The sequence below is a fragment of the Pelophylax lessonae genome (genome assembly GCF_965119305.1).
Source record: "Pelophylax lessonae genome assembly, chromosome: 9".
Taxonomy (NCBI): domain Eukaryota; kingdom Metazoa; phylum Chordata; class Amphibia; order Anura; family Ranidae; genus Pelophylax; species Pelophylax lessonae.
Window position 1 is genome coordinate 116127832 of NC_138776.1, and position 288358 is coordinate 116416189.

The 288358-nt window shown below is 41.9% G+C and overlaps 3 protein-coding genes across 7 annotated transcripts in view; 2 read left to right on the forward strand and 1 right to left on the reverse strand.

The window, feature by feature from the left end:
* Positions 1-52054, forward strand: part of SGMS1 (sphingomyelin synthase 1) — a 364196-nt gene extending 312142 nt beyond the window's left edge. For all 4 annotated transcript variants that reach the window (XM_082268258.1, XM_082268259.1, XM_082268260.1 and 1 more), the window contains 4 exons: positions 7006-7123; positions 40944-41097; positions 42691-42857; positions 50781-52054. In XM_082268258.1, the coding sequence (XP_082124384.1) occupies positions 7006-7123; positions 40944-41097; positions 42691-42857; positions 50781-50957 (616 nt within the window). In that variant the 3' untranslated portion in view covers positions 50958-52054. The remainder of the gene's footprint in view (positions 1-7005; positions 7124-40943; positions 41098-42690; positions 42858-50780) is intronic.
* Positions 52055-57743: 5689 nt separating this feature from the next.
* ASAH2 (N-acylsphingosine amidohydrolase 2) lies at positions 57744-204960 on the forward strand (the record flags this gene model as incomplete). The annotated part of the gene is made up of 21 exons (XM_082268888.1): positions 57744-57900; positions 131178-131228; positions 138571-138761; positions 140284-140433; positions 141646-141822; positions 145560-145687; positions 154272-154349; positions 163426-163546; positions 167834-167959; positions 171368-171454; positions 175052-175156; positions 175456-175537; positions 180272-180387; positions 185515-185609; positions 185705-185744; positions 189131-189226; positions 193162-193257; positions 195606-195758; positions 197249-197308; positions 201374-201462; positions 204526-204960. The coding sequence occupies 21 exons, from the start codon at positions 57744-57746 to the stop codon at positions 204710-204712; spliced, it is 2385 nt and encodes a 794-aa protein (XP_082125014.1). The 3' UTR covers positions 204713-204960.
* A 34284-nt stretch (positions 204961-239244) lies between these two features.
* The window catches only part of A1CF (APOBEC1 complementation factor), an 88299-nt gene continuing 39185 nt past the window's right edge, over positions 239245-288358 (reverse strand). The window contains exons 3-12 of one of the 2 annotated variants that reach the window (XM_082269227.1): positions 282950-283084; positions 277678-277808; positions 274285-274523; positions 270714-270878; positions 268211-268308; positions 260668-260944; positions 254806-254999; positions 247313-247449; positions 245615-245739; positions 239245-240210 (exon numbers count right to left, since the gene is read on the reverse strand). In XM_082269227.1, coding sequence (XP_082125353.1) covers positions 240056-240210; positions 245615-245739; positions 247313-247449; positions 254806-254999; positions 260668-260944; positions 268211-268308; positions 270714-270878; positions 274285-274523; positions 277678-277808; positions 282950-283084 — 1656 coding nt within the window. In that variant the 3' untranslated portion in view covers positions 239245-240055. Of the gene's footprint in view, positions 240211-245614; positions 245740-247312; positions 247450-254805; positions 255024-260667; positions 260945-268210; positions 268309-270713; positions 270879-274284; positions 274524-277677; positions 277809-282949; positions 283085-288358 lie in introns of both variants that reach the window. The other variant, XM_082269226.1, reaches the window with a different exon arrangement.

Sequence of the window (288358 nt, forward strand, 5' to 3'; positions counted from 1 at the left end):
AGTGTGAAATGCATAGGCAAAACATACAACATAAAACACAATTATATACAGGTTTTACAATTTCATTAACCCCGATGTCGGCAATAGTTTTGCACTGAGCAGCCCCGATCCTCCACTTCTTGGGTCCCTCGCCAACAATTTTGGCCCCTCCCTCCTCCCCAGTACCACCAGAAAAAAGCTGCTTGCAATGGGGGCACCAAAGCAGGCTGTCTTGAACCACAGCTCTGCATGTCCATTTACACACACAGCCCTGGCTCGGCCCCGCTCCCTCTTTCTCCTCATAAGCTCACTGGCTGTGGTTGACAGCAGCGGGAGCCAATAGCCCCCCACTGGAAGGCCAGCCAGTGAGGAGCGAGAGTCCCCAGAGAGCCGAGGTGCTCCTGCTCATTGCTGGATCGCAGCCATGTGCTTTAGACGTAAGCCTCTGAACTCCAGCATTTTGGTGGGAAAGGGGCACATGTAAAACAATTCATTTATTTGGGTCCTTGTTGAGTCGTACATTAAAAATTGCATGTCGCTGCACATGGTGTGAACAAGCTCAAAATATTTTAATCAAGTCAAATCTACGTTTTTTTTCCCCCTATTATTTTTATTGCACATATGGTGTGAACGAGACCTAAAAGCGAGTACGACTTTGTACAGTGCCCAGCCACAGCATATTTCAGCTTCCATAGGCTACAGGCAATAGGGCTGGGCGCTGTACCTGTGCTTCCAAGGCATGTCAGGATTGGCTAAAGTGTGTGCCCAATGTGGCCTAAAGTATTAACGCTATATATTGTTAAACTAAAGTGTTTAAAATGATCAGAACCAGTGTTTTTCTTTTAAAAGAAAAGCATGGGTTTAAACAAAATAAACCTACGTACCCACCCAGGTGGATCCAGCATTTATCCAATGTTGCAGCTGTCCCCTGCCACCTAAGACAGAGAACTGAGTGATCAAAGACCATTGGTGGCTCAGTTCTTGGTCTTCAGTGAGCAGGGATATCTCCGTGTTCTGCCGGCAGCGCCGGGCTGTCAAGGAGGTGGGGGAGCTCCGGCTTGGTGGGTAGCTGAGCCCAGCTATCAGTCAGCCATCTGGGTGGATGCTGATATTGAAGTTGGGATCTTGCCAGAGTGTTAAACAGCCTGCTGTCAGCTGAATACAGGTCACAGGAGTGCAGAATGAAGTACCCTCCTGTACCCACAGGGGAAGTATAGTCAAAAAAAGCTTTGGCCTTACTTCTCCTTTCACTGTTAAAGGAGTTGTAAAGGCAGAAGTTTTTTTTATCTTAATGCATCCTATGCATTAAGATAAAAAGCCTTCTTTGTGTAACTGCCTCCCCAGCACCCCCTAACACACATTTGACGTCCCCCTCTGTCCAGCGATGTCCACGAGTCCCTCGGCCGTCCTGGACTCTCCCTCCTGATTGGCTAAGACACAGCCACGGCACCATTTTGCTCCCGTGGCTGTCAATCAAAGTCAGTTAGCCAATCATGAGAGAGAGGGGGCGGGGCCGAACAGCAGCTCTGTATCTGAATGGACACACAGCAGCTCGGCTCCAGTGCCCCCCATAGCAAGCTGTTTGCTGAGTGGGCACTCGATAGGAGGGAGGAGCCAGGAGCAGCAACAAAGGACCCGAGAAGAGGAGGATCTGGACTGCCTTGTGCAAAATCAACTGCACAGAGGAGGTAAGTATATCATATCAGGTTTGTTTTAAAAAAAAATAAAAAAATACAAGACTTTACAATCACTTTACCTATATATCTCTATATAGTCATATACAGGCTGCATAGCGCTGGCTCTCCTAGTTCTGAGTGAAATTTGCCCAGGCCTGTCCTAAATAATGTGCTCCATACGATATGAGGAGCTCTGACGTGAAACAAACGTGTGATTAGACTGACGACATATTTTCCCGGACTTGTGGTGGAGTTTCGCTTTTGATAAAGAGTACTTGAAACAAAATTGTGCAGCTTTTAACATTATAGAAGAAGAGATTTGTACTCTGTGCAACTAACAGAGGAAGTGAAAGGAAGTGTTTAACCACACACACGAGTGGCATGTGTCAGTCATTTTCAGATCGGGCAGATATCACATTGCTTGTGTAGTTTACCTGCCTTTGGCTATACTTCGGGGAAAATTCAGCCTGTTTTCAGCTATTTTTTATTTATTTTTCAGAACCTTATCTTAAAGTATGCATAAAATTCTTTCACTTGTCCCCCTTCCCATGCACATTTATTAAAAATGTTTCAGTTTCAAAAGATCTCATTTTGTAAAGCAAGCCATAGATGAATCAATTTTCTTTCCTTCCACCTAGGAAAATCATAGATTTCCCCATCAAGATGGTCAGTATTGAAGGGGGAATGACTCCCACAGCACTATTGTGTTTTGCTGGGGGGGGGGGGGGGGGCACAGGGAGCCTTCCTGGCTGGCGGAATAAAATGATTACTGTTAGCGGCTATAGCTGCTGGCAGTAACTTTATGTAGAAAAATCCAACAGGCTGTTTGTACCCAAGTTGATCGATGGATCAACTTGGGTACAATCAGCCTGCCCATACATGAATTGAAATTCAGCCGCTTCCTGCTGAACTGGCTGAATTTTGATCTATGTATGGCCAGCTTAACCACTTCCCCTGGTTGGACGTCATATGACGTTCTGGGGTTTAAGTGGGGATATCTCAATGATGCCTGCAGCTGCAGGCATCATTCAGATATTTTTTTCTTCAGGCCATTCCCTACAACATAAAAACAATCCTAGCGGCTGAACAACGGCTTGATCGTTCTTACAGGCGGCGGGAGGGGACATCCCCCCCCCCCCTCCTGTTCTTCTACCGGCTCCCCGAGAAGGAATCGGCGGCCGGGTGGAAGTGTACCATAGAGCAGGGATTCCCAAACTACGGCCCTGCAGCTGTTGCAGAACTACACATCCCATGAGGCACTGTAAAATTCTGACATTCACATACATGACTAGGCATGATAGGAATTGTAGTTCCTGAACAACTGGAGGGCCGTGGTTTCGGAATCCCTGCCATAGAGACTGTGAGGACCAGATGGTCCCCGGCAGTCTCTATGACTCTCGGAGGCCCGGGCCCGACGTGATGATGCCACGTCCGGCCTGGCAGTTTCAATACTGCCAAGATCTCGGCATTCAGCTGAGATCTTTTTTTTTTTTTTTTTTCCAGGCTTTCTAGCCTGTAGGCGAGATCTGAGGTCTTATTGACCCCAGATCTCCTTATAAAGAGGACCTGTCATTCACTAATCCTATTACAAGGGATGTTTCCTTGTAATAGGAATAAAAGTGATGAAAAAAAAAAAAAAATTAAGGAGAAAGTGTAAAAATAAACGATAAAAAAAAAAAAAATTTAAAGTGCCCCCCGTCCTCGTTAGCTCACACGCAGAAGCGAACGCATGCGTACGTCGCGGCCACATATGTAAACAACGTTCAATCCATACATGTGAGGTATCGCCGCAAACGTTACAGCAAGAGCAATAATTCTAGTCCAAGACCCCCACTGTAACTCTAAACTGGTAACCTGTAAAAAATTTTAAAGCGTTGCCTATAGAGATTTTTAAGTACCAAAGTTTGGCGTCATTCCACGAGTGTGTGCAATTTTAAAGATTGACATGTTCGGTATTTATTTACTCAGCGTAACATCATCTTTCACATTATCCAAAAAAATTGGGCTAACTTTAGTGTTTTGTTTTTTTTTTTTTTTTAATTCACAAAAGTTTTTTTAAAAGAAAAAAAAACGCGTTTGAAAAATATCTGCGCAAATAACGTGTGACATAAAAAGTTGCAATGACTGCCATTTTATTCCCTAGGGTCTCTGCTAAAAAAAATATATATAATGTTTGGGGGTTCCCAGTCATTTTATAGCAAAACGATGATGATTTTTACATGTAGGAGCGGAGTGCCAGAAATCGCCCGGTATTAAAGTGGTGAGGTTTGTTTGTTGATCCAGTGACCTCGTCTATACGGAAGCCGTTCACACTGGTGCTTTGAGATGGGAAAAAAGCAAGCACTACTTTTTTCAGTTCGACAAAATTGTTAAAGTGGAGTTCCAGCCTTAAAAGGAAAATTTGACATCCGCTTGCTCTAAGTAACCTGAAAAAGATTTGGATAATCATGATTTTTTTTTCTTTACTTACCTTGTTTTTGAAGAAAATATACTTACCTTTCTTCCACTTCCTCCCTCTTCGGCCACGGCCCGCGCCGTTACTTCCTGCTTGCATTGACTCCTGGGAGCCGAATGTCATCGCTCCCAGGAATCAATGCGCCTGCATCGGCCCTGCTCGTCACTTCCGGTGCAGGGGCGTCATTCCCTGCTAAACAGCTTATGGGCATGCCCAGAAGCTGTGCAGGGATGACGTGCCTGCACTGGAAGTGACGAGCAGGGGCAAGGCATCCTGGGACTCTGACGTCACCGAAAAAGACGCTCTGGCTTTAGCTGCCCACACCTGAGATGGCACCACTGGAGAAGACATTTTCAAGGTAAGTATTTCTTCCAAAGGTAAGTGAACCTGGGGACAGTTCAGAGGCTATCGTTGCTGAAATGCACTAGCCCTGACTGTCCCAGGGGTATTTTGGGTTTAGATGCACTTTGATTTTTTTTGGCCTTTATTTAGGAAATATTGCAATGTATGTTTTCAAGAGCAAGCTATCTGGTATAATATCCCCTTGCTGGGGACTGTACTTATATATGCAGCCTCACTGAATTGGGTCTTCCTTCTTGGGGCTGCATAATATCCGTACCTGTCCTTTTTTTTTTTTTAGCCTTGGGTCTTGTAGTAACAATTGGGAACCAGGAGGCCCAGTGCCCAATCACCTGATTGCTATGATAGCCTCTGATTGGCTCACATTGACTAGTTACTGTATAGCCAGCCCTGTGTGTGTTTCTCCTCTAAATGGAGAGAAACATTGTATCCTGTTCTTGCTGGAGGAGAAAAGTGTGTATTTTAACAAATAATAAAAAACAAAAAAGCTAGATCAGAGTTTGGGCTAGGTCTGTGTCAGGGTTAGCGTTGGCATCAGTCAGTCAGGGTCAGTATATTTAAGGTTGGATTAAAAAAAAAAAAAAAAACATTGTTAAATTATCAGTGTCAGTGTGTTTTAGGTAGGATTAGGAAAAAGCAAAATGGCTCACCATTGTTTCTTAGCCCTATCACAGATAAAAATAACATTCACCTATTTCGTATTAATGTGATTATCAGGAGCAGGAGAATTTATTTTGGGCTGTTCTGTGGTGGTAGATAATAGTAATGGCCCTACATATACAGCTAAATTGAAAAAAAAAAAAAAAAAACGTATATTTTTGTGTTATTTTGGGGCAGTTCTCCTTTGTTAATAAAAAATATAAAAAATCAGAATATATCTATTAGGGCTCATGCACACTGCAGCCCAAAAAAAAAGCTGCTTTTACAGGCATTTGAGCTTTAATTTCTCTGCCTGAAGCCCCGTACACACGTACCGATCGTCGGCATACAAACGTCGGTGGACGAAGGATCTGCCGATTGTACGCGTGTTAGTATGGTGCCTCCGACAGATGTCTGCGCACAATCCGCGGACAAAAGTCTTTCGTGCAAACATGAAAATATTTGTATGCCGACACCAGAACGGACGATTGTTCGCCTGTCAGTACACAATTCGGCCGACAGACCGCAGATTTGCAAGACTGGGCATGCTCAGAAAATAGAAAACACAGGGAAAGTTAACCATTACATGACATCACTTCTGCAGTCGGCGGACAAAATTCTTGTGCTGTCCTTGTGCTGTCTTTGCACTTTTCAGCAGACACCGACATCCCAGGGAGAAAAGAGGAACATTTGTAAGCCGACCATCGGTACGTGTGTACGGGGCTTTAGTCCCTGTTCAGCTCGTAAAACGCTCATCTCTGAAGTCTCAAACGCCCAACAAGCAAAATCCCTTTAATTTCAATGGCCCCTGTTCACATATGAGCGTTTTGTTTTCTGAAGCAAAATGCCTGAAGCTCAAAAAAGTACATGAGCTTCTTTTTTGGCAGATTACAAGCGTTTTTGTTAGATGTTAATGCCTGCCTCCAAACACCTGCAAAAAACGCCTGAAAAAAGCCCCAAAAAAATGCCTGAAAAAAGCCCCAAAAAAATGCCTGAAAAATGCCTGAAAACGATACGCTCAGGTGTAAATGGAGCCTAAGGCCCTATTCACACCCCAGCATATTTCAGCTCGTAAAACGCTCATCTCTGAAGTCTCAAATGCTCAACAAGCAAAATCACATTTATTTCAATGGCCCCAGTTCACATCTGAGTGTTTTGTTGCCTGAAGGAAAACTCCTAAAGCTCAGAAAAGTACATGAGATTATTTTTTGGCTGATTACAAGCGTTTTTGTTAGATGTCAAAACCTGCCTCCAAACACCTGCAAAAAATGCCTGAAAAAAGCCCCAAAAAAATGCCTTAAAACAATACTCTCAGGTGTGAATGGAGCCTAAAATCTTGAAGTGTGTGCTTTATCGCTAGTTAAAAGCCCAATTCCTGAAGAAGGCTCCATTCACACCTATGAGTGTATCATTTTCAGGCATTTTTTGGGGGCTTTTTTTTTTTTTACAGGAGTTTTTTGGGGGCTTTTTTTTTAGGCGTTTTTGCAGGTGTTTGGAGGCAGGCAGTGACATCTAACAAAAATGCTTGTAATCTGCCACAAAGTTAGTGTACTTTTTTGAGCTTCAGGCGTTTTGCTTCAGGAGACAAAACGCTCATATGTGAACAGGGGCCATTGAAATGAATGGGATTTTGCTTGTTGGGCGTTTTGAAACTTCAGAGATGAGCTGAAATACGCTCAGGTGTGAACAGGGCCAAAAAGTCCTGATAAGGTATAATTCACCTGGATAAACTAAGTAGTTGCAATATGTACCATTTTACAAAAACATGGTAAAGTTTTAAAGTTTTGTTCATGCATAAAGATTTGTTTTACCGTCCATCATGAAGGGGTTTAATAACTGTTGTTTTTTTTTTTGTTTGTTTTTTTTAAAATATACTCTTGTCTTTTCCTTCCACAGATCCATAGTTAGCCGAAGATATTTTTGTATAGTTGGTACTCTGTACTTGTATCGATGTATAACTATGTATGTTACTACACTGCCAGTTCCTGGAATGCATTTCAACTGTTCTCCAAAGGTACGTGCTCTCTTTTTCTGTAAGTGTTGTTTATTTTGGGGAGCACAGGGGAGCAGATTGGCAGACACTGTAATTGAACCTGAGGATTTGTTCAGGTTTGGAGTGTGTCCTGGTCGCTTTTACTTGAAAGGAAGGAAAAACCATTGTCAGGCATTTGACAAGTGTTTTTTTGGAGTGACCACAGTTTAAAGTGATTCTAAATATTGTAATTAAAAAAAAAAAAACATGTTATACTTACCTGCTCTGTGTAATGGTTTTGCACAAAGCAACACCCAAACCAAACCTCATCTTTTTGGGTCCCCTGCCGGCACTCCTAGCTTCCTTCCCCCTGCCGAGTTCCCCCAATAGTAAGCCTCTTGCTTACGGGAGCACTCGGGCAGGCTGAACCTTGATCCTGTGAATGTACATTGTCCATTCACACACAGAGCAGGGCTCGGTCCCAACCCCTGCTCTCTCCTTATTGGCTCACTAGCTGTGATTGACAGCACCAGGAGCCAATGGATCCCACTGCTGTGTGAGCCAATTTGGATAGAGACCAGGGAGAGGCGCTGCTCTCATGCACCAAGGTAAGTATGGGGGTTGGGAACTGGGGTTGGTCTGCACACAGAAAAAAAAAATATATATATATATATATACACACATACACACGCTCATATGTGTACACAGTGCCTTGCAAAAGTACTAACCCCCTTGGCATTTTTCATGTTTTGTTGCCTCACAACCTGGAATTAACATGGATTGTTTGAGGATTTGCATAATTTAATTTACAGAACATGCCCACAACTTTGAAGATTTTTTTTTATTTTTATTTTTTTATTGTGAAGCAAGCAACAAATTGGACAAAATAACAGAAAAAGTCTATGTGCATAACTATTCACCCCCCCCCCCCTAAAGTCAATACTTGGCAGAGCCACCTTTTGCGGCAATCACAGCTCCAAGTCGCTTTGGATAAGTCCCTATGAGCTTGTGAGCTTGCCACATCTTACCACTGGGATTTTTGCCCATTCCTCCTTGCAAAACTGCTCCAGCTCCTTCAGGTTGGATGGTTTGCGCTTGTGAACAGCAATCTTTAAGTCTGACCACAGATTTTCTATTGTATTGAGTTCTGGACTTTGACTAGGCCATTTTAGCACATTTACATGTTTCCCCGTAAACCACTCAGCAGTGCTTTAGCAGTGTGTTTGGGGTCATTGTCCTGCTGGAAGGTGGACCTCCGTCCTAGCCTCAAATCACGTAGAGAGTAGTACAGGTTTTGCTGAAAAATATCCCTATATTTGGCACCATCCATCTTTCCGTCAACTCTGACCAGTTTCCCAGTCCTGGCTGCTGAAAAACTTCCCCACAGCATGATGCTGCCACCACCATGTTTCACTGTGGGGATGGTGTTCTTTAGGTGATGTGATGTGTTGGGTTTGCGCCAGACATAGCGTTTTCTTTGATGGTTGAAAAGTTAAATTTTAGTCTCATCTGACTAGAACACCTTCCTCCACACATTTTGGGAGTCTCCCACATGCCTTTTCACAAACTCAAACATGCCATTTTGTTTTTTGCTGAAAGTTTTTTGCTGAAAGTAATTGCTTTCTTCTGGCCACTCTGCCATGAAGCCAAACTCTATATAGCGTACGGCTTATTGTCATCCTATGTACAGATACTCCAGTCTCTGCTGTGGAACTCTGCAGCTTCTCCAGGGTTACCTTAGGTCTCTGTGCTGCCTCTCTGATTAATGCCCTCCTTGCCTGGTCCGTAAGTTTTGGTGGGCGGCCGTCTCTTGGCAGGTTTGCTGTTGTGCTATGCTCTTTACATTCGGTTATGATAGATGTAATTGTGCTCCTGGGGATCATCAAAGATTTGGATATTTTTTATAACCTAACCCTGACTTGTACTTCTCAACAACATTGTCCCTTTGGAAAGTTCCTTGATCTTCATGGCAGTGTTTGGTTAGTGGTGCCTTTTGCTTAGGTGTTGTAGCCTCTGGGGCCTTTAAAAAAAGGTGTGTATATGTAATGACAGATCATGTGACACTTAGATTGCACACAGGTGGCCATCATTTCACTAATTATGTGACTTCTGAAGGTAATTGGTTGCACCAGAGCTTTATAAGAAATGTTGATATACGTGTAAACTTTGTACTTTGGTCTGCAACCTGTTGATCGCGGTAGGTAGATCACAATCAGGGCTGCACTGACGCTCAAACCCCTCCCCCCAGACTCTTCGTTTAATAGCAGAGTGAAAGGCAAAACAGTGCTTGATGGAGGGCAGGAGCTGCTTAGACAGTCCTAGCATCCAATCATCAGCTGGTTGACATGAAAAGTTAACTCCATCCAGCACTGTTTTGCCTCTCACTCTGCTCTAATGTACAGCTGCTGCTAGATAGGTGAGAGCTACCTACACACAATTACAATTGTAGAAACGGCTAATGTGGGGGGTGCAGAGGACAGTGCTATGCAGGGGGTAGAGGACACTACTGTGGGGGGAAGGGGGGGTGGCAAAGGGCACCATTGTGGGGGCAGAGGACACTACTGTGGACATACCATTTCCATCACTATGCTTCATGGTTATGAGGTTCTCCTAAAAATACTGTCTCTGGTCTGCGGCAAACATGACTGCTGTTACTGTGACCAGACAACCGTCTTACCATTACAATTGGGTAATTACAATTAGTTTGCCACTGAATATATGCGCTGAAGACTAATCAAGCAAACTGTAATTGTGCTATAATGTTCTTGTTTGACAGCAAAGGTTTTTTTTTTTTTTTAACAACCCTCTTATGCGGGTTGAATTGTTGCAATTGCTTTCTGATTGTAGATGCATGCAGTTGACCTCTGCTTTTGCAAGTTACCTGAACACCCAGTGATGGGATTCTTAGCCACATCTTTTATTATCAAATGGTCATCTTGTAGATTATTTTCCTTACAGTGGAATGATTTCAACTAATTTAGCAAACATTTTCCATCCCTTGCAAGACTAGTAGCTTCCACAACTTAGTTTCTGAGGGCCTTAGAAAGCTCTTTTAATCTTGGCACGATGACACTGCTATATCTATAGCAAAGAGAACCCCCATACCCTAGATCAGTGGTCACCAACCAGAAAATGTTGGTGGTCCCCAGGGGTTCTGCCGCAAATCAACATTGTGGTGAATATATACCAACCAATGTTTCCAGTGTTGTTCTCAATGTGCGTTGACAGTTAATACTGTCATTCCGCATTGATACCCGATGCCTCCTCTGTTGTACCAGCTCTTGTGAACTCAGAGGGATGTGCTGGGTTTAGTGCAGAGAGCCAGAGTTAAAGGTGGTGGGGGACTTCAATGGCAGTGCTGATCAGACTGGGGGGGCATAGAGCCAGAGCATTGTGTGTGTAAGGCAGTGTGATCCAGGGGCAGGGGGGCAGAGAGTCAGAGAATTGTTTGTGTGTGTGTGTGTATAAGGCATGTTAAATATGTTGGTGGTCTGCAGGACAAAAAAATTGTCAGTTTAGTGGTTCGTGGGTCCGAAAGGCTGGCGACCTCTGTCCTAGAGATTTAAATAAACCGGCTCCAGCTACATGCTCCATGGAGGTTGTAATCATTGGCACCCAATCTGGAACATCTACCATATTTATCAGCGTATGACACACACTTTTTCCTCCTACAAATGGATGGCAAAACACCAGTGCGTGTTATACGCTGATGTATTAAAAAAAAAAAAAATGATAGACAGTGGCCCAATGGCGGGACGCGGGCCGTGTGACGTCTATCATAGGCGCCGGGACTTCTGATGACAACGGTCGCTCGTTCTTGCTTCTCCTCGGTCCAGCCCGCCCGCCTCTGCCTCTCAGCGCTGCCTGGCCTTTTTTTTTTTTTAAATACTGGTATATCGCCGCTCTGTGCAATGGCACTGGCGAGGCTGCTGTTGCCTGTTGCTTTGCCCTGCATTGGTGGACACTGCGCTGGCGAGGCTGCATTGGTGGACACTGCACTGGCGAGGCTGCATTGGTGGACACTGCGCTGGCGAGGCTGCATTGGTGGACACTGCGCTGGCGAGGCTGCATTCACAGGCACTGGTAAGACTGCATTTGATTAAAAAAGTTCAATGCTATTTCAAATTTAAGCTTTTTTCCTAAAATTTCCCTCCTAAATTTGAGGTGCGTGTTATACGCCAGTGCATGCTATACGCCGATAAATACGGTAATTCTAATTTCACGGATTGACGTTTTAGTAAATGTAGGAGGTGATTAGCATTTTCCATATAAGTCAGCAATTTTTAAATGATAAATACACCTTGTAATTTTTATGTGTCATTTAATGGATGTCACTTTTTCTGTAGGCACTTTTTGAATCCAAGTCTGTTTGCCTCCAAGTATGTTGAAAAAGCCAACAATTTATGAGGTGTACTTACTTTTTCACATGACTGTATATGGAAAGGACATTTATTCAACTGTTTTTCTACAAGCTAATATGTGTAAACTCTAAAGGATAATTTCATCTTTCCTAACACGTTAAACCAGTTTTCAGGGTGTAACATGTTACTGATGCACCTGTCACAATTTAAAAAAAAACATGTGGCTGTGCGGGGCTTCGCCCACCTAGCCGCTTCAATTGTTCACAGAGTTTTGACAGCCTGTAGTTCCTAATTAACCACCAGGGCACTGATAAGTGCTCTAGGTAGTTCATTGGTGCTGCCCCTACAAAGTACAGGCAGACAGCTACACTGACAGTCTGCAGTAGCCTGAGATTGCACCCGCGATCTGCTGATCACGGGTGCAATGCATTGCAAAAAAATATTAAATACACATTTTTTACCTACAAAAAGATGTGCATTTATTTCTTTCATTCATTGACGGACACAGCTCCTGATCTTCATAACCATTGGGTTATACTGCCCCCTAGAGGAGTAGGACGCTAGGCAGAAAAGTCTGGTTACACCAATGGGCAGTCCCAGGGGGGGTATACTCCCTCTCCCTGCTATAGGTACTCAGGTTTTTTTTTTTCTGCATAGTCAGGAGTAAGGACCTAATTCCTTTCTGGGCTCTCTGGTCCTGGCAATTTTTTCTTTTCAGATATACATTTTTTCCTGTGAGATCTACAATCAACTGCCGGACTGGGTGACGGCCTCTAAATCCAGTGGTAACCCCAGTCTCGCCAGCGCACGCAGACCTCAGCTCCGCGCTAGGTTGGCTGCGACATAGCCCCACTGGACGGGGGCTGGCCCGTGAGTTAAATGCCTCACAAGGTCGCATACGACTGGGTCTCGGCCCGAGTCGCAGCGTTTCTCCTGGCCGACCGACCCCATTTCGATGGCGAGGGGTTCTGTCTGGAGCAGTACCCGCCTGGTTCCTGGTATGGTTAGTAGCTGTCCCCCCACCACCCATGGAGGGTTTTGGGGTGGACGTGGGCCCCTCCTTGAGATGATCAGACCCCCAGGTTCCCCTCCTTCCCGTCAGGCACCTCCCCTTCATCTGTCCCCCCATTCCCCCCCCCTACACTTATGCTGGGGCTGTGTGGGTGGTCTGGTCCACCTCCTGGGGTGGGGGCAGAGCGCTATACTGGCGATGGGGGTGGGGGGGCTGCGCCGCCAGCGACTGGACAATCGTCTATGCGGGAGGGGGGTTGTACCTGGTGGGGGCTCCTGCCAAAGCCCCCTGTCCTGCCTGGGCCTGTCCTTGAGGCCTAGGGATCTGTACTGGGTCCCTGGGAGCCTCGTGGTGCCACCATTTTGTTATAGCCTGTATTCTCTATGCGCAGCGGTGGTTTGTTATTGAAAATAGCGGCGGCCATAACAGTGGAGCCTTGTGGGTGGCGATTTTGCCGACTCCTGGATCTTTTCACTTCCTGATCACTGCTAGTGGACTGAAGATTATCCTGGTGGCTGCAGGTGCCTGTTTTTGCTGGGTGATGAGTCTGATAGGGTTCTCTCCCTCTCTGCTGAGGATCGATTGGTGCTTTGTGCCTGGCGACTAGGTGGTGCTGCCAGCACGGTGGGGGTTGTCCCTTTGCAGTGTTTTACACTTTTTGTGGGGTTCCCCTGGTGACTGATGGAGTCTTTGGAGCACATCTCCCCACCTGATCCCCTCTGAGGGTCCTAACCATCCATCCATCCACAGACTGCATTCCTGGAGTCTTTTGTGTCCCGCATGGAGGGGGCTTTCGGGTGATGGGAGATAGCTAAAAGCGCCCCCTGCCTTTTCTGTCTCATCAGATCCTGAATCTAATTCGACTTCTGCAGACGTGGGTCTCCCTGCTCGGTCTGCGACCACGCGCCCTGAAACATCAGTGAGGATGATTCCTCCGCATCTGCAACCGCGCAGGAAAAGCCGCTGGTAGAAGCACTGATTGTATCTGTGTGAGACCTTGAAGGTGGAGGACGCAGCTGCAACGGAGGCGCAGGATCCCTTAGGCACTCACAAGCCATCCAGTGTGGCAAAGGTGTTTCCCCGCCTATTTTGACCGAATCATCGCTAAGAGTGAGGACGATCAAAGCATCCCCTTGGGCTCCCTAAGTGATTTACTAGGCGGTAGAAGAGGAGTCCCTTAAGAAGTGGACTGTTCCACTGGTGGTGCACCCTCCAGTTTCCAGATTGTACAAGGCAACCATGATTCCGGTTGAAGAGTTCCTGGCCTTTAAGGATCCAGCCGACAGGAAGGCTGAGCCTGTGGCTTGCATTATGTACACTGTGGCTGGTTCGGCACCATTGCCCTGGTGTCGCAACTCTGAGTGGGCTAAGCTTTTATGCCGTGACCTGGAGGAAGATCGGCTCCACCCTGCCTTTGCTGAGCTGACGGACCAGCTAGTCCAGGGGCTGCTTTTTATTTGTGCTGCCTCTTTGGATGCAATTCCCCTAGTCGCTAGGACCTCTATTTTGGCAGGGGTCCTTCAGAGTGTCTTTTGGCTCAAATGCTGGTCTGCGGACCAAACTTCTAAAAAGGCCTTGACTGATCTCCCTTTTCAAGGAGATCGTCTGTTTGGAGCTACCCTGGATGACGACATTAAAGGTCTCACAGGGGGAAAGAGCACCTTTCTTACGCAGGCAACTAAGGTCAAGGAACCTCGTCGTAGACGTGGGCCCTCCTTCTCGGCTCATAAGAAGTTTTTTCTTCCCTCAGGGTTGACTGAAAGGGGCTCGAAGCCTTTCTAGGGCCTCCTCTGGAGGATCCAAACGAACCTAGTCTGGCAAGCCGAGAGCGGGCTTCTCCAGACCCGCAAACAAGGCTCCTTCAGCATGAAGGTGCGTCCTCACCCGTATCAGGGGAGGGGGGATGTCTTCGCTGGTTTCCAGACCCGTGGACTTCCTTGGTAACAGGACAAGTGGGTCCACAAAGTCATTCGGTCCCCACGGCAAGGTTCTTTCCCTCCAACTTGCGCCTGTCCCCGGACCGCTTACAGGGTCTGTTTGGGGTGGTACAAGACCAGTTACTTCAAGGGGTGATTGTCTTGGTTCCGACATCGGAACATTTTCAGGGTTTTTACTCAAACATGTTTACAGTTCCCAGGAAGGAAGGCAAGGTGTGTCCAATCCTGGACCTCAAGATGCTGAACTGCTTTGTGAGAGTGCAGCAGTTGAGGATGAAGTCCATTTGCACGGTGGTGGCATCCCTGCCTCAGAGGGATTTTTCTTGCCTCTATCGACATCAAGGGTGCTTACCTTCACATTCCAATATTTGCCAGTCATCAGCGCTTCCTCTGCTTTGACGTGGGAGAGTAGCATTATCAATTTGTGGCATTACCCTTTGGTCTCTCCTTTGCTCCTTGGGTCTTCACAAAAGTGTTATCCCCGGTGCTAGCATTGTTACGCCAACGGGGGATTGCGGTACTGGGCTACTGGGATGACCTACTTCTGCGAGCGGAGTCGCCTACTTTTCTGGTGGTAAACTTGCAAATCACCATACGAACTTTGGGGGAGTTCGGCTGGATTCTGAATTTTCAGAAGTCTGCTCTGGTTCTGTCCACAAAGCTGGACTGTCTGGGTCTGACTCTGGACTCGGCCTTAGCTATAGTGTTCCTTCCCCTGGACAGACTCCAGAAATTGCAGGCTGCAATTCGTCTCCTGCTGTCCAGCAGATGGTCATCCCTCCAGACTTGCATGCGGTGCTGGGCCTGATGGTGACTACCTTTTGCGGCGGTTCCATTTGCACAGTTCCATATGTGCTTCCTGATATGGTGGCTTCGTTCTCCGGTGCTTTGGCTGGTCAAATCCTTCCTCCCCTTGTATTGGACAGTGGTCACCACGGATGCCAGCCTGTCCGGCTGGGGAGGCCTCCTTGGCAAAAATTCTGCTATGGGGCTCTGGACACTGGAAGAGTCCAGACTATCAATTAATGTCTTGGAACGCTGAGCAATCGGACTGTGCCTTGACCATTGGACGGATCGTCTTCAGGGACATCCAGTGCGCATGCAATAGGAAAATGCCACGGCCGTGGCTTATGTCAATCACCAAGGGGGCACAAGAAGTGTCCTGGCTGCTCTGGAGATAGTCAGCATTCTAAGGTCGGCAGAACGTTTTGTTCTAGTCTTCTCCGCAGTACACATTCCCAGGGTGGAAAACTGGCAGGCAGATTACCTCAGTCGGCAGGCATTGGACCAAGGGGAGTGGTCCCTTCATCTGGAGGTGTTTTATCAGTTGTGTCTCCAGTGGGGCATTCCCAAGGGGGATCTGTTGGTGTCTCGGCTCAACAGAAAGGTGCAGAGGTTTGTGGCTTGGTCACGGGATCCTCTGGTGGCCCCGTGGGGGTCAGTATCGTCTGAATTACGCCTTTCCTCCTCTCAAGCTTCTGCCAACACTTCTTCGCAGGATCGTGGCAGAAGGGATTCTGGTCATCTTAGTGGCCCTAGACTGGCCTCGTCAGGCTTGGTACGCCGATCTGGTGCGGCTGGTCACCAACGTTCCTTGGAAGCTTCCTCTCAGGAGGATCTGCTGTCCCCAGGATCAATCTTCCATCCTGCTTTACAGTTGCTGGCTTTGACGGCTTGGCTGTTGAATGCCAGATGCTGATGGATAGAGGTTTATCTGAGTCAGTAATTCCAACGCTGTTAAAAGCTAGGAAATTTACCTCTAGGAAGAATTACCATCGTACGTGGAAGATGTACATTGCGTGATGTGGGTCTCTTGAGGTTCATGCTTGCTCCTTGATGGCTCAGATTTTGACCTTACTTTAACGGAGGAGTGGGTTAAACAGAAATTTGCCTTGAGTACCATCAAGGTCCAGGTGTCGGCTTTGGCAGTCTTCTTCCAAGGACCCTTGGCCACACACTCCCTGGTGCGTACCTTTCAGGGTGTTCGACATTTGGTTCCTCCAGTGCAGTCTCCGTTACTGCCTTGGGTCCTCATTTTGGTTCCTTTTAGGTCCTCCAGAAGCCTCCCTTTGAGAATCTTTGGGAAATTCCCTTGCATACGCTGTCTTAGAAGGTGACTTTTTTTTAGTGGCTATCACCTCTGCGTGCAGCGTGTCGGAACTGGCGCCGTTACGCTGTTATCCTGTTGTTCACCTTACTGGTGATTCACAGAGCTAAGGTGGTTCTTCGCCCCTGTTTTTCGTTCCTCCCAAAGGTTGTCTCTGATTTTCATTTGAATTAAGATATTGTGTTGCCTTCCCTGTGTCCCAGGCCAAAACATCCTGAAGGAAATTGCCTTGCATGCCTTGGATGTGGTCCTGGCAATTTGGGTGTATCTGGCAGCTACAGAGTTTTTTAGGAAGTCAGACGCACTACTTGTGCTCACGAATGGGCCTCGGAAAGAGTTGTCTGCTTCCTCTGTGACCATTTCAAGATGGATCAGACAGACCGTTATTTAGATCAGTGGTCCTCAACTCCGGTCCTCAGGGCCCACTAACAGGCCAGATTTTAAGTATTACCTTGGGGAGATGCAGACTAGAGTACTGCAATCACTGAGCAGCAAATTATATCACCTGGGATGTATTTCAGTTATCCTGAAAACCTGGCCTGTTAGTGGGCCCTGAGGACCAGGGTTGAGGACCCCTGATTTAGATTGTTTCCATCAGGGGTCAGGTTCCTCCTTTCCCTGTCAAGGTGCACTCTACTCAGGCACTTGGTGCCTCCTGGGCCTTCTGCCATCAGGGCGTCAGTGACGCAGGTTTGCAAGGTGGCTACCTGGTCGTCGGTGCACACTTTCACAAAGTGCTATAAAGTGGATGTGTTGGCATCTGTGGATGCTTCTTTTGGCCGCAAAGTTTTGCAGGCTTCTTTTTAGAGGACCTGATCTTCTTGAGGGTGTATTGTTTTTCTTCAGGTGAGCTCCAGTAGTTTTGGTTGAGTTCCTGTTGTCTGGTTGGCAACTGTTTAGCTTTGGGAATTTTTTGCTGTTCCCATCCCTCATGTTTAACACTGCTGTGGGATGTCCCAATGGTTATGAAGATCAGGAGCTGTGTCCGTCAATGAACAAAAGAGAAAATTTTATTTTTACTTACCGTAAATCCCATTTCTCTGATGTTCATTGACGGACACAGCACCCACCTCTCTGTGGAGTTGTAATTCTTCTGATACTGCTTGTGATTAAACGGAGTACCTATAGCAGGGAGAGAGAGTATACCCCCTGGGACTGCCCATAGGCGTAACCAGACTTTTTTCTGCCTAGTGTCCTACTCCTGCAGGGAGCAGTATAACCCAATGGTTGTGAAGATCAGGTGCTGTGTCCATCAATTAACATCAGAGAAATTGATTTTACGGTAAGTAAAAAATCCCTTTTTTTTTTTTACAAAGGTAAACTTATCCTTTAACTTCTGCCTGTAATTTAATCTGATAGTTCACTTGTCTGCACTAATATCAGCACATATCGATGAATGTTTTGGTATCCATGCGCTGAATAGATGAAATAGGTTTCCGTTCTGTAGATGGTTACTTCCTGTGCGTAGTAAGTGAATGAGATGGAGAAACTCATGTGCACTTGGCATCACTAAGTTTAGTATGAGTCACTTCCTTTTTTATTTTTTTCCCCCAACAAAGCTGGAGTCCTTAAGTTGGTGCAAAATATTTTTCCTGATTAGCAACAAAATAGTTAGCATGTTTAACCACTAGTGAATCATTGTTTGTAGCCGTGAGCCACCAGTTAGATTGTGTTTACTGCTTCTAATTCTGTGTTCTTTTATGGGGAACAGAAAGGGCTAATGATGTATAATATAAAGTGTGGAAATCAATAGAACAACACTTATTTACTGACCATCAGAAAAATGAATGGGTGCCATGGAAAAGACTGAGAAACAAATTAGTTGCTATGTGTTTTCTGCAGTTTATTCATTCATATTTACTTTATTTAGGAACAGCTGTCATAAGAGAATAAATTGGACTATTACAGCTGATTTTACTCTTCTGCTGGCTTGCTTTGCTTTCTCTGGCTTCAATATTTTAAGCCTTTATTCCCAGAAAAGTTTATTGTCTTTACTTCTGCTCTCCGCGTCTGTTTGAGCCAGTGACATAAATTATTGGGAAGAATCGGAGCCAGAGACAACCACCATTTTCATATAGAGGCTGGTAATCACATTGCCCCTAATTTCTCTTTCTATTTAAAAGCATTATAAAAGAGTGAGTAATGAAGGCTCATTTACAGCATGCTTGTTCTGGGTCTGTACTGCTGGCCACAGATGGATAGGAATGTGGCCAGTTCAGCAAGCATTTCGATCAGCGCTTAGCTGTCCCTGTTCAAAAAAAGTCAGTATATCAACTTTTATCAGACAGGTTGCAAAACTTTTGTCGATTAGCAGCTGCAGCCACTAATCAGTGTATTCTGGCAATGCCGGGTGCAGCTGCCAGAATACAGTGTCCTGGCATTGTGATTCCTCCATCCACCATATTTTCTTTAGCTGCTGGCAGAACGAAAAACAACAACTAGTCTGTGGGCAACTTAAAGTGGATGTTCGCTGCATCTGAGCACCAAAAACATTATTTAATTTTTTTTTTTTTAATATTCAAAGCAAACTCCCCCCATCAATCCATTTCTCTATGTATTTATTTTGTTGAGAAAATACTTTGAAAAGCAACCCCCTAGCATTTCTGGCAGTGGCCATCTTGAAAAAGGGCAAATGTTTCATGTAGAATTTACTTCCTGGAATCAATCTGTCCTTAGCTCAAACATGCATGCAGGAGGATGTGCTTAGCTGAGAAAAACTGTCTCCTCTCATTCCCTCCTGAAGGCTCCTGAGATGCATGAAATCATTTGCCTAGGCAAGAAAGCAGGAAGTAACTGAAAAATGTTATAAAAAAAAAAAGAAAAAAAGTTTAAAACCAGTAAATATAAAATACTTTCCTATCTATTTACTATTGCTAGCAGCATGATGATTGAAAAAAAAAAAAAATCAATGTTGATTTTAACTCCAAAGTAGTGAAGTCACACAACCAGACTTTTGGTGATTTCAGAATTAGACCAGTAAATGCAGCGCCTGTAGTTTTGTGGGGACAAGTTCACTTTAGCCTGTGGTGTTTACATATGCTGCAATACAGGTTAGCATTTCATTATTTAAGAAGCAAACTCTGGTCATAAATACCCTTGTGACATGCGATGTCTACTTCCCTTCTGTGTACTTCTCTAATGTACAAATACATGAAAATGCATTGTCTTTTACATGTACTGTATATAAATGGCAACAAGCAAACTGGGACCTTCTGTCCGTTGAGCACTCTACAAACTTTAAAGGATTGCCTTTTGGGAAAAAATATTAAAGGCACATATTTTGTCATGAAAAAAGTGCATTTATTTTCTCTTTCGTTCATTGATGGACACAGCTCCTGATTTTCTGAACCATTGGGGTATACTGCCCCCTACAGGAGTAGGACACTAGGCAGAAAAAAAGTCTGGCTACGCCTATGGGCAGTCCCAGGGGGTATACTCCCTCTCTCTGCTAAAGGTACTCAATTTTTCTATTTTTAGATTTTTTTTTTCTCCTGTTTTTTTTTTTTTCTGTGAGATCTACAATCAACTGCCGGACTGGCGAACGGGCTGGATAATCTAACTTCAATAGTCACCCCAGTCTGGCCAGTGAGCACGCGCACAGACCTCAGCTCCACGCTAGGTTGGTCGCGAGATAGCCCCACTGGAGTAAAAACGCCTCACAAGGTCACATAAGACCGCGTCTTGGCCTGAGTCGCAGCGCTCCTGCTGGCTGACAGCCTCCCATTTAGATGGAGAGGAGGTTCTGTCTGGAGTAGTGCCTGCCTGGTTCCAGATATAGTAACTGTCTCCCCCTGGAGGGTTTTGGGGTGGGCGTGGGCTCCTCCACGGGACAGTCGGACCCCTGGGTTCCCCTCCTTGCTTCGGGCACCCTTCCTCACCCGTCTGTTGGCCCCTGTGGGCCATCTTGCCCCCCTTCACTATGCTGGGGCTGTGGGGTGGTTTGGTCCACTTCCTAGGGTGGTGTTAGGGTGCTGTGCTGGTGATGGGGGGGTGCACCACAGGCGATCGGCTGTGGGGGGGGGGGGGTCTGTACCTGGTGGGGGCTCCTGCCAGGGCCCCACCTTCCTGCCTGTGCCATTTTCTGAGGCCTAGGGATCCCTCCTGGGAGCCTCTTGTTACTGCAATTTTCTTGTAGTTTGTGTGCTCAGTGCACTGCGGCCATGTTTGTGTAGTCCAGGGGCCATATTGTAGTGGTTTACCAAATCTTTCCTCCTCTTGTACTGGACGGTGGTCACAACGGATGCCAGCCTGTCCGGGTGGGGAGGCGTCCCCGGCACAAATTCTGCTCGGGGGGTCTGGACACTGAAGGAGTCCAGACTACTGATCAATGTCCTGAAACTCCGAGCGATCAGACTGTGCCTGGAACATTGGACGGGATATCCAGTGCGCATTCAATCGGAAAATGCCACGGCCGTGGCTTATGTCAATCACCAGGGGGGCACAAGAAGTGCCCTGGCTGCTCTGGGGGTAGCCGGCATTCTAAGGTCAGCAGAACATTTTGTTCCAGTCTTCTCTGCCGTGCACATTCCCAGGGTGGAAAACTGACGAGTGGCAGGCATTGGACCAAGGGGAGGGGTCTCTTCATCCGGAGGTGTTTCATCAGTTGTGTCTCCAGTGGGGCATTCCCAAGGTGGATCTGTTGGCGTCTCAGCTCATAAGAAAGGTTTTTGGCACAGTCACGGGATCCTCTGGCACACGCCACAGGTGTGCTGGTGGCCCCGTGGGGTCAGTATCTGATTTTATGCCTTTCCTCCTCTCAAGCTTCTGCCAAGACTTCTACGCAGGATTGAGGCAGAAGGGATTCTGGTCATCTTAGGGCAAGGCCAGACTGGCCTTGCCCGGCTTGGTACGCCGATCTGGTGCGGCTGGGCGCTGACGTTCCTTGGAAGCATCCTCTCAGGGAGGATCTGCTGTCCCAAGAGCCAATCTTCCATCCTACTTTACAGTCGCTGGCTTTGATGACTTTTCCGAATAAAAACTGACCAAACTAAGGAGGCCGCCGTGGTCAGTTCTATAGCTATGATGGGAACTCAGTCTGCTCTCCTGCAATGATCAGACCTTTCCTGAAACCCCCCCCCCCCCCCACCTTTCACATAACAGCCATTCACTAGGAAGATGAAGTTCCCTCTAGCATGTTCATCTCCCAGCATAACACTAAAGCTGGCTACACACTATCCAACTTTTGTGGTTAGATTTCCTTCAGATTTACCTTTTCTATGTAGTGCAAGGGCCTGTCAGATTGCATACAAATTGAAAGTGTTTAGGTTTGACCTCATATTATATGGTTTTGGTAAGTCTAAAGGAAAAAGTCTTCAGAAAATCTTATAAGACTGGCTGTTTGTGCTAGGCCTATGAAGGCTGAAGAGTAGCATTACAGACAATTAGCCTATCAGTAAAAATCCCATAGGTATTATTGTCACTCTATGCAGCCAAAAACACCATGTAATATATGTGGACACCTTGAGTCGAGGACGGATCGATCCCCCGCTGAGAAAAACGGAGTCCGTCTGATGGACTCTGTGTGTGAAAGGGCCCTTAATGCTTGCACAGTGTTCACATAATCCTCCAGGGAAATGTTTCAGGTGAGAACAATTGATCACCTGTGGTAAATAGCTCAACATAAAGCCTGATACACACTACTAGTTTTTTTTTTTTTCTCTCCGTTCAACCCAGCGGGCTGAACGGAAAAAAAAAAACGAAGGAGCTCAGGAGGAGCCGCTGTTTTAGCAATCCAATGTTAGTACAGCGATCTCCCTGCTGAGCTATTGTGTTCTGCCCCCCTGCCCGAACACTCCGGTCATCGCTTTTAGCCATTGGCTGAGAGCACTGATTGGGAGCTGATCGGCAAACCTTTTTTGGTCATGCCAATTCCACCCGATTTGGCCAATTTGTACTAGGCTTTAGCTATGTATGCTGAGCAATTTGGCAAATCTGGGCTGGTATGCTAATCATCATCTTTTTTGTGACATCCTTGTTTTTGGCTGTAGTTGATTATATGGTAACAGTTCAGTCTTATCTGAATTACAAGTACTAAATAAGCCTTCAAAATCCACCAAACGCATACAAATACACTGGAAAACCTGGGATTTTTGAGCCTGCCCATCTGACTCCAACATGCTTTGGAATTAAAAAATTGAATTATCTGTCCACATTTTTAGCCATGCATCGATCTGGAGGTGTTCATGTAGACCAATGCATCGATCACCAGTGCCTCATTTGTGGGTAAACAGACCTCAGGTGTATACACCGGTTTATTAATCAGTGTTCGCCTGAATGAGACCTGAGAATTTGAGAGTCCCTATGTCCTTTTGCATCTGGTGGCTGGGCATGTCTGAGTCTCTGCTGCATGCTGCAATATGGACTTTAAATGGCACAATAGCAGTTTTTCTTTGTGCTTTAAAAGGGTGGAAATTCTGTTTTTATTGAAGTACACCACGGTATATACACAGTGACATGTCATATGAAAGGAGAAATTCCTAAGATGCCCAGGAGATTGTTCCTCTGAAACACCTTGTCACTTTGTATATACAATATCTTGTAAATATTTTATTATATCTTTTCATGTGACAACACTGAGAAAATTACACTTTGCTACAATGTAAAGTAGTGAGTGTAACAGTGTAAATTTGCTGTCCTCTTAAAATAACTCAACACACAACTATTAATGTCTAAACCACTGGCAACAAAAGTGAGTACACCCCTAAGTGAAAATGTCCAAATTGGGCCCAAAGTGTCAATATTTTGTGTGGCCACCATTATTTTCCAGCACTGCCTTAACCCTCATGGGCATGGCATTCACCAGAGCTTCACAGGTTGCCACTGGAGTCCTCTTCCACCCCTCCATGACGACATCACAGAGCTGGTGGATGTTAGAGACCTTCTCCGTCATCTTGAGGATGCCCCACAGATGCTCAGTAGGGTTTAGGTCTGGAAACATGCTTGGCCAGTCCATCACCTTTACCCTCAGCTTCTTTAGCAAGGCAGTGTTCATCTTGGAGGTGTGTTTGTGGTCATTGTTGGAATACTGCCCTGTGGTTTAGTCTCCAAAGGGAGGGGATCATGCTCTGCTTCGGTATGTCACAGTACATGTTTTCATTCATGGTTCCCTCAAAGAAATGTAGCTGTAGCTTCCCAGTCTCGGCAGCACTCATGCAGCCCCAGACCATGACACTCCCACCACCATGTTTGACTGTAGGCAAGACACACTTTTCTTTGTACTCCTCACCTGGTTACCGCCACAGACGCTTGACACCATCTGAACCAAATAAGTTTATCTTGGTCTCATCAGACCACAGGACATGGTTTCAGTAATCCATGTCCTTAGTCTGCTTGTCTTCAGCAAACTGTTTGTAGGCTTTCTTGTGCATCATCTTTAGAAGAGGCTTCCTTCTGGGATGACAGCCATGCAGACCAATTTGATGCAGTGTGCGGCATATGGTCTGAGCACTGACAGGCTGACCCCCCACCCCTTCAACCTCTGCAGCAATGCTGGCAGCACTCATACCTCGTTTCCCAAAGACAACCTCTGGATATGATGCTGAGCACGTGCACTTAACTTCTTTGGTCGACCATGGTGAGGCCTTTTCTGAGTGGAACCTGTCCTGTTAAACCGCTGTATGGTCTTAGCCATCGTGCTGCAGCTCAGTTTCAGAGTGTTGGCAATCTTCCTATAGCCTAGGCCATCTTTATGTAGAGCAACAATTCTTTTCTTTTTTCAGATCCTCAGAGTTCTTTGCCATGAGGTGCTATGTTGAACTTCCAGTGACCAGTATTAGAGAGTGAGAGCGATAACCCCAAATTTAGCACATCTGCTCCCCATTTACACCTGAGACCTTGTAACCCTAACAAGTCACATGACACCGGGGGTGGAAAATGGCTAATTGGGCCCAATTTGGACATTTTCATTTAGGGGTGTACTCACTTTAGTTGCCAGCAGTTTAGACATTAATGGTTGTGTGTTGAGTTATTTTGAGGGGACAGCAAATGTACACTGTTATACAAGCTGTACACTCACTACTTTACATTGTAGCAAAGTGTCATTTCCTCAGTGTTGTCACATAAAAAGATAAAATAAAATATTTACAAAAATGTGAGGGGGTGTACTCACTTTTGTAAAATACTGTACCTAGGTGTGGCTCAATAAAACCAGAATTTTCATCCTCGTAAAGCTGTTCAATTCTTCCATCCATGAATGGACGAATCTCCTGCTACGGCTATTGTATTTTGACAGCCGGGCCCGGGAGCTGTCAAAATACCTGACCAGTGCCTACATCTGAATGGATGCAGGCACTCACTGTTCAGCCAATTGTTTCCTGCCCAGCCATTTCGACTTTTTTCAGTTAAGGAATGTTCAATGTTGGGTGGAAAGGGGGGCCATAGGGCCACCCACTAAATAGTTTTTATCCTGATATTGATAAAAACAGTGCTTGCATGTATGAAATATAAACATATACTGAGAAAATGTATGTGCAAAACAAAAATAAAGTGCTAACAAGTGAAATGACCATGGGCAGCTGCTGTTCACTAAGTTGAACTCAGAAATAAAACAGCACTTGCCTGAATTTAAATATAAAAGTGCAATAATAAATAAATAATAGATAAATACAACAAATTAATAAAGTGCCAAATGTTCCGCAACTATGAGTGCATCAGTGGGCAACGGAGTGTGACATTTACAAGGAGGACTAATGGCGCCTACTACACTGCCCTTAGGCTGTTTTGACCCCAGACTGAAATAGCTGTGGGTTCAATACTTCCGGTGAGTGGGGACACAGAAGGGGAGTGGAGCACCCCACACCAGTTGATGGTTTTCAAGCACTCCGGCACCTTATATTTGTTAAACACATTTATGTACTTTTATGGACATTTGAAACACTGATGCACCCATAGTTGCGGAACATTTAGCACTTTATTCATTGTATTATTTATCTATTTATTGTTGTACTGATGCACTTTTATATTTAAATTCAGGCAAGGGCTGTTTTATTTATTTCGTTTTCATCCTGGTTTTCACATTTTTTCATCCAGGTGAAATTCGCTCTGCGAGTGACCAGCTAAAGTCCTGTTTTTCTGGTATTTTTGTTTTCTCAATTTCTGTGATAGGATTTCGAGGACTACTAGTTTTAGATCTGCTTTTGGCAATACAAACTTCCTGTAATCTGCTCTGTGAAAGGGGTTTCATCTGTTAGGACAATATAATAGAAGGGGAGAACAATATAGTTGGCAATTTTAGAATTTCCCCATTTTAAATCTCGCCTGTATTTTTATTTGACTAAAGTCCTTCTATTATTTACATCTAACCACATAACATATCTCCAGTGCAATTTCAAAAACACCACAAACCTTTCCGTGTAAAAGTGCTGCTTATGAGGTTACCATGGTTCTAATAGTTATACACGAGATAAAAATAAGCAGGGTGGCTTGCTATTACGAAAACATATTGTGTAGGAAAATACACAGTGATTTTAAATGTTCGAATACCATTAAAGCAGATCTAAAGTCCCAATTATTATTATTATTATTTTTTTTTTTTTTTATAGTTTTAAATAGAGTAGAAAATGATTAAAACCCTTATCAGTTTTTTTTCTTTTCTGTGTCCCTTTGAGGGGATTTCTCTTTTCCTTCTGTCCAAAGACATAACTGGAAGGAAGTATAAGTCTATCCAAAGTGATAATAAATTCCATTTAGACAGAGGTCCCCATCGGTAGTGTCCCCATTTATAATTTTCCTGTTACAACAGTAAATATTTGGATTTCCATTCACTTTCTGCATCATTGACGATAGTCACATCCGGGGACACAACTATAACCTGACAGAGGTTAGATACCCTTTATTCAGCAACTGGAATTTCCTAATTCCTACTAATGTCACTGTGTGAGTCATAATTGGGAAATGTTTCAGCTATTTATAATCCTCCCCAACACTGATTAGCAAACATGGAAATGGGCCAATCCAAGTAAAAACAATCCTTCCTTTGGAATTCCATTACTCATTTTTTCCCATAATAATTTGTGGGCAGGTAGGTTTCATTAAACCTTGCGTACTTACTGCTGATTCATGCCTTTGTGAACCAGGGTAGCCCAGGCCTGGTGTTTATCTAAGCCACTCATTATTAGTCACAGTCTTTGTGTTCCACTCTTTACTGTAAGCACTACTTTATGTAACAAATTCTACAACCATACAGCTTATTGTAGTTGCAGATTCAAATTTAGATTAGTGGTTTGAACTATAGAAAGTAACTTTTTGTTCATTTCTTTAATGTCTAGTGGCAAGGCTTGTGCATATGTTCAGCTAGTTCCCTTCTGGAGAAATGTTTTGTTTTTTTGCACACATTCAGATCTGCATTTTTGGCTATACATTTACCCACACCTCCCCACAGATCAACAAAGCCTCAGCGCAGTGCACAGACAGAAACATGGCTATTTCCCTCCCACCTCAGTTACCACCCTCTCCCCCGCCCACCTCGCTTGCTTGCATTGATCGGTGTTTAGCGTGACCAGATCTAGGGAATGATGCGCCCACCCACCCCTTTCCGTGGATGCTGTACCCGTTTGGTGAGTTCTTCCTCCCATCCCGCAGTGCACACAGGCTTGGCAAGGACATACAGAAGAAACCTTTGTCTCCACACGTTGTATAGCGGAGATCAGATTGTCTTACAGACAGGCTCCATCTGAAAAGTATTTAGCTACCTGCTACATTGCTGTTCTGACCTGTGAAAGCCCCAGATTAGAACAGCAGCACAGCTGTAGTAGCCAGCTACACACTGTGCAGGTGGAGCATGTGTCTGTAAGAAAATATGATCTCAGCTATCTGCTCTGTGGGGACATAGAGCTCTGCAGCAATCGGGGTTATCTGAAGTGTGAAGATGCAGGAATTGGCATTATCTGAAGTGTGAAGGTTCAGGAATTGGCATTATCTGAAGTGTGAAGGTTCAGGAATTGGCATTATCTGAAGTGTGAACGTGCAGGAATTGGCGTTATCTGAAGTGTGAAGGTGCAGGAATTGGCATTATCTGAAGTGTGAAGGTGCAGGAATTGACGTTATCTGAAGTGTGAAGGTGCAGGAATTGGCCTTATCTGAAGTGTAAAGGTGCAGGAATTGGCGTTATCTGAAGTGTGAAGGTGCAGGAATTGGCATTATCTGAAGTGTGAAGGTGCAGGAATTGGCGTTATCTGAAGTGTGACGGTGCAGGAATTGGCATTATCTGAAGTGTGAAGGTTCAGGAATTGGCATTATCTGAAGTGTGAAGGTGCAGGAATTGGCGTTATCTGAAGTGTGAAGGTTCAGGAATTGGCGTTATCTGAAGCGTGAAGGTGCAGGAATTGGCATTATCTGAAGTGTGAAGGTGCAGGAATTGGCGTTATCTGAAGTGTGAAGGTGCAGGAATTGGCGTTATCTGAAGTGTGAAGGTGCAGGAATTGGCATTATCTGAAGTGTGAAGGTGCAGGAATTGGCGTTATCTGAAGTGTGAAGGTGCAGGAATTGGCGTTATCTGAAGTGTGAAGGTGCAGGAATTGGCCTTATCTGAAGTGTAAAGGTGCAGGAATTGGCGTTATCTGAAGTGTGAAGGTGCAGGAATTGGCATTATCTGAAGTGTGAAGGTGCAGGAATTGGCGTTATCTGAAGTGTGACGGTGCAGGAATTGGCGTTATCTGAAGTGTGAAGGTTCAGGAATTGGCGTTATCTGAAGCGTGACGGTGCAGGATGTAAGCTGATCTGATATGTAAAGGTGCAGGAATTGGCGTTATCTGAAGTGTGAAGGTGCAGGAATTGGCATTATCTGAAGTGTGAAGGTTCAGGAATTGGCATTATCTGAAGTGTGAAGGTGCAGGAATTGGCGTTATCTGAAGTGTGAAGGTTCAGGAATTGGCGTTATCTGAAGCGTGACGGTGCAGGATGTAAGCTGATCTGATATGTAAAGGTGCAGGAATTGGCGTTATCTGAAGTGTGAAGGTTCAGGAATTGGCGTTATCTGAAGTGTGAAGGTTCAGGAATTGGCGTTATCTGAAGTGTGAAGGTTCAGGAATTGGCGTTATCTGAAGTGTGAAGGTGCAGGAATTGGCGTTATCTGAAGTGTGAAGGTGCAGGAATTGGCATTATCTGAAGTGTGAAGGTTCAGGAATTGGCGTTATTTGAAGTGTGAAGGTGCAGGAATTGGCGTTATCTGAAGTGTGAAGGTTCAGGAATTGGCATTATCTGAAGTGTGAAGGTGCAGGAATTGGCGTTATCTGAAGTGTGAAGGTTCAGGAATTGGCGTTATCTGAAGCGTGAAGGTGCAGGAATTGGCGTTATCTGAAGTGTGAAGGTTCAGGAATTGGCATTATCTGAAGTGTGAAGGTTCAGGAATTGGCGTTATCTGATATGTAAAGGTGCAGGAATTGGGGCTGATCTGAGGTGTGAAGCGCAAGGAATTGGAGTGGTCTGAGGCGTGAAGGGCAAGGAACTGGTTGATCTGAGATGTGGAGGTGCAGGAATTGGGACTGACCTACAGTTTGATGCAGAAATTGGAACTGATCTGAGTTGTGAAGGTACAAAAATTGGGCTTATTTGAGACCTGAAGGTGTAGAAATTGGGCCTCAATGTGATGGTGCAAGAATTGGGGCTGACATAAGGTTTGATGGTGCATGCATTGGGGTGATCTGAGGGGAGAAGGAGCTGGAAATCGAGATGATGTGAGGTGTGCTGGTTCAGGAATGGGGCTGATCTGAGATGTGAAGGTTCTGAAATTGTGGTGGATCTAAAGTATGAAGGTGCAGGGATTTGGGAAAATTTGAGGTGCGAAGGTGCTGGAATTGGGCCTGATCTGAGAGAACTTTATTAGGTTGACTACTATCACCTCACACTTTATTTCCAACTGAATCCCTGAACTGATTATTCCAGCCGGCTTATTCATTTCAGCCTTGCTGTACTTACCTTGCAGCACAAGTCTTCTGGAATAAGGGCAAGTTAACTAATGTTTGTTGTTTACAGCATTTACTTGAAAAAATGTGGCTTTCTTGATTTAAAGTGTGACGTTTACAATTTTTTTTATGTAGCTGGCACTCTCTATTTCTCTTAAAACATTTTTAGGCACACTGTCATCAAAAGGATTGCCTACCCCTTACCTAGTCAGTCTATGGAAAAATATGACCTTTTTCAGGTCCCAAAGGACTTGTTTGAGAAACGCCACACATGTAGTAAAATAGTCCACTGCAATGTTCTAAATGTAAACATCACACATGAGCCTAGCTTTTTAAAATTTGATACCTTAAAATATATTCAACATTAGTATGGAAAAAATGGAACAAACGGAGTTGCCAAATTCTGTGTCACAGCCTGGCTTTGGCTTAGTCATGTCCTCATCTGATCTCCTGACAGCAGGCCTTGTATATCAGTGTGTGCTGTGCTTCCTGCACTGATCAATCATATCTCCTTACTGGGCTTGACGAAATGAAGGGCTTTAGGAAAGAACAGTTCCTTCACACAATACGGTAAGGACAGTTTTGAGACTTTAGTCTACTAGAATGTGGGAGCAGATGATATTCTTGCCAGCTGAGAATAAATGAAGATGGTCAGGTTATAGATTGTCCATGTACAGAAACTGTGGCAACTGTGAAATCTAAGCACCGCGTATACTTTCATATTTTCTTTTCTGCCTTGTTAGGAGTTTTCATTGGTTTGTAGGGGTCTGTTAGACAGAATGTATAACCTTTGTACTGCACTGATGGTGAACAGAACGGAGGAGATTTATTGGAGACCGCGCACAAATTAAACAGTGACTCAGAGGTGAGGTCACTATTGCTTTGTTCCGTTACATGGTTTCTAAGGTTACACAGTATTGAGGATCTAAAAGAGAGATCCCCCTTTAGCCCTGCTATATTCTATGTAAAATATTATTGTGGCTGAGATTATTGTAGATTCCTCTGCCTGTAAGGGCTGATCTACATGGTGGCTTAAAATATTTTAATTTATCAGTTCAATACAATAGTAAATTTACATGTGGCTTTGCGTTTTCTGTTTTATGGTTGGCGCTCTCACAAATGGTAATCTTTAAATTTTAAATGATAAACTAGTTTTGTGCGTGTGTGTTTTTTTTTTTTTTTTATAATATGTGAACGTGATGATATTAAAGCTACTCTGTAGCTCAAACATACAATTTAAACAGAAAGCTCTTGTAAAGGAAGAATGGAATACTAAGTGGAAACTTCACTTTGCCGCACTGCAAAGACGCCTGAAGAATGTTTACATCCGACACACTTTTAGGTGTTTCTGTGACCTTGGTATTCAAATCTCACTTTTTGGTTCCTCCATCCCAAACAGCGTGGCTGTTTTCCATTTTGTGTGCATTCACCAAACACTATAGTGTGAATGCAGCCTTAAAGTGGTATTAAACTCGAAATCAAAAATGGAATATATATTGCAGCTTACCAATCAGATGTTACCTAGTGATCTGGCCTGTAAGGCCTCATGTACACTGCTGCTGATAAACAGACGTTTAGGAGCAGTTGGGCGTTTTTTTTTTTCAGCAGCCCCTGAACTCTCCTCTGTTATCTTATCACTGAGACGTTTAAAGCGGTAGTATACCTCTTTTTGTGATTTTTAACTACAAGTAAGCCTATAATAAGGCTTACCTGTAGGTACAATTAATATCTCCTAAACCTGCACGGTTTAGGAGATATTTGAGCTGCATGCAGCTGCTGACACGAGCGGCGCATGCGCTCTGAAGGTCCGGCGGACCTTCAGAGTTCCTTGCCGGGAAGTTGCCGGAAAATCACTCCCGCGCGCATGCGCGGGAGTGACGTCATCGTGGCTCCTGCCAATCACAGTGCCGGAGCCGCCGAACCCGGAAGAGACGCCGAGGGATCATGTCTGCTCCCACAGCGGTGTCCGGGGGTCCGTGTCGGGGCTTCGTTCTAAGGTAAGTGTTTCATAATGAGCTAGTATGCGATGCAGGTCTGGAAACATGCTTGGCCAGTCCATCAACGTTACCTCCAGCTTCTTTAGCAAGGCAGTGGTCATCTTGGAGGTGTGTTTTGGGTCATTATCATGTTGGAATACTGCCATGCGCCTTAGTCCCCGAAGAGAGGGGATCATGCTCTGCTTCAGTATGTCACAGTACATGTTGGCATTCATAGTTCCCTCAATGAACTGTAGCTCCCCAGTTCTGGCAGCACTCATGCAGCCCCAGATCATGACACTCCCACCAGCATGCTTGAATGTAGGCAAGACACACTTGTCTTTGTACTCCTCACCTGGTTACCGCCACACACGCTTGACACCATCTGAACCAAATAGTTTATCTTGCTCTCATCAGACCACAGGTCATGGTTCCAGTAATCCATGTCCTTAGTCTGCTTGTCTTCAGCAAACTGTTTGTGGGCTTTCTTGTGCATCATCTTTAGAAGAGGCTTCCTTCTGGGACGACAGCCATGCAGACCAATTTGATGCAGTGTGCAGCGTATGGTGTGAGCACTGACAGGCTGACTCCACCCCTTCAACCTCTGCAACAATGCTGGCAGCACTCCTCCGTCTATTTCCCACAGACAACGCTGAGCACATGCACTCAACTCCTTTGGTCGACCATGGCGAGGCCTGTTCTGAGTGGAACCTGTCCTGTTACACCGCTGTATGGTCTTGATCACTGTGCTGCAGCTCATTTTTAGGGTCTTGGCAATCTTCTTATAGGCCATCTTTATGTAGAGCAACCATTCTTTTTTTTCAGATCCTCAGAGAGTTCTTTGACATGAGGTGCCATGTTGAACTTCCAATGACTAGTATGAGAGAGTGAGAACGATAACACCAAATTTACCACACCTGCTCCCCATTCACACATGAGACCTTGTAACACTAACGAGTCACATGACACCTGGGAGGAAAAATGGCTAATTTGGCCCAATTTGGACATTTTCACTTAGGGGTGCACTCAATTTTGTTGCCAGAGGTTTAGACATTAATGGCTAAGTGATGTTATTTTGAGGGGACATCAAATTTACACTGTTATACAAGCTGTACACTCACTACTTTACATTGCAGCAAAGTGTAATTTCTTTAGTGTTGTCGCATGGAAAGTTCTAATAAAATTTCTTCAACAATGTGAGGGGTGTACTCACTTTTTGTGGGATACTGTAGGTGTTTTCAATGGGGATACATTTCTGACCATTTTACAATGTAAAAATGCAGCAAAACGGACGTTTTTAACCGTGGGTTACAAGCTGTCAAGTTCCAGCGTTCAGGAGAGGTTTTTAAATGTTCCGTGTACATGAAGCCTAAAACACACCTCCTGTTTAGAGTGCCCCCACTCTGGATGAAGGAATACAGGGGCACCTTTGGACAGTAGCATTGTCAGTCCGGAGGAAGGGAAGTGTTAGATCGACTAGCAGATTTAAATACACTAACAAGCTGAAGCCAAACTATAGCTCACACTTTTATTAGCAGTTACAGCAACCATCTTTTTCTTTCTGGAATAAAGATTAACATAACTAAATAAATTCTGACTGTTGTAAGCACCCCTGTCAGTGGTAAATGCTTTGTCTCAAACCTTTGCATCATCTGCAGGACAGCTTGTTCTGTTGGAAAACAACAGATTTGCTGGCAGGATCACCAGGTGAAAAAAAAAAAAGGAAAGATACCGTATTTACTCGAGTATAAGTCAACTTTTTCAGCACATTTTTTATGCTGAAAAAGCCCCCCTCGGCTTATACTCGTCACTTACCTGTTCTCCCTGAGTTTAACGAATGTCTGCTGCGGTCGGCCCGACATGTACACTGCGCATGTACAATGCCCGTACGCACTTTCTGGGGCAGACGGCACATGCGCAATAACATGTGGCACCAGGCGGCGCCATTTTTAAATGTAAGGTGCCTCGGAATGGGTAAGTAAGATCCCTGCGCAGCCCCTGCATCTCCTGCACCATGCCCGCAACCTCTGCATCTCCTGCACCGTGCCCGCAACTTCTGCATCTCCTGCACCGTGCCCGCAGCCTCTGCATTTCCTGCACCGTGCCCGCAGCCTCTGCATTTCCTGCCCTGTGCCCGCAGCCTCTGCATCTCCTGCCCTGTGCCCGCAGCCTCTGCATCTCCTGCCCTGTGCCCGCAGCCTCTGCATCTCCTGCACCATGCCCACAAGCTCTGCATCTCCTGCACCGTGCCTGCAACCTCTGCATCTCCTGCACCGTGCCCGCAGCCTCTGCATCTCCTGCACCGTGCCCGCAGCCTCTGCATCTCCTGCACTGTGCCCGCAGCCTCTGCATCTCCTGCACTGTGCCCGCAGCCTCTGCATCTCCTGCACGGTGCCCGCAGCCTCTGCATCTCCTGCATGGTGCCCGCAGCCTCTGCATCTCCTGCACGGTGCCCGCAGCCTCTGCATCTCCTGCACGGTGCCCGCAGCCTCGGCATCTCCTGCACGGTGCCCGCAGCCTCGGCATCTCCTGCACGGTGCCCGCAGCCTCGGCATCTCTTGCACCGTGCCCGCAGCCTCGGCATCTCTTGCACCGTGCCCGCAGCCTCGGCATCTCTTGCACCATGCCCGCAGATTCTTCCTCTCCTGTACCATGCCAGCAGCCTCTGGTATCTATTTTTATTTTTGAAATTTACCAGTAGCTGCTGCATTTCCCACCCTAGGCTTATACTCGAGTCAATAAGTTTTCCCAGTTGTTATGTGGTAAAATAGGTGCCTCGGCTTATATTCTAAAATGTTTGCCTTTTGGGTTTAATACTGCTTTAAGGATATGGGGATTTAGTGTTTTACATGTGTCCCTCTTGTATATAATGAGGGTTGTGCATTTGTGACAGAGGTGAGACCTGGTGAAGCACTACATTTCGTCCAAGTTTAACCTATAACATCTCACATAAGGGTGATTGAAAATATTAGCATATTCTCTTTTCTATGCATAACACTATGCTGTTTTTTATAACCATAAAGTGTCTAATTAAAGCAGCATCTTCTGTTCTTGATTAACATGAACTTTTGAACTAATTAATTCCCTTCTGAATAATGAGGTATAATTGCAGCAGAGTAGAGTGTGAAAGGTCGTGTACTTTTTGTAAAGAAAACCTGTCATGAAAAAAGAGGTGCCCTCACTGAGGCTTCTTTATTGAAGTGCTAGTTTCCTGATTGTTAAACTGACCTCCTTACTTCAATAACTTGAGAGCATTAAAGTGGAAGTAAACTCCCATGTATGATTTTTACCTATAATAAGGCTTACCTATAGGTACTGTAAACATCTCTTAAGGCCTGGTTTACACCTATGTATTTTGTAGTGCGTTTTCAGCTTTGCAGAAACACACTACAGTCCATTTAACACGGTTTTCCTATGGGTCACATTCACATCTATGCATTTTATGCAAAAGGGCCAGGGACCAGCAGGTTGTGTTTTTGGTTCCATAGACTTCAGTGGATTAAAACGGTGTATTGAAAAATGCAAAATGCAGCTGGAATATGCATCCCTGAGCCCTGAGTCACAGACATGGGAAAACGTACAAAGAGGATTTCTTACTTCAATCCTGATCTGGATAGTGGTTCCAGGTCTTGGACTTAGAAATGATCTAAGCAAGTGGGTCAAAATAATAGCCAGACAAACTAGCATTCACATGAGGAGGCCATCACAATCACACAAATAAACCTAATGTCTCAATTGGGTGCTTCAGATACACATAGGGGGTAAGAGTCCCCAGTCTCCTGCTCACCTGCTCCCAGAGCATTCAAGACTTGCATTTCCAGAGTTATTCATTGCAAGAGGTGATGGTTAGCCATACCAACTATTCCTTTGTTTTCCATTCCAATGTTCTAATTGTTAAAGGGATTGTAAAGTCAGAAGGTTTTTTTTTTTTATCTTAATGCATTCTATGCTTTAAGATATAAAAAACCTTCTGTGTGCAGCAGCCCCCCTCGACCCCCTAATACCTACCTAAGCCCGTCTTTATCCAGCGATGTTGCAGGAGTGTCTAAGCTGCCTGGGACTCCCCTCCTCATTGGCTGAGCCAGTAGCATGTCTGCTGTCAATCAAAACCATTCAGTAAATCAGTAGAGGGGGTGGGGCCGGGTCACAGCTCCATGTCTGAATAGACACAGGGAGCTGTGACTCGGCGTGAGTGCCCCAATAGCAAACTGCTTGCTGTGGGGGCAATCAAAGGGGTTGGGGGGAGGGGCCAGGAGCACCGAAGAGGGACCTGAGAAGAGGAGGAGGTATCCGGGCTGCCCTGTGCAAAACCACTGCACAGAGCAGAGAAGTAGGACATGTTTGTGATTAAAAAAAAAAAAAAGACTACAATCACTTTAACTAATGTTCTTAGTTCAATCAACTACGTGTGGGGATTGAAGTTGCTGTGACACCTGTGTAAGTTCAGCTGCATTGCTAGAACAATCGATTGCAACAATCAGCAATTTTGAGGAAAATTGTTTTATTTTGGCGTTTGCATTTTTTTTGAGCGTTATGTCATTGATAAACAAAGATGTATCCAATAATTGCCAGCCAATTAGTCATCAGGACTTCTGGATAGCCTCTTTTCTGCCTTCTGAACAAAGTTTTATGTTTGAAATAACCCCTTCACAAACTATAAGATTACATTTACATTTTTGGAATTCTAGGAATTGGAATGGGGGTAGCCATCATTGGATACTAAATCATAAGACTCAAAAGGAAAAATAATAGTAAAAATCTGACCTCTTAGAGAAATGTGTTTTTGCTGATCACATTTTTCAGGAATGTCTGGAGGATGGAAACACCTTACATTTTTTTCTACTCTGGCATTGCGCACCTTGGGCATTGCAAAGGGAAGCCTAGTAGGAGATAAAGTGGATTTAATGCTGCCCCTCATCTGCCTGGTGTGCAACAATGAGATAACCAAAATATAGGAGTAACATCAAATTTGTGTATGAAATATGGTCATGAAAATATGGCACACACCTCAAATAACATTTTAGAACTGTGCCCTATTTTTATTCATCCATCTTCATCTGCCAATCTTTTGTGTTCTCTGAAAAATATACTCTATAAGAATTGTCTTTACCTTTTTACAGTTTCCTATTGTGCAATTAAGGAAAGAAGCATTGCAATAAAATGTATTTTTCCAATGCACAAACAAATGATTGCTGTAGACCTCCCTGGTACAGGACAAGTGTGAAGTCACACGGCTTGGCTTCAAGATGGAGTTTCGTTCTTACCCTCCGGAAAGTTTTTTTCCCTCCAACGTGGGCCTTTCCCCAGACTGCTTATGGGGTCTCTTTGGGCAGTGCAAGACTTGCTAAGCTTAAGGGGTGATTGTCCGGTTCCGATTTCGGAACGTTTTCATGGGTTTTATTTAAACCTGTTTACAGTCCCCAGGAAGGAGGGCAAGGTGCTTCCAATTCTGGACCTCAAGGCGCTAAACTGCTTTGTGCGGGTGCAGAAGTTCTGAATGAAGTCCATTCGCATTGTACTGGCATCCCTGCATCAGGGAGATCTTCTTGCTTCTATCGACATCAAGGACACATACCTCCACATTCTAATGTGTTGATCACCAGCGCTTCCTCCGCTTTGCCGTGCGTGGGAGAGGAGCATTATCAGTTTGTGGCGTTAATCTTTGGTCTCGCCTCTGCTCCTCGGGTCTTCACAAGTGTTGGCACCGGTGCTGGCATTATGTCAGCTGGGGATCACGGTACTGGGGTACCTGGACGATCTTCTGCTGCGAGCGGAGCCTCCGACTGCTTTGGTGGACAGCTTAAAGATTACTCTGCGAACTCTGAGGGAGTTTGGTTGGATTTGAACTTTCAGAAGTCTGCTCTGGTTCCGTCCACAAATCTGGACTATCTGGGTCTGACTCTGGACTCGGCCTTAGCTAGAGTGTTCCTTCCTCTGGAAAAACTCCAGAAACTGCAGGAAGCAATTCAATTTCTGTTGTCCAGCAGACGGTCATCTCTTCGGACTTGCATGCGGGTGCTGGGCCTGATGGTGTCTTCCTTTCCAGGCGGTTCCATTTGCTCAGTTTCACACAAGATCTCTGCAAAGAGATTCTGGTCAAATGGGACAAGAATCCACAGTCTATAGACAACCTGATCCGGCTGAGCCAGGGTACAAGATGGTCGCTGATCTGGTGGCTTCATTCTCCGGCACTTGGCCAGGGCAAATCCTTTCTCTCCCTGTACTGGATGGTGGTCACCATGGATGCCAGCCTGTCTGGGTGGGGAGGCGTCCTCGGAAAAGGTTCTGCTCAGGGGGTCTGGACACTGGAAGAGTCCAGACTGCCGATCAATGTACTGGAGCTCTGAGTGATCAGACTTTATCTGGATCATTTGGACGGATCGTCTTCAGGGGTTGTCCAGTGCGAATTCAATTGGGCATCGCCACAGCTGTGGCCTTTGTCAATCACTAAGGGGGGCACAAGAAGTGTCCTGGCAGCTCAGGATGTAGCCGCCATTCTAAGGTCAGCAGAATGTTTTGTTCCAGTCATCTCTGCTGTACACATTCCGGGGAGGAAAGTTGACAGAGGGATTACCACAGTCGACAGACGTTGGACCAGACGGAATGGTCACTTCATCCGGAGGTGTTTCATCAGTTATGCCTCCGCTGGGGTGCTCCCGAGGTTGACCTGTTGACCTCTCGTCTCAACAGGAAGGTGCAGAGGTTTGTGACACAGTCTCGGGACCTTTTGGCGGACACCACAGAGGCGCTGGGGTCAGTATTGTATATGATGTATGCCTTTCCCCCCCTCAAGCTTCTGCTTAGACTTCTGCGCTGGATCAAGGCTGAAGGAATTCCGGTGATCTTAGTGGCTCCAGACTGGCCTGGCCGGTCTTGGTACACCGATCTGGTACGGCTGGTCACCGATGTTCCTTGGAGACTTCCTCTCAGGGAAGTTCTGCTGTCCCGAGGGCCAATCTTCCATCCTGCTTTACAGTCGCTGGCTTTAACGGCTTGGCTGTTAAAAAAAACAGGTGCTGAAAGATAGAGGTTTTCTGATTCAGTGATTCCTACGCTGTTTAAAGCTAGAAAATCTACCTCTAGGAAGATCTACTATCATACAGGGAAGTCGAACATTGCATGGTGTGAGTCTCTAGGGGTTCAACCTCGCTCCTTTTCGCTGGCTTGGATTTTGACCTTCCTCTAACGGGGGGTTGAGGGCTTGAGTACTATTAAGGGCCAGGTCTCAGCCTTGGCGTTCTTCTTTCAACGACAATTGGCCACACTTTCCTTGTTGCGTGCTTTTATCCAGGGAGTTCGACAGTTGACTCCTCCAGTGCAGTCTCCATTGCCACCTTGGGACCTCAATTTGGTGCTTTCAGTCTTCCAGAAACCTCCTTTTGAAAATTTTAGGGAGGTTGCCCTGCTTACGTTATCCCAGAAGGTGGCCTTTTTGGTGGCAATCACTTCTGCGCGCAGGATGTTGGAATTGGCGGTATTGTCTTGTCATTCACCTTACTTGAAGAAGCCACGTGATGCGGAAGTGGCGTAACGCGTAGGGACGCTAGACCGGAAGTGACGCACACACGCGGAAGAGAGGACCGCGATCTCACTCAAGTCTTCTATCTTGCGCAATGTTTTACTGGCTAATGTGAGTGTTTTTAATCTTTATGGAAATAAAAACCTTTTTATGCATGACAATATTCCACTATCTTGAGCCTTTCTGATTTGAGATTCGCTGGGGACTTGGAGAAGGATAGGAAGCTGTTCCATCCTAGGCAGCCCATACAACAGTACCCACTGGTTAGCAGAGCAGGAGTGAAAAGGAGCCCCCTGGATTTCTGATAAGGCTTATGTTTTCAGACCTTGAGGTGAGCGACTAGTACACACAGAGGGGTATAGAAGAAGCACCCCACTATCTAAGCACGGTGTTAGGTGAAGGGTCATTACCTTTGAGACCTCCCCACCTGGATACACTCTTGGACTATTTGCTTGATTTTCCTGATTTTTTTTTTGGAGCACTCAGGACACTTTATTTATTTATTGAATGAATTTATGCACTTGTTTATGCACTGAGCACTTTTACCTGTCACTGAATGAATTTATGGCATTTTAAGTGGTGTTGTATATTCTAGGATCATTGTTTTTACTATAGATCACATTTTAGTCACTCTATGTTTGATGATTGTATACATCTATAGTACCTTGATTTATTTATTTATTTAATTAATTACATGAACACACGTGATTGAATCAAGATCATTTTAATATTTCACCACTTGGAGCACATTTGAATATATTTATACTATTTAATCCACATTTTTTTACACTTAAATTTGATTATATCTTTAGAAGACTAGTTATTCACGTCCCAGAAGCGCAGTATCCCCCACCCTTTATCTTGAGTTTCACACTGCATGGTTTCCAGTACCGATAAATGCAGCATCTGGGATAGGTCTATTTAATTACATATTTCCCCAGACAGCGCAGGACTCCTCACATATATCTTTATATTCTGACACTGCTTGTAACTAAACTGAGTGCCTATAGCTGAGAGTGGGAGAATACCGCTTGGGACTGCCCATAGACGTAGTGAAGCTTTTTTTTTTTCTGCCTAGTGTCCTAAAAAATAACATTGTGACGTCGCTTCCGGGTTACTTCATCGGAGACCTGATCGAATCTGACTTCGTTCGGGACTCTGACCAGCCAATGGACGTGCTATCTGCTCGCTCAGGGCTCCCTGTGATGACGGCCGAGCGGCTGCTGAGCCACATTGGTTATTAATAATTACTATTTATCATTAGAAAGCCGACCGCCGGGTCTAAAAAACGGTACAGGTACCTCGGTTTGTGGGAAGTGGGTAAACCTAAAACAGAGGTACAGGTGTAACAACTGGAAGAATGATAATAGAATACTTAAAATTTTCAACAGTGCTAAAAATTTGCATATTGCAATTTTAAAAATTAGGCATTCATGCACAAACCTGAAATACCCAAACTACTACAACGTTTCTTCAGAAAAAACCTGAACTGGCCTATGTATTTTGCCTAGTTTTGAGAAGATATGTACCCGTACATTTTGTGGACAGTTTAATGATTTCATATTGTATGTGCTGTGGTCACACTTTATTAGGGATTCCTAAACCCCCCCCCCCCCGTAGTTAAAATTAAGCATATCTGAAGCGCAGCAAACATGACCTGTTAATAGGTAAAGTGAAATACAGAAGTTTTTTCCATTGATCTTTGTTTTTTGCATTCATAGAAATCCTCCCTCAACGATACCAGTCTGACACACCAGTTCATTATTAAATATAGATACTCAATTGAAAAATATTAAAATTGTCAGGACTTCAGAGCCCTCATAATGCATGAATTTGATTGCAAGTTCTTTACCGCAACTAGAAAATCTTCGGCTCTAGCACTGTCATTTTTCTTATTTAATAGGAAACACTTAAAATGCATTCTTTGTGACTACAATTTTTTTTATTTATTTTTGTAAACATATTTAAGGACAGTTTGAATATTATCATAAACATTGATATTGACATTTGCATGTTCTGTAAACTAAAAACCAATTTCTTGCTTGTTACAGATTTTTGGTAACTGGGAAGCCCAGTCCCGGAGGATAATGAAGTTGATTGCAGGAGGAGGACTTTCAATTACAGGATCTCACACTATGTGTGGGGACTATCTGTACAGTGGCCACACAGTCATGTTAACACTGACATACATGTTTATTAAAGAGTGTAAGTATTTCTAATCTTCTACTCAAGTTGTAAAATAGGCAGATTTTTATCTGATCTCAAAGACCAGTATATCAAAATGTTATTCTTTCACACCTCTCCAATCAGCTCTTAATTCAGCAGGAAGCATGAGATTTGCTGAATGCAGTGCTACTGATTTGACTCAGCAGTGGGTGTGTCAGACCTCTGCAGAGAGACCACTTCTTCCACACACATTGCAAGGGCCCTTCTATGCAGCATGCTGATGGGAGACAGGCTTTTACACCAGATCTGCATAAAAACTGATGGGAAGACTGCACAGATTTGACTTGCAGACACATCAGTTTACATACACGTTTTAGTGAGTTTTTTATGCCGTTGACATCAGTTTTCATGCACATCATTGTATGCCATGTTCAAACCAATGTTGATTTCATCTCATTTTTCTCCCATGCAGAAAACTGCATACACATTGCAGACTCCTGCGCAAAAGAAATCTGCACGTTGTGGTGTTAACAGGGCACATAGAGAACCATTGTTTTCTTTGAGCCCTTGCAAAACACCTGCGGAAAAACTGACATCTCTGCACCATGGTATGAACAAGGCTTAAGTCTGTGGCTGTTTTCTGGAAAATAAAAAATAAAATGCAAAGTCCCGCACATACCTGATTAGCCTGCCAATTTGTCCTAGCTCAACAGTATTTTTAGCAAGGTGTTACAAGAACCTAGTATAAGTTACTTTTTACTTGCATACAGTTTGAAGAATTATAGTATTAACTATTGCACCATGGTACCTGCTTCCTAAACACTATTGGATTTGGTTTACAAGTCCTGCAAGCAATTTCCTTTTCTTTTTCAGAACTATCGAGTTGTAGTAGTTAGAGGCATGTTATAGGTCTTGATTTACTTAATTTTGCAACCAGCTATAGTAAAGACCTTAATCTAAACTAACTTGTTGTTTAGGGGATGCAGGGCATATCTGATTTGGGTTTTCAATCTGCTCTACTCATTGATCACCCATCACTGGTAAATAAATTGCTGATCAGGAAGCTATTCATTGTAGACATCATTATAAAGTGATACTTTGGTTTTCTGATGGGTGTTCTGAAGGAGCCTTCCTACACGGAGTCTGTTCTGCTCAGCGTGGGCTTGATCCGCCGATCCCCGCTGAGCAGGCGGGTGACAGCTCCATCTCCGTTATGTGTGCAGAGATGGAGCTATCAGATCCCCACTGTCCTCTATGGGGAGATCAGATGAGAACGCACCGCCTGTCCGTTCTCATCCGATCCTCCAGACGGAGGGAAAATAGGGTTTCCATCCGTCTGGATTTCACGGACATGATCGAAATCGGATAGCAGCGGGTGTCAGCGGAGATGTCTCTGCTGACACCAGATGCTTCATAGGGATGCATGGAGCATCCGATCAGGTCCGCCTGAAAAACTGACAATCGGATCGCCCGCGTGAAAGGGGCCTTACATTTTTTAAAACTATTTTATCCTGGTCCAGGGTGACACTTTATCTTTTATTCTGCAACTACAAGAGTCTTTATTTGTACATTCTAAAAATAAAAAAAATATTTGTAAAACAAAGTTATATACTTTTTTCTTTCCTTTAACAGATTCATCTCGGCGCCTCTGGTGGTATCACTGGATCTGCTGGTGTCTCAGCGTTGTCGGGATCTTCTGTATTCTTTTGGCACACGACCACTATACTGTGGATGTTGTTGTTGCCTATTACATCACTTCCAGGTGTTTCTGGTGGTATCACACTATGGCCAACCAACAGGTGAGCTGCAGTATTTTGGAGCAAACGGAAATAGTGTTATAAATGATGGGAAGATCTGCATTACCATCTGCGACCTCTGAAATTAAAAACCTTGGAAAGTATCTGTATATCCTATTGCAAACAGTCCAGCTGTTACTTTGCGGAAGGGGATTAGGAACAAAAAGCTAATAGGATTTGTTGCTGTGAGCTACTGTATTTAACCAGGTACCCCCACTGTTCCTTTGGACCAACAATACTGTTTAGATGTATTGAACAAGAAATACAATAAAGCATAACTAAATTCAAAAACAAAAATTGAATATATTGTGGTCTACCAATCATTTGACTTGGTGGCTGCATTAAATGTATTTTTTTTTTTTTCAAACTTCTACTCCTTTATTTTCACCTGGCGATCAGTCAGTAATAAAAGCTGACCATTGTAGGCACTCCTTCAGTGTTAAATGGGTTATGTCAACCCTCTAACTGCCACTTTTGCCAGACAGTTTGGACTTTTCAAGGAAGTGGAAAAATACCAGATTTACTGGCCCTATTAGTAAGATAATAAAACTATGTTGAACTCAAATCATAATAAAGAATGAAGGAAGTAATATGCATGAAATTTTCCTTATACATTTTATTTAGTTGTTTATGTTAAAGGGATTGTAAATGCAGAAGGTTTTTTTAAAACTAATGCATTATCTGCATTAAGATCAAAAACCTGTGTGCAGCAGCCCCTCTCGGCCCCTCTTGTACTTACCTGAGCCCGTCTTTATCCAGCGATGTTGCAGAGTGTCTAAGCTGCCTGGGACTACCCTCCTCATTGGCTGAGACAGCAGTGCATCACGATTGGCACCTGCTGTCAATCAAAATCATTCAGCCAATCAGGAGAGAGAGAGGGGACGGGGGCAGGGTCACAACTCCATGTCTGAATGGACACGAGGAGCTGCGACTCAGCTTGGGTGCCCCCATAGCAAGTTGCTTGCTATGGGGGCACTCAACAGGAGGGAGGGTCCAGGAGAGCCAAAGAGGGACCTGAGAAGAGGAGGATCCAGGCTGCTCTGTGCAAAACAAACTGCATAGAGCAGGTAAGTATAACATGTTTTTTTTTTTTTTCAAATGAGGCTTTACAATCACTTTAAATACCCTTTATAAATGCATTAATCTTCCCATGACATAATTGTCATATTTCTCCCAGGAAACTCCTATAATTTGGTAAACCATGCAAAAGGTACCATACATATCCAAAAGCCTGTGTAGACTCGTTATTCAATAAATATTAGGCCAAGTACAACTCTCTGGGTAAATATCTTGCAATGATGCACCTAAATTTGAATGAAAAAGATGTAGATGATATTTTCTTGGATAAATATGCATATTGTATACCTGAGGACATCTGTATCCCTGAAGGAAGAGGTTTGCAAGAGGAATACAAGAAGATGCCATTCATAGGATTGGATCGATATCTCTCCATGTTTATGGACTTGGTGAAGCCGAATTTGAAGATACTAGATTAGGTCTAAGGCTACGTTCACATGTGGGCATAACGGATCACGGGCAGAATTGCGCCGATTCTGCCCGCGATCCTTAATCATTGCAAATCGCGGGACGCCTGTGCGATGCCCGTGATTTGCAATGGCACCCCAAACCCTGTACGATGTTGCAGCGATTTCCGCATGCTGAATCGCGGTAACATCGCGGAAACTGAATCGCAGGACGCCTGTCGCCCAAAAAAGGTACAAGAGCTTCTTTTGGGCATCAGGCGTCCCGCGATTTGGTTTGTGCGATGTTACCACGATTCGGCAGGCGGAAATCGCGGCAACATCGCACAGCGTTTGGGGTGCCATTGCAAATCACGGGCATCGCACAGGTGCCCCGCGATTTGCAATGATTCCGGATCGTGGGCAGAATCGCCCACATGTGAATGTAGCCTTACAGTGCATGGATAACTTACCCCCTCTATGAGAGAAAAGCTTTGGACGCATTTAAAAAAGCAAGGATATGGTAATAAAACGTAATGATAAAAAGAGTAATGCTGTCCTGCATTCTGAGACCCAATAAAAGGCATTACATTTATAGGCAACCTTACAGTACATTATGAAAATCTACGAGAGGACTTGCTCCAAGTCCTAGTTAACAATTGGATAGGCATGTCAAATGGGGCTTTCTTGAAGAGGTACTATCAGAGTATGAACACTTAAAAGTAGATACATACACAATACCCACATTCTATACCCTATCGAAGGTGCATAAGAAAAAAACAAGTACCACCAGGGCGCCTGATAAGTTTGGGTAGGGGAAGTCCAACAGACTGAGTAGGTAAAAAGTTCCAACCTATTGTGAAACATTTGAGAGCTCATGCAAAGAACACAGGAGAAAATTGGAAGGTATTGCTATAGAAGTTTGGTGCTTAGTGAGCTTGGTCCCTGTACACACCCATAACACACTCCATGAGTCTCGCTACATGTTAGGCTCCATTCACACCTGGGCGTTTTTGAGTGTTTTTCAGCTCCAAAAACGCTAAAAAAAACGTTCCAAAACGCCCAACAAGTAAAACCCCATTCATTTAAATGGCCCCTGTTCACATCTGAGCGTTTTGCAAAACGCCTGTAGCTGAAAAAAGTACATGAGCTTCTTTTTTGGGCTGATTACCAGTGTTTTTGATAGATGTCAATGAAAAACGCATGAAAATCACAGAAAAAAACGTGGAAAAAAACACGGTAAAACGCTACGCTCAAGTGTAAATGCAGCTTTAGAGTGTATTGGATTGGTGGTTCAAAGGTTTTAGTAACCAGGATTCATTTATTAGAAGTTTATTAGGTTTTATTTTATGAAACTGCTTTTTTATCTGTTTTGAGGTTCTCCAGATAAGGGGCAGCATGTACACCTGCCTACGCATGTTTGCATTTGGGCTGGTGGGAGGAGTTGGTAATCTACCTGTCTAGTGGGTTCAGTGAGCATTTTGCACCTTTGCTACAATTTGTAAATGACGTAATAATGTAAGAATAATGTATTATTCTAATTATTATAATGTATTATAATCATATTATAAGAATAATGTATAATAAAGGGCATTTAACATTAAAGTAGAACTTAACTCAGAAAAGAAGTCCTAATAGATCCCTTCAGGCTTGCCCCTTTTGCAGGTGTAGCCATGAAAAACTTAACTGCCTATACTGGTTAAAATCTAGTAATGCATGGTCTCACCCTGCTCTGCACATTCTCAGTTGCTTTCTATTCTCAGTACTGTGCCTAAAATCAGAGCCTCTTGAGGCTTGATCAGCTGACCGCTTTAAGATTTACTGTTAATAAAGTGGGTAGAAAGCAACAGGAATGACACACTGTGCCAATGGAACACAGATTGGGGGGAGAGAAAAGAAAAGCAGGAGGTTCATAGTTCAATTTTCAAAGACAATTTGTAAATTGATAGTCTCTCCTTTCTTACTCATCACAACCTGTGAACTTCAGCACTGTAAAGCTTCTGTCAGCATTCCCTTTTAGCTGAGCTAAGACATGCAAACATTTTATTTGGAGAAAGTTACCTATAGTTTTTGAGACCAAGGAGAGGGGGAAAAGTTACCAAGAAGTGACTGCACTGGGCTTCAACACAATGGAAGCCTCAAGTAAGAAGAAATAGGAGCAATGCTGGAAGCAATCTTCAGCACACACAAATTTTGATAGTATAATTATTAATGTGGAATGTATGTTCTTTTGTTAAAGAACAATAATTATCAAACGGTTATGGGTTCCACTTTAAGAAAGAAAATGAAGAGCATGGTAATTCCCCATATTCTTTCTTGTTTTGCTATTATTTATTGGGTAGGTGCACCCCACTCATATTCCTGTCTTTGGGGACTTGGCAAATACTTTTTTCTCTGTCGCTCATTGACAGACGTAGTCCTCGTTGATTAATAACAACTCGGGTTATACTGCCCTCTACAGGAGTAGGACTAGACAGGAAAGAAAACATTCTGGCCACACCTTAGGGGCAGTCCCAGAGGGTATATCCTCTCTCTCTCTCTGCTACAGCAAATCAGTTTTTTTCTGTCTAGTTAGGAGTAAGGACCTAGATGCCTTGCTAGGATCTTCGGTCCTGGCAGGAATTTTTCTTAGATTTTTTTAGACAGCTTTTTTCTCCAGTGTTCCTGTGAGATCTTCAAGTGGACAGTACCACCAGTGGTGGATCCACCTATTTCCAGACTGAATAAAGCCACTGTTATCCCGTTGGAGGACGCTCCGTCCTTTAAGGATCCGGTGGATCGGAAGATGGAAGCGGAGTCCCACACTATTTTTTCCCTGATAGGGTCAGCCTTTAGACCAGTGATTGTCATTGGTTTAGTTTCACAGACATTAACGGAATGGGCAAGATTGGTACACCATGACCTAAAGGGGAAAGGTATCCCCCAGGCAGCATCTGATTTGATGGAACAAATTATACAAGGACTGCAGTTCGTCTGTGACGCAGCCCTGGATGCCACCCCCTTGTTAGGGCATGCATCTATGTCAGCGGTAATCCTCAGACGTGTGCTGTGGTTAAAATGCTGGTCAGCGGATCTAGGTTCCAAAAAAGCCTTGGCGAATCTCCCCTTTCAGGGGAATCGCCTATTTGGGGCCACCCTAGATGAGATCATTAAGGATGTCACTGGGGGCAAGAGGGCGCACTCCACTCGAGCGCTCAGTACTTCCTGGGCCTACCGCCATCAGGCGTCAGTGGTCCATGTGTGCAAGGCGGCCACCTGGTCGTCGGTACATACCTTTACGAAATTTATAAAGTTGATGTGATGGCATCGGCGGATGCCTCATTTGGCCGCAAGGTTTTGCAGGCCGCAATTTGAGGAGACCGGTGGTCTACCTCGAGGGTTTTTTTCCGTTGGAATTTCAGTTGAGTCTCATCGTGTGATTGATGAGCCTTTAAAACTTCTAGTTGGCACCGGTTGGGCCTTCTAGATTGGATTTTGATTTCCATTTTTCCACCCCTCATTTGTGGTACTGCTTTGGGACGTCCCGAGTTGTTATTAATCAACGAGGACTACGTCTGTCAATGAGCGACAGAGAAAAATGGATTTTTGTAAAATCTTACCGTAAAATCCTTTTCTCTTAAGCTCATTGACAGACGTAGTACCCGCCCCTCTGTTTTTTGAGTTGGGTTGGGTTAAGTTCTCTAAACACTGCTTTGTGACATAACTGATTTGCTGTAGCAGAGAGAGAGAGGATATACCCTCTGGGACTGCCCCTAAGGTGTGGCCAGAATGTTTTCTTTCCTGTCTAGTCCTACTCCTGTAGAGGGCAGTATAACCCGAGTTATTAATCAACGATGACTACGTCTGTCAATGAGCTTAAGAGAAAAGGATTTTACGGTAAGATTTTACAAAAATCCATTTTTTTTTGTATAAACGTTTTATTGAGAGAAATATAAACAGAACAGTATCATCAGGTAGCGAAATAACAAGGCCAAGTGATACAAAGTGAGACAACTGAATACAACAGAGAGCATCGCATAATGTACTCAAATTCCTATGTCATTAAAACAAGCAAGTAGAGCTTAACATGAAACAGTAAGGCTGTCATAGGTACATTACATAAGAGTGCAGATGTATCACGGGCACATGCCCTAGCTTGAACGGACAAAACGAGTGGGAGGTAAGTCTACGGAGGCTTCCACGTAAGGAAGAAGCACTTGTAAGTGAGGTGTAGAGGAGAGAAGGGGAAAAAGAAGAAGAAAAAAAGGGAACGTAACTAGGAGGGGGGGGGGGGGGGGGAGTTCCCTATCTCAACTACCTGTAGATAAGTGAAGGGTGCAGTGGGGGGGGCATCAAAATGTTATGTGAAGATGAGTCGTCCCAGGGATGAACACCCCCAAGGGGATCTAACTGTGTCCGAATCCAAGGGATGACCATCCGGTAGTGTTAGCAATCCACTCCCCAATGAATGAGGGAACGTGGGAACAGTGGAAAATAGGAGGGGGGGGTTGGGACAAACTACATAAGACATACGCAGGGAACATCTGGAAACAGTAGGTGTGGAGGAAAGAGGCAAAAATGAAGGGGAAAAAAGAGAAACAATGAGTGGGGGGGAGGTGAGGAAAGGGGGGATAGAGAGGAAAAAAAAAAAGAAGGGGGGGGGAGGGAAAGGGGGGGGGCAGCAAAGGGAGAAGGACGTGGGTGCACTCCCCCGGGCACGAGCCGGGGGAAGGAGACGAGCTGCAACCAGATGCCATATCTAACCGGTCGGCAAATACTTTTTAAGTAGTATGATTAATAAAACTAAATGGGACATATATTTGAAATATTTTAGCTACAAATTCAACAGCGCTGATGTTCGTGATGTTCACTCTTTATTTTGCTTCACTGACTGTTCATTAAACGAAGATATGTTTCATATGATCATTTTTAATGCACTTATAGTTCAATTCCAAAATGTAGTTCAATACATCCTTCATATGCCTTATGTAACAAGTTTGTTAGTGATTTGTAAATGCCTTCAGTAGATGCTAAAGTACACATTGATCTGTATCTTGTCTTCTTCCTCTAAGGAATGCAGTATGTCCAGTCTCAACAGCCGGTTTTGTCCGATTTATAGGGTTATAAGGAATTAGTATAGGTCACTTAATAACAGAGTTTGTAGATTTTTAGTTTTATCTCTTCCCTTCTAATCACAGTTAGAAGCAGATTCCTTTTCTTTTTCAGGACCAATGAGGTGTAGTAGTTGGTGGCATGATATATGTTATGATTTGGTACTTGATACAACTCTGTTGTTTAGGGGGGTGCAGGGCAGAGATAATTTTAGGTTTTCTATTTTCTCTTCGAATAGATCACCCTTCACTGGTACTCAAACTACCAATCTGGTAACTGGACTTTATTATGTAGTGATAAAAAGCTTTGGAGGGCCCTTCCTGCCTGATGGTTACAAGTAATTTGATTCGATCTTTGCTTGTACCAGTTAAAGGCTATGAAAGCTAGATGGAGAGCGCTAAATTATTTTTTCATAGTGTAATCATTATCCAGAACTTTTCCAGCATGACATAAAATGAGCACACAAACACACATGACATAAAGAACATGACATAAAATGAATTGTTTTATAGAATGCAGCAGTTTAATGGGTAAACCTATGTTGCAGTGGGAATCTCCATGGAGCTGGATCATTTTCTTAAGTCTGAAAAATATAAAAATTCCCCAGCACTGGAGCCTTCTAGCTAGTCATCACAAAAATATCTAATTAAACATTTTCAACATTTAGGTTATAAAACACAAATTTTGGTTGCATACCTTTGCAGATCCATGTGACGCTACACTGCTACTGCTCAAGTCACCATTCCAGAGTATGGTCCCTAACTATAAACTGTCTTAGCTTGCATTTAATATAGCAATGGGTAAATTGAGAGCAGGCAAGCCTTGGTGGGAGCCCTGTTCTCCTAACTACTTCCAGAGTTAAAGTAGTTCTAAAGGCTCAAGGCTTTTTACCTTGTATTCATTGACTTTTGCTTCTATCAGTCACAGCCAGTAATCCAATGAGAAGAGAGTGGAGGCAAGGCCTAGCCATGCTCTGTGTAATAAATAGAGACACAACTTAAGGCTTGCTATTGAGGGCACTCGGTAGGGAGGGGGAGCAAGGACCTGTGCTAAACCGTTGCATGGTTTAGAAGTATAAATTTTTTGTTTAAAAAAAATAAATCTTTCCTTTAGAATACCTTTAAGGGTTAAGCACATTCTCATGTTGGACCTTTCAGAAAAACTGTTTTTTATACAGGTACATACAAGATCAATGCCAAAATTTCTTCATATGAATACTAAGTGCCTATGTGTTACTGTGCCTTAGCAAACTCCATAACAGGCTGCTCTTGTTCTTTTGACCTATCATGTGGGTAGCCATAATTGTATTTTCGATAAATATTTGAGAGAAAAATGAAGACGTTCATATATAACTGTACTTTGTAATGTTTTACAGGTGCTGAAAGATGCTTCCCCATCAAACCTCCTTTCACGGGTGTGGTGGTACAGACCTTTCCAGTACTTTGAGAGGAATGTTCATGGTGTTGTACCCCGTTCCTATCATTGGCCCATTCCTTGGCATTGGTTTCATGCTAAGCAAGTGAAGTACAGTAGACTGGTCAATGTGGCATAACTACAAGATGCTGGCAGTGGACTGGGAAGCTCACTGAAGTGCTTAGAACTCTAAGATGTTGCCATAAACGCAAACACCAACACCCCTCTGTATGTTAAGTTACCTTGACCTTTTTCAGTTACCTGGTCAACACTGTGATAATTTTTTCTCCAAAGGACCCATGTTGGAAGTACATGAATACCAAGAATTTAACTTATCATGCACTGTACAGTTTCCTACACATGTGGGAAGTACATTATCCATAGCCATGCTTGTTTGTATATGAAGAAACCGAATAGAACACTGAGATTTTATAACCTACATTTGTCTTTTCCAGTCATGTCTGGGAATAAACAATTTATTTTCTTGGGAAAACAATTTCATACCACTTACCCTAAATACTGGGCTCTAAGCCATTTTCTAACCAGTGTCTCTATGAAGGCTTTGTTGTACCTGAACAAATGTATGCTGCAGTCCCACATAATGGGAGGTATACCGGCACTGGTTGAAGGCGATATTTGTTCTTTTTTAACTATATTTTAATTGTCTCCTTATTTGAGCATTTCAAGTGGAACTAAATTTGATTTGATTTCAATTTTTTTTTTTTTATATACTTAAAAGTATTTTTTCCAGTGCTGTGGGACTGCAGCTGTGTATTCTGCAGACTATCTGTTGCACCAGTGCTCTACATTAAAAATGATACACAAAGAATGGTTTAGTAAATATGATTTTGTAAAAGAATCTTTAGCAGCCGTGTCAAAAATATTAATTACACTCTGTTGTAAAGTGATTTTTCTAAGTATTTCCTACCTTTATTTTTCAAACTGTTGATAAAGATATCATATAAAGATTTTTACTTGTCAGAGAGAAGATCTAATAGGGAGAGAGATTTGTAAATGTTTCTAGTGCCTTCCTTGTCTTGAATGTATGGTTAGTAGGCAGTCTTAATAAATTTTAAATAAAGTATTCTGTAACACACTTGAAGATGAAAAAGTATATAGATATATAATATATGGAAATGTTATGACATATTTTTGGCATTCACGCTTAGAAGACACTTTAACTCAGATTTCATTGTTTAGTTTCACCGTAAACAAAAATAGAATGTTTGAAGCAAGTCATAAAAGTTAAATATGTTCAGTTTTTTTTTTTGTTTTTTTTTATTATTTTTTTTTTTTAAAAACTTAAAAAACCGTAACTATTCCTTAGCAGATACACATTTTCCTTTCCCCAGGTTAAACCTCACTGTAGTTTAATACCATGCCATGCATATTTTTGACACTCCCGTCAATTTCTCTGTTTTATTTGTGCTGAAAATGTTTGTTATAGTATTTTCGCACTAACCATATTTAAGATGAAAAGTATTTGATCATATGATTGCCAATGTACAGGATATAGTAGTTTTTTTAAGAATGAATATATCTATAACTGATATATATTCGCATATATATATCTGTTCTGTATTTTCTGTATAGCAGATTTTTCTTTTGTGTTTTTTTTTTTTTTTTCCCTTTTGTGTATTCACAAGGTGATGTTTGTACTGTAAAGAAAACTCTTGGTGATTTGAAAATAAAATGGTTACAAAAACCTAAAAAGCAAATAGAATACACTTGAATTGTGTCTGTGCTTGTATTCATAGCCTTACCATTAATGCTGGGCAGTATGGATCTGAAATGTCTTTGTCTATTTATGGTGTCTACTGTTATTGACTTAATATATATATAAAAAAAAAAAACCTTTTAATGTTAAAATGGTTTGCTCCAGTTTTCTTTTTCACCTTTACCATGCTTACCAGTTTAGTTTTCACAATTTATTTCCCTTGTTTCCAAAATTGTTAATTAAAATATATTTATTTATATCATGGTTGTGTTGTATTCAATGTACTTGCTCTATTTATGAATGGCAAATAAAATGCTGTATAATAAAGCAGAATCTGCACTGAAACCATTCTATGTGCAGGAGATTCTACAGGTAAGTGCAGTTTAATGTTAAGTTTAACTAGTTCAGCTCTTTGGATGCACTACGTATGTACATCCAAAGAGTTAAGCACAAGCTGATGGCTGCTAACTATAGTAGCCATAAGCTTGTGCCCATTTTGTTCAGCCAGCTGCTGGGGTTTAAGTAAATTTAATTTAATTATTTATTACAGGTACTGCTATATATAGTGCTGTAAATTTATGCAGATGCATTGTACATTCACACCAGTCGCTGCCCTCAAGGAGCTTACATTCTAAGGTTCCTAACTCACATTCATACATATAATGGGGACAATTTAGACACAATCCAATTAACCTTACCAGTAGGTCTTTGGAATGTGGGAGTAAACCCATGCAGGCACACTTATGACCAAAAATGATGGTTTTCTCTTTCGTTTATAACCCAACACAGCTTCTGATCTTCTTAACCATTGGGTTATACTTCCCCCTACAGGAGTAGGACACTAGTTAGAAAAAACGTCTGGCTACGCCTATGGGCAGTCACACGGGGTATACTCCCTTTCTCTATTTTTTCTGCCTAGTCAGGAGTAAGGACCTAGTGCCTTACTGGAATCTCTGGTCCCGGCAAATTTTTTCTTGTTAGATTTTTTATTTTTTCTCCTGTTCAACTGCTGGACTGGGCGATGGGCTGGATAATCTACATCCAGTGGTCACCCCAGTCTGGCCAGGGAGTGCGCGCAGACCTCAGCTTCGCGCTAGGTCCCCTGTGACATAGCCCCACTGGGCGAGGGCTGGCCTGCGAGTTAAACGCCTCGCGAGGCCGCATACGACCGAGGGGTTCTGTCTGGAGTGGTGCCCGCTTGGTTCCTGGTAGCTGCCCCCCCTCCCCCTGAGGTGTTTTGGGGTGGACGTGGGCCCCTCCATGGGACGGCCAGACCCCTGGGTTGCCCTCCTTCTCGTCAGGCACCCCCTTCATCTGTCCCCCCATCCTACCCTCCTCCACTTATGCTGGGGCTGTGTGGGTGGTCGGGTCCACCTCCTGTGGTGGGGGCAGGGCGCTATGCTGGCGATGCGGGGGGGGGGGGTGCGCCGTCGGCGACCGGAAGATTGGCTGTGCGGGGAAGAGGCTGTACTTTGTGACGGGCTCCTGCCAGGGCCCCCCGTCCTGCCCAGGCCTGTATTTGAGGCCTTGGTATCCCTCCTGGTGCTGCGCAGGACTGACATTTTGTTGTAGCCTTGTGCTGCAATGCACGGCAGCCATGTTTGTGTAGTCTAGCGGCCATTTTGCAGTGGTTTGCCATAGAAAACAGCAGCTGGCATGTCTGTGGAGTCTTCTGGGTTGCGATTTGGGCTGTGGGAGCCCCTGCTCATTCCCTGGTGTTGACTCCTGGATCCTTTCGTTTCCTGATCTGCTCGTACAGTGCAGATTCTTGACCTTAGTCTGCTTGACTTTAGCAAACTGTTAGCTGGCTTTCTTGTGCCTCATATTTAGAAGAGTCTTCCTTCTGGGACGACAGCCATGCAGCCCAATTTGATGCAGTGTACGGCATATGGTGTGAGCACTGACAGGCTGACTCCCTACCCCTTTAACCTCTGCAGCAATGCTGGCAGCACTCATACTTCCCATTTCCCAAAGACAACCTCTGGATATGATGCTGAGCACATGCACTCAACTTTTTTGGTCGACCATGGCAAGGCCTGTTCTGAGTGGAACCTGTCCTGTTAAACCGCTGTATTGTCTTGGCACCCCAGATGTTTTGGAACTACATTTCCCATGATGCTGAGTTACACTGCAGAGTCCATGAGCATCATGGGAAATGTAGTTCCAAAACATCTGGGGTGCCAAAGTTTGCCATCACTGGCCTAGGCCGTCTTTATGTAGAGCAACAATTCTTTTTTTCAGATCCTCAGAGTTCTTTGCCATTAGGTGCCATGATGAACTTACAGTGACCAGTATGAGAGCGCTCGTGCTCTAACACCATATTTACCACACCTGCTCCCCATTTACACCTTGTAACATGAATGAGTCACATGACACCGGGGAGAGAAAATGGCTAATTGGGCCAAATTTGGACATTTTCACATAGGGGTGTACTCTTTTGTTGCCAGCGGTTTAGATATTAAATGCTGTGTTAAGTTATTTTGAAAGAACAGCAAATTTACACTGTTATACAAGCTGTACACTCACTACTTTACATTGTAGCAAAATGTAATTTCTTCAGTGTTGTCCCATGAAAAGATATAAAATATTTACAAAAATGTGAGGGGTGTACTCACTTTTGTGAGATACAATAGCGATTCAGTTAGATTATCCTTTTTTTAAAACTATAGAATACCATGTAGAAGGGTTAAACTGTCAGGTTTTTAATGCTGTCCATGTCCCTATTGGAAGGATTTGTCCATCCCTCTTTGTCTTTGTGATCATTGTCAGCTAGGCAAAAAGGGAAAACTCAAATGTTCTGATGACCTATAAAAAGGTCTGTTTGGGGAGATTTAATTTCCTGTGTCCTGTTCAGGATAGGAAATAAATTGAAATCTCAGTGGAACATGGACAACATGAATAATCTGCTTAAAGTAGTCATTTCATGATGCTGGAACCTTCAGGTGATTTTTTGCTGCTATAATGCTCAGATTAATAAACTCTTCCATTTTCTATTCAAAACCAAGTTTTTGGTTTTTTTTTTCAAAATCTTTTTTTTTAATTGAAAAAAACAAATGTGTGTAAGACCTCATTGTGTCACAAAACAGTACAGTATGACACCTGAAGAGTGTGTGTGCACAGTTATAAGACAGTGTGCACTTCACTGGCATCAATGTTAGATGCTGCCATATACCCTCCTAGTATATCTATGCTAGGTGCACCCTGTTCCTAAGGCCAATTTATAAGACAGATTCATGTCATCTGACGCCCTAATTGAAAAACTAAAGCTGGCCATGCATGGATCGAAATTCAGACAGTTTAGCAGGGACCGCCTGAATTTTGATCCATGTTTGGGCATCCTGGTTGTGAACAAATCAGTTCATTGATTGACTTGTGTACAACTAGCCTGACATGTTTTTCACCAAACAATTAGTGCCACTGGCAACACGAAGGGCTCTTTCAGACGGCCGCTCCTCTGTTTTTCTCCCCGCTGCGGGACTTTTTTTTTTTTCACAGAGCGGATGACATTTGTGTCATCCGCTCCGTTTGTCCGCACATCATCCCATCCGTTTGCGGATGATATGCGGACATAATGTAAGTCTATGGGCATTGCGGATGTCAGCGGATGACACCGCTGACATCCGATTTTCCTTCCTTTCTGTTTTTTGAACGGAGGAAAAATAGGGTTCTGTTCCGTTCCAAAATACGGAACAGAACTGAAAGGAAGAAAATCGGATGTCAGCGGATGGTATTTCGCTGACATCCGCAATGCCATTGACTTACATTATGTCCGCAAATCATCCGCAAAAAAATAGGATTATTTGCGGACATACGGAGCGGCCGTGTGAAAGAGCCAGAAGTAAGTTCTCCAGGATGGAAGGCTCCCCCCGAGCAGGGAGGGATTCTTCCATCTACAATGACTGTACTAATGCGAGAATGTAGCAATTTTTTTTTTTTTTACTTCAACCCGTTTTGGAAAGAAATAAAATTGCATGTCTATGACCTGCTTAAGTAACGTGTGCTTCCATCCAGACCAGAAACCGCTTGGGTACAATAAATACATGGTACATGTCACAGTCAAAGACACAGTTTTTGCTTCCAAATGCAAAATGTTCAGTTGAGTTTACGTTTTCTATACCATCCTAAAACAGTGGCTGAAGAATTATAGATAAGAGAGCCATATACTTGGTATATGATACCAGGATACACTGATAGCCATGGATCCCAGAGATTATTAACCCCTTGCTGTCGCTATCTCCTGGCCCTTTAAGAACTTCTAGATGCCGGGAGGCGGGCATTCAGGTCACGTGACTGCTGTGATTGGCTATCACAGCGGTCACATGGTTGGAAAGCGCCCAATTCCAAGTATGCATCAGAAGCTTTCTGGTTCTTGCTCTCATCACAGTTTTGTGTTAAATAGGGCCTCTGCATGAAAGGCCGCATATGTGTGTATGGCTGGCAGGAAGAGGTTATATATTATAGGATAGCCTCTTCTGGAAAATGTATTTTGTCATTGGACACAGCTCCATATCTTTGACTCTTGGGTTATGCTGCTCTCCTTAGGATTAGGACACTAGGTGGAAATTAATTGACTAAGCCTATAGGGCAGTCCCAGGGGGTATACTCCCACTTCCTGCTATAGGACTTCAGTTTTTTTTCTGCCTAGTCAGGAGTAAGGACCTAGCTCTCTGCCGGGATCTTTGGTCCTAGCAATTTTTCCTTTTTAAAATGAACTTTTCTCCCTTCACCTTCCAGTATGGCAACACATGAGAGATGAGAGTTTCCACTCTACAGGAAATGCAATCAGTTTACAGTCCCCTTGTCCCTCAGTATTGATTGTGTTTTTCCCACAGCGAAACATTTGTTTTTTTTTCTCTGACCAGAAGGCATAGAGAGTCAGATGCTACTCCTGTGAGGTAGGTTCATGAACGCCGGTGAGGGCCCCACTCTACCTGCACGCTTTTTGGGCTTCTCACAGGTCGCCTCTTGTGGCACAGGCAAGTCGGTCCCTCCGCTTGTTGCCCCACTCAGCAGCTCGGGTCTCCTCCTGCCCTCCCCTGCAAACAGTGGACGCCATGCTGTGAAGGAACGCTTGCATAACATCAGCAGCAATGAGCGAGGACTCAGTGCGCTCCAAGCCTTGTTCTAAAATCAGAACTTCCTGTATGAACAGGGACGAGGCCAGGCATGCACAGCGAGACCCGGGAGTGGGTGTAAGGCACCAAGGAGATGCTGGACCCGCATTGCGGCAGGAAAGTAACAGGTTCTTCAGCTACCAAGAGCCAGAAGGCTGCTAAGAGTGTGAACTCCGTCTGGACCCATCTCATAGAGAAGGAGGATGGAAAGACTGCACTGTTGGCTGCTGGCAACCGCAAATCGGGGCCAGGTAAGTGCCTTTTCTGAGGTGAGTTCAGAAAATGGCAGAATGCCTTCGGCCCCTTTCACACCGGCTTTCTGATCCGGTCTGCCTGTCAGTTTTTTTCAGGCGGACCTGATCGGATGCTCCATGCACCTCTATGGAGCAGCGGATGTCGGCGGAGACATCTCCGCTGACACCCCCTGCAATCCGATCCTGTGTGTGAAATCCGGATGGATGGAAACCCTATTTTCCATTCTGTCTGGAGGATAAGATCGGATGAAAAGGAACAGGGGGTCCGTTTTCATCCGATCTCCCATAGAGGAGAGCGGGGCTCTGACAGCTCTGTCTCTGCAAAGTAAGCAGAGACGGAGCTGTCATCCGCCTGCTCAGCGGGGATTGGTGGATCGATTCCCACTGAGCAAAACTCAGTCTTACGGGCGCACTGCCCGTGTGAAAGGGTGGCACACCAGAGGGTGTGTGTGTGCTGGTGCTGCATGGTGAAGCACACAGTCTAAATTTTCAGCTCCCCAGTCAGGACAGCAACTTGGGAAGGGGTGAGTTTGGCTTCTATCCTCCTCATGTAACTTTGAGGATTGGAAGGCAAGCCCTGTGGCTGTGGTAAAGGGGAAAAACAACAGTGGTGAGTACTTCCCTTTGCCTTGGGAGCTTAGGAGCAGTGTCCCTTATAGCAGCCAGATGGTTTCTTGGGCTTTGATATAGCACTCCCTCCCTTGATAAAGGTGCTACTATCCTTTCCCTTAGGCCTGGGAACAAATAACCCAGAAGCTTCAGCTAGACCAATGTCCACAGCTTCCTTTTAACTCAGGAGAGGCTGTAGTTTTTGCAACATTAAGTTGCCAGTCTCTTACTTTTAACCCTAATATGCATCAATAAGGGTAACTCTAATGAAGGGGTGACACCTGTTAGACACAAGAAGTCTCTTACAGGCAATTTCTGCCACTAAACAAGTTAGACATTCCTAAAGGGTTAATCGAAAGGGATGTAAGGTGGTCTGCAGAAACCTGGAGAATCCATGAGTAATACCAGATTTTTTCCTGGTTAGCACAGCACACCAGATTATCGGAATATTTTGCGCCAGCTGCTATGATTCTGGCACATATCTCTTAGATGGTTCATTTAGAGTCTTCTTGCTCTTTAAAGCCCACCTCCTAAGTTTTTCAACATATGGTGGAGAGACACAGTAAGGAGGTACCCTTGGGGAAAATTTTCTTCTTACGAGGATGCTTGCAATGTATAGCATCTTAACAAGCTCCAATCTATTATTTCCTCCTTACATTGCTGTTAGATCGGTTGGTGTGTAAGAGTTAATTGGGACCTCTGGTGGTTTGGGCTACTGCCCATCCCTCGATGAACTAGAAACATAATATGTTTTTATGCAACCCTGATTGATGGTCTACATGTCTGTCAGTTCTTCATGTATTGTGTTGGATTAGAGGTCTCCATCCCTCCACATACTGTGACTTGTACCTCAGCCATTATGGGAATTCTCCTATTTGGCTCTTTTTAAATGCAACTATTTTTCAAAATAAATTAGACACCTGATTTCTACACCTGTCTGCTTCATCAATTTCTGACCAGCTTTACTCACAGCCTCACTTTGTTTTTAGGTGTTTTGGTCCTTTGACGAACACCATATTGTGTGACAGGGTTGTATTGATTATCTGCATAGTCCCCAATTTTTTGTTTCTGTATAGCCCCATGCTAGGCCTCACCACGACAGAGCCCCAATGGACAGGGGGCTGGCCCGCGAGTGAAATACCTCGCCAGGATGCACATGACCTGGTTCGGCCTGAGTCGCAGCATGACCCTTGGCCTTCAGCACCCCCACCCTGAGTGGAGAGGTAGTCTGTATGGAGTGGTGCCCACCCAATTGTCATCTGTATGGTGAGTAGTGTCCCCACATAGCTCTTGCGGTCTCAGGGTGGACATGGGCCTGTCCTTGGGATGGTCAGACCCCCAGGTCCCCTTCCATTTCCCACAGCCCCTCTAACAGTCAAGGTGGTCTTTTGGCCCCAACCTACCCCCATGCCAACCCCCCCCCCCCTCCCGAGGTTAGGTAGGAGCTGGCTTTGCCACTTGCTCCAGTAAGGGGGGTGGATTGCACACGGGGTTCTTTTAGCAAGTTCCCGGCCCCCTGAGGGTTAGTGACTGGGGCAGGGATGACCTTTGGGCTCCCTGTGGTGGTTATAGGCATGAGGGGAGTGGATGTTTCTATATCCGCGGACCTGCACCTCACGTGTCTGGGTCAGACCGAAAATTTAGTCCGCCACTTTGCGGCCTACTCGCGGCTGCCCGGGTACCTGACCAAGCCAACCCAGTGCCTGACTGAGATGAGATGATCGAAGGACTCACAGGTGGGAAGATTACTGATTTTCCTCTATCCACTAAGGGCAAGTCACTGGGTAATAGATGGGGCCCTTCTTTTTCAGCACACAGGCGGCCCCTTTCGTGCCTTCGGTACGCAGGAGAAAGGACCAAAGCCATTTAGGTCATCTGGGGGTTCCAAGAGGATGTGGTCGGGTAAGCCGAGAACAGGCCCCCTCCAGATCTGCGGACAAATCTCAGCCTGCATGAAGTGACGCCCTTACCCGTATCTGGGGTGGGGGGACGTCTTCGTTTTCTGGCCGGAAACCAGGGACCTCCTTGATTCAGGACAAATGGGTCCACGAGCTGCTCTGATTGAGTTAGAAGATCGAATTCAGGTCCCGACTGTTGGACAGATTCTTCCCGTCCAATCTACGCCTATCTTCAGATCGGTTAAGGGATCTACAAGAGGCGCTACAAGATCTGCTGACGCAAAGGGTGATTGCGCCGGTTCCCTCTCGGGAACGCTTTCAAGGGTTTTATTCAAACCTGTTTACTGTTCCCAGGAAAGAAGGGGAAGTGCCTCCAATTCTGGACCTCAAGGCTCTGAATCGCTTTGTGTGGGTACAGAGGTTTAGAATGGAGTCCATTCTCATGGTAGTGGCGTTCCTACACCTGGGGGACTTTTTGGCCTCTATCGATATTGAGGACCCATATCTGCACATCCCTATTTACGCTGGACACCAGCGTTTTCTTGGCTTCAATGTAAGAGAGCAACATTATCAATTTGTGGCATTACCCTTTGGTCTCGGCTCCGCCCCCAGGGTCTTCCCCAACGTGTTGGCTCCGGTATTGGCATTACTGTGACAGTAGGGGATTGCGGTACTAGGGTACCTGGACGATCTCCTCTTTAGAACAGACTCCCACTCAGTTCTGGTGGGCGATCTGTCAATCACTGTACGGACTCTGCAAGAGTTCAGTTGGACCATCAATTTCAGAAAATCTGTTCTGGTCCCAGCCTCCAAAATGGTTTGTCTGGGAGTGACTCTGGACTCAGCTTCTGCAAGGGTGTTTCTTGCCCCAGAAAAGCTGCAAAAGTTACAGAGGGTGATTTGGTTGCTGTTATCCAGCACTCTGTCCTCTATTGCAGACTTCCATACGAGCTCTAGGCCTGATGGTGTCTACCTTCGGGGGGGTTCCATTTGCTCAGTTCCACACAAGACCTCTTCAAAGAGGTATTCTTGTCAAGTGGAACAAGGATCCAAAATCTTTGGACAATCTGATTCGGTTGAGTCAAAACGCAAGAAGTACTCTTCTTTGGTGGCTCCATTCCTTGGCCCCTGTCTGGCTGGGGGAGTATTTGAAAAGCGTTGTGTCTAGGGGACCTGGACTCTGAAAAGAGTCCAGACATCCGATCAATATTCTGGAACTATAGCGATAAAGCTTTGCTTTAGTCACTGGACCAATCGCCTACAGCAGTGGTCCTCAACCCTGGCCTACAGGACCCACTAACAGGCCAGATTTGCAAGATAACTGAAATGCATCCCAGGTGATATCATTTGCTGCTCAGTGATTGCAGTACTCTAGTCTGCATCTCCCCAAGGTAATACTTAAAATCTGGCCTGTTAGTGGGCCCTGAGGACCGGAGTTGAGGACCACTGGTCTACAGGGTTGTCCACTGTCCAGTTAGGATTCAGTCAGACAATGCCATGGCCATGGTTTACGTCAATTATCAAGGGGGCACCAAGAGTGTCCTGGAGGTCCGGGAGATGGCCGAGATCTTTAATATGGGCAGAAAATTTTGTTCCAGCCCTCTCCGCCATGCATATACCCGGAGTGGAGAACTGGCGGGCGGATTACTTGTCATTAGGTGTTGGATCAGGAGGAATGGTCCTTGCACCCGGAGGTGTTTCACCTGTTGTGTGTCCATTGGGGGAAACCCGATGTAGACCTGTTAGTTTCTCGGCTCAACGGGAAGGTACAGAGGTTTGTAGCCAGGTCTCGGGGTCCTCTGGCTGACGCCACAGACGCACTAGTGGCTGCTTGGGTTCAGTATAGGCTGATCTATGCATTTCCCCTGCTGAAACTTCTGCTGAGGCTTCTGCGCTGAATAGAGGTGGAAGGGCCTCCAGTCATTCTGGTGGCCCCAGACTGGCCTCGCCGGTCTTGGTATGCAGATCTGGTAGGGTTGGTCGCCGATGCTCCTTCGAGACTTCATCACAGGAAAGATCTGTTGTCTCAAGGGCCGATCTTCCATCCTGCTTTACAGTTGCTGGCTTTAACGGCGTGGCTGTTGAAAGCCAGGTATTGAAGGATAGGGGTCTTTCTGATGGCTAGAAATTCTACCTCCAGGAAGATTTATCATCGTACCTGGAAAGTGTACATCTCATGGTGTGAATCGATTAGGGTGCATCCATGCTCCTTTTCAGTGGCTAGGATATTGGCTTTCCTCCAAAGAGGGGTTGAGCAGCGGTTGGCCTTGGGTACTATTAAAGGTCAGGTGTCGGCTTTTGGCAGTGTTTTTTCAACACCCTTTAGCTACGCATTCTTTGTCTCCAACTTTTATCCAGGGAGTTCGTCATGTGGCTCCTCCAATACAGTCCCCGTTACCTCCGTGGGATCTTAACCGACCATATCAAGGTGGATCAGGCAGACGGTGGCACAGGCGTATTCACTTAAGGGTCAGGTTCCATCTTTCCCCTCGAAGGCGCATTCTGCTAGGGCACATAATGCCTCTTGGGCCTTTTCGCCATCAGGCGTCAGTAATACAATTTTGCAAGGCGGCAACTTGGTCGTCTGTGCACATCTTCAGATGCTTCTTTTGGCTGCAAGGTTTTACAAGCTGCTGTTTAAATAGCAATTGTTTTCTCTTTGAGGGTGTATGTTGTTTCTATATGAGCTTCAGTTGTTCCTGGTTGAGCTCCATGTTACCTGGTTGGCTAAGTTTAGCTTTTGGGGAATTATGTTCCTTCACTGCATTGTTTTCCCACCCCTCATGCAAATACTGCTTTGGGACGTCCCAATGGTTAAGAAGAATATGGAGCTGTGTCTGTCAATAAACGATAGCGAAAACTGGATTTTTGACTTACCGTAAAATCCTTTTCTCTGAAGTTCATTGACAGACGCAGCACCCGCCCTCTATTTCTGAGCGGGTTGGGTTTTTTTTACTTCTTACACTGCTTGCAACAAAACGTATTCCTATACCAGAGTGAGTGGGCGAATGCCTTCAGTGACTGCCCCATAGGTGTGGTAAAGTTTTTTTTCCTGCCTAGGGCAGCACAACCCAATGGTTAAGAGGAATATAGAGCTGCATCTGTCAATGAACTTCAGAGAAAAGGATTTTACGGTAAGCAACAAATCCAGTTTTTACCAAGCTCCCTTCCGCCTGATTTTATTGCATTTGCGGGCAGGTCTATAGGGAATGGATTATGGTTCCAGGCATCAGGTAGGACACCTGATCTGTACGGTATGGTTAAAAACATTCTCTTAGCAAGCACCTTTCCACTTAATTTTATTGCATTTGCGGGCAGGTGTATAGGGAGTTTCTGGTATATATACAGCATTTTCGCAACTGACATGCCAACATTCAGATGTGAGAGAAGTCCTAGGTTGGGGTACTTTGGGTACATACCTGTCCAGCTTTCTGAGGGTTATAACCTTCCCTTGATCTATTTCCCTTAAGTGGGCTTCCCTTTACCCATCACTTTGGGAAATAAATAAACAATAATTTAAAGGGGCCTGCAAGAGTTGTCTTTCAGGGAGCCTCTTTTGAATCATTCTCATGAAAAGAGTAGTGTTTAAGCCAGATCAGCTTTGTTGATCAAAGTAGTGTCTTTTTCACAGAACAAGTCTTGGATTAGTCCTTTTAGTGGTCCTAAGAAGTGGTACAGACATGATAGGCCACGATTGCTAGATAATTCAGACAGTCAATCTTGCTAACCTACTGATTTCTCAGGTTTTCTGATTTCATTTTTAAGTTCTCACTCCACATAGGTCCTGCATCCGAAGCAGAGAAGGCAGAGACTTCAGAGGGGCAAACCTGCTGATCAGTCTCTTGATCCAAGATTTCTTCATCACTCATAATGGAGTGGAGGTAAAACGCGCTGCAAGCCTGGTATTTTGCAGGAAGATCTTGCAGGCAGTGGTCCCACCCTAAGGTAGGCCTGTGGTTACTTTATTAACCTCTCGTGTTGCCGTCATGGAAGGTAAAGGGAGAAAACCGACCGTTAGACTTTCCGGTAACAGTGTTTCTATGAACCTTCCAGGACTGCAGGTCTAGTTCCCGCCCAGTTAAAAGGGTGAGGAAAGATTGTAAACAATAGGTGGTGAGTACCCAAATGAATGTATACCCCTTGTAAATCGTTTAGGAGAATTCCTTTTTCACAACTGAGGGACAAGGGGAAGGGTGGGACTGGAAGGTTCATAGAAACACTGTTACCGGTAGGTCTAACGGTTGTTTTTTTTTTTTTTTTCCCTTTTTTTGTTTTATTTCTGCAATCAAGTCTGTTTTAGTGAGAACTACAATCAACTGCTGGACTGGGTGACGCACTGGATAGCCTAGATCTTTACTGTCTCCCCAGTCTGGCCAACGAGCGCGTGCATACTGCAGTTCCGCGCTAGGCCGGCCGCGACATAGCCGCACTGGACGGGGGCTGGCCTGCGAGTGAAACACCTCGCAAAGACGCACATGACCTGGTCATGGCCTGAGTCGCAGCATACCTCTGGTCCGCAGCACCCCGCATTTGAAGATGGGGAGGTGATCTGCCTGGAGTGGTGCCCGCCATTCCCAAGGTTTGGTGAGTAGTGTTATTTATTCAGATAATTTGAAACTGACCTTAAGACCCCATTCAGACTAGCGCGACTTGTCAGGCGACTTGTCAACCTCAGAAGCCGCGGTCGGTCGCTTGCCATTGAGTAGTACAGGACCCGTTCTAATAGGTGCGACACAAGTCGCTCCGACTTAGAAAAAGGGTCCTGTACTACTTTGGGGCGACCTGGGAGCGACTTGCATAGACTTCCATTATGTGAAGTCCCTGCAAGTCGCCCCTCGAAGTCGGATCGCCTCAGTGTGAACCGGCTCTTAGACTATAGGGCATGAACATGGACTTTTTTTTTTTTCCTTGTTTAAATAGTTTTATTGAAAGATGAGGGTACAGGTATAGTACAGAATTGCAGTTCTGGAACAAACCAAACAAAAGGAATCCTAAACTAGGGTTAGGTCAGTAGGGATGCAACCCAAATGAGAGCAATATACCTTGACAAAGCTAGTCAGAAGTACAAATGATCCCTCTACTTGTTAGATTCAGCTGAGTGGACCGTTATTGTCACATCAAGTAGTTGTTAACCACTTGACTCCCTGGAAGACTTACCCCCCTTCATGACCAGGCCATTTTTTGCTATACGGCACTGTGTTATTTTAACTGACAATTGTGCGGTCATGTGACACTGTACACAAATGACATTTATGTCCTTTTTATCCCCACAAATAGAACTATAAGCAAAGAAAAAAAAAAGACAGACAATTGTGAAAAAAAAAAAAAAAAGACCGACAATTAGGAAAAAAAAAAAAGACTGACAAGTGTGAAAAAAATAATATTTTTTTAACCAATAAAAAAATCAAATTTCTTCATAAATTTAGGGCAATATGTAGAAGTTGAAGAAGTGATGAAACAATATGTAATTTGCTACATATTTTGTGGAAAAAAAAATCCCATTAGGCGTATTTCGATTGGTTTGCGCAAAAGATTTAGCATCTACAAACTATAGTATATTTAATAGAATTTCTTTAAATATATATAAGTAATGGTGGCGATCAGCGACTTCTAGGGGAACTACGATATGGCAGCAGATAATCTGAAACTTTGTTGGAACCAGTGACACTAACATGGTGATCAGTGCTAAAAATATGCACTGTCACTGTACCAATGACACTGTCTGGGAAGGGGTTAAACATCTAAGGGGATCAAAGAGTTAACAGTGTGCCTAACCAGTGTTTTTGCATTTATTTTCAGGTGCGTTTACTAAGGGATGTGCTGGATTTTATTCCCTTCTTTGCAGGGAAACAACATCTGGCAAATCCCTGATGACAGGATGGAGCTCTGCATTGTTTACATATGTTAAGCTCCATCCAGTGTGACTCCTCGTGGATCAGCAGGTGCCAGCAGTCATCCATTGGCCAGCACCTGCTGATCGGCTACTGCTTTGACTAATAAACGCACCCTACCCAGAAGTGCAGAATCACATGTATATATACGTGAATCTGCACAGAGCAGCTGCCCTGTAGCAGTAAAGCTGCTTATAGGATGGTCAACAACTGGTTAATGAAAGTTAAGGATATACAGTATACAAATAATGTATGGTTATAGTGGGTGCCACTAAAGCTGAAGGACGTGTGGAAATCATTAGAGAAACACATGGACTTAAAAAAGCTTTTCAAAGGGGAACGACTACAGAAAGGCACTTTTCCACTGCAAGTACCGGCTCGGCTCTACTCGGCCCTGCTTGGCCCGGTTTGCTTTTCTACTGCTGGTACCGCATGGTACGGTGTTGGAACGGTTCGGTACGGTACGGTATGGTTTGCTTTTCCACTAAAGTAGTACTAAAGTTAAGTGGGTGGGATTCTCTGACCAATCAGTGGCTAGTAGTGACTGCATGCAAAGGATTGTGGGATATGGTACCGGGTATGGTACCTGTTGGAACCACAATCGAGGTGGTACTGTTTTTGAGAGCCGTACCGTTCGGTTCCATGCAGTGGAAAAGTGCCGCCGTACCGTACCGTACTGAACCGTTCCTACACCGTACCATGCGGTACCAGCAGTGGAAAAGCACAAAAGCGAGCCGAACCGTTCGTTTCCATGCAGTGGAAAAGCACCATAAGTGACCAACAAATTGCTCTTAAGTCCCGGGTTACACTGGGGCGACCTGTGAGGCGACCTGGTCACCTCACAGGTCGCCGCAGGTTGCCTCCCATAGGGAAGCTGTGGACCCGTTCTAATAGGAGCGACACAAGTCGCTCCGACCTAGTAAAAGGGTCCGGAGCTTCTTTGGGGCGACCCGGAGGCGACCGCCATAGACTTCAATGTTATGAAGTCCGTGGCGGCCGCTCCGAGGTAGCGGCGCGCTGCTCGCACCGCGACCTCCGAGGTAGCGTCGCCCCATGTGAACGGGGGCTTACCTTGTGTGTGGAATATTGAAATCTTAAATATTTATATATACTTAATTGATCGCTATCAGATAACAATCAAATGTCCTAGGCTTTACAATTAATATTTTTATTACAGTAAGTGTTATCATTTTCTTTATTGAAAACTAGTCAAGCTGTTCAAATTCTTGTAGCACATAACAGTTGTGTACAAAACCATACAAAGCAATAACAAGATACAATGGGAGCGAGCCATACCTAGTCTCATTCCATTTGACCCTTTTTTTTCTTTTTAATTTTTTTTTTTTTTTGCTTTTATACTTATGACTAAAATATTTGGTGGCTTTGTGTCCTGCATCTGTTGAAGAAGTGATGAAACAAATAGTGATATTTTTAAACATACACAGATTACAGACACAGCTAAATAGGGAGCATCTGGCTTCAAGTATATACCGCCCTCTGCTGTTCAACCCCCAAAAAAGTTTTATTGAAGTTGAGACACATAATCCTAGTTGTGGCATAATATTTACTTCAAAACTACCTGAGGGCCCATTCACACTTATGCATGTTTGAGCTAAATTTGTCATGTGTCATGATGTGTTGCCATGCATTTTTTAACCTGCATTTTACATACATAAAAACATTTTTTTTAATGCATTTTCTGGTATATTGTGCACCTTGGGTTAAGCCTGTTTTTAGGCTCATGTGATAAATATAGGGCAGACAATAGAGAGCAAATAAATAGAAATTCCAGTTTGCAGGCAATCATATACTATCCCTGTGACCCTGCTGCAGAGCCACCTAAGGTCCCCCCATTTCATCCTGCGATAACAGATGAAGTTATCTATGCCTAAGAGTACATTAACCACTTCTGGACCGGATGGATTTTCCCCCTTAATGACAAGGCCATTTTTTGCGATTCAAGTAGTAAAAAGTATGGTTCTTGTGCTAACACAGATGGTAAAGATACACCTCAATGCAGCATACAGTATACTAAAGCTGGTGCTAAATAAAACAGCTGTTCAAGGTATTGTATAGGGGGTTGTAATGCACTTGAAGGTGTACTAAAACCAGTATAAATAAATCTGTATATGATTAAAAAAGCAAATCATATAAACATCCTATTCCAAATTGTAAATATAAAAATAATAAAGTGCTTGTGTGCTTCAAGTATAGGTGATATACGTAAACTTAATTTCCAATGCCACTGTGCATATCATAAATTGTCATCAATCCTTTTTATTAGATGAGGTGCCTTTATAGCAAATAAATATATAAGGTGCTTAATATATATAAAAAGCGCAGGTGCATCAATATAAGATCCTAGTATACAACGTGCTTTTACGAATCTATAAACCAATATGCTTCTTCCACTGTTAGATGCTAAAATTAGGCATCCCAAAAAATTATATAAAATAGTCCAATCAAACATAAAAAAGTCCAATCAATAAATTAAAGTATAAAGTGATCTGTAGTGCTTTCTATTTTCCTCCACCTTCCCCGTGTCTTGTGTGTCTTCAGTGCATACACCTCTAGGTGCCCAAAATGCTCATCTCACTCAGGTAAGTAATACGCCTGCATCACTTAACCAGTGGTGCCTCTGGTTTCTATTCCTCTCTGCTTTATTCGTCTCCCTCTGGGACGATCCCTTGACTCCTGAGTGGTATCCAGTACTTTCTCCTATGCCACTTTCTCTTTCTTATGGGTGCTTCCTATATCTTTCCCACTCGCGATTCTTTACTGCTCCTCTTTATCTTTACAGCTCATGTAAATGATAGGGGCCAACATAGTGTAGTCGTTCAAGATATTTATTACATTAAAAAAAATAGCCAACTCACATTTAAAATCACAATCTAGCGTTTGTTGCGGTCTGTTCCAGGTTCTCTGTTCCGTTCCGATACGTCACTTCCGGGTAATCCTACGCGTTACGTCACGAGGACACTTGACTTCCTCAGGGCATTATAATTCTGCTCTAATTCATCCCAAAGGTGTTCTATCAGGTTGAGGTCAGGACTCTGTTCAGGCCAGTCAATTTCCTCCACCCAATAAATTAGAGCTGAGACTGCGAACAAAGCTTTCCCGTCCAACATCCGTGCCTGACCTCATAAATGTGCTTCTGGAACATAGGCGGCTCTCTAATTAGGCAAATTAGGCGGTCGCCTAAGGCCTCGCACATACAGGGGCCTCACGGCCAGTGACGGAGCGACAACATTTAGAAGGGCGCAGTCAGGGAAATCTCCCAAGTTAAAGATTGCTTTAAATCCTCGGATATAAAAGTTGCAGCAGTGTGCTGCAGTCCTTTAACTGCAGCTGCCAGGTGGCTGTTGTCCGCTGACACTTACCCCGCCTTCTCTGCCTGGGGATTGGCTGTCTGATCATGTAATTCTAAGATGTGGAGGAATCGGTGGGTGTGTACCTGCATTAGTAGGAAGTGACTGCCCGGTCAGAGAGGGCCCCTGGGTGGCTAGGGGAAAAAGAGAGGGCCCCTGGGTGGCTATGGGAAAAGAAGAGGGCCCCTGGGTGGCTAGGGGAAAAGGAGAGGGCTCCTGTGTGGCTAGGGGAAGAGGAGAGGGCCCCTGAGTGGCTGAAGGAAAAGGAGAGGGTACCTGGGTGGCTAAGGGAGGTGAGGGCCCCTGGGTGGCTGAAGGAGAGGGCCACTGGGTGGCCTAGGGAGAAGGAAAGGGCCCCTGGGTGGCTGAGGGAGGAGGAGTGGGCCCCTGGGTGGCTGGTGGAGAAGGAGATGGCCCTGGGTGATTGGGGGGAGAAGGAGAGGGCCCCTGGGTGGCTGGTGGAGAAGGAGAGGGCCCCTGGGTGGCTTTGGGAGAAGGAGAGGGTCCCTGGGTGGCTGGTGGAGAAGGAGAGGGCCCATGGGTGGCTGTGGGAGAAGGAGAGGGCCCCTGGGTGGCTGGGGAAGAAGGAGAGGGCCCTTGGGTGGCTGCAGGAGAAGAAGATGGCCCCTGGATGGCTGGGGGAGAAGGAGAGAGCCCCTGAGTGGCTGGGGGAGAAGAGGGACCCTGGGTGGCTGGGGGAGAAGGAGATGGCCCCTGGGTAGCTGGGGAAGAAGGAGAGGGCCCCTGGGTGGCTGGGGAAGAAGGAGAGGGCGCCTGGGTGGCTGGAGGAGAAGGAGGAGAGGGCCCCTGGGTGGTTGAAGGAGAAGGAGATGGCCCCTGGATGGCTGGGGGAGAAGGAGAGGGTGCCTGGGTGGCTGGAGGAGAAGGAGGAGAGGGCCCCTGGGTGGTTGAAGGAGATGGCCCCTGGATGGCTGGGGGAGAAGGAGAGAGCCCCTGAGTGACTGGGGGAGAAGAGGGCCCCTGGGTGGCTGAGGGACAGGGTGAGGGCCCCTGGGTGGCTGGGGGAGAAGGAGAGGGCCCTTGGGTGGCTAGGGGAGAAGCAGATGGCCCATGGGTGGCTGGGGGAGAAGGAGAGGGACCCTGGGTGGCTGGGGGAGAAGGAGATGGCCCCTGGGTAGCTGGGGAAGAAGGAGAGGGCCCCTGGGTGGCTGGGGAAGAAGGAGAGGGCACCTGGGTGGCTGGAGGAGAAGGAGGAGAGGGCCCCTGGGTGGTTGAAGGAGAAGGAGATGGCCCCTGGATGGCTGGGGGAGAAGGAGAGGGTGCCTGGGTGGCTGGAGGAGAAGGAGGAGAGGGCCCCTGGGTGGTTGAAGGAGATGGCCCCTGGATGGCTGGGGGAGAAGGAGAGAGCCCCTGAGTGACTGGGGGAGAAGAGGGCCCCTGGGTGGCTGAGGGACAGGGTGAGGGCCCCTGGGTGGCTGGGGGAGAAGGAGAGGGCCCTTGGGTGGCTAGGGGAGAAGCAGATGGCCCATGGGTGGCTGGGGGAGAAGGAGAGGGCCCATGGGTGGCTGGGGGAGAAGGAGAGGGCCCCTGGGGGAGTAAGGAGTGTCTCAGGGAATCATGACCTATAGGGAAATGCTGGGGACTGCGATGTAAGAGCAGACATATATATATATATATATACATACCCGAAGTTTAATGATCTTTGATTAAAGAAGAATTGGTTAGAGAGAATTCTAGAAATTGTGAATTCATAGTACAAAGGTTAAGGCTCTTAATATATACAATTTATACAGTTAATTTTTATCGCTTTAATTATTTTTTTCATTATGGGCGTGAGTGGGGCCTCATGTCCAAGTTTTGCCTTAGGCCTCACAGAGCCTAGAGCCGCCTCTGTTCTGGAAGATTGGTCAAACATTGCCATAGACACACTCCTAAATCTTATGGACAACCTTCCCAGAAGAGTTAAAGATGTTATAGCTGCAAAGGGTGGGCCAACTCAATACTGAATCCTATGGGCTAAGGCTGGGGTGTCCTTAAAGTTCATGTGCGTGTAAAGGAAGGTGTCCCAATACTTTTGACAACATAGTGTATATACTGTGTGTGTGTGTATGTATGTGTATATATATATATATATATAACCACCAAATCATCTCATATGGACCCTGTTCGTGCATTGATGTGCAGTCATGCTGGAACAGGAAGGGCCATCCCCAAACTGTTCACACAAAGTTGGCAGCATGAAATTGTCCAAATGTCTTCGTATGCTGATGCCTTAACCACTTACCGCATACTAACGTACCCGTACGTCGGATGACTTTGCGGGGTTATACCGGGATGATGCCTCTAGCTAGACGCATCATCCCGGTACCGTGGTTTGAAGCCGACGGTCGGCGTTCCGCCGGTAACGACCGATGCGGCTCGGGAGCCCCGAGCACCCAGCCGGCACGTCCGCGGGCTGGATGGAGTCCCGATGAATGCCGGATCGGGTCTCTGATGACGTAACCCGGAGGCGGCGTCCATGACGTCACTTCCGGGTTACTGTGCTGCAAAAGGCGGCAGATTTGAAAAACGGCTGTATGCAAAAATGCCGTTTTCGGCGTTTTGCATACAGGGAAGTGTAGTGGAGGGGTCTAGGGTCTTTTAGACCCTCGATCCCTCCATAAAGTGTACCTGTCACTACATATTGGTGTCACAAGGGATATTTACATTGCTTGTGACAGCAATAAAAGTGATCAGATTTTTTTTTTTTTTTAATAGGAAAAAAAAAAAATTTTAGCCGCCCCGTCACCGTTAGCTCGCGCACAAAAAAAACGTATACGCAAGTCGAGCCGCGAATGAAATCGCTGTTGAAACCACACATGTGAGGTATCGCCGCGATCGCCAGAGTGTGGGCAATAATTTTAAAAAAGAGCTACACTCTAACTCTAAACTGGTAACCGTTAAATAAATTTAAAGCGTCGCAGATTGAGATCTCTATTGACTGTAGTTTGTCGCCATCCCACGGGGGGGCGCAATTTTAAACCGTAACATGTTGGGTATCTATTTACTCGGTGTGACATCATCTTTCACAATATACAAAAAAAAATGGGCTAACTTTACTGTTTAGTATTTTTTAAATGCAGTGAAATGTGATTTTTCAAATTTTTTCCAAAAAAATGGCGTTTTAAAGACCGCTGCGCAAATACCGCATGACAAAAAATTTTGCAATGACCACCATTTTATTCTCCAGAGTCTTTGCTAAAAAAATATATATAATGTTTGGGGGTTCTAAGTAGTTTTCTAGGAAAAAATACTGGTTTTAACTTGTAAACAAAAAGTGTCCGAAATAGGGCTGGGGCTTAAGTGGTTAAGAGTTCCCTTAACTGGAACTAAGGGGCCAAGACCAACCCATGAAAAAAAAAAACCCACACCATAATCCCCCCTCCACCAAATAATTTGGACCAGTGCACAAAGCAAAGTCCATAAAGACATAGATGAGTGAGTTTGGGGTGGAGGAACTTGACTGGCCTGCACAGAGTCCTGACCTCAACCCTATAAAACACCTTTGGGATAAATTCGACCGCAGACTACGAGCAAGGCCTTCTCCTCCACATCAGTGTCTGACCTCACAAATGCGCTTCTGGAAGAATGGCCAAACATTCCCATAGACACACTCCTAAACCTTGTGGACAGCCTTCCCAGAAGAGTTGAAGCTGTTATAGATGCAAAGGGTGGGCCATTCAACATTTAACCCTACAGACTAAAGCCCCGTACACACGTGTCGAAAATTGTCAGGGAATTTTCGTCCGACGACCGATCTGCCGATTTTCGGCTTGTTAGTGTGATGCTTCCGACAACCGACTCCGACTTTTCGGCGGAAAAAAATCTGGTGTGCAGACTATAAAATTTTTGTCTGCTGTCAAAACACGTCTGATTTTCGTTCAGTCAGTACAGATTTCTACAGGGAAAAATCGAATGAGCAAGTCTGGGCATGCTCAGAGAAGAAAGAACACAAAGAAAGCAAACCAACACATGACATCACTTCTGAAGTAGATTTTTGTTGGGCGAAAAAATTCGTGTGCAGTCTAGGCACATTCCAACCAACAAAACACCACTCTGGACAAAAGACGGACGATCGGTCGGCCGATAATTGTTGCGTGTGTACGGGGCTTTAGACTGGGATACCAATAAAAATCATGTGCTTGTAAGGGCAGGTTTCCCAATACTTTTGGCAATCTAGTGTATGTTAAGGGGTTATAACAGAAGGCAACATCATGTAAAGGATAATGTCACAATATATACTCGTATATACCTTTACTTTTCTTTGAAGAAACACTGTGGGTTGCAGTGTTGCACAATCCTGGTGGAAGATGCTACTATTTTCAACTCATGCTCTTCTCCTCTTCTCATTGTTGCGATAATGCCTGTGGATGAATGAAAAATGGGGTTCAGCTCTGTTTGCACACATATAAGGACCTCCACATTCATTTAGGAGATGTGGAACATGTATGTTCTGGACACCGAATTGCAGGCAAACTTGTTCACACAAAATAATAAAAACGTTTAATGCACGTTAGTATGCATCCCCATTCACTTTAATGGGCCATATAATGCCCTGCACCAGAAGAAAGAAAAAATGTGCCAAACACTACTTTAACAAAACAACACATACATTTGAGCAGAGCAATAGAGATGAAGACAAAAAGACACGCTTTGTGATGCATTGTAATAGACAATATTTTTCACTTTGTGCGTTATCTGACTCAAAGATAATACAGTTTATTTGTAGAGTCAGGTTGAAATGTTATCCATATATAAGTATTCTATGTATACACTGCCTGGGAATTCACAGAACCTTGCACTCCTTTTTCCTGCTGTCATGTCATATTAACAATGTTCCTAACTTTTTTGGAATTTAGTAAATTATTGATTTGCATATATTACTTCGCAGTGTTGGATATGGATACATTTCAGTACAGTTTTTTTTCTGTTCAGGGTACAGTGTGGTTTTTCTTTAAAGTGGTCTGACAGCTGTAAATTATTCACAACACTTAGCTGGTACTTGGCTGAATTCTCTGCATATTTTCTACATAATACACGTCCCATGAGTATGAAGGAAAGGCATCATTGCTCAATTTCTTTAGTTTTGTCACAATTATTAACCTGCATTTTAACCAAAAAAAAAAATAAAAAAAATGAAAGCCAATACTGTACAGAGCAAAATATTTGTTGAGTTTCCATATTTGTAGAAGCATCACTGAATATCTTTTCCTAAGGGTAAAGTACAGCAAAGTTGCTTAACCACTTAAGCCCCGGAAGATTTTACCCGCTTCCTGACCAGGGCCTATTTTGCGATTCGGCACTGCGTTACTTTACCGGACAATTGCGTGGTCGTGCGATGCTGTACCTAAACGAGATTGACATCCTTTTTTTTCCCATAAACAGAGCTTTCTTTTGGTGGTGTTTGATCACCTGTGCGATTTTTACTTTTTGCGCTATAAACAATAAAAGAGCGTACATTTTTCAAAAATAACAATATTTTTCACATTTTTTTATATGAAATTTCTCCCACAAAAATGTAAAAATTAAATTTTTTTTAACATTTTAGGCCAATTTGTTTTCTGCCACATATGTTTGGTAAAAAAATCGCAATAAGCGTATTTTGATTGGTTTGCGCAAAAGTTATTGCGTTTACTAACTAAGGGAAAGATTTTTGTCATTTTTGTTGTTTTTTTTTTTAACGAGTAATTTTTTTTTTTTTGTGGGACTGCGACATTGCGGCGGACAGATCGGACCCTTGACTGACATTTTTGACACTTTTGGGGGTACCAGTGACATTACTACAGTAATCAGTGCTATACATATGCACTGTTACTGTAAAAATTACACTGACAGGGAAGGGGTTAACTTTATTAGACATCCAAGGGTTAAGTGTGTTTCTAGGGGCGTGCTTCTAACTGTAAATTGGCGTGGCTAGTCAGTGGCGTACCAACGGGGGGGCGGGGGGGCGGCCCGCCCCGGATGCCACGCACTGGGGGGTGTCAGCCAGTGTCCTGTCTGGCGTGCTCTGACAGATCCCGTATCGCAGTGTGAATGCATTTGCAGTGGCAGCTCCTTCAGTCCACGCTGCTAGCGGGGGGCGGAGCCGTGGCAGGAATAAGGGGGCGGAGCAGCGGCGGGAAGAAGAGGGCGGCGCCTCGGCGGGAAGAAGGGGACAGAGCTTCGGTGGGAGGAAGATGAGTGCCCATTGCCCAAGTGTGTTTGCTGGATAGGAAGGGGATGGGGCAGCTGCATATAGAGGAATTCATCTTTCCCTACTCTTCCTGCAGTTGCTGAATAACTGATTCTCCTCCTCTCCCTCCTGCAAGAAGAATAGGGAAAGATCAATTCATCTATATGCAGCTGCCCCATCCCCCTCCTATACAACTTCTTTTGCTGGCTCCCCAGTGCTCCTAATCCCCCCACCTCAGTGCTCTTAACCCCCCCCTCAGTGCTCTTAACCCCCCCCCCCAGTGCTCTTACCCCGCCCCCAGTGCACTAGACCACCCTGTTCTTTAGCCCCCCCCATGCTCTTCAGCTCCCCACAGTGCTTTTCACCTCCCTCCCCCCTATGCTCCCTGTCCCGCCCAGTGCTCTCCACCCCCTGGTTTTCCCTGCCGCCTCCCAAGTGCTCCCTGTCCCCCCCAGTGCTCTCCACCCCCCTGGTTTTCCCTGCTTGCCCTCCAAGTGCTCCCTGTCCCCGCCAGTGCTCTCCACCCCCTGCACCTTCCAACCCGCCTACAATGCTTTCCAAACCCCCTCTTAATTCTCTCCAGTCCCCCCCAAAGTTCCCTTCAGCTCCTCCAGTGCTCTCTGCTTCGCCTGTGCTCTCCAGCCCCCCTAGTGCTCTTCTATCTTCTGTCATGTCTCTGAGCATCTCCTGTATCAGGTCTGCAGTCTCTGACCATCTACCGTATCATGTCTGCAGTCTCTGACCATCTACTGTATCATGTCTGCAGTCTCTGACCATCTACTGAATCCTGTCTGAAGTCTCTGACCATCTACTGTATCATGTCTGCAGTCTCTGACCATCTCCTGTATCACGTCTGCAGTCTCTGACCATCTACTGTATCACGTCTGCAGTCTCTGAGCATCTCCTGTATCATGTCTGCAGTCTCCGACCATCTACTGTATCATGTCTGCAGTCTCTGACCATCTGTTGTATCACGTCTGCAGTCTCTGACCATCTACTGTATCATGTCTGCAGTCTCTGACCATCTGTTGTATTATGTCTGCAGTCTGTGAGCATCTCCTGTATCATGTCTGCAATCTCTGACCATCTACTGTATCATCTCTGTGGTCTCTGACTATCTACTGTATCATGTCTGCAGTTTCTGAGCATCTCCCGTATCATGTCTGCAGTCTTTGACCATCTATTCTATCATGTCTTCAGTCTCTGACCATCTACTGTATCATGTCTGCAGTCTCTGACCATCTCTTGTATCATGTCCGCAGTCTCTAACCATCTACTGTATCATGTCTGCAGTCTCTGACCATCTCCTGTATCACGTCTGCAGTCTCTGACCATCTACTGTATCATCTCTGCTGTCTCTGACCATCTACTGTATCATGTCTGCAGTCTCTGAGCATCTCCCGTATCATGTCAGCAGTCTTTGACCATCTACTGTATCATGTCTTCAGTCTCTGACCATCTACTGTATCATGTCTGCAGTCTCTGACCATCTCTTGTATCATGTCCGCAGTCTCTGACCATCTACTGTATCATGTCTGCAGTCTCTGACCATCTCCTGTATCACGACTGCAGTCTCTGACCATCTACTGTATCTTGTCTGCAGTCTCTGACCATCTACTGTATCATGTCTGCAGTCTCTGACCATCTCCTGTATCACGTCTGCAGTCTCTGACCATCTCCTGTATAACATCTGCAGTCTCTGACCATCTACTGTATCATGTCCTCAGTCTCTGACCATCTACTGTATCATGTCTGCAGTCTCTGAGCATCTCCTGTATCATGTCTGCAGTCTCTGACCATCTACTGTATCCTGTCTGCAGTCTCTGAACATCTCCTGTATCATGTCTGCAGTCTCTGACCATCTCCTGTATCACGTCTGCAGTCTCTGACCATCTACTGTATCATGTCTGCAGTCTCTGACCATCTACTGTATCATGTCTGCAGTCTATGAGCATCTCCTGTATCATGTCTGCAGTCTCTGACCATCTACTGTATCCTGTCTGCAGTCTCTGACCATCTGTTGTATCATGTCTGCAGTCTCTCAGCATCTCCTGTACCATCGTCTCGGGGATGGGCTCAGTAACTGAACCAGCTAGTCAATTCGTCGACGACCAACTTCGACCTCATGTAATGCGCCTCCCATCTTATCTAAAAGATACACTAGAATTGCTGCGAGTGGTTGAGGGACTAACGGTACCCGCTGGTTCCCTATTAGTAACACTGGATATAGAAGCATTATATTTAAGTATCCCTCATGATCGAGGCATTGAGGTCATTACAACTTTTCTTAGGGAACAAACCCACAAAAAATGGCCATTGGTCGAATTTACTTTGCAGTTGCTGGACCACATCCTGAGATCAAACATCTTCACCTTCGCTGGCACTACATTCCTCCAGGTACAGGGGGTGGCGATGGGGACTTCATGTGCCCCATCGTACGCCAACCTGTACCTGGGGGGATGGGAAAGGGAACTGTTCGCCGCCGATGGCGCCTCGATATATCTGCGTCACCTAGCTTTGTGGCGCAGATATATTGACAATGTCATCGTCGTATGGACAGGCACAGTGGGAGAACTTTCAGAATTTATTGAATTTATTTCAATCAATAATTTCAATCTTAAGTTCACTTATCAGGCCGACCATCTTCAAGTGCCATTCCTGGATACGATGGTATTCCTGGACTCTGATGGGAGTTTACATACTTCCCTGTATCGTAAAAGTACGGCAGGGAACACAATATTACATTTTTCGAGTACCCACCCACGCCCCCTTGTTTCGAGTATCCCATATTCTCAGTACCTTAGGATACGACGAAACTGCACCTTGGATGCAGATTATGTACGTGAAGCTAAAGCCCTGCAGTTGAGATTACTCAAACGGGGCTATACTAAAAATATCTTAAAGAAAGCGTACAATAGGGCCAATAGCCAACAAAGAGATGGCTTAATTTTTGGACCTCGAAAACAGGGAACAAGTAATACTACCAAAATGATCTCTAGGTATAATAAACACCATCAGAGTCTAAAAAGGGTCCTCGCCAGGAATTGGCACTTTCTTACAGATGATGCCATTATCTCGAAATATGTGAAACCCTCCCCTGAGATAGTCTATCGTAAAGCAGGGTCCCTAAGGGACAAACTAGTGCATAGCCATTATACAGTTCCAGCGGAGGTGGAGATTGGCACGACGGGGGGGTTTGGAACTTACCGATGCGGTAATTGTGATGAGTGCCCCTGGGTGAGAGAGGGTTATCTACTACCTCTCCCCCGGGGTGGTACACTCAAACCTCGGTTCTATGCCACGTGTCTCACTGAGGGGGTCGTGTATCTTGCTACGTGTGTATGCGGGGCCTTTTACGTCAGAAAGACGAAGAGACCCTTTTACCGGCGCATACACGACCATCTCTATTACATCTATACGGGTTTAATGTATACCCCCATATGTAAGCACGTTGGCATACAACACAAATTTGACCCCTATACGATCCAATTTTCGGTGTTAGAAGTAACACGATGCAACCCACCGGGCGGCAACTCAGATAATAATACACTCAAAAATGAGGCCAAGTGGATTTATAGGCTTCAGGCCACTAAACCCCCTGGCCTCAACACTGCCATTTCATACAAACCCTTCCTGGAATAGTGTGGGATTAGAAAGGCTTCTCCCATCCAATTCTTTTACTGATCCTGTGTTCCCCTTTCTCTTTTCCTTTCCCCCCCCCTCCCCTCCCCTTTTACCTTACTACTCAATGAATTCTTATTGTTAGCCCACGGCATTTTTGCACTGGGAATTGTTCTTATCTCTATATGTGCATTTGACACCTTAATACGACCCCCTCTTTTTGGGTGTTGTTTATGGTGTTTAAATAAAATTATATCGCTGTAATTTAATTTTGTGTTGATTTTTACTAGCATTTTGGTCATTTTGTGCCTTTGTGGATCATTAGTAGCGGGAGTGGCCCTTTGGCCTTTGGCCGATGCTCGGGCGCCAAGCCGGGAGTATACGGGGGGTCGGTAGCGGGATCATCCCGCCCCTCCTCCCTGAGCTCCCGCGTCCGCCCCATTCATAGGCGGATGTTTTGATCGGGTGGGATGTATATCGCGCCTTCGCGTGCTGTACCCCCGCTTGATCACTAGATGGCGCCCGCACCGGAGGTGACATATAGAGGCCGGTTATGGCCGCGTCACTTCCGGTGGGACCGGACCATTTAAGGACTGACGCTGGCGCAGCGGAAACAGGTCACGACTACCTGACGCTGCAGCGTGCCAGATGCTCACACAGACTTTTCTGCTTGTCTGCTTGTAGTAAGTATTTCCTCTGTATAGATCTCCTTTTGTCTTGCCTTCCTTTACATCAACGGTATGTGCCCAAACCTTGATTTCTTACATTTCACTTGGCATGTTCACTCACCCTATCTTTTTCTCTATGGCCGTTTTCGGCCACTGCACTTACACCGGCATTCTATGGGTCACTTCACTGGTGGTATGCCTTAGCATACCGTTTCTGTGAATTTCAATGTCCTTTAATTCTTTGTCATCACCGGCATTATGCCGTTTTCCCTTTTCTTCGTTCTGTACTATCCTCTCACCGACACTGCAGTTAGAGCATGCACCTTTCTTGGGCTATTCACTACCACAGCCCACGGTTTTATCACTCTAATCAACTCACTTCCTATGGAGGTTTCTCTTTTAGACCGGTTTCTTAACTGGCCACATTTATCTCTACTCCTTCTCTATTTAGTTCTCCCTTTGGGCACATATACGGCTGTTATTTAACAACTACTACCCTTTAATCAAGCAAACAGCTAATTCAATTCCCATATCTATTTCCCCCTCCCTGCAGAGGCGGGAATTCTTTTTTCATTAGGGATTGGAGACATTAGCCAATCGTTCTCTGTCCTGGCCCGGTTCAGTATCGGCCGGCCCTTCCGGGCGCTCCTAAACCTGGTGTCCATTCAGGTCCCGGGGATGGTCCAGTACCACCTTGACACATATGACCAACAGTGCAGCTTACATGTATGTTGTATCCGACATCTATATGTTGGTAAGTGTTGAACACTACAATATGTTTATATGCTGTTACCAACATGATCTAGATCTGTGATATGTGCGCTTTGTACGCAAAATTAACATTTCTTCCTTTGTTGTTAATATTTAGAACTGTTATAAGAGGTGAAAAGCCATGTGGACCCTGACGAAGCCATTGAATTGGCGAAACATGTAGGACCCCACTGACCATGTTTACCTCTCCAGTTCGTCAGAGTATATGTCTGTATAGATGTACTGCTGTATTTGGATCAATTTTCATGCTGACTCTTTTTCTTTTGTATGTTTTTAATGTTTAATGTAATAAAACTCATTTTTATACAATTGTTTTTTTGATCTGTCTGTGCTATTACCATCCACCTTCAAAGTCCCACATTTAGGTGGTTCACCTGGCTGTGTAGTCAGTCCAGTGAACAACCCCCCTTTTTCCCTGTACTATATTTTGGGGATGTGGTGGTTATGGTGAGCTATTGGTATTTCCTTGTCAATCATCCAACCGTTCTAATCTCCTGTATCATGTCTGCAGTCTCTGACCATCTACTGTATCATGTCTGCAGTCTCTGACCATCTACTGTACTATGTCTGCAGTCTCTGAGCATCTCCTGTATCACGTCTGCAGTCTCTGACCATCTACTGTATCATGTCTGCAGTCTCTGAGCATCTCCTGTATCATGTCTGCAGTCTCTGACCATCTACTGTATCCTGTCTGCAGTCTCTGACCATCTACTGTATCATATCTGCAGTCTCTGACCATCTCCTGTATCACGTATGCAGTCTCTGACCATCTACTGTATCATATCTGCAGTCTCTAACCATCTACTGTATCATGTCTGCAGTCTATTAGCATCTACTGTATCCTGTCTGCAGTCTCTGACCATCTACTGTATCCTGTCTGCAGTCTCTGACCATCTGTTGTATTATGTCTGCAGTCTCTCAGCATCTCCTGTATCATGTCTGCAGTCTCTGACCATCTACTGTATCATGTCTGCAGTCTCTGACCATCTACTGTACTATGTCTGCAGTCTCTGACCATCTCCTGTATCACGTCTGCAGTCTCTGACCATCTACTGTATCATGTCTGCAGTCTCTGACCATCTACTGTATCATGTCTGCTGTCTCTGAGCATCTCCTGTATCATGTCTGCAGTCTCTGACCATCTCTTGTATCACGTCCTCAGTCTCTGACCATCTCATGTGTCATGTCTGCAGTCTCTGACCATCTCTTGTATCATGTCTGCAGTCTCTGACCATCTCCTGTATCATGTCCTCAGTCTATGACCATCTCTTGTATCATGTCTGCAGTCTCTGACCATCTCCTTTATCATGTCTTCAGTCTCTGACCATCTCCTGTATCGTGTCCTCAGTCTCTGACCATCTCTTGTATCGTGTCCTCAGTCTCTGACCATCTCTTGTATCGTGTCCTCAGTCTCTGACCATCTCTTGTATCATGTTCTCAGTCTCCGACCTTCTTCTGTATCATGTCTGCAGTCTCTGACCATCTCCTGTATCATGTCCTCAGTCTCTGACCATCTCTTGTATCATGTATGTAGTCTCTGACCATCTCCTGTATCAAGTCTGCAGTCTCTGACCATCTCCTGTACCATGTCTGCAGTCTTGGACCATCACCTGTATCATGTCCGCAGTCTCTGAATATCTCCTTTAGCAAGTCTCCAATCTCTTACTCAAACTTAAACACAATGCTAATAATATTAGCTATCTATTTATGCTGAAGGTAGGACTGTGCAGGGGAGGCAGAGAGTGCAAAAGGGGGAACTGTGATTAGAGAGACGGAGGGCAGACTGCAAGGGGCACTGTGATGGGGGGCTGTGAAATTTGTGCAATAAATATTCTTGAAAACATTACAAATTTTTGTGGGTGTTTTTACATTCTAAAGTTGGGGGGGGGAGTGCCAAATATAGGATCCGCCCCGGGTGCCAAATGCTCTAGGTACGCCACAGAGACATACAATCCTACATAGCAGGACCGTATGATCTCTGTTCTTACACAGGGGAGAATGACAGGCGGCTTTGTTTACATCAGCCGCCTGCCTTTCTCCCTCTGCACCGGACGATCGCGAGTGACCGGCGGACATCGGGATGTGCAGGAGCGAGCGGGGGCGGGAGCGCGCCCCTTAGAGCCTCACAGGCTAGCGACGTAGTCCTACTTCGCTTTGCCTGTGAGGGGCTGACTGCTGCAGTAAATATACTGTGGGTGGTTGGCAAGTGGTTAAAGCAGTAATAATTCTAAAATCAAGAATTTATTATATCGCAGCTTACCAGTTCTTAGATGTGATGGCTGCATTTGTTTCATTTTTTTAAGCTTTCTTTCTTCTTTTTTCTTTTGGTGATCTGGCCAGCAAGACTGTTGTTTTTTAAAAGCACAAACTCTCCAGCAGTGTTAATTTTGGCAGCAAATTTCGATTTAGTTTTAGTTATAGTCTTTTGACTAAAATGCCATTTTAGTTTTAGTCGTATTTTAATCATCTGAATTGTTTTAGTTTTAGTCATATTTTAGTCGACTAAAATCTCCAGTACATTTTAGTCTAATAAAATCTCATACATTTTAGTCAACTACAAATCGAATAGGTTTAGGTTAATTGTAATGCATTATTTAAACATTTCTCTAGCATTTCCAAACAAATTGTATACTCCTGGAGTAAAAATCGAATATGTTATTATAAGGTTTGAACACGCACTACAGACACAGATTTAGCCATTGAGATATATAACATCTTTACAAATAAAACCAAGTTTCATAAACAGAAATATTGCTTTTTGACAAACCGAAGTGCAACTTTAAAATAAAAAAAACCCAAAATACTGTAAACTCCATTGGCTGTAATGTTATTGCACATATTGCCTGAATATATTACCAACAAATAAATATTAGGGAAAAATATAAGAAAAGCCTTTTTCTTAACTTTTTAGTTTTCAGCAGCTTAGTTGATGCTCCTTACTTATGCGTATGCGGTGGTGCAATACATGTTTACACTTTAATGTGCTATTATTACATGCTCTGGATGAAATTGTGTTGCCGATATAGAAATGGGCAGCAGAGGAGTGTTCATTTTGATGATGTCAATTTTTTATTTTGTTTTAGTTATAGTCTTATGACTAAAATGCCATTTTAGTTTTAGTCGTATTTTAGTCATCTGAATTGTTTTAGTTTTAGTCGTATTTTAGTCGACTAAAATTGTGTTAATTTAGTCTACGAAAACGTTTTAGTCGACGAAATTAACACTGCTCTCCAGCAGAATGTATCAGTTTACCTGGATGAGACAAACCACTTAACACTGGCAGGGGTGATAAAACTTGACCACCTTTTTTTATTCATGCAAAACCCTTATCCTAACAGGAAAAAAAAAACTGCTTATAAATTGTGAGCTGGAGTTTGCCTTCATTTTGTTAGTATATCTAAATCTGCTTATACATTTAACACTACATTCCCCCCTACTAGACTGACAACGAGCTGTTTGCTGTGCTTCCTGTGCTCATTCCTCCAGTGTTGGGTTTCATTAACCACTTGCCGACCGCCGCAAGTACATATACTGCGGCGGTCAGCCCCTCACAGGCAAAGTGACGTATGGGTACGTCACTAGCCTGTGAGGCTCTGGGGAGCGAGTGCGCGCCGCCGGAGGCGCGCTCCCGCTCGGTCACGGACCCCCCCCGCGCTTGTTCCCGGCGGACCCGATGTCCGCTGGGCACTCGCGATCGTCCGTTAGAGCGGGAGAAAGGCAGGCGGCTGATATAAACACAGCCGCCTGTCATTCTCCCCTGTGTAAGAACAGTGATCATACGGTTCTACTATGTAGGACCGTTGATCACTGTTCTTACACCTCAAGCCACAGCCAATCACAGTTAGAATCACGCCCCTAGGGACACACATAACCCCTCCCTCTCAAATAAAGTTAACCCCTTCACTGCCAGTGTCATTTTACAGTAACAGTGCATATGTATAGCACTGATTACTGTAGTAATGTCACACTGGTAACCCCAAAAATGTCAGTCAAGGGTCCAATCTGTCCGCCGCAATGTCGTAGTCCTGCAAAAAAAATCGCAGATCGCCGCCATTACGCGTTAAAAAAACAACAAAAATGACAAAAATCTTTTCCTTAGTTAGTAAACGCAATAACTTTTGCGCAAACCAATCAAAATACGCTTTTTGCAATTTTTTTTTTACCAAAAATATGTAGCATAAAACAAATTGGCCTAAAATGTTAAAAAATTTTGATTTTTCCATTTTTTTGGGGAATTTCATATAAAAAAATGTGAAAAATATTGTTATTTTTGCAAAATTGACGCTCTTTTTTTGTTTATAGCGCATGATCAAAAAATCGCGGTGATCAAATACCACCAAAAGAAAGCTCTGTTTGTGGGAAAAAAAGGACGTCAAATTCGTTTAGGTACAGAGTCGCAGGACCGCGCAATTGTCCGTTAAAGTCACGCAGTGCCGAATCGCAAAATACCCCCTGGTCAGGAAGGGGGTAAAATCTTCCGGGGCTTAAGTGGTTAATACATGAGGGGTATTACTGGCCAGAACACCTGGTGAAAACAGAGGAGAAAAAAACAAAGAAAAGAAAACTGATGTAGCCGCCACATCTAATGATTGGTAAGCTGCAATTTAATACATTTTTAGTTTTGGGTTTTATACCGCTTTCATATGCGTAGATAAAGAAATTTGTAAATTAGTGTAGTGTACAATGCAGTAGCATATTAATATTCTCTCAAAACTGAGACAACCTGTTTATGTGTTTGACTGGCAATATTCTACTGATACTGAACATTGCTAGAAAACTATTAGTGCTGATAATTGAATGAACCAATGTTTTTCAGTTGCAAGGCAGAAAAGCAGGTTCACTTTTATGTTCAGCAGCCGTTTTTCATAAACTCACATTCCCTTTTCCCTCTTGCCAATCCATTTGATGACGGAAGCAAATAGAAATAGCCAACACTCTTCTGTGGATAATGTGACTCATTTCTCATTATTTCACACCAGAGTACTGGTCCAGGCTCCCAGTGCCTCCATATAGGGACTATGAGAGATCCCTCAGCCTGTGTAAGCTCTGACCAGGATCGACTCAGAGCTCACATGGAGCTTTGTCTTCTCATTCCCAGTGGAAGTGAAGGGAAAATAATAGAAGATATTGCAGAGGGCCAACTTCAAATGTTATGTAAACCCCAACAATTGACTTTTCTTATGTGCTGCCTAGTAGTCGGGTACAATAAAGTGTTTGACGCTATATCCATCAGTTTGATAAGTGCAACAAATACATTTATCCTGCCAGAAATCTTGTGAGCTGATAACTTCCTGTGCTCTGTGCCTTTGCTATCTGTTGTCAGTTATCATTGCTTCCAGGTCTTTCTGGCCTGCATGACTCTTTCCACCATGTTATGAAGAAGGAGAGAATGATAGGTGTTCTATAGTCTTAACTAGGCATGAGCTTCGATTCAAAGGTAAGTTCGACTCGAACATCGCTCGAATGACAAACAAATGTGCTTCTTCGCGGGAAATTCGAGTTTCCCGCAATGCACTGCACGCACGCCTGTCATGTCGAATAATGCCTCCCGTCGAAAAAAATGCATCCAACTTACTGCGCATGCTCAGTAAGTGACGTCACTCCAGCTGACTGGTCCGGTCAGCTGTGCTGGCGGTGATGACACAGGCATGCGCAGTTTGTCGGATGCATTATCCGACGGTAGATAGAGAGCGGAGGGGAGAGAATCTATTGTCAGATTCCAGAGATGTATAGTAACGAAGTAGAACTACTTAAGTACTGTACTTAAGTACCGAAATGCGGTATCTGTACTTTCCTAGAGTAGAATTTTTTTCTCCTACTTCTACTTTTACTTCACTACATTTTTTCGATGATTTCGATACTTCTACTCAAGTATTTTTTTTTTGTGCTGCATAGTTACTCGTTACTTTTAAAAAAATTACCACTGCCAGAACAGTAGATGGCAGGTTGCATAAAGCTCAAAAAAATGTGTATAATGTTATTTGTAAATCAGCGCATACGAAAATAAAGGCTGTGTATAATAAAAGCTGCTATACCAAATCTTTCCAATAAAAAGAAAATATGAAACAAACAAATAAATGGTGCTACAGCGCTTAAAGTGCATCAAGAAACTACTAACAAACACAGGTTAATCATTTGAATAAATCATTTGAAATAATAAAAACAATATGATGTTCAAACTTTTGACTTATTTCTTTAATAACTACATAACACAGTACTTGTACTTCTACTTTCAGTACTTGAGTAGAATTTTTTTTTCAAAACTACTGGTACTTTTTACTTTTAGTACTTAAGTAGCAAATTTTTTGAAAAAACTACTTGCAATACTTAAGTATAAAAAATGTTGAATACTTTAGTACTTCTACTTAAGTAACTTTTTCTGCGAGCACTTCCACTTCTACTCAAGTAATTTTTTGATCGAGCACTTGTACTTTTACTCAAGTAGAAATTTCGAGTACTTTATACAAGTCTGTCAGATTCTGCCTCGCTCTCTGCACTATCTATGGGGACGGATCGGATTACAGAGTATTCATTCTTATATGAGAAATTAGAGAACACAAAGACAGTTCTTATCGGGGGAACATTAAAGGGGACCTCTGACGGGAATAATAAAGGTGATTCTGACCGCATTATTAAAGGGGACTCTGACCCTATATTAAAGGGGACTCTGACCTCATTATTAAAGGGGACTCTGACCGCATTATTAAAGGGGACTCTGACCGCATTATTAAAGGGGACTCTGACCGCATTATTAAAGCTGACTCTGACCGAAATATTAAAGGGGACCTCTGACCGCAATATTAAAGGGGCAATCTGACCACAATATTAAAGGGGACCTCGGACCGCAATATTAAAGGGGCCATCTGACCACAATATTAAAGGGAACTTTAACCGTGGCTCATACAGGGGAACTCTGACCGTAAAACATAAAGGGGATCCCTGACTTGAATAATAAAGGGGAACTCTGACCGGGACACATAAAGGGGCAGTCTGACTGGGACACTAGATGTAAAGGAGGGACTTTGACAGGGACACACTGGATGTAAAGGAGGACTCTGATGGGGACACTGGATGTAAAGGGGCACTCTGATGGGGACACACTGGATGTAAAATAGGACTCTAATAGAGACACACTGGATATAAAGGAGCACACTGATGGGGACATGGATGTAAAGGAGGGACTTTGATAGGGACACACTGGATGTAAAGGAGGACTCTGATGGGGACACGGACACAGGCTGAATCATAGCAGTGACATGGGCTGAATGACGGGGGAATACAGACTGGATGAGGGGGGGACACAGGCTGGATGAGGGGGACACGGGCTGGATGAGGGGGCACACAGGCTGGATGAGGGGGCACGCAGGCTGGATGAGGGGGCACACAGGCTGGATGAGGGGGGACACAGGCTGGATGAGGGGGGATACAGGCTGGATGAGGCGGGATACAGGCTGGATAAGGGGGGGGGACACAAGCTGGATGGGGGGGACACAAGCTGGATGAGGGGGGATACAGGCTGGATGAGGGGGGACACAGTCAGTGCTTATGCCTGGGGATTTCACAGTGGCTGTAGCATGATAGGCCCATCATGTTACTGTAGCACAATTCCCAGCCATTTTGCTGGATATGGGTCCCCCTGGGTTACTGCTAGCAGCATCAACAGCGCATTTAAGCATGTTCTCCAAGTGTGAACACTGAAACAAGGAATAGTCCAGTATCTTTGGGTTTTTTATATTTTTTTGGTAACTTGGATGGGAGAAGGGATGAGTGGGATACTCCTTTAATTTAACTATGCACAATTTGGCAGAGACACTTAAATAGTACTGTTTGACGCTGGCTGAATGCCCACCAATGCTGACTTGAGGCTGGTTAATGCTGACCTATTCTTGTAACTGAGCTTCAACTAAAGAAATCCTCTGTGAGCTGCCTTAGGTACTCCTTCCTGAGGTAACTACTCGTACACTTTTGCTGCACTGCTGAACGCTTCAGGGCCCACACTGGTGCCTCCTTTCACTCCCTTATCTTCAGGGCTTAACACTTGGAACCTCCTTTCTATGCCACAACTACCGGTTAGCTAGCTCCTGGATCCCTTTGACCTTCTGGAGTGGCCCCCTATCCTAGGCAGACCCCTGGGAAGATTTAGAGTACTCACAACATTGTTTTTCCTGAAAACTTCTGCCCAGCAGCTCCACTTAGTCAGAAACTCTGGATCCCTTTCTGCAGCCCAGCTCAACCTCCGGTCCCTAGGCCGATTGCCTGGACCACCTTCACTCTCTGAAAGGAGGAGTGACAGCCCTCAGCCTCCTCCTGGGACTCTGCTTCCCCCCAAAGACGCCCTGTCACATGCTCCCGCCAGGTTTATACCCAATCCCAGGGTGCACTGCGGCGAACTCCGCCCACTGGGACAGCTATAAACCCTGGTGCGCTATTGGCCAGGTTTCCTCCACTTTCCAACAAGAGCCCTCATTGTATATAGTGGGGAGACTTCCCAGACTCAACAGACCACACCTGGGAACACATGACAGCCTAACTAACTGATCAGGCCCCCCTGATAAGCAGACAGGGCCACACATATACTTTTCCTAACACCCACCCAGGAGGGTGCTACATTACTATAGGTGAAATCACAGTAGGCGAACTATGAGGGGCCAGGGTCCCAAATTTGGCACAGATATAGGAGAGGTCTATCTCTGGGGGCCTCTAGTATCCGTGTGCCAAATATGATGCCCCTATCCCCCAGGGGTTAGGTCAGCTTGGTGCAGTATGGCAAGCCTGGCAGTGGCACATTTGCAAGGCCAAAGCTCAGGCCCTGAACATGTCCAGGGGTTCCAAAGTCGACAGGGAGGTAGGGGAGGTTTACCATTACCATCCCAAAAATGTTGGAGTCATTAGCCCAAAATATCTTTGTCAAATTTTTCTGGGGGCACTTAGGAGCATATGGCTGCCAGTCAATACCACAAAGCGGGGAGTGCTGGGTACCATATTTATCCCCATAGTCTTAAGTAATGCAAAGCCCCACTTCACGGATGACTATGTTCTGCACTATTTGGCCAAAGTCGATCCCCATGGCAGCCCATGTAAAAATGAAGCATTGGCCAAATAAAATTTGTGTGGCTCCTAGATGTCCTCTAGTATTAGTTTGCCAAGTATGGTGCCCTTAACCCTCGTGGTTAAGCGCCCTAAATTTATAGTAGCTTGACCCGCTGTGTTAAACTTTGGCACGGTCGTAGTCCTGGACATTTGAGGGACTGCAACTCTGGCCCAGAATGAGTCTGGGGGACCATATTTGGCACGGAGGTAGGGGAGGTCTCCCTTTACCAAACATTTTGGAGTCAACTATTTCCAGGGCCCTTGAGAGTTTGTGGCCCTCGGCCCGTACCATGGAGCGGGGAGTGCTGGGTATCGCATTCAACAGCTATTCAACAGTATCTGTAGAGCGGGACTCTGCAGTTCCCGTTTTCCATAGTGGTTAGCCAAATCGACCCCATGCAGGTCACTGTAACAATTAAGCTTTGGTCCCGAAAAATGCATTTGGCCCCTGGGTATCCTATATCTCTGAGCCAAGTTTCAGGCCCCTAGCCACCAGGGTTCAGGTACCACGAGGCCCATAATTTAAGTCAGCTTGGTGCTGTATGGCAATCTTTGAGTGGGCACAGTTGCAGGGCCCCAGCTCGGGCACCAAACAAGTCCAGGGGACCATATTTGGCACAGTGGTAGGGGAGATCTTCCTTTACCACTCGTAAAATGTTGAAGTAGCTAGCCTGAAATTTTCTGGTCAACTTTTTCAGTGGCCTCTTGGGAGTGTGTGGCCCTCAGGCAGTACGGTGAAGCAGGGACTGGTGGGTACCATAATAATTAAGCCAATCTTCGTGAAAATAAGGCATTGGCCACAAAAAATGTGTGTGGCCCCTGGGGGTCAGCTTGTATCCCTGTACCAAGTTTGGTGCCCATTACCCCGTGATTTGGGTACCACAGGGCCCTAAATTTATGGTAGATTGGCCCGCTATGTTAATCCATGGCTCGGTCACGGGTGGGAATTTGAGGGGCCACAGCTCGGCCCCCGAAAGAGTCCAGGCTCCCACAGCATGAGGCCCTGGACATGTTTGGGGCCCTAGCTGTGGCCCCTCAAAATTCCCTACAGCGCCATATATTAACATAGGCTATCCCAAACTAGCCAAAGTGTAGGGCCCCGCGGTAGCGGAACGATTTTGCCCAGGGGCACCAATACTGTTAAATAGCTAAGAGTCCAGAGATCCCTGCAGTACACACCAATCCCCACTCCGCAGTAGCGCCCGAGGGCCACACACTCCCAAGGGGCCCCCTAAAAAGCTGACCATAAAACTTCAGGCTAGCAACCACAAAATTGTAGAGGTGGTAAAGGAAGACCTTCCCTACCTCTGTGCCAAATTTGGGCCCTGGACTGATTCAGGGCCAGATCTGTGGCCCCTCAAATTCCTGATCGCGGCTGCACCATAGATTAACATAGCGGGCCAGGCTAGCCTAAATGTAGGACCATGTGGTAGCTGAACCACGGTGCCCAGGGGCACCAAGTTTGGCACAGGGATGTTATATGATCCCCAGAGGCCACATACATTTGTTTGGGGCCAATGCTTAATTTTCACAGGGACCTGCATTGGGGTAGACTTTAGCTGACCACTGCAGAATAGTCAAGGGATTCCTGCAGTATCCAGCACTCCCTGCTGTGCCGTATGGCCCAGGGGCCACATAATCTCAAGGGGCCCTAGAAAAAGTTGACCAGCAAATTTTTGGCTAACATACCCCAAGATGTTTGGGGTGGTAAAGGATGGACCCCCCTACCTCTGTGCCAAATATGCCCCCCGTGGACTCATTTGGGGTCCAAGCTGTAGCCCCTCAAATCTCCAGTCTAAGACCCTGCTATAGATTAACAAAGCAGGCCAAGCTACTATAAATGTAGGGCCCAAACCACAGGGGTTCAGGGCACCATACTTGGCAAACTTATACTAGAGGACCTCCAGTAGCCACACACATTTTTTGGGGGCAATGCCTAATTTTCACAGAGACTGGTATGGTGATCGAGCTTGGCCAAATTTTGCGGAATATAGGTAATGCAAAGCCCCGCTTCACGGGTTCTACTGGATAGCTAAGACTATGGGGATTAACTACTTGCCGACCGGGGCATAGCCCAATTATGGCTACAGCGTGGTCAGCTTATTCTGGGAGGGCGTATAGAGATGTCCTCCCAGAATTGCGCTTCCCGCGGATTGTGTTAAAGGGCCAACGTCAGCGGCCCTTTACCACGTGATCGCTCTATCCAATGACGGAGCGATCATTTGTCAACAGACCCCTGCACGTCCGGTTCAGCTCTCTCCTCGCATGCTGTACACACTGATCGGCACCATCCCTGCCTCATCCATGCCCATCTTTGCCCCATTCATGCCCACCTGTGCCCCATTCATGCCCACCTGTGCCCCATTCATGCTCACCTGTGCCCCATTCATGCTCACCTGTGCCTCATTCATGCCCATCTCTGCCTCATTCATGCCCATGCGTGCCTCCTCAGTGCTCATTTGTGCCTCATCTGTGCAACATCAGTGTGTCCCTCATCATGCAGCCTGTGTCCCCGCCGCCATTCAGCCTGTGTCCCCGCCATCATTCAGCCCCTGTCCCTGCCGTCATCCACCCTGTGTCCCACCGTCATGCTGCCCGTGTCCCCCGCTGTCATTCAGCCCGTGTCTGTGTCCCCATCAGAGTCCTCCTTTACATCCAGTGTGTCCCTATCAGAGTCCTATTTTACATCCAGTGTGTCCCTATCAGAGTCCTATTTTACATCCAGTGTGTCCCCGTCAGAGTGCCCCTTTACATCCAGTGTGTCCCCGTCAGAGTGCCGCTTTACATCCAGTGTGTCCCCGTCAGAGTGCCCCTTTACATCCAGTGTGTCCCCATGAGAGTGCTCCTTTATGTGTCCCGCTCAGAGTTCCCCTTTATTATTCCAGTCAGAGTAATATTGCGATCAGAGTGCCCCTTTAATATTGCGGTCAGAGTGCCCCTTTAATATTGTGGTCAGAGTCCCCTTTAATATTGCGGTCAGAGTCCCCTTTAATATTGCGGTCAGAGTCCCCTTTAATATTGCGGTCAGAGGTCCCCTTTAATATTACGGTCAGAGGTCCCCTTTAATATTGCGGTCAGTGTCCCCTTTAATAATGCGGTCAGAGTCCCTTTTAATATTGCGGTCAGATTGCCCCTTTATTATTCCCGTCAGAGGTCCCCTTTAATGTGCCCCGATAAGAGCTGTGTTTGTGTTCTCTAATCAGACAACATTCCGCCATTTCTAATATAAGAATGAATACTCTGTAATCCAATCCGTCCCTATAGATAGTGCAGAGAGTGAGGCAGAATCTGACATTAGATTCTCTCCCCTCCGCTCTCTATCTACCGTCGGATAATGCATCCGACAAACTGCGCATGCCTGTGTTGTCACCGCCATCACAGCTGATCGGACCAGTCAGCTGGAGTGATGTCACATACTGAGCATGCTGGAGGCATTATTCGACATGACAGCGCCATGTGATTGGCCAAAGCATGCACCCTGACCTCATGCTTTGGCCAATCAAATGATCTCTGCCATGATTGGACTAAAGGCAGGCTGCCTTTAGCCAATCATGGCTCAGGGGCCAAGTACATGCCCCAAAATACATAAAGACTGCTCGTGCAGCCACAGCGTGTAGTGTTATTGTGCGGGCGATGAGACAGGGACAGGCACGCAATTGAGGCAGGGAGAGATTTGTTTTTTTTGGAGTTTATCAGACAGTGCAGAGACATTGCTAGCAGTGTAGGGAGGGCCAGGTACGTGTGTGAGGTATGGAGAGATTTCTTTCTTTACATCTTATCAGACAGTGCAGCGCCAGTGAGTGAGTAGCAGTGTAGGGGAGGGCCAGGTACGTGTGTGAGGTAGGAAGAGATTTCTTTCTTTACATCAGATACCAGTCAGAGTATTGTTCATTGGTCAGTTGTGAAACATTATATAATCATCACAGACTTATAGGATTATAGATCACTTCAGATATCAGTCAAAGTATTCATTGGCCAGTTGTGGAACATTCTATAAGTATCACAGACCTATAGGATTAAAGATCACTTCAGATATCAGTCAGAGTAGTCATTGGTCAGTTGTGGAACATTCTATAAGCATCACAGATCATCCATCTATAGGATTATAGATTACATTAGATATCAGTGAGAGCATTGTTAATCGGTCACTTGCGTACATCTATAACCACCACAGCTGATCTATAGGGCTATCAATTACATCACATCAGGTCATTGAGTATCTATTGGTCAGTTGCGTATACCCTATATTGATCTGTATCAACATCATGTCCGAAAGGCCGACAAGGAGAGGCCGACGCTCACAGGCCACGAAAAGAGGGCAAGCAGCCTCTGTGTCCATTGTGAAAAGTGGGGGTCACAGTCGACATAGTGCATCCTCTGCAGGCGGGGGGAAAGCCCATCCTTCATTTCCGGTGCTGCCCGTGCTATTCAGCCACAACATGTGGAAGAGTTGGTGGAGTGGATCAATAAGCTGTCCTCATCCTCCTTTTCCTCTGACACCCACGCTCCCATTAGCTTACCTTCCACCGCAGCTGCCAAAGCGGCCCGTTCCACAGGCTCCTTCTCCACAGCTACTCCTTCAGTCACCCCACCATCATGCCCCGAGGAGTCTCCTGAACTATTCAATCATAGTGTCAGTGACATGCTCCTGGAGGATGCGCAGCAATTTGAAAGCTGTGATGTTGGCTCCCAGGTTGATGAAGGGCATAATGTGAACCTAGAGAGAGGGGGTGACAATGACGGACAAGAAACCAGCAGTCATGTTGCCACAGCTGAAGCATATTGCCAAGTGTGCTCCAGTGACGAGGAGGGAGGGGATGATAAGGTCACTGACTGTACTTGGGTGCCTGACAGTATAGAGGAGGGGGAGGATGAGGAGGACGCACAACTCCAATGAGGCAGGATGTGCTCCAGGGGCCGCCATAGCAGTAGCCAACCTTTTGCATCACAGCACAGAGCTCCACAGGTGCAGGGTGCTGCAAAATCCCTGCGGACTCCAAAAAGTTCATTAGTGTGGGCTTTTTTTCAGCATCTGTGTAGTAGACTGCAGCGTTGCTGTTTGCAACATCTGTCTGAAGCAGATCAAGCATGGCCAGAACACCAGCCGCTTGGGCACCACATGCTTGACAAGGCATATGAAGACCTGCCATGCAGTCCGTTGGCAGCAGCACCTGAAAGAGGCACCAGATCAAAACAAGCATACATCACCTTGCTCCTCATCTGCAATCTCTAACCCTACTATACCTCATGCCTTCTCAAATACCAGCATTGAGAGGGATGATGGTATAGCAATGAGTGGCACAGAGACTTTCACCCAATCTGCTAGCAGTACACCACCGCTTGATTTGAGCACCAGGAAAATTTCACTACCCCAGTATTTGAACCGTAGAAATTAATACTGTCCCAGTGATCCACATGCTCAGCGTCTTAATGCTAGCTTGGCCTAATTGCAAGCATTACAGTTGCTGCCTTTTCATCTGGTAGACTCTGCTCCCTTTCGCAAATTTGTGGAATGTGCTGAACCACAGTGGCAGGTCCCAAAAATGCATTTCTTTTCGCGTAAGGCCATTCCGGCTCTCTACCATCATGTGGAAGGTAGTGTTTTGGCCTCGTTGAACAAAGCGGTCAGCAGAAAGGTGCACATTACTGCTGACTCTTGGTCCAACAGGCATGGACAGGGACGTTACATTTCTTTCACGACGCACTGGGTAACTCTGCTGGCAGCTGAGAAGGATGCAGGACAGGGTTCGGTGTTGCAGCTTGTTTTGCCACCACGCCTCCAAAAAGCTGGTGTTGGTTGGTTCTGCCACATCTGGCTACTCTACCACCTCCTCCTCCTCTGCTCAATTCTCCTCTGCAGCAGCAGTGCTCCCTAAGCGTTCAAGTGGCTACGCAAGCAGTCAGGCTAAAATATGCCATGCTGTGCTTCAGCTGGTCTGTCTAGAGCGGGCATCACTAAATGGCGGCCCGCGGGCCGTCTCCGGCCCGCGCTGCTGCTCCATCAGGACCGCCGCCATCAGCTGCTGGATTTCTTCCCTGTCTCTGCTGCTGTCATTAGCAGAGCAGGGCGGATGGCAGGAGGCGGGACTGAGACTGGGGGCGGGACCGGCATTGAATGGAGGGAGGCAGCTGCCTGAATTAGCATTTCAGGCTGGAGGTGATTGGCTGCTGGGAGGCGGAAGGTGATTGGCTGCTGGGAGGCGGGAGGTGATTGGCTGCTGGGAAGCGGAAGGTGATTGGCTGCTGGGAGGCGGGAGGTGATTGGCTGGGAGGCACACAGTCGGCTGCCTCTATGCATGCAGCGCTGCTGTTCCTCTGTCTTCCTCGAGATTGTCCCGCCTCCTGCTCTCCGCTCTGTGTAAGGTAGGAGAGTGAAGGGAGGACAGGGCTGTGAAGTTTGATTGGGGAGCAGGGGTCATGTGCAGGGGGGGGTAGTGTGGTGTTTCATGTAAAGGGGAGCAATGCTGTGGGGGTGATATGTTAAGAGGGTAGTGGTCTGTGTTGATGTAAAGGGGGGCAGTGCTATGGGGGTGTGTGTTAACAGGGCAGTGCTGTGTATGTGTGTGAGGGTGATGCAAAGGGGCAGGTCTGTGGGGGTGATATAAGGGGGCAGTGGTGTGTGTGTGTGGGGGGGTGGGGGGGTGATGTAAAGAGAGACAGTGCTGTTGGGGGGATATGTAAGAGGGACAGTGCTGATGGGGGGATATATGAAGGGGACAGTGCTGATGGCGGGATATATGAAGGTGACAGTGCTGATGGGGGGATATATGAAGGGGACAGTGCTGATGGGGGGATATATGAAGGGGACAGTGCTGATGGGGGGATATATGAAGGGGACAGTGCTGATGGGGGGGATATATGAAGGGGACAGTGCTGATGGGGGGGATATATGAAGGGGACAGTGCTGATGGGGGGATATATGAAGGGGACAGTGCTGATGGGGGGGATATATGAAGGGGACAGTGCTGATGGGGGGATATATGAAGGGGACAGTGCTGATGGGGGAATATATGAAGGGGGCAGTGCTTTGTGTGTGTGTGTGGGGGGTGGTGATGTGAAGGGGGACAGTGCTGTGTGTGTGGGGGGGGGGGACAGTGGTGATGTGAAGGGGGACAGTGCTGTGAGTGGTGATGTAAAGGGGGATAAGCAGCTGCACAGAAAACGTGCAGGGTACAATTGACTCTTAAATGCAATGAAATACAAGGTGCGGTTTCCCACACATGGAAATTGCATGGTACATACGCGCCATGCAGTTTCAATGCGACAGCGTTTTTAAAAAGGTGCCAGGGCCTTTTCCCAGCAGAAAACACAGACACAACAGCCCATTCAAATGAATGGGCTGTCGTGCCTGCACACCTGGGCTGTGATGTAAAGAATCCGAGTCATCACGCAAAAATGCAATCTGGACCTCTGCTGGAAGAAAATTTTGCTAATCGGACCTCCATGAATTTTAATTCAATACCCCTGGTCTAGAGGATAGGAGCCACACCGGTGCAAAGATTCTGTCAGCTCTGCAGGGGCAGGCTCAGAGATGGTTGACACCATGACAGCTTAAGCCAGGTATGGTTGTATGCGATAATCGCACCAACCTTCTCTCCGCCCTCCGACAGGGATACTTGACATACAGTGCCTTGCGAAAGTATTCGGCCCCCCTTGAACTTTGCGACCTTTTGCCACATTTCAGGCTTCAAACATAAAGATATAAAACTGTAATTTTTTGTGAAGAATCAACAACAAGTGGGACACAATCATGAAGTGGAACGAAATTTATTGGATATTTCAAACTGAAAAATTGGGCATGCAAAATTATTCAGCCCCCTTAAGTTAATACTTTGTAGTGCCACCTTTTGCTGCGATTACAGCTGTAAGTCGCTTGGGGTATGTCTCTATCAGTTTTGCACATCGAGAGACTGAAATTTTTGCCCATTCCTCCTTGCAAAACAGCTCGAGCTCAGTGAGGTTGGCTGCAGAGCATTTGTGAACAGCAGTTTTCAGTTCTTTCCACAGATTCTCGATTGGATTCAGGTCTGGACTTTGACTTGGCCATTCTAACACCTTGATATGTTTATTTGTGAACCATTCCATTGTAGATTTTGATTTATGTTTTGGATCATTGTCTTGTTGGAAGACTAATCTCCGTCCCAGTCTCAGGTCTTTTGCAGACTCCATCAGGTTTTCTTCCAGAATGGTCCTGTATTCAGGGGAGCTTGACTTTTTCTGCCAAGCCAGTGGCTTTTGATTAAGGATGCATGCATCGTCCTGTCACCATTTGAGGAGGCCACAAGGATGGTGAGCCAGGACAATGCATGCATCAGTGACACTATCCCACTAGTCTACCTGCTGGAGCACACGCTGCTCGGAATCATGGACAGGGCACTTGAGGCAGAACAGCAGGAGGAAGAGGAGGACTTCCTTTCCTCACAAGGCCCCCTTTATGCAGATATCATTCCTGCAGGGCCACAAAACACACAGGAGGAAGAGGAGGAGGAGGATGAGGATCTCGGCAGCATGGATGTAGAGGAAGAGGATAGCACACATCAGTCTTCAAGGGATGGTTTTGATTCCCCAGAAAAACCACAGGACTCAGACGCTCATGCCTCCCCCAACTTTCATTGCATGGGCTCCCTGATTCTGCAAAACCTGCGAAAGGACCCGAGGATTCATGCCATCAAGGAGAGGGATACTTACTGGTTGGCAACCCTTCTTGATCCATGTAAAGTTGCAGAGCTCATCCTGCCTTCGCAGAGGGAGCAGAGGATGAAACATCTTGAGGAGGCCTTGAAAAAAATTTGTGTACCGCCTTTCTAGACACTGGGAGGTCATGATTCTCTGGACGTGTTTCTGCGGCATCGTTCAGCCAAAGGAGGAGCGGTGGAGAAGGCGGCCGGCTGACTGATGCCGGCTAACAGTTTTTTGTCCTCAGCAGCACCCAGGGCTGTTAGTTTTAAGCAACCATCAGCAGCGTCTCCATCATATGGTGCATGATTATCTAGGCACAAGAGCAGACTTGGAGACCTTTCAGCTGAGCATCCACTGGCTTATTGGGTCTTGAGGATGGACCACTGGCCAGAACTTGCTCATAATGCAATGGAGCTACTAGCCTGTCCTGCTTCCATCGCGCTTTCCGAACGGATGTTCAGTGCTGCTGGAGGTTTTGTGACGGACAAAAGAGTTTGCCTTTCCACAGATTATGTTGACCAGCTGACTTTTATCAAAATGAACCAGTCCTGGATCAACAAGAGCTATCAGGCCCTTGATGCTGATGTAACTTATTGAATTTGCTAAGGGTCTGCAATCCCTTGAAGACTGCATATGCTGCCTATCCTATTCCTCTACCTTTATTCTGCTAGCTTCCACCAATGTTTTTGGTTTATGTCACTACCAACCCCCAAGGCCTAATTTTTCTGCACTTGTATGACAGGTGCATACAATTTAAATGTCGTATGTCATTTTTAACAGCAGGCCCTGCCCCTGTGCCCTGCTAACTCTGAGGGGTTTTGGTGTTCAGGCACCACCTACGGCAAAGGACCAATTTTTGGCACTTGTATAGCACATACACTTTCAAATTTGTTTGGAATTCTTACCAGCAGGTCCTGTTCCTGCTCCCAGCAAGAGTAACTGCGAGGGCTTGGTTACGGTGTTCAGGCACCACCTACGGCAAAGGCCCGATTTTTGGCACTTGTATAGCACATGCAATTTCAAATTCGTATGGAATTCTTACCAGCAGGTTCCGTTCCTGCACCCAGCAAGAGTAACTGCGAGGCCTTGGTTATGGTGTTCAGGCACCACCTACGGCAAAGGCCCAATTTTTGGCACTTGTATAGTACATGCAATTTCAAATTTGTATGGAATTCTTACCAGCAGGTTCCGTTCCTGCACCCAGCAAGAGTAACTGTGAGGCTTTGGTTACGGTGTTCAGGCACCACCAACACCTGTATGACACGTACATGCAATTTCAAATTTGTATGGATTTTTTAGCAGCAGTGCCCGTTCCTCCACCCAGCAAGAGTAACTGCGAGAGGTTACGGTGTTCAGGCACCACCAACAAACAAGCCCCAATTTTTCTGCACCCGTATGACAAGTGAAATTTGTATGTATATTTGTATATGACATTTTTTGCTTTGGAAATGTCAGTATTGCTGCAGCAGGATACATAAATCCTAGAGATGCACTAGTTTACAGGCACATTCAGGGGACCCCCCAGGCATGGTATTTGAAGGAATTTTTCATTTTTATAGTTTCACTTTAAGCCTTGTTAAAATCAGTAAATCAGTGCTCCTTTAAAAACGATCTTTTTTAAAAACTTTTTTTTCATTGCTACATGTTCCCCAGATCAGGACCCGAACCCCCATACACTTTTTTGGGGCAATAACTTGCATTCAAGCCTTCAAAATGAGACCGTTTGATTTTCGAGGTTCGAGTCCCATAGACTTCAATGGGGTTCGTTTGTTCAAACAAATTTTTCCTCTATTCGCGGTGTTCTGGTGCGAACCAAAGCGGGGGGGTGTTCGGCTCATCACTAGTCTCAACACAAGTCCCGTCCTAGGGTGATGACATTGTTCCTCCATGGATACCCTAGTCACCCAGAACTGCTAGTTCTTATTGGCAGGATTATCAAGTGAAAATAAATCATAAAAGCTTAAATAAAATGCAGCCACTACTTCTAAGGACTAGTAAGCTGAAATATAGTACACCTTTGTTCTGTGGTTTAGCTACCCCCTATAGGTATTCATTACTTTGGTCTGCATGTCATGTGAAATTCTATAGGACCACAATAGCCAGAGTAATATAAAGTGAAAGGGCAGTAGCAGGCTTGGAATGTTCAGCAGTCTGCATTAGCCAATCAAATTTCTCAGTTCTTTAGTAAATATGCAATTATGTTGTGAAGTGCTAGTCATGTTACAACATAAATACGTAAAAGAACGCAGAAATGCCTCAGCGCTCACTCTGTCTCACATTCAATGGTGCATATGTAGTACCTAGTTCGATGCTGCCCTCCTCAAGCAAGGAAACTTCAAACAACGCTTTAAAGAAACACAGGAGGGCGCAAATGCCTAGTAAGTTATCACCAAAAATTGTGTTGGTAGTAATGCATTAGGTGTCTGAGCCCTCCTGTGTTTCTTTATAATAAATAAAAGCCTGACAGAGCTATGTGAGCTAAATAAACTAAAGCACAGCATCAAATTCTAGGTCATGTGATTACATCTTGATAATACCCTTGCAATCAACCATTGAGCATGTTTGGGATGCTCTTTATCAGGGTATACGACAGCGTGTTCCAGGTCCTGCCAATATCCAGCAACTTCGCAGAGCCATTGAAGAGGAGCGGACCAACATTCCACAGGCCACAATCAACAACCTGATCAACTCTATGCGATCTAGAGGTGTTGCACTGGCAAATGGCAAATGATTTTCACACCAGATACTGACTGGTTTTTGGACCCCCCCCCCCAGTATAGTAAAACTGCACATTTTAGAGTGGCCCTTATTGTGGCCAGCCTAAGGCACACCATTGCAATAATCATGCTGTCTAATCAGCATCTTGCTATGCCACACCTGTCAGGTGGATGGATTATCTCGGCAAAGGAGAAGTACTCACTAACACAGATTTAGGCCCCTTTCACACAGGGGAGTTCGTTGGCAGACATTTTTCTCAGCGGGGGATCGATCCGCCGATCCCCCGCTGAGCAGGCGGATGGCTGCTCTGTCTCCACGCTGTGTGCGGAGACAGAGCTGTCAGGTCCCCGCTGTTCTCTATGGGGGAATGGGATGGGAACGGACCGTTTGTCCATTCTCATCCGATCCCATCCGATCTGACGATTTGACGGATCGGATGTCAGCGGACATGTCTCCTCTGACATCCGATGCCCCATAGAGATGCATGGGGCATCCATTCAGATCCACCTGAAAAATGGACAGGTGGATCTGAATGGTCCGCCTGTGTGAAAGGAGCCTTAGACAGATTTGTGAACAATATTAGAGAGAAATAGGCCTTTTGTGTACATAGAAAAAGTCTTAGATCTTTGAGTTCAGCTGATGAAAAATGGGGGCAAAAACAAAAGTGTTGCTTTATTATTTTGTTCAGTGTATATTGGTAAAAATAAAAGTCAAGTATTTTACTTATGCATTCCTTCCTGAGTGGTACCTGAAAAAGGCCAAATATATTTTGGATTCATTGTTAGTATAAGATAATGGATGTGGTCTCAGCCTAGCACTTATCTTTTTACACTGCCTGCCTATTATCACTAAAAGGATTTAAAATAAATTGGAATTTTTTTTCTGCATGTGTAGGGTCTTTAAAATTACAAGGTCAAGTAGTACTAATTTATCACAAGAGCAAATGTTGGTATCTCATCTGTATGACGCATGCTCTTAGCTTCTTTTTTTATCCCCACTTTTCTTTCTGAAAAAATGATGCAGCTTTTAAATTTGATACCCTAATTATATCTGTTCCTTTTTATACATAGAAAACTTATTTACAGTGTACATTTGTTGATCTGGTTTATTATCCAACAGAATAGCAGATTAGGACATTTATTAAAAAAAAAACACCCAAGAACAAAAATTCACAGGATTACCAGGTGAAAAAAAAAAGAAAAAAAGGCCTGAAAAATATTGTTGCCATCACATCCAAGGATTGATAAGCCCCAAAATATTAAAATGTTTGCTCTGGGGTTTAGATACATCTAGTTGAAATGTTTGCTAAAAGTTATTTTTTTGGCATGGCTATGATTTTAACAAGATTTCCTTCAATAATTGTAAAGGATAAGTTCACCTTTTAAAAAAATGATCAATGCACATTTTTTTGCAGGTAAAAAATGCCCATTTATTAATTTTTTTTCTAAGGAAGGAGCCTGCAGAGCATTGCACCTGCGATCAGCAGATCATGGGTTCAATCTCAGGCTCCTGAAGACTGTCAGCATAGCTGTCTGCTCGTACCTCGTACAGGCAGGCAGTTACCTAAAATCGAGAAGCTCAATGGATGAAAAGAGCGCTCATCAGAGCCCTTGCAGCTCCTTGAGAACTACAAGCCATCAGCTGCAATGGCTGACGGTACTGATGGAATGACGCAGCCATGTTGGTGGAGCCCTGCACGGCAGAGCTGTTTTCAAATTGTGACAGCGTGTGCGGGGAGAAGATCCCCCACCCGTTGTCACAGGGGAGGGAGGGGGAATCAGCCATGCGGGTTGCAGATGCTGGAACATGTTACATGTTTCACCCTAAAAACAGGTGGAACACATAACATGTACCAAAGGTGAACTTATCCTTTACAGCAGAGCTCCAGGCTCCTTCAGAAAAAAAATCAAAAGTCAGCAGCTACAAATACTGTAGCTGCTAACTTTTAATATTAGGACACTTACCTGTCCACAAATGCAGCAGTGTTCTCACCCAAGCCGATTTTTCTACGCTGCCATCTCGGCTAAGCGAAACTGGCAGTGTAGCGGGGGAAGGGGGGGTATCTATACGGAGCACTTTGCTTTCAATGAGTCAGATGCCTCAGGCATCAGCCTTTTTTTCTTTATGTTTACCTGTTTTTTTTTTTCCCAGTAACATACTTTCTGTACTAGGGTGACAACACTCACTAGAATATAAGGAGGAGCAACAGTTCCACTGCAGATTACCGTCCTACCTCTACTAATCTCTTTAACCACTTGCCGACTGCCGCACGACTATTTACTGCGGCAGTCAGCCCCTACTGGGCAAAATGACATAGGGCTACGTCGCTTGCCCACGAGCCTCTAGGGGGCGAGCGCGTGCCGGCGGAGGCGCGCTTCCACCCCCGCTCGTTCACTAACATCCCCGTGTGAGTGACCGGCGGCTCCGATGTAAACAAAGACGCCTGTCATTCTCCCTGGTGTAACTGCAGAGACTACACGATCCTGCTATGCAGATTTGTATGTTTCTGTGGTTACATCACAAGCCACGCCCCCCCCCCACAGTTAGAATCACACCCCTAGGGATACATTTAACCCCTTGATCACCAATAAAGTTAACCCCTTCCCTGCCAGTGGCATTTTTACAGTAACAGTGCATATGTATAGCACTGATTAATGTAGTAATGTCACTGGTACCCCAAAAGTATCAAAAATGTCAGTCAAGGGGCCGATCTGTCCGCTGCAATGTCGCAGTCCCACAAAAAAAATCGCAGATCGCCGCCATTACTAGTAAAAATAAAAACAATAAAAATGACATAAATCTTTCCCGTAGTTAGTAAACGCAATAACTTTTGCGCAAACCAATCCAAATAAGCTTATTGTGATTTTTTTTACCAAACATGTAGCAGAAAACTAATTGGCCGAAAATTTTAACAAATTTAGTTTTTTTTACATTTTTTTTGGGGGGATTTCATATAAAAAAATGTGAAAAATATTGTTATTTTTTCAAAATTGTCGCTCTTTTTTTGTTTATAGCGCAAAAAGTCAAAATCGCACAGGTGATCAAATACCACCAAAAGAAAGCTCTGTTTGTGGGAAAAAAAGGACGTCAATTTAATTTGGGTACAGCGTCGCACAACCGCGCAATTGTCCATTAAAGAATCGCAAAATAGGCCCTGGTCTTTGAGCAGCCAAATCCTCCTGGGCTTAAGTGGTTAACATATGAGGGATGTGTTCTGTAATCCACAAAACAGAACTGGACAGGGCATATACCACTGCTTAGGTTTTCAGTACAGCATAGGTGGAATGCACAGGAAGTTAGGAACTTACTAGATTTCTGAGAGGATCATTGGCCAGTTTTCTGTACTTTCATCATTTTTAAAAAGTGTAATTTTTTTTTTTTTTTTACCCTGAAATATACTTTACCCCTGGCTCTCAGCTAAAGCAGTCTTCTATAATTGTTTTTTAATCTGAAAACTGTCCAAAAGGTTATGTTTTATAGCCACCTGGAAAAGTGATTGCCATGTATTTTAAAAATGATACCACCAATCTCAGAACAATAGTTCGAAGTCCATCTGACGTGAGAAATTACTTAAACAGGAAATTATTTCTACATTCGCAGCCAAATTGGGATAACACCTACCTTATATTTGTTACATGCTCCCAATACCATAGCATAACATAAAACAAATAATTTACAATTGCTGGTTATATAGTGCTCTCCGTCTGAATACCAATGTCTTTATTAGATATAGTAAAAGGTACTCACATTTAGCGACACTCAGCGGTGCACGCAATGCAGACAGATGCGGCTGGGACAAAGGGAAAGTACAATGTCAAGTACGCAGGCTCCGCCCCCTATACGCGTTACGTCAGAGCTAACCAATAGCCTTCAACTTCTTCAGTAGGGGTCCCCTTTGTTTTATATATACACCGATTTCTGAGTTTGATTGGAGTTCATCCATCTCCACCTGAGTGATCTATGTTGGGCTGTCCGAGAGAGCTAGGAGAGGATAATCCCCAGGCTGCTACAGCTGATATATGCGATCTTTGACCCTTTATGGGTCTGTGGCTGAGGTGAGAGACCAATCTAGCTGGTGGTGGGATATATGCACAGTGGTGTTTGTGAAGAAATTTTTATGATTTTCTTACCACCTTGTTTTTTTACTACCTTGTTGGAAGTTTCTTCTTTTCACCTTTAGGCTCCATGTACACGGGACGCTGGAAATGGCCGTTTAGGAGCAGTTGGGCGTTTTTTTCAGAAGCCCCTGAACCCATCTACATTTTATCTTATCTGTCCATGTACACAGGGTCGTTTACAGTCATTTGCAGGCAGTTGCGTTCAGGGACTGTTTTTAGAACGCAATTATTTGCGTTCGAACGTGTGTTTCCCGGCGTTTCAAATGCACAAACGCATCCGAACGTGTCTGAACGCGTCCGAACGCGTCTAACGCGATGACCCGCGTTTAGCGTTCGCGTCATTCCATTTTAAAGGGGAATTATTTTTTTGACCTCTAGGAACGCTTCTAAACGCAAACGCCCGCAAACGCTGCTAAACGCCCGCTAAACGCGGGTACAAACGCGACCGAACGGACGTTTCAAACGTCCTAAAAATTCCAGCATTCAAAGGGACTTTTAACAACGTCCCGTGTACATGGAGCCTTATTTGGACACTTATGGACTTTATTTTAGACTCTTTTGATATTTATTACACCATCAATATCACCTGTTTATATATTGATTAAGTATTTCTGGCATATCACATTATATCACTTCTGAAGTTGTATTCTGTCGCACAAGATTTTTCGGAACTTTAGTAACCTCATTATTTTCGATATTTTCATTGTGTGTATGAGGCTTTACCATTCATTGTTCTGTACTGTGACTCTGTTTAAGGGTGAACGTTTTACAGGGTTTTGCTTCCTTGTATCAGAGCCTCCAGCAAAGAGAACAGTGAGAAGCAGAGTGGGGAAATCACCAAATATCACTCTTAATTTAAGACTAATAGTCAGAGACAACAGTGCCTCAGATTTTACAGGGTTTTTCAGGGTAGTGCTTAGGCATGATTAACATTCTTAGAGGTTCCTTATAACCTAGCAAATCTTTTTCTTCATACGTGATGGTCCTTAATTGGCCTAGCTTGTGAGAGTGCATGGAACGTTTAGTACACTAGCAGTGGCAAACCACCATCATTTCCCTATTAGATCCTATTTGTTAAATGCCACACATGTCTATGGACTCTAATGTTTTTAATTTTACATTAGCATAATTCTTTATATTCATATCTGCACAATCTGAATTTTATTAGGTTTTGCGATTTTAGATAACATGTTTTTTAAAACTTACATCTGTACAATAATACCTTATGACTGCCCTTTTTCTAAACCTGCTCAGTAATGATGTTTTCAACAAAGTAATGAACACAAAGGATATCTTGTGAACTTTCATCGTCATTTCAGATGGGTATATTTTATCAAAGGTGTCTATCCCTGCTATCACTCAATCACTGATTAATAGTAATAAAAACTGCCTATGTGACTATCAACCCTAATGAAAGTCCACTGAGATAAAATGCCGTAAAGTATTTATCACTTAAAGAAAACAAGATAAACCTGGTAGTGTGTATGGTATTCTGGGGTTACTACATTATGTGACAACTTAGCCACTTGCATATGTCCCAAGACACACACCTCCTGACGACACCTCTCCTACCAGTTCTCATTCCATTTATTAGTAATCACAAAATAATAACTGCATTAATTACACGATTGTGTCAGCAGTCACCAAAAAAATAACACTATTGGCCTATTAATTACATTTCACCAAATGTACAGTTGTGTTTAGCAACACCAATCAGATCTCAGATTTCAAAAATGCTAATGAGCAAAGTAATAAATATTGATATCTGACTACTAAGGATTAGAACCCACTGATTATCTTAGTGATGTGGACATCTTTGGCCTTATTTGATTAGGCTGTGCAAAATGCAGTAATCTAGAGCTGCCTAGTGATTTTCATCTTTTAATCATGTGACTACAGAAAACAGAGAGATGCTTGGTTTCTGTACAATTGCATGTAAAATAAAGTCTTTGTATATTATACTATCTTATTAAAAAAGACCATAAGTATGACTCTGGCAGGTAAATTAGGGAAATACACCCAGATAACTGAAAACCCTCTCTGGACAGAGATAGAGCAACCTTGCCCATGTGGCCTTCCTGTCACATTAGGTTTTACACTGTGTCACTGGGGAAAAGCACTTGCTGTGTCACCCTGTGTAGGTAATTCATTAAAGCCAGGCCAGCCAGGCAGACAGGAGAGCCCAGGCCCATCCTGGGCCATCTGAGTTTCCATTTTCACCTACACAGGATGATGGGGCAAGCCCTTTCCCTCAGGAGCACATTCTCTGCTTAGTCCAGTAAAGTCTCCTCCTCCCTGACCTGCTCAGCTGTGCTTAACAGTGCTTAACCGTGCTCATCCATCCTCAACAGTGCACACAAAGTAGGGGCAGGCAGGCCACACACTGGGCTGCCGGGGGAAAGTGGTGGGCTTGTATGTGAATCTGGAAGTTGGAGGGCTCGACCACCCTGGTTGCAACCCAGGCCAGGCCCTCTGAGTTTCTTCTTTTACATGCAAGCCCACTGCTTTCACCCGGAAGCTCTGAGTGTGGCCTGCCTGCCCCTACCTTGTGTGCACGTGTACGTTTAAGCAGGGCTGAGCAGAGCGGGGAGAGGAGGGGAGGGAGGCTTGCTTGCTTTGACACCATGTGTAGGTGAAACCAGAAGCTCGAAGGGCCCAGGACATCCCTGAGCAGGCCCCAGCGACACAGTGGAGGGGGCCAGATTAACTTTTGCATCGGGGCCCACACACTTCAAGCTATGCCTTTGTCTCTAGGTATGGATAGTTGTGCTGGTGGATGTCAATCAATATTGGATTAGCAGGATTTGGATATTTAAAATAAAACAAATTGAATAGCTTTAACCACATGACCCTGTGTAAATATTTTTATCATTCAATATTTTGAGTATGGCAGTTCTATTTTTTGTCATTCTTAAAATGGTATTAAACCCAAAACGAAAACGCTTTAGTTTTCTCTTTTTTTTTAGGCTTTTCCCCTCTGTTTTCAAATGGTGATCTGGCTAGAGTGTCCTTATGCTGGATGAATGAGCACATTGGACACCTTTGGACAGTCAGTCTGGGGAATGGGAGTGCTCGATGCATACTAGAGAAATACATAAATATACTAAAAATTGAAGACACACTCCAGCTCACACTTTATAATCAGCTAGAATAAAGACTTTACATGAATAAATAAAAGCTGATCATTGTAAGTACCCCTCCAGTGTTAAATGGTTTGTCTCATCCCTATAAACTGATACATCTGGAAGAGAGCTTGTTCTTTTGAAAGACAACAGACAGACACAGACTAGGTTGACCGCCCACCGTGGGGAAAACACATAATGCCGCAAAGTTGCACTGTGATTTTACCGTGTTTTTCAGCCAGCGGTGGTCAAAACGGTCCTATCCTAAGCGCAATTCTTCTGCGTTCAGGAGAGGGAGGTTAAACCCCCGCCTAACTACAGCAGGTTCTAAACTATTGTAAAAGCCTATGTGAACATGAACACATATGCTTTTATGTAGTTGAGTTTAGGAGCTTTGGGGATAAAAAACACTAAAAGCTCCTAAACTTAAGTATAGAAGCTTTAGTGTACATGAACCCTTAATGGATGGATAACCAGATGAAAAAAGAACAAACAAGCCTAAAAAGAAAACTATTGCAGAGATTACATCTAGGAATAGGTAAGCTGCTATATAACAAATGTTTACTTTTGGCTTTAATACTGCTTTAAAGCCCAGTTATAGTCATATAGCAGGGGCGTAACTAAAAGGGTTGCAATTGCAACTGGGCCCCATGGTCCAGGGGCCTGTGCGGCTCCCCTGTACACCTGGATAGGAGGGGCAGTGGGGGCTGCATATAGAGAAATCACTGTCCTCCTTTTTCCTCCTGTAGCTTCGGAAAATTGAGGAGATTGGTTCCTCTGTATGCTGTCCCTGCCACTCCTCCTATCCAGTTCACTTGTCTTCTGCTGTCTCTGAGCCCCTGTGTGCTCCCCTGCCACCCCCCCTACTGTGCTGCCCCCCCCCACTGTGTTCCCTCCCCTCTCCTGCCGGCTGCTGCAGGGGATGTGTCACAATAGAGAACCAGGAAGGGGTCGGTAAATATGTAATTTACCAGCTCCATTCTTTTCTGAATGGACAGAGTCATAGTCAGTGACAATGTAAAAAAATAAAATAAAATGATAAAAAATAATACAATTAAAATACCTAAAAATAAAAACTACTGACACCAATGTGTGAACTTCCAGGATTGCAAAGGTCACACTTGCAACTGGGCCCTGGCATTCCACCACCGTGGTTGGGCCCCAAGATGGCAGGAAGGGGGCCCACTGCAGAACTTGTGAAAGGGTCCCGCTGCGGGACCGTAATAAAGGGCCCTGCAATAAGAGTAAAGGGCCCCAGGATCAGTGGGAAGAGCCCCAGGCTTGAAGGGAAGGGCCCCAGCCAGGGGTCCGGGGGCTCTTCATGGTTTCTTGCACCGGGGCCCTGAAGGTTCTAGTTATACCTCTGTCATATAGTATAGGGTGCCCTATATAAGGCTGTGAAACCGAAAGCCATCAGAGTTGGATTAGGTAAATGTTACTCAGCTGCACTATGCACTTATCTAATGCCTGAAGAAAGGGCAATGCATGGCCCTGAAACATTGCAATGTTGATGTCATTTCTTCAATATACCAAATTTCTGAAAGCTATTTCAAAGATCTTTGGCGTAATAGCAATATAGGCCTTAACACTGTGAGAGCCAATCACAGTGGTCACATAATATAGAGAAAACTCAACCTCCTCCGGGGGTCAAGTACCGTTAAAGGGCTTCTGGGAGGCCACATGAAGGGGTTAAGCTAGCATTATATACTGTAAATAAAAGACAGCACCATCATCTGCATATCAGTCTGTGTATACAGTATAATGCAATGAGTCCTTTAATATCTTGCATAATGCAGGCAGTCCAGACTAGAGAATGCTGCAATTGTATATGTCATGAATATTTCTGTCTCGCCTCTGGGTTCTGATGTTCTTATGCTTTTTTCAGCTCATTTTTATTACATTCATTGCTATCCTGTTGTTTTCTTTATGCTTCGTTCTGGTAATAGTGCTTCCATAGCTATGTTTTCTTCTCTGTTCCAATAATTGTGGTAGGAGCATGTATGAGAAGTACCATAGGAAGTACAATGAGTAGAATCCCATAAAAAAAAAAAAAAGAATTTTGATTATCTGTGTTGGTGTGATCTTATGAAGCAGCTGACTCCTTTCCAGGACCCCATTAACATCCAGCAACAGGGGTTGTTATCAGTGGTCAGGGTTAAGAGCATCCTTGAAGTAATAAAGATAAGGCTGGAATAGCAGTAAGCAATGATTCAGAGTGAACAGTGCAAGATTAAGTTCAGTGAATGCTCATAACAGGAGATCTTAATGGAGTGAGACTCGGGAACATTCTCCCCTTGGTAGGAAACATTTGTACTTTTGAATTCCACAGTCAGTGGGAATTGTGCTCAGAGGTAAGACATTTAGCCCTAAAGGCATTTTATTTCAACCGTGCTCTTAGTATTTCTCTTCTTTTCAAAGCCAGTAATATTTCTTCTGTCTGTTTTCAAGGTTTTAAATGAACAGTTGAGAGATATGTGTGTGCTCATCTATGTATAAACTGTATGTCTGAGAGGCTTAATAAATAAAAAAAAGAAATCCTTCTGGAACGGTCTGGTCAATTCCATGATCCCTTTTTACAAGGGTAAATATATTTCCAGAGGTTGCGAAAATACATTTTGAAAGTTTTGGCAGGCATGGATGGATTCTTCTTCCACCACGGTGTGACCTCCCAGGTGTGGAATGAAAACTCTTTGGTAATACGCACACTTTTACACCAGATACATCAGGCACTAGGGTAAGAGTGGCAAGTAGATAAATATTAATCACCATTGGAGCCCTCTACTTTCCTTGTTTTAGAGATTGTTCTATACGATTGAATTTTCTATATATGGTACTTTCAGATCAGGTTGGCCAGATTTTAGAATCTGGTTATTTTACTCTATTGTTCCAGCCCTTAGGGTCTTCGAGGTTGGAAGGGAGATGGGTTACCAGGGATGGGAGGGGTGTGGGAGGAAGGGTTTTACTTTAAGTACTGTTAAAATAACAGATCTTTGTTTTTCTAGGATGTTAATGGCCCTGCGTGGCCATCCTAATGGCAGTATGTTGCCACCTTGTTTGTTATATTAAATACAAAATGTAATAAAAAGAGTAAAAAAAAAAAAGAAGGTACACAATGCTGTAACCCATAACAACAAATCACCCTTCATCTTTTACCAGGGTGACTACTAACCTATTCCTATTACTGCATTTTGTCATGTCTTTTCGAATTTTTGTAGCTTTTATACAGTTTTTCGGACATATATTTACAAATGTCATGTGTCATTTGATATTTTTTGTTGATGAACACATAGGTAATTTTTGTGTGTTCCTTTGTCAGATGGTTGAATTAGTTGATGTTGGGTATTGGGTATAGTGCTTTATCATGGAAATAGGGGAGTTGATTTACCAAAAGCAAATAAGTTGTTAACTTTGCAAGGGAATTATCCCCAAGGCTTAGTTGATGAGGTGAAGCTTGGATGAGTTCTATCATCCAATCATGTGTAAGTAAAAATCATTTTTTTCTTTCTATTTTCCTTGAGCATAATGGGGAATTCTTTGCAAAGTGAAATATCACTACATTCTCTAGAGAAAATTCCCTATGCAGAGTGCAAAACGAACAGCCTTTTCGTCTTCAGCAAATCAATCTCATGGGGTCATTCATGTGTCTTCTTGCAAGAGGACAACCTTGCTGGGCACCAGGCGCTGGGCACTTGGGTAGTTTAGAAACAGATAGCTCACTGGGGTATTAGTTTATCCAGCTTACAGCCCTGCGCACTTTGTCACTGTAAGTTGGGGATGCCCTTGTGCTTCCCAAGACAGGGGCCTTTGAGTGTTCTAAAGACAATCAAGCTGTTAAGGAGGAGCAAAATGAATCTAAAATGAGGGTGCAGATCCCTTTCAAGTGAAAAGGCTAAAATCTGAGGGTGAGATCTTAGGTTAACTAAGTGATATACTGAGAGAGACCCTTAATTTAAAGTGGTTCTAAAGGCATACGTTTTCTACTTTACTGCATTCTATGCAGTTGGGTAAAAAAACCTTCTACTTGCAGCCCCCATAACTACATACCTGAGACCAATCTCGATTCAGTGGTGTGCATGAGAGCCGAGGTTCTTTCAGGTCTTTTGCTTTTTATTGGCTTGAATACATCGGCTTCCTCTGCTGTCAATCACAGCTAGAGACAAGGGAGCTGGATGCGAGGCCGAGACATGCTCTGTGTGTATTATGGACAAAGAGCAGGGCTCAGGAGCGAGTACACATTCAGCAGGTTGAGATAGTCGGGAGTGCTAGCGGGGGATCCAAGAAGAGAGGATCAAGAATGCTCTGTGCAAAACCATTGCACAGAGCAAGTAAGTATGACATGTTTGTTATTTAAAAAAAAAAAAGTGTACAATCCCTTTAAAAAGGAATCCCAAAGGCCAGAATTCCAGACAGAAATGTTAGGACAGCCATAACAATTGTCGGTAAAAAGGTTAAGCGCAATGTATCCAGTGAGGTTGCCCCCAATACTTCTAAGCAAGTATGTACCACTCTTTAGACTAAATCTTGTGTTCAAGGCTTTTGGGGTTTTTGCTTCTTACAGTTAGATCTTATTTTAAAGGATGGCATAACTCCAGTGAACAGAAGTCTATACAAGACTAAAAAATGGAGGTCTTTGGAGACTACTATTGTTACTAACCGATACATTGTAAAACAACCCATTTAGCTTAAAACAGGAATGAAAGGCAAAAAATGTATGTATATACATAAAAAAACATTATAAATACCCTTTTTTCCTTTTTTTTTTTTAAACTGACCACATCACAAGTGTTCTTAGTTGCATAAGGGGCTTAGAGAGGTAGGGGAGGAGAAACTGCAGAACAATGGTCTTTCCAGTGAATGGCTGTGACGGGGACACGTGTTAGCAGAAATGTAATCATTGGAGGACAGGCATGCTGTTCCTCCAGTACAGCCAGAAAACTGGCCATCTTTTGAAGGATGAACTGGACCCTTTTTTTTTTTTACAAAAGTACATGGTACAACAGGCGCAAATCAGGAATATGAAATGTTGGGGTAACATATTTTTAACCACTATACCTCCAGAAGATTTACCCCCCTTCATGACTAAGTGATATAATCGACAAACGGTTAAAACCTTTCAGCTTAACAAAGTCACTAACATCTGATTGCATAAAGCTTAGAAGATTCCTTCTGTAAAATCAATAAAAGATATTTGTTACGAGGAACATTTGTTCCAATTGATCTGTTTGTGCTGCTACAGAGGCATTTACAGGGAAATATAAGAACTCTGTATAAGTAGGCAATCATGATAAATTCAAAGAACTTGAAGAACTGTATTATCTGTACAAGTAACACAAGGTTCAGCTATTTGTAGTATTGGCTAGTGCAGGCTTTCTCAACCTTGAAACTGGGATAGGAGAAGGGATGAGTGGGATACTCCAACTATGAACTATGCACAATCAAGGACAACTAGCTGTAGTGTGGGGCAAGGCCGCTGCTTCATCTTGCCACTGAAGTGAAGATAGATAATGTGTTCCTGCTGGAATTACTATTCAGGGTTCTAACTTGGCACCACCTTTCTCACTTGCTATGTGTGCTGACACGTGTCCACTGACTCTCCACTGGAATGTTCCCCTTCCTGGGCAGACCCCCGGCAAGCTTCCCGGTACTCACGGTCACTGTTTTTCCCAAGGTTGATCTGCCTCCAGTTCCACCAGTCAGCTTTCCTGGACCTCCTGGCTCAGCTCCACACTCCTGACTCACAAGGCCGACTGACTGTGACCACCATCCATAGCAGCAGAAGGAGAGACAAATGTCCCCCTCCTTCTGGGACCTGGTTTCCCGCCCCTAAGACCACCCTGTCACATGTGCCCTTGGCTTTTATAACATATCCCAGGATGCACCACTGTTTGTGCCAACCCACTGGGACAGTTACAAAAGCTTGTGTGTCACTGGCTGGGTTTCCTCCACTATCCAACAGGCTCCCCTATTGGATACAGTGGGGACACTCCCTCAGTCCAGATGAATCACACCCTGGACACATGGAACAGGCCTAACTATTAATCATGCTCCCCTGATAAGCAGATGAAGACACTAGGCTTTACCTACCTAGCACCTACCTAGGAGGGTGCTACATATATTTCTGTAGTAGCAAAAAAGTTAACTTTGTGTCAGTTAATGGGCTGTTCAGACGCTGTGACTGATATTCAAGAAAAACAGAAATGAATACAGCAAAAAAAAAAACAGAAATCCCGTTCCTGGGACTCACTTCCATCAGGACCAACCTGGGATGTTCACTGGGACAGGAAGATAAGGAACTCCTGGCTTATCTAATTTTTAAAGGTCAAAATCAAAGCTGTCGTCTTGTGCTTACCAGCAGGCAGTCACTCACCCCTAGAACAAGCTTCCGGGGTGGGACTTCATACTTTTCATACAGACACAGCTCTCTTCTCTGCCCCCCCCCCCCTCGCTCACTGGAGCGCTGGGTTGTGAAGGGGGTCGAAGCGGCTGGCTCAGGCTCTCAGCGTCTCGACGAGAGGCTGAACCGCATGCCGGTCCAGGCCTTTGGGTGGATCCTGACTTCATTGTCATGAGCTTGCCTGAGCCTGGACTGGCTCTGTGATGTCAGCTGACAGCAGGCTTCAGCCCACTGTCTGATAAAAAGGGGCACAGGAGTCCAGAACGAACTGCAATCCTGTGATCCATAGGAGAAGTACAGCAAAATTGGCTTTGGCTGTACTTCTTCTTTAAACCTGCAGTGGCAATCCCAAGTATTAATATCCTCACATAGAATATTTAAAGGAGAGGTGGAAAAGCTAATGCCTTATAATGTATTATAGACTGGCACATATTATTACATTTATTTTTATATACTGCTCAAAAAAATTAAAGGAACACTTTTTAATCAGAGTATAGACAAAAGTCGATTAAACTCCTGGGATATTGATCTGATCAGTTAAGTAGCAGAGGGGATTGTTATTCAGCTTCATCTGCTTTGGTGTTAATAAAATTAACAACAGGTGCATTAGATGGGCAACAATGAGACAACCTCCAAAACAGGAATGGTTTTACTGGTGGAGGCCACTGATTTTTTTTTCCCTACTCCTCTTTTCTGACAGTTTTTTACTGATTTTATATTTGTCTAGGGTCAGTGTCACTACGAGTAGCATGAGGCGATACCTGGACCCTATAGAGGTTGCACAGGCAGTCCAACTCCTCCATAATGGTACATCAATATGTGCCATTGCCAGAAGGTTTGCTGTGTCTCCCACCACAGTCTCAAGTGCATGGAGGAGATTCCAGGAGATAGGCAGTTACTCTAGGAGAGCTGAACGGGCCGTAGAAGGTCCTTAACCCTTTAGCAGAACCGGTATTTGCTACTTTGTGCAAGGTGGAGCAGGATGAGCACTGCCAGAGCCCTACAAAATGATCTCCAGCAGGCCACTGGTGTGAATTTATCTAACCAAATAATGCTGCCTGTGATATCGTTCAGCATGACCAGTTTGGTGGTGGGTCAGTGATGGTCTGATATCCATGGAGGGATGCACAGACCTCTACAGGCTAAACAATGGCACCCTGACTGCCATTAGGTATCGGAATGAAATCCTTGGACCCATCCTTGGACCCATTGTCAGACCCTACGCTGGTGCAGTGGGTCCTGGGTTCTTCCTAGTGAACGATAATCCCCAGCCTTATGTGGCAAGAGTATGGCAGTTTATGAAGGATGAAGGAATTGATACAATTTAATGGCCCCTACACTCGCTTGACCTAAATCCAATAGAACACCTCTGAGACATTATGTATCGGTCCATCCGATGCCACCGGGTCGCACCTCAGTCTGTTCAGGAGCTCAGTGATGCCCTGGTCCAGATCTGGAAGGAAATACCCCAGGACACCATCCGTCATCTCAATAGAAGTATGCATACAAGCATGTGCGGGCAATACAAACTACTGAATTTCATTTTGAGTTGAGCAATGAAATTTCAGCAAAATGGACTAGCCTACTGCATCCTTTTTTTTCGGGGTGTCTTTGAATTTAGCCCTATGTATGTTGATAATTTTCAATTCCATCAAAATATGTGGCATCCTTTTGTTCCTAACATATTACCCAGTCCATATCAGTATAGATATCCAGCATTATATTTTCCTCCATTGAGATCTAATGTGTGTTTAAAGTGTACCTTTAATTTTTTTGAGCAGTGTAGTTTCACCTTTCATGATTATCTGTATTTTTTTTTACTACTTTTATTACAACTGACTCATTGGCAATATATAATCTGATGGGCAACACAGCTTTTCTTTGTACTCTAGACATTGTTTACCAAGCAATCCTCCAACATTGCATGTTTTCTGACTATGGTGCATTGCTGAATACTGTAGTAGTGCATATGTAAGCTTACCTGTTAAAAAAACAGTTGAGAACAGCTTTGGGAAATTGTTTACTAAGGTCATATCCATGCTAGGTGGTACATTCTGACCGGTACCAGATTTAAGCTCCAGATGCCATCCTTTACAAGTCAACTGTTCGCAGCCTCTTTCCTAACCTGGCTAATCTTAATATTCTGAAAGGATCCCCAGGTTTTCCACTTGTATTTTTACAAATTATTAAACAAAAATTTGATATAACCATATAGGTCTTTAGGTCTGATATAAAACTGCTTATTAATTCAACTCTCTACACCTGCCCCAAAATACGCCCCTTCTCGGAGGACGTGAGAGCTACCATCAAACAACTGACTTCTCTTAATTTAAGTGGGAACCCAACAACATGCTTGCTTAACTCAATGGAGAGACCCATCTAGAAATACAAGGCTTCCCTTACTATCCCAGGCTTGCATTCCAGTTCTGTGGAAACAAACAACCTCCGATTAGATCACTGTGGTATTCTAAAATGAAGGATATTCTTCATATGGAAGACTTAACGGCTACTCTCCACAACACCGAGGAAGCATTTAGAGAAAAGTGAAGGCCCTGTTGATACTTTTCCTACACTGATAATCACCTTCAGGTGAGGTGCCAATCTGACCCTGAACTATCCGAAGCATGCGGCTGAGTGCATATGTAACTTTTAAAACTGCCCTGGAGACACCCTGGGATTGTGATCTCTCTTCCTCTCCCTTCCCCTCTTTCTCCCCTCCCCCCCTTTTTTTACCTTTTTTCTCTTCCACTTCCCACTCTTCCTGTTCCCTCTACCTTACTTATAACAGAGTACTATTTATCCCTGGCTCCTGGCTGCTGCTTTTCTCTATGCGGTTACTGCTCATATGTTCTTTTGCGGCACCTACCCCGAATGCCTCAGGCAACACGTTGACCTCTACAGTGCCTTGAAAAAGTATTTTGTCATGTTAAAACCAAAATCATAAATGTATTTTATTGGGTTTTTATGTGATAGAGTCTAGAGACCAACACAAAGTGGCACATAATTGTGAAGTGGAAGGAAAAAGATAAATGGTTTTCAAATTTTTTTACAAATAAATATGTGGAAAGTTAAGCGTGCATTTGTATTCAGCCCCCCTAAGTCAAAGAACCACCTTTCGCTGCAATTACAGCTGCACATCTTTTGAATATGTCTCTACCAGCTTTGCACACCTGGAGAGTAACGTTTTTGCCCATTCTTCTTTGCAAAAAAGCTGAAGCTCTGTCAGATTGGATGGAGAGCATCTGTGAACAGCAATTTTCAAGTCTTTCCACAGATTCTTAATTGGATTTTGGCCTGGACTTTGACTGGGCCATTCTAGCACCTGAATATGTTTTGATCTAAACCATTCCATTGTAGCTCTGGCTGTATGTTTAGGGTCTTTGTTTTGCTGGAAGGTGACCCTCTACCTTAGTCTAAAGTCTTTTGCAGACTCTAATAGGTTTTCTTCTAAGATTGCCCTGTATTTGGCTCCATCCATCCTCCTATGAACTCTGACCAAGTTCTCTATCCCTGCTGAAGAAAAGCACCCCCACAACATGATGCTGCCTCCACCATGTTACACGGTGGGGATGGTGTGTTCAGGGTGATGTGCAGTGTTAGTTTTCTGCCACACATAGTGTTTTGCTTTTAGGCCAAAAAGTTCAATTTTGGTATACTCTGACCAGAGCACCTTCTTCCACATGTTTCCTGTGTCCCCCAAATGGCTGCACGTAAACTTCAAATTGGTCTTCTTTCTTTCAACAATGGCTTTCTTCTTGCCACTCTTCCATAAAGGCCAGATTTGTGGAGTGTACGACTAATAGTTGTCCTGTGAACAGATTCTCCCATCGAAACTATGGATCTCTGCAGCTCCTCCAGAGTTACTATGGGCCTCTTGGCTGCTTCTCTGATTAATGCTCTCCTTGCCCAGCCTGTCAGTTAAAGTGGAAGGCCATGTCTTAGTAGGTGTGCAGTTGTTCCATACTCTTCCCATTTTCAGATGATGGATTGAACAGTGCTCCATGAAATGTTTAAAGCTTGGGATATTTTTTTATAACCTAACCCTGCTTTAAACTTCCCCACAACTTTATCCCTGACCTGTCTGGTGTGTTCCTTAGCCTTTATGATGATATTTGTTCACCAAGGTTCTCTAACAAACCTCAGAGGGCTTCAGAGAACAGCTGTATTTATACTGAGATTAACTTACAGACAGGTGGACTCTATTTGCTAAATAGGTCACTTCTGAAGGCAATTGGTTCCACAAGATTTTAATTAGGAGTATCAGAGTAAAGAGGGCTGAATGCAAATTCACATTCTGCTATACAACATTCCAAAAAAAAATAAATAAAAATCAAAATCTTTCTTTCCTTTTGGCCAATTTGCGCTCTGCTACATATTTTTTTGTAAAAAAAAAAAAATTGCAATAAGCGTATTTTGATTGGTTTGCATAAAAGTTATCGCGTCTACAAACTAGGGGAAAGATTTATGTCGTTTTTATTTATTAATGTATTTTTTACTAGTAATGGCGGCGATCTGTGATTTTTAGCGGGACTGTGACATTGCGGCGGACAGATCGGATACCTAACTGACCTTTTTGACACTTTTGGGGGGACCAGGGACATTACTACAGTAATCAGTGCTAAAAATATGCACTGTTACTGTAAAAATTACACTGGCAGGGAAGGGGTTAACCTAGTGGGTGATCAAAGGGTTAAATGTGAGCCTAGGGGAGTGTTTTCTAACTGTGGGGGGGGGGGGGGATGGGCTTGCAAAATGATCATAGAGACCTGTGATCCTATATAGAAGGCGCTCTGTGATCATTCCAGAGAGAAGAACGGTCAGCTGTGTTTACAATAGCTGACCGTCCTTCACTCTCAGCAGGGTCTGGTATAGATTTTAGGGGAACTCCACGCCAACATTTTTTTAAAAAAGGACGTGGGGTCCCCACCACAATCCATACCGGGCCCTTTAGGGTCTGGTACAGATTTTAAGGGGAACTCCACGCCAAAATTGAAAAAAAAAAAAAACAGGCAGCTTACCCTCAAAAGTAAAAACCACAGAACACAGGTTTTGACAAACTGTGTTTTTTTTTTTTTTTTTAAAAAGAAAAAAAATATATAGTGTCCCTTGATGTAAATCCATCGTCAATCACGACACCCGCAATGGCACCCCAAACTCGGTGCGATTTTGCCACGACTGTCGGCTGATGAACCGCAGTAAAATAGTGCAAACAAAATCGCGGGACGCCTGTCGCCCCCAAAAAAAGTACAAAAATGTATTTTGTGCGACAGGCATCCCGTGATTCTGTTTGCGCAATTTTACCACGATTTGCTGGGCGCCAATCACTGCAAAATCGTGCTGCATTTGGGTTGCCATTGCAAGTCACAGGAATTGCACGGGCATCCCACGATTTGCAATGATTCGGGAACGTGGGCAGTTTCGTGGCCATTCTGCAGTAATCCGATATACCAGTATGTGAACGGAGCCTAATTTCTGTTCCATCATCATCAAAAAATGTCTTTATTTAGGGTTATTTTATCTTACATTGGTGACCTCTAGGGCAGTGTTTCTGAACTCCGGTCCTCAGGGCACACTAACAGGCAAGGTTTGCAAGAAAACTGAACTACATCACAGGTGATATCATTTGCTGCTCAGTGATTGCAGTATTCTAGTCTTAGTGTGCCCTGAGGACCAGAGTTGAGAAACACCGCTTTAGGGATTAAGGGGTCAGTAAAAACTCATGATTTTGGGCTGCAATTAAGGTTCATTTAAATAAGGGAGGGTCTAGCAAAGTTTTTATCAAAACATATGTAGCCCTTCCCCCCGAAAGGAGCTGCTGGATGTATTAGGTCCATTGTTCCTCTGTCCACGATTGCAAATAGCACCACACACTCTGAAACACCTGGCTAGGTGGGGAATTTTTATTGCAGATATATATGCAGAACCGCAGTAGCAAAAGAGATATAGATAACAGTAATGATACAGCAAACAGTTAAACTATAGCAAGGAATATATCGCAAATAGTTGAACAGTAGTAAGTATGCTGTAAAAACAAGCAACGGTTGTAGAGAGAAACTCTTCCTAAACCTTATACAGGTACATATACTGGGACAATCCTAACTAAGGAGAATTACGCTACTCTAATAGTTCTGCACTCTATAAAATACTCTCTAATGCTAGCCAGCTCGTTTGGGCCCAACTGTTATACACATAGGATAATGTCCCTTTAAGCACTGAAGATGACATTGACTCTTGTCCCTTTAAGCACTGATAATGTCACTAGCTCTGTGATACCTGCAGGCAACACTGTCAAAGTGTAATGTGGATTTGGCCAATGGCCTCTCACCTACTTCTTGTGTTAGCATACTGGGTGAAACCCATCCGGTCTGTGTCTGTAGTGTCCTTCACCCTTGATCAAGCAACGGGCTCCACCAACATCCGTGGCTTTCTCTAGTGTCTGTAGATGTTTATCGCTGTGCTTTTTCTCCCTTTCGGGTGCAACAGTGGGCAGTCTGCCAGCAGACAAATGTGCACACAGTCCTCTCAGAAATGTCCTCCATACTTTTTCCCCTTCCATGAAAACATCAGGGAACCACCTCCCCTTTTTGCCCCAGTGCCTTGTGGGATTTGCAGTTTACTCATTCCAGCTCACCAAGCCAGCTCAGTCTGTCAGAACTAAACCTCCCACAATCCTTGCAGTACACATCCTTTGTGCCCTCCTATTGAGTAGAGGGCAGACTCAAAGCTGGATGCACACAGCTCTACAATAAGTCCCCTTCTGTAGCTGTGCCTGTGTAAAAGTCTCCTGTGCTGCACAGACACAAATTATTTTTTCTGATTGGTTACTATGCACAGCTGCAGCAGATTCTGTGTGCACCAGTTTTAGTAAATCTCCCCTAAGGTGTCATTCATTGTTATGGTGCTGGCAGCTGGCCTGAAAGCACAGTGGAAACACATGATACTGATCCAGGGCTGCTGCATCCTGGGCCTCAGCACTCCCAAGATGACCTGCTCTGCCTCCTGCCCTCTGTCCAGACTGTCTCCACCTACTGTCCAGTGCCATGCTGCTGCTATGGTAAAGATTGTAAGATAGGACAAGGGGAATGAGGACTCAGGGGGGCTCTGATATGATTGGGAAGGGGGCTTCTGATATGGAAGGATACAATGTGGTCCTCTTACTGAAAAGGTTGGAGACCCCTGCCCTATAATAATAGGTTAAAACAATTTTTGGTAAATTAAAAATTATAAGTGTTGCAGTTTATTGTAACTGCTAGGCAACATTCTACAAATATGGATACAGATACTGTCTACTGAGGAAATAACCACATGACCACTGCTCAAATATAGTCACCGGCATTTTGAGGGCCCTTTGGAGGGGTCTTTGGGCCTTTTTTTTAATAGAAGCCAGAAGGGAAACATAATTTGCCTGCAATTTAAAACCATTTTTTTTTCATTGTAAATGTCAGCACTTAAAATTTTGTTTTTGTGTTGGTAGATGGTCCTTCCCAAATGCTATTTATGACAACCTGCTGCCTATTAGCCTACAAAATAGGCATTTTTCATTACACAGATTGGGCTCCCTTTTTTTAATGGGGTTAGAGTTTGGCATCTGAACTTCTTTGAAGTTTGCCAAACCTTCTCAAACAGAACCTAGGGCTTAGTTATTTTTCTATCATATGGATTATAATTCTGTTTAATCTATTCATGTTCCTCTTTAAATCACATGCAGGAAGGTTAACTAACTTTCAAAATTGGAATTCTTGGATATTACGAAATAATGCAAATTGTGAAGCCTTCTCTTATTAAAACGTTAGCATTGGACAAACTGTGTTCTCATTTAAAGTGAAGATATCTATGGATCAAGCTGGTGCACTGCAAAATGTAATATATTTAGAGGCTATTCATGATAAGGTTTATTTTCCTAGAAAATACAATTATTTCAGACAAATGCTTGTGTCACTTAAAATGGAAAACATTTTTTCATGATGTTCCTGTCCAATAAAGTTAATGAACGCAATGTTTTAAAACAGAAATAAAAACAACTATTTTCTTTTAATTTGTTCTGTGATTGCAATCATACCATTTGTGCCCTGTGCCATTTTAACAAAAGCAATTATACTGCTAAAGCGCCTTCCATCAGCTTTACTGCCTCTGCTTCATTTGTGGCTGCTTATTTCAAAGCACTACTTCTGAAATATATGCACATATTTTATTCCCCCCACCACTGACGTCTATTAGGAAAACATTGAAATACTTGCAGATGTGGCGTTAAATTATTTTTTTCACTATATTTCTACAACTGCATATAAAATTATCTATATACAGTAAATACATATATACAGTGGCTTGAAAAATTATTCATACCCCTTGCAACTTTCCACATTTTGTCATGTTACAACCAAAAACGTAAATGTATTTCTTTGGAATTTTATGTGATAGACCAACACAAAGCAGTACACAATTGGGAAGTGAAAGGAAAATGATAAATGGTTTTCAAATATTTTTACAAATAAATATCTAATTAGTGTGGGTTACATTTGTCATTTGTATTCAAACAGCTCCCCCTCTCCCCCCCCTCCCCCCCCGGAGTCAACTCTTTGTAGAACCCCCTTTCTCTGCAATTACAGGTACAAGCCTTTTTAAGTAGGTCTCGACCAGCTTTGCACCTCTTTGCAAAATAGCTCAAGCTCTGTCAGATTAGATGGAGAGCGTCTGTGAACAGCAATATTCAATTCTTGCTAAAGATTCCATTCTAACACATGAATATGCTTTGATCTAAACCATTCCATTGTAGCTCTGGCTGTATGTTTAGGGTCGTTGTCCTGCTGGAAGGTGAACATCTGCCCCAGTCTCAATTCTTCGGCAGACTCTAGGTTTTCTTCTAAGTTTGCCCTGTATTTGGCTTCATCCATCTTCCCATCAACTCTGACCGGCTTCCCTCTCCCTGCTGAAGAAAAGCATTCCTAAAACATGATGCTGCCACCACCATGTTTCACGGTGGGAATAATGTGTTCAGGGTGATGTGTAGTGTTAGTTTTCCACCACACATAGCGTTTTGCTTTTAGGCCAAAAAGTTACATTTTGGTATCATCTGACCAGAGCACCTTCTTCCACATGGGACTTCTTACGATTTTCTTTCAACAATGGTTTTCTTCTCGCCACTCTTCCATAAAGGCAAGATTTGTGGAGTGCATGACTAATAGTTGTCTTGAAGACAGATTCTCCCACCTGAGCTGTGGATCTCTGCAGCTCCTCCAGAGTTACCATGGGCCTCTTGGCTGCTTCTCTGATTAATACTTTCCTGTCCCAGTCGGTCAGTTTAGGTGGACGGACATGTTTTGGTAGGTTTGCAGTTGTGCCATACTCTTTCCAATTTCGGATGATGGATTGAACAGTGCTCCATGAGATGGTCAAACCTTAGAATATTTTTTTTATAACCTAACCCTGCTTTAAACTTCTCCAAAACATTATCCCTGACCTGTCTGGTGTGTTCCTTGGCCTTCATGCTGCTGTTTGTTCACTAAGGTTCTCTAGCAAACCTCTGAGGGCTTCACAGAACAGCTGTATTTATACTGAGATTAAATTACACACAGGTGGACTCTATTTACTATTTAGGTGACTTCTGAAGGCAATTGGTTCCAGTAGACCTTAGTTAGGGGTATCAGAGTAAAGGGGCTGAATACAAATGCACACCACACTTTTCAGATATTTATTGGAAAAGATTTGTAAAACCATTTATCACTTTCCTTACACGTCACAATTATGTGCCACTTTGTGTCGGTCTATCACATAAAATCCCATAAAATACATTTACATCTTTGGTTGTAACATGACAAAATGTTATATATATATAATGTTATATATATATATATACTGTATATATATACAGTATATATATATATACCACATACTTTTTAAACTCTTGAAGCTGGGATTGAAAAAAAAAACAAAACATTTTTTACTTGGTATGTTAGTGTATATATTCCACAGGGTTATAGTTCCTCTATGTAAACAAGCACAACTGATTTAGCATTTCCCCAATCCATTCTGAATCTGTAGTCTGTGAAATAAGTTTACCTCTTTTATTTTATTAACCACTTGAAAGTTTTACCCCCTTCCTAACCAGGCCATTTTTTTGTGATACGGCACTGCGTGGCTTTAAATGACAATTGTGTGGTCGTGCGACATTGTACCCAAATAAAATTGATGTCCCTTTTTTTCCCCACAAATAGAGCTTTCTTTTGGTGGTATTTTATCACCTCTGCAAGTTTTTATTTTTTGCAAAAAACAAAACAATATTTTTTACTTTCTTCATCAGTTTAGACCAATTTGTATTCTGCTACATATTTTTGGTTAAAAAAAAAAAAAATCCCAAAAAGCATATGTTGAACAGGAAATTACTGTATATAATTTTACAAGTCTGACAGGGAGGGAGGATGATGGGAAAAGGGGAGGGACGGAAAGAGGAGGGGAAATCTCAGCAGACAAGGGAAGAGGGGATTTTGAGTGTGCCCAAAATATCAGAAAAGATGGGTAAAAAATATATAAATTTTGTTCAATAATGCACAAAAATTATTTTAAAAAATGACTCTTATGTATAACATGTCAAAAATATTGTTCAAGGATTCACGGGGGTCTCTGGATCTTTCAACGCCACAGAACTGCACGTATGCCATATTAGTTCTTTTACCATTCATTTTTTACATCCTCTTCTATGCTACTGTTTTGAATGACTTATACTCAAAATGATGGTCCATCCCGGCCCACTGTATCCAATTCCATTTTTTCCTGTTACTTGTGAATACACTATTGTTAACACCCACCGCCCGCCCCCACTAGCTTTATATCCCTTGCTCAATATGGCCTCGGACTTAGCCTGATTAGGGAGCACTAAAAAAACACAAATAAATCTGGCGCTAGAATGATAGGACCAGCGCCCTCTCCATGATAATTGGCATAACACCTGGGGTCAAGTACCAGCTGTGTGGTAACAAAACACACCAGGAGGGATGTTCAAAAGTACCAGTCACAAGAGTTACCCACATATAAGCGCTATATGAACCCACCGATGATGATTAATGATGGCAGCAATAATAGTCATGAATGATGCCAATGTAGTAAATAGAACATTGAAAAGTTGTCAGGATAACCATAGGAGAAGCAGGCACTCCTCACGCTCCCATGGCTCCCCTGCATGGGGTCACCGCACATGCCCCTCACCACTAGCGGCTCTATAGCAGTTCAAGCCTCATTTTGGTCCTCCTTCCTCCAGAGTCTGATGTCACGTCCGGGTCCCCTTCCCGGACGGCACTCATCGTTGGTGATCGGAGCCAGGGCTGCTGATAGGGGAGGACCACCAGCCCTCTTGTAGGGGGCCCGAGCACACAGGGGGGCCCACACAGAGAGGGGGATTAGTGATGGACAACAAATACAGAAATCTTCCTCCAGCACTTGAATCTGATCTGTCCCTCTCCCTGCTATCAGCTTCTGTTGAGAAAGAGACAGTCGTCCCTCACTAATCCCCCTCCCTTGTGTGCCCCCCTCCCAACACTTATCTCTGCTCAGGAGTTTATTTGTAAATTTTAACTTTGTTTCTCTCTCTCTGTCTCTCTGATCACTGAGCTCCAACTGCCCAGCCTGTATATTTTTCTCGTCTCATCTTCTTTTTTATTTAACATCGTTTTTTTTTTAGATTTTAGCAGGAATTATGCGAGTTCTGTTATATTTGTGTCTGCTAATAGTGATTTTGTTGTAATTTTAGCTAAATATATCTTTAATATTTTCTTGGGGGGGCCCTGCCAGGTAGTCTGTATGTATATTTCTAACAGCAGCCCTGATCGGAGCAGCCACAGACGGCGATCCTCCTTGCCTCCTATACCAGGCATTGTGTGAACCCTTTTTCACCCATCCCTGTCCAGGATTGAGGCATTCTGTTGTCACTCCTCAACACCAACAGGAAATTCAGTAAAAAATAAGTTTTTTATTGTACATACAAAGGTACAAGGGTTTTATACCTTTACACACACTGGATGGTCACCAAGCTGTACGTTTTTAACCCCTTATTTTGGCTTCACCATTGCAGATCTAGCGGGGGTCATTGTACAAGGAGTACTGTTGTTTTATACATACATGGAACTGATTTTGAATAAAACTTTTACATTTTCTATTTACTACATTGGCATCATTCATGACTATTACTGCTGCCATCATTAATCATCATTGGTGGGTTCATATAGCGCTTATATGTGGTTAACCCTTGTGTGACTGATTAGGGAGCATGCCTTCGTACACTGATCATACATTTAAAAATGCTTTTTTTATCCTGCCTTAAATACACTGACCCTGACCTTTGACCCTGACCTGTGACTCTGACTGTGACTTTTGACCCTAACCATGTCCTATACATTAACTCTGACATTGACCTCGATCAAACCTTGATCTAGCTATTTTATCTTTTTTTTTTTTTTTTTTTTTACTATTTGTTTTACACACACTTTTTGTTTAAACTTTTCTCCTCTCGCAAGGGGAAAGAGATACTATGTATCTGTTTTCCATTCAAGAGGAAAAAAAAAACATAGGGGTGGGCTGTACAGTGACAGATCCCTTTGATAGTCAGATAAAATGATCAGACAATCGGATGATCGGTACCGAACCTCCCAATTCTTATTTGTCAATACAGAGCCCTTGGTGAAACACAGCAACGCATATATGCGGCTTCATGGAAAAAGATACACTTCCAGAAAGCTGCATATATACCTACGCTTGGTGGGAAGGGGCTAAGAAGCATCCAACATGACAAACATGAATATTTAAAAAAACCTTGAGAATAAGTGACTGCAAATAAGCTGCATGCTTTTTATATTTAAACATTTTAAAGAGGTTGTAAACCTCAGAATTTTTTTTTTAAAAAAACGAACACCTGAAAGACAAACACATAATGAGCTAGTATGCATCGCATACTAGCTCATTATGAAATATTTACTTTAGAATGAAGCCTCGCAGTGCCACCTGCTCACCTTTCTCATGGGTGACATGTTCGGTCACCCTTCTTCCGGGTTTGCGGCATCCGGTCATCTGATTGGCTGGACCCGCGATGACGTCACTCCCGTGCATGCGCGCGGGAACCGACGGTCACGGCACGGGGCTCTGAAGGAACGGCATGGGCGGCAGTTCCTTCAGAGCGCATGCGCCAGTGATGTCACTGGCTGCATGCAAAGTAAATATCTCCTAAATGGTGCAAGTTTAGGAGATATTTACAGTACCTATAAGTAAGCCTTATCATAGTCTTACCTATAGGTACAAATTGCAGAGGAGGGTTTACTTCCTCTTTAAAAACAATTACCTTTTTTTTTTAGCATAATTTATCTTAAAAGTTTAATGTCTAAAAATGTATATTTTTTTTTGGGGTGGATGCAGACTGAATCCTTCACTTTGTGTTTTGGAGACTACAGCATGAGGCTCTAGTCAGATCTATAAGCACATTGCAAGCCTTAGCACATCTGTGAGTTGTGGTGTGCTAAAGGACTGGTGGCCCTCTTTACAACTGTACTGTATATGTGCATTGGAGCATCATTTATTTTCAGAAGCGTGAATTTACCATTAACCACTTAAGCCCCGGAAGATTTTACAGCCTTCCTGACCAGGGCCTATTTTGCGATTCGGCACTGCGTGACTTTAACGGACAATTACGCGGTCGTGCGACGCTGTACCTAAACAAATTTGACATCCTTTTTTTCCCACAAACAGAGCTTTCTTTTGGTGGTATTTGATCACCTGTGCGATTTTTTGATCATGCGCTATAAACAAAAAAAGAGCATCAATTTTGCAAAAATAACAATATTTTTCACATTTTTTTATATGAAATTCCCCCCAAAAAATGTAATTTTTTTAACATTTTCGGCCAATTTGTTTTATGCTACATATGTTTGGTAAAAAAAATCGCAAAAAGCGTATTTTGATTGGTTTGTGCAAAAGTTATCGCGTTTACTAACAAAGGGAAAGATTTTTGTCATTTTTGTTTTTTTTTTTAAACGCGTAATGGCGGCGATCTGCGATTTTTTTTGCGGTACTGCGACATTGCGGCGGACAGATCGGACCCTTGACTGACATTTTTGACACTTTTGGGGTTACCAGTGACATTACTACAGTAATCAGTGCTATAAATATGCACTGTTACTGTAAAATTACACTCGCAGTGAAGGGGTTAACTTTTTTTGAGAGGGAGGGGCAATGTGTGTCCCTAGGGGCATGATTCTAACTGTGATTGGCTGTGGCTTGAGGTGTAAGAATAGTACATAGTAGAACCGTATGATCACTATTCCTACACAGGGGAGAATTACAGGCGGCTTTTTTACATTAGCCGCCTGCCTTTCTCCCTCTCCACCGACGATCGCGAGTGACCGGCGGACGATCGGGTCCGCCGGTCACACGCGCGGAGGGTCCGTGACCACGCGGGAGCGGGAGCGCGCCTCCGGCGGCGCGCGCTCGTTCCTGAGACCCTCACAGGCTAGCGACGTAGTACTACGTCGCTTTGCCTGTGAGGGGCTGACCGCCGCAATCTTCAACAGATGCTATTTTATGATGATATGTTTGTCGGATTGCATACCTTTTGTTGGTTTTGTACCATGGATGGGTTTACACCCATGTGTTAGGAATGTCTATGCTCTCCTTTTTTCTTTGCAAATTTAACCTCTTGCCGACCATCCACCATAGTATTACTGCGGCAGGGCGGCTTGGCTGCGCAAAATCACGTAGTACTACGTGATTTCATGCACAAGGTCTCGGCAGCCGCGCTCCTGCTATGTGGAGGCTGGAGCCGGCCTCCCGTGATCGTCAAATAAACTGACAGAAGACCCACCTGCTTATGTAAACAAAGCAGGCCGCTCTTCTGTCAGACAGGCAGGGAGAGATCAGAAGTTTCAGTTAAGCTGAAACCTCGATCTCTCTGTCCCTGTCACAGAACCTGCCCCCCCACAGTGAGCAAGTATATTTAGGCACACATTAACCCCTTTGATCACCCCCAGTGTTAACCCCTTCCCTGCCAGTGTCATTTATACAGTAACAGTGCATAATATTTAGCACTGATTACTATATTAATGTCACTGGTCCCCAAAAAGTGGCAAAAATGTAAGGCTCGATCTGTCGGCCGCAATGTCGCAGTTCCGCTAAAAAATGCTGATCGCCGCCATTACTAATAAAAACAAGAAAATAAATAAAAATTCCAAAAAACGATCTATCTAGTTTGTAAACGCTTTCACTTTTACGCAAACCAATTAAAATATGCTTTTTGGGATTTTTTTTAACCAAAAATATGTAGCAGAATACAAATTGGCCTAAACAGATATAAAGAATTTGATTTTTAAATTTTTTTTATTGGAAATGTTTTATAGCAGAAAGTAAAAATATATGGCGTTTTTTTCAAAATTGACGCTCTTATTTTGTTTATATCGCAAAATCTAAAAAACGAAGAGATGATCAAATACCACCAAAAGAAAGCTCTATTTGTGGGAAAAAGGACATCAACTGTATTTGGGTAAAGCGTTGCACGATCGTGCAACTTTTGGTTAAAGTAATGTAGTGCCGAATCGCAAAAAATGGCCTTGTCATTAAGGGGGTAAAACCTTCCAGAGCTGAAGTCGTTAAAAATAAATATTTTACAAAAACAAAAAAAATAAAATAACGCATATACAAACCAAATCAAAAATATAAAACAAATTCCGAAAAGGAATCATTCTAACATAACGAATATGACAAAATAAAATTATTCACTTAATGATCAAATCTGAAATGAAACAAATTTTTCCGCCATCTCTAGTTGCCACTGGCTGCAAAGGAGCAGTGGCTGCAGCTCTCCTAAATCCCACCAGGATTTCTGAACTCTGCCTTTACCCCTACGCTGGAACAGATGTCTTCTTTCTGAATTCTCCACAATATATAAAACAATCAATCTTCAAACATCAACTCAAACTTGAAAACATTTTGGGTAGCCTACCTTGTAAAAGATAAAACGCGTAAAGAATTTTAAAGCTTCTCTTTGTTCAATTTTCATAACATGATTTTTTTTTCTCTCAGCTTGTAGATCTTGACCTTAAAAGAAAATGGGAACAAAGAAAAGAATTTTCAGCAGTTTGGAAATAATCTTGATTACACTTGTTGTGTTGCTTTTTGCCATTTCAGCTGGCTTAATAGCATTAATATTTGTCCTGGAAAACATGCCGCGAGATCCCAGTAAGTTATTTCACTTTCCTGCTTTCATGTAATTCTTTCAAAGAAGCACAGTGGAAAATATATTTTACACTGTCATTTACTAGAACACTAACCTCTGACTTGTTTCTAGTAGCGACCCTTTTACTAAGAAAGAAACATGTCTTATATCAGCAGAGATGCTCAATATGTTTGCTGATCCAAGGTCCTTCACTCTACTTTACCCTGCACTTCCTTAGTACTGAGTCTTGTAAAGATGATCATTTTATCTTAGTTTGTGATTTTTATCAGGGAGAGTGGAAATGTCAGGGAACAGCAGGCACAAGGTCAAAACAGCACCACTTCTGGCAGAACATTGCGGTAGCCGGTAGCAAGCTGCTAGCACTCTAGGTTTATTGACCTTCACAAATTCTTGCAGGTGAACCAGGCACTGTAATCTGAAATTTCTTCAGTGATGTCACATGAAAAGATATAATAAAATATTTACAAAAATGTGAGGGGTGTACTCACTTTTGTGAGATACGATATAATACAGAGATTGTGACATTCCCTAAAAATGAGATGCATCTTCTTGGCAAATTTGTTTTACTTTGCTACAATGTAAAGTAATGAGTGTACAGCTTGTATAAAAGTGTAGATTTGCTGTCCCCTCAAAATAATTCAATACATAGCCATTAATGTCTAAACCGCTGGCAGCAAAAGTGAGTACACCCCTAAGTCAAAATGTCCAAATTGGGCCCAATTAGCCATTTTCCCTCCCCGGTGTCATGTGACTCGTGTTACAAGGTCTCAGGTGTGAATGGGGAGCAGGTGTGTTAAATTGTTGTTATCGCTCTCACTCCCTCATACTGGGCACTGGAAGTTCAATATGGCATCTCATGGCAAAGAACTTTCTGAGGATCTGAAAAAAAGAATTGTTGCTCTACATAAAGATGGCCTAGGCTATAGGAAGATTACCAAGACCCTGAAACTGAGCTGTAGCACGGTGGCCAAGACCATACAGTGGTTTAACAGGACAGGTTCTTCTCAGAACAGGCCTCGCCATGGTGGACCAAAGAAGTTGAATGCACATACTAAGCGTCATATCTAGAGGTTGTCTTTGGGAAATAGTTGTATGAGTGCTGCCAGCATTGCTGTAGAGGTTGTAGGGGTGGGGGGTTCAGCCTTTCAGTGCTCAGACCATACGCCTCACACTGCATCAAATTGGTCTGCATGGCTGTCGTCCCAGAAGGAAGTCTCTTCTAAAGATGATGCACAAGAAAGCCCGCAAACAGTTTGCTGAAGACAAGCAGACTAAGGACAAGGATTACTGTAACCATGTCCTGTGGTCTGATGAGACCAAGATAAACAATTTGGTTCAGATGGTGTCAAGAGTGTGTGGCAGCAACCAGGTGAGGAGTACAAAGACAAGTGTGTCTTGTCTACAGTCAAGCATGGTGGTGGGAGTGTCATGGTCTGAAGCTATATGAGTGTTGCCAGCACTGGGGAGCTACAGTTCATTGAGGGAACCATGAATGCCAACATGTATTGTGACATACTGAAGCACAGCATGATCCCCTCCCTTCCGGGACTGGGCAGCAGGATAGTATTCCAACATGATAACAACCCCAACCACACTTCCAAGATGACCACTGCCTTGCTAAAGAAGTTGAGGGTAAAGGCAATGGACTGGCCAAGCATGTCTCCACACCTAAACTCTATTGAGCATCTGTGGGGCATCCTCAAACAGAAGGTGGAGGAGTGCAAGGTCTCTATCATCCACCAGCTCCGTGATGTCATAATTGAGGAGTGGAAGAGGACTCCAGTGGCAACCTGTGAAGCTCTGGTGAACTCCATGCCCAAGAGGGTTAAGGCAGTGCTGGAAAATAATAGTGGCCACACAAAATATTGACACTTTGGGCCCAATTTGGACATTTTCAATTAGTGATGTACTTACTTTTGTTGCCAGTGTATTAGACAATAATGGCTGTTGAGTTTTTTTTTGAGGGGACAGCAAATTTACACTGTTATACAAGCTGTACAATCACTACTTTACATTGCAGCAAAGTGTCATTTCTTCAGTGTTGTCACATGAAAAGATATAATAAAATATTTACAAAACTGTGAGTGGTGTACTCACTTTTGTGAGATACTGTATATATGCCCTCTAATCTTTTTTTCTTACCCTGACAGATTCAGATAAAATCTAAAACTCAAGGCTTCCTCTGCAACCATGATTCATTAGAAGACCTAACTACTCTACCAATATTTATACAGTGCATTTGCTAAAGAATGGCCCTTATAGTATCAATTTCAATGTCAAAATAATTGTATGTGGAATCAGAAAATATTGCTAACATGTAATAAAAAACATAAAATGAAAAACAGATATATCCCTATCACATTAAAAAGCATCCAATACCTCATTTAAAAATAAAAAACAAAAACAAACCTATACCAAAATAGAATACATGGTCATGTATGGTCCAATTGCCTACAAAGCTCTGCAAAGATGTTGACCTTAACAGTAGTATGAGTTTGGGTAGATGTTTTAGGTAAGAGTATTGAAGGGTTGGAACCTCTTTTGGGTTTTTTTTGCTGTCTTTGCTCCAAAACAGCAGTACTCAACAGTTAGAACAACAGTTCTTTAATGTGCCAGCTTGGAGTTGACACTGAGGCTGTATGGAGGTGTCTGTTGTTGTTTTATGCTGTGATGGTCCTTTATCCAAATTGCATTCCACACACTACTATTATATCAGCATTAATAAATAATGCTGTCATTGGCTGAGAGCGCTGATCGGGAGTCAGTCGGCTGCTCGTTTTCCAGCTTGCACATCCATCAGAAGCCAGCCAAACGCCCTGCTGCTGTTGGACAGACCAACATACACATGGGCCAAATGTGGGATGTTTTTTTCTAAGCCGACAAATGTCTCCCTGCACTCGACCCCTGTGTTACCCAAAATAAGGGATTTACTAAAACTGCGGCACTCAGAATCTGGTGCAGCTGTGAATGGTAGCCAATCAGCTTCTAACTTCACCTTGTTCAATTAAGCTTTGACAATAAAACCTGGAAGGTGATTGGTTTCTCTATGCACCGCTGCACCAAGTCGTGTACTCTCCAGTTTTAGTAAATCCCCCCAAACTGTTAAAGCCAAAGACTGACAGAAAACCGGAAATTTATGTAGGATGTGAGCAATGGCAGCCTTCATATTTAAATACAGCTTATTTCTTATTCTTGCAGGTATATGTTAAACCAAACGACAATCTTAGTACAAAGTGCAGTTAAATCCACACAGAGAGCTATTTATTTCTCTAATAAGCAATCACATGTTGTCAATGTTTGTTCTGTTGTCTGGGCATTAATTCAAAAAAGAACATTTGAGACTCAACAGGGATAAAACATAATCCTTGTGTTATAAAGGAATCCTGAATTAAGAAATATTGTAAATATAACACATTATTAATTATTCACATTATTTAAAAGTCTGCACATCTAAAATAGTAAAATGACTACATATTTACAGATAGTTTTTATTTCTTCTTTATATGAACTTCCTCTCTTTTAAACAGCAATTTACAATATTTTCTCCCTTAACTTTTTGATGGAAAAAGTAAACTTTTGAGAGGCTTTCTCAGGAAACCATAGCCCGGTGTCCTAAGCCGGCTAACCAATAAGTCTTCATTTTCATACCTTCTAATACCATCAGTTCCCACTCGGACATCTGTCAGCAGCACCTGTAACAGGTTTTGTTATAATTCATACAGTCTTGTCTGCGTCCAGTGCCAGTTTTAGTAATTGCTCTAACCATGGTTATCCGCATACCTACACTGATACACTGATACAGATCTTAACAAAAATCAATGATCTCCTTTATTCACTTTCCTCTGCATGGGTTACTCTACCTGTACACAGTCTTTGATATAATCTTTGCACTATAGTGTTATAGTGCATGGCAAAGATATTTGTGGCTGATATTTATGGCACTCAGGCTGGTGAAATATCAGAAGAGTGGTGATCCTACTGAGAGGATATGAGGTTCTAAAGGAAGAGGAACCTTACCCATCCATATACCTCCATATTATGAACATGGAATGATCTGCTTTCCGCAAGCATGGGTCCTATGAACCTCATTTACCTCACCAACACTTATACATATACAACACATATAGAGGTTTAAGACCCGAGCCACCACAACAGTTCAAATTAATTTCTAATATATTAGTTACATTTAATTGTATTTAAGCATTAGCAATGTTTGCTACTAGTTGGCTAACTACTTTCCCCAGGTAAAGCACCTATCTATCATTTCAGACCAATGTGCAAACTGTACTAATCTACATCAAATTTTAGTTTACTACAGTTCTAACTAGGAATGAGTGTTCTTATTTCTCCAAAATTGCATCAAAGATTAGGAATTTATGCAAAACACAATAAAATCTATGGGAAAAGGTAAATTAGCTTGGTTTTAAATGATGCAATGAGTGGTTCCTGAGTGTAAAGAAAGTTCCTTTCAATTACCTTGAACCTACTGAAATGCCAAAAAAACTGCCCCTCATTAACGTCATTAATTAATAAATTTTTTATGACAGAAAAGAACAGACAGTGATTCACTATAGAAACTATCACTAAACAACTTTAAAAAATATATCCCACACACTAAAAAAAAAACCAGAAAAGTTTTTTCCCTAGAAAAGTTTAAGCCCCATTCCAAAAAAGTTGGGACACTGGGGGGGGATAATCTACTGCAGCTGTGCATTGTAACCAATCAGCTTCTAACTTCAGCTTGTTCAATTAAACTTTAACAATACAACCTAGAAGCTGATGGGTTGCTATGCACAGCTGCGCCAGTTTTATTAAATGTTCCCCACTGTGGCTGAGGAAGGTGGAGGATTTAAAACGGATGAAGGACTTGGTCTTGGCCATCCGGCAGAAACATAAGGCTTACATGCACACCTGGACATTATGGAACATGTTTATTAATTTTGAGGAAGGGAAGGCTTTCATTGATGTGAATCCCAATGGTTGATGGTGTCAATACATCCCATAACAGACTGACCGACTCACAAAAATACCCTTCTCCACCCCTCCACTCCCCCCCCCCCTTCTCTCCTTTATTTTCTCCCTCTGTCTCTTTCTCTCTTACTTCTTGTTTTCTGCTCCCTGTTTTTTTACTTTCCTGTAAAAATTGGGCAGTTTTTTGCTACATATAGGGTTTACCTGGAAGTTACCCCATTTTGGGAATACTTTTTGGAAATACACTTCGACATGCAAAGTTGCTAATTTTAGGGGACGTTCCCCCCATGCACCCTTTATTGGTTCTGTTTTACATTATGGTTGATATTTGCTATGACCCCCGCAAGTTGATGGCCAGCATTGGTCCTCTTTTTGACTTCCCTAACACTAATCTGTTGTATTTGTAATTTACTGTTACTGGATCCTTTGTATACTTCCTGTTTTGTATGTGTATGTCTATTTGGAAGCTTCCTTCCTCTCTTAAATAAAAATATATAAAACAAAAGAAAATCTTCCCCATTTATCTACATAAAAAAAAGCAATGATTTCCAAATGTCAAAAACCCATATTTTATTATTATTTAAAATAGAATACATATCAAATGTTTAAACTGAAAAGATGTACCATTTTAAGAAAAAATAAGGTCATTTTGTAATAATGGCAGCAACATGTCTTAAAAAAGTTGGGACAGAGCAACAAAAAACTGGCAAAGTAAGTGATACTAACAAGAAAAAATTGGAAAAATATTTAATAAATAATCAGTAACATGATTGGGTATAAAAAGAGCGTACAGAGTCAGAGTGTCTCAGAAGTGAAGGTGGGCAGAGGTTCTCTACTCTGCTTCTAAAAGGTTTCGAACAATTTCAGAATACTGTTCCTTAATGTAAAATTGCAGAGACTTTAAATATGTAATAATTTACAGTACATAATATCAAAAGATTCTGAGAATCTAGAGAAATCTCTGTGCACAAGGGACAAGGCCAAAACCCAATATTGGATGCTCATGATCTTTAGGCTATTGGAAGGTACTGTAATAAAAAAGGCATGATTCTGTGAGGGACATGGACAAGAATACTTCCACAAATCACTGTCTGCGAACACAGATCACTGTGCTATAAATGCAAGGTAAAGCTCTATCATGCAAAGAAGCCATACCTGAACATGATCCAGAAACACCTCCGTCTTCTCTGGGCAAAAGCTCATTTAAAATAGCCTGTTGCCAATTCAAAAACTGTTCTGTGGTCAGACGGATAAAAATTTGACATTCTTTTTTGCAACCTTGGGTGCCATGTCCTTCAGACTAAAGAAGAGAGGGACCTTCTGGCTTGTTATCAGCATTCAGTTCAAAAGCCTGCATCTCTGATACTATAGGAGAGCATTAGTGCATATTGAATGGGGAGCTTACACCTTCAATGCTGAAAGATATATTCAGGTTTTCCAGCAAATGCTCCCATCTAGATGAAGCCTTTTTTAGGAAAGGCCTTGCATATTTCAGCAGGACAATGCTAAACTGCATACTGCATCTATCACAACAGCGTGATTTCATAGTAGAAGAATGCGGATGCTTAACTGGCCTGCGTGCAGTCCAGACTTTTCACCAATTGAAAATATTTGGCGCATCTTGAAATGAAAAATACGACAGCAAAGACCCAGGACTACTAAGCAGTTAGAATCCTATATCAGGCACAAATGGGACAACATTCCTCTCCCAAAACTCCAGCAAATGGTCGCCTCAGTTCCCAGATATTTACAGAGTGTTGTTAAAAGAAGAGGGGCTGGTACGCTGTGGTAAACATAGCTCTGTCCCAACTTTTTTGAAATGTGTCGCTGCCATTGATTTAAAAATTACCCTATTTTTCCTCTTAAAATTGTACATTTTCTCAGTTTAAACATTTGACTTGTTTTCTATTTTCCTTTGTGAATAAAGTATGGGTTTATGAGGTTTAAAAATCATCGCATTCTGTTTTTATGTAGATTTTACACAGTGTTCTAACTTTGGAATTGGGGTTGTAGCTCAATGAGAAAGTTTGAAATTGAAAGTTTGTGCTTTTGTGAAATTTTGCCTATGGCAAAAACTGTTTATTCCCTGGCAAAATACATTTTTGACAAAGCCACTCCACTAATTTCTAGTGCTAAGACGAACAAGAAACTGGTCATTAATTGTTTAATCTAGTGCACTCTCTTCTTTGCCCTACTAAACTTGCTCACATGATTTTACAGTTAACTGGTATGATTCTGATATGCTTATATTGTCAAATATGATAATTTCAATTACAATTGTTGAAGTAAACTTGGGTCTTTTCTTTATATACGGTTATCCAATGAACTAAGATTTTTGGGGTTCAGAAATCTAGTCTATGTTATTTTTTCCAGGCCCAACAGCTACCACCACCACCACTGCCACAAACACCACCACTGCCACAACCACCACCACTGCCACGACCACCACCACTGCCACGACCACCACCACTGCCACTACTACTACTTCACCAACTGATGCTGAAAATTTCCTCATTGGGGCTGGAAGAGCTGACTGCACTGGTTTCCTTGCAGATGTTCCCCTGGTATATATTTTTTTTTACCTACGTTGCAGATGTAAAAATGAAATTACAATAATATTCATAACAGCTGAAGTGGTTGTAAACCTTTGAAATGAAAAATGAACACAGCATATCCTTCTATAGTAAGTGGTAGCATCATTCTGAAGCACCAAGTGTGATTTTTGTCTCCTCATTCTTCCTTCTGCTCTCTGCTTTAGTCACTTCTGACTGACTTCACCAGGTGGCCCTGCCCCTTGTGATGTCACTGACCAATGCATGCTGGTTCAGGTGAGGTCACCAGGTGGCCCACCCCTTACCTATTTAGGAACAGTCACCCGGCTGAGTAGGCTTTCAGCGGTCAGCCTTCAGCGAATGCAGAGCTTTTTTTCTTTTCAGTTCTGGCGGTGCAGCGCAATTGACTATGGATCTACATCGGTGACATTGTTTTTTTATTTTTTTCATAAAGATGTTGTCAAAAACCTGTCTACGGTTTTATTAAATTTTGACACTTTTTTTGGGGAATGGGTAGGGGTACAATGTTCCCCTATACTCAGTCACATGGGGAGGCTGGGATCTGGGGGCCAACTTGTTAAAGGGGGCTTCCAAATTCTGATATGCTCCTTGCCAGCAGACCCCCACAACCACCCCGCAGAGTTGTGGGGAAGAGGCCCTTGTCCCCATCAACATGGAGACAAGGCACCCACCTCCCTTGTTGTGGGCATGTGGCCTGGTATGGTTCAGGGGGGGCACTCGCTTTCCCCCCTCCTTTCCTGGCCTGCCAGGCTGCATGCTTAGATAAGGGTCTGGTATAGATTCTGGGTTGGACCCCATGCCGTTTTTTTAATTTTGTATTGCCAGCAATTTTTTTTTCTTTCAGCGGTCAGCAGGGAAGCTGATAGCATTCGTTGTTAAGGATGCGGTAGTCAGCTTCCCAGCACCACTCCTTAACAACATATTGACTGTGCGCTTGGAGAGCGAACATCCTGAACGGGCGACGTTTGGGCTGAACTTTTGCTCGGTAAAAGAAAATCCCAAATTCTGGATTGACACTAGAACAGGAATAGAGGGGAAATCTTTCAATGGGGACACTAGTTCTGGTGACCCTGGTGACACCCATGAATTTTCTTGCTTTGGAGGGATTTCCTCTCACTTCGCGTTTTGGCTATGGGACAGGATGTAAAGTGAAATCCTTCCAATGAAACAAAAACCCCAAAACTGACAGGGCTTAAAACCCTCCCTTATTATTTCCAACATTTTTTAAAAAATGTTACATTTAGTGCTGTTAGGTTGTAATCAGCCTAAGCTGAATTCATAGTTTGGTATTCACTTGGTCTCCCCTAAGCCCTGTGTTATTGTTTGCTTCTGCTTGTTGCTGAAATATGTCCCTGGCGATAGTGCAAGAAGATATAATAAAGCTGGGTTATGAATATTCATGTCATGGTCTGCCTGACCGGCAAAACACATGTATTAAAGCAACCAAAAATGTTATATTCTACTTGTATAAAATCTTCAAGGAAGTAACCAAATGGTTTTGTTTGATTTCTAGATGGGTTATGCTAGTGGTGATCAGATAGCAGGAGGACTTCACACTCGTCAGTACAGCCGAGCCTTCATTGTAGTCCAGCCAGATAATTCTAAGAGGGTGGTGTTTGTCAGTGCAGACATAGGAATGATGTCTCAGAGAGTCCGACTGGAGGTAAGTTCACAAATAATATGTTTGAATAGATTTTACGGTTTATTTGTAATTTTTTGTTTGACAAGTTAGTGTCTGATGCTCAGCGCAGTTAGATTCCAATTGTCATTTTTCTCTGTTTAAATGTAATTTTACTGGAAAACTATAATAAGGCATGGCACAGAACATTATACCCTTGAAGAACATGATATTTCAGGTTCAGCATAACAGAAATCTTCTCCTCAGAGTGCACAAATGTGACAGTAATGTCACACAACAATATGGTTTAGTTGCTACTTTTTCTCTAGAGAAGTCATGGACTGCATATCATGTCAATAGAGATTTCACAATTAGTTGCTGGCAACATGGCAGATGGGGAGGTGCAATCAAAGGAGGTCAATGGGGATGGATAGCAAGGCCTCCTTCACACAGGGCTACCTGTTCATACACCTGTATGAAGGGCCATCTTTGGCTGCACAAGATGCACAGGTGTTTCATGCAAACACATTCTTGTCTTTTGGGGTGCAGTGGTTGCATGGACACAGCCACTAGTCCCAACGAGAAAGCTGTGCAGGTGCATGTCCCCAAACGTACACTGCCTGCTTTTGGGGACATGCACCCACACGACTGTCAGGTTGGGATCAGCGGCTGTGTCTCTGCAGATGCTGTGTTCCAATAGACACAAATGGGTCTGCCAGGCAGGCGGATGCATTGAGCACCTTTGCAGGCAAAAATGGTCCTTTGCACAGGTGTATCTATAGTTATGCTGGTGTGAATGAGGCCTAAAAGGAAGGAATAGGTAGTAGCTCATGGATATGTGAGTAAGAAGATAGAGAGGAAGACCAATAAGGGAGGGGATAGTATCAAGAGGTGGGATAAAGCATGACAGCTTGCCAGGATCAATTTCTGGGATATATCCCTAGTATATATTCTACAAAGAGGTTTCAAAATGGATCCGGGGATCCTGCACCCATTTAAAAGCATTGAGAGTGTTATTCATCCTTGCTGCACAGGCTTTAATGAGTTTGATTTCTTGAATGCAAGAGTAATAGTTGGGTGTTGTTGGATCATGTGTCTGCTTTCAATGAGAGGCAATCAAACATTCAATACCAGTTAGAAATAAAATATAATGCAATTGATTGCTTTGGCAGCACTTGTGTATTCATTTTCCACTGCCAAAGCCCAAAATCACAATGCAGTTTTTACACATTTCTACTATCATATTTTTCTTTGAAGGTGATTGACAAGCTGAAAACCAAATATGGGAATGTATACAGACAAGACAATGTTGTGTTAAGTGGCACCCACACCCATTCAGGACCAGCTGGCTTTTTCCAATACACAATCTTCATGTTGACAGGTAGAGGATTTCACAGAGCCGTCACCAATGCCATTGTCAATGGAATTGTTAAGGTATATATTACATATGATTTTCTTTAGGATTTAACTATGTCAAAGTAAACATCAATTCACATATACTTTGGTTTTTATAGTTAACAAAAAGTGATAACTATATTTATTTATTTACTTTAGATTTATGTTGACTTAATGTTAAAGTAAACTCTTGCAACACTACAGTACACCAGGACTTTTAACATTGCTGTATTCTGACATCTACTATTGTACTTTTGTAATTGGATTTTGTCTTCTTTGTCTCTACTTCTCCGAACCTTCACATTCACTCTTAAAGGAGCATGTTCCCAGTCACCTCACATGACAGAAATTACCATTCGTATGGCAGAATATATTTTTACCCCACAGTAGATATAGCCCTTTGTAGCCTGTGATAACCAGAGGAATAGCTGAAAGATGATTATAAACTGAAGTCCGTAAGGTATTACCACACCTTAAAGTGAGTGTAAAGTCTCATTTTTTTCTATTAAAATAACAAACATGTTATACTTACCTGCTCTGTGCAGTTGGTTTTGCACAGGGCAGCGCAGATCCTCCTCTTTTCGGTTCCCTGGCTGGAGCTCCTGCCCCCCCCCTCCTGGTGAGTGCCCCCACAGCAAGCAGCACCTGAGCCAAGCTACAGCTCTGTGTATCAATTCTGACAAGAAGCTGCCCACTGGCCCTGCCCCCTCTCTCTCCTGATTGGCTAACTGAGTTTGATTGACAGCAGCGGGAGCCAACGGCACTGCTGCTGTGTCTCAGCTAATCAGAAGGGAGAGTCCCGGATGGCTAATGCACTCATGGACATCACTAGATAGAGAGGGGGCTCAGGTAAATATTAGGGGGCTGAGGGTTTTTTCTGTACACAGAAGGCTTTTTATCCTAATGCACAGAATGCATTAAGATAAAAAAAAAAACCTTCTGATTTTACAATATAACATATAAGTAATACAATTTATTGAGCTTGAATGAGTGCAAATGAATCAGCGCTGCCTTGAAATAGCTTATAAAGTGTTCTTAAACATTGTATTAAGAGGATGTGTCAGTATTTGCCTATTAACACCCTAAAAAACGCTTATAATAAATATATAGGTATAAATTATAAAGTGCTCAACCATGCTGTGTCTAGCAATCATATAGTTACCATATATTGTATAATCAATCTAAATAAATAATTGTGCTAAATATATCCATAAATAAACATAAATTATGTAAATTAAAAAATTATGTAAATTAAAAAAAATCTGTGAATAAATAAATAAAAAGTGACAAGTGCCAACGTGACTTTTCAAATATCAATCTCAATCAAATTTATTGAGCTTGTTTGATATGTATAAAAGTCCAAACCATTTGCATGTCAGCAAACATTTTGATTGTTATCGAATATACTGTAAAATATTCAGAGCAGGGATTAAAAAACAATTGCTTACCTATAGTTAATGTGCACAAATAATCCAGTTTATAAAACCGAAAAGAGTCCTAAAGTCACCATGTGCTATATTTAAATTAAAATCAGTCAATAATTCCTTTGCAAATATAGTTCAAATGTAATGTTATGTAAGGATGCCTGTGGTTAATCAAAAAGCCTCCAAATACCAGGGTTAAATGTCTGTGCCATGGCATATCTTTTAGGTAGGTGTACCCATGTACATGTAGGTTCTCTTTCAGAATAAAGTCATCTGTCAGCTTGGAATTAGTGCTTGATAAATGGTACATTTGCCCAAAATGGATTTAACGTTGCACAGATTTATATTTTCCTGTAACTTCTAGACTAGTTTTAAAGGTCTTTGTGATTAACTGCTGGCAACGTTATTTATGGCATTTCATTTGAATTATCTTTCCACCAGTATCAGTGACTGAGATTTATTCAACCCATGGAGAACTTGATTCTATTCAGATGTAATGCCCAAAATGTATTTTGATAATTTGCTCCCTGCATTCTTCATTTACAATAAGTATAAGATTTTGAAGGCTCCACGGAAGCATGGGGACCTATTGCTAGGAGCGGGACCTATACTATGCTGTACAGTATATAGGCTTTGCCACAGGAAATAGAAATAAGTTCCCCCTGGAACGGCTACAACATACCACTCTCTGAACACCAGACATCTGCAAGCAGTCCTCCTATTTATCTCTCCCTGTCTGCAACTCCCTGATTGGTCAGGCAAAGTATATTGCACCTCCTCATACACTTGCCTACAAAACATCAACAGTGCACAGACTGTCTCCAGAAGGTTCCAGAAACCCCCTGTCCTTGCAGAGCTAAAAGAAGTTACCCCTTATTACATAAAAATATGTGAACAGTGTTGCTGGGATGGATATACTGTAGTTAGAAAAAAGATTATATACTTATTGTTTCTTTTTATACCTACCTTTCTAGGATAAAATGCTGCTCTTTGCTAATTTAAATGCTGGCCGCATGTCTGAAGGCCTAGGTACTTAGTCCAATGATGTCTGCCAAAGGCTAAAATCAGCCATACTGAGTTCTAATCCTCGCCTTTAAAAGAGATCACATGACTAAACAGGTACATTGAAGGTAACCCGATACAGCATTTTCTCCTGGAAAGGTAACGACGACTTCGGATTCTTTGTTGCTCTTTATTTGTCCATCTTCGAAAGACTTAATTTTTTTTTATACAGTAAACTATGTCACTCTCAATCTACCTTTTCAGATTTTTTTACTAGTGGCTAACATCGTTCATTTAGTTTTTCTGGCTATACTTTTTTACAGACATTTTGAAAACAAGTACTGGATTTTTCAAAATTAATCAATTAAATAGCACACACCCTAGGCTAAAAAGTGCAAATATTATCTAAAGCTCTGAAAAAAAATGTGTGTAAAATCTTATAAAACAAGCCGTTGCTAGCCCCACACAAATAATACATAAGTACTTCAGTGTGTATCCCAATATAGCTGCACTGGGTGTAACAACTAAATATGTTTCCAATACAATCACAAACTATATAATCAAAGAAATAAATCTAATAAATCTAACATGAAATTCCATCAAAAAACAGTCCATACAGTGCTACATGCTCTTCAGTGTTGTATTAGTAAATAAAACAGTTCTTCAGTGAAGGTAAAAGTCACTCTTGTGCCACCACCTTAAACACAAACCACTCACCGGACCTCCATGACCCTCTAATGGAAAGTGGGTCATGCAGCGCTTTTCCTCTTTAAGGAAGGGGTTTCCTGGGCCAGCCACTCTCTCTTCTTTAAATGAATTCACTCTTCCAAGTTATAACCAAGAATGAAAAAAAAAAAAAAATTGACCTAGTGTATAATCCTCACTTTATTAAGAACTAGCAATTAAAGCTTACAAGAGCCCACTCACATGTGCACAGCCTTGCTCCAGGGTTTTTAGAATACAATCACATGTGTGTCCTGCAACGCTAGCCAAAGGGATACACCTCTTCTTCCCGGGCGGGATGACGTCACTCCCTGTATGCTGTCATGGACTTTTCTTTGTCTGGCATCTCAAATCCAACAAAGAGTTTCTTTAAAGCCATTGAAAGAAAACAAATCGAATACAGAAATATGATTTTGAGTGCACTTAGCCTTCAAGTGACTTCCCATCTAAAACATTTGTTTACAGCAGTTATATTCTGTAATTTGAACATATTAAAAAACTGTTAAGGCAACTCCTGAATACATTTTTTTTTTTTTTTTTTTGAAAAACATAAAATATAGTAGAAAAAAAAAATAAAGGTCTATCCTAACTTGAATGCTTTGTTTCAACTCCTTATTCTGTGCCTAGAGCATTGACATAGCACATGCAAATCTAAGAAGAGGAAAGGTGTATGTGAACAGGGGCACTGTACTGGATAGCCATATCAACAGAAGCCCCTCCTCCTATCTCCGTAACCCCGAATCAGAGAGAGCCAGGTGAGGAGGTAGCTGTGCTATAGATTTCATAAGAGTTTCTTTTGATATCCTTGAACCCTATGATAGATTGTTTTTTTCCACTCAAGTGTGTGTTTTGTCCTTGACCTGGAAATTATTGTTATGACGTTACCAGTATATTATTGTGTAATGATCAGATAAGTCTGATATGTTAGATAATTGTCTTTAAGTTATCAAACATTTATGAAAAGATAACAGAAATGATGGTTTTTCTGGGTAGCCATCTTCTGCAATGACCTTGGCACTCTCCATCCATATTGAAACTGTATAGTATAACAGTATAACATTTGCATTTTAAAGGAACTCTGTACAGAATGAAACATGGTGGCTGCCTTTGCTGGCCTGCTTCTAAAAATGATTTTTGTTTTCTGCCATTGGCTTCAATGCTTTCTGAGTTGCTGACTCAGTTAAACACACAAGTAAGAGAAAGTCAAAGGAAAAGGTACCTAAGCCGCACATCATGAAGCAGACCCCTGTGCATGAAGTGGGATGAATGGCACCCTCAGCCAGGCCACGCCCCTAATATGTTTTACTCTGCCCGAGCTCAAAGAGGACCTTCAATCATTTTTTTTATATTTCCATCTTTTAAATCTTCTGCCCTTGTTGTTTTAACTTCGGATATTAAAACATTTTTTTTCCTGCCAGTAAATTCCTCATACAGCCCACTTCCTCTAGCGCTAGGACATTATGCAGAGCTCTTTCTCACTCTTGTGAGAGTTTGCCAGCAAGGGAGGGAGGGATGAAGCATAGAATGGCCAATGAGAGCTGCAGAGCTGGAGTGGGCTGGATGGAGGCAGAGATAACAGGGAACTGCAGAGATCCATGAGTATTCATCAAGAGAGGAGAAATGTGCAGGCAAGCAGTGGTGTAAGTTTGTCTGTCTGTATATATGTGTATGTGTGTATATACAGTATGTGCTTGTGTGTGTCTGTATATACATGTGTATTTGTGTGTGTCTGTGTATATCCAAGAAGTGAACAGGCAGCAGCTTCAGCTGCCCACAGTTAAAAATGCTGCAGCCATGGACTTAGTGGAGGGAGATTTCTGCAGCATATTTGGCAAGTACAGAATTACAGTATATATAAAATAATATGCAAAGTGGTTGGGGGGAAACTTCAGAATGGCAAAGATGTTTTTATTACAAATTATGTGAGCAGACTGCAGTTCCCCTTTAATCATGTGAAATCATGTAAACTTAGTAACTCTAAAAGTATTGCTGTTTTAAGCATGATCAGTGTTTTCAGAATTATTGGTTAGCAATGGCAGCCTACAGTATATATTCCCTTTCCCTACAGGTTTCCTTTCAATTCATATTCTGAATGCAAAAATAAAGTGGAAAATAGTGGTTTTGGCACCTGTATATACTGGGTGCTCTCTTTTGTTTTTTTTTGTTTTTCTGTACAAATAGGAGGGGGGCACTGCTGTACAGTACAAATCTGGGAGCGGGGGGAAGGGAGTGCAGATATATGTGGAGCTGGCCATACATGGCTCAGTTGTTTTCATTAATCTTATTGACACTCCCATACACAGGAAATCGCAGTACGGTTTCCTGCACTGGGAACCATACTGCACTATGCAGCTTTCCTGCTAGTTTTCTGAAAAAGTGTAGTGACCTTTTCCCTGCGTTTCCTGTGGGTACAGCAGCCCCTGCTGTGCCCGAAAAAACGCAGTCGCGGGGAAACCACGTAGATGTCACCCATGGCTTAAAGGATAACTAAACCCATGAACAGAGATTACATATCTTGCAGCTTACTAGTCCAAAGATGTGGTGGCTGCATTTATTTTCTTTTTTCTGGATAAGAATATTTTCATCAACTACAGAAAATACCAGCTAAACTTGCGAGAAATTTGGTGCCCTTTTCACTTTCTGTGAGCTATCCTGATGAAAGTTTGGAGTTTAAGTAATACCATTTATTGGCTAACTTAGGTTATTAACTACCTCCTATCCGCCATATAGACAAATGATGCGGGATGCTCTCTCATTCTGGGACAACGTCATATGACGTCGCCCCAGTCTACTGCGCTTGCACACCAGTTGGGGCGCACAGCAAGGTGATCGCTGGTGCGCCATGTCCCTGGGACATGGTACAACCCTGTTCTTGGTACAAAGCCGATGACCCGGCTCTTTACCAATGTGATCAGCTGTGTCCAATGATCAGTCCAAAACAAGGAAATGCTGGTTATCGGCTTTTCTCGCCTCACACTGACCGAGTGTGAGGAGAGGAGAGCTGATCAGCAGCATCTCCTCATAGGGACGACCTGTACAGATAATCAGGGTACTGATCATCTGTGCCTTGATTATCAGTGCAGCCCCAACAGTGCCCAGCAGTGATGCCAGTCATTGCCCATCAGTAATGTCAATCTGTGCCCATCATTGATGCCAGTCAGTACTACCTTTTAGTGCCCATCAGTGCCGCCTAGCCATGCCGCCTATCATTGCCACTTATCAGTGCCACCTATCAGTGCTGCATATCAGTGCCCATCAGTGCTGCACATTAGTGCCTCCTCATCAGTGCCACCTCATCAGTGCCCAATAGTGCAGCCTATCAGTGCCCATCAGTGCAGCCTCATCAGCGCATGTCAGTGAAGGAGAAAAAGGAATTATCTACACAATTTTCTGACAGAAACTAAGAAAAACTTACATAAAACTAAAACTACATAATTTTCTGTCTTTTTAATTTTTTTTTTTTTTTACAAAAAAAAAAAAACAGAGGTGATTAAATGCCACCAAAAGAAAGCTCTATGCATAACTTACATATCTTTTTCAGGCTAAAATTTGTACACAGAGCTACAAGGAAGAAAAAATATATTTAAACATTAAAAAAAAAAAAAAAAAAAAAAGCAAAACTATTTTTGTTGACACATTTAAGTGGTTCATTGTAAGAGATAAAGAAATCAGAAATAAGGCATGATAGGCATGTCAAGCAACAGTCCTTTTGGGATGTCCATAGAAGCAATGAAATACTATTGTCACCTCATTGAGTCCTTTTGAACTGTCCATCCTTTTGGTCAATTGATTGATATTGATTGTCCATACCTTTCACAAAAAATTCCTAATTGTTCAAGCTAGAGAAAATATTCTTTTTTGGTGTATTCAATGTGGCAAATAGGAATGATAGTTTTTAAATGCAAGAGGCTCAACCAACTGGTAAATTAACTTTCATGAGCAAATAGAAATAGCACTCAAACATAATTACATAAGTAGGAATTATGGTTGGTGAACTGTATGATAAAAGGGCATAATATCCATTTTTTGCTATGGGGTGTATATTTATTTCATACATGTGACCTTAAGGATCGATGCCTATGCTGTGTGACTTCAACTCACCTTCGTTGGAGGCTATTGAACCTTTTGGTACTGGATGCTGGAGCATATGTGATCTGGGGTGTATCCTAATTCCTATTGGCTTTATATACACCAACATCTGGTAAGCGGTTTGCATTATTGGGTGGCGGTCACTGTCTGCAACTGGTGGAGTCTGGTTCACATCTGGATTGTCCATATTCTCTATTTTGCTATTTTTAATATATTTTTGGTAAGCAGTTTGTACTATCGGTGGTGGTCATCATTTTTGATATTGTACACAGTGCCTATATCATCTCATGTTGTACCTTGGCGATTAAAAATATATATCTGGTAAGCAGTTGGTACACTTGGTGGTGGGTTTTTCGGTGAATCCTTCCCTGGATTTGTTCTTTCATGGTCCTTTCACAGTCGTTTGGGTGTGATTTATATTTTGCACATTTTGGGTTCCCCTTTTTACGTTTTTACTCAAATCATATCAGTATTACGCTATGGGATCCTTATCTTTTTTCCTACATGTATGATCCAATATCATCTAAGGCTATTCATGGTCCAGAATATTTGGAATACAGCGCATAACTATTCACAAGGGAGTTATTTTCGGTGATATAGAGAGTGAAACCCTTTGAATTGGCTCATTATTCACCATTATCTGGTAAGCAGTCTGTACTACCAGTGGAGGTTTCACTATATTTGAAGATTCCTGTTTTTTCATCATTGAGGAATAACACTTGTTTCAAGAGACTATTTGGACTTTATATACACACACGTGTGGTCATAGCACTAGTATATTGTTTTAGCGCAGCTTGATATATTCTAATTACTGTTTGGTGTCGTCACATTTGAAGCTGCTGCTTCTTTTTTTCTTTACTTAGCGTGGTTATTTTCTCCTTTTTACACGTAAAGCTGTAGTATACCCGCATTTATTTATTTATTTCGTTTTTTAAACCTTGTAAGACAATTGCATAATCTGCTAATGTACATCGCATACTAGCACATTATGCAATACTTACCTTAGAAGGAAGCCTTCCATTGGTGTGCTGTAACATCTGAAGGCGCTTCCATCTTCCCAAGGTCTTTCTTCCTGGTTCGCTTCCTCCGGCTGTCTGATTGGCCACACTGTGATGGCGTCCCTGGAGGTATGGACCACGGCACAGAGCTCTGAAGGGATGGCATGGGTATGCAGTTCCTTCATTGTGCATACGCTGGTGACATCACAGGCTTCATACAGTGTGAATATTTCCTAAACTGTGCAAGTTTAGGAGATATTCATTGTACATACAGGTAAGCCTTATTATAGGCTTACCTGTAAATAAAAGTTAAAAAAATGACTATATTTCCACTTTAAGGCTCACCTGCCATGCCATGCCTGAGGAAAGCACAGGTTTCCTATAAAACAAAAGAAAAAAGAAAGAATAACTTTGAAAATGCTGTATGATGAGAGTAGCACAGTGTCTTAGTGATTAGCACTTCTGCCATGTAGCACTGGGGTCATTGGTTTAAATCCTGGTCAGGACAATACCTGAATAGGGTTTCCATGTTCTCAGTGTATATACATACATAATGAGGATGCAGCAATATTGATTGCACTTGCAACAATTGAGGCACTGGATGTTGAGGTTGAGGCTCATCAACAATGCTGGAAACTATATCAAAATCAGTCGCTTGCCTAGCTGTACTTTCAACACATACAATTATAATTTAGCACAACAGTCATATTCTTGTTCTAAATTAAAAACCCCTACACGGAATGATTTCACGTCTAGCCCTTAACCACTTGCCACCAAATCACATTCCTGTAAGATATTTATCTTCACGTGGTTGTACAGGAGTGATGCCTGCATGTGCAGGCATCACCCCGGTACCATTGTTTAGAGCTGACGGTCGGCTCTTTTGTACCAACAACCAATGCGGCTAAGCAGCCGCTCGGCTGTTATTACCAGCAGCAGGAGGGGAAAACCCCCCTCCCACCACCCTTCACCACTCACCTAGGGCTTTCCCTTCCCCCTGGAGACCCAAGTGACCAGCTGGCACGTCCAGAATCAGCTTTGATCGGATTGGATCTCGGGTATGGTAACCCGGAAGTGACGTCATGACATCACTTACTAGAATCTTAAAGGTGCCAGTTTTTGAAAATCAAAAGTATTCAGAGACATCGATCTAGGCATTTTGAATGCTTTCAAGTGCAAAGAGGGGATTTGAGTTCTTGAAGACCCCAGGTCTCTCCGTAAAGAGTAGCTGTCACATGCCTATTGCTGTCACAAGAGATGTTTACATTCCTTGTGACAGCAATGAAAATGATAAAAAAAATGTAAACCAACGGTGTAAAAAAAAAAAAAATAATATAAATTAAAAATGACATTTTTTTTTTAAGTGCCCCCATGCTAGCTCGCAAGGGAGAACGTGTGCACCGCTATCGAACGCACACAAACCGTGATAGTCCCACACATGTGAGGTATCATCCCGAATATCAGATCCTGGGGAGTAATTCAAGCACTAGACCTCCTCTGTACATCTAATGTGGTAACTTGTAAAGACTTTTAAAACATTGCCTATGGATAGTAAAATTTAAGTTGTTTGTCGCCGTTGTGCGGGCGTGACATGTTTGGTATCTATTTACTCAGTGTGACATAATTTTTTATATTTTAGTAGTAATAGCATTGTGTTTTTTTTTTTTTGCATTAAAATTTGATAAAGTGTATTTTTTCCCCAAAAACTTCATTTGAAAAACCATTGTGCTAATACTGTGTGACATAAAAAATTGAAAAACCCACCAACTTATTCTCTATGGCCTTCACTTTAAAAAAAAAAAAAATATATATAGTATGTTTGGGGGATTCTAACTGACTTTTCTAGCAAAAAAAAAAAAAAAATGATTTTCACATGTAAACAAAAAGTGACAGAAAATGCCTGGTCTTTAACTGGGTGATGAATTTCCTGTTCTAAAAGGGGGACAAAGTATGACATTATGTATTACTTCTGTCCCATTGTTATATCTCAAACTGTTTTAGTTCACTTTTTTTTTTTACCCTCCCCCTATTTTGTTACTTATTAGTGGAGAAAATTATACTTACCTGCTCGGTGTAATGGTTTTGTACAGAGCATCCCCGATCCTCCTCTTTTAGAGTCCCCCATCAGTGCTCTTGGCTCCTCCTCCCTGCCGAGTGCCCCCATAGCAAGTCGCATGCTATGGGGGCACTTGTGCATGCTGGCTCCATTCAGAAAGGTTTTTTTTACCTTAATACAGAGAATGCACTAAGTTTAAAAAACTTCTGCCTTTAGAACCACTTTAATATTTAGCTACTGTCACATATGTGACATCTTTGCCTTACATCAGAGAAATCACTATTCCTCACAATGACACCCAACCTACTCACCAAACTTTTTCTGAAGGGGGATCAGTCACTACCATTTAAAACACCTGCAACTGGAAGATTCACCTGCAGAGAATGTTTGCTGAATGTCTGATTCTCTGCTTTATAAATATCCTCCTCAATGTCCAGAGCCCAAACTCCCCAAATAAGCATACCTAGATATTCAATGGTTACCTTAAAACCCTCCCCATAGATGCTCAACCCATTTTGCAGCAGTATGAAATATTTTGATATACATTATAAAGATTTTCCTTGGGGTGCCTACGCTAAACAGGGCCGAGTTTTGATTGGAGGAGCTCTCATTCAAATATTGCATTTGGAAGGTAAGTATATTTTACTAAAGGGCATCCTATAAGGTTACTATTCTAACCTAAAAAAAACAAGCTTTAAATCAATCTGAATCTTTATGTGGTTGTAAATCCTTACATATTCTCAGATAAGTGACTGGCCTCAGGTGATACACAGAGATTAAACAAATCCTCCTACATAAGTTGTAACTGTTTATTTGAGGCTCTTTCTCCTCTATAGCCATTCAAAGTCCAGAATTTATAAAGTCTGTCTGAGCCGTTAGAAAAAAGAGGGCAGAGAGCTGGAGTTATACTCAGCACAGCTAGTTGAGGAGAGCTCTGAAAGCTAATTGGAGGGAAGGGACACCTTCTCCCCTTTACACAGGAGCAGAGCTGAGGCAGTCAATCATCTGGAGCTCCCTCCCCTGACACTTTTTTTCTCTTGGTGTCAGGAAAACTTTTCAGAAGTGCTGATAGCAGAGGAACGAGGCAGCAGACAGAAATGTCATTTATTGCTCTTAGTTGACACACAACTTAGGGGTGGAGGCTTAGGGTGCCCATATATTTTTGGATGAAATCACGTGTCGGTCACAGCCCTGAAAAAGGGGGTACGTCCCCTGAAACGCGTCAGCTTGCCAACATATTGATGCACAAGTGAGGTCGTTTGATGCTACACTGAACCATAATGCTAATAGTATGAATTTGGTATTTTGTTTATTGTATTAACATTTGCAGTAATGCACTAGGCATTTGTGCCCTCCTGTGTTTTTTTTTTTAACAAACAAGTACACACTATAGAGGGATATACTTTGTTCATATTTCATGTCTGAGGTTTACAACCACTTTCAGCTTGTGGCCTAAACAAAAAAATTCTAACATTCTTCCATTTATGCAATACAGAGTGAATGGATGAATCTGCCATAGTGGATTTTGTATCCTGACAGCCGGCAGTGGCCCTACCAGCTGTCAGAATACCAACAGTTTCCTGTTTGGCTCTTTCAATTTTCCAGCTAAAGGTCATCAGACAGGAGAGTGGTGACAGGACCACCGCAGTTGTCTACTGCAACTAGGCTAACACTAAGCCTATATATATATATATATATATATATATATATATATATATATAGTTGGAATAGTTGGGACTGTCCCTCCCAAGCTGTAATTTAACCTACATATGGACCTCCACAGCAAAAATCTCTGTTCACACCCAGTCTGAAATACAAGGTCTTATTCTGTTGTGGTCTTATTGTAGTCCTCATTGCTAAAAAAATGTACAGAATAAGTTATGATTTAACAGGTTTGGTACTTCAAATGTGGTGAACTTTAACACAATGCACCTGAATCAGGCTTATTAACACTTTTTCCATCATACCCTTAATAAAACAGGGGTGTGATCACTTGTTAGATGGGGTAAAACGGTGGGACTGTCATCTCATATTTATGGCCAGCTTAGCAAACATTACTTAGCACTGTTCTGCTGATTTATGTCAGACTATTTAGTGCAAAGTGAAACCAATATTTCTGGGGTTGACTTTTTTGAACATCTGGGTTAAAGTGATTCTTACAGTGGACAAAATGACTAAATATACCTCTGTATACAGGTACCCAGCAAACACAGACAAAGACATGGTTATATTAAAAATGGTGGACATGAGCGGAAAGGAAGTTGGCCTCGTTAGGTAAATATCTTCAGCTTCTTTTGGTTAAAATAAGAGTAAATGTATGCAACTATGCAAAATCTCACATATAATAATAGGTGACCAATGGGGATATGTATTTTCAAAGAAACCTGTCAGGATTGAAATATGGGAGTCACCATTCTTGACTCATTTTGAGAGGGGGCAAATCTGGAGCGGTCAGTTCCTTTCTTAACTTCTTTGTGTGTGACTGACCTTGACCAAGCTTGTGTATATTAGGTTTTGGGGCTTAGGTTGAATGCCCAAGCGTTGGCATCCTCAAAACAAGTAAACAGTGGCAGATCCTATAGTTCTCTCCTCACAGATTTCATTTGAGAGTTGTCTGGGGGAATGCCATGTGTTGCAATCACCGTATCCAAGCCAATGCGCAAACTGTAGCAACCAGCTGTAAATGACCAACAGCCCTTTGTTATTGTTTCAACTAATATAAACTGAAGAAACTGCATGCATGGTTCCTTAACTTTGTATGCATCAAACACTCTCTCACTTTTTATTTTTCTCTCTATCTATCTAGAGATAAAACAGTTTGTGGTATTTGAATTGATGGGAAATTGTGTTAACCACTTGCCGACCGCCGCACGCCGATCTACGTCGGCGGTCAGCCCCTCACAGGCAAAGTGACGTAGGGCTACGTCACTAGCTTGTGAGGGTCTAGGGAGCGAGCGCGCGCCGCCGGAGGCGCGCTCCCGCTCCCGCGTGGTCACGAACCCCCCGTGCGTGTGACCGGCGGACCCGATGTCCGCCGGCCACTCTGCGATCGGCGGGGGAGAGGGAGAAGGTCAGGCAGCTTGTGTAAACAAGCTGCCTGTCATTCTCCCCTCTGTATGAGAGCTGATCATATGGATCTACTATGTAGATCCGTTGATCACTCTGCATACAGCTGAAGCCACAGCCAATCACAGTAAGAATCACGCCCCTAGGGACACACACAGCCCCTCCCTCTCAAATAAAGTTAACCCCTTCACTACCAGTGTATTTTTACAGTAACAGTGCATATATATAGCACTGATTACTGTAGAAATGTCACTGGTAACCCCAAAAGTGTCAAAAATGTCAGTCAAGGGTCCGATCTGTCCGCCCCAATGTCGCAGTACCGCAAAAAAAATCGCAGATCGCCGCCATTACGCGTTAAAAAAAAAAACAACAAAAATTACAAAAATCTTTCCCTTAGTTAGTAAACGCAATAACTTTTGCGCAAACCAATCAAAATACGCTTTTTGCGATTTTTTTTACCAAACATAGGTAGCATAAAACAAATTGGCCGAAAATGTTAAAAAATTTTGATTTTTACATTTTTTTGGGGGGGAATTTCATATAAAAAAAAGGGAAAAATATTGCTATTTTTGCAAAATTGACGCTCTTTTTTTGTTTATAGCGCGTGATCAAAAAATCGCACAGGTGATCAAATACCGCCAAAAGAAAGCTCTGTTTGTGGGAAAAAAGGACGCCAAATTCGTTTAGGTACAGTGTCGCACGACCGCGCAATTGTCCGTTAAAGTCACGCAGTGCCGAATCGCAAAATAGCCCCTGGTCGTTTAGCAGCCAAATCCTCCGGGGCTTAAGTGGTTAAACAACATTTTTAGTATTTGGAAAAAAAATGCCTCAGATACACCTAAGGGTGTATTACCCAGTGAAAGCAAATGTACATATGTTCTGTGAAAATGGGGCAAAAAAGAATCATATTAGGTAAATTCCTGTGCTTGTTGAATGTTTTTCATTGATTTAAAATAGAAAATACCCATTGGGCCACTAAATGGTGTTAAGTATCATAGTAATTTCATATGTAATTTAGCTCCATCTGGTGGCCAAATTCAGTATTTTTCACTATAACTCTGTAAAAAACGATTCTAGGACAATATCCCCCGGACATTATCCCCCCGGACAATAATCCCCCCTGGACAACATCCCCCCGGACGATATCCTCCCTGGACAATATCCCCCCGGACAATATCCCCCCTCTAACCCTAACCCTATGTCCAGGGGGATGTTTTCCGGGGGGATATTGCCCGGGAGATGTTGTCCCAGGGGGATATTATCCGGGGGGATGTTGTCCAGGGGGGATGTTGTCCAGGGGAATGTTTTCCGGGGGGATATTGTCTGGGAGGATATTGTCCTGATACCGTAAAGAACATTAAACAGCACATGATACAGCCTAATAACATTCCTTTTTTTGCCCCATTTGCATAGAACAAATGTATGTTCACTTTCAGTGGGTAAATTGCTATGCGATAAAAAAAAAAAAAAAAATACACCCCCAATGTAAAATGCGTGTCTCAACCCAAAATACCTATTACGTATATAGTGCATACATATACTATATATCACCCAAAATTTACACAAAATAGTTTACTTTATTGCCTCATATAAACCACTAATAAAACATATAAAATATGATTCCCTAAGGACCTGGATTATATTTTGTACCCTATATAGCAAAAAAAAAAAGAAATATTGTGTTATATAGTATCAAAGAATATTTATCATATAAATCCATGCCAATACATTAAATATATACAGTATCTGCTGCCTAAGCCACACCTCAAAAATAAAAATAAAAAATAACACTGAACACGGAGGAATTAACATCCTGTAGTTACAGCATCTAAACATTGTATTGCATATGGGCATTAACACTTCAGCAATGAGTATGCAATCTATTTTGTCTAATGCACAATATACATACAACCGCCACAATAGGCATAAAGACTGATGTTTGTTTCAGTGTCAAACAGGGAGATAGATGGATGATTAAATGCATATTCTTACAGTTGAAATCATCTTTTCAATCAAAGCAGTACGATCCTGGCTGGAGGAATAAATTAATTAGAAAAACTAGGTGTTGATGATCCAACTGAGCAATTCGAAAGTTCAAAAGGCTCAACCGGGGATCAGCAATCTGTGACCAAAGCTGGCTATACACTGGAAGAATTTTATATAAAAATTTAAATTTTTGGGGGTGTTCTTTTGATTTTCATATGGTTAATAGAGTCAAATCGCTTACAGCAATAGTGACAAAAAATTCAAAGAACAGGATGAAAATTGTTTTTTAACAAACAAAATTCTAACTGAGTATGATTTTCATTTGGAAAAATGGTGTGAACATATTGTAACAAAACCTGTTTATTATGTCTTATGCCTCGTACACACGTACCGATCGTCGGCCGAACGATCGGCCGTCTTTTGTCCAGGGCTGTCTTGTCTGTTGAAAACTGCTAAAGACTGCACACGAATTTTGTCGGCCAACAACAGCCGACTGCAGAAGTGATGTCATGTGATGGTTAACTTTCCGTGTGTTTTTTCTTTTCTGAGCATGCCCAGTCTTGCTAATCGGCTGTTTGTCGGCCGAATTCTGTACTGACTGGCGAACAATCTGCCGTTCTGGTGTTGGCATACAAAAATTTTAATGCCTGCACAACAGATTCTGTTTGGCCGAAAATGCGCTGTCGGTTGTCGGAAGCATCATACTAACAAGCCTACAATCGGCCGATCGGTCGTCGGCCGAATATTTACGGCCGACAATCGGTACGTGTGTACGGGGCTTAAGATTACATTCATAGTTACACACCAGTCCATTCAATTCAACCTGTGGTGTGTGAGTGTGTTTGTGTTTGTGTCAATAGTAATCATATATACCTGTATGTTGTGATTATTAAAGTGCCCAACTAAAAGTTTTTTGAAACTATCCATGATCCCTGCTGTTACCACTGCCTGTGGAAGAGAATTCCCCGTTCTTACCACTCTGACAGTAAAGAACCCTCTACGTAGATTAAGGTTAAACCGCTTCTCTTCCAGTTTCAGTGAATAGCCACGTGTCTTTTTAAACTCCCTTTCACTAAAAAATGTTTTCCTTGTGCCAAGGTCCCAGTATGGTATTTGTACATCACTTTTATATCCCCTCTAAAGCATCTATTCTCCAGAGAGAATAAGTTCAATGCTTGTAGTCTTTCCCCAAGCGAGATCCTCTATACCATTTATTAGCTTTGTTGCGCTTCTCTGGACTCTCTCGCATTCCAACACATCCTTCTTGAGGACTGGAGCCCAGAACTGGATGGCATACTAGAGATGCGGCCAGACTAGAGTCTTGAAGAGTGGGATAATTATCATTTTGTCTCTTGAGTGAATCCCCTTTTTAATGCATATTCGGTTGGCTTTGCTTGCAACAGCTTGACATTGCATGCCATTGCTGAGCCTGTCATCTACTAGGACCCCAAGGTCCTCTTCCATCCTAGATTCCCCCAGAGGTTCTCCCCTAGTGAGTACCTTGCATACGTATTTGTAGCACTCAAATGCATTACTTTGCATTTTTCAACATTAAACCTTATTTGCCATGTAGTTGCCCATCCAATTATTTTATTTAGGTCTTCTTGTAAGGTTTCCACATCCTGCGCGAACGTTATTGCCCTGCTTAGCTTTGTATCATCCACAAATATTGAGAGTGAGCTACCTATCCTATTCAACTTTGGATGAAATTTTAGGGGTTTCAAACAAAATTACTTCTTGATGGCAAGAAAGAACACTCTAAGGATGTTCTGAATTTTCATAAGAATGTTCATACAAAATTGGGCAGCACAGCGGCTACACGGTTAGCACTTATGCCTGGCAGCACTGGGGTTGTTGGTTTGAATCCCAACTATGACACTATCTGTGCCTGCGTGGATTTCCTCCCACACTCCAAAGATCTGCTTATAGGTTAATTGACTCCCATCTAAATGGGCTCTAGTATGTGTATGAATGTGAGTTAGGGGCCTTGTAAGGAGGGCAGGGATTGATGTGAATGTATAATACATATGTAAAACTCTGCATAAACTGATGATGCTATATAAGTACAGAGGTATGATATACTGAAAAGTATATCTCCCACGCCAATGGATAAACCTATAAACTAAAATTATCCAAATATATAAATATATAAATTAAGGGGGTGAGATGCAGCTGCTATAGTAAAGTGCTATTGACTGTGTGTAATAGTAACCTTAATATAGGTAATCCTATATTAAGGTTACTATTACACACATGCTATATAAGTACCTGAAATAAATAAATAATAAAATTCTACTAGTGTATGGCCAGCTTCAATAGATTTCCACTGATAATACAAACCGTGCACACATGAAGAAACGGAATATTATCTTCTTAAGCTGTTATATCACAGTAACATGTAATCCAATTGTTTTATTTCTCCAGACACATTAATAATGTATATAAGCAGTCACTAGAGTAATAGCCCACTAAGAAAAAAGGGCTGGGCAATGCACATGCCTATAATAGTGCACCAAAGAGTGTATAAAACCATTTAATGTATGGGTCACATTGTACTGGTGCTTCCATAATAAGCAAATGGCAGCCACAGGTAGTGTGACAATATACAGATTAAAAAATGTCCACAATCCAATATGAAACTGTGCTGAGTGGTTTGCACAACAATATATATTTGATGTATTTTCTGGGATTTAGATGAAATACAGTGGGTATAGAAATTAATCACCCATCTTTTAAAATAATCACATTTTGTTGCTCTGCAGCCTGAAATGAAGACAGACACAGTCTGTTCTATCCAGCTGTATTTTCTCAGTGCAACTTATAACATCCAAGTCAAAGATATCACACCAACATGTCAGAAAAAAAAAATCAAAAACAGAATCACTGACTTGGAAAAAGGATCACCCCCTCCTAAAAATTACCTAAACTTAATCAGGTGTAGCTAATCCCCTTCACAATAGCACACAAAGCCATTTGACTTTCAACTGTCATCAGGTGTAATCATTTTGTTTGGTTCAGCATGAAAAGCTTAGGGAACTGGGTATCTGCACCTCCATTTGCAGATGGATTCTGGACTTTCTCACCAACAGACCTCAATCTGTCAGGTTGGGAAACCAGGTATCCTCAACCCTCCTTCTGAACACTGGCATACCGCAGGTCTGTGTTCTGAGCCCACTGCTCTACTCCCTGTTCACCCACGATTGTGCTCCTCAGTATAAATACAACATCTTTATCAAGTATGCGGATGACACCACCATGGTCGGCCAGATTGAAAACAATGATGAATCGGCCTACAGGGAAGAGATCTGTAATCTGGCAGTATGGTGTGCCACCAATAACCTGACTCTCAATGCCACAAAGACCAAAGAGCTCATTGTGGACTTCCGGAAATCCAACAGCGGGAGACATCTACCAGTCAACATCAATAGAACCGAGGTAGAGCTAGTCTCCAGTTTTAAGTTCCTGGGAGTTCACATCTCTGAGGATCTGTCCTGGCAGCAGAACACATCAGCTCTGGTAAAAAAAAGCACAACAACGTCTGTATTTCTTGAGAAGTCTCAAGAAATCTCATTTGTCCCCGGGGATTTTAACGAGCTTCTACCGCTGCATCATTGAGAGCATCCTGACCAACTCCATCACTGTATGGTACGGAGGCTCCACTGTGTGTGATCGTAAAGCACTGCAAAAGGTGGTAAAAACCGCTCAACGCATCACTGGCACCCAATTACCTGCCATTGATCACCTTCACCACAGCAGATGTTTGCGCAGAGCTCACAACATCATCAAGGATTCTTTGCATTCCAGTTATAAACTGTTTAACCTCCTTCCGTCAGGAAGGAGATACAGAAACTTGCGCACTAGAACCAGCAGGTTCAGGGACAGTTTTTTCCATCCACCATCATATTACTGAACTCAACATTACACCGCTAATCATTACAAAACAAACACAAAAAAAAGACTGCATGTAACCTCTGTACTATACATGTACATACTACATTGTATATCTTTTCACTCCTCAGTACATCTGCACTATTTATATCTGTATGTATCATTATCATTACTGTACATTTTGCCCAATATTTCACATTCATTTGTGTATATAATGCATGTGTATGTATTTTTATATATATATATATATATATATAGTGTATATATATATTTTTAATTATGCTAGATGGTTATCTGCACTGTAAATATGCTAGATATTTATCTGCACTTTTGCACGATTGCTACATTTTGCACTTCTGGTAGATGCCAAACTGCATCTAGTTGCTGTGTACCTGTACTATGCAATGATAATAAAGTTGTATCTATCTATCTATCAATCAAAAAAGAGCTTTCCTGGAGCCTTTAATCACCTGGAAGTACAACTAAAACAATCAACTATGGGTGGCAAGGCACTGTCAAAAGATCTCTGGGATAAAGTTGTGGACAGGAGATGGATACAAAAAAAATTCAAAGGCTTTATCAATGCTTAGAAGCACAGTGACGTCTATTATTAAGAAGTGGAAGGTGTTTGGTACAACACAGACCCTCTTTGGATCAGGATGTTGCTCCAAACTGGATGAAAGAGCCAGGAGGAAACTGGTCAAAGAGGCTATCAAGAGGCCTACAGCAACTCTGAAGCAGTTGGAGGAATTTATGACAAAGAGTGGTCATTGTGTGCATGTGACAACAATATCACAAAGTCTCCACAAATGTGGCTCGTATGTGAGGATTGCAAAAAAAAGCCACTCCTCAAGAAAGGCCACATGCAGTCACAACAAAGCTTTGTCAAACCACACCTTGAAGATTGTGAGGCCACATGAAAAATGTGCCATGATCAGATGAGACTAAAATTGAATTATTTGGCCTCAACACCAAACGATATGTCTGACAGAAATCCAATACAGCTCACCAACCAAATAACACCATTCCTACAGTAAAGCATAGAGGTGGTAATATCCTGTTATGGGGGTGTTTCTCTGCAGCAGGGACTGGAGCACTTGTAAGGACAGAAGTAAAAATGGGTGGGGCAAAATACCGTCAAATTCTTGAGGAAAAGGGAAGGTATCCCGTCCAACATGGCAATGACCCAAAGCACATAGCACAAATGACCACACAGTGGTTGAAGGAGAAAAAGGTGAATGTCCCTGCGTGGCCTCATCAGAGCCCAGACTTAAACCTTATTGAAAATCTGTGGAATGACTTGAACACTGCTGTCCACAAATGGTCACCAAGAAGATTAACTGAACTTGAGCAGTTCTGCAAAGAAGAGTGGGCAAATATTGCAAAGTCTAGATGTGCAAAGTTAGTAGAGACATATCCCAACAGACTAAAGGCTGTAATTAAAGCAAAATGGGGTTCAACAAAATACCGACCCAAGGGGTGAATCTTTTTCCAACTCAATGATTCTATTTTTATTTTTTTTTGACATTGTGGGATTATATCTTTCACGTAGGTGTTATAAATTGAGTAAATACAGCTGGATACAACAACAACAACTGTGTCTGTCTTTATTTCAGGCTGCACAGCAACAAAATGTGATTATTTTAAAGGGAGCGATTCTTTTCTATACCCACTGTATACAGTATATTTGTCAATACTATATTATATATATCTTATTATATACTGGGTACACATCTAAACTTTATATATTGTTATTTTATCTGAAATAATAAAGTAAAACATTTTGGGCTATATCTGGCTAGTATCTGCTATTACTTTTTGGATAATACTGATAATATGCAGCATGTTCAAAGAGGATAGACGTATTCAGTTTGTATATACAGTATACCTGTATATCGGCCTTGAAAATGCATGTTGCTTGTTATATGCTCCACACTTTTTCTAAACTGTAAGCATTCAGCTTAGCAGTATTTGGGTATTATATCGACAAAAAGTTGAAAGCTAGGGAGTTTTTGCATGTGATGAAAGTTTTTAGGGCTGGCTGCAGATTTTTCCATTATGTTGGAAAACCACCACTGACATATTTCCCCAGAAAAAAGGGAAATTACGCTATTACTGCTGTAACAACAAATGTCACCCTTATCTAAACTGCCAAAAGGTTTGCTTGCATACAGCCAGCATATATCTATCATACTGTTGGATAGTTGCCCTGGGTCATGTAGTATTTATCTAACCCATAGCACAGTTATTAAAGTCAGTACTACCAAGTTAATTGAGTCTTTCTTATGAAATTTTTTTTTTTTTTTCGTGTGAAACTTAAACCTTCAAATCACTAAAACCCACCATTATTTCACCAGAAGACATTGCATATTGATCTTACTAACATTTGAATATCCCCTGTTGCTTCCAGCTGGTTTTCTGTGCATGCCGTTAGTATGCCGAACACTAACCACTTGATCAGCAGTGACAACTTGGGCTATGCGTCTTACTTGTTTGAGCTGGAAAAGAATAAAGGGTTTCTGCCTGGAGAGGTTGGTGTTGCACTGAATGGCAAATAGAGAATTGTAAATCTGATTGACAGAACAATGACATTGTAGAGAAACAATACAATAATGTTTTGATGGTGTGCATTGTGGTACTTCTTTCTGCAGGACTGAAGTTAATAAAGGGGAAAAAAAACCTGTATACTTAAAGAGGAAGAAACGCCTAAGTCTGTCTAAGTCTAACTATTATTAAAAATATTCTCTCACCTCTCCTACCTATTTAGCCTAACCTGTACTTACCCATTATTAAACTGTTTCAGTCCTGTCATGTGATCCTGCAGTTCTGGCTCAAGGAATGCTGGCCAACTGCTGTGCATTCTGGGAGCCGTGACATCACCCATGGCCCAGATGTTGTCACTGCTCCCTCTTTTCCCCTGCAGCAGTTGCTCACTGATACAGAACTTCAAGATCACATGAACAGAGCAGATTAAAAACAGGTATTTCCACACATCTTTTTTATAAAGGTGAGGGAGGATGGGTAGGAGGATAGGGAGGGAACATTTTCAAGAATGGTTGGACTTTTGCACTTTGAATTACATTTTTACAATCAGGTTGGTAACGTTGATATACAGTATTATATAGGAACATTGTTTGGCTTGTAGAATTACAGATATCTATGAAATTGATACCATGCCTTTTAATAAAGGAGCAGGACACTGACAATCTAACAAACTTTGAGAATACAGTGTCACAGCTGAAGTTGAGAGAAAATAGATTTTAAGGACTCATTATCTTAAGCCTGGTACACACACTTTTGGTTTAGTTCAACCCAGTGAGCTGACCTGACAGGTGGCTGTACTACCACTAGTAATGTTAATACAGCAATCTCATCTGCTGTGCTATTGTGTTCTGACAGAGGGACTGCCCCCCATGCCAGAACACATCGGTCAGCACTCACAGCCATTGGTTGCCAGCGCTGATCAGATGCCTTTCGGATGCTGGTTTTTTCAGCATGCCCATTCAACAGAAGCCTGTTGTGAGACCAGCTTCTGTTGGACACGGGGGACGAAAATCGGCTGGTTCCTGCTGAGCTGACTGTTTGTGGCTGATTTTCGGCCTGTATGTACCTGGCATTACACAGAACTAACTTTATCTCTAGTTTACCTTACTGATTGAGAGGTAGTGCTAAGCCTCCTTTAGTCTAAAATGATAAAAGTTAACTTCACGATAACAGAAAACGCAAAATCAGGTATGTCCATAGAACATGGACTATGCAATATTCTCATTTACATTGATGGGGGAATCCCTCCCACGGAGCTATTGTGCTCCAACGTGTCAATAAACATATTTTGATCGGAGTGCTGTATTGATGCTGTCTTATTAGAAACATTTTTTTAGATACAATGTGCACTGGATTTGTGCAGCTGAAGATGAAATTAACTTCACGTAAACTGTTGGCTGGTTTGTTGTTGTAAGCAATTGTTGTGAGCAACAAGGTGATAGTGAGATTTGTCTTTAATGAGACAGCTGCTTTACATGCATATTACACAACTTTGCATCTTTTCCCCTATTATTGCTAGTACTCAGTGGACAGGAGGGGGTTTTACAGCAAAACGTGAGCTGGATGCCAACTGTTGAATTTTCCACTCCTCTGACAGCTTTCAGTACTAAGGGATTTATGAATTTTAAGACCTCATTAGGAACTTGTCACTATAAAATTCATTACTCAGTAAAAGTAAGCACAACAAGGTACTTGTACCAGAGGCGTAACTTGAACCTTCAGGGCCCCTTCCCTTCAAGCCTGGGGCTCTTACCACTGATCCTGGGGCCCTTCAGTCTTGTTGCGGGGCCCATTATCACAAGTTCTGCAGTGGGTCCCGTTCCTGCCATCTTGGGGCCTCCCCACGGTGGTGGAATGCAAGTGTGACCTTTGCGATCCTGGAAGTTCACCCACGGCGTCAGTAGTTTTTCTTTTTTGGTATTTTAATTGTATTATTTTTTATCATTTTATTTAATTTTTTTTACAATGTCACTGACTATTACTCTGTCGATTCAGAAAAGGAAGGAGCGGGTAAATTACATATTCACCGACCCCTTCCAGGTTCTCTATTGGGACACATCCCCTGCAGCAGCCGGTAGGAGAGGGGAAGGAGCACAGTGAGGGGGGGACCAGGGGAGCACACAGGGGCCCAGAGACAGCAGAACACAAGGGAACTGGTCAGGAGGGGTGGTGGGGGCAGCATACAGAGGAACCCATCTCCTCCATTTTCCTCCTGCAGCTACAGGAGGAAAAAGGATGACAGTGATTTCTCTACATGCTGCCCCCGCCACCCCTCCTATCCAGGTGTACAGGAGAGCCGCACAGGCCCCCTGGAGCATGGGGCCTGGTTGCAGTTGCAACCCCTGTAGTTACGCCCCTGACTTGTACAGACCTTCAGCTGGTGTTTTCCTTGGAAGACCCCAAACATAGGTACAAGACAAGAACCTCACTTTGAAATACTCCCTGCTCCTATATGTCACAAGGGGCTATACTTGCTTCTTTAAGGTCTTTACAGAGGCTTATAATAGCCTGGTGGGATGTAGGGTAGAGGGGATCTTATTGAGCTCTGGTGTGGTCGATATTGCGCATATTGCATAACAAACTTCAGGGGCTTTTGGATTGCAGAAAGACCATATTTTACCAGCTCATGTTTATCACTGACTTACCCATGTAAGTGAGAAGTGGCACTGCCTGTGTAAAAATTAATCTCCAAGTTCTGTGTATAAATAAGTGGGTTTGGGGAATGGCCCCCTAAGCCCTAGGTGGTAAAAAAGTGTGTAATGATATGAAGTGTCAGCATAAATACCACAAAATAAGCAGCAAATAACATAACAGTGCATGCTACTAAATGATGCTTATAGCAACAAAATGATGGTGCTTCCAATGCTATAGTGCATGCAAAACCCTTTTAAAAGGTGCGGCCGCTCCAGATGACGTCAGCGTGACGAAACGCATAGGGCGGAGCCAAGCGTCATTGCGTCACTTCCGGTGTTGCGGTTTCAGTCCGTGGAACGCAGGAAGAATCCCGGACGTCCGCATCCTTAATGCCAAACAACTTTTTATTGATGTAAGTGCGATATTTCTTATTTAATACAGCTACTTTTGAGATACTACACTATGGGCACTCTCTCTATGTACCCCTGAGGAACCATCCACCCAGTCTAAGTGCTGGGAAAGGAGCCACCTACGGACCATCACCACAGCAGCAAGGCCTTTTCACCCAAATTAGGGGTCTGACTTCTGGTGAGTGTTCACCCTGAGGGGGGAGGCACGGGTGGAGACACTGACCAGCACTTACTGGGGGCTGTGTTCCGGGAAGTCGGGCTCACCAAAAAACTCTCACTATTGGAACATTTGTATCCACCCCTTAGCAGAATTCTGTTTAAGGGCACTTATCCACACAGACTACCACAGGCAGCATGGCCCACATATTAGGGTCAGAGGGACCCCTGGGCAGACGCCCTTCTGTGGACACATATAAGGACTGGGCTTAAGGAAAAGACTGCCGGCACCCAGCACCTTGTTGCCAATTGATTGCACCTTTGTTGCACTAAAGCACTTTTTGTACTATTGCACTGTTTTGCACTATATGTAGCACTGTAGCACCTTTTAAAAAGGTTTTGCATGCACTATAACATCGGAAGCACTATCATTTTGTTGATATAAGCATAATTTAGTAGCATGCACTGTTAAGTTATTTACTGCTTATTTTGTGGTATTTATGCTGACACTTCATATCACTTTTTTACCACCTAGGGCTTAGGGGGGCATTCCCCAAACCCACTTATTTGAACACAGAACTTGGAGATTAATTTTTACACAGGCAGCGCCACTTCTCACTTACATCTAAACACTTTTTCAACAAGGACCCCACCTTTTTGGTGTGGTTGCAGTGAGGACAGCAGCCTTTCTTTATTTATTCACAATCACCTGCACTCTCTATTTTTATTTATTTATATACTATTTAAGGCGGTCCATAGAGTGGGGGAACCCCTATATTTATTGCTACTGACTTACCTATGTTTAGGGTTTGCTTTAGAATAAACGTTTCCATTCAAATTCCCATAAAAAATATAACGGTTTACTAGTCCGTTAGGCACTACCAGCTTTATAAAAATATTGTTTCCTGTAGTCCAATATCAAAGAATGTTCAGGCTATGTTTTTATGTCATGGGCATTTCTATTGTTTTTGGGTAACTTGAGATATCATACATTTTGATTTCTACAAAAATGAATGTAAATATTTTGTCTGTGAAATTAGGTCATCCTTAGAGAATTTTTTGTGTATTTTCTAGGGATCTTTTGTTGCAGCTTTTGCATCAACAAATCTTGGGGATGTGACACCAAATACCAAGGGTCCTCATTGTACAAATACAGGTGTTTCATGTGAAAACCCTACTAGTACTTGTCCAGAAGGTGGGGTGAGTTAGACTTTACTTTTTCTCTTCTCTCTTTTAGGATCCTGCAGATCTCTCATTCACTCCATTGTCTTGATTTTCAAAGCCTTAAAATAGTCCAAATTTGGTAAAACTGCAAGTCATTTATCAAAAATATTCAGTTTAGAGACTGAGTTTGCATAGTTTGGGGGCAGAGTTTAATGGACCTTGATTCCTTACACAACTAGGAATATGCTTGGAGCATTCTTCAGTCCTTGCTGCACGTTTAGTGGATTTTGCACTGTAAAGGTTTAAGGATCAGTATGATAAAAAGTTTTCTTATTTAACTACTGTACATGCCCTGTACTACTACATACTTATAATTTGATTTGGCATATTTTTGTAATTACTTTCTAAAACAGGTATTCATTTGGATTGTTTGTTGCTTCTAGTGGCATCACAAGAGGATAGGTTTAGAGCAGTGATGGCGAATATTAGCAACCCAGATGTTTTGGAACTACATTTCACATGATGCTCAACCACACTGCAGAGTGCATGAGCACTATGGGAAATGTAGTTCCAAAACATCTGGGGTGCCAAGCTTCGCCATCACTGGTTTAGAGTATTCACCTAGAATACAGCTAATACAGTTGAACAAAAATAGAGCAGAGACATTTAGAAATGAGTTCCCAATGAACACAATGAAATTAAAAAACAACAGGTGGCAAGTTTTCTAGGACACATTACCCTCTTCTCCAGGTCAAATAGAATATGGAACACACTTTTTTTATATACAATAGTAAACATGTAGCCCTGCCTCCAGGTAAGCATGAAAGAGCAGACTAGAAGGTACCATACAAGACATAAAACAGCCATTGAAGTCAGAGGGCATTAAGTATTTGATGTCTGAATGCAGAGTTGAGTGGGGAAGCCGCAGTTAGAAGAACATGTCCATTTTATCAGATCAGCCTGCTGTACCACAAGGAGGTACAATGGCAGATCTAAAGGCAAGGCTCATATAAATAACATTAACAGCACAGTACCACTAAGCCTAATGTGTATATGTTACAATATAACCACAAGTTACTTCCTAAAGTACGTTCTGTAAAAAAAAAAAAAAAAAAAAAAGATAAATAAAAGAGAGTTCAAAATATAAAAGTAGTTAAGTCAAATAATGTTCAGCATGTCCATCAAATATTTCTTGCCATCTTTACCTATCTATGCATGTAAAAAAAAAAGTTTAAACAGTGGTTGTGACAACCTTCAATGTTGCATGTGTCCACTAACTAAAAACAATTCCACACTCAGCAGAAATATATGTCCTTACTAGTCTTCCAGGTTATATGCACTCTTTTTAAAGTATTAGTCTCCTAATTCTTCCGTTCCAACTAGGCTCACCCCCATACTATTCATCTCCACCACAGAGTTTCCAAAATGCATATGGAAAAACACATACTACACCCAATTGTGTTGTATTGTTAAAAACTCATTATTTTAAAACATGCAACTGAGAAATACACTCACATTTAGCAGTGAACTAATTGCACTTGTATATGAAGCCTCGTCAGATATCCTCCTGTGCTGCTGTATGTATCTCTCACCTGCCTGGTTCAGTTTTCATTGTACCCTGCCCCCAGTTTGTTCAAGGAAACTCTTCCAAAAAGCTCTCACAATGTGCCATGGCCACACTTACCAATGCATTTTGTCACAGCAAACTTTGTCTGGGGATCCCTAGATAAGGTCTGCTGTGGTGCCATGGTACTCTATTGTCAATATTGTTTATATGAATGATAAATTGCTGATGGGGCACTTTAGTTGTTAGCTGCAGTACTAGCAGTACTATTTTGAGTAGATAGTGTGAAGTGGTTTCTATATCTAAAGACAAGACAAGGCAATAGGATATTTAATGAATTAGCCCTAAAGTACTGTTTGCTTTGCTCTATTTTTGTTTATTAACTTGGATTTCCATATATTTTAACATGTATTCCCAACAACAATGACAGCAATAAAGCATTGGAAATACTATTGCAGATATAGGGGAGTAAGTCAATTCACTTCAGCAGTAGATCACAAATCAGGAAGCACACGCACTGCCTCATTCTGCTTCTCTATGATCAAGTTTGGGTCTTTCCCTTTTTCCTAGCAATAATGAATCCACCATTCAGTTAATGGAGACCTGGTTCACACTAGTACGATGTGATTGTGATTCGATTTCAGGTGTGATTCTGTAGTGCGACTTGTTTGCAGTTTTTATGCCTGTGTGGTTTTTTTTTTTTACTCAATTTTATGCCTGTAACTGCTGCTGCTTCTTTTGGGGGACCAAGGATTTGCCTGGGAAGAGTTGATGGTTAACTAAAAAACATGACAACGCTTTCTACATCGCAACAGGATCACATCTGCATACAATTTTTATGCATTTCCCATGAACTCCATGGAATCATACCAAAGTAGTACACAAACCTTTTCCAAAATTTCTCCATGCTTAGTCGCATTAATGTGAACTCCCACCATTGAAAACAATGTTTAAATTTTGTAATACTGGCTGAGTACTGTTTTTAATTGGTTAGTTTACCTGTAACCTATTGATGACACATTAGAGTAGTATATATAGGTGATTGTGGTGACTAGTTTCAATAGGTATCGGTGCTAAGTGCGTCTAACACCTCTTTATCCCCCACTCTGTCAACCACCTGTCACATGAAGCTTCAATAAAGAGGGTTTTTAGAAGTGCAGCCACCTGGACTCATTTGCTTTATGATACACAGCATGCGACTTGGGCTAGCACCCGACTAGTGTGTGTTGGGATTAACTGGAGACTCACTCGCTTGGAGCGGCTTTCTTTGTTCCATTGAAAACAATGTGATTTCCGCTGCCATGTGATTCTGTGCGACTCATCTGAAATTGCACTAGTGTAAACTGTAAAGAGCAAATGCCCACTTTCTAGTCTAGCCTGAGTTTACCAAGTGTTTCCTGAACAACTACAGGAGCGTTTTTTTTTTTTTTTTATTGTTTACCACTAAAGAGCTGCATTTAATAGCTCTTAAGTTACAGTTACTGTGATTTTTTTGGACTGCAGTGGATACATGGTAAAATATGTGCACACATACAACAAGTACTTAAAAACATATATGCACAATAAACAGTAAGGAAATAAGAATGCATGATACCTACTTTAGGGCACTTGTTTATTTTCTAGATACCATGATGTTTTTTACCTGTATCAGGATTTTTTACCTGCATCAAAATTTAGAGGTGTAAATGGCCATAGCTAGCTTACCTTGGTACATTATTTTGATGCCAAAATGTTTTCAAATGAGAATTTAAAACGTGTTATAACTAATAAGCAATATGATAATTGCATAAAATATAACAGCCATATGATAACTGCCTCAAAGTCAGATTATGAAATAATTTTTTGAAAGCCTATCTACAGTATATTTTTTTAAATTCTAGGTCACAACCTGCGTTGCCACTGGGCCTGGAGAGAATGTGTTTGAGAGTACAAGAATAATAGGAGAAAATATATTTTTGAGAGCAAAGGTAGGTTAGTTTAAGTAATAAAAAAATGTAGCGCTCCACTTCTTATAGTGAAGAAATCAAAATGTGAACATTTATGCACCAAAAAATACTAATAACTCTCTAAATAAATGCATTGACATCAACTAAATCACTGTAACATTTGTGATCCAAAATTAGTGTAAAAAAACACTTTAAGACAGGGGTCATCAAACTTTTTAAACAGGGGGCCAGTTCATGGTCCCTCAGACACTGTTGGGGGCCGGACTATAGTTTGAAAAAAAATATGAACGAATTCCAATGTGCATATTTTTTATTGTTTTGTTTATATAGTGGCGGCTGGTGCTCAACGTTTTTTTTTTGGGGGGGGCGCAAACAGAAAAATGTAATAGGCATTGCTTTGCGGCAAAAAAAGCTGTAAAAAATTGCGTGACTTTGAGGTCACAAAAGTGTGAAAGGGGCCTTCAGTAATCAAGGTATAGTGTGCCCCCTTCAATGCAGAGTGACCACAGCGTGCCCCCTTTCAATGCAGAGTGACCACAGAGTGCCACCTTTCAATGCAGAGTGACCACAGCGTGCCTCCTTTCAATGCAGAGTGACCACAGCGTGCCCCCTTTCAATGCAGAGTGACCACAGCGTGTCCCCTTTCAATGCAGAGTGACCACAGCGTGCCCCCTTTCAATGCAGAGTGACCAGCGTGCCCCCTTCAATGCAGAGTGACCAGCGTGCCCCCTTTTCAATGCAGAGAGACGAGCGTGCCATGCCCCCTTTTAATGCAGAGAGACCAGCATGCCCCCTTTCAATGCAGAGTGACCAGCGTGCCCCCTTCAATGCAGAGAGATCAGCGTGCTCCTTTTCTATGAAGAGAGACCAGCGTGCCCCCTTCAATGTGGAGAGATCAGCGTGCCCCCTTTCAATGCAGAGAGACCAGCGTGCCCCCTTCAATGCAGAAAGATCAGCGTGCCCCCTTTCAATGCAGAGAGATCAGGATGCCCCCTTTCAATGCAGAGAGACCAGCGTGCCCCCTTCAATGCAGAGAGACCAGCGTGCCCCCTTCAATGCAGAGAGATTAGCTTGCCCCCTTTCAATGCCTCTTTGAGTGACCAGCGTACCCCCTTCAATGCAGAGAGACCACAGCATGCCCCCTTCAATGCAGAGTGACCAGCGTGCCGTGCCTCCTTCAATGCAGAGAGGCCACAGCGTGCCCCCTTCAATGCAGAGAGACCAGCGTGCCGTGTCCCCTTCAATGCACAGAGACCAGTCAGTGCACTTACCTACAGCGGTGGCTTCTCCTCGTCCAATGGCATGGGTTCGCCTTTCGGCCAATCAGGAAGCGGGTCTCGGTCCCACTTCCTGATTGGCCAGGAAGAGGATCCGTGTGACAATAGCAAATTTTAATTCACTATTGTCACACAAATGGGTGGGCTAGGGCGCAGTGCTCTGCGCCCCGGGTCCACCCTTTTCTGAAGCCTATTAGAGCCTCTGGCTCTAATTAGGTGATTCAGAAAAAAACAACATGAAGGATACATCCCGGCCGGTGGGCCGGGTTAAGGACCCTGGCGGGCCACATGCGGCCCGCGGGCCGTAGTTTGAGGACACTGCTTTAAGACCTCATGCACACTAAATGTTTTTACAGCTGCTCTTAGGGGTGTCTGGTGTTGTTTATTCCTGCCTCTAAACTCCTGTGCATGTTAGCCTACGTGTCCATGCACACATAGGCTTTTAGCAGCGTTTAGTGGCAGGGACTTTTAGAGGCAGGAAAAAACCCCACTGCCAGTGCATCCAGGAGCAGCAGAGTTTGGGCAGAAAAAGCGCTTGACGCCAATAAAAGCTGCTAAACACTCCAAAACACTAGGCGTATTTAGCGCTTGAGCAATATTTAATTTTAATGGCCAGATATATTTATTATTATTTTATTATTATTGTTATTATTATTATATATTGAAACCTGTAAAAGCTCATAAAAGCATGTAAAAGCTTTAGAAACCTTTTACAAGCACCAGGTATTTTTTCATCAAAAATGCTGCTGGCTTCTAGGAGAGTTAAATAAACAACCTGCGTCCATGAAGCCTGTATGGCATTCCACTCAAAAGTGTCACAAATTGATGTGCTCTAATCAGGGCCATCTTTAACGCAGGGCAAAAGAGGCAGCTGCCCTGGGTCCAGTCATTGTTGTGGGGCCCAAGCAACTGCCCCATGAGTCTGTGATGCCTGTAAATAATTGATAAGTTGATTTGGAGGGGGGGGCAAGAAAATGTTTGCCCAGGGTCAAATCAATATCAAAGATGGCCCTGGCTCTAATATTATGTGATTAGAAGTTATTAAAAGTTTAATTAGGATTTCTACAGAAATCAAAGCATTCATAAATATTCATCCTAAGTGCTCTTCATTCAGAGCCACCATGTGATCACCGCACACATGCATAATATGTACTCATCATCAGAATTTGACCCCAATATTGAGAAAAGGTCAATAAAAGCTTGCCATCATATATATATTATAGCCAGGCCCTCCATCGCACTGTCCTTGTGGTATGCCAGCCGATGCACAGAATTCTCATTTTAGAGAGACATCTCCCTGCTTCCTAATGCAGCCTTCACCACATACAGCAGTTCCGCATGTAATGGCACCTGGGCATTCACTCCTCCACCTGGTCTCACTACAATCATTGCAGCTGTTTAGATTACCTGACACCTTTGCAAAAAACTCCTCCCAGTAGTATGCCGACATCACAGACCAGCCCTGCTTGATGCATTGTGTCCCAATGAGACTTCCTCAGAGGCTAGGGATCAATCAGAAACGACATGCTTTATAGAACCACCCCCTGGTGTTATGATAGCAACTGCTGAAATAAACTGCCTAAAAGCTAGAGCATGAACCTCAGGTTGGTTAGTGTTCATCCCACAGAAGAGCAAAGGTCTAAAAATAGAGCTAGTGTTCTCTGTATGTATAATTTAGGTATTTATAGTCTTATCTGTATCTATTGCATTCTCTGTATCTCTCAGAGCTTTCATAGGGTATCAATTAGCTAGCTCTATCTTGAAAAAGGTTGCAATGGTTTCTGTGGGCAAAAACATCTTTACCAGTTTTCTCCTACTTTGTAGCTGCTGGTTATACATTGGCTCGTTTCTGGTCAGCATTACTCTAAACCGGGGGTCTCCAAACTGCAGCTCGTGGGCCTGATGTGGACTTTTGCTTGCCTTTATCTGGCCCTTGGGGCATTATTCCATCCACTGATACAAGGCAGTGTTTCTTCCACTGACACCAAAGATAGGTCACTATTCCTCGCACTAACAACAATGATGTTATTTTTGCTCCCGCTTACCACCAAGCCTATGGCTGTTATCCCACTGATGCCAGCTCATTTTCTATGCCCACTGGTCACAGTTCAGCCCTCCTTAGGTTTTAAGAGAAGTAAACCTGGCCCTTTGTTTTAAATGTTTGGGGACCCCTGCTCTAGACACTGATCAGCTGCCTCAATTGTGCTCTCAAATCATATTGGGTGGCAAATGAACTCTCTTTATCAGATGCTGAACTAAGTTTGCATACTAAACATTTCAGAAACTGTTCATGGCTACATCTTTACAAGTTATATGTGTTCTTGTTGATATTGATATATAGGATTTGTATAATGAAGCATCCAAGCAGATAGAAGGCAATGTGAATTTTGCCCACCAGTGGGTCAACATGAGTAATGTCACTGTGAAACTTAATGACACCCATAATGTGAGTATGTATGTGAATCTATGAATATCAATGACCATATAGTATGCTTAAACGATGTGCACATTTCCACTCAATCTTCATTGTATGTGTTTCTATAAAACATTTTTGTAAAATCTGCAAATTCTGAAAATTAAGAACAAACACATACCAAGATCTATTTAAAAGGACCTTGGGTTCCCATAGAATGTGAAGTGCTATAATATACTGCATGTCTGTACTGTATTAATATAGTAAATTTACCCTAATATATAAAAATGTATTTAATATATCCTCTAATTTATGTGTTATACCTTCTGAAGGCAACAACCTGTAAACCTGCCCTTGGCTACAGCTTTGCTGCTGGAACAATTGATGGTCCTGGGCTGATCAATTTTACTCACGGTAAGAACTCCTTTGCATAAACCACATGTGAATACATGCGTTTTAAATACAAAGTGCTTTCCAATGCATTTGGTTCAAACAATCTTGCTTGGTAGGTCAGTGTAAAGAGAAATCATGATAGAAACTGTGATGAGCCATGCTAAAACCCTTCTTTTATATGATTACAAGAAGAGTAAATCGGATTTGTTGCTGTGGAGTATTGTACTTTGCCCCCCATTGCTGCTATTTGAGTTGATTTATTATTTACTGAATAACTATGCATATGGGAAAGGTGTGTAGGCATGTAGAATATAAAGAAAACGTTGTACTTGCTTGAAATAATACTTCAAAAACCAAAAAGAAAATCACAAATTAGTACTGTGTGACAGGTCAGTTCTGGCACCTCTATTAGTCCATCCATATAGAAATGTCTCTAATCTCACATCCTAAGGCAAAGCTGACCATAATTTAACAAATTAAACCCTCAACAAAGGAGCTTAATATTCGTCATGCCACCAGATCTTTCAAAAAGACAATATATTAAAGTATAGGTAAATCTAAATCATCTGGTTACAAACCTGGACAGATATGGTATCTCAGTCAACAGATAGCTCATAGTTACGCATGAGCATTTCTGATTTTCTCAGTGACAATTATTAACATTATTTTAACATTTTACTCTCTAAATATCATATGTCACAGCAGGATTGCATTTGATTGGTTGATTTGGAGCAAAGCAGATAATTCTCATGTAAGACACTTGAGGTCCATGTGTAGTTTTTGTAGTATGTTTGCCTGTGTGAAGGCAGTTATTAGCAGGCAGCTTCTAGAACAGCCTAAAGATACTAATAAACAAGAGATAATTTTCCCCCAAACTTGTTGATTACAGCCGAATCTTGAACCAATCCATGTCAGGAGGCAATGTGTGGGATGGAGTTTACTGGTTGATCACAATTGTTTGCCAGTTGGGTCATTTAACCTCCATCTCACCTTTGTGGGTCTCTTAAAGTAGAATGCTAGTCATTTTTATTTTTGCAGAATGGTTACAACCAATGGGACCTTTATTGTACCAAATGGAGACAACAAATCCACATACATTTAAAGGGGTTCAACATGCAACTTTATTGTATCTCATATAAAATAGGACCTTAAAAACAATTCGAGTAAAACCATCAAAATACAATAATATTGTTGAAGATAGCTTGCATGACTTTACATATATTAGATGGCCACTATCATAGAATACATGTCACAAGTCAAGTAAAGCGCTAAAGATTGACACATTACGTAACTGTGTGCTTCTTCAAGATCCATGCCACAAAATCTCCATGAATGAGGGTGTGCTAAAAGGAAATATATAAATAAAAAATAACATGAAGAATATACATATAAATATAATCAAAAACAACAAAAGAAATGTGATATCAAATCAAAATCATTATATTAGGTATGGTAGTTGAGGACATGGTATGCAATCTGGTCTGTAGGAAGTCACGTGACCTCGTGACGTAACGCGTAGGAGGAGCCCTATACCCGGAAGTGACTTTATGAACGGAACCTCGATCTCCACAGCGGCGGTTGTTGTGGTTTATGCAAATTTATCTTCTCAACACTGTAAGTGCATTACCGTATATATGGCAATAAAAGTATAGATTTACTGCACCATGATAGTTCTTTGTTCTTGAGCCTAAAAAGGAGGATAGTACAAAGAAAGCGGACCGAACCGGTCATCTATAGGAGTCCAGGATACTCTCATTTAAGGGGAAAGAAGATCGTTGACCGAGATCCAAAACAGACAGAGGCCAAAGAGAGCAACATCTAGCCAGAGTCTGGATATATATCAGAGGCACATTTTTCTTGCCTTTAAGGTGAGAGTTTAGCGCACAAAGAGGTGACACACAAGGTGGAGGACACAGTCACTTTATTTATACATTTAAGCACGTCCATAAAGGAATAACAACACATTTATACTTTGGAACACTTTGGATTTTATTTCTGGAAAATACTTTTTTATGTATTTCTACCATATTTATTTTTCTTAGTCGCACTTATTGGGAGCACTTTGGAATACTTTATAAAGTTACTGTAGGAGGCATGCAGCACTTTAAATGAGCACCTATATATGTTCAATTTTATCGATCGATTTATTTGATGTTATTCATTTTTGATGATGATGTATGAAATTGATGGTATATTTATTTATTTATTGAATTTGTGAAGAAGACACCGTCAGTATATTTGGATATCTAGTCGATTTACATACCGATTAAGGTCTCATAGAAAGTTTTTGGAAACACAACGCACTTTATTCATTTATTTATTTATTTATTACCCTTTCAATATTATAACACATTGGCACCACTCTAGCACCTAGCACTTTTCTTGTAATTTATTAATACGCACCCAGATCTTGTACTCACCTACAAAATTTAGAGATAGACAAAACATCTAGCCCCTGAAGCGCACCACTACCCCCAAAACAATATCTGTCCGACTGTGTAGTATCAGTATCAGTGGTGCAGCATCAGGGAGTCCCTCACCACCCCAGACAGCGCAGGAATCACACACACCCCTTTGCTATGATGTAATAAAATATTTACAAAAATGTGAGGGGTGTACTCACTTTTGTGAGATACTGTATATAGTGTATATATATATATATATATATATATATATATAAATATATAAATATATATTTCAAACATTTCATTCTTGGGTTTTTGTGTATACATCAATGTCCTGTTGGTATCCCTGTTCTACTGGGTGAGGATTTTGTTTTCTTTTTCTTTTCTATTTTCTGCAATATTTTGTTCATTTTATTATATGCTCTAGGTTGTACTTTTCTGTCTTTCCTCCCCTCTCTTTTTCATCATGGTGGTTGGATTTGAACCTTTTCTTCCCCTGGTTTTCGCTATTACATATGGTCATTTGCTTTAGGTCCCTGGATTAGGTGATAATTTTTTGTGAGATACTGTATATAGATAGATATTAGGGCATACTGGTCAACTAAAAAAGGGAGTCCATAATGTACAAACACCCAAAGAGTCTCTTGCCTCCACACTACAGAGAGATTTACTCCCAAGGCAAAAAAAAAAAGAACAAAAAAAAATCAAACTCCAAAAGAACTGTCAGTTTCTAGGATAAAGAGAAAAAAGAGAATATATGTAACCACAAATCAAACCGAACACGCATGGCCTGAGCAAAAAAAAAAAAAAAACAAACATAGAAAAACACACATCTAAATCTCTCTACCTATTATAATCACCCAGAAAAGCAAGGACTCAAGCCAGGAAATAGGATGGTGTCTTGTTGTTCACACACAACATGACAGCACCTTATATATGTTGCACAAGGCCCTGCCCCACTATAGCCACCAGCCACCAGCAATTAAGATGAAACAAAAGCCAGACTGCACTTCCTCCACAATAGCTCCACCTAGCGGCAGAAAACAATCAAAATAGGTGCATTGGTCAGAAATTAAACCCAGATCAACTGCTTGGAGGGCAGTTATGCTCACCACAATTTTTTTTTATAGTTTTTTTAACATTGTGTTTTTTTTTTTTTTTACAATTTTATTTTTTATTATTGTTTACAATTTTTTTTTAGAAACACCATTTAAGGGCTTTGGTAAAATATCAGGGGTCTAAACAGACAGAGAAAGGAGACTGAGAACACAGCACTCAATCTAGATCTCTTCAGCCCCAGCTGCACAGAATGAAAAGACCAGAATAGCTCTGTACAGAGCTTTCTGTTTATTCATCAACTGAAGCATAGTAAACACATTTGACTTTGTTTCAGTTATGAATGGACAAAGTCAGTGATCGGTACCGATCACTGACTGTCCATTCAGAAAAGGAAAATGGAGGAGAGCAGTTCCTCTATATGCCGCCCCCACCGCCCTTTCTGTCCAGGTGTACAGGGGAGCCGCACAATCCCCCTGGAACATGGGGCCTGGCCAATTGCGAGCCATGCAACCCCTATAATTATGCCCCTGATAAAAATTATTTTTTTTTGTATGTTATTTTTCATTCATATTTCTCCTTTTAGAACACCATTAATGGAGATTTTGTTGTGTGGATCTTAAAAGATCCTAAAAGAGTGCGCTGATTTAAAACACGTTGATTTTAAGCGCTTTACTTGACTTCATGTATTATATGAGATTGTGACCAGCTCACGTATGTAAAATCATGCAGGCTATATTCAACAATATTGTTGTATATTGATGTTGCAAGTCTGATTGCTTTTAATGACTTGAGCCCTTTCAAACGGCTGTGGATTTGTTGTTTCCACGTGGTACAATAAAAGTCCCATCATTACTCTTCCCCAACTTTCTCTTTAGTTTAGGAGGTTTGGAGGTGGTTTTCCTTATTTATTGCTAATTAAATGTTACCAATATGTTGGTATACCAGGGGAAAATCACATTCTGTTATTGTAAATCATAACTTTTAGTAAGGGTTGTTTTACTAAAGCAGTTTTGCTGTTCATTTTGCAAGGGAATTTGCATTCTGCAAGTGAATTTGCCCCAAAGCTTAGTGAATGAGGCGAAACTCTGTTGACATCATCCAACTTTGTGCAAGCAAAAATGCTGTGATTGGGAATTTTGTGCAAATTGGATTCACCACATTCACTAAGCTCTAGGGCCAATTCCCTTGCCAAGTGCCACTTCCCTTACAAAGTGAAAAGCCCTGTTTGCCTTTAGTAAATCAACCACTAAGTAATCGTTTTCAGCCTTCCCTGTTTATCTTTAATTTATAGGAATGACAGAGGGAGATCCAGTGTGGGATGCATTAGTAGAGGCACTTCTTGGAGAACCATCAAATGAAACAAAAGAGTGTCATCACCCGAAACCCATCTTGCTGAACTCTGGAGAGGTATATACCCAAACTGCCAATTTAATAGCTTGGAACCTGGGGAACAGAAAATCATTTCATGAACACAGTTAATGTCTCACTCAGGAAATAAATTTGTCCATGAGCTCTGTAATAATATGCTAAAGTAATAGATCATCTTACACAAAAAACATGCAATTAAATATCAGTGAAACAGTGTTTTGACATTTTAGAAAGATTACGTAGACTTTACGAAATACTTTATAGTAATTCTAAAACCTATAATCAGTGTCTTCATTTAATCTTCTTTTAGTAGGCCATATACCAGAGTGCAAGGCTGGTCAAGATGTGCATTGGCTCAAGATCTACTGCACTGCATAATGCTATTTTTTATTTGTTTTAAATAGTAGAAGCTTAAAGAGGATCTTCAGTCTGTTTGAAAAAAAAAGAAAAAGTCTGCAGCTACAAATACTGTAGTCCCTGACTTAAAAAAAATAAATAAAATAACACTTACCTGTCCAGGTATCCTAGCCTGTGATGTCCTAACCCAGGCTATTAATCTTCGGGTCCTCGTCCAAGGCAAACCATGCAAAAGTACGGAAGAGAAAAACACCCAAAAAAGTGAAAGCAGTAGATTAGTGGAACTTTATCTGGTGGCACAAACCCTGCTCCAACCCCCATTCCCTTTCCTAGCACAAACCCCTCCAAACTTCTCCCTCCTAGAACAACCCTAGCACAACCCCCCCAAATCAGCCCTCTTAGCACAACCCCCCCCAATCCCAATCCCCCCTTCTAGCACAAACGCCCCTGCTCACAAATCCCCTCTTCTAGCACAAACCCCTTCCCCAAAATCCTCCCTCCTAGCACAAACCCCCCCAAATACCACCTCCTAGCACAAACCCCCCTTCTAGCTCAAACCCCTACCAAATCCCCCCTCCTTGCACAAACCCCCCATCAAACCCCCCCTCCTAGCACCCCCCCCCCCCCAATTCCTTCAAGCACAAACCCCAACCCCAAATCCCCACTCCTAGCACAAACCCCACTGCTTCCAAATCCTCACTTCTAGCAGAAAAAACGCTCAAATCCCATCAAATCCCCCTCCCCGCCAATCCCTTCTCTTAGCACAACCCCCCTTCCAAAATCCTCCTCCTAGCTAAAATGTGGGCTGTGCTCTCTTCGCACTCTCCCCTCCCCACTCCTCTCCCTCCATCCCCACCCACAATTTCTACTGCAGGTAGTTGGAGAGAGATGTGCGGCCTGTGCTCTCTCTCCTCGCAGAGTTGTAGTGCATGGAAGTTAACACAAAGTAGTGCTTAGATGGGTATGTGGCCGGGACACCCCTGAGGACTCTTTGCGGCACTACAGTTGAAAAAACGTGGTCTATACTATGAATTGATACTCTATAACAAATAAGAGGAGGGGTGGGATCTACATCAGAGTGGCTTGTAGGGAATAATGGCTGGCTGGCCGCAGAATCATTAATTTTTCTCTTTTAACACTGCACCTGCATCTGTTGGTAGCATGCCCATGGCAAGATATAAGCTTTGTAAAAGTCCTGGACATATTATATTTTTGATCATAGATCAAAATCTCTTTATTGCCATAAATAAAAAATACCAGTTTGAGTTCCATCATGTTGCAGCTGGGGCAAAGATGACATGGTCTCTGGTCCTGGATGCATTGTGGATGTTTGAATCTTCAGAGACTGCAGAGCATCTACTGTTTCAGTCACACAGACCTGAACAGGCTTTATGTATGAACAAATGTGTCTGCCCCATGTACATACATTATTACAAACTATCCATGAAACAGAGTTTTTAAAACATTAAATTAGTAGTAGAACTAAAGATAAAACTTTTTTTTTTGCATTTTGGATAGAGTAATGTCAGGTTTTTTTGCCATCTGTGTCCAGTCATGGAGATTTTCATTTACTTCCAGTTTATACAGGAAATTAGAGGAAATTCCTCAAACGTTAGGGAATCCATGGTTGTTGCCAGGATCATCATTACTAGTATCCCCATTCGAAGATTTCCCCTTTATTCCTGTCCTGGGGACAGCTCAAAATGTTTACTTTCACTTTTGATGTCAATGCTAAACAGGACAAATGGAAGTTTTGAATTACCCTAATGGGGGCACAGCCAGCAATAAAAGCCTGATAGATGTTCTAAACCTTCTCCATTCTATAAAAAAAAAGTTTTGCCTTTAATATAGTTCATATTTTAACAGACTTTGATACATTTATTGAAATCTGGCTTTTCACATGTATACATAAAAGCATGAAACAAGTAATAGGTCTTCTTTAAAGTGGTTATAAACCCCAAAACATAAATGTAATATATTGCAGGTTACCAATTCGTAAATTTAGTGACTTTCTTTATTTTCACATGGTAATCCAGCCAGTAACATGCTTCGTATCTTAGGTTGTCTCCTTTCTGGATGCAGGAACAATGGAGACACATTTGGACAATAGCAATTTCAGTCTGGAGGGAGGGTATTCACTAGCAGATTTAGATTAAATTAACTAACAAATTAAAGTTAACACTTTTAGACAGTTAAAGAACATTTTTTTTCCCACTTAGGATAAAGGTTTTGCATACTGTAAATTAATAAAAGCTGACCATTTTAAGCACCCCTGTCAGCGAGCAGAGAGAAAGTTAAAGCCAAGCAAGCCCATAGGCTTCTATGCAGAGCACTGCAAACGCTAGGTAGTTTGAGACAGCAGCCATATAATGGGGTGAATGGACTCCTTACAATACAAATCCCAATAGGCACTGTTCAGTAGGAGGGGTGGGAAGATCATTTTTTAAAAAGCTGCCTGGGAAAGCTCTTTCTTGGCACAGAGAGAGTTAGCGAGTAAGCACCTCAGTCTAGATATTAGCCTGCAAGTGGGGGACCATACCAGGAGAGATCCGAGCCTGAGTCGGGGAGTGAGGATACTGGAGGGTGGGGCAGCACTGCCCACATCACAGCATCTGCACCGCTGCAACAGGGAGACTGGTGCATCCACTCACCCTCTACTTACCACCACTGATCACTGGAGGCTTTTGGTGAGAGACCAAGGGGCCCCCCTTCTACAGTGAGAGGTCACCACAGGATCCCAGGGACTGTTGAGAGGGCTTTTCACCTACTGCTGATACTGCTAGCAGGGACTGAGGCACTAAGAGCTGGACACTAAATATGACTAAACCAAACTGCACCCATACTGCACTCTATACTGCACTTATTCCAAACCTAGATTGCACCTATACTAACCTTAAACAGCATTATACCAAAACATCTCAAAGGACTACCCCTTCCATAACAAGTGCCCTTTGTTCCCCTACCCCCTCTTCTACCATCCTCTTTTTTTCCTTCTAGGACTAGCATCGCCACCATAAATGCGCTCTGGCAGTATAGTTCCAGCTCTTGGTAGATATAACTTTACTACTGCTCACTGCTGTGCTTGAGGTGGCCTTGCTACTGTTTATGCTGATCTGGATGCCAAGTGTCCTCTTATGCCCAGTGTTCACTGTTAGTCACTTTGTATGCTAAATTGTGTTGTTACCTTTGGTAATCCATTTCATGCTTGTCTAGTTACCAACCATATTGAATGACAATATTTTAGGTTTGCCTTTACTACCTTTTTTGGTGTCTGTTTTCTTTGATATAGCACTACTAATGGGTACCAAGTATGACTTTCAGTGATTTTCTGTGATATTGTATATTTGTGCACTCAACTTGGTGTGCCAGAGGCGCTGAAGTTTTTGAGAAGATCAAGACAAAGAACAGAGGACCCATCCTATCGAGCAGCCCCTACGGGGGTAGTGCTTTACCTATAAAGTGTTAGCTGGAGTTTGGCTTTAGTTTGTTAGTGTATTTAAAGAGGGGCTCTGGGCTCCTTCAGAAAAAAATTAAAAGTCAGCAGCTACAAATGCTGTAGCTGCTGACTTTTAAAATTAGGGCACTTACCTGTCTAGGAATCCAGCAGTGTTTTCACCCGAGCCAATTTTTCAATTGGCTATCGCGTGCTCACTCCGCCATCTTGACTAAGGGAAACTGGCAGTGAAGCCCTGTGGCTGTACATACTATACATACACAAGGCGCGCTGCATTTTGTGAAAGGGCTAGCTGCAGGAAGGGCCGAACTCTCAAAACCAGATAACGCTCCCCCCCTAAAAGGTCAAAATGTAGCAGCGAAGGGGGGGGTGACAAGTGGAGCTTCCCCTTTTTGGGTGCAGCTCTGCTTTAAATCTGCTATTATATCTAACATCACCCTCCCCCCAGACTGACAATGCTGCTATCCAGAGGTGCCCCCTGTACTCGTTCATCTAGAGTGGGGGCACTCTAAGGCTAGGTTAAGCCTTTGCAAGCTGCGTTTGCACGGGCACAGTACCCCAGTCATTTGAATTGGTAGCTGTGTCTGTGTTTCAGGCAGGAAAAAAGGTACCTGCAGCTTTTTAAAAACACATCTGCAGGAAAATCACTTGGTGCTTTTTAATAATAAAGGGCAGCCCTGTGCGGCTGCAAAAGAGCAGTGTGGTTTGGCTGTGGGAGGTTGTGGGTGCAGGAACAGGTGCAATTTACACGCTGTCCTGCACGCACAACAACCACCCGCTCAAGTGTGAACCCAGCCTAATATAGGAGGTGGGTCACTGGCACAAGGTGAAAAGAGAGGTAAAAAGAGCCTAAAAAAGAAAACGAATGTTGCCATCACAACTAATGATTGATAAGCTGCAGTATGTTACATTTTTGGTTTTGGGTTTAATATCGCTTTAAAGATTTGGAAGATGCAATAAATTAAATTTTTATTTTTGAATGTAATACTGCTTTAAAGGAAAAAAAACAAATGGAAATAGTTTGGTTGCTTGCTATGCACAACACAGAACCTTTTAGGTCAGACAATACATTTCAGTTTATTTCTCTAGCAAGAGCAATGATGTGCAACTGTGAAAACCGCATTTAAACTTTAATCTGGCTTAGAGTTGCTATAATAGAAAAATTGATTCTGAATGGTTGCTATGGTTTATTGCACTTTGCATGTTTCTCTTTGGTCATTCATATTCATGGGGTTATTCTGTTTTTATTCATATACAATGACTATCTTATAAGCCTCTACGGCTTTTACTCTTATAAGACTTATTTACTGAACTCTGTTCAGTCAGTTACTTTTAAATATGTCTGCTTCTTCTAGTTGACTAGGCCTCTCCCGTGGCACCCAACAATAATTGATGTTCAGATAATCACTGTTGGATCTTTCGCTATAGTTGCCGTTCCCGGAGAGTTTACGTATGTTTAAATACAGTCTTATACTAAATTCTAGTAAATAAATGATTTGTATTTACCTGTTGAGTCATTTTGCAATACTATTTTTTTCTTTATAGAACCATGTCTGGAAGAAGACTAAGAGAAGCTGTAAAACAGGTATGTAGGTTGCGTCTAAATTTATACAGCTAAATTGTTTGAACAATTTGTAGGTAACAGAGCCTATATACACTGGAGATTAACTATTCTACTCAGCAGTCTTTTTAATGTAGTATTTTGCAAAACTAACAGCACTAAAAATCTATCTATGCACAATACAATTTTTTTTAAATAATCTAATATTACCAATAAAAAAAGAAAAATCATGAGCATGCATGAGCCACTATCATTGTGGTGTTTAAATCACTGTTTTTTCTAAACACAGGTGTCAAGAAAAAGCTGTTGCATTTTTTTAAAATATGTATATTTTATTGTTCCTAATTGTAACATTGTAATTTGTAACAGCTGGACTTTTGGGTCCAGGCGCAGGCATGTTTACTTTGGGAAGCCGGCTGTGACTGCTTGCAGCTTCACAGTCAGCATCCCACTGCGCATGCACAAACCGTGCTGCACTTTGTGAATGGTCCCGCAGGCTTCTGGGATCTGTGATGTGCCTCAGAAGGCTGAAGGAAGGAGGATGGGGGCAAAGGTTTTCTCATATCGCTATGGCGATTCAATTGGAAACCTGTCAAAACCAGATACCCCCCCCCAACAATAAGAAGTGCCAAATATATTAAAGGAGGCGAGGAGGAGGCAGACAAGTGAATATTCCCCTTTTGGGTAAAGTTCCACTTTAAAGAGTATTTCTTCCTTTGCTATTGAATTTGAGAAAGCCCTACAATACGTTTATATCTTCCCATTTCCACTGCTTACCCAAAAAAAAAAAAAAAACATTTCAAACCGTTTAGATGTTCTTTAGCAGAAGGCCTTATGGCTGACTGCAATCATTTTTAAAGAACATCAGAGGGAGTTTGTCCTAAGGACAGGCTTATTCTCCTCTCATTAAAGGGTAACTCCAATTTCATGCAAAAAAAATAAAATAAATCTAGCAAAAAAAAATAAAAATATAGCAAAAAAAAAAAAATATATATAGCATATACAATTGATACACAAACCAAATTGTAATTTAATTACCATTCTATTTCAATCTGCAGCACTATAATATACTGTAAAATTCAAAGCAATATAGCAATATGCAATTGGTGTACAGAATGCTTCCAAAAATGGTAATTCCTGCTTGTGTTATTGGTTCACTGATTTTCAGAAAAGTCTGTACTAAGACACAACTCAAAGTTTAGGCATCCTTTGCATCAATAATTTCATTTTGGGCGAGATACTCCCTAAGGGTTAATTGCTTCTAAAAGGATGCAAACACTGCAGCTTTTCTAATAAAACACAGAGAATGCATCAGCTAATTATAATGAACCAGATCCCTTCATTTAGTATCAGCAAAGGACATAGTCAAACAGATATTACTTTAGAGCAGAAACAGGTAAAAATATCGAAAACAGGGAGGAATCATCAAAGTTTTTAAAATCCGTGCTCTGTTCATTGATCAGCCACAGGAGTTTTTCTCTCAACAAAAGTGGAGTTACTCTTTAATATAAAATGAAAAAAAAAACACCTTCTCTTTAATTGTTAACCCTTTGTTAGGACAATTTTAAATCTAGTTTACAACTGATAATTGTCCGCACATTTTATAAAAAGGTTATTTATGGTAAATACAGATGCCCAGCCCTCTAATAAACAAAGAGAACTGGTAGGATTTTACTTTCATATATGATATTGGATTTTACAGTGCTGGAATTTCCAGAACAGAATGTCTAAAAAAAGATAAGCTGCCATTTTTAAGGTGGTTCTAAATGCTGGGTGTTTTTTTTTTACCTTAATGCATTTCCTGCATTAGGGTAAAAAACTCCCCACTAACTATTTCTCTCCACCATCTCTTGACACTTACCTGAGCCCGTCAAGGAGCCAGTGCTGTGCCCAGCTGCAGTCTTCTCTCCCCTCACTTCCTCTTGGCTCCTGCTGCTGACAATCAAATGCTGTGAGGAAAAACTCAGGGTGGGGCAAAGCTGTGCTGTGTGTGTCTATGGAGCACGCAACCACAGAGAAGAGGAGGAGCCTGAGGTGTCGGCAAGGGACCCCCAGAAGAGGAGGTTTGGGGCTGCTCTGTGCAAAACCATTGCAGGTAAGTATGACATGTTTGTTATTTTAATTAAAAAGAAAAATCTAGACTTTGCAATCACTTTAACATTTTCTTAAGTTTTATGCTGTGTGACTGAGAACATGTAACAAATATAAAATAGGTGTTATCTCAATTCGGCTGCAAAAGTGGAAATATACTTTAAGTTAGCCAAATAAGGGTTTTAATCTACAAACTTTCTGTGATATTTGTGTGTAAAATTCTGTAATGGAAAAGCAGTCCTAGTAATGACAGTTACTTAATACATTCATGTTACTTAAAGGAGTTGTAAAGGCAGAAGGTTTTTCATCTTATTGCATTCTATGCAGTAAGATAAAAAGCCTTATGGATGCAGCAGCCTCCCCAGCACCCCTAATACTTACCTGTGCCCCCTCTCTATCCAGCAATGTCCACGAGTCCCTCAGCTGTCCAGGACTCTCCCTCCATTGGCTCCCGTGGCTGTCAAAGTCAGTGAGCCAATCAGGAGAGAGAGGGGGCGGGGCTGAAGTGTAGCTCTATGTCTGAATGGATACAGGGAGCTGCAGCTCGGCTTGGGTGTCCCCATAGCAAGCTGCCTGCTGTGGGGGCACTCGATAGGAGGGAGGGGCCAGAAGCAACAAGGGACCCGAGAAGCAGAGGATCCAAGCTGCTCTGTGCAAAACCACTGCACAGAGGAGGTAAGTATAACATGTTTGTTATTTAAAAAAACAAAACAAAAAGAAAAAAAGAGACTTTACAATCACTTTAAGGCAGTGTTTCTCACCTGGGGTGAACTCTGCCTTACAGAGTACATTTTAGGGCTTGTTAGCACCAAGTACAGCATGGTAACAGGTGTGAAATCACGTGTTTTCCCATACCAAACAAAAATGTGCTGCCGTTTGCAGATGCGCGTGGGTGCCATCAATTCTTAATGACATCTCCATGCATTTAGCAAATACTGTAGTACCATGTGTTTTGTTGCTGCACAATTTTAAAAATCATGCTGGCACACTTTTGCAAGTTTTTACACGCATAGATCAGCTCATTAAAGAAAACGGGTGCGCTCAGATGCACCTCCTGGTGTGAACGAGCCCTTAGGCTGGTGTGCCCTAGGATTATGCAGGATTCTAAAGGGTGCCTTGACTAAAAAATAGGTTGGAAAACACTGTCTTAAGGAATATTGCTAGAGGTTCTTACTCATTTATGCAGGTTAACATCTCATGTACATAGAATTATGCATTCTAACATAACTGTCCCATGTGTCTTTACCAGTGTGCAATACCTCTTGTGGTTACTTGTTATAATTAAATCGGCTCACTTGTAGTTTGTCTTGTTTTCTTAGGAACTGGATCTATCTAATTCTACCAACACTGATGTAGTTATTGCTGGACTTAGTAATGTATATACACATTACGTTGCAACCTTTGAGGAGTATCAGGTACACAGAGGAGGACATCTGGAGAGGGAATGGCATTTAACTTTGAAATTAAACATAAATGCTGTACTATATGTGACCTTTTATGAATAATTCTGTATAAGCAACAATGGTATAGGGTGCAGGAATCTAATTTACTACAGTATAATACATTTAAGTGTTAAATCATCATAGTTTTTATATTCCAAATACTATTTTCAAGATTCTATTGCTCTTCCTTACAGTTAGTGATGGGCCAAACACCCCGTTTGGTTCGCACCAGAAGATCTCGAACAGGAAAAAAGTTCTAGCGAACATGCCAACTCTATTAAAGTCTATAGGACACGAACATGAAAAATCAAAAGTCCTAATTTTAAAGGCTTATATGCAAGTTATTATTTTTTTTAAAAAAACAATTATTTTTACAGCAGCAGTGATTTTAATGATGCTTAAGTTCCACTGCTAACTGAAAGAAAGAAAAAGATAGGCATTTATACACTATGAAAAATAAAACAAAACACTTATGTCACAGGTTTTTTCACACTGAAATTTAATGCGCCATTTTGTATCAAATCTATCAAAGAATACAGCACTTAGGCCAGTTTCAAACTTCTGCCCTGCGGTTTGGCCGCAGCACGGGTGTATTAGTGATTTGTGAGCGCTTACCCATGGTTTTAGCTCTGAACCCATAGACATTCTATTAGGTCATGCATTTATGTTGTTGTTTTCGGAAAGCACACAAAAGATGCAGCATGCAGGACTTTAAGCGTGCTTTCAGAAAAAGCAGCAAAAATGTGAAATCTAATAGAAAGTTTATGGATTTGCGGCTAAAACCGCAGGTAAAGTGCATGAAAATCGTAGATATGCCCATGGCCAAAACGCAGCGCACCACTGTGAAACCGGCCTTAACGTGTTAAAAATGTATAATATTTTTATCAAAGTATTTATAAAGTATATAATCTGACACAAGTTAGTGTTATTATTATTATACACGATTTATATAGTGGCAACAGTTTGCATAGTGCTTTACAATATAAAGGAATACAGTACAGTTACAATACAATAAATTACAAAAGGGTTAAGAGGGCCCTGATCATAAGAGCTTACAATCTAATAGGGTGGGGCAAGTGGTACAAAATGGTATAACTGAGGGGGAAGAGCTGATGAAAGAATTAAAAGTTCAGTTGTTATTTGAAGGCGGGATAGGCTCCCCTGGAGAGATGAGTTTTCAGGGATCACCTAAAGCTGGCCAGAGTATGAGATAGCTGGACAGATTGAGGTAGAGAGTTCCAGAGGATGGGAGAGGCTCGGGAGAAGTCCTGGAGATAGGAGGAGAAGACAAGACCACTAGGGAGCAGGAGATCTTGGGAGGAGCGGAGAGGATGGTTTGAGTGATATTTAGAGACAAGACTAGAGATTGAGCTGGAGCAGAGTCGTGGATGGCTTTGTACATTGTTGTTAGTATTTTGAATGTAATTCACTGGGCAATTGGAAGCAAGTGGGGGTATTGGCAGAGAGGTGTGGCAGACACTGAGGGGTTGGTAAGGTAGATGAGTCCAGCAGCATTCATGATAGATTTAGAAGGGAATAGTCTACAAGAGGTAGGCCTATGAGAAGGGAGTTACAATATTCAAGGTGAGAGATAACAAGGGATTGAATGAGTAGCTAGGTGGTTTTATTATTTAAAAAGGGGCACATTTTAGAGATATTGCGGAGGTGAAGTCTACAAGCTTTTGACAGCGATTAGATTTGGGGCAGAAAAGACAGGTCAGAGTTTAGGATTACATCTAATACCCTGGAGTGGGGGAGGGATTAATATACTATTCCCATATGACTGATGACTATTTCATTTTGATATGAAGGTCCACATACAGTATCTCACAAAAGTGAGTACACCCCTCACATTTTTGTAAATATTTTATTATATTTTTTCATGTGACAACACTGAAGAAATGAAACTTTGCTACAATGTAAAGTAGTGAGTGTACAGCTTGCATAACAGTGTACATTTGCTGTCCCCTCAAAATAACTCAACATACAGCCATTAATGTCTAAACTGCTGGCAACAAAGGTGAGTACACCCCTAAGTGAAAATGTCCAAATTGGGCCCAAAGTGTCAATATTATGTGTGGCCACCATTATTTCCAGCATTGCCTTAACCCTCTTGGGCATGGGGTTCACCAGAGCTTCACAGGTTGCCACTGGAGTCCTCTATCACTCCTCCATGATGACATCACGGAGCTGCTGGATGTTAGAGACCTTGTGCTCCTCCACCTTCTGTTTAAGGATGCCCCACAGATGCTCAATAAGGTTTAGGTCAGGAGACATGCTTGGCCAGTCCATCACCTTTTCCTTCAGCTTCTTTAGCAAGGCAGTGGTCGTCTTGGATGTGCGTTGGGGTCGTTATCATGTTGGAATACTGCCTTACAGCCCAGTCTCCAAAGGAAACGGATCATGATCTGTTTCAGTATGCCACAGTACATGTTGGCATTCATGATTCCATCAATGAACTGTAGCTCCTTACTCATGCAGCCCCAGACCATGATATTCCCACCACCATGCTTGACTGTAGGCAAGAAACACTTGACTTTGTACTCCTCCCTGGTCGCTGCCACACAGGCTTGACACCATCTGAACCAAATAAGTTTATCTTGGTCTCATCAAACCACAGGACATGGTTCCAGTAATCCATGTCCTTAGTCTGCTTGTCTTCGGAAAACTGTTTGCGGGCTTTCTTGTGCATCATCTTTAGAAGAAGCTTCCTTCTGGGACTACCAGTCATGCAGACCAAGTTGATGCAATGTGCGGTGTATGGTCTGAGCACTGACAGACTGCCCCCCCCCCCACCCCTTCAACCTCTGCAGCAATGCTGGCAACACTCATACGTCTATTTCCCAAAGACAACCTCTAGATATGACGCTGAGCATGTGCACTCAACTTCTTTGGTCGACCATGGTGAGGCCTGTTCTGAGTGGATCCTGTCCTGTTAAACCGCTGTATGGTCTTGGCCACCGTGCTGCAGCTTAGTTTCAGGGTCTTGGCAATCTTCTTATAGCCTAGGCCATGTTTATGTAGAGCAACAATTCTTTTTTTAGATCCTTAGAGAGTTCTTTTCCATGAGGTGCCATGTTGAACTTCCAGTGACCAATATGAGGGAGTGAGAACGAAAACTCCAAATTTAACACACCTGCTCCCCATTCAGACCTGAGACCTTGTAACACTAATGAGTCACATGACACCGGGAAGAGAAAGTGGCTAATTAGGCCCAATTAGGACATTTCCACTTGGTACTCACTTGTGTTGCCAGCAGTTTAGACATTAATGGTGTGTTGAGTTATTTTGAGGGGGCAGCAAATTTACACTGTTATACAAGCTGTACACTCACTACTTTACATTGTAGCAAAATGTCATTTCTTAAGTATTGTCACATTAAAAGATAAAATAAAATATTTACAAAAATGTGAAGGATGTACATACTTTTGTGAGATACTGTATGCCCAAAAAGTGTTTTAACATGCATTTAAAATGTTTTAAAAAGTTGTATTGTGAAAATACCTGTGCCAGATTATATATCTTTTAAATAAAGAGGTAATTATATTTACTAGTTTGATCTACCGTACAGGATTCAGAAGTAAATACTGCACAATATCATCACCTCTTATATGCATGTATTAAGAAAGCTATAAGTGTAGCATAACTGCATTTATTAAAATGTTTATTTCACTCCAGGACATGATAACATAAATTGATTTCTTGATTTTTATGTGTATGGAAAATGAAACAGTAAACCGATTTTTGTTGACTGATGTTTGACCTGGAAATGTAAACATGGAGATGATTTTCTTCAATGTATGAATAATTTATCACTGCTCGGTGATCTGCAGAATCCTAATGACCAGGTTAGCGCTGCTTCTATTAACAAATGAAAGAACTAAATACATTTAATTTTCTCAATCCAGGCTCAGAGGTATGAGGCTGCATCGACTATCTTTGGGCCTCACACACTGTCTGCATACCTGCAGCTATACAGAGGGCTGGCCAAAGCAATTGCAGAGGTAAATATAATTACTGTTAAGTGTGAATTCCATCAAAACTGATTTGGGTGGGTACTGTATGGTATAGGCTGTTAATACATTAATACGTAGGTATTAATTCTATTTCATTTTTGGATAGAATTGGGGACAGTTAAAACCTCAGTTGAAATCTTCGAATAGTGTTTGGTGAGAGCTGTCTGAAAGGGTAATTCCTCTAACCTCACCAGCATATTCTGCTCTTTATACCCTCTTCCATTATCTGCAACTTCGGAATTTTATAAACTCTCTAACAGAAAATCATACTCATCCATTACTGTGGACAGCCTTCGAGACTGTATGCCACTCATGTCCTTCCACGCGGGGCTTCATTTCATTTGTGTACACTAGTATCCTTAATCATATGGGAGCACATACACCATCTTACTGTTCCAAACTGGAACAAGATCTTGGCATTACACTACCTCCTGAAGAATGGCCCAAGGTATGGGAGGCTCTATTTAAATCATCCCGTAAGGAAATTGCCCTTGAAAATTCCTTCAAGGTTATGTCTCGTTGGTACTATACACCATCAAAACTGGCTAAATGCATATCTGCATATCCATCGAATTGTTTTTGAGGCTGCCAGGATGTGAGTGACATGAAACATATTTTGTGGACATGTCCAAAAGTAGGGAACACAGTTTTATACATTGGTCAATACTGTCCTTCATGTTAACCTGCATAAAAAATTCTGGGAATCCCTTTTGCATTAACCAATTAAAAACACTACTTGTCGTAAGCGCACTTTTCATACCCATATTCTTATGGTGACAAAACAAACTATTGCAAAATCCTGGAAATTACCTACCCTTAGTTTCGAGGTGGTTAAGAACCGAATCCATGGAATGCTCATTCATGAAAAATTGACAGCAATTCTTGCAGGCAGGCATAATGAATTCTTACAGATTTGGCAGCCTTAGCTAGGTCTGTTCTTGTATTTCATATGACCTCCTGCTTCTTGGAACTAAAACCACATCTATTTTATTGGGTCAACCAGAGTCCCTGGGGTACCCTTTGTTCTTTCCCTTTCTTTCCTTATTTTTATTTATTTTCCTTTCCCTTTCCTTTACTTTTTTTTATTACTAATTTTGAGCAATTCATATAACCTTCCCCTATATCCTGGTCCTGGTCCGTAACTTCTCTAGCCTTCCATCTACGCCCAAATAACCCCTTCTCCCCCTCCCTCTATTTTTTTTGGTATGAGGATCAATTGCCCAGCCATGAACCTTTATGTGACAATGCTTTGATCAACCAATTATTTGCTTTCTCCTTTTTCTGTCTTTATATTTTACATTTCTCATAGATCATACATAATATTCAATATCTATTTAATTCTGGGCTATATTCGTAAATCTAGGCCAAATTGTAATCTTATGATCCTGTTTTTGTTATCATTTGCTAAAGGTGGAGGCTTTGTTTATTCATCTTTATTTTTTGTCTTTATTTTGTATACTGACTATATAATATTTATTCAACTGAAAATTAAATTAAAAAAAATAATTGAAACATAAATCCTTGGGGACTTCAGTGGTCTCCTGCTGGAGTTCCTGGCTCTGACCCTCTACCGTGGAGTCTCATGTTCTATTTTGCAGTAGAAGGTGCATTCTTTCTCTTCCTTTCTTGGAAACATAACATTTTAATAAAAAGTCTAACCAGAAATTGAATAGATCTCACAGCGTAGGAATTTGATACAATAGAAAAGTGGGCTTGCTCAATCTGCCACCTTCTATGCATACATTTTCTTGCAAAACTGACCATCGTTTTCAAGGTCTTCAGCTATAAATTTACAATATTATCAAGTATTTGTTTTTGCAAAGAATATGTGTGCTCCATTGGGCGTATAAAAGAAAAATAAGGTAAAAAAAATAGTTTATTCAGTAAACTAATCAAATGTTTTCATCTTTTAATTTCCATTGAAACACTGCTAACTAGCTAACTGCTAACTGTTTATTTATTACAGGTACTTATATAGCACTGTCAATTTACACAGCACTTCACATATAATGTACACTCACATCAGTCCCTGCCCTCAAGGAGCATACAATCTAAGATCTCTAACATTCACACATACACATACTAGGGCCAGTTTAGACAGGATTCAATTAACATACAAGCATGTCTTTGGAGTTTGGGAGGAAACTGGAGTACCCAGGGGAAACCAACACAGTCACAGGAAGAACATGCAAACTCCAGACAGGTAGGGTCATGGTTGAGATTCAAACCAGCGACCTTAGTGCTGCTAGGTTGAAGTAATAAACAACATTGGTGAAAGCAATTAAAAACATCCACGCTGAAGATGATCTATTTACTCTCAATACATTCTGTTGCAGAACACTGTTGGTGAATTGCCTAAAGGACCACAGCCACCATTTTTCAACGAGTCACAACTTTTTAGCTTCTTGGGCGCTGTTCCTGTAGATAGAGCTCCAGGAAACACCACCTTTGGAGATGTTTTAGCGGAGGTGAATCCTCAATATCTGCCGGTATGTAATAATATTTAAAAAAAAAATAAGAATTATTCTTTAATTTGCTCTCTGTTAGGTTGACATAGCTTTTGATTAAATAATGCATACTTGTCTGTTAAAGTAGGAGTAAACTCCCTTTGTTGATTTTTACCTATAATAGGGCTTAACGATAGGTACAGTAGGTATCTCCTAAATGTGTACGATTTAGGAGATATTTACTTTAGAAGCAGCCTGTGACATCACTGGCACTTGAGCACTAGGCTCTGAATGGACTGTGCCATCCATTCAGAACTCTGTGCAATGTCCATGCATGTTGGGGTTGGGGAGGGACAACATTGCGGCTTACCAAATATGCGGCTTCCTTCTCCCAGCCCCGCGCCCTCTCTCTACTCATTATCACACTGAATTTGATTGACAACAGTGGGAGCCAATGAGGAGGGAGAGACACTCCTGTAACATTGCTGCTGCACACAGAAAGCTTTTTATCTTAATACATAGAATGCATAATTTTTTTTTAAAAAACCTCCGAACTTTACAACCACTTTAAACTGCCCAGGGCCCAGTTTTTTTCTTTGCTGAGGTTTACTACCACTTTAAAGCACATATATTTGTCTATGGAAGAAGAGAGTAGTACTGGAGGCAGAAGGGCAGCTGGTTCCCAGAGGAAGAATTTCTACTATATTAAGTAGGAATGTACATTGATTTCAATGGGTGTATGGTTATACAGATATGATCTGACCATCATCAGGTTAAAGGGAAGATGACAAACTTGCAAGCTTGAATGCAGGTGTTGGGGCAGGTTTCCTAACCTGCCTGGCCACATACTCCTTCCTAGCAATGTTGTCCTTCCCTCCCAAAGACTTGAGGTTTTGTCTACGAGATGGAACTCCTTTACAAGGTCTATTTAAACAGGTGTAAAGTGAAACACCTTTATTCTATATTCTATAGGTTTAGTGTTTTCTCAAGACAAGTGAGAGAGAATGAGGGAGATAGAGAGACATGAAGACAGGACAGTAAGTCTTGCAAAAGGACAATAGCAAACTTAGCTATGTTACAACATTGACCTTAAAGTTCCATACACAAAAAGATAACCCATTGACCAGATCATATTTTTAGAGTAAGAAGTGCATATATCCCTTTGGAGCTCAATAGTAGGTCATTGCTAAATTACCACAGAATTACTCTAATAAATGGGGGAAAAAAGGTGAGTTTGGAAAACCCTATCTAGCAACAATAGGGGTGCATGCTACATAAACACTACTGGAAAATCTTATAGATAGGTCATGTTTACAACCTACTTACAAAATGTTTATTTGTAAAAGCAGAAATTATGTATAGCTTTTATTGTGTTTAACTTTATTTAGATTACTTTGAAATGCCTGAAATTTCATCCCATTATTATTCTTCTTACTACATAGAGCAAATACTCCTTTTATTTATATAGAACTTTGCCATGTGAATTTTTTATGACATTAATTTATCTGTTTACTATATTATGCCATGAATAGGGTGAAGTAGCTTCAGTTACATTTGTTGCTGGGAACCCCAGGAATTCTGTAACATACATGGTAAGTGAGAATTAGCAGCACGCCAATGACAAGTTGGAGAATTGTGCCCCAAATGTTGCTGTTTGAATATGGGTACACTTCTTAGGAAAGGCATACATTCTTCAACCGATCACTGACTTGTTAGCAATTTATATTGGATCTGTGACATAATATATCCATTATAGGTATTTACATAGCGCTGACAATTTAGACATCACTAGTTTATTCACAATATTACCTGACCTCAAGATGCTTACAATCACAGGTCTCTAACTCACATTCTTTAATGCACATACTAGAGACAATGTATGAAGAACCCAATTTTAGTGGTCACCCAAAAGGAACCAGTGAATTTTATCATGCCTCTTCTCCTCTACACCTATAATGATCTGCCCTTACCTGGACCTAAGAACACTGACACACCTTACACAGTTTAAATCGGCTTTCTTTTACCACTTGCAGCCCACCCACAGTTCTTTTACTGTGAGCGGGCGGCAGCTGCGGGCACTGCGAGGTACTGGTTTGTTGTGGTGCACATATGCACTGGCGCATCCCCTAAGGAGCGCATCGGCACAATCCCGTGACCACTGTGTCTGGTGGACACATTGGATTATGGTGCCTGGTATCCAGCCACTGTGAATGACCGGGGTATCGTGATCGCTATGATTGGTCATAGCCATCACATGATTACAATGTAAACAAAACAGTCATGAATGGGTTCCACTATTGTTATGCTGTGATTTGCCCACAGCTTTCACATGGTATTTAGGCCAATCACAGCACCCTGTATCATGTGATTAGTTGTAGCCAACCAGAGATAACAATAGTAAGGAAGCTCTTATAAATTAAAGCCAATCATGACAGCTAAAACTATTGCTTGTAACAGTCATCGCTGTTATAAGCAATAATAGTGTAAAAAAAAAGTCTGATCACCCCCCTCCCCAGAGTAGTACAGTGTCACTATGGTGACACTCAACTACTCTGATGAGACTATTTAAAAAAAAAAAGTCCTAATAAAGGAATTTTTTTTTTCTACATACTGTCACCAGTCAGTATCACTGATCCCGGTCATACTAGTCATTTGAAGATGCTGTACTTCACTGGTGACAGTATGTAAAAAGAAATGTGAAAAAACACACATTTTATTTAATTTCTTCATTTACCAAAAAATTGTGACAAAAAAATTACAACTTAAAAAAACTCGCCATACCTCTTACTAAATACTTGGACTGTCTACTTTCCAAAAAGAGGGTCATTTGGGGGTTATTTTCACTGTCCTTGCATTTTAGGGCCTCATGAAATGAGATTTCCATCAGTACCATCAGGATTGATCAATTTTCAAATATATATATAGCACAGTTTGTAGACGCTATAACTTTCATACAGACTAAATAATATACACCGATTTGGGTTAATGTTTATATATATATAAGTTCCGCGCTATGATGTACGTCACAGGCTGCAGCCTACCTCACATAAAACCCCAAAGGAGGGGTATATAGACATGAATGAATAAAAGGAGAAATAGGTGGTGCTACCTGAGGGCAAGTAGGATGTAAACCTAAACTAAATGTAATAAATTCTGTAATAGAAAATATATATAGATTTAAATAAAGTGCTAAGAGTGAAGAGAATGTGTATGCGAGTATATACACCAATTATGACTCCAAAAAAAGCTACAAATAGTATAACTGAAATTATTAATGTGAACCAAGAAAAACATAAATAAAGTGGCAAAGTGTAAAAAGGTGATATCTGTGCAAAAAGTGAATAATTGTACATATAAAATTATTTGATCAACATAAAATCTACAGTACTTATACATTTTTTGTATTTTTTTATTTATTTTTAGTACTATTTTAATTTTAATTTAATTTTTATCCAACCTGGTCGTCAAGTGGTTAAAGCCCTAAAAGGGAATGGGTTAGTTAGAAATAGTTTACAATATCATAGCTATGCAAGTACTTATACACAGTACAGGGTAACACAGATCGTTCCTCACGATTGCCTGGGAGGTGACTAGTGTAAAAATGTGTACTTTGAAAGTGTAAAAGAGTAATACTGGTGTAAAATACAAGCAGCAGTGCAAATAATGCCTGCAATAGCAATATAACCTAACTACTGCAGAGATGCTTTGTCTAACCAGTGGCCGAAGCCAGGAACAATGTAGAGAGGTCCCACAGCGATAGGGCCTCCACGTTGGAGGATTCAGTCTAATAAACAGGATGTGACCCCTTGTATTGCTTTGTGTGCCACTCAGGCTTGCCGATATGGGATATGTGTATAGATTCCTCGGCCTTCATTGCAGAGAGTACTGGCAAGGGACAGAGCCCATCCTGGCTCTAAGCTATAGCTCAAGGGAGAAAAAAAGAGGTGATCCCTGATGCTGCACATCTGTGCAGTCCTACGATGGTGATGAAATTGACAACCTCAGCTTGGACTCCGACCAGACCACGCCCCCAATACATTTTCCTGTGCCCCCAGAGCTTAATCATCTTAAATCCCCATGATTAGGCTCCTGGGGCGGAGTAAAATTTGTTGGGGGTGTGGCCTGGTTGGAATTCAGGCTGAAGTTGTCACTATCATCACCATCGTAGGACTGCATTGATGTGCAGCATCGTGGATCACCTTTTTTTCTCCCTTGAGCTGTAAACAGGATGGTGGCCATAGGCTTTGCACTACTGATGACTCTGATTCTGGTCTTGAGCTGTCCCTTGGTTGGTACTTTCATCTCAAGCCAGCTCTCTGCAGCTGTAGCAGGCAGTGGTATTGGGAACACGTGGTCACTCTGAGTAACTAGAACACATTGGATTCAGGTGCAGCACATCTTGCCTGGCAGAAGAAGTCCCCTGGCAGTAGCACATACTTAGCAGCTCAAAAAACATACAGTCCTGTGCATTTTTGCAGCCCTGAATGCTGTACATAGGCTCCCCCGCTAAACACTCTCTGGGCACACATAGCACAGTTCAACTCCCAGGCTCTGTAGCAACAGTCACAGAAAGCCATTAGCTCTGTTCCCCTCCTGAAACACATCTCCTGCGTCTTCCGGTGGTGTGCATGGCTAAACATGAGGCAAATCAGGGACCTCCTGACCCAGTGCTGCAAAGGGGGGTGGGGTGGGGTCCTCTTCAGTTGTAGCAAAAGCCAAACTTTCCCTGCAGTTGTCCATCATAGGAGAAAAAATAATGCCCTTGCTGGGCAGGATTTGAAAAGCCAAGCACCACACTAGTAACCTATGAGCATGTCTTTGGAGTGTGGGAGGAAACACACAAGCACAGGTAGAGCATGCAAACTCCAGGCAGGTAGAGTTATGGTTGGGATTTGAACCAACAACTCTAGTGCTGCTAAGCAGGGATGTTAAACACTAAGGCTGGTCACAGATGAATTGAAAACCGAACATTCTGTTGATTGAAAAAACAAAAATACAATTGTGCCATCATTTGTTTCGTTTTTCTAAAAAAAAAATCCAGCATGTTGGATCAGGCAGTTTTGATTGTATCATGAAAATCACATGTTGCAGCTGGCACACTAATGATGCAAAAAACAAATGACCTGATAATCGACAAGGATTTTTGTTTTGTTTTTCGACTTGTCTATCGTCTGCTTAAGCCACGGTTCTTCCACTCCTCCCCTCCCCTGCTATCAATGGTCCTATGGAGTCATTATGCTAAATGGTTGTGATTTGCGTTAGCGATCTCTATTATTATATTCTATAGGTCTGACATTTACAGTATACATAAGGAGGCATAGAACCAAATGTCATCTAAGTTTACCCATGTGCTGCATGTGCAAATTTGCGTAGCTGTCTCTAAATTTGAGACACTAATTTGCCACAAGTTCATTACTTATTTGAGTTTTGAGTGGATTTTGTTTCATCATTTACATGCATTAAGCTTTGAACCTTGCATGTTATTACCTTATAATATAAGCTTTTTAAGGTTTATCACAAACTTGAAGCATGTAAACATAAGTCTTTGCTGTGCCCAGCATTGTGAAATGCCATTTAATGTGTGTTAGTACCTTTATTTGACTGAAACTACTTTGAGCATTTTTTAGGTTTCTGAGTTTTTTTTTAATATCTTACAGGCTGAGGGCACTTACCTTAAAGTGGAAAAATATCAAAATGTAACAGGAACATGGCAAACAGTTCATAATGATGCCTCATGGGAGACAAGGTGAGCTGTGTCTTGATATGCAGTGTTTTCCACAGTGATGTTTTATTCCTTGCATTAAAATTAGCTCTTTTTATTACACAAATGTACCTTGAGCTTCTACAGTGAAAGTAAAAATTTCCATTGATGGGGTACATAGCAATGTGTATTGTGCAGTGACCAATAGCAACCACACTCATCTTTCCATGATCTGATGACAGTGAACTAAACTCTAGCTGGTTTATATGTCTTACAGCAATTTGCATATTGCTGTTTCCCCTCTGTGTTGCTGTATAGAATTAACCTCTATGTGTTCTGTGATTACTTGGCTTGCATAAAAATAATATTAATACTTAATATAATACTAAGGAACATTGCTGGCTCCACTTTTTCAGGGAGTTCCATAGACAGTGCTGTAGTCCATCAACCTGTTGGCTTCATATACTGTATATTAAAAGGAAGTGCGAGGAAGTCTCTTCAAAGTAAGGGAAATCCCATGGAGCAGATGCCATTCTAAATTTAAGATAGTGGTATTAAAACACAGTGAAAAAATTACCAAAACATCCTTAAACCCATGTCTCAAGATGATTTTAACTGCTATTGGAAAGTAGAAACATCACATAATAACTAAGTTTGAGCTACATGTGTTGAATATAGTGAAAAGGTGACAAATCTATCTTGAAAAATTTAAATTTAAGCTATACGAACTAAAGCACAGGCCATTTTTGTGGTATGTAATGGGCTGGACCACATTTGAATCTTCGTCTGCCCCTCCCCTTCCCCAGGCAATCACCCTTCCCCTTCTACTTTTCTCTCTTCTCTACTGTCCACTGAGGTCTACTGGAGGTTATCCTCAATTTCTCGATCCCCCCCCCCCCCTTCAGCACTGTGCTCTTTTTTGGGCTTCAGAGCATTCTTCCCTATTCTCTACCTTTACTAAGGCGAGTGCCTTCACTCATTGGCCAATCTTCCGAATCATACTGAGGATGATGTGCGGTTGTACTTTTTAAGACTTGTGAAGTAAGTTGATTTGTTACCTCCACATTTTGGTGGATTTGTTACTATGTACTTGCCTCTGCTATTTTTTTATGCTGCCTCCTTCAGTACATTATGTTTTGTATAACTTTAAACAAAAAATGTGAAAAACCCAATAAAACTTTTGTGAAACAAGGTAAGGAAAATCCTCTCTTAGACAGCTGTCACCTTGACAGATGTCCCAATTAGAAATTTGGCATAATGGATAATCTGGAATAACTGAAAGTTTTAGATTTTCCCTGACATTTAGTGTTGGTGAGAATGATTTCAAATGAATGAAAATAACTTTCCATCAGGGACACAAAACCTGATAATGTTGCTACAGTTGTGAATTTCATGTTATGGTATTATGGATTACCCAGTACTGTGTACCATGTGGTAGCTTCTTCTTCAATAAGCAGGATTTCTGGTAAAGACAGGAAAGATAGCTGGCTTAATAATCGTGTAGGACCATCTTGTAACAAAGTCACTTGAAATCCGCAATGATTGTTTAATGTGGCCGATTATATCTCCTATAGTGATACTTTGTATTGTAATAGTGTTTTGCAAATTTGGTCAAGAAACAAGGCACAACATTTTGTAACCCTAGCTTAGTGGCAGTCCTTATTTGTAAAGCCAACAGAGACATTCAGCTCCTTTTCAGCCCCCTCATGAATTGGTCATCATAAGAATGGCTGGGTGGTACTGGACATGACTTAGATTGCCCATACATAGGCGGATCTTTTGTCAAACGGAACACAAAGTGTTAGAATTGCCAATCCCGAGGAAATGGAAGTCTCAGGAAGTCCCCACAGTAAAGAAATGGCTAATGGAAATAGGGTACGTATATGAAATGGAAAAAACCCTTACCATGTCTGATGACAGAATTTCCAAATTCCGGAATATCTGGGCCAATTGGCATCTTTTTACCTTGTCTAACCATTACAGAAGGTTAATGCCTGCTTGAGTCTAGAGGCTATTACATTACTAGAGTTGTATCATTCCCTGACCCGTTGATAGTCAATTCTCTTACTTTCTACCTTCTCATCTCACCCCCCTCTTCTCCATACCAAACCCCCACCCCCCCTATGGGATATGTAGCCCCTTTTTCAACTTCTCCATCTCCCCCCCCCTTATTATTATTATTATCCTTGTAACTGTTAGCTTTAGTTAATATGATTTTTGGAAGAAGTTTGGCAATTAGACTTCGTCGATCACTGTAGTACCGTTCGAGGTCTCTGTTTCTTCATTTATGCTTATTGACTTTCACAACTACTCTTAATTTCTCATTAAGCAATGCCTCTTCGGGGTTACCCACTAGTACTTGTTGAGTTTACTTTTCTTTCTCATAATGTTTTCACTACATTATTTACACAAAACTGTACTCCATTTGTACTACTTTATGATATGCTTGTACTTAATTTTTGTCTTTTTCTGAAAGACCACAATGCTTTTGTTATCTTATTTGTTATTTTATCAATAGATTTCAATTGTTTTAAAAAAAAAAAAAAAAAGAATTGCCAGTTTTTGTTACTATTTTTGGATCCCCAAGTTCATAATTTTTCCTCTTATGAGCACAGTTTTTCTGACTGGTTTGTATAACAATGTCCTGCAAATTTGCACATACTGCAAAATGTTTATGTACAATAGCATGACTTTTCATCTTTTGTCCCTTCCTCGCTTAAATATTGCATGGGATTTATAAAAGCCTTGAGTTATTGAGTGAGTAATTAAAATAAAACAGGCCAATCAGGTCCAAAGATCATATCACAGAAAGCGGAATTCTGATGTTCTTTTAGTTGTTGTACATTGTACACTGTTTTAGTAGAAGAGGCTGATGTGCGTTTGCAAAACCATTGGAAAATGATGAATGTTTATAAAAATATCTATAGCTATTTTATTGTTACAAATATGTAAAATCAAATTTAGAATGAAAGATATGCCTCGCCATGTAGAAAGAACTGAATCTTGTATAAGTCCTGTATGTGGTATCAGCACAGAATATATCTGATAACTGTCTCTACATATACACATGGCATATTAATAATTAGCATATACTTCATCTTTTTACAGATATTACTGGCATAAAGGGACTGGTGGTCAAAGCAATGCTACAATTGAATGGCACATTCCTGTCTCAGCTGAACCAGGAACCTATAGGATTTGTCACTTTGGTCATTATAAAGAAAGACTTCTACCTTCTACCATAAAACCATATGAAGGCATTTCATCTCAGTTTGAGATTCGAAAACTTTACTAATGTCCACGTTAGACTGCTTGGTTTACAATGAAGTTATATATTTCAATGGTTCAGGAAGATGGAGCAGTACTGCGATAAACAGATTTTCCTCATTAAATAAAAGTGATATTGCTTACACCTGACTTTTCTTAAACTTTAAAAGAAACATGGTATACCTGTCATAAGATTAGGAATGATATGATGTTTTGAATCTTGATGACAAATTGCTGTTAAAATGCAGAAATAGCCCATGACCTATACATTGATTACAGAGGATTGGTTGCGCTCAAAAAGCAAGTCTTATGTTAACTCTTTTGTGTGCTAAAATGGTTGACTGTTATAAATATGTGTTATAATTGCATACATTTACTCAAATATTAACATTTGGCATCCCTTTAATTTTGATAAGAATAAAAACATAAATATAGAGTAGGTCAGAGTCTTATTTCTTGTGGCAGCTTCAAGATAGATGGGTTTTATAGGGGAGTGAATGTAAAAGGGTTCTAAATTTAGAGATAGAGGCTATTTTTATATATTGTAATAAATAAGGTATGATCTGTCCCTTAATAATCTCAGCCTGCTTTGGTGTAACATGAAAGTAGTTTTAGCAGTACAGTGATATATCGCAGATTTGCTTTCTCAGTGTCCCAGATTTCTGGCTATCTGTCTTATTGCTAAATGTGGTGGCCAGACGAAATTAACAATATTTGTACTTTGTTCCTGTAAGGCTGGACATTTATAAGTGACTCAATTTATCTTTAGGTAATTAACCCTTTATTTCAACCTTTCTAAACCTTTTTACCCTGGAGGAACCTTTGAAATTGTTTACGTCTCACTGAAAACTATCATGCCCACAGCTCATAGTATATGAGTGAGACCAGTTTATAGTAAAAAAAAAAAATTAAAAAATAAAGAATTGGATGTATGTACCCTTATCATGAAATGTTCATGTAATAAAACACAATAATAATATGAAACATGGAGAGTGAAATTATGGTCAGTGTAGATGTGACCCCTTACATTGATGGTTAGTATAGAAATGGCCCCTACATTGGTGGTGTAGGTGAAATATCAATATACCACTGTTCTCACCTCAAGGAACCCCTAGAAAACCTCTGGATCCCAGGGTTCCTCAGAACCCTAGTTGGTAAGGATGATTTTTATAGTACCGGCTACACAAAATAGGCTGGTCTCTTCGGAATAGGACCTTTGTAATTTCACAGTTCCATACACCTGGAATAATAAAAAGCAAACTATAATCCCAACATGTTTCTTCCTGAAGGGAAATTATTAAACAGCATTTTGCTGCATGGGTAAGCCATCATCTGCATTATGTCCCCTTTCCACAATACGGGCCTTCCAGTTCTTTATCTGCTGCTAAAGTCTGAATGCAGACAAAATTTGCTGTACTGATCTTAGACCACATTTTTTGCACATCTATTGCAAAGAACACCCCCAAGCTTTACAAAGCCCATCACAGAGTAACCTATTTAAACATGCTCCAGATAACTTTGATGCGATAATATGGAAGGTTGAACTCTGCTTCACTGTCACAACAAAGGATTTGAGCTTAGACCGTGCCTCTAACAGCTCGTTTTGAAAGGGATATTCTCATTAAAGTGTTCGTTACCCAAACACTTCATATTCCTGATATGTGGCTCCTGTACAGTGTACTGGTATGAGAAAGTATCCTGTTCTCTTTGTGATGCTTTCTTTGTGTGAAATCCCTGCTGCTCCTGCCAGTCCCTCTGATTTTTATTAAAAACTGACCACACTAAGCAGGAGAACACACCGCTGGTACCTCAGTGTGCTCTCCTCCAATGATCAGACTTGTCCTGACATGCACCCGCTGTACAGCCATTCATTGGGAAGCCTGGTGTCTTGCTGCTTCTCCTCCCCCTAGCTCTTATGCAGCTGAGAACGGAGGGAATGGGATCACTTAGAAAAAGGGGAAAAAGGTATTTATAATGTTTTTTTGTATCTTTTCAAACATTTTTGACTTTTATTTCTATTTTAAACTGAATGGGTTGTTTTACAAGGTGACCGTTTACAATCCTTTTATTGCAATAAAATATTAGTGGAGATTTCCGAGGACGCCCTTTGTCCATGAGTATTGTTCTCACCAATTTATTTCTCACTGATACAATGTAATCATAGCCAGCAATACTTGGATTGATTGTGAAAATCAGAAAGTGCCTGGCTGAATTTTTTCTGTTATGATCATACACAGCTCAATATCTGCAAAAATGCAATGGATTCAAACTTTTTTTGCAGCACTAAGCCCTGCTAGCTATTAGAGGGTAACTCCTCTTTTGTGTGGAAAGATATTTGCTAAAAAAAAAAAAAAAAATGATTGGCTCACTGATTTTCCTAGAAGTCTCCTGGAAGACTTTTGTTTTTGGTGAGATGCTCTCAAAGGGTTAATCACATCTAAAGGGATTCAGACATTGCAATTTCCTCATCAGAATGCTGCAGAAGCATCAGCTGATTAAAGTGGTAATAAAGTCTAATGGAAATTGAACAAAAAAAAAAAAAAAGCCCACCTGCAGAACATTGTTTATTGTGCTAGTATGCATCACATATTAGCACATTATGAAATACTTACCTTAGAACGAAGCCCTCCAGCGGTGCACTGAAACTGCTGACAGGGCTTCCATCTTCACCCGATTTTCCTTCTGAGTTCGCGGCCTCCTGCTGTATGAGTGGCATGCGCTCAGGAGGCCCGGCTATGGCACGGAGCTCTGTAGGTATGGCATGATTATGCGTCCCTTCAGAGAGCATGTGCTGGTTATGTCGCCAGCTGCATCCTGTGGGAATTATCTCCTAAACAGAGGATGTTTAGGAGATATTTACTGTACCTACAGGTAAGCTTTATTATAGGCTTTCCTGTAGGAACAAGTGCAAAATGGGACTTTATTACCACTTTAATAATTAAAAAGTCACTCCCATTTATGTTCACTGTGCACACAAACAGACAAATATTCTCAAAGCAACAAAAGTTAGGAATCTGCAAGGTTTGTTAAAACCCTTGAAATATACATTGATCACCCAAATGAAATTGTTTTTTCTCAACAAAAGTTGAGGTATACATTTAAGGTATCTAACTAGCGCTGACAAATTATGCAGCATTTTACATATATATTTTACATTCATATCAGTCCCTGCCCTCAAGGAGCTTACAATCTAAGGTCCCTAACTCACATTCATACCTACACATACCCGGGGCACTTTAGACAGGAACCATCAACATGCATGCATCCAACAGCATGCCTTTGAAATGTGGGAAACCACATGGAAACCAGATTACCTAGACCCAGGCAGGCACAAGGAGCACATACAAACTACAGGCAGGTAGTGCCATGATTGGGATTTGACCCTAGTTCTACCAGGCGGCAGTGATAACCACTTAGTCACTGAGTTACCCTTAGTCACAGGGGGATCTCACAGATCCCCCTCCTGTCTCTTACTTGCAGTAGCAGTGGGAAATTAGCGGGTGATCACAACAGAAATCACTCCACCTGCTTTGCAGATAGGCACCTGGTGGGGTAGGGGGTTGGGGGGGGGTGCGGGAGATGAATATGCAGGCACAGTGGCTCAAGCCCAATCTGCATTGTTTACACTGGCTGGGAGGCGGGCAAAGCACCCAGCGGCAGCACCCGGCTACACAGTACAATGGCTAAATATACTGCAGCTTACCAGACCTTGGATTTGGTGGCTGTAACAGTTTTTATTTTTGAAGCTAAGAGCATTTTCAAAAAATATCAATTGATCTTATCAGACATGTCCTTGTCACTTCTTGTGAGCTAAAACGAAAGCACAAACATCCTTATCTTTCTTGAGTGAACTACTAGTCCCATCAATTCAGCATGTAATAGATCAAACAACAAAGGCAGACATGTTTAAAGTCCAACCTATGTGAAAAACATGGCTCCTTTTATAAATACAATGGTTTCAGTATAGACACAAAGGGACAGAAAGTGTGTTATTTTAAGGATCACCATTTAAAATAGAGGGTAAAAAGCCTTCAAAAATAAAATGAATGCAGCTGTACAATATATAAAATTTTTGTTTTCAGGCTTTAAGACACTTTAAGACATACTGGACACGGCATCGTAAGGCAGACAGGAATTTACTAGGCAAAAGTCAGTTGCTAGGTAGCAATGTGATGCTTAAATGAAACACCAAAGCTTGCTACCAACCAGGAGAAGAAGCCAAAAGCAGAGATTTGTAGGCTGTAGGCCAGTCAAAACTGAGAAGGCTAGGTGACAGAGCTGACTCACTGCCTTGCAATGAAGATGGTTTACAAGAGCCATTCTACTGCCAGCAAGTGGGGGCAGATTGGGCTTTGTCTCAGTTGTCCAATGACCGAGGTAGGGAGAGCAGAGATCAGTGGCCTGTAGAGGTTGTGAGTGTGTCTCACGCTCTCAACAATTTAAAAGTCAACGATGTGAGTCCTCAGCACAACTAAATAAATCATTATCACATATCACATACAAGCAGTTTTCAGTGCTGCCTTGTCCACATAAGATAGTTCCTCCCTAATATGAAACATATGCTATCATTGGGAGATAGATACTGCCTGCCAAACAAAGCAGAGAAACTTTTTTCAAGAACCTGGCTAAAAGTATTAATAAGTCATAATCTTGTGAACCCTGTTCTGAAAATGTGCAGAAAATAAAGATAAGAATATTCCCTTTCTGTGTCTTGGAAATTTGTCTATAATCACGTCACTTAGTATAAATGATAATTGGATAAATGTAAATGGGAACCAAACCCAGCACATATCCTGAGAAAAAAAGAGCTTGTTATGCTGTTTTTATAAAGTGTTAATGTGTTTACTTTATATGAATAATTATGTGAATTAACTGTAAATGCAACAGTTTAGATGGCTCATTCTTGTTGGAATACATTGTTTATGTATTTTTGTACAACAAATACAGATATATTCTTCATCCAGTAGATGGCAGTGTTTATAAGTTTGTAGCTGCTCTTTGGTAAACTATGTCTTTTCTCCATGTAATAAAGTTTTCTTGTTTCAGTTAAGCAGCAAAGCTCATGTGGACTGTGCACTGTCTGTTCTGTAAGGCTATATACAGAACTTCTAACAGGTTATGGGCCCAGGCATAGCCCAGACACCCAGAGAAAAGCTAAGAACCCAGTCATAGCCCAGTAATTGCCAGCTACAGCAGATAACTGCAAGGTACAGCAACAGAAAGAGAACTGCAACAGAATAAAATACCAGTAAGAAATGGCCAGTAAAACAGCTGCAACAAGGAAAGCTTTAATTTGAAAATCTGACAAACCAGAACTACCAGTATTGGAAATTGAAGATGGAAATGCTTCTAATAAGAGAAGGTATGCGGAAATGTCCAAATTAAGTCAAGCCAGAACACCCTTCAGATGAGTTGATAAAGACAAAAAAGCTCAGTGTGCAATCTCTCTTAGCATAGAAGATGATCAAATTATACATACATGTAAGTGTGAAACTGCTAAAGGAAAGTGGGAAGGATTGGAAAAGGTGCTAATATCAGCAATAAACTGTATTTGATTAGAAAGTGTGACAGGAAGTCAGGTAAATCTGTGGGTGTTGTCACAGACAGGAGATACATTTCCACCTTGTTTAGAAAATTCACCAATTACTATAGGGTGTCGGCTGCAGAGGTAGCCAGAAAGGTGTTAGGACGTTGAAAAGGCTTCAGCTGTTCAAGATGAGGCAATTAGGCCTCTATAAGTTATCCAGAGGATGATTACTGATTGCTGCCTCCTGAAGCGATGTGCGCTGAGGAGAGCAGTCAGCTGAAGACTTCTCAAGGTGAGGTCATGGACTTTTTCTGTGTGAAAGGAAAACAAATGGACTATTGATTGTCTGCTGTATGACCAGCAGTGTCTGCCCAGCAGTAGGTTGGGACAGACTCCCTAGGTAGGTTCCTGTGTGTGAAGGTAGACGCCCACAGTGGCCAGGGTTTATTTTATTTTATGTTTGTTTTGAATTATGCTGTTTTTGATGCTTGCACTTGTGTGAAGAAAATTGCAAGAATAAACCATAGACTGTTGTTTTCAACTACTCCTCGGATATCTCTCTGTGTAACGAACCCCCCCAAGGGGTCACCCTCTCTCGCTAATGAGCTAACCCCTCACATATGGTGGAGGAATGCATTGGGCAAGTGGAGATCCCTGCAAAGAAATAAGTTCATCTGGTTTATGAACTTTGTCTGGTGCATGAGACTGCACAATCTGTGTGTGCAGGAGAGGAGATCCTGCAAGAGAGAGAAAAGCTACTTGCTTTAAAGAGACAGTGCTCTCAAAATTGTTGCTGGACTTTGAAAAAAATTATTGTGGAGTGACTAAAGATGGGGCGGTCAAAGCTCTGGAAAGAAGCAAAGAGGGCTGAGATGAGAGACCGAATTTTATGGATGGAGGGGATGTTACCACCTGAACGAGCCCCATACATGCCTGAACCAAATCTGCTGAGCAGAAAGGCTGTTCCCTAGCAACACTGGTGCAAATGGACCAGTTATGGAGATGCAGTGTTCTCAGATGGAAAGTAAACCCGAAATGGAGGAGATGCTGAAACAAATGGTTATAGCAAATGCAAAACAACAGCAGGCAAATGCGGATTTTCAGCGGAGCTTTGCAGCTCAACAACAGGCTCACTGAGAGAACATGGCAGCTCACCAAAAGAGCATTGCAGCTCAACAACAGGCACACCAAGAGAGCATTAGAGCTAACCAACTAGAAAAAGCAGATGTAAAGAAACAGAGTTTGGAGGAAACCGAGTCTTTGTGCATGGCTGAGCTGGATGCCTTGCAACGGCAACTGGAAGAAAAGGAAGTCCTGCATGTTGCAGAGATTGAGGTTCTGGAGACAAATTTACAAAACCTACAACAATCCTCTAGGCAGAAGGAACAAGCCCTGGAGTTGCTTAGGATGGAGCATAGAAACTTGCAGGAAGAGAGTGAACTACTCAGGTCTCAGGTGTCACAGTGGGAAGAATTCACTGCTCTTCTTTTGGTCGAGTTGTAAAAACGTCAAGACACTATAAGGAAGAAAGATACCATCCTCATGGAAAAGGAAATTGAAGTTCAGACTTTGCAGGAGCAAATTATGGGTGATATGTTTGAGTTGCGTAATCAGCTGGCACAAAGTCTTCAGTCTTTAGAAGCTACCAAAATAGACCTGCAAACTACCTTGTCTCTCAGCTCCAAGGAGAAAAATGAGAGGGAGAAAAAACACAAAGCAGAATTAAAAAAGCTCAAGCAGCATCTTAAAGAGTGGAAGGACAAGTCTCAAAAACTTGTAGAAGAGGTGCAGACACAGACTGATATTCAGAATATGACCTCACTGGAAGCTGGATCAAACCTGGCTACTTTGAATGAGAAGGTGAAAGCTGCAGAGCGCCTAGCAAGTGAGAAAGAGGCTAAATTACTGAGTACTGCGTATGAGCTCACCACTTTGAGCAATGTGGTAGATGAATTACGTACAGACTGTGAAAGGTGGAAAGCTGAAGCCCAACGTGTCCAGCAGCAGCTAAAGAAGAAAGAAGCTTGTGTGGCAGAATTACATTCTCATTCCCAGAAACTAGGAGGTGAAGGCTCTTATGCAGGGCAAAGGAGACTCTGAACACAAGAGAAAAAAAGTAGAGGCACAGCTTCAGGAATTGCAAGTCAAAGTATCAGAAGGTGGCCGATTTCGTGCTGAGCTGTCAGAGAAGGCAAACCGACTGCAGGTTGAGTTGGACAATGTCACAAGTCTGCTTTCTCAAGCAGACAGAAAATCTAGCAAATTTGCCAAAGATTTCTCTACCTTGGAATCACAGCTGCAAGACACTCAGGAACTCTTACAAGAAGAGACACGTCAAAAACTGAGCTGTAGCACAAAACTCAAACAAATGGAAGATGAGAAAAATGGCTTCCTGGAACAATTAGAAGAGGAGGAGGAAGAAAAGAAAAACCTATCAAAGCAAGTCTCAACACTGCAAGCTCAGATAGCGGATATGAAAAAGCGAATGGAAGAAAGTGTTGGTTCGTTAGAAAATGTTGAAGAGGTGAAAAAGAAACTGCAGAAAGACCTTGAAGCTGCTAATAAATGCTATGAGGAAAAGGCAGCTGCTTATGACAAGCTTGAGAAGACTGTGTCTGCAAAATATGCAGAAGAATGTGACCAAGCAGAAGCAAAGGCTGAACTAGAAAGAGTTAACAAACAGCTGCGTACAGAGATGGAAGATTTGGTCAGCTCCAAGGATGATGTTGGGAAAAGTGTTCATGAGCTAGAAAAGTCTAAGCGAGTCTTAGAACAGCAAGTAGAAGAGATGAAGACTCAGTTGGAAGAACTTGGAGAGGAATTACAGGCAACAGAGGATCTGTCCCAAAGATGGGATAGTTTGCCTGATGCAGTTTCTAAAAGGATCAGTGTTTTGGGGTCTGTCCTGAGTGAGCATCAGAAATTTTATGACATGTTGCTTGAATCACCCCTCTGGATTAAACAGTTCCTTCAAAAACTTCAAGCACTGGAAAATGTATCATTAGAACTTCAGCAAGCAAAGGAGCTGTGTAAGAAAAGTGATGATTTCTCAGTTCAGGCTGAAAGTCTGGTGAAGAAGTCAAGTGATATAAAGCTTGGAGAAAAAAGCAAACATCACCTAATGGAGAAAACTAAGGCTGTTGATGAAAACGTGAAGCAGATTAATAAGTGCCTTTCCGAGAAGATTACCAAAATGGAACTGGTGAAAGACAGGTGGCAGAAGTTTGATCGTGATTTTGAGATGTATTCCATGTGGAGTTCAGATAAGGAGTTCAGATAAAGAAAAGGAACTAGGTGACCTTGAACGGTCAAATATTTCAGCAGATATGCAATTCAACCAAATCAAGGAAATACTAAAGGAGCTACAAGGGAAAAGTAATGCAATAGCAGACAGTGCATTGAAGAAGCCTGTAGTAGACGGTGTTGTTGCAGTTCCATGCTTCTTCATTGATGCAGAGAGGAGGTTTGTAATGGATACCACACAGATCGCTGGGCTAAACTGTCTACAGCTAATTAATGAGACTACTGCAGTGGCACTTGCATATGGAATCTATAAACAAGATCTGCCTCTAAATATTGAATGTTTTATGAATGATATGGATGTCTCTGGAAAAATGAACAGGGCTCATTTTGAAGAAATGTGTGACAGCCCGTTGTCGCAAATTGAAGGCCCTCTGCGCAGCATCTTAGAGCAAGCCAAGCTCAAGAAAGAAAATCATTCCCTTTTACAACAAAGAGTCAATGATTGTGTACAGCTGTATGAAGAAGCAACTCAAGTCACAGAAAGACGTCAAGAATCCCTGTCCAAATTAAAAAGTAAAAATACATGCGGACTCTCTAGGAGTCCTTCAAGCCTTAAAAGAAACAGTAGTGGGAGCAGTCAGCGTGGATCAAGACAAAACAGATCCACTAGAAAAAGTACAGACATTACTTGGAACAAAGCTAAGTGAAGCAGAGGTTCTTGAAACTTTGTGGAAACCATTTATTGATTGCACAAAGAGGCGGCTCAAGACTGTTGAAGACATTAAAGTTAAGACTAGCACAATTGAGTTGCCTATTGATTACTATCCTCCATGGCGGATAGGACGGGATATGTTGAAATTGTTTTTAGAAAGTGAGGGAAAGATGGTTATGCAGGACAAACTTGAGAAGGACCGAAATGATGCCAAAAATGCAGTTGAAGAATGTGTATATGAGATGAGGGACAAGCTGTGTGGCATTTATGAGAAATCTGTCAATGAAGATGACGGAAACAGTTTCATCCTGAAGCTTGAAGATACAGAGAATTGGCTATATGAAGATGGAGAGGATCAGCCAAAACAAGTGTATATAGACAAATTAAAGCAGATTGCTCAGAAGGAATCTCTGGCAGCTGAAGCAGACAAAGAATTGAATGGACTGAACATTACTTGGGAAGATACTAGGAGGCTTATCAGTGAGAGTCAAGAGCAGTGGCTGGCAACCTGTGTCCCAACCCTAGGGTTGAAACAAGGGGGGGGGGGGATATGTGACAGGAAGTCAGGTAAATCTGTGGGTGTTGTCACAGACAGGAGATACATTTCCACCTTGTTTAGAAAATTCACCAATTACTATAGGGTGTCGGCTGCAGAGGTAGCCAGAAAGGTGTTAGGACGTTGAAAAGGCTTCAGCTGTTCAGGATGAGGCAATTAAGGCCTCTATAAGTTATCCAGAGGATGATTACTGATTGCTGCCTCCTGAAGTGATGTGCGCTGAGGAGAGCAGTCAGCTGAAGACTTCTCAAGGTGAGGTCATGGACTTTTTCTGTGTGAAAGGAAAACAAATGGACTATTGATTGTCTGCTGTATGACCAGCAGTGTCTGCCAAGCAGTAGGTTGGGACAGACTCCCTAGGTAGGTTCCTGTGTGTGAAGGTAGACGCCCACAGTGGCCAGGGTTTATTTTATTTTATGTTTGTTTTGAATTATGCTGTTTTTGATGCTTGCACTTGTGTGAAGAAAATTGCAAGAATAAACTATAGACTGTTGATTTCAACTACTCCTCGGCTATCTCTCTGTGTAACGAACCCCCCCAAGGGGTCACCCTCTCTCGCTACCGAGCTAACCCCTCACAAAAGCTTTACCAAACCAAGCTGATAATAGTCCAGGATATGCAGGATTACATAGGGCACACCTTGGAAATAATTGAACTCCTGAGAGGTATAGGAAAACAAATGTAAGATTTTCATGTCGCTGCACTATTACTCAGTGGCTTACCTGAAAGTTATGAAACACTTGTCATAGGTCCCCCGGAGACACTCTAAAATACAATACTGATGGTATCAGTAATTGTGACTTTGGAAAGTGTGATCATTAATGATTGGTACTGGTGACTATGATGTTGAAATGTGGAATATGACATTACCTAATGGTGTGTTAACAAGTTTATTAGGGAAAGACAGGTTAAAAATGTCAGAGTTTCCTTTGCATAACAGTCGGATAGAAAGCATTTCTGCTGCTGCTCTCTAAGGTTGTCCTGGTTAGTTTTCGGTATCCGTGAAGGGCTCATGCATAGTACCACTGGACAAACCTCCTGAGATGGAAGGGCTGAGCATGGACCAGTTAACAGCAGAAATTCTGTCTATAGCTGAGATATAATTGGATAAAAGAAGGCTGAGGATACAGAACTGTAGAACCGCATTAAGATTCAGCATGTGCATGTGAATGTGCATGGAAACATACCCGAAAAAAAGATTGGGCCTACGCAGCTAATCACTGGTGCAGAGGTGCCCCAATCAAGAATTCGGGCTGGTGTGTTCCGCCCCCCCCCTACTTGGTCGAAACAAGGGGGGGGGGGATATGTGACAGATCGAGACTCTGTCACGGTGGTGAAAATCGTCATTTAAAGGACACCGAGTGTGCACATTGGCTCCGTGAACTACAGAGCGTAGATGTGCAGTGGAGAAAACTGCTTTTGCAGCTTTCTCTGGGTTTTGGTATACCTGGATGGGGCTCTGTAGTTTGGAGATTCCATAGTCTTCTGGGTGGGACAGAATCTCCAATCCTGTGTCCATGTTTTGGGGATGACCAGCAGGGTGTGTGCTCAGGTGCACACAGCCCTTATAATGAAGGTTTAGGAAGACCTAGGGGCTCCCAGTTGGTGACAGCTCCAGCCAAGAGAGTCAGGAGGTCTCTAGGAGTCAGAGGTTGCAGGTGGCAGCAAGAACATGTGTGTGTCTGCAGGAGACAGGTGACGGCCTGAGGACTATGGCCAGAGTGAAGCTGTCAGCTTTGGAGAATTCATGGTCTCGAGACCAGCATAAAGAGCAGAGGTACTGCAACTGAAAAGCTGAGTGAGAGCTTAAGAGCCAGGTGGGCTAGCATTTTCTGTTTATCATATATTGACTGGAGAAGAACCCCTTCATGGAAAACGCCATATGTTATGGACTTTCCTTATCCCTTTGAATAAAATGGTCTGCCATGCCCTATAACCAAAGAGCTGACTGACTTGAATGCTTTGAAAAACGAATCTACGACTAGAGCTAACGGCCCCCGTATTACACCCTACAATGCTACAGTGATGTTTCACAGATATGTCTTGATCAGGAACTAGTTGTATCCCACCTTGTATACCACCTTGCAAAATCTATAGTTCTTTCATAGACATCCTATCTACCTTGAGACATTTTTGGCCACGCCATATGTAAGTTCTTTCCTTCATATTTGGGGTGATATTTCTTCTTTTGGAAGTCATATTAATAATTCCATCTTTTTAAATGGTTATTTTTTGTTTAGCGGCAGCTTGTCCCTTGAATTCTCCCCCCTGCTGCATTTGATTTCCTCATTGGATCCTGGGGTGTTCTATAGTTGGGTTGGCTTTTCTCGTCACCAACATTGTAAGTTTGCTGATTATTCATTGCTATGTTATCTCATATTATTAAAAAAATATAATGTGGTTAGCCATACCTTTATCTTAGTTGGTTAATATATTGTCTTTTGTAGAACCTACCCTTTTGCATTAACCCCATGAAGAAGACAACGAATGTTGAAACACATTGGGGTGCACTCATAATCCCAGTGTGGCTTTGGGGTATTCATGTATCTAAATTTGTGATCATTTTGTACAGGGGGTTTACATCGTTTTAATCTTTATACCTGTTTTTGTTGTGATGTACAATAAACTTTTTGTATTTTTATGGTTGTAAAGTGCCTATAAAGTCCTAGCTTTTGTATTTTGCACTGACATTGGAATATGTCAAGGGCAAGCTTGTCGATGAATATAAGCGTAAAACATAAAGAAAACAAAATTAATAGTGCTTCTGTCGCAGAGTCTACTTTAAAGACGAAAAGTAGGAATAAAAACAGTAACATGCAACAAGTAAGTCGTAAATGTTTTGTGTGCAAGAAACAGGGTAATTTAAAAGCAGATTGCAGGATCTAGAAAGCCAAATGCAAAAACAAAGCAAACTACAAAAGGCAAAAAGGGTTAAGGAAGAAACTGATTTTGCTTCCGATAATGAATATGTTTTTCAATCTGAGAGTTGCACCTCATTTTTGCAGGCATGGTGTGTTGATTCAGGAGCTAAGAGTCACATGGCAAATGGCTGCAATTTCTTTATTCGCCTTGACCGGAGTAAAACAGAAAAATCACCACAGCTAATGGGAAAATAATGGAACCAGAAAAGGCTTATACAGAGAAAAGACTGTATGTCTTTTCTTTGTACAACAACAGTTCCTGTTTCCCGTTTCAGTTAAGCAGCAAAGCCCATGTGGACTGTACACTGTCTGTTCGTTAGGGCTATGTACAGAATGTCTAACAATTCTGCATTCTAGTTTATCACTAGTGCAAAGGAAGATGAAATGTGCTGTCAATCCAAAATATATTTACTTAAAATGGACCTTTCAGTAACTCTGCATGAATACATTCCTGGCTAGTAACAATATACAGTAACAGTATCATTTTCCATGGGCATGTCATGGGCTCCATTTAATTCACTTTGCCTACCAGTGAACTAACATCTAGAACAGGCTACATGTGGACTGCATTCAGTCTGATATAACAAGATCATTCCTTCTCAAGGTACCATCGATTACAGAATTACTGTAACAACCAATCACACCAAATTCATACAGGCTATTAAACAAACCAAAGCAGGAAATGCTCCTGGCTGGGATGGTCTCCCTTACTACAAAAAATTCCAAACTCAGTTGGCTCCTCACCTAAAAACTTTTAAGCCAAGATTTAAAATTGTTCCAAAACCTGAATGCACTCTTTAGATTATGCTCTACATAGTCTTGACTAACTGTCTCAACAGTTGCTGATTTTGATAAAGTTCTTCTTTATGTAGGCGTTAAGAGTGCCCCCCTATCCTCTGTGATGACCTTAAAGTGAATACCTCAACACCAAGTTCACTATATGGACCCCTTATGAACCTATACCTTAATTTTTTCTTCTCAGGAGAGAATTCAGTTCCTCTAATCTTTCCTCATAGCCAAGCTCCTCCATAGCCAGTTTGGTTGCTCTTCTCTGCACTTTCTGCAGTTCCCCAATATCCTATACTTGAGAACTGGTGCCCAAAACTGAACTGCATTTTCCGGATGAGGTCTTACTAATGATTTGTACAGGGGCAAAATTATATCTCTCTCTCTGGAGTCCATGCCTCTGTTAATACAAGAAAGGACTTTGCTTGTTTTGGAAACCACAGCTTGGCATTGCATGCTATTATTAAGCTTGTGGTCTACCAGAACACCCAAATCCTTCTCCACTATAGATTCCCCCAGTTGTACTCCCCCTAGTATGTATGATGCTTTCATATTCTTAACCCCCAAGTGCATAACTTTACATTTATCAAAATTAAACCTCATTTGCATATGTTACTGTGAGATACACCCTTTGTGTACTGTTGTTCTATGCCTCTATTCAATAAACACCCATTTAGGGGAAAAATATGAAATTGCGGGCCTAGTCTGTAGCTGTACGTGTGAGATACACCCTTTGGATACTGTTGTTCTATTCTGCTATTCAATAAACACCAATTTAGGGAAAAAATATTTAATTGCGGCCTAGTCTGTTTGTGTACGTGTGAGATACACCCTTTACATACTGTTGTTCTATTCTGCTATACAATAAACACCCATTTAGGGGAAAATTAATAATTTTGCAGCATTTGCTGATTATGTTACTGTGAGATACACCCTTTAAATCAGTTTGGAGCATCTCCTTCCACCACCGAGGATTGCAGGGCGCTTCAGTTTGCCTCCTGTTGCTAGCTCCTCCTACTCCACTTCCTCATCCTCTACTGCCTCCGCATCCGGTCAGCGTAACAACTTCACCACCAACTTCAGCAAAGCCAGGGTTAAACGACAGCAGGCAGTTTTAAAACTTGCCTGTTTGGGGGAAAAAAACCCACAACGCGCAGGAGTTGTGGAGGAGCATGGAACAACAGACCGATGAGTGGTTGGTGCCAGTGAGCCTCAAGCCCGGCCTGGTGGTGTGCGATAATTGGCGAAATCTCCTAGCAGCTCTGGGCCTAGCTGGTTTGACTCACATCCCTTGCCTGGCGCATGTGCTGAATTTGGTGGTGCAGAGGTTCCTTAAAAATTACACCGATATGTCAGAGCTGCTTCAGAAAGTGCGGGCCGTCTGTGCGCACTCTTGGCTTTGTTACCCTGCTGCTGCTCGCCTGTCAGTGCTGCAGCTTAACTTCGGCCTTCCCGCTCACTGCCTCATATGTGACGTGCCAACAAGGTGGAACTCCACTTTGCACATGCTGGCCAGACTGTGCGAGCAGCAGCAGGCGATAGTGGAGTCTCAGCTACAGCACGCACGTGTGAGTCGCTCTGCGGAACAGCACCACTTCACCACCAATAACTGGGCCTCCACGCGAGACCTTTGTGCCTTTTTGCGCTGTTTCGAGTACTCCACCAACATGGACAGTGCCGAGGACGCTGTTCTCAGCGTTACTATCCCACTTCTATGCCTCCTTGAAAAAATGCTTCGGGCGATGATGGAAGAGGATGTGGCACAGGAGGAGGAGGAGGAAGAGTGATAATTTCCAAGGCTTTTAGGGCAGTCATTCACAAGTGGCTCCGAGGGTGGGTTCCTGCACCCACAAATGCCAGGTACACAATTGTCCAGCAAGGGCACAGTTCTGGAGGATGATGAGGTGGAGGATGAGGAGGAGGAGATGGAGGAGGAGGAACCATGTTCACAGCAGGGTGGCACCCAGGCCAGCTCGTGGCCATAACTGGTGCGTGGCTGGGGTGATACAGAGGACACAGACGATACACCTCCCCCAGAGGACAGCCTTTCGTTGCCTCTGGGCAGCCTGGCACACATGAGCGATTACATGCTGCAGTGTCTCCGCAACGACCGCCGAGTTGCCCACATTCTAACTTGTGCTGATTACTAGGTGGCAAGACTCCTGACAGGGACATAGGGTTTCCATGGTCTGCCTAGCCAGAAGGCCTGGCAGACCCCATTCTTCATGGTAGCTGAAGCCACCTCGAATACTAGGTCAGGGGGGCTCTCCCAAAGAGAGACCCCCCCAGGGCAGAGGAGGAAGGAACCTGAGGGCCACACATCTAACCTCCATCACACCAGCAGGTTTGCATTGCCGCCACCCAACCTTGGTCAGGCCGGATGACAGCACAGCGCCCCCACTGGATAACTGATAACAACAGATACTACACTTGATCTTAGCCAAAAGGTCGAGAAGCAATGCTGGTGGCATTCCCACCTGACAGCGGGGGCACAGTGGAAGCACGAAGGCGAAGGCAGAGGAGGAGGAGGTCGCCAACGCAGCCAGACCACGCCAGCACCTCAGAAGGCAGGGTTAGCATGTATGAAATGTGGAAAAGCTTTGTCGGCACACCACAACAACCAGGACCACCAGCTGTTTTTTTTTTTTTAAGCCCGTGGTGTGTGAACACACTCAGACTATCACCCGGTGGGTGCATAAAAAAGTGCACACCAAAAAAGTGAAACACAAAAAGTGCACAGGGTGTACACATGATCCCTGACCCTGATCCCCCGGGGCGCAAGGCTCCTGACAGGGACTGGGGTACTTACACTGGCTAAACTGGCCGAAACCAGACAGCCGCGTTCTTTAGGAGGTCTGCTGAAACAGGCCACCCCAAGTACTAGGTGGGGCTCTCCCAAAGAGAGACCCCATGAGAGAGGGCGAATTAAGCCAGAAGGCCATATCCACCCCCTCCCAAGAATTTCAGGGACAGGCCCAAGGACCTACACCTTACTAATCACGCTGTGCAAAATAAAGTGTACCGCCACAATAAAAACACAAAATGTGAGACACACAACACATAAAAGTGGGGAAAGGGATAGTGGAGAAATGCAAAGTTAGTGCCGTGTTGCAATACTATGCCAGGCCCTTCGGCCAGGAATAAAAAATTCCTCAAGTCCTGACTCCTGACCAAAGGGCCTGGCCCTAGAGGCAGGTGTGAAAAATGTGTGTAGGAAGTGCAGTGTCCTGGGTGCCATACTCATAGTGTTGCCATCCACCGTGAATTATGGCACCCCTGGACTGCCACTCCAGGGGCACATACACCACGGGCTTTTCAGAATCCCAGTCCCTGGCAAGACCAGTGCAGCCCCGTCCCTACCAGAAGGCCTCAGAACTTAGACAGCTTTGGGAGAGCCTGGCCCACAACCAGGGACACATACCTTTTACAAGGCCAGACTCAACCCAGAAGGGGGAAAAAAGCCCCCCGCCGCCATCACCGTTCCTTACCATATACCATACACCATATACAGTTCCTTACCGTTTCTTAAGTACTATACACGTACCAAATAACGGGTCTGCCCCCTTCACCTTCTAGGTCTCCAAATTGGGCACATGGCCTGAGCTTGCCCTTTACGCCTTGGAGGTGCTGGCCCGCCCTGCAGCCAGTGTATTATCTGAACGTGTATTTAGCACGGTTGGGGGCGTTATCACAGACAAGCGCAGCCACCTGTCCAGAGCCAATGTGGACAAGCTCACATTCATTAAAATGAACCAGGCATGGATCCCACAGCACTTGTCCGTACCTTGTGCAGAATAGACATGTATACCGGCCTTACCCAGCCATTGTTGTATTTTTGATCTTTCTCACTCTTTTGGGGTGTACCCTAATTAAAAAAGAAATAAAATTAAAAACAAAAACCAGTGTTGACTACCTCATCCTCCTCTACCCGGCGCTTCCACCTACGCCGCCACATCCACCGCCACCTCAACCTCCTACTCCATATGGGCCTCATCCTCCTTGATCAAGATAATACTTTTTTATTTTTATGTTTTTTATGTTATTTTAAGTTATTACCCTATCCACATTTGTTTGAAGAGCACTTGCCATGCTCTTAACAAGCTTTTGCTGCCATTTGCAGCCCTCTAGCCCTTTCCATGTTTTTTTTTAGAGCCATTTTAGTGCTCAAAAGTTCGGGTCACCATTGACTTCAATGGGGTTCGGGGTCAAGTTCGGGTTAAGTCCGGGTCATGAACCTGGACTTTTTTTTCAAGTTCGGCCAGACCCACCGAACCCGGACATCCAGGTGTTCGCTCAACTCTACTCATCTAGCCATAATGGTCTTTTGGTGTCTTTCCATCAAAAGTCAACCGCATCTCCATACAGTGCTCATTTGTGAGGAAGCTTTGCTCCTGCAGAACTACTACAAATGAGCTGTAGGGCAGGACAAAGATCTCACCCTTCCTGTTTCCCACCGGGCCCTCTTTGACCCAGGCCCTAAAGCATACCCGTGGTGGTAGTTATGCCACTGTGGCTTTTTTGTATGGCTAGCTGTATGGTGGGCATTTGGTAATCTGTGCAGCCAAGTCCTACATGTAAAAGCAATTGACAGAAATCTTAGTAGAGAAATATGTTTAGTCAACTGACCCCTCCAAGAAAAATTCTACCTGGCTCTCATTATGGTCCTCCTCAGTACCGAGTTGGTTAGTGAAGGGTTAGGCCCCCGTACACATGGGCCGAATGGTGGGAGACATTGGCTAGTTAAAAATAAAAACGTCTGACATTCGGTCCGTGTGTATGGCAGCCAATCTGACAGAAGTTGGCCGCTTGGCCGGCTTCTGTCGGACATAGCATGCTAGAAAACCAGCAGCTGACCGACTCCCGATCAGTGCTCTCAGCCAATGGGCAAATACAGCGACTCCGACCGGAGCTGACAGCTGGGTTGAACAGAAAAAACTCATAGTATGTACCAGGCTTTAGTATGCAGATTAGAAGTCACAATTCTAAGCTGCTTTCTAACTGGCTGTATATCAGTTCCAAGTTAATAACTCACTAAATAGAAGAGCAGCAGGCCAACCATATGATTATTATTATCAGAAATATTATCAAAGATATTTCTCTCGTAGCAAATTTGCCTTATACATCTTGAGTAAATAGGTCCCACTATAAAGTTATCTGGATAGTCAACAGTAAAAGGAACACCAATGGGGGCTAAAACAAAGGTTATTAGGAAATTTTCTCTCCAGCTTGAATGCTTATCATTCATTTAGAATAGAATGAACGAGGAATATACCACGTTATGGCCACTAGATGGAGCTGAAGATCATAGCAAATAAATTCTTATTTACTATTAGTGTCAACTGCACCCAGCGGCCATTTTGCAGCATTTTCCTGATCCATTCTATATGAATGAAAAACATTTGACCTATAGAGAAAATAGACTAGTAACATTTGTTTTTGCCTTTTTTGAGTTCCACATGATGAATGGTTCTGCACGTTTCTTTTAAATACACCTTTAGTGTTAGGCTCTCTATGGTGCCCTGCTTTGCTATATACTTGTATAGTGAGGTGAATGAGACACTCTACAGTAACACAAGTTGCACAGTCCAAAGGTTGTCTCACAATATGCTTAATCAGCTGTTTGGTTCTCATACTCCTCAGCAAGCACACCATCAGAAAAAAGACTGAACAGCAGGCTTGTGATCTGTGAAAGGACACATCACAGTTTAGATTACTGCTGCCTCACTTTTCTGAGCTTGGATGTATTCAACCTATCATTCCCTTGAGAATATCTGAAACATATATTTAGAACATAATTACATGTTATATTAAATGTTATTATCTGACACATTTTGACGTATATCAGTGTTAGAAGCTACTGCTTGCAAAGTTCACAATTTTTCTTTTTTCCCTCATAATATCAGCTATGCCAGATGGTGGGTTACACATTAAAATGAGGAGGCTGCAATTTTGTAGGCTGGGTTCCTATTTATATGAGAGCAAGCTGTCATTTTGGTAGGATTTAGTGGCTCTTGACCTGAAGACAGGACACATTAAACCAAATCAGTTTTAATAATGCAATTGGTTCCTAGAACATTATATATTTAATGATCTTCCTAACCCCACAATGCATTGGTACGTTATATTTTGTGCTGTAGATCATGTTAGGTAATTCTCCATAAATAAAGACTTGAGGAGTCCACCCATATGGCCTAGTGGGAAGCCGTTACAAAATCAAATTGCTGAAAACTGGCAGATTGTAGACCAACATAAATAATGGTATTCTGAATATTGTGTTCAGTCTGACAAAAGCCTTGCCCTGCCTTGAAAAAGTATTCATACCACTTAAAATTTTCCATGTTTTGTCATGTTACAACCAAAAATGTAAATGTGTTTTATTGGGATTTTATGTGATAGACCAACACAAAGTGGCACATAATTGTGAAGTGGAAGAAAAATGATAAATGGTTCTCAAATTTTTTTTACAAATGAATATCTGGAAAGTGTGGCTTGCATTTGTGTTCAATACTTTGTAGAACCACCTTTAGCTGCAATTACAGCTGCAAGTCATTTTTGGGATGTCTTTACCAGGTTTACGCACCTAGAAAGTGAAATTTTTGCCTATTCTACTTGGGTGGAGAGCGTTTGTGCACAGCAATTTTCAAGACATGCCACGGATTCTTATCTGGATTTAGGTCTGGACTTTGACTAGGTGATTCTAACACATGGATATGCTTTGATCTAAACCATTCCATTGTAGCTCTGGCTGTATGTGTAGGGCTGTTGTCCTGCTGGAAGGTGATCCTCCGCTCCAGTCTCAAGTCTTTTGCAAACTCTAACAGGTTTTCTTCTAAGATTGCCCTGTATTTGGCTACATCTATCTTCCTATCAACTCTGACCAGCTTCCCTGTCCCTGCTAAAGAAAAGCATTCCCACAACATGATGCTGCCACCACCATGTTTCACAGTGGGGATGGTGTGTTCAGGGTGATGTTCCACCACACAAAGCGTTTTGCTTTTAGGCAAAAAGTTCAATTTTGGTCTCATCTGACCAGACTACCTTCTTACACGTTTGCTAGGAAACAGGGCTTATTATGGCTTTCTTTTAACAATGACTTTCTTCCTGCCACTCTTCCATAAAGGCCAGATTTGTGGAGTGCACGACCAATAGTTGTCCTGTGGACAGATTCTCCCACATGAGCTGTGGATCTCTGCAGCTCCTCCAGAGTTACTATGGGCCTCCTGGCTGCTTCTCTGATTAATGATCTCTTTGACCAGCCTGTCAGTTTAGGTGGATGGCAATGTCTTAGTAGGTTTGCAGTTGTGCCATACTCTTTCCATTTTTGGATAATGGATTGAACAGTGCTCCATGAGATGTTCTACACTTTGGATATTTTTTATAAACTAACCCTGCATTAAACTTCTCCACAACTTTATCCCTGACCTGTCTGCTGTGTTCCTTGGCCTTCATAATGCTGTTTGTTCACTAAGGTTCTCTAACACACCTCTGAGGGCTTCACACTCACACCCCACTTTTCACATTTTTATTTGTAAACATTTTTAAAACATTTATCATTTTTCTTCCAATTTACAATTATGTGCCACTTTGTGTTGGTTTATCATATAAAATCCCCAAAAAACACATTTACGTTTTTGGTTGTAACATGACAAAATGTAGAAAATTTCAAGAGATATTGACACTTTTTCAAGGCACTGTACAATGTTTTATGACAGAGACTCAGAATTTATTGAGACTGCATGCATTTGTGCAAATTCTCGTGTGGTGGGTTTTGCTGCCAATTGTACGTAACTAAAAACTATGACAGGGGCAACTTTTAAAATTGCACTGTGCCCAACAGCATGGGACTACAGTATCATGCGCTTCGTGCTCAATAAACGGCTGCAAAAGCGGCTGCATTGGCAAGATGTGTGGGGATTAATTTATGGCACTGGTGCGCCTGTAAATGGCAGCCCAATCCTACGTGGTGTGGGAAAATGCACATTTCCACACATGTTCCCACATCATAAATTGGTGTGAACCAGAGGTGGGGGACTTGAGTCACATGACTTGACTTAAGTCAGAATTAAGTCACCAGTTTGAGGACTTGAGACTTGCTTGACTAAAATTAATAAAAGACTCGACTTGACTTGGTATTCATGACTTGAGACTTGACTTTGACTTGAGACATATGACTCGAAATGACTTTACTTTGCATTTTCTCAAGATGTGTTACAGCAAAATGAATGTGCCTGTTATGTTTCTGACACCACAGTCACTTAAAACACCTCACTGTGTTCTGATTTTTAGGACACTGGCTGTTTAACAATGGAAATACTTAACATGTTTTAGTGACTGTGGTGTTGAAACATGACCGGACGAAGGATTTTGAGCTCTTTGGGCATCCAAAATGTTTATTAATATGCCAAGAAAAAGCACTAAGCAGTTTTTTTTAATGTTGAAAATAAAACAAAACCTTTCCTGACCACTGACTTTTAACTGATTTAAAGGTGAAAATTGGGGTAGATCAGTATTTTAACTTGATTTGTGACTTGACCAAAATAAATGACTTGGCTTGACTTGCTTGACTTCTAGCAGGGACTCGACTTGACTTGCTTGCTTTTTGCCACAGTAACTTGAGACTTGCTTGAGACTTGAAGGTTAAGACTTGAGACTTGCTTGTGACTTGCACATGTGTGACTTAAGCCCCGTATACACGCAACGATTATCGGCCGACCGATCGTCCGTCTTTTGTACAGAGTTGTGTTTTGTTGGTTGGAATGTGCCTAGACTGCACACGAATTTTCTCGCCCAATAAAAATCTGCTTCAGAAGTGATGTCATGTGTTGGTTTACTTTCTTTGTGTTCTTTCTTATCTGAGCATGCCCAGTCTTGCTCATAAGATTTTTCCCTGTCGAAATCAGTACTGACGGCACGAAAATCAGCCGTGTTTTGACTGCCAACAAAAATTTTATAGTCTGCACACCAGATTTTTTTCGGCCGAAAAGTCGGAGTCGGTTGTCGGAAGCATCATACTAACAAGCCGACAATTGGCCGATCGGACGTTGGACGAAAATTCCCTGCCAATTTTCGATGCGTGTGTACGGGGCTTTACTCCCATGTCTGGTGTGAACCGTCCCTAATAGATCAGCAAGTCAACCAGACATGTAACATTTTCAAAGTTCAGGTTTCCTATAAATATATCTTTAAATCCAACTAAAAATAAAGTGTGCAGTGGAGTGTGCAGGAACTTTTGAAACTTTCTTTATGTTATAAAAGGAAACATCATTTGAAAAATATAACATGGGATTCAATCTGTGGGAAAGCTTTGATGCCCTTTTTCAAACAACATAAAATTCTTTATAAACCAAAATTGGAGCACTCAGCAACCGCCGTCTACAGTTGTTATTACAAAGAATAAATGTTCACACGGAGAGCTATATTTAGTAGTCAGCTGACATCAATTTAAAATTAGCCAATAACTTTTTAAAAAGCGAGTGCTGTAAGCTTTATATACATACAATGAATATGCAGCTTTCCAGTCACTAAATACACCACTAGATGGTAGTATTAGTTCACAAACATTCCAGAGGTTTCTTTCCAACTTTCAGTACAAGACTACAAATGTCTTCATAACATAACAGCATCCAAGCAGTCTAAAGCTGGCCATACATGGATGGAAATTCAGCCAGTTAAGCAGGGACCAGCAGAATTTCGAGTATGGACACACTGGTTGTACATATGGCGATCTACAACCAGCCCATTTTCTCTCTGGCTAAAGCCGGTGACATTGAGTGAATTCTGATGATGGGAACATCTCCCACTGTCAAAATAAAGAGCGCTGTGAGATGGATTCCCCCATCCACATCGATGGAGATGGGGATTCGAGTCATTTTCTTTGGTTCAACCTGCTGGTTGAATGAATAAAAATGACAGGTGTATGGCCAACTTTCCCTCCAATCAGCTATATCAGACAGATGCAGTCAGGAAAAGATAAAAAAATAAAAATATGTTAGGGAGTTCTAGTGGCATTCTTTACCTGCTTGCTGACCCACCGCAGGACATTTACTGCGAAGGGTTGACTCGTACAGGCACAATCACTTACCTGTATGTCGTGACTTTCTTCCAGGTCCACTCACGCATGCCAGCAGGTCCCTGCCAATGATTCATGGCTGGAACCTGGTGGTCAGAGGGAACAATCTCTCTGTTTCTTCTGCAGGGTCCCTGCAAAGCAGAGTTTAAATCATTTGGTGGAGGGGATTTTGGTGTGGGGTTGTTTTTGAGGAGTTGAGCTTGGCCCCTTAGTTCGAGTGAAGAAACACTTAAAGTGTCAGCATACCAAGACATTTTGGACAATTTCATGCTCCCAACTTTGTGGGAACCGTTTAGGGATGACCCTTCCTGTTCCAACACTGTGCACCAGTGCACAAAGCAGGGTCCATAAAGACATGGATGAGTACGTTTAGGGTGGAGGAACTTGACGGACCTGCACAAGTCCTGACCTCAACCCAATAGAACACCTTTAGGGGAAAAAAAGTGGAGACTGCGAGCCAGGCCTTCTCATCCACATCAGTGCCTGACCTCACAAATGCTTTTCTGTAAGAATGGACAAACATTCCCATATATACACTCCTAAACCGTGTGGACAGCCTTCCCAAAAGAGTTGAAGCTGTTATAGCTGTAAAGGTTGGGCCAACTCAATATTGAACTCTACAGACAAAGACTGGGATGCCAGCTCATGTGCATGTAAAGGCAGGGGTCCCAGTTCTTTTGGTAATATAGTGTACATTATAGTTTGTAGACTCTAAAACCTTCATGCAAACCAATCAATATACACGTATTGGGATTTTTTTTTTACCAAAGACATGTAGCAGAATATATTTTGGCCAAATTTATGAAGAAATTACATTTCTTTTATTGGAATAAATAATATGTTTTATAGCAGAAAGTAAAAATTTTTTCCCAAAATTTTCAGTGTTTATATATAATAATAATAAAAAAAAAAAAAATCCAGTGGTGATCAAATACCACCAAAAGAAAGCCTTTATTTGTATGGAAAAAAAAATGATATCAATTTCATTTGGGTACAGCTTTGCCTGACTGCACAATTACCAGCTAAAGTATTGCAGTGCTAAAAAGCATAAAATGGCCTTGTCATGAAGATAGTAAAACCTTCCAGAGCTTAGTTGGTTAAAATATACGGATAATATTGTGTATATTAGGTGACAGGGGGTCTGTTACAGCTGCTGTAATTCTGCACCAATATTTAAATCAATTTATAGGGCTTTCTGGGCGAGTCTAGGTTTAATTTCATAGTGTTTTATAGTTTCATAGCTTGTGATTGGTTGTATGTGTTTGAATACTATATGCATATGTGTTAGGAGGAAAAGAGCCATTCCACAAATGCATTATTGTGTATTTTTTCTATTTAGATTAAAGTGGAACTTAAGGGGAAAAAATGGCAAACAGACATGATTTTTAATGCGGAAAAGACATACTATGTATCTTCTGCATTATTATTCCTTACTTGCAGAGATGTATAGTAACTAAGTAGAACTACTTTACTACTGTACTTAAGTACCGAAAGGCGGTATCTGTACTTTCCTAGAGTAGAATTTTTTTCTCCTACTTCCACTTTTACTTCACTACATTTTTTCAATGATTTCAATACTTCTACTCCAATATTTTTTTTTTTTGTGCTGCATAGTTACTAGTTACAATTATAAAAATGACCACTGCCAGAACAGTAGATGGCAGGTTTCATGAAGCTCAAAACATGTGTATTATCAGCGCATACGAAAATAAAAGCTACTGTATGTATAAATAAAAGCTGCATTTGAAATAATAAAAAACAATATGATGTTCAAACTTTTGACTTCTTTCTTGAATAACTACATAACACAGTACTTGTACTTTTACTTTCAGTACTTGAGTAGCATTTTTTTTTCAAAACTACTGGTACTTTTACTTTCAGTACTTGAGTAGCAAAATTTAAAAAAAAAAAAACTACTTGCAATACTTAAGTACAAAAAATGTTGAATACTTTAGTACTTCTACTCAAGTCACTTTTTGATCGAGCACTTCCACTTCTACTCAAGTCACTTTTTGATCGAGCACTTGTACTTTTACTCAAGTATGGGTTTCGAGTACTTTATACAACTCTGCTTACTTGCTAGTACTATATGTCCTATACAATAAGAAGCAACATGCAAAGATGAATTAACTCCTGTAATGTCATCTGGCTTCAGCCAAGAAAGTGGGCAAAGGTCAATACCTGGAAGCCAACCAGCCAAATATGTCAACGGACTTTCAAGGAGCTCTGGGACACTGCAGTGCTGGAGAGAAGGTGAGTATAGTCCTGCTTCAAAGAATAACTAAAACCAAAACTTTTTTTTCCATTTTGGATGGAGTAGGGAATTGTAAATCGGAAGATTTCCCCTCTTTTCCTGTTTTGGCAGCAACTCAAAATTTGGGGTTCTACCTCACTTTCAGTCCTAGTGGTATTGGTTACCAGGGTGCAAGGAAATTAAGGGGAACACAGACAGCAATACAAATCTGACAGGGGTTCTAACTTCTAACCACTGCTGTATCCAAATATAAAATAAAAGTTTTGTATATACTTTAACTGTCAACACATTTGGATTTATTTTTAAATCAGTCTAGCAGATGGTTGGACATGTATCATGTATTAAACAGCAAAATAGTATGACAAAAGGACAGGACATGTTTTTTTATATGGAGCTATCTATCAAACAGGACGCAAGCTTGGATACATAACATTAGGTATTTATTCAGTCATAACACTCTTATCACATATAAAATGTTCTGTGTGTACACTTTACAAGCCCATAAAAACATGGAAACAGTTATCAACATCATCACACAATCCTGCAGTTTTAACAAGAGCAATGATGCATTTCATGAGTTAACTTTACCATAAGATCACAGCTTTATTCTTATATTCCCTCTTACACAGAATAAAAATAACTCTACATCAATATACTGTATTGTAAAACATCCCTGCACTCTTTTGTTAGACCCCTTTCAGACTGAGCAGATCTGTCTTCTCAGCAGGGAATCTGTCCGGTGATCCCCGCTGAGCAGGCGGATGTCCACTCCACTTATGTACAGCCCTCTTTCCTCTATGGGTGGTTGGATAGAAATGGATCACCTGTCCGTTTCCATCTGACTGTCATCGGATCCTATTTTTAGCAGATAAGATCAGATCGGATGTTAGTGGGTGTCACTGGATACATTTGCATTCACATATGCCCCTCCATAGAGGGCAATAGATGGTCTGATCGGGTCTGCCTAAAAAACTGAGAGGAGGACCTGATGAGTCTGCTCATTTGAAAGGGGCTTTAGATGTACTTGTGTTTCCTGTGAAAAAAAGGTGTAAAACCTTATAATAAAAGTTTCTGATGCTAAATAATATAGATGGATTTGACCCCCGATCAGTGCTGGATCCTGCAAGTTGGAAAGTACATATGTATAGAATATTAAAGTAGTCGTAAACAATCACATATACCCAGTGATCTTACTGGCCTCAGATGACACACAGAGATGAAACAAATCTTCCCACCAGTTTATCTGCAGTTTTCTCAGCTCTACATCTGTTCAAATTCCACAAATTATACAGCTTGTCTGAGCTTCCAGAAAGCAGGTGGGGGGGGGGGGAGCTGAAATTACATTGTGCAGAGCTCACTGAGGAGAGCTCTTATAGCTGATTGGAGGGAAGGAAGGGACACACCCCTTTCATAAAGCACACAGGAACAGAGCGGAGGCTGTCAATCAACTGGAGCTCCCTCCCGTGTCACCATTTTTCTCTTGATGTCAGGAAGCCTTGTCAGAAGCGATTGATGCTGATAGCAGAGGAACGAAGCCCAGACAGAAATTACACTTATGAGACTGAGAGGACCCTGCGCTTATGGAAAAAGTGCTTGAGTGCAACAATATACTAGTGAATTGTGTGTAAAAAGCTGCTAGCTGCAGTGTAAAAGTGCTACGTGCTCTTTTGAAAATGTGTAAAACTGTGATTTGCAGCGCTGCTTAAATTGGTTTATAAATATGTCAAAAATTCATATAAAATAATAGAATGAATGAAATACTTCATATAAATTAAATAAATAATACAATACATAAAACTCATAAAGTGGTGAAAATAAATATATGGCTCAATGTCCATTATATCATCGTGTTGCCGTGATGAATCTTTTCACTTGAACTCATGCAGGTGCTAAAGTGCTTGATTTGTGCTTTATTCGGGGTCTCCCCCTTTGGTTATCTACTCACCGATAGATGGTAGTTTTCAGGCATGTAAGGATAGTTGTGCCCTGCTTCTCCGCTTGATGTATAATTATTTCTGTGAGTATTAATTCCTCCCCGATGTCCTCATGAAAAGAGAGTCATTCATGGTGAAGATCGTTTAAAAAGGGGGGTGTTTATTGAAAAAACAATGGGAATATACTCACAAACATAGTATAATATCATGCAAAAAAATGAATGAATGAAGAGAGCGGCTCGGCGGCTGACTGCTCCCGCAGCATCCACTACACCGGCCGGAGGTCACGTGATACGCTCGACCAATCACTAGACGCGTTTCGATGTGTAGCACATCGTCCTCTGTACACTTAGCCCTCCTAATTGAGAAAGGTACACACTATAGTGGGATATGCTTTGTTCATATTTCATGTCTGAGGTTTACAAACATTTTAGGGATGAATTTCAAGTATGGCAATTTTTACATAGTTACATTGCCCAGCTTGGACTGATATAAGTAAATACAGTATGTGCATTCCTAGCCGATCCCTGTGGAAGCTGGAAATCACTATAGTAGACACCATTACTACAATGATCTCCACTAGCTTATAGGCCGTACCAAGTGGCTGCTCTACTGCATTATAAAAGCAGAAGGTCACTTGCTTGGTCCAGATTGGATAACTACCACAGTGATTGACCCTAGCTTCTGGATCCAATGCCAAGTGGCTGCACTTTTGCTTATGGAACACAGGAGGTTGTCAAGTTAAGTGGTCCCTTAATGGTGTTTGAGCCAAGCAAGTGACCTACTGTATTTAAAATGCAGCAGGGCAGCTACATGGCATGACCAGAAAACTAGTGAAGGTCATTGTAGTAGCAGTGCTTAGTGCAGTGATTTCCAGCATCCACGGGGATCAGCTACTAATGTAAACTGGTACAGAAAAGCATTTGTGAATTCACAGCAGTCATAACCGTCACCAGCTTAAACCTGAACATAACGACAAATTAACACACTCCGCCTTATACAGTTCTTATTTTTAAAGGAAACCTTTAATTAGAGAAGCAAGGACACTGTCACTGTTGAGGTCTTATTCTGCAAATGTCAGTTGTCTTCCGGACTCTCCTGCATCCATACTTTGGGGCAGAATAACTAAAGGCAAGTAGACTTGTAGTCAGTGGTGGGCAGGCGGGTGACACTTTCTCCATGCTTCCCTCCTAGTTGGGTGCCAAGGAAGGGTCACATAAGATGGCTATCTAGGGTGAGTTCTTCTGGGTTATGCTAGGCACCTATAACAGGATCACTTTACTACACATGGGGTACCTTAAATTCTGTGCTGTTTTCATCAATGCCCTAGGACAAGGTTGAGGCCACCATGGGGGAACACTCGACCTTAAGATGGGCCTCTGCTTATAGAGATGAATATACACTATGTACAATTGAACCATAAGTGTTCTCTTCAGCTAACGCTCAGGTCCCTGTAACAACATACACCCTCACTGTAACTTTCATTTAGGAAGGACATGCTGAGCCTTGTCCACATCCACGTGTCCAGCGTATCACTGCTACCTCACTCCCAGTAGTGGTTTGGGGTCCCAACGTGCACCTAGTGTGGATTCTGAGTGCACTTAACTCCTTGTCCTCAATACCTGTGTACAGGTCGGGGACCTTAGCAGTACAGATCCGGTCCTGTTGCTCTGGGAGAGGGATTGCTGCAGAAGGAGGGCCGACAACATCTCCCTCACTGCAAGAGGCTATCGCACCTGCAATATGTACACGCTTAATGACAGGTATCTTGTATCTTGACACTGTATTAACTCTTTACGCTGATGCCTTCATACCCCAATGTTTTAGTGATCTGAGTTTTAGAAATGTACCAGTTACTTGCATTACACCCCTTAAGTAACTTCAGATCAGACGGGAACAAGGTTTTAAAATGCATTACTTGTAAAAGTGCAAAAACATTAAAAAGTTAGACATCCAATAACAGTCCTTTTCCCTACAGCCCTAATCCTAACTCAGGCTATGTGCTGCCCCGACATACCAGCACAGTTAGAGTTCAAGTATTAAAAGGGTCCATCAGTGGCATTCCCCAGTGGCTGGTGTCTTCAGGGACGAACCCCAGGTCCTGATGACCTCCTACATCACAGAACTTTTTGGAAGTTAGCAACAAGCTCTCGCTCCTCAATTCTAGGGCTCCAGGCCTGCTGCTCTCTGGCTCTAGCTCTGGAACACTGTCCCTCTTTAATATCACAGGATCAATGGGTCAGACCCAAAGAAACCCACCAAACAAAAGAATCTGGGAAAAACATTAACCTTCACCCTCCCATCAAGGACAGCACCTAACTAGCTCAATTGCAACCCGCTTACAGACTGCTTACTTTGAAAGCAACTTTTTTCCTTAGCTTAGTGAATACGGTGAAGCTCTGCTGACTTCCATCATCCAATCACGTGCAAGCAAAAATCTGTTTCTTTTTTTATTTCCTCTGCAAAGTGAAGATCCTATTTGCCTGTAGTAAAGCCACCCCAGTGGGTCACTAACCAACAACAAATATGTATAAAAGGACTTTAGACTTAACTCGGACATCTCTGTTATTCTTCCTTGAATCAGGACAGTGACTGGCATAAGTATGCAAGCAAGCATAATGGTCAGGAAAATGCCATTTTCAGAAGACAGTGACCAATGGCAACCCCAATATTTACTTATACTCTTGGGCCTTGTGCATATGGACTTTAGTATGGGTAGAGCAAGCTTCAAGCAGCTTTGTTTAAACACGTAAAGCAAATCAGCTCCAATACAAGAATGTTAAAAAAGGATGTTAATAGAAGTTAGGGAGTTCTGTCCCAACCCAAAACTTAGCTGTCATTGCTGAGGCATTGAGCTGTAGCCATGAGTGTACTCACCTCACAGCTCATGTATACAAAGGGGCAGGAATGCTTGTGGCATCACTGATCTAATATTCCCAGTGAAGAACAATGTGTACTGCAAGCTTTTTTTAAGCTCCAGTCTGAGAGCACTGAACACACATCTTAATGAAGATGATGTTAGCAATCTTCAAGGGTTTCCAGCATGGCTTGAAGCTTCTGAAAACATATGGAAGTCTGTGTAAAGCTCCATTAAATATAACAATTGGTACTCCCGTTAAGTTTGTTAAAAGAAACTACACAACTGCCTGACAGAGTCCTTTGTAGGGTGATCTTTCTGGTAAAGCTGAATTTCAAACATAAACCTGGAGAGGAGGTGGGCTTTGATACTGACCTATATAAATCAGATTTCCATCAGGTACAGCAGCATACCCTACAACACAATGTTGTCTTTCAAATAAAAAGAAAATAAGTATACAAATGGTTGTGTATTTAAAAGCCACAGTGTATGCATAATATACTACATAATACTTAATATGTTACCTTTCCAAACTGTCACAAAGGTTGCATTTAGTGTGGAATTGTTCCCTTATGTTACAGTTCAGTGTTCTGTCAGGTTGTGACATGTTCCTCCCTGTGCAAGTCAAAGCTTTGAGAATCGATTATTCAAATAAACCAAAGTTCAACTTTAGAAGCTAGATGCGAGATTCCAAAACTAAAAAGACACTTCACTGTACTCTGCAATACATGAGCAAATGCAAGAAGTGCTTTAAAAATCAACCATACTAGGAAAAATTGTGAGCCCCAAATTAACAGCCTTTGCGATCAGTGTTCTGGTTCTTGGGAGGCAGCAGAGTACTATTGCCAAGACCAACCAAACAGGTTCCACCTACCAAGTTAGAAAATAGGAGCAAATATAAGCCTTAATCCAGATGTTTGATATGGGCAAACACATTACTGGTTCTTGTGTGTTTGCAATCCAGGAACCTCATTTGGTGTTAGTGAATGTTGTAAAGTATTCATAGTCAATACAAATAAATAAAGATGGTATGCACAAGTTTATTGATTGTAATTAGCATCTCAGTATTTTCAGTAATTTCAGTTTTTTTAACCAGTATTTACATATGTATTTTACTTATTACATTGAGTTCCAATTTTATCATCATTTGCAGAACAGTTTTCTTTTTTACAATAATAAACATTTTAAAACTGCCTTATTACAAGAAGTGTCAAAACAGGATACCAAAACACGACTTCAACTTGTAAAAAAAAGGTAAATGTTAGCTGCCATCAAGATACCATGGCACCATAATCTGCAGTTTGTCCAAATGTCAGATCTACAGAAACCTGAAGTTGGTCTTTGGCTAGTAGATAGGAAGAATGCCATTTGCTTCCCTGAATAGAGCTTTTGATAGCAAAAGCTTCAGGTTGTTGGAAGAACCCGGTACACCTCCAAGAAAACCAGCTTGCGGGCTGCACAAAAAAAAAAAGAAAACAAAAACCTGCACCCATGCTAAACATGTGATTAGATACAGCCACTGTATCTTCTGAAAAATGTTCAGCAAGCTCCTTCAACAAAAGTCAGTTGAACAGTAGAACAAAGCAGGGCCAGCAGGATCACCCATGTATCAAAGTTTAGCTGGTTTATCAGGAGTGAGAGAGAGGTCGTCTGCAGTCTGACTTTTGATTTTCTGCTCATGTGACTGACCATAATGTTGACAACACACACTCCTGAGTATACATGACAGCATTCAAATATATCCCAGTAGTTGAAAATTAAATAAATAACTACAGGGGTCTGTGTGTGATACTGCTATGGCTAATTAGGAGATAGAAGACCGTGTGCGCCATTGGCTTGAATTCAGATGCCTGACAGGGCAGTAACTGTCAAACCTCCGGGGCTTCTTACCTCTAACTCTAAGATCCACGGCTCACCCAAAATATCATAGATGATGTGACTAGTACTAGATTTTGGTGCCCCGTTTGCAGCCAACAGAATCATTGAGTCACACCCTGTTTTCTGTTCCTATTATGTCAAATCAAAGATATAAAATGAGTTTTATTTGGAACTATTCTATAGTATCATGATGGCAGCTATATGTAGATTTTATCATTACCAAGTTATATGAAATACTTTTTCTTAAATTCACAGTGACAGTTCTCCACAAACAGAAGTATCATCTGTACAAATATAAGTGCTCCATGTGCACATTCTTTTTTAATACTGCTGACTTTACTCTTTTTTTTGCCATTAGCTTAACATGTGTAGACCACCTTACAAAGGTCATGCAAGCTTTGCGATTGGCAGAAGAGAGACCAACCAATTACATGTTTATATACTTTTTAAACCCATATGCTCAAATCAATAAGTCTTTGCCTGCCCCTCTACTAGTTGATTATGTCTGTATTAGTTCTCTATGAATTACTCTGTCCTTTAAATAACGCAGCAGAGAGTAATTTGTTTGCAGGGGTGGGGTTACAGATAGACAAAGTTAACAAAGGTATGCTGGGTCCAGACTGGCAGATGTCTACAGTGGACTCTCTACCACTGTAGGTGATTGCACAATGTCAGTCAGTTAGTAACCTCTGTGTCACCCATCTATTGATAAAGATGCTAATTTTTCTAAGAAAAATATCAGCTAAAGTATGGCCAGCACTACTTGTTTGATCCAAACCATGCACGCTGGTCTGGCAAAAAAACAAAAACAAAAAAAAAAAAACACAATTTTCATTTGAATTGTCACATAGATACTCTGATTTCCCTATACGTTATATAGAATTCATTTAATCTGACATGCAAACAAAAAAATGTCAACAGTAAAACAGCAGCGTACAATAAAACTTAACACATCCTGTCTGAATAATAAGAATTATGCACTTTTGTTAAGTCTGGAATACAAATTCAAGGAAGCAGGGGACTTTGGGATCTGTAAGTGCACAGTATAGGACTTAAAGGATCCTGCAGCAGGAGAAACACTAAACTCCTTAAAATACTACCCTGTTTCCCCGAAAATAAGACAGTGTCTTATATTAATTTTTGCTCCCAAAGATGCGCTAGGTCTTATTTTCAGAGGATGTCTTATTTTTCCATGAAGAAGAATATGGTACACATATATTGTTGAACAAAAAAAAAGGAAATGTATTACCTGTATACGGTACAGTAGTAGTTGTCATCACAAACCAGCTAATTACATCCTCCTGTGTCATTTTGATTCCCCCCCTTCTGATCCTCCTGTGTCATTTAGACACCCCTGTGCCAGTGGACACCTTCACCAAACATCCACCCCACCCCTTTATCAGACATTTCCCCCCTACCTCAGTCACCCCTGTGTGTCCACACAATGTGCCCGACTCCTGCCCCACGGGACTCACTGTCTAATTGTGAGTCAGCCAGACTCCGTCAGGGCAGAGCGAGCAGCAGGCCGCAGCTTATCCTGGAGGCCGTGTGGGCTCTCTGATTAAAAGAGACCTCGCACTTCCTGTCTGCTCCGGCTGTGCTGCGGCCAACAGTGAGCTGTGCGGCGGCGCCCGCAGCTATGGTCCAGAGTTACGGTAGCTTTGGGAGGCCTTATTATCTGTGAGACCTTATGTTCGGGGGAGGCCTTATTATCTGGGAGGTCTTATTTTCGGGGGGATGCCTTATATTTCAGTGAGAGGCAAAACTGTAAGTAGGTCTTATTTTCGGAGGATATCTTACTTTCGGGGAAACAGGGAAGTTGTTAGGCTGTGACTAGCTACTATACATTCTTATTTATCCAGAACAAGTATACAGCCAAATACGTCAGAGCCTCTAAAATGCATGTTTGATTTAGGTCAGTGACCAAAATTACTGAAGCCACTGGACTAGCATGATATCCAGAGAGACAGCACTCTCAGTGCTCTCAGCACAGAAAAAGTGAACCAGCAGCAAAAATGGCAGAGCAGAAATGAGCAATGAGCCGTTTACACATCAAAATCACCGCAGACCCCTCCATACAAAACCCATTGAGTCCTAAAATCTGCACTGCCATGTCATTTTAGCTTAAAGCCTAATTTGGAGAGAGAAAACACAAAAATATTGTAATTTGGCCTCTCAGGCCTCTGTACTGACTTCTGGAAATGCTTATGATTTATCCAGATCGTCCCATACAGGAAGAAATAATAAAATTGAAAAAATGCGAGAATTCTTATTTACCTGTGGTAAAAACGCATTCCCTCAACAATACATTTGATCCAGTGTTTAAAGTCCTCTAAAAGAATTTAAAAAGGCCTAACTTGTTTTTTTTTTGTTTTGTTACTTCACTACTAACTAGTGCATAAAAAGTGTAAACACTAAAAACAAACTTGAAGCTGAGGACCATTAAATATAAACTGCAGTATTACTAAAGAAAATAAAACCTTATGACTATAAAACTACACTAAACATTCAACTAAGTATTTTCCATTCCATCACAGTGGATTAAAGTCCCATTAGACATCACATATAAAGGAAACCCCAGATTCCATTGTCATTCACCACATACAGGATGTCTTAACTGAAGGTGATATAATGTTAGAATGTTCCATATGCATCTCCTCTAGCTGCTACTGCAAAAGCTGGATAGGCTTCGTAGGTGGCATAAGCGGCAAGGTCTTGTCCCAAGGCGACTGCTTGTTTTAGTTGGGTGGCTGCAGCTACTGCGGCTGGTGAGCTAGCTATGGCATATCCTAAAATTGAAATGTAAGCAAAACATTAAAAACTTGAATGGATTGGTGAATTAGGACTATATATGTTAGCCATAGTAACACAATTCACTTAGAAAATGCTAGAACAATCTGAGTGGTTGGCCAGTGCAGCAAAACAATTCTTGGTATAAACATTGTCACACATTAAAGGGAATCTGTCACAGCTGAGGCATCTGATTGATATAATCAAGACACAGATTACATAAATACTCATAAAACCACCTTTATTGCCATAAACTACTGGCAATCAAAAATACACATATAATTGTATAAAAATACATTTTTAAACACACAATATAATACAAACTTAGTTTTTGAGCGCAAGAAGATTTGGCTATGACTTAGTGGGAAATGTTAAGTAATTCAAATTTGGCAACTATGTTCTTTGTAAAGTCCATAAATGTAGCAGGCAGCCTTACAAACAGTCCACACGGGAAGATTCTGATCCACTTATATCAGAAGTAACATAAATTATTGATATTTTTAGTTCCCAAATTAACACCAGCAAATGTTCATCATAGTTCAGCTGCTATAAATTAAATATTGAAAAATAAATATAAAATTGTGGCTGGATGAAAGATATATAACAGCTTCTTACTGAACTATATCTAAACTGTTTGAAAGTCCAACAGCCTGTGATGATTTGTGACTGTAGGAATCAGATTGCAACATTATTTCTAATTTATACCAAGCTATACCATTATAACATTTACAAGATGACTTTCTCTGCTTTGTGTGGGAATAGGAACCAAATTATAATTTCAATTGCTGCCCACATAAGTGGATCAAAATATTTTTTATAAAGCAGCCATGGACTGTTTGTAAGGTTGCCTTCTGCACAGTAAAAAGATGAACCAGTTTATTTATGCTGAAATAATATTTAAAAGTGAACCTGTGCTTTGTTCGTGTCACCATGGTGGAGATTTACTCAAACTGTTGCATTTAGAATCTGGTGCAAATGTGCATGGTAGCCAATCAGCTTCTAACGTCAGCTTGTTCAGTTAAGCTTCAGCAATAAAACCTGGAAGCTGATTGGATTCTATGCATCGCTGCACCAGATCGTGAATGCTCCAGTTAGTAAATAACCCCCCCATGTGACAGTGCTTGGGTATGGCAATTGGTGCTCTGGCATCCAATGCTGAATTTTGTGAGGTAAGAGAGAGAGTCACATGCTACCCCATAGCCCAATGTATTTTATATTGCTCTTGCTGGAATGGAGAAGCAGGGGAGAAAACATAAGATGCCTGGGGGCACACGATTAGGTGAAACTGTCGTTTTGGCCTTCATGGTTCACTTCAGTTTCATCGACACAGATATATTTAAATCCTAATGACCTGGAGCCCTACCCCTGTATGAGCCACTGGATAGAATTAGTCCTCTGTTTTTGCCTCAACCTGCTCAAGAAGCTTAGCCCCTCTGACACATCGGGTTAAGTGTAAAAACATACAATATCACAGGAATTCACTGAAAGTAATACTAGTACCCAATAGTAGTGCTACATCACAGAAAACAGACACCGAATCAGGTAGTAAAGGCAAAGTTAATATATTGTCACCCAATAAGGTTGGTAACTAGGCAAGCATAAAATAGATTAAGGCTCCTTTCACAGGCTCCGTTGGACGGAGTCCGTTTTTCTCAGAGGGGGATCGAGCCGCCGATCCCCCGCTGAGCAGCAGGAGGACAGCTGTATCTCCGCGCTGTGTGTGGAGACACAGCTGACAGTTCCCCATGCATCTCTATGGGGGAAATCGGATGGGAACGGACCGTCAGTCTGTTCTCACCCGATCCGATCCGGTGGACGGATGGAAAATAGGGTTTCCATCCGTCCAGATTTGACGGATCGGATCGGGTCGGATGTCAGCGGACTTGTCTCCGCTGACATCCGATGCCCCATAGGGATGCATGGGGGGACCGTTCAGATCCGCCAAAAAAACGGACAGGCGGATCTGAACGGTCCGCCTGTGTGAAAGGGGCCTTACAGTGGTAATAACACAGTTTAGTATACAAAGTGATTAACATTAGGGACTAGGCATAAGATGACATTTGGTGTCCAGATCAGCATAAACAGCAGTAAGGCCAACTTAAGTGCAACAATGAACAGTAGAAAGTTTAATCTACCGAGTGTTGAAACTATACTGCCAGAGTGCATTTATGGGCGAGATGCTAGTCCTAAACCGACTGGGTATAAACTGTCCAAAAGAAAAGGAGGATGGTAGCAGGAGGGCAGGTGAAAAAAGGGGGTTTGCAGGACAATAGTTAGGGAAAGGGCAGTCTTTTGAGACGTTCTTCTGCCGGCTATCGTTGGGGACAATTAAGAGTGTTGGCACACTTAACAACAGTTTCAGTTAACCTGCATGCAGTATATGTACTGTATAGGCATAACCTTGACACAGGTGCAAGGTAGATGTAATTCACATGCAGTACATGTTTGGTATAATATAGTATAAGGTTGCTATAGGTGCAGTCTAGGTTTGGAATAAGTGCAGTATGGGTGCATATGGATTGGGTATACTTGATGTCCTTCTCTCAGTGGCTCAGTCCCTGCTAGCAGTAGCAGCAATGGGCGGAAAGCCCTCTCACCAATCCCTGGGATACTGCAGTGACCTCCTGCTGTAGAAGAGGAGGCCAAAAGTCAAGGAAAATATAGGCAGTTTTTTAAGTGTCATCCATTCTTGGACTATGTTGCTTGAAACTGGTGGTGCAATATAATCTAAGCAATGAAAGAGTTGTCTTTTTAATTAATCTTTCTACCATATCACAGTTAAAATACCCAACCAGTGCTGGAGGCTGCCACTGCAAGACACCCAGATATGATGCAACTTTCAGGGAGGAACAACCTTCTGTAGCATCATGCAAAAAGACCTGCCTTTCCTGGAATTAGAACAACATCTGAGAATAAATAATGCATTTCCACGCAATTTGGAAGCCTTGATAAGACAGTAAAAACTAATCCTGTTGGGTCAGGGTTTCACAACCATATCTTTTCCCGGACTTGGGAACATTTATTACCACTACCTTCTGTGTATTAATGTTTTCTGTTCAATACATTTTTAATCTTTTTATTTGTGGCAAAAAAAAATTGTTTATGTCATGTATTTCAAACAAAAAACTCAAAAGATGGATGTTCACTAATATAGGACACATAAAGATGCTCACTGTACCTGATCCCCTAAGTTTTCACTAATTAATTTTAAACTTGCTGGCCAACACATCCGGTGCGATGCCATCTGATTCATTTGATATGTATTAAATTCTATTGTAATAAATACTGTCTACCCTCATGTTATAAAGTTATATAAATCCTGAATATTAATAATAATATTAATAATAATATCTGCTCTATTTCAGGTACCTATGCCATCAGGCATATAGATCAGAACGAGCTTGGATTCTGGTTGGTCATTTACTAACTTTTTACCTGTTACGATAAACTTAGTGTAAAAAGCAGACATATCCCCTGAATCCATCAGAACAATACCTTTACAACCAACATGTTAGGCTCTCTTTAAGCCTAACACATTTATATAGTCATAAACTAGTTTGTTTGGTCAAGGCTTTCAGTAAAAAGAAAACTTTGATGGGAGAAACATAGAAGCTGTCATTGCTGACTTTTTGTTGAAAATACTAGCCAGCATTTAGAGACCCCATTTTTCTCTGTGGACAACAATAATTATAGCCTACAGTGCATCCGGAAAGTATTCACAGCACTTTACTTTTCCACATTTTTTTATGTTACAGCCTTATTCAGCAATGGATTAAATTCATTATTTTCCACAAATTTCTACCAACAATACATTATGACAACGCGAAAGAAGTTTGTTTGAAATTTTTCCAAATTTGTTAAAAATAAAAAACAAAAAAAAAATCACATGTACATATACATAAGTAATCACAGCCTTTGCTCAATACTTTGTTGAAGCACCTCTGTCACCATTTACAGCCTCAAGTCTTTTTGAGAATGATGCTACAAGCTTGGCACACCTATTTTGGGCAGTTTCTCCCAATCTTCTTTTCAAGACCTCTCAAGCTCCATCAGATTGGATAAGGAGCATCAGTGCACAGCCATTTTCAGATCTCTCCAGAGAAGTTCAATTGGGTTCAAGTCTGGACTCTGGCTGGTTCACTCAAGGACATTCACCAAGTTGTCCTGTATCCGCTCCTTTGTTATCTTGGCTAAGTGTTTAGGGTCATTGTCCTGTTGGAAGATGAACCTTCACCCCAGTCTGAGATCCAGAGCAGGTTTTCATCAAGGATGTCTCTGCACACTTTTCCCTCGATCCTAACTAGTCTCCCAGTTCCTGCCACTGAACAACATCCCCACATCATGATGCTGCCACCACCATGCTTCACTGTAAGGATGGTACTGGCCATGTAATGAGCAGTGTCTGGTTTCCCTCAGACATTACGCTTGCCATTCAGGCCAAAGAGTTCAATCTTTGTTTCATCAGACTAGAAATGTTGTTTCTCATGGTCTGAGAGTCCTTCAGGTGCCTTTTGGAAAACTCCAGGCCCTCTGTCATGTGCCTTTTACTGAGGAGTAGCTTCTGTTTGGCACATGCAGGCCTGATTGGTGGAGTGCTGCAGAGATAGTTGTTCTTCTGGAAGGTTTTTTTTCTCTCCAAAGAGAAATGCTGGAGCCCTATCAGAATGACCATCAGGTTCTTGGTCAACTCCCTGACAAATGCCCCTCTCCCCAGATTGCTCAGTTTGGCCAGGCAGCCTGCTCAAGGAAGAGTCCTGGTAGTTCTAAATTTCTTCCATTTAGGGATGATAGAAGCCACTGTGCTCATTGGGACCTTCAATGCTTCAGAAATGTTTCTGTAGCCTTCCCCAGTCCTTTTCCTCGATACAATCCTGTCTCAGAGGTCTACAGAGAATTCCTTGGACTTCATGGTTTGGTTTGTGCTCTGACATGCACTGTTAACCCTGGGACCTTATATAGACAGGTGTGTGCCTTTCCAAATCATGTCCAATCAACTAAATTTACCACAGGTGGCCTTCAATCAAGTTGTAGAAACATCTCAAGGATGATCAATGGAAACATGATGCACCTGAGCTCAATTTTGAATGTCATGGCAAAGGTCGTGAATACTTATGTACATGTGATTTTTTTTGTTTTTTTATTTTTAATACATTTGCAAAGATTTCAAATAAACTTCTTTCATGTTATCATTATGGGGTATTGTTTGTAGAATTTTTAAGGAAAATAAGGAATTTCATCTATTTTGGAATAAGGCTGTAACATAACAAAATGTGGAGAAAGTGAAGCGCTGTGAATACTTTCTGGATGCACTGTATAAGGGTGAACGAGGAGTGATGCCAGCTTGGCATGTACTATAGTGAAAAGATGAACATGATGAAAGATTGGTACACATATTGGAATTACCTGCAAAGGCTGCTTGTGACTCCACACTCTCAGTTGGGATTCCTAAGGTCTGAAGTGCAAACTCAGCTGCATAGTTTTTTGCTTCATCCACAGATATACAAAGCTTCGGAGGTGTAAATGGGTGGCTACAACAGCAATATAACAATATTTAAATGTTGCAGTTAACCTAAATGGTGCCATGTCTACCAAAAGACTATAAAAGGTTACAAATAACTAGCTATTTTTTGGGTTATTATTGCAGTGTTTTCCTTGCCCATGCAGTGTATGTGACACTTTCCAGCACCTAATTACCACTTCTTCCTTCTCTGCAGCCATATACAGAGCCTGCGCAATGCTGGCTTGAATTTTGGCAGATACTGATTCTTGCTGAGCCAGACAAAATTTGAGCCACGGGTGTGCCTATTGGTACCACCTGACTTAACAAACTCCAATATGAAATTCAAACTAGGTGGGCAAAAACATTTCAATTGAACAGCGGATGCAGCCAATAAGATGCAGTAACTGCTCATGTATAAGCCAGGGGCAGCAGCTTTCAAATTAAAATGACCAGTAGGGGAGATTCCTCCATCCACACTGTTTATGGAAGAATTCTTAATGTGTACGGCTAGCTTAAAGTAGAACTATAGGCAAAACTTTATTTTTCATTTTGGCTAGAGCAAGGGAGGGTTGTAACTCCTGTCAGATTTTTTTCCGCCATCTGTGTCCAATGGCAGTGATTTTTTTTCACTTCCTGTAGCCAAACAGGAAGAGAGAGGGAATCCCTGCAAATTAGGAGAATCCATTTGGGCCTCCCCAGGTCAACCAGTGTCCCCACTGGAAGAATTTCCCTCTATTACTTTTCTGAGACAGCCCAAAACTGCACTCCATCCAAAACTAGAAAAAAGTGTTGCCTTTAGTTATATTTTAAGATATGAGTAAATATGGTTGCCTCGTGTACATGTATCATTACAAACTATGACACAGAACCAACATTTTTTTAAACATAAATTTACATAGATAACATTGTTTACATCAAGCCAATTACTTCTATGTGCATATCTTACATTTTTTAAAGGCTATACATTGTCATTATCATTATGCAATTCACTCATATATGTCTGTCATTAGATGTCTGTCAGTCCGTCTCTGTCCATGTGTCATAGTTTGCATCCATTTGTCATGCCTGTGACCACCAATATCTGAAGATCTGTTCAAATGGTAGTTGAAGGATAATATAAGGAATGACAATCCCTGCTTCTTATGTAGAGTAAACTATAGTTTGCAACAGTGGATACATTTTACTTGAATATAACTATTTATATATATATATATATATATATATATATATATATATATATATATATATATATATATATATATATATATTTTTTTTTTTATTTTACTTTATTTTTTTACTAAGCAGAAATACAAATAACATACATGCTAGGCCTCACAGGTCAACATTTCTAATAGAACTGTTCATATTGTCCAATCAATTTCTCAGTTTAAGTAGTAATCTGATAGATTGCTGACAATTATTGCTAAAAATGTTATTTGTTTTTTAGATCTATGCATAATTTATCACTTCCTATGTAAAATACTTTGAAAGGGAAATACAAAAACATTATATAACAGAATACAACTGTTGCCGTCTGTCTAATTATTACACCTGTAGACACCTGTGCACAAAAGAATGTCCAAAATAATATACACACTTACATAGCAGGGTTCTGACTAGCAAGGACAGGAATGGTGATTTTATATAGGAACAGTTGTCTCTGATCTTGACCGATTGCAGAGTGCAGTTGGTATACCGGCTGACCCCAGTTATTTTTTTGACAGATTTCCTCCAGCACCTTTAGAAATAGGAACATTTTAAAGTTTAAAGTCAGTTTACATTTTCTTGTACAGAACACATGTATAAAATATAAACCTCTACAACGAAGATCCAAACATACAGCAAAAAATAAATAAATTAAAGTCTAAATTTATTCTGAGATTTCTTGAATCTAGGCCATCCAGGGCTACTTCAAACTCTTATTTAATAAAAAGTTGTATAGTGTGTAATCACAGTTTTTTTTACTTCTAAAATTGAATAAATTCATATACTGATCTTTCTGACATAAACCTAACTTTAGGACAATATGTATCTTTTATGGCTTGCATAGATTTTCATGAGAGGAGATAGTTTTTTTGTTTGACAGTTGTTTAAAACAGTCCTAAACTTTAACTAAAAATGTTCTTTAGATATGCATTCGGTATTCACACATAATGGCAAGAGTAATTTTAAAATATTAAATTGTAGCATTGTAGTGTAGCATTAATTATTATTATAGGCCTTCATATAGCACTGACAATGTATGCCATACTTTATATTCTGTACATTCATATCAGCCCCTGCCGCAAGGAATTTACAAATCAAGGTCTCTATTTCAAACATATAAATACACATGCATACTAGGGCCAATTTAGATAGAAGCAAATAAACCTGCATGTCTTTAGAGTGTGGGAGGAAACCCACACAAGCAAAGGGAGATCATTTAAACATCATGCAGTGAGTGTCCTGGCTTGGGATTCAAAACAGAACCCCAGAATTGCAAGGCAGAATTGTTAACCACTAAAAACAATAGGAAACAAAGCAGTCCATGTGACAACTGTACACTGAAATCTCAGAGGTTGTTTCTTAAAAGATGCTGTGGGCTATAGCACTTTGCACATTCCCTTGACTTACTGTGTTCCTGAATTAACAGGTAAAATAATAAAGTAAATAAGCAATCTATCCTTGGAAAGGTCCTATAGTTTTAACAACCCTTGTAAGCAAGGGCAAAACCTAAGCCCTATACACATGGGCCGAATTTTGGCTGGTATTGGCCCGTTCAACAGAAACAGGCTGACATTCAGCCAGTGTGCATGGCAGCCTGTCTGACAGAAGCTGGCCCAATGCCCGGCTTCTGTCAAAGCGGCATTACCAAAAACCATCTGCCGATCATCATCCGATGCCTGCGAGCGCTGACCGGTGTGTTCTGGCGAGGGGGCAGTTCCCTGTCAGAACACAATAGTTTGGCGGGGATAGTTAGTAGAGCGATCTGCTCCCAAGCTCTTCATTTTTTTCCTTCAGCCCTTCCGGGTTGAAGGAAAAAAAGCTGATAGTGTGTACCTAGCTTAAGGCTGGGCATAGTTGGCTCCAATTTAAGCTGCTTAGCTTGCAAAAGACAGAGAGAAAATGACTTAATGCTGCATCTGATAAGATGCAGTCAGTATTTAGCTGATCATTTTCCACCTGGCTCAGTTAATTTTAAATTGTGTTGTGCTTGTGAAACCACCCTCTGGCTAATTTTCAGTTAAAGTGGTTGTAACCCTCAGAAATATGATCAAAGTATATCCCTCTATAGTGTGTACTTGTCTTAATTAAGAGCACTAAGTGTCATTTCTGTCTGATTCTTCCTTTCTCTGCCATCAGCATTAATCACTTATGACAACTTTTCCTGACACCAAGAGAAAAATGGAGCTCCTGATGATGTGCGTGGCGCGAAATGGCCATTGAGCTTGATTATATGCCTGATGTCCAGCTACCATTCTGAGTCCAGTGTGGAGGCACCTTATGTAAGTGATACTTGCCCTATGTTTCTCATGCACCCTATGGACTTTTTGCCTCAACTACACTTTATTTAAGATCCAGCCGACATTTCTCCACTCTGGAGTTTGGCGGTATACTGATGTGAGTCACGGTTATTTATTTAAATTTTGTTCTGCGGATTGTAGTTGTTTTTATAAATTTTATGGTCTAATAAATACTAAACTATGAGCACTTTCTCTAGCGTTGGTGATTTTCTGGTCTGGTCACTTGAGAGTTTCCTGATGGCCTCATCATAAAAGATTGGGAGATCTACTACATCCTATCAATTAACACTAACAACAAGAGAGGAAAATCATTGGAAGTTGGAGGCGTTTTTTGTTGTCCTATAATTTAGACAGCAATTGACTCCGATGAGTTTGTATTTCAGCTATATGGTGGAGGCAAGACACCACGGGTGACATTGGAGACTGTCATTTACCTACGCTTGGATTGGATTTGTTATATAAAGGACACTTTTTCTTGTGATTTATTCACTTATGACTACTATACTATACTGTATATTAGAGATTAATTTTTCTTTATTTTGTATTGGATTTCCCTTGGCCATCCAGGACTCTCCCTCTTGATAGGCTGAGACACAGCCTCGGCACCATTGGCTCCCACGGCTGTCAATCAAAGTCAGTTAGCCAACCAGGTGAGAAAGGGGGCAGGCCTGAACTGAAGGTCTGTGTGTGAATGGACACATGGAGCTGCAGCCCAGCTCAGGTGCCCCCATAGCATGTTGCTTGCTGTGGGGGCACTCCACAGGAAGGAGGGGCTAGGAGCAGTGAAAAGGGACCTGATAAGTGGAGGATCCAGACTGCCCTGTGCAAAACCAACTGCACAGGGCAGGTTAGTATAACATGTTTGGTTTTTAAAAAAAAAAACAAGACTTTACAATCACTTTAATCTCTGGAGACTAGTCACTCTAAGAAATGATCAATATGGTAAAGGATAAAAAAAAATAGCTTCCTATGGTGTATAGTACTATGCTACTACACAAGTACTATGTAGTAGCAATTATTTTTCACATGACCTGCAATGCTCCAGTCATTTTGTGTAGCTTACATCATTGTCTAACAATTAATTGCTAGGATTTTAGTAGCAATACTAAGGTACTAAAAAGGTACTAAATATTGCTTGTGTAACTCCAATAGACAACACTAAATAAACATCATAAAGTGTATGGACTTCTATATGAAAAAAGTAATCCCTGAAAGATGCTGCACATTGATTTAGATGCAGTGCATGAACAAAACCATCTACCATCATTTTTATAATATTTAGACATGCCATTAAAATTTAGGAGTATGCTATGTGACCTTCAAGATTTTAACATACATTAACTTCCTGTCAGTTAGTCAGTGCAGTCGATGTGTTCCTGTAATTTATTGTTCAATTCCAGGATACAGAACACAGGGTTCTGTTCTCTAACTAATGGTGTATTTTCTTATCTAGAAATTAAGGCAAATAGCTTTTCAGCAGATGTGTATGTGGTCAGATAAATACCATAATGGAAACATCGTATTTGATAATATGCTGTCAGACTACACTCTGCTAAAAATACTTTAAGAAGCAAAATGCTTTTTTGGCATATTACATCTATCACTTTTACCTTTATTATTCACATTGGGCTACTAATTATTATTATACCAAGAGCCTCACCTATACTACCCATATATCTTTCTGATTTAACAAGACATTATAATTTGTTTCTAAAGAATTATGTTCATTCATTCGGATTTTTCTAAACCAGAATTCTCATGTCTATATTTGGTCAGTGATGTCACCACATTCCTGACCCATATACACCGGATGACAAGTCTGGTGAGTCATGTGCAGTGTGGGTCAGCATTTCAATGTTTTTTTTTCTTTTGACAATGAGCAGAAGATGTCCGTTGTGAATAAGGCTGGAATTACAATGCTTTTTTTTTTTTTTTTTTTTTTAATGAAGCACTTATGTTTGTTTATTTACAGCTGATTTTTTTTGTATATGAGTATGAGTACTATGGGCATCCGCAGAAGTTTTTTCAGGGAGTGGGGGTATCATTTTAGGGTCACCTATGCTCCACCCCTTTTCAACAATGTCATGAAGGGGAGGGGCTTAGTCATTATACTTATTTTGAGTATTTATTTTAAAAGGGCAAATGGCAAAATGTATATTTAAAGCAATTGTTAACCTAAGAAAAAATGTATCCTGTTTTCTTAAAGCATGTTACACAGCACAGTGCTTTTGCTGTGTAATTTGCCCCCCCCCCCCCAGTATCACCTCAAATACCTGGCTGATCCTGCCTGGCTATGTCCCCCCCCCTGTAAACTGACCACAGTATACCATGGCTGCTGAGCCCTGACACCGTGGTCAGTTTACGTGCCGCCATCATCCGCAGCTCACCTGTCCTCCTCTGTCCTCTCTCCCCCCCCTGCCTGCCTGTCTGCTTCTGTGTCAGTGCCCCTTCTGGTGCTGTAGTTTCATTTAAAGTTTCATATCCTGTATACAGTTTGTTTAATAATCCTGATTCCTGTGTGCCCCTGTGTCTGGGTTTTATAAAAATAAGCCATTCTTTACAAGTTTCCAGAGCACCAATAGCCACTCACATGACTGGCCGCCTCCTCTCCCCCTCCTCCTCCCCTCCTGACTAATGACAGTGAGGAATCCTTGGCCCCACCCACTGCAGGCAGCTGTCAGAGGGGGAGAGGAGAGAGTCGGCGGGTCACGTGAGCGGCGCTCTGAAAACTGGTAAAGAAGGCCTTTTTTTTTTTTTTTGGATTGACAAGATTGACAGATTCGGCACCCATTGACTTCAATAGGTTTTGGATTTGGAGCCTGAACTTTTAATATGTTAGGCCAAACCTTTACTAACCAAACCTATGTGTATTCTACTTATCCCTAGTGACTTTGTTCTCTGCCTACCTTTTTGGGCACAGCTTCCAGAGCTAAGAGTATATTTATTGCTTCCTAAATCTTACCCTACCCTTTCTGATCAAAAGCTGTGTTATGTAATTCAATGGGGTGAGACTGATATGTACTAGCAAGGGGAATCTTCAAAAAAAAGGTTGATAACCTGCCACTCTAGAGGTAAGCACCACCTACAAAGTCTGCCAGTAGGAATGAGCCAAGCATTTGTGTTTATGCAGCACTTTACTGTCAGAGGTGCCAGACTGTGCCTGCACAAGATCTATATCCACTGACTAGATCTATATTCCCCATTAAAGTGTCACTGAACCCAGGACCCTACATTCACTATATCTGTTCTCCCACAGTACATGGAAATGCAATTATTTTAGTAAATATAAACTGCTAAATACATTTTATCATCAGCAGTATATACAGTATCTCACAAAAGTGAGTACACCCCTCACATTTATGTAAATATTTTATTATATCTTTTCATGTGACAACACTGAAGAAATGACACTTTGCTACAATGTAAAGTAGTGAGTGTACAGCTTGTGTAACAGTGTAAATTTGCTGTCCCCTCAAAATAACTTAACACACAGCCATTAATGTCTAAACCGCTGGCAACAAAAGTGAGTACACCCCTGAAAATGTCCAAATTGGGCCCAAAGTGTCAATATTTTGTATGGCCACCATTATTTTCCAGAACTGCCATAACCCTCTTGTGCATGGAGTTCACCAGAGCTTCACAGGTTGCCACTGGAGCACTTTTCTGCTCCTCCATGACAACATCACGGAGCTGGTGGATGTTAGAGACCTTGTGCTTTTCCACATGCCATTTGAAGATGCCCACAGATGCTAAATAGGGTTTAGGTCTGGAGACATGCTTGGCCAGTCCATCACCTTTACTCTCAGATTCTTTTGCAAGGCAATGGTCATCTTGGAGGTGTGTTTGGGGTCGTTATCATGTCGGAATAATGCCCTGCGGCCCAGTCTCCGAAGGGAGGGGATCATGCTCTGCTTCAGTATGTCACAGTACATGTTGGCATTCGTGGTTCCCTCAATGAACTGTAGCTCCCCAGTACCAGAAGCACTCATGCAGCCCCAGACCATGACACTCCCACCACCATGCTTGACTGTAGGCAAGACACATTTGTCTTTGTACTCCTCACCCTGTTGCCACCACACATGCTTGACACCATCTGAAACAAATAGGTTTATCTTGGTCCCCATGTCCTTAGTCTGCTTGTCTTCAGAAAACTGTTTGTGGGTTTTCTTGTGCATCATCTTTAGAAGAGGCTTCCTTTTGGGATGACAGCCATGCAGACCAATTTGATGCAGTGTGCGGCGTATGCCCTTAGCACTGACAGGCTGAACCCCTACCCCTTCAACCTCTGCAGCAATGCTGGCAGCACTCATACGTCCATTTCCCAAAGACAACCTCTGGATATGATTCTGAGCATGTGCACTCAACTTCTTTGCTCAACCATGACAAGGCCTGTTCTGAGTGGAACCTGTCCTGTTAAATCGCAGTATGGTCTTGGCCACTGTGCTGCAGCTCAGTTTCAGGGTCTTGGCAATCTTCTTAAAGCATCTTTATGTAGAGAAACAATTCCTTTTTTTCAGATCCCCAGAGAGTTCTTTGCCATGAGGTGCCATTTTGAACTTCCAGTGACCAGTATGAGAGAGAGAGAGCGATAACACCAAATTTAATACACCTGCTCCCCATTCTCACCTGAGACCTTGTAGCACTAACGAGTCACATGAACCCGGGGACCGAAAATGGCTAATTGGGCCCAATTTGGACATTTTCACTTAGGGGTGTACTCACTTTTGTTGCCAGCAGTTTAGGCATTAATGGCTGTATGTTGAGTTATTTTGAGGGGACAGTAAATTTACACTGTTGTACAGGCTGTACACTCACTACTTTACCTTGTAGCAAAGTGTCATTTCTTCAGTGTTGTCACATGAGAAGATTTAGTAAAATATTTACAAAAATGTGAGGGGTGTACTCACTTTTGTGAAATACTGTATCAGTCTTGTGACTTCTATGAGTGTCTGATTAAAGTTTGTAGGAGGAGTTTTAATTCTGCATGGACTGTCCTGACAGTGCTGATCACATGTACCCTCCCCCCAAAAAAAAAAATCTCTAGCAATATACACCAAACTGAGCATGTGCAGCCTGTCCTCTACTCTGTATTATCAGGGAATATATTGGGGCAGTGGAAGAAGGGGAGGATCAGAGGAGACAGGCTAAAACAACCTTTTTACACAATGCTGAGGATTAACCCCTTAGGTTCCACAGTGAGTATAACAAGCATGCTTTACTGCATATACAGGCTGATTTTGCTGTTGTGCTTTTAGTAACACTTTAAGCTCAAATTGGTCTTATTCTTATTGGATACTGGATGCACAGGTGGATGAGTGACAAAAGATCTCAGGTTGGTGGAGCGCAGGAAAAGGGGTGCAAACAAGACTTTTATAAAGCACTATACTCACTTTTATTCCACTTAGTAGACTTTTTTTAAAAGATAACACTTTCAAATATGTCATTTTTAACATAGTAATGTTATTATATTTAATGGTAAAGGTATTCTTAAATCTTTAATTTCTACAGCTAAAATGCATTAGTGACCATAAATATCTTGCTTTATTTTATCCTCCTTAGAACATTAAGAAATTAAACATTTCAGGCCTTACCTGTGGTGCAGGTTTAACAGCTTGTGGCTTTATAGTGACAGCACCCATTGGCGTTAGCTCCATTCCTGGCAAAATGTCATAAAGTTTCTCGTCTCCCCGTTTGTCTCCTTTCATTTGGTATCCAAAACAGCCACGGCCCAGGCCAGTGTATGCCAGGTATCCCCGACCTCCCAGTCCTCTAACTCCCGCAGCCCCTACAGGTACACTCATGTAAATTTCTAGGAATGCAAGAAGGCATCAAACTGTATCAAATCAGCAGGAATCACCCAGATCCATGATATCATGAAAGAGTTAGCCCGGTGTACAGAGAACCTGCTGAAACAATGGAATTAGCAACCCTTCTGCATATTTTATGAAGATTGAAAATGTTCTACTGTAGACCGTAAGGTTCTCTGAAGAAATCTAGAATTACAATTAAAATGTAATTTAAAAAATTTGAACAAGCTCAAATCATACTATTCAGAAATAAGTTAGCCTGTAGTCTCTTGGTAATTATATGCCTTAAAGACGACATAAGGTAGGTTAAATGCTAGCGTTATTGGAAAAGCAGTGGAATAAAATATTCAAATAATTAGAAAAATACTCTCATATGTAGGGGCTAGGCTATAATAACAGAAATTATTTTTAGGCCAGCTGTGTCCATTTAAATGTATTAAAATAAAAGGTTTTGTAATACTCACACCCTTGCAGAACAGCACAAAAAGGTTGGGTAACTAATGTAGTTATGAATGAATGACAGGATTCCTCAAGATTTGTTCTCTCACTCAGTAGAAATTAAGGAATATAATCGTTACTGATTATGAAAAAATAACTATTGGAAGTCTTAGTAAATTGGTAATTTCTCCCATACCCCTTACAAGTTACATCACAGATGGAAACTTCTGTAATATGAAAAATATGTATCAGCTGCTGAGCCAGGACAACAGATCAGAGCAGAAGATTTATTGGATTGCATGTGCAAAATTATGCAAAATATTGCAAGTGCAAAATTTAAAAAGTAAATTTATCACTCCCTCGCATCACTAATAAGAATATTTTATAACATAAGGCCCCTTTCACACGGGTGCACTGCCCGACGGAGTCCGTTCTGCTCAGTGGGGGATTGATCCGCCGATCCCCGCTGAACAGGCGGATGACAGCTCCGTCACTGCTCTGTGTGCAGAGACAGAGCTGTCAGATCCCCGCTGTGCTCTATGGGGAGATCGGATGAGAACGGACCGCCTGTCCGTTCTCATTCGATCCGATCCTCCAGACGGATGGAAAATAGGGTTTCCATCTGTCCGGATTTCACGGACAGGATTGGAATTGGATAGCAATAGGTGTCAGCGGAGATGTCTCCACTGATACCTGCTGCCTCATAGGGATGTATGGAGCATCCGATCCGGTCCACCTGAAAAACTGACCGTCAGATCGGATCAGATCGGATCGGACCGTGTGAAAGGGGCCAAAGGGTAATGCTGTGTGGTAACCTCACTGCAGCAACCAAATACCTATCTTTAGCATACCCATTTTAAGTTGCTTATCTATTGCCTAAAGGAACTGCAGACCAATTTCCAATTTAATACTTTACTAGAATAGCTGAATGTTGCATACAGGTCAATTCAGTATCTAATTACCTTTTACATTATAGTAGATAAAAAACGTAGGTTTAAACAGTAGGTTAAAAAAAAAGCACCTCCATTGTTTAATCCTGTTCAGTGTACACTGGACTGCACGTTATAATAAATTAATGAACAAATTAAAACCTTTAGCCTTTCATTTTCTGAAACACCATTTTGTAACACATACAACTATTTATCATTATACAGAAAAAAGGCACAAGTAAATAATATGCTATAGATTATAACATTATTTCTAATTATAAAAAGAATTATATGTGGTCATGTGATGGTCATGGCATTCAATGACTGCATAATTATTTAGCATTACCATAGTAAAACATATTAAGGGTCATTTACAAATAGAAACAATTAAAAAAGAAGTTGCCAGACTAGCATGTTAATATGTCTGTCTGGATCAGAAGAGATTGGAATGTTAGTGATTATTAGTCTGCAGAGGTGATGTTGGCCCTCTTTGCCTATGCTTATGTCAATACACACAGTAAACCTGCCGGACATCTGCTGGACAACAGTCTCATGTCTATAGAATCAGACGGAGGCTTGCCAGACCTGAGCACTTGAAAGGAACCATTGACTTAGAGGATTGTGAAGGTTCTCCTTTCCAAACTTTGGATAATGCTAGTGATCTGACTGCAATGCTGATCTAAAAGCTTTTGTATTATTGGAGTACTGACCCAGAGAATTAATTGATGTGAGGATTTCTGGCTTTCTAATCTGCTTATTTTTTGAACAGCAATTTGAATATATCAGAGCCAGAGACAGACAAGTAAGAAATTAAATGCTTGTATTTCTCTCAATACAGGTTTCCTCTAAGGGCATGGACACAATGGGAGATATTTACTAAAACTGGAGCATGCAAAATCTGGTGCAGTTCTGCATAGAAACCAATCAGCTTCCAGGTTTTATTGTCAAAGCTTAATTAAACAAGCTGAAGTTAGAAGCTGATTGGCTACCATGCACAGCTACACCGGATTCTGAGTGCACCAGTAAATCTACCCATTATAAATATAGCTTGTATTTTATCTGCTTTTAAATGCAAGCCTTCCTTTATTTGCCTGTTTATCCATCCAAACAGCATATGATTTTAAAATTTAGCATTTTGTGAACTGCTTTAAAACTATATCATCCTGCAGTTTTGATCCCATTCCCATTACTTCCATTTTCTTTTTTACAATTTTTTAAAAATGTTTCTTTGTCTTCAACCTCCTACATGAGGTTTTGTAGAGATGTTCCTCTACTTTTTATTACATCGATATTTCTTATTCATTAGAGATTCTACTGTCAGTCTTTGGGCTCTTTCAGACGGCCGCTCCGCTGCTTTAGTCCGCTGCGGGACTTTTTTTTTTTTTTTTTCATGGAGCGGATGACATTTGTGTCATCCGCTCCGTGTGCCCGCATATCATCCCACCCGTTTGCGGATGATATGCGGACATAATGTAAGTCTATGGCATTGCGGATGTCAGTGGATGACACCGCTGACATCCGATTTTCCTTCCTTTCCGTTTTTTTACACGGATGAAAAAATAGGGTTCTGTTCCATTTCAAAAAACGGAACAGAACTGAAAGGAAGAAAATCGGATGTCAGCGGATGGTATTCCGCTGACATCCGCAGTGCCATTGACTTACATTATGTCCGCAAATCATCCGCAAAAAAATAGGATGATTTGCGGACAAGCGGAGCGGCCGTGTGAAAGAGCCCTTAAAGAGACAAAGTTATTTTCTAAACTGCTCAAGCTAGTTATTAAATGACATTCCATTGGCAGTATTTTGTATAGTATTGAATACACTGGATCAGTATGACACCCAGGCACCTAGCATTATCAGCAGGTAAAGTAATAAAGTAAATTGTGAAAGTGAATCTACTGACATGCAGCAGTAAATGCTGGTCTACTTCCACATTTCATGATGAAGTCATACAACTGAACTCCACTCCAAGGTGGACCAGCATTTACCATTGTATGTCTGTGGATATCAGACTGGGAATGAGGTAGTAATTTATAAGCTATACATTGAGTTAATTTTTGTGAATACCTTGATTTTATATATGTTTTAGTAGTTAATTTTAAACAGAGAGCACTAGAAGTATCTATGTTGTCTCTAACTGAGGAGGAGTGGAGAAAGAGGTGTATATGCAAGGAAGGGGGAACACCTTGTAACCCCCTGGGCATAAGAGTCCTCATATAGACCTCTCATAGTTTGGAGGTCTACAGAGGGGTGAGCACATATTTTTCTGCTGGGCACGTGGTCTTGCTGTTATAAGAAGGATCCTGGGTTCCGGTTCACAAGCACCATTTATGTTAATAGGAAGTTTTATTTGATTGCACGTAAATGGAAAATCTGGGACTGTTTGATTTTTTTACATATTGGACTTGTTTTACTATAATCACTGATTTATGCTTTAATGCTCATTCACATTGTTTGTTATGCTGCACTATACTGTATATGTTATATATAAGTTTGAAAGTCATAAGCACATTTTGTGTTCTTTTCTCTTTAACTGTAGTCTTCAAAAAATATTACAGAAATAAATACGGGGCCCATGTTATGTATAATAATAGGAGCTGTCTGTTTATCAAATATGTAAAAATAATTATATTACAGGAGTCCATTAAAAATATTTTCTCCCCTTTACCCAATGGAAGAAGGTAGCAGGTCAATGTGCAATCAAAACTGAACTGTAGTCATTCTCTAAGTAACCCTTAGTCAGATATTATCCTTTTTATTGCAAGTTGCTTTAACATGCTTAAACATGAGTAAAATATTAATCAAGCACTGTAGATAATATCCTAATCCCTGATACACAAGAGAAAAGATTGCCATAGATTTATAGAGCCTATGCTATGCCATTGCTTTCATGTTCAATTAAACAAGGATTTAACCATCATTAAATGGCAATTGGGATCTAACTAGTTTATGCAAGTTTTTACAAATATCTTCTATGCCAAGCAAGTGTATAAAAGTAGAGTTCTATTCTATAAGGAAGGCTCTTGAGAGGGCCAACATTAAACCTTCTCTTCTCTTTTCCTTTGTCCATGCAGGACATTTAAATCCCCCTTCCTACCAGCGGCTCCAATCAGCAGTGATGATGACCAGAAAAAGAGCCCTGTATAAGTTCTAAACCAGCTTGTTGGTGCTAACTCAGGGCCAAGGACTCTATACCCAATCACACGTGACAGCTCTGAGCCAATCATTAGATAGCAATGCTGTCACATGGGAGAGGGAGGAGTGGACAGGATACACCGTGTTTTTCACTTCACTCCTTAAGTAAAGGAAGTGGGGGATAGAAAGAAATCTAAGTATATACTGCTATGGCTGGAGGAAATAGGTTAAACGTTTACTTTACCCTGTAAGGCCAAAGAAAAGGTTGACTTTAAAGTGGAGTCCTGCCCCCTCCCTCCAAAAATAAAAGTCAGCAGCTACACATACTATAGTGCTGACTTTTAATATGAGGACACTTATCTGTCCTGGAATCCAGTGATCTCGGCAAGCCAGCCCAGCTGTCGGGTGCTGCTGCCACCATTTCTGGTAAGAGAACTCGTGAGTGAAGCCTCGTGGCTTCACAGCCGATTCCCTACTGTGCATGCACAAAGCGCGCTGCGCTCTCTTACTTGCCCTGCAGCAGAGGAAAGGGGAGTAGGGGGCCAAACTGTTGACATATCTTGCCGTGGTGAGGTCCGACAGAAGTGGGGACAGGGTACCTGTCAAAAACAGGTATCTGCTCCCCCCCTCCCCTGAAAGGTGCTAAATGTGGCACCAGAGAGGGGGAGGAATCAGATAAGCTTAAGTTCCACTTTTGGGTGGAACTCTATTTTAATGTCTTCTCCTTCACAGGGCATTTTGCCTCCTAATGCAGCCATTCCATATTTAGCTAGTTGTTCTTGAATCCTCATTCAAAATGAAGTAAATTATCACAAAGTGAACTTCTTCTTGAAGCTAGCAAGCTTTTTATTCCAACATTTTCCTGCTGTGATGATTAATGTTTTATTCTGTCTCCAATCTATTTACAAAGTGCGTATTTCTGGATACGGAACTTTAGGATAGTTAACTGCTCCCTGTATATTACAAGGGTGACTGATTAGGAGTCTAATTAAATAAATTACACAGAACTAATTCACGCTAGGGATCTAAGCATCTAATTACATTTCTAAATTGTCACTTTATGGTCTGCCTTCACGATTAATAAATGTGGCAACATTTATTACACATAATTGAACTTCATTTCATTTAGGGACTGTGCTATTACCTCTGACTGAAGGTGGTCGGATGAGGTTACGATTGCTGACATAGCCCTTGGCGGGAGGGAAAGGAATACTTGGGATTGTTGCAGCATATGGAGGTGGAGCATAGAAGACAGGGGCACCAAGATAGGCTGTGGTTGGATCATAGACATGGCCAATAGTATATGTATATTCTCCTTGTATAGGGGCTCCTCTTCCTCCTGTTCCCCTGGTATACCTCACATAACTGTCCTTGTCTACTGGCTTAGCCAAGGTAACTTCTATGGGAGATCCATCTATAATCTAAACAAACATGAAAAAACATGTATAAATAAACTGTACCATGTGCACATAATAATATTTAATTGGCAACATTAGGGCCTATATTCACACTGTTGCAGTGCGGTAACACAGTGCAATGTACATTGTGCGTGTTGGCATGCTTCCTTTTGAAATGAATCCAAACACAACTTCGGTTGTGGTACACTGGGTTGCTGAAAAGGGTGCACTCACACAATTTTTTACTTTTTGGTGTATTAGAAAGCTTAATAAAATTCAGTGATTGCCTCAAAGTATCAATAAACGCACATCATAAAAAACCATTAATGAATGCTGTATTACATGTTTTTCATACCCACTTAAGTCACTATAGGATTCATTTTCTGTTTCTGCCATTCTCTATCTATCTATGTCCCCACTAAAGTTGGGGATTTTGCAGGGCAGTGTTGGCAGCTTGTGCACATGCTGAGTTTTCAGTGTATTTTTCGGAGCATTTCCTCCTGATCACATCTGAGCAGCCCATGCGACGATAAAGTCACATATGTTGACGTATACACAGTGGTAAATGACAGCCCACTCCCTCCCTCCTCCCCCATGCCCACTAACCAGCTAAACACAATGGGGATGGGATATTACATCTTGATTGAAGGAGGCTTCACCTCCCTCTTATTCTAAGAGACAGGCTGGAGGGGCGTGACAGCGTGTGACTGGCAGAAATATGCCCACACCATGCTATTGTCAAAAAAAGCTGGGAGGGCATTTACATTCCACTTCTGCTATGGCTTCTTGCCTCAGAGTGTTCGCTGCTCCTGTCTTGTTCCCTTTTTGCTGTGTTGCTGCCAGACTCTGATGCCATTTACCCTTGATCTTGCCCTGTGTCTGGTACCCTGCTGTTTCGTTCCTTTTTCAGTCTTGTATCCCTTCTTCTTATCAACATGTATCAAGTATTAAGTAGTGCGGCATAATGCACTTTAAGCATCACACAGAGCTAAACAGGCCCTTATTGTAAAACTGGCCTGGTCTAAAATGTTTAAAAGGTTACATCAGTGCCAAAATTCAGGCTGTGGTGCCTAACAGAATCTGTGTTACTACACTGCGTCTACAATCATTCATTACTCTATGTCCTTGTAGAGCATATTTGCTCAACCTGTGGCCCTCCAGCTGTTGTGGAACTACAAGTCCCATCATGCCTGCTTTTGGGAGTCATGCTTGTAACTGTCAGCGGCTTGCAATGCTTCATGGGTAGTTCTGCAACAACTGGAGGGCCCACAGGTTGAACACCCACATTGTAGAGCCACCTTTGGCTTCTTCACAAATTTAAAAAATTAAACCCCAGTCCCTCTTTTCAATACTATCCACCCCTTTCATTCCACTGTCAAATGTCAGAACTTCACTGGATAACAGAGACTCTGGTATTCATCAGCAGCAGAAGAGGGCAGGGATGGACTTTGACTGAGGCCCCATATACACCCTGGAACTTTGATCTAAGGCAGTGGTTGTCAACCTTCTTTGAGACTAGGGCCTCATAAACTTTGCAAATCTTCAATGCCCAAGCAGTAAAAATAAAGCTTGTATTCATACAATAAAAGTATGGAAATGCAAAACATACATGGAAATGTTGGATGACTCTGGATGGGACTGGAGTGATGATGGGGGTTGTGGAATTGGTTAGTGGACTCTGAAGCAGGCTTGATGGCCCTTTAGAGGATGAGGTTTCTGAAGGAGGCTGAGGGGCACTGTGAAACTCTGCTGGGGTTTGGGGGCATTATGGGGGTGGAGGTTCTGCAGCAGGCTGAGGGCACTGAAGGAAGGTGGGCGGCATTGTGGAGCCTGAGGTCTCTCAGGGGGCCTGGGGCACTGTGTGCCACTATGGTAGGTTTGGGGGTCCTATGGAAGCTGGGGGACTCTGTGGGAGGTTAACCTCCCTGGTGGTATGATTCTTTTGGATTTTAGGTGCTGAAAGCGGTACCATTATTTTGCATGTAATTCTTGTGAATGAGCAGCCCAAACCAACTGTATACATTTATTATATATATATTATATATATATATATATATATATATATATATATATATATGTATATGTATATATGTATACATATATTATATATATATATATATATATAATGTATACAGTTGGTTTGGGCTGCCCATTCACAAGAATTACGTATATATATATATATATATATATATATATATATATATAATGTGTATATGTATATATATATATATATAATGTGTATATATATATATATAATATATATATATATATATACGTAATTCTTGTGAATGAGCAGCCCAAACCAACTGTATACATTATATATATATATATATATATATATATAATATAATATATGTATACATATATATATATATATATATATATATATATATATATATATACATATATATATATATATGTATATGTATATGTATATATATATATATATATATATATATATATATACCTTTTTTCCGGCGTATAAGACGACTGGGCGTATAAGACGACCCCCCTATTACATGATCTACCAGTAATACTTATACTTAGGTTACCTTGGAGATATTATACTCGGCGTATAAGACGACCTCCCATTTTTGGGGGATTTGTTTGAGGTTCAAAAGTAGTCTTATACGCCAGAAAATACATATATATATATATATACATATATTTACATAAAAAGTGCAGTAAAACTGCAGGAAAGGGCACTGGGGGGCAATGTAATGTGAATTTTTTTTATTTTGAATGATATCAGTGTGTTTGGTGTGTTTTACATTTGAATTTGCCGCCGGTTCCACCCCCCGGCGGACGTCACCGGAGACAGATGCCGGGGCTCGCAGACGATTGGGAGAGAGCTCCGCCGCCGCACACCGCCGGGATACATCGCTGGATCCCGGAGAAAAGGTAAGTAAAACCTCTTCCAGGATCCAGCGATCTTCCTAGCGCTACCCCGAGTGTGGCTCGGGGTTACCGCTTTTGGCTCTGAAATGTAACCCCGAGTCACGCTCGGGAATACCGCTAGGAAGGTTAAGAGATCTGCTGCTGACTTGAGGCCTGGGAGGAGGGAGGCCATGGCCCAGCAGTGGGCCTCAGCCATTTAATAGAGAACCACTAATCTAAGGAAATCCACAGGGACAGAAATTGATTTAAAGACTAAAAACAGACACTGGAAGGCTCCAACCATATATCTGTGCTTCAGCATTGTTGTTATCCTAATCATACTTCCCAACTTTTTGAAATGGGAACGAGGGACACCTATTAGTAAAAGGTTGTTTGTGGCACAGGTACACCTCCTGCCATACCCCCTAAGGAGAATTATACAAAAAAAAAAAATTGGTTAAATCCACAAGTGCTTTACTTTTTTAATTTTACCACTATTACTCCTTTATATTGGCTTTTGAAATTTACAAATGCAACAATTTAGAAATAGGATGAAAGGCTTAGCACTGGGAAACACTTTTTGAAAGATAAATAGTGCATTTTATATACAACTATATAGATCAGACCAAAATGAGGGAGAAATGAGGAGGAAAGAGGGACTATGTTCCAAATCAAGGACAGTCCCTCGAAATCAGGGACAGTTGGGAGCCATATCTTAGTCTTGATAAGGCTGTCAGAGGATCAGGCTTACTGTTATCCCATTGTCTTCTTTATGTAATCTTAAAGGAATTTTAAAATAAATGAAAGTGCGCCAGTCCAATATTTTAATGTTGGCAGTTTAAAGGACCATTATACCTAAAATAACATTATACTGCATCCCACGATTGCTACAATACGGCTTCTTACAATATAAGTCTGCTGCAAGTCCCTATATTGATTGCAATAACAGATGTTCCCTGTGAGCAGCACATCATTCAGTGCGCAAGAGCAGCCCTGTTATTGAATATTCACCAGATCCTGGCATAACATTTACATAAAGCTGTACAGGTCACTTCCCTTGCATCTCTGACAGCCTTCAGTTCAGCATTGACAGATTCCATTCTTATCTGAGTAATATTGTTGATTTCACTCTCTTTCATTTTCATTGTGCTAGCAAGGCTGTGTGTGTGGAAGAAACATTTTATGATGTCAGCTCTGTGTTTACACATAATAATGAGGAAACAGAATTGAGCAGCACATGGCAAAATATTGCTTTAACGCTGACACTTTTGCAGCTACACACAATCAATTTTTCCATTAGCTATGTATACAATGTGTTGTGTTTGTGTATGTACCCATTCCTCCAGATTTGGTAGGAGCTGGTTTACATGCCACCCTTCAACAACCTACATATACTGTATATGTGTCACTTTTTTACATACTGTGAACTTCTTTTATGCTACGGACTAGTACATTGATGCTCGCTCATATAATAAAGCGCAATATAATTTTTACTTGTAATGTAAGTGGGTATTACATTTTTTTTTTTAGGTAAAGTTAATCCAGGGAAAATCTGATTGTCTCTCAGAGGATCAGGAAGGAATTTTTTTCCCTTGCTGTAGCAAATTGGATCATGCTTTGCTAGGTTTTTTCGCCTTCCTCTGGATCAACTGCGGGTATAGGATTGTGTATATGGGATTGTATGGTTGGGTTTTCAATACCGTTTTTTTTTTGGTTGAACCAGATGGACTATGTAACTGAATGAATGTGTGCATGCAATGGTCAGTGGGGGCATACCATACCATCTTATGGGGGATCTGAGCGACTGCAGAGTATACCAGAGGTAGGACTTCGATAATACTGTGTAATAGTCTATTTTAATTATAATTATTGTGTGTGACTCTGGGTGTGGATGCCGCCTTATTGTTTGTATCTGAAAAATCACAATTGCTCTTTATAGGACTTTGAAGGCAACTTCCAACCCAAAAAAAAAAAAAGATAGAATACCATTTATTTTCTTGATTTAAAGTATAAAATAAGGACAAGATTGGGTTGCAACATCAAGAAGTGTGATCCAAATGATATCCCCTACAGCTGATGATTTAGCTTACAGTTATTGGATTACTGGTTGGCCCACTTAGCTAAATTAAGAAAAAAAAACTTATCATATCTTATTTTTTGATTAGAAGTTGCCTTCAACTTCCTATAAAGAGTAATTGTAATTTCTCAGAAATAGTCAATTTTGGTAGGACGTGAATATTATGTAAAGGGGTGCTTTGATCCATATTGCATTTATCTATACATTATTTAGACCCTAATTATTTAGACCCTGCATTATTTGTCCCTTTATTTTCACCTGGTGATCCAGACAGTATATCTGTTTCTTTTTAACTCCCTTTAGCAGACCACTTTAGCAGTGTCATTATAGAGTTGAAACAAAGCATTTAACACTGACAGGGGTGCTTACAATGGTCAACTTTTGTTTATTCATGAAAACCAAAAGAGAAATAAATACTGTAACTGCTTAAAAAGTGTAGGTAGAGTTTAGATTTAATTCATTAGTCATGTTGATCTAAATCTGCTAGTGCATCTAAGGCTGGCCATACACGGTCCAAATCTCGACCAGTTCCCTGAGATTTGAATTGTAGGGCAGGCTAAATCTACTAAGTTGATCGATCGATCAACTTGGGTATAACCAGCCTGCCGGGTTCTCTTGTGATTATCGCTAGCAACTACTAAAGCTGCTAGTGTTAATCACTGTCTTCTCCTGGCGGGGGTGGCTTCCCCCCATCCCCTCCGCTGGGGCATACAATTGCTTGGCAGGAGGGATTCCCGTGGTTGCAGGAAATACATTTGCACCATGTATGGCCTGCCTAACACTACCTCCTCCCCAAGACTGACAATGCTGCTATTCAAATGGTTCTCCAATGCAGACACACAAGACAGGAAGTGTGTTACTGGCAGAATAACCATGTGAAAATAAAGGAAAAAAAGCCTAAAAAAACACATTGGTAAGCTTCAATACAGTTATATTTATATTTGAGCTTAAGGCTATTTTTCTCTTCTTTTTCAAGACCTCTGCAATTTGCCCTGGCATGCTGTCAATCAACTTTTGAGCCACATCCTGACTGATGACAGCTCATTATTGCATAATCAATGCTTGGAGTTTGTCAAAATTTGTGTTTTTTTGTTCACCTGCCTCTTGAGAATTAACCACAAGTTCTCAATGGGATTAAGGTCTGGGGAGTTTCCTGGCCATGGACCCAAAATTTTGATGTTTTGTTCCCCAAGCCACTTAGTCATAACTCCATCATGCTGGAAAAGGCATTGTTTGTCACCAAACTGTTCTTGAATGGTTGGGAGAAGTTGCTCTCAGAGGATGTTTTTTTACCAATCTTTATTCATGGCTGTGTTCTTAGGCAAAATTTTGAGTGAGCCCACTTCCTTGGTTTAGAAGCAACCCCACACACGAATGGTCTCAGGATGTTATACTGTTGGCATTACACAGGACAGATGGTAGCACCTTTTCTTCTCCAAGCAAGGTTTTTTCCATATAGCAAACAATCTGAAAGGGGATCATCAGAAAAAATGACTTTACCCCAGTCCACAGCAGTCCAATCCCTTTAGCTTTTGCAGAATATCAGTCCCTGATCTTTTTCCTGGAGAGAAGTGGCTTCTTTGCTGCCCTTCTTGACACCAGGCCATCCTCCAAAAGTATTCACCTCACTGTGAATGCAGATGCACTCACACCTGCCTGCTGCCATTCCTGAGCAAGCTCTGCACTGGTAAGGCCCCAATCCCCAAGAAAAATCAACTGAAGGAGACAATCCTGGCGCTTGCTGGACTTTCTTGAGCCTGAAGCCTTCTTCACAAATGCAGATGATATGTGTTTTTTTAGGATTCAGTTATTTGTGTGGCAAAGAGGGACTTTGCAATTAATTTCAATTCATCTAATCACTCTTCATAATATTCTGGAGTATATGCAAATTGCCAGGCAGCAGACTTTGTAAACAGGAATATTTGTGTCATCCTCAAAACTTTTGGCCACGGCTGTATGCATAAATGCAGTTGATCATTCACCTTAATTTATATGGCAACCAGGTGCCATGCAGATAGGTGACTAAACGTAATATATTCTTGTAGTGGAACAGTGAGAGCTAGCAGTGCACATAATCATATACAGTATGTGCATAGGATACATGTAAATGCTTGACTACTCTCTTAAGTCGGTGAGCACCTTACAGAGTCAGTAAATCAATTCCCTATGCGTTGTAGAAAACAATAAAATGAAAAGCAAACTGATACTTTTGTTGTAGACCTTGAACCTTTGTGATCAGCCTTACCATCACAGACAAACGTCATCATTGATCATTTACGCATATTTGTTCAGATGTAAACAATATCACAGATGTGCCATTTCAGCACATATCTCACCTTGCCATTTAAAGCATTCATGGCGTCAACAGCATCATTGCGATTGTTAAAGTGTACAAAGGCATAATCTCTAATTTTCTTTACACGTTCAACTGCACCTGTAAAAAGAAATTGCAAATATTAAATACTGACACCAATGGGGTGTTAAGGTAAAGGTTTAGTACTTACATACAACAAATAATCACATGAGCTGCTCTGGTTTGGTTTGTAATCTATACTACATACTGCAGTGAAACCCATGTTGTCTTGTTCCCAACCCATTCATGTCCTAATGTCTGTTTTTAGAACATGAGGCAGAGCCTCTCCCGTGATGTCTACAGTAAAGAAAACCTGTGCTGAAAGTGTTATGTAAGCTGTCATTGCTGCCTTGCTTCTGAACATGCTAGTTTCCAGAACATGTATGCAGCCAGTGAAATCAGAATACCTGATCTGCATACTGCTACTAAATGAGTGAGTGACTGAAAGTAATAAAATTAGGGAATTAGCATGCCAACCAGTCAGAAGGAAGACAAGAATTGCAGCCTATGTATTTCTTTCAATGGCAGGTTTGTTTTACCTTCAATGAAAATATCAAATACCATTTTGGGCTTCCACGTCCCATAAGCAGCAGAAACTGTTTAGAACAGTAGATGGACACAGTTGGACATGCTTTCTTGAAGGAGATAAGCAATAATTAGACACATGCTATGACAATCAGTCCTCATGCACACTGGGCGTTATAAAAACACCAGTAGCGTTAGCCGTAATAAGCTGTAGCTGTAGAATGAGTTTTGCAGCGTTTGCGTTTTTAGCTTCTTTTTTTTTTAGCAAAACTTTACTCCCACAAAAGCTTATGACTCAAAAATGCTGATAAATTCTAAATAACCACATTTTCAGCATTTTTAAGCTTTTATCAGAGTTAGATCGCTTTAACAGCTGAAAAACTCCTGCTAAAACCCACTGGGTTTTTTTTTCTCAGCCAGAAAATGCCCCTCTCAAAAAAATGCTGATAACAAATAAGATAACATGTCGAGGAGTTTACTGGCTGCAGTAAAAAATGCCTGAAACCAACCAAAAACAGCAGCTGTAAAAACGTCCGGTGTGCATGAGGTCTAAATCCTACGTTTTCAATATTGGGGGATATATCTTTAATACAAAGGGCCGTGTTATGTTGAGCTTTCTTCCAAATACACCCTTAATTTTAAAAATGGTAAAAAAGAATAAAATACTGCACATCACATGCTAAGTATGTTTAAATATCTGTTATTTATTTTGATATGTAGAGGTGAATAGATTCTTCAGAAAAATACCTTCATGGTTTATTACAAAGACAGGACTTTGAAGTCAGAAAGACATGACACATATTCTGGCATGATTGATATCTCCTATCTCCAGATTGATTTGAAAAGCACATAAATAACTAGATTTATTACACAGAAAATTATCACCTCACAAAGTTCACAGTTCAAAGTTCTGACATATTTTAAAAGAAAAGAAAGATAGTTTAATATGTGTGGGTAAAATAAAATTGCATAAAGTCCATCACAATGGTTAAAACCTAAAAATATTATTATTTTATCTTAGAAATTAAATCAAGAATGGAAATTAAATATAATAATTTATGGTTGGTTTTATTTAATCAGTTAATTAAAATACACTTTTTTCAGTCTTACTGTTGAAATTATATCTGAAGTTAAAACATTTTTTTTTAAAAAACGTTTTTGATAGAGTAGGGGATGGGTAAAACCCCTGTTGGGTGTCTTATTGGGTCAAATTATCTTCCTATCAGTTTGGGTCCTATAAACACGGAAATAAGAGGAAAGCTCTCCAAAATAAGGGACATACCATCATAGACAGTTGACACCAGAATAAGTGTCCTCATTGAAAGATTTAATCTCTGTTCTTGTTCTGCCAACTCAAAATCTTGGATTTTCCCTCAGTCTCAGTCCTGGTGACCATGACATAGACATTAAAAAAACAAAAAACCTCACAGAGGTTCTAACTAAATCTTTTCAAATGAAAACAAGGTTTGTCTTTAGCTATGCTTTAAAGCATGGATGTCCAAACTTTTGGCTTCTCTGGGCCACATTGAGTGTACAGAAATTTTCTCGGGCCGCATATAAAATATATACTAATAGTTAAGGTATATAAGTAATAAAACACCACCGCGCCCTTCCCGTGCTGCCGCGCCCCCTCCCCCCCAGCACTAATTTAACACAACTAGTGGATGATCTCCTCCGAGGCTGCCTCTGTGGCCATGCCCCCGACTCGACTTCCTTCCTCCCCAGCAAAAAAAAAATTGTCAGGGGGCAGTGGGCCGCATTGCCTGCGGTTCTGGGCCACATGCGGCCCCCAGGCCGCAGGTTGGACATGCCTGCTTTAAAGAGATTTCTACAATAAACACATTCCATCCTATTTGGCCTGGTTTAGGTATGGCTAACACAATGTGGAAGGCACATCACCACAACAACAATGTGTATATGAGTCAGTTATCATAAAGTTGTTCACTAATAAGAGAATGTACCAGGCTTGATGTTATTGAATTCTTTCTCTATTGTCTCCTCCGCTGTTGTTAGCATGAGATTTCTGACATATAAAATCTTAACTGATGACATTGTATCTTCATCAACTTCAACCTCAGGCTCTGCCCAGTCCACTGCTATAGGATGACCCCATAACTGAATGCGCCCTGTCAATGGGACAACAAAATAAATATATTTGAAAGAGCTGTGATACATGTCACAAAAATTAATATTAAAATACTGAATGTACATAAAAGTGTAACCATAACTAAGATTCAAACTTTATTGTACATAACTCAGTCAGACACATACCAGCAATACTATGTGGTTGGGTCCTTGTGCATGCGTAGTTATAAAATAAATACAGAGAAAACATTTTCTGAACAATATTGCATATTGATAAGATCATTTACTTTAAGGAAATCAATAAGACAATAGCTACTCTAAAAGAAAACTCTACACAAAATATAAAACAATGTTGTTTAAAAGTTATGTAGAAGCCTGACTCAGAGAGAAGTTGAAAGATTTGTACACTTGACCTCCATCTGTGATAGTGGGTTGTATCCCACTAAGGATCCCCTTTAATATGTTTTCACTGGGAAGTGCTGCTTGGAAACTTTTTTTTGCTCATCATGACAACCAAGTATACCCATTAGGGTGATGGTCAGAAGGAATTAAAAAAACAAAATCTCCAACAGAATCGGTGCATAGAGCTTTCCTAGAACAGAATCCTATTCACACGTTTCATTCAATTACATACCCAAAAAATAGGATGAATATTCCTAATTTTAGGATACTGGGTGGACCCACGCAAATCATTAATTTTAAAATAATCAAATATTGTACTAGGACAACAAGGCAACCAAAACAGATCCCAAAAGTAAAAATGAGTCCAATGAAAGAGTCTTGAGCAGCTAGCACAAAGTCCTATTGGTAAAGGATGATAAAGTAGAGTCAAATAAACAGCAGCACTCAAAGTATATTCCAGATAATCCTCCAGTGGCATAGGCATAAAAACTGTGAGAGAAAAATGATATGTCCACCACCAAGGGAAAGAAACACACTGTCTCTTACCAGATATTAATGGCTACAGGGTTGAGCAGCAGTCAAAGTAAGCTCATATGCATCATTTGGTCAATTAATCCAAATCCCTTAGAGGCATGAAGGCAGACTCCAAACCATAGACATAGGGAAATAAAAGGCAATCATTGTGCAGATATCTCTAAAAACAGTTTATTTAACAAATAGAATCTGCACATAGGGAACTCACACTTTCTCCAACAGAACAAGCATGTAAAACACAAAAGAAGTGGTGTATATTCGTTTGAAACCAGAAACATGGGCAACGTCACGTAGCTAAGCTCCTTCCGACGTGTTTTGACATAGATGACATCATTAATTTAGCTCCAGTGGCCCAATGCACATCTAGAACCACTGGACATTGCATTAATGGTGGTCACAAAGTCTAAAATACCAGTTTATAGTTCAGAATAAATGCATCTATAACATTAGACTATATTTGGACTAAACACCAGCAATTCTGAATGTGCATATTGCAATTGGGATGTAATTTAGTGATTTTCCTTGCTCTACCACTATCCTTAAATGAGAAATAATCCTCTTATTTTTGGGATAGTTGATGATATGAGACATAGGAACTGGTTCTAAGATGTCTCTACTGTTTTACTTTACTTGTGACAAGATAGAAATGCAGGTATTTTACTTTAATTTATGATTTAGTGAATGTATTTGTTATTAAACTTTAATAAAGTATTCAATATCATTTTACTGAATCATGTGAAGGATGACTTTTAATTACAAGTCTATTCTAATGCTAGAATAATGAAAAAAGTTAAAACTCTACATTTCTTTTTTCCAAGGTATGACAATATAAATCTGGTAAAATTACAATAAAACTGAGACGCTGACCCTCTAGGATACATTTTAAAATGTTTCAACTCTATATACTGTGAGGGAGTGATCCTTGGTTGACCCAAGTTTTGGTCCGGATGCTTCCCAGCTGCAGTCTTTCTTATTTTTCTTCCAACATTAAAATCAACAAAGTCTAACAATTATATTAAAAAAAAATAAAAGCTTCGAATTCAGCCTTTTTTGCTCTTGTGGTATCCCATTTTCTTCTACAGATGCCACCAATAAGTACAGAAGCTACCCTGTAAATGAAGATTGAGTTTATTTATTTTTTCCTACCTAACTCCCATAAAAATTATTAGTATTAAAGTTTTATTTTATAAAAATGGTAAACCAAAAGAGATTACAAAACAAAGGGCTATCAGACCTACACTCACCGGCAACTTTATTAGGTACACCTTTTCATCAGAATGGGGATGAAAGGGGATTTAAGTGACTTTGAACTTGGCATGGTTGTTGGTGCAAGATGGGCTGGTCTGAGTATTTCAAAAACTGCTAATCTGCTGGAATTTGGGAGCACAACCATCTCTAAGGTTTACAGAGAATGGTCTGAAAAAGAGAAAATATCCAGTGAGTGGCAATTGTGTGAACAAAAATGCCTGGTTGATGTCAGAGGTCAGAAGAGAATGGACAGACTGGTTTGAGATGATAGAAAGACAACAGTAACTCAAATAACCACTCGTTACAACCAAGGTATGCAGAATACCATCTCTAAACATACAACACATCAAACCTTGAAGCAGATGGGCTACAGCAGCAGAAGACCACACTGGGTTGCCACTCCTGTCAGCTAAGAACAGGAAACTGAGGCTACAATTCGCACAGGCTCACCAAAATCGGACAATAGAAGATTGGAAAAATGCTGCCTGATCTGATGAGTCTCGATTTCAGCTGCAACATTCAGATGGTAGATATTTGTGAGTATATCTATTGTTGTTTTATTCTTTGAATACATTTCATTAGGATAGTGCGCTAGATCGGTGCACAGCCTTCTCTTTGTATTGTCATTCAGATGGTAGGGTCAGAATTTGACATAAACAACATAAAAGCATGGATTCTTGTTGGAAAAAAAAAAAAAAAGCATGGATCCATTCTGCCTTGTATTAACAGTTCAGGCTGGTAGTGGTGGTGTAATGGTGTGGGGGGTATTTTCTTGGCACATTTTGGATCCCTTAATACCAATTGAGCATTGTTTAAATGCCATGGTCTACCTGGGTATTGTTGCTGATCATGTCTATCCCTTTTTGACAAAAGTGTACCCATTTTCTGATGGCTACTTCCATCAGGATAATGCACTGTGTCACAAAGCTCAAATCTTCTCAAACTGGTTTCTTGAACATGACAATGAGTTCACTGTACTCCAATGGCCTCGAATCATCCAGATCTCAATCCTATAGAGCACCTTTGGGATGTGGTGGAAAAGGAGTTTCACATCACAAATGTTCAGCAGACAAACTGCGTGCTGATTTCATGTCAATATGGCCCAAAATCTCTGAGGAATGCTTCCAACACCTTGTTGAATCTATGCCACAAAGAATTAAGGCAATTCTGATGACAAAAGGGGGTTCAACCCAGTACAAGCAAGGTGTACCTAATAAAGTGGCCAGTGAGTGTATATATCCAATAATTGATTGTTTGTCTCACCTGGTAATAATTTCCGTCTGGCCATAGCTGCTGCACGATGACTTTCATACTCTACAAAGGCAAATCCACGATTTTTAGATTTATCTGCAGCACTGGGGTAGACAATCACATCAATAACGCCGTCTGTTACTTTCCTCATTTCCACTAAAATTTCTTCTCTCTTCTTGGTCTTTGGGATGCCACCAACAAACAGCCTGCAGTTGTCTACACTGGCACAGACCCCAAGAAGTCTCCCATTTCTGTAATATTAATAGCACGTTGAAATGTTGCTGAGCAAAATTACATTTACTTTAACAGAACCAGCATTTGACACCCTGACTCAGTATATTAAGACCAGTTATGGATAGAATAACTTTTTTAGGTCCACTGGGTTTCTTGGGCTTGACATAAATGGTGTTGATCTGATCTGACTACACAGTGGGGGAGGGGGGGATCTGTGGAGTGGCAATAAAAAAAATAATTACTCATGCACATTTCACCAAATGTGAATTGTTCTGAAAAGTGGGTGGCTTGGCCAAACCTTTCCAATGAAACCCACCAGGAAATTAGCTGTAATGGGTAAAGATCTAGTTCTTCTTTTACTTCAGTTTTAAAAACTGATCTCAGTACATTTTCGGAATGATTCAAGATGCTTAACACAGTAATAGGCATGAGATAACATATCCTTGATTTAGACTTGTTTGGCTAGATGAAAGAACAATCTAAAATACCTTTGATCCAGTAGATGGAAAACTGGTCTCGGGAACTGTTAATCAGACAGATTTGAAAACCTTAAAGTATATTTCCATTTTTGCAGTCAAAAAACAAAAAAACACCATAAGCTTGTTACGTATTTCCATTCCCACAAAAGAACTACCTGCATACCAACAGAACCTCCCTTCCCATACATGAATCAAAATTCCGCAGGTCCCTGCTAAACCAGCTAACTTTCAATCCATGTATGGCTGGCTTAAGGGACAGGTTGAGCTCCCTCTCATTAACAAGCAATGGAGATGTCCAGGTTGTAAATATTTAGCCATTTGTTAGGACAGAGAGTGCTTAAACCTAAATTACAACTGATGAAATGGGATCTACTAGCACTGTACAAACAGGGGTAATTATGACAAACACAGCTCCCAGCCCCCTCATAAATAAGGAGAGCTAGTGGGATTTTTTAGTGCTTGGGTATTCAGAAATAGTACCTAAAAAAGGTAAGCTGACATTTTTAAATATATATTTTTTTAATTATGCTATGTGATTGAGATCATGTAACAAATATAAAGAAGGTGAGCTGCAAAAGTGGAAATACACTTTAAGCCCTCTAAAGTCTATGGACACCATAGCAATGGAGTAGCTTTATAAATGTAACCTAGCATGGGTCCTTTAACCACGTTACCACTGCTCACTTTGCCTTTTTAAAGTGTCTCGTTATCGCCTGGCGACGTAGACCTACGTCACCAGACATTCGCTCCCACTGTAATCATACACAGCGGGAGTCGGGCCAGGGGAGGGGAGGCGGTGATCACCGCCGCTCTTCCCCAATCGGCGGGGATCGAGTGAGGAAATCCGCCCGCTTGTGTAAACAAAGCGGGCGGATCTCCTATGTGACAGGCAGTGACAGATTCCAGGATTCAGCATAGCTGAACCTGCGATCTGTGCATGTGTCACACAATCCCCTCCCCCCACACACGTCAGTAAGCACCAGGCATACATTTAACCCCTTGATCACCAATAAAGTTAACCCCTTCCCTGCCAGTGTCATTGTTACAGTAACAGTGCATATTTATAGCACTGATTACTGTAGTAATGTCACTGGTACCCCCAAAAGTGTCAAAAATGTCAGTTAGGGGTCCGATCTGTCCGCCGCAATGTCGCAAAAAAATTGCAGATCGCCGCAGATTACTAGTAAAAAAAAATAAACAAAAATTACAAATCTTTCCCGTAGTTAGTAAACACAATAACTTTTGCGCAAACCAATCAAAATACGCTTATTTTTATTATTATTATTTATTTATTTATTATTACCAAAAATATGTAGCAGAAAACAAACTGGCCTAAAATGTTAAAAAAATTTAATTTATATATATTTTTTTGGGAATTTTTTCAAAATTGTCGCTCTTTTTTTCAAAAATTAATAATCGCACAGGTGATCAAATACCACCAAAAGAAAGCTCTATTTGTGGGGAAAAAAAAGTACATAAATTTAATTTGGGTACAGCGTCGCACGACCGCGCAATCGTCCATTAAAGTAACGCAGTGCCGAAACGCAAAATATAGCCTGGTCAGGAATGGGGTAAAATCTTCCGGTTTTAAAGCGGTTAAAAATATGCTCATTGAGAATTTTTTTGTCAAAGACATGTAGCTAAATACATTTTGGCCTAAATAGATGACAAAAATTGAATACATTGGATATTTTTTAACCGTTAAACTAGAAAATGTCAATTTTTTTGCAAACTTTTCGCTCTTTTTTTATTAATATCGCAAAAAAAGAAAAGCGCAGAGGTGATCAAATACCACCAAAAGAAAGCTTTGTTTGTGTGAAAAAAAGGACGTAAATTTCGTTTGGGTACGGCGTTGCATGACCGCGCAATTGTCAGTTAAAGTCGCGCAGTGCCAAGTTGCAAAAAGTGGCCCAGACGTAAAGCAGGAAAATCCTCCGGTGGTAAAGTGGTTAATAATATTAATTAAATATCTTTAAAACAAGGTAAATCAACACATATTGGGCAGGCTACTCTTACTGTAAAAATTCTCAAAAAATAAACATGAGAAATATCTGAACAATTTGATCTTAATAATACGGTATCCTTATTTTATTCAATTTCCAACAGTTCATAATTCTAATGGGCAGCATTCACTGTACACAAGGCACACAAATCTTTTGACTACCATCCTGAAAACATTGCTATATACTGTACCCTTCTGTATGTAAAAAAATCCTGAATAAAAATGAAGTACCATAGCGGGTACATTCTAGTCCAGTTTGGACTAGAAATAAATGACAGCTTGAATCTGATCTGATTGTTATAGGTAACAGAGAGAGACTTTCCTGTCAGATACTAATTTAATGTGAAACTCATTATTGTTCCCATTAAATAGCTTACATCTGAAAGATTAGAAATTACTCAGCTAATTAAAAAAAAAAAAACTTTTAAATTCTTATCAGCTTTTCAACAGAACAGAACAAGATTTTTCCTACTTTTAAAACCTGACTTAAGTGAGAATTTTTATTGGATTATTCTGTTAGCTAAAGGATTTTGAAAAGATGTCAGTATTTTAAATTAGGAATTTTAAAGTATTTTAAATTAGGAAGATTGCTAAACCATAAACTGCCTGGCTTCAACACTGTCTGTTGGGGATGAATTATCATTACTGGTAACGACATATGCATAGATGTCATTTTTAATGAATACTCACCGAATTTCATAATTATTTAGTTGTTTGATTGCATTCCTGGCATCCTGTCTGTGGGTGAAAGTTACAAACGCATACCCCCTATTATTTCCATTGAAGTCCATCATCATTCTCATTTCATAGATTTTCCCTATCTGTGAAGATATGTAATAATGATAGGAAATCAAATAGTTAACATGGGAATTGCAATATTACCAGTAATGAGGAATCGTGTGTGTGTGCCATTTGTTCATGCAAATTAATTTGTTACAGGACAAATGAGGATTTTTCTTGTACTTATAAAAAAAAAAATGGTTTAGCAATAAAGCTGTATTAGGCATATGCATACAGTTATACAATAGGTACAAATATCCAAGTGTGTCATATCACATCAAGCATAATACAGCATCAATTTTCGCTAGTAATTACAACCAAAATACATACATGTATATATGTAAAGTGAGCACCGCTTAAATCATATAGAAGCTGATGTTTAGAAATACATACAGGAATTCAGTACCCAGAATAGAGTAATGAGAAGGATAGCTGAGCCAGACCCTGGTGAAAAGAGGAAAAAGCCAGTGTTTTAGGGGTGTGAAAACCCCCTTTCTTAAAGCAGATCTTCACTGTATCCAAAAAATGCTATTTAATTCACTTTTAATATTCAAAACAAACTCCCACATCCATCCATGTCTCCATGCTTTATTTTGGTCAGAAATCTCTTTGAAAAACAGTTCCTGGCCGTGGCCATGTTGAGTAAGGGGAAATGATTCATGTAGCATTTACTTCCTGCCCTTAGCTCAAGTATGCATGCAGGAGAGTGTGCTTAGCTGAGAAATCCCCTCCTCCCCTCCTGAAGACTCCTGGGATGTATGACATCATTTGCCTAGGCAGGAAACCAGGAAGTAACGGAAGAAATGCGAAAAAAAGTTTAAAACAAGCAAATAGGATCTATTTACTAATGCTAGCAGCATGAAGATTAAAAATAATAAATGTTAATTAGGAGAGTGAGGTTCCGCTTTAAGATCCTCCTACCTGCTAAATGGATACTCTATTGGCGCTTTTCCACTGCATGGAACCGAACGGTTCGGCTCGCTTTTGTGCTTTTCCACTGCATGGTACGCATGGTACGGTGTTGGAACGGTTTGGTACGGTACGGTACGGCGGCACTTTTCCACTACATGGAACCGAACGGTACAGCTCGCTTAAACAGTACCACCTCGGTTGTGGTTCTAAGAGGGCCGTACCGATACCATATCCCACAATCCTTTGCAAGGCAGCCTTGACTGTTTGTCACTACTAGCCACTGATTGGTCAGAGAATCGTTGTTATCCCACCCACTTACTACTTTAGTGGGAAAGCAAACCGTACCAAACCTTATCGAACCGTTCCAACACCGCACCATGCAGTACCATGCAGTGGAAAACCAAACTGAGCCAAGCAGGGCCGAGTGGAGCCGAGCCGGTACTTGCAGTGGAAAAGTGCCATATATGGTGTTTGGCTCCCACCAAACAAGCAAAATATCTGACATTCGGACCAAAGTTTGGTCCGAACGATTGCTTGGACTGAACCTTGATCTCATCCCTAATTCTGTAACAACCTGATAGAGGTTCTAAGCTGTTTCCACATGATCAAAACTAGAAAAAGGCTTTGGCTGGAGTTCCTATTTAACCAGTTCAGGTCCACCCTATAGGGATCATGTACTGTATATATACGTGATCCGGCTCCTCCGAGTAGGGAACGCATATGCGTGCCAGCTCGCTCCTGCTGTGATTACGCACTGCAGAAGCCCAGTGGCAGGTACCTCAGACTCTATGTTTAATGCCACCCCCTGATGATAGAGGAGAGAGGCAGAACAGCGATCTGTCTATGCAAACGAGGCAGATCACCATTCTGTCAGTAGGGAAGGCATGGATCCTGCAAAGCAGGGACATGGATTCATGCCTTCCTCTAGTAAAAGCACCTCCCACACAGTGCACAAACACAAGCTAGGCAAACATTTCACCATTGGTTTGCCCCTGATGTTTAACCCTTTCCCAGCCAGTGTCATTGTTACCGTGATAGTGCATATTTTTTTAGCACTAATGGCTGCATTAGTGTCACTGGTGTCACTGGTTCCCTAAAAGTGTCAGTTAGTGTCCAAATTGTCCACCGCAAAATTGCAGTCTCGCTGATCCCCGCCATTTCTAGTAAAATAAATAAATACAAAGAACTAAAAATTTCCCATAGTTTGTAGATGCTATAACTTTTGCGCAAACCAATCAATATATGCTTTTTTTTTAATCAAAAATATGTAGCAGAATACATATTGACCTACATTTATGAAGAAATTTGATTTTTTAAAAAAATGTTTTGGATTTGTTTTATAGCAGAAAGTAAAAAATATTGGGTTTTTTTTTTTCAAAATTGTCAGTCTTTTTTTTGTTTATAGTCACAGAGGTGATCAAATACCACCAAAAGAAAGCTCTATTTGTGGGACAAAATGACATAAACCTTATTTGGGTACAGCGTGCAATTGTCAGTTAAAGTAACACAGTCCTGTATCGCAAAAAATGGCCTGGTCACCAAGTTGCTGGCTAGAACCCTGAACGAACAGAATAAATATTTTGCCTTATGTGACTTTCTATAAAATGGTAAACTGTTACAGCATGTAGAAGTGTGTTTATCCCAGCTGTGTTCCAGATAATATTTTAAAACCATGCAAGTTTCGTATGTTAGAATTCCATAACTTTTGACTCTCTAGACACAAACTTTATTAGACAGGACTCGGAGTATTTTTTCCAAAAACACACATTATAAATTATACATTTATAACTATTTATATAATGTACAAATGTGTACAATACTCACGCACATTATTCAACTGTTTTATTGTTACTTTATTGCATCACTTATTTTATCTAGCAAGCACTCATTCCATACAGGTCAGCCAGGAAGTTAAAGTCGATCGAAACGTTGCTTGCTACACTTTATCTTAAACAGCTGTCAAGCTTTTTTTTTTCCAAAATACTGTTTTCATTATATGTTTCCTTTGTATCTCAGGGCTGCTGATCTTCTACAGCCTCTTTCACCGACTTCCTTTCCATATGCACTAAATATAGTGTCTATTGCTATATCTTTAACCAATTGATCTCCGGCAGGTTTTACTCCCTTCATGACCAGGGCTTTTTTTTTTTTTTTGCTATTCAGCACTGTTCTACTTTATCTGGCAATTGATTGGTCATGCATCCCTGTACACATTTGAAATTGATATCATTGTTTTGACAAAAATAGAGTTTTCGTTTGGTGGTATTTGATCACCTCTGGGGTTTTATTTTTAATTATATAAATGAAAAAAGACCAAAAATGTATTCTACTGCATGTCTCTGGTAAAAAATAGTCCTAGTGACTGTATATTAGTTGGTTTGTGCCAAAGGTATAGCATGCACAAACTATGGTATATAAACGGGAATTTATGCAACTATGGAGGCTATACTGTAATGGCGGTGATCAATGACTTATAGTGGGACTGTGATAGTGTGGCGGAAAATCTGGCACTGACATCCCCTAGTGCCATTAATACAGTGATCAGTGATAATACTGTACACTGACACTGTACTAATGGCACTAGCTGGGAAGGGGTTAACAGCAAAGGGCAATCAAGGGGTTAATTGTGTGCCTAATAAATGTAATGTAGGTTGTGCTGCTTTTACTTACTGATCTGGCTGTTTTTTTTAAACCTGCTTTTCAGGGAGAGGAAACAGCCAGATCAGTCTAAGGCCCCGTTCACACTGGGGCGACGCTACTTCCCGGGGCGACCTCACAGGTCGCGGCGCGCTGCTCGCACCCGCGATCTCGGAGCGGCCGGCACGGACTTCATAACATTGAAGTCAATGCAGGTTGCTCCAGGTCGCCCCAAAGAAGCTCCGGACCCTTTTTCTAAGTCGGAGCGACTTGTGTCGCTCCTATTAGAACGGGTCCACAGCTTCTCTATGCCAGGCGACCTGCAGCGACCTGTCAAGCGACCAGGTCGCCTGACAGGTCGCCCCAGTGTGAACGGGGGCTTAAGTGTACACAGAGTTCTGTGTGTTTGTAAACACAAAATTATGTGTGTGATTGGACACAGCCAATCATCATGTTTCAGCTGAAATTATTGGTCAAACTCATGCCGTGTTAAATCATAGCACAGGTCAGCGGCACGTCTCAAACCCAGCAGCAAAGCGGCAACTTACATTAAGCTTGCACTACACAATTAATTTCAACAACAATCTTTCCATAATGTTACATGTGCACTTAAAGTGGTTCTAAAGGCTCAAGGTTTTTTACGTTCATGCATTCTATGCATGAATGTAAAAAGCCTTCTGTGAGCCATCTCGATCCAACGATGTGCACAAGTGCATCAGCTCTCCAGGGACTCTGCTTCCCAATTTGGCTGAGACAGCAGCAGGAGCTACATGCTCCCACTGCTATTATTTACAGCCACTGAGCCAACTAGGAGAGAAAGGGGATGTGTGTGAATGGACACACAAAGCCATAGCTCAGGAGTGAGCCTCCTTGGGTGCCCCCATTGCAAACTGCTTGCCTTGGGTGGCTCTCAGGAGGAGGGAGGGGCCAGGAGTGCGGGCAAGGGACCTGAGAAGAGGAGGATCGGGGCTGCTCTGTGCAAAACTGCTGCACAGAGCAGGTAAGTACATGTTTATTATTTTTTTTATCACGTTTAGGCATTTTATGCCTCTAAAAGCTTCTCTTTGGTAGACATGCAAAATCCCTGTGGCTGTTGCTGGGCACCACCATCTTGGATGTGAAGTCAGCAGACTCAGCGCTGTCACTCAAGTGACAATAAATAGTATTTCCCTTTGTTCATTCCCTGGCAGATACACAAGAGTTTATGTAGGGAGGTAAAGAAGAAGGCAGAGGAGATGGGTCAGCATGGAGATTTACAAAATGAGGACCCCCCCCCCCAAAAAAAAAGAGATTTCCAAAAGAGGATAGAGCTATATTGTGCAAGGAGAGAGGGGCTGTGCTAGGGAATTGACTCTTCCTGAAGTAGGCACGGTTACATGTTGGTGTCCATAATTGCTATCTTATGGTGACACTAGATACACAATCCTCTTCCTGAAGTAGTCCAATTTCCTAGCAAGAAAGGCTCATTTCAAGTCCATAAAATGTTAATGGCATGAAAAAAATACTGCAAGTAAGTATTTAAGATACTTAAATCTGTTTTTTTTTTTATCTTGTAGGCTGCTGACGTGGTAACTTTTATAACTTATTTTATTATTCCAATTTTTCCTATCTCCGTTGTATGTCCAAATTTTACCTTTTCACATAATGGTATGAGTTCATCCTCAAAAAGATCACGGGGAAGTTTGCCGACAAAGATCTCACAGCCTCTTTCTGGAGGCGGACCTTCCCATCCAGGAGGAGGGCCTCCATATCTTCTCTGTCCATTTTCCTGTTGAAAAGAAATGGCTTTTTATTAGCAAAAACACAAGTGAATGTTTTTCTATGATCTAAAACTGGAAAAATTTGATATGGAAGTTCAACCCAAAGTTTAGGTCAGTGATTTTTTTTAAAACTAGATTTCACCATGCTTAAAAGTATGCCTTTACCAGAGAATAATGACTTTGTCACATTACAAAACATTCAATTGCTAATTATTATATTGCAAGATATTGTTCTTATAATCGGTAACCCATAGCAACCAATAAGATTCCATCTTATAGTAGTTTGACTTCATCCTAGTGAATACCTGTTGGTTTCCATAGATTGCTACACTTAAGAATAAGATGTATTTATTAAGGCTGAACATATTGTTGCTTCATTTTGTGCTTCATGTTTAAATAGTCTCATTGGCGACAGACTTTTAGAATTGCTGAAAAAGCAGGTGGTACGTCCTCTCTCCCTCATCCCCTAAAAGTTAATTTTTCAGGCAATAGGGAGGCTTAACCTCCCTGGCGGTATGATTATGTCAGGAATTACATACCAAAAGCGGTACAATTCTTTTCATGGAAATTTGGCGTTATGTATTATAGGCCTACAATTCTTAGTAATTACTGACTTAAACCTGACCAAAACAAGAGTCTAGTAGACATCCCAGATGTGATAAATTTGAAACACAAACACGTGAATTATAATCGAATCAATAATATTATTTTATTATTTAATATATAATATATATAATAAAATTATATTATTGATTAGATTATAATTCATGCATTATATATTATATATAGATATATGTGTGTGTGCATATATATATATATATATATATATATATATATATATATATGCATATATATATATATATATATGCATACATATATATATATATATATATATATATATATATATATATGCATGCATATATATATACATATATATATGCATGCATATATATATATATATATATATATATGCATATATATATATATATATATATATATATATATATATATATATATATATATATATATAATATAAAATGTGTTTTGTGCAACGTTTTTTTTTTTTTTTTTTTAATTTCCCTCCCTAGTTCCGCTCCCATGCATCATTGCTGCTGCAGGGAACGGAACTAGGAAGTGATCAGAGCGACGGAGACTGACGGAGGAGCGGCGGGACTCTCGGCTGGCGGTCACAGCAATGAGAGATCATCGCTGGATCGCCAGGATAAGGTAAGAGAACACCGCTGCGCTCTCTGCAATCCACCCCGAGCGTGACTCGGGGTTACCGCTCCTGATATGAAAAACCAACCCCGAGTCACGCTCAGGATTACCGCTAAGGAGGTTAAGCTAGTAGTATGATGACCATGTGTATCTCTGTGTGCAAAAACTATTTTATGCCTTTATTTAGCTAGATCTTTCATGTGTGCCTTATTGACACACAATCAAATCTAAGGGTGGACATAAACAGCCCAGGCCTTCCCCATTGTAAAGGCCTGATGCAACATTTTGGTGAGGAATGGGCCATTGGCAGTACCACAATAAAGATGATTAAAGGTGCAAAAAAAACAGTATAAAAAAAAAATGCTGTTATCAGAAGTGAAAATTTGTCAGACTATTTGAATAAGATGCAATGGCAAACCAAAGCTATAAACATCTTTTGTTCTTTGGGAGACATCTGAGTATTTATAGCCAGCTTATTTAGGTTTTGGAACCCTGAACTTGATTTTATTTAGTCAAATCAAAGGTAAAAAACAACTTGATATCAGATATACAGTGCCTTGAAAAGTATTCATACCCCTTGAAATTTTCCACATTTTGTCATGTTACAACCAATAACGTAAATGTATTTTTTTTTTTTGGATTTTATGTGATAGACCAACACAATGTGGCATTTAATTGTGAAGTGGAAGGAAAATGATAAATGCTTTTCAAAATTTTTTACACAAAAAATATCTGAAGAGTTTGGCATGCATTTGTATTCAGCCCCCTGGTGTCAATACTTAGTAGAACCACCTACCGCCGCAATTACAGCTGTAAGTCTTTTTTTGTGTGTCTCTACCAGCTTTGTACATCTAGAGACTGAAATTCTTCCCCTTTTTTCCTTTGAAAAATAGCTCAAGCTCTGTCAGATTGGATGGAGAGCGTCTGTGAATAGCAATTTTCAAGTCTTGCCACAGATTCTCAATGGCATTTAGGTCTAGACTTTGACTGGGCCATTCTAAAACATGAATATGCTTTGATCTAAACCATCTAAATTCCATTGTAGCTCTGGCTCTATGTTTAGGGTCGTTGTCTTGCTGGAAGGTGAACCTCCACCCCAGTCTCAAGTCCTTTATAGGCTCTAACAGGTTTTTGTTTAAGATTGCCCTGTATTTGGCTCCATCCATCTTCCCTTCAACTCTGACCAGCTTCCCTGTCCCTGCTAAAGAAAAGCATCCCCACAACATAATGCTGCCACCACCATGTTTCACGGTGGTGATGGTGTGTTCAGGGTGATGTGCAGTGTTAGTTTTCCCCACACATAGCATTTTGCTTTTAGGTCAAAATGTTCAATTTTGGTCTCATCTGACCATGTAAGGGACATATGTTTTCTGTGTCCCCTACATGGCTTCTCACAAACTGCAAACTGGACTACTTATGGCTTTTTTTCAACAATGGCTTTTTTCTTTCCACTCTTACAAAAATGCAAGATTTGTGGAGTGCATGACTAATAGTTGTCCTGTGAACAGGTTCTCCCACCTGAGCTGTGAATCTCTGCAGCTCCTCCAGAGTTACCATGGGCCTCTTTGCTGCTTCTCTGATTAATGCTCTCCTTGCCCGACCTGTCAGTTTAGGTGAATGGCCATGTCTTGGTAGGTTTTCAGTTTTGCCATACTCTTTCCATTTTCGGATGATGGATTGAACAGTGCTCCGTGAAATATTCAAAGATGTTCAAAGGATATTTTTTTGTAACCTAACCCTGCTTTAAACTTCTCCACAATTTATCCCTGACCTGTCTGGTGTGTTCCTTGGTCTTCATGATGCTGTTTGTTCACTAAGGTCTCTAACAAACCTCTGAGGGCTTCACAGAACAGCTGTATTTTTACTGAGAATAAATTACACAACGGTGAACTCTATTTACTAATTAGGTGACTTCTGAAGGCAATTGATTCCACTAGATTTTAGTTATGGTTATCAGAGTAAAGGGGACTGAATACTAATGCACGCCACACTTTTCAGATATTTATTTGCAAAAGAAAATTGAAAACCATTTATCGTTTTCCTTCCACTTAACAATAATGTGCCACTTTGTGTTGGTCTATCAGATGAAATCCTAGTACAATACATTTATGTTTTTGGTTGTAACATGACAAAATGTGGAAAATTTCAAGGGGTATGAATACTTTTTCAAGACACTGTATTTTTATATTTCTAGAAGTTAGTATTATAAACTCTATTATAAACTAATATTACTGGACTAGGGTTTAAAACTATGCATAAACAAAATATGAACATTACAGACACTGCCATAACAGGAAGGCTTTAATACATTTAATATTTCTATAATGCAAAAAACTTCTTAACAAAAAAATCCATCCACCATTACCTTTAATAGTAATGTTTCTCAAGTTCTGTCATTATAGGAAATGTATAAACAGTAATGAGCGAGGAATGATAAATCAAGCAGGTTATCTAGTTTTTACATTGTGACAGTAAAAGTAAAGTATATAGTAAAGAGATCCTGTTTACAGAACCCTGAAATAATCAAGTCAATCTTTTTTTTATCCTTTTTCATCCAAATGCATATTTAAAACTTTGCGCATTAAAATAACTCTACTTAATATGCATACTTTCAACTATGTGCTATGTATTGACATTATATTATTACATATTATCATGATTGCAAATTTTAGGGGGATTATACATTTTTTCTGTTCTTGTGTAGCAAGGCTATGGCAGATGCAGAAGACAAAATCTTGAATTCTTGATGGAAAGCTCGCCCATTGTGCTCCCCAAGTTATACAAACATTATTGACATATCAAAACATATCTTTAATATACTATCTTACTTTTTTGAAACACAGCTAAAATTACATATTACTGATATCAGATATTCCCCTTAATCTCAAAACTGTATATCTATATGCAGGGCCTTCTTTCAGCTGGAACTTGGTGGAATTCAGTTCTACCACCTTTGGCTCAGGCACTCTGCTCCCTGCTCACCACTATCACTTGTAAACACAGGGGTCTAGATTCTGTATTTACAAGTGACAGCTGGTCTCCCAACAGCTTTCATAGATCTGATCTCCTGGGTGGCTCCCAATGAGTGCAGGATGGGGACAAAGGAGATGCAGGTGCCGGGGGGGGGGGGGAGTGGGGATGAGGACACTCCTAATGGATGATTTCCCTGCAAGAGAGAGAGGTGGAGCCACCCACAGTGTGCAGAGAGGTACTAGAGAAGAAGAGGGGTGAAATTGAGATGTGGATGGGGGATGCAGAGGTAAGCAGCTATGGAAGAAGGCTGAGCTCTGCACTCTATGTGTAGCACACTCACTAACTCTGCACATGGGGCACCCCAGAACTCTGCACTCTGTGTATAACCCCACCAAACTCTGCACTCTGTACATAATGCACTCCTGTTTTTTTAATGCCACATTAAGCCCCTCCCACTGTTATTGAAATTTGACCACACCCACTTTTTATGCAGCTTGGAAGGTGTATGTGTTGGGGGAGGGTTTGGGGGGGGGGGGTCGTGGTTGAGTTCCTGCACCTATTTTCTGAGAAAAAAAGCCCTGTCTATAGAGAATATGGAGTTATTGCTATATACTGTACACACAAAGCATTAGGGCATGTTACACTGTGTGCCCCATACAGGGAAATTACACAAAAATGTATTCTTTTTACAGTAGTGCATGACAATATTTAGTCAATATATGGTTGCACAACTAGGGTCAAGCATTCTAAACCATGAGGAAACTTGTATCTGGTATAACAAATATGATGATCATTTAATGACTCATTAGTAAATCACTTACATGTGAGACGCCACTTGGATTCAATTTTGAAACTCAATTCAAAACAACTATAGTCACTGTTATCATCAGGTTATTTGCCTGTATTTTACTTAGAGCAGATAATTTTGTAGCACTTTACATATTGCACATTCACATCAGCATTTGGAATTTATTTGTAGCTGTGAGCTGCAACAGTACATGGGCTGAAATGTACACATTACTTTTCAAAAGATGTGTAGTTTGTGGGGGTGAGTGGGTGACGGCCTGCTGTAAGTATATATATATATAGCT